The sequence below is a fragment of the Poecilia reticulata genome, chromosome 17 (assembly GCF_904066995.2).
Source record: "Poecilia reticulata chromosome 17, P_reticulata-male-v2, whole genome shotgun sequence".
Classification (NCBI taxonomy): domain Eukaryota; kingdom Metazoa; phylum Chordata; class Actinopteri; order Cyprinodontiformes; family Poeciliidae; genus Poecilia; species Poecilia reticulata.
The window spans coordinates 20,984,470-21,252,377 of record NC_088846.1 but is presented as its reverse complement, the minus strand read 5'-3'; the positions used below and the strand labels follow the sequence as shown (position 1 = coordinate 21,252,377).

The following is a 267,908-nucleotide window of genomic DNA, read 5'->3' as shown; positions in this document are numbered from 1 at the left end:
TGGTTATCTTTTTAACAAATATGTAAAAAGCTTATAATTATTTTTAATGAAAGTTGCACACTGCAGTTTCAAATACAGGCAACAAATAATTGTTTTGGCGCCCCCTCTATTGTGGCGCCCCCTCACTTCTGCGTCAACTCAATTTGAGAGGCTTGCTCCACATCCTGCTTCCGGTAACCTCCTGTTCGCCGTCTGGACTGAACCAGATTTCACAGAAAATGACCCCTCTTTGTAGCGACTAAATGAGACCAAGCATTGCCGCATGCAGGGACGAGGATAAATGCCTCGGCATAATTCTGTATTCCCTCGACGCCGTGCTTGACTTTGCTGCTGTGCCCTCTCTGGTTGAGAACAGGGGTACGCCTCCCCGCCCCCCCCCAGGCACTGGGGGCTCCACATCACCCAGGAAATACTAACCTTGTTTAATTAATGGTGTAAAACGGAGGAGGGACAAAAGAGGGGAAAACATCCTCTTCTAATTGTGCGTGTCTTGGTGAGTGTTTTAGTCCGTCCCAGAAGGGATTAATTAACCGGCATAAGACACAAACTCTGAGCTAAATGCAGTCCCTTAGTAAAACACACACACACACGCGCTGCAGCAGTGTCACATGGTGCTACTTGGCACAGTCGAGGCTCTGCGTTTAGTTCATGACTGTAGAGTTACTGAGGGATCTCAAACATCTGCACCCCAGCGTTCCTGTCAGGTGTCTGGAGGATCTGTGATTTTAATGATACCGAGGAGCCGCCATATCTAGTTGAGGAGAAACCAGGAGCAACGCTGCAGCGTGTCGGAATGACAAGAACAGGGATCAATGGAGGCTCAGCCGACAGAAGCAAACAGCTCTGGAAACAACTAAATTACTTTTTATGGGTTTATGTTTGAGTAAAATGAACATTGTTGTTTGTTCTAGGAACTACTGACAACATGTCTCTGAAATTCCAAGCAAAAGTTTTGTATTTATTTGCAGAAACTGAGAAATGGTGAAAATAAGGAAAAAGATGCAGCGATTTCAGACCTCAAATAATGCAAAGAAAACAAGTTCATATTAATTTAGGAACAACAATATTGATGTTTTAACTCAGAAATCAACATTTGGTGGAACAACCACGAGGTTTTCAATGGAGTTCACTGCAGTGGGCTCTTCATTTTTTCCAGAGGTGCGTAGAGTAGCACTAACATATTTTGACTCATGTAAAAGTAAAAAGTAACTCTAAGAAATTAATCAAGCAGGAGTAAAAGCCTAAAGTACTGAGGAAATGATCAGAACATCTGGTTGAATATTTAAAAGGGGCAGTATTTTTGAATTTTCCAAGCACCTAAATGTCACAATTAAATAACTATGTTGCCTTCAGTTGTTATAAAATTATGACTTTAAAGAAGTTTGAGTTTGTAATTTAATGCTTTGAAATTGGGCATCTGTCTCTTTAAAAACTCCTGTTCTTTCTGAAACTCTGCCATCAGGAAGCCATCACAACATCCCTCTTCTATTAACCCTTTAACAATGTTGTTACCAGTGTTGCGCTGAGAAGCAGCTCATATAATAAGCTCAGCAGATGCGCAAACTTTTAAAAATCTGAGGAGGAGCTGCACCTCAACTTCACACAGCCGAAAATTTTTGTAGATGGGTAAAAATCTGAATCAGGTCCTATTTGAAAAATTTAAAACCCACCGACTAGCTCCACTCTTTTACATCCATATTTACATCCAGGAGTCTTTTACATCCATTCAGAGGATTTTTGCCCCACTATTTTTTACTACATTTTTCTAATTCAGCCAGATTGGAAAGTTTTTAAACATTAACAGCATTTTTAATGGTATGCTGCAGCATTTATGCTTAATTTATGTCCAGTCTTTAAACAGGCTGCTCAAGGCTAATCGTTTCAGCTTTTTATGTAGCTTTGTTTTTTGAGTCAGTCACAGGTTGACCTTCTGGTAACCATGGTGATATATGGTTAGGGTCCCAAACTTTTGGTTGGTCATTATCCTGCAGGATTTTCTGCTAGAGAGCAGATTTCAATGTTCAATCATTTATGAGGACACATGCAGCTCCTGAAGCATCGAAGCGGCTCCAGAGCATCACATTATCACCTCCATATTTTAAAAAAAAATGCTGTGTTGTCTTTTGAATCAAACTCTCCAAAAATATCATCTTTTACCTCCTTTGTCCAGAGATTTCTTTCTTAAAATCCATAACTGTCATGATGTTTTTTTTTTTTTTTTTGCTTTGGTAAATTTGAGACAGAATTTTTTATTCTTTTTGGTTTCCACCTTTGACGTCTCTCGTGGAAGCCATTTTTCCCCAGTTTCTTTCTGGGTCATGATGTGTTTCTGTTTTAGATCTTTTGGCCTACTTCATGCTGTCAGACGGGCTCTGATGACGTCCAGCAGTGTTCAGGCCTTTGTGTGTTTTTAATTGACGCTTTAAATTAGTAACCTACTTGTTAAGGTAAAGCGTGCCTTATTGCTCCACAGAGGAAATTTGTTTCCAACATGTGCATCACATAACGTAAATCACTTGAACATTAAATATTAACCACATTACATAGGATGCTTCACACAACCCTCCGTATTATTCATATTCTTAAGCAGCAGCAGATCTCTGCATGACACAATGTGCATCTTAGGTGGAAAAAAGCTAAAATATATCAAAATGTTAGTGGAGTGTAAAGTCAAAATAAGCAACAAAACAATAGAGTGGCATCTTGGGCTCAATGATTGTTTGTACAGCCATCATTAGATGTTATCTTTATGTCAAGCAAAGATTTTCCAGCTTGAAAACCTGTTTCTGTCCCACCATCACAAATGTAAATGTGTTTTAATCATGGTAAAAATGTTTTGTTGGGGGGGGAAAAAAACTCTGTCCTTTCAGTCAATTAGACATAAAAAGAAGTGTTGAGATTTTCTTCAGAAATTAAACTTAAATGGTGAAAGTAAAAGTATAGTTATGGTTAAGGCAGAAATTATAAAAAAAAAATGAAATTACAAGTGTTAATTTGAAGCTAAAGTGTTTGTTTCTAGTCCTGTATATTTATAACGCACATTTCAGCAACCAGGCAGTTCAAATCGCTTTTCACAATACAAACATAATACAGTAACCAATTATGAAACAACCTACGAACAATGATTTTGTCTAATGCCATCATTTAGCAAATCTACATCAAATATGTTGCTACTAATCAAAGGCAACTCTAAACAAAAGAGCTTTCAGCCTTGATTTAAAGAAAATTGTTTTTTCAGCATCTTTGCAGTTTTCTGGAAGCTTGTTCCAGATTTGTGGTGAATCGCTGATCCTTATACATCTATAAAGAATTGATCAAATTCAACCTTGAGCAGGTTTTACATGCATTAACAGCAGGAGAGTTGGTAAGTGTGGCACTTCCTAATATGGGATTATCTTTTCTCCTGGACAAAGACAAATTAAAGGTTGGCTTTTTTAGAAATTGTTCACTGCGAGAATGTGCTACTGTAATAAAAGATTTTTGCACACCTTTTCCAGTGGCGCAAACAATAAGGGGGGCAAAGTAGTACTTAAAAACGTTTAAATTGAGCATATTTTTAAATGAAAAAGACAGATCCTCGAATATATTTTTAAATCATCTGGAAATGTAGGTCAGACTGTATGTTGCAGCATGTTGGAAACCCCGTCTGTCTCATTTCTATCCACTCTCAGCAACACTCATCTTACCCAGCTCAGTTCGTCATTTCTGACATAACCCTGCACTGTAAGAGGTATCAGTAACCATAAATGGCTTTAGCATTCAGATGCTGCCTGATTCTGTCCGGTTTGTTTTCTGACAGTCTGCGGAGCTTCGAACAGACAATTTATGGGACAATACGTTGTTTCAGGGTCACGTACAGTAGCAACGCTGACGTTTCAGATAAAGATTCTGAATGTAATGTAGGTCAGTCCAGTCAGACGGTGCCACAGGGTTTCAATAAGCTCTTCTATATCAAGCAGATACCAGAAAAACAGGACAAAATGACAGCAGGAGAAACAAAATGTGATGTATTTAGATGAAGCAACTTCCTTTGTGAGTTTCATTACAGCTCAGCACAGAAAACACTCATGTTCTCATGTTTTTTTCCTCAAAGATATAGACATAGCAAAGAAGGGCTAATTGCACTTTAAAAGGCTGCACATAAAGGTGCAATACAGAGCTGTTTTTACTGAAACAAACTGTTGCTAACTGACACTAGATATTTTTGGTTTGTTTGTTTTCAAGTCCAATATACGACTCACTTTTTGTATACAAATAAAAGTTAAAAAAATTGGTAACTCATTTTAATTCAAAATATTGATTTAAAAAACATTGATTTAGATGTTTCAGTCTAAAAAACTAATGAATATTGTGCTTTTTATGTAAAAAAAAAACCCCCACAGTAACAACATTTCTGACAATTACTGTGAAGAATGTAAATAAATTACATTTCTAGTTTGTTTTTAGTGTTTTAATTAGTCAAGAATTGCATAAAAACAAGAGTTTCTGTTTTCATCTAGTAAGAATGAACCTTGCCTTTGATATCTTTTTTCCCCAGCCATCACAACACTATGCTTCTATTTTTATTGTACTATGTTTTAATTTTATTTGTTTCATGTCTTTACTTACTCTTTTTGTACTGGAATAATTTGGGTTTAGTTGCATGTATATTTATTTTGTTGCAGTTTGCTAGTTGTGCCACTAGACAGCACTATAATTACCAAACAAAAGCATCAGCTGGTTTGGTATCAGTTGAACCGTTTAGAAATTTTTACCTTTTTTGTTAACTATTATTAAATATTTTTGCTTTCATACTCACAGGGCAAACTTCCACAGTTGCTTTTGAGCAAACCAGTTGTTCTGGTAGATGTAGGACATATAAACTCAATGCTTAAAATGCAAAATACTTCATGTGCCACGTACGAAACCAAACGTACGTCAACCTGAACACACCGAGGGAAGAAACTTCTTCAGCAGGAAGAGGCAAACTGTTGGATACCCCAAAAGATGTTGACCTTCCACTAGGAATGACTCTAAATGCTCAGCTCATGTGTTCGAATCCAACTGAGTACTTGTGGTAAGAACCAGAGATTGAAAAATCCTGTTGACTGACCCAAACCGACCGACAGCTCCGGCTCCGCGGTGAAGGTGTGTGACCTCAGACTGCCGCTTCGGCAAGCATCATTACCTCCAAATCACACATAGATCCACTGAATGACCCAAAACACATTTCAATATCTCCCATTGATCTTAGACAAGACGTATGAAAACGACCAGCGAGGTGTCTGCCTCCTGGGTCCACTTAGTACTAAGTCCAATAACAGTTAGGACGACTCTCGGCTAATGGAGAGGCTTATGAATGCACCCGTCTGCCACACTTTGTCTGCCAGTCCCAGCTCCCCCCACCCTCTTCCTCCTCGTCCTCCTCATCCCTCAGCGTTTTTTTGCGTTAAACCCTCGTTGAACATTCAGCACAGGTCACATTATTGCACATATGAGATTAATTTACTCCCTGCAGAACACAGAGTGATGTTATTACAGGAAAATCAATGTCCCTCTTGTTGTTCTCTGGGGCTGCGCGGGGTGTATGCACATCTGCTCTCATAATACAACTGCTGACCTTGCTGTCAGAGAATGAGGCATAGAGAGGTTGCAGCGAAAAGGTTGCGGCCGGCCGCTTTGTTTATCGAAGCTTTATCAAGCCGCTCGGACCTCTCGCAGACGTGTGACATCAGATCGCGGGTCAGCCGGCTGGCCTCAGCTGAGAAAACGCCGGAAAATGTCGACGGAGGATGAAAACCTTGTTGAGGTTACAGCGTTTATTCAGTCTCAAGAGTACAATGTTGTACTTACCCACTCTTCTAAGAAAATTTCTGATATAATCACTAAAAATGATTTCTGTCCTCTTTGCACACTCATTTTTATTAATTCCTTTCTTCTCTGAAATTACAATGTACCTCCTAGGTGACCTTGTGACCTCTCGTGGAGGACATGTCCATACGATGAGAGGGGGAGGGGAGCTCTGGGACAGAAAGACTCCCTTTAACCCAGTGAGTGTGTCCTCTTTTGTCCTCTCGTTTTTCTGTGAACTCGATGGGAAGTCAACAAAACAGAGAGCAAATGCTAACCAAGGACATGCAGAGGGGGGAAAAGGTTCAACATCCCGTCAAAAAAATAATTTCAAATCTGTAAAATACAGATTTAAGAAGATTTGAGAACAAATAACCTTTTATTTTGGCTTAATGTAAAAAGATATCTGAAGTATATATAGATATATAGTAGAAAAACGTGTTTTTGACATATAGTTTTTTTTTGTATGATTGACACTCATGTTTGATTTGATTTATTTTCTTTTTCATGGGATAATGCACATTAATAAACATGGATAAGTAATGTAAATATGCCAGATTTATCCAAAGAGACACTTGTTCAAGCTTAAAGTCGGAAAATCAGTTAGATTATTAGCAATATAATTGAGTAATTAGAATAATATTTATTATTAGATGCAACACCAATACTACTACTACTACTACTAATAATAATCATTAGTGAGTAATCCAAACAATACAGCTATTTGGTATTTAAATTATACATTTATGCTTAATATGGTCATGTAATGCAACCCTTGAATATATTATGATATAATATATATAGAAAGAAAGGGGAACAGAATAGAATAGAATAGAATAGAATAGAATAGAATAGAATAGAATAGAATAGAATAGAATAGAATAGAATAGAAACAAACCCTCCCGACTCCACTGAGGGACAAGGGTGTAAGAAAATGGATGGATGGATGGATGGATGGATGGATGGATGGATGGATGGATGGATGGATGGATGGAGAATAGAAACAGCATTTATTCTATAAAATTCTAGTGTAACAGCAGCATCAGGTATAAAGGTTCACATAAAAAAGTTCTTAAAGTGTTAAAAACAAGATACAAAAATCATGATTAACAGTGAGAAGAATAGTAGTAATAATAAAAATATTCAGCACAAGACTAAAAATACTGTGTGGTTATTACAAATAAAAACTCCTTAGTTTGATTTCAATGTTTTTGTTTGTGTGCCCTCGCCCCCTTTACAGAAGTTTCTGGAAGCGCCCCTGGTGCCTCTCCGCTTTGCTGGAGGGGAAAAACTCCAGCGTCTCAGACCGTGCTAGACAGACAGACAGACAGACAGACAGGAGGACCGACAGACGAGAGACACCCCCGCATAGTTTCCGTCAGCCGGTGACGTCTCCGCCTCTCAGCCCGTGTGCAGTGTGACGTTACGGGGCTGTAGTGGAGCCTCTATCTGCATCTTGTTGACGGTCCGCCAGGCTTTTCCAGTACTGAGAAGACCCCGGAGTGGAGAGGACGACGCGGACGTCGTTCAGGCAAGTAATCGCTACTACAAATACTACTACTAATGATGATCATAATGATAATAGAAGAACATTGAGTTTTTAAAACAGGTCGGTTAAAGCGGGGGTTATTGAAGCGGAATACGGTTTGTGATTAACGGTTGGTTTTGCTCCGTTCAGCCGCTGCGAATGGAGGGGGTGAAGCTAATCTCCTTTAGCCTCCCGTATCGCTCCCTATCAGGGGGGAGGTGAACCCGCTGGAATATTAGCGCTGGGTTATCCTGCTTATCGGTCACTATGCCGGGGTAACTCGTCCTAGTAAGCGCCCCGGTGTGAGTCGGTCGAAGCGGACACCGTGGTGTGTGTGTGTCAGTCAGCTGGTGTGTGGACGGAGCTCGGTGGGTCAGCTTAATTTAGCCTGTCCGAGCTCCATTTAACTGAGAATAACCTGGAAATTCACTCCTTCCCAATCAGTTTTCATTTCTGCTTATTTCCCTTTAAATAAGCCAAACAGGCAATTTATTCGAGGGTGTTTCTTCTTTCTTTTAAATCTTTTGTAAGAACGAGTTCACAGCTCCAAATGTGGAATATTCTTAGTCTTATTTCCGACCGCAGCGCCCGTCCGATAAACGCCGCGGTCGGAAACCCAACCGTGCCCTCAGCGGATCGGCGTGTGCCAGACCAGACTGTAGCGTAGACAGTGAATGTCATTATCAGCACTGTCTGCATACCAGAGCCGAGCCAGAGGAGAGCAGCTACAGACTGAGGAGGGGGGGGGAGAGCAGGGGCATTACGCGGTGTCCTTGCAGCAAAAATGATACTAGAAGTGGAGGGAGTGACATTAAGGAGATCAAGTTTACGGATTTTTGCGAGGTTTCTCAGACAGACGGATGCACATGCTGTTTAGAGGGAAGCTCTGCGGGCGAAGCGCTTTCTGCCGTGAATTAATGGATCATAATGAACCAAGGCTGAAGTTGGCATCCGATTCGCAGCTTGAATAAAGGGCTATTTCGCCGCATTAAACGAATTTGGTCAAGCTTGAACTTGAAAGGGGCGATTTTGAACGGCGTCATGTTTAAATTTTGATCCGCGCAGACAGGTCAAACTTAGAAATGATTATGAAAATGCAGACAGTCCTCAAGGGCCAATATCCTGCATGGTTTAGATGTCACTTTGGTTCAAATTAATGGTTCATAACCAGAGGACACCGGCCCCTAAGGACCGAAGCTGGGCACCCCTGCTTTATTCAACGCACATATCTGCAATTTGAAGTCATTTTTTGTGTCTTAAATGTTCTTGATAGAGATAAACTTGAAAATAGTACCTAGACAGCTCAAATGGACAAAGATGATAGACTAAGATAGGATAAAATTATGCTGTCTAATAACAAATTCTATAAAATACAGTTTTTGGTTTGGAAAACCTTTATTTTGTTTGGAAAAATATATAACTTTGTGTTTGTTCCACTAACCTACTGTAAATATGGGCCGCAGTATGAAAACTGCAATAGCTAGATATTTCAAATCTGGACAGAAATACTCTCAATCAGCAGATTGTTATTTATTAAATCTCTGTAAAATATCAAAAAGCTGATTTGTTTTCTTTTTAGAACACTTTTTACTTCTTCATTGCCTGGACAAAACTGACCACATTGAAAAATTAGGCGACGAAGAAGAAAACAAGCTTTAAAATGGTGTTTTTCCAATTTGGGTTTTCATCAGATTAATTTAGCGCATTGTAATCGTCGTTCAGTAAAGTACCTCCTTGAAAATTTTAGATCGGGCGCCAACTTCAGCGTCATCAAAGGAGTCCTGAGAAGGTGGCTCCTTGTAGCCCACAAATATTTCAGATTACAGCGCCCACACACATCAACCTGCTTAGACTTGGAGAGGAAAAAAAAAAAAAAAAAGAGGTATTTCCGTTTTCCAGAATGATGCAAACTACTCATAACCCGTGGGAAAATGATTAGTTGATCATTAAGCCGTAGTGCCTTGTTTTCCACTCTGTTGCTGCACTTTCTATCATTTCTGCATTTTAAATTGTGAACACCAGATTGTAATTATTCATCTTGATATAGCGGAACTTTTGACACTTATGAAACTGCAAGTCTTGACTAGTTGTACTGCTTTTATCAGTTGTTTTTCACTGGTTTGGAAAGGACTCTTTCATTTGCAAAGTTATTTTTCACTCAAAAAAAAAAAAGCAGAGCGGTAGAGGATTTCGCACTGTTGAGTCTTGGTAAACTGGTTTGTTAAAATTCTCACTTTGCGCTTGAGAATTTGGTTTGAAACCCTTTGGTTGGACTGCCTGATGAAAATTTTCTCCTGTGTTTGTGTGAAGTGGGTTAATGGCCATTTGGCTCAGTGGACCATGCTGGAAGCCTCTGACCTCTGCTGCCCAAAGCAGAGGCAGCATAAAACATTACACTCTTTGTGAACCTCTGAAACAATTTTCAATTATCTTTTATATCAAGAACAGGATGTATAGTGTCGTTGCATGAGTAAAAACTTCATAAAATGTATATACATCTACAAACTTAAGACTTTTATGTTAGAAAACAAAGTAGTGCCACCATGAGGTGAATACGTAGTTTTCAAATACTTTTACAAATAAAAGTTTGAAGAATGCAACTTCAGACTGAGGTGGAATTCACGTCTCTAAATATGCAGCCAGAGCTACAATGAAGTGGTTTCGATCAAAGTATAGACTGAGTACTGACTGAGAGGGATTCAATGTAAATACCTACAACCCTTTTAACATAATTTTTTGCATCCCTTTACTTTGTTAGTGTATCACATTAAATCCCTAATAAACTCCAGTAAAGTTTGTGTAAGGATGTAAAGATGCTACAGCGTATAGAGTCGTCTTTTCTAAACTACCTGCTTTGGTTTTTTTGTGTTTAGACAGCGGATCAGAACCTAGAGACCTTCCGGATCCATCATGCATGTGTGCAGCTACCAGAAGACTTTAATTTAGTAAAGACTTGAGGGGGTAAAACGGAAACCAGGAAAACAAGGAACGGACGACAGAAGAAAAAGCGAAGGACGATAATTCCCACACTCGGACATGGCCAGCATCCAGACCAGTTTGAAAACCCCTTTTAAAGACTTGACCTCATTTAAGGGCAACATGAAAAGGCTGTACAGGGAGCGGATGGAGGACGCGCCCATCAAGAAGCGAGTGATGGCAGAGATCAATCTGAAGAGGCGCGGCTTGGACTCCCTCCCGAAACTTCCCAAGGTGAAGAAGGAGCTGATGGAAGATCTGGCGCACGAGGCTGAGATGGACGCCGAGGCCCGGAGCGAACTACACATCGTGGGCTCTGTGAAAGCCCTGGACCTGAGTCCTGGTCTCAAACACACGCTGGCCCAGTTCACCCTCAGCAGCCAGAGCTCCCTCGGCGGCCCGGCCGCGTTTTCGGCCCGAACGGGCCACGAGAGTTCCCCCGCAGGACTGCCACCCCTGCCTTCCCCGCCTGTTCTGGGAGGGGGCCCTCTCCTGGTTCCCTGCGACAGCTCCACCGAACTCACCCACTCTCTGCTGGAAGGAGAGTCCATCTCCTGCTTCGTGGTCGGCGGCGAGAAGCGGCTCTGCCTGCCTCAGGTGTTGAACTCGGTGCTGCGGGACTTCTCGCTCCAGCAGATCAACACCGTGTGCGACGAGCTCTACGTCTACTGCTCCCGCTGCGACGCCGAGCAGCTGCACATCCTCAAGGTGCTGGGCATCCTGCCGTTCAACGCGCCGTCCTGCGGCCTCATCACGCTGACGGACGCGCAGCGGCTGTGCAACGCCCTGCTGCGTCCCGGCGCCGCCCTCCCCACCGACCCCAGCGGCAAACTGTTATCCCAGGGCCTGCTGAAGGAGAGCGAGGCCAGCTTCCAGGTGGAGCACCAGTGTCTGGGCAAGTGTCAGGGCCTCTTCGTGCCCCAGTTCTACACCCAACCCGAGGCCCCCTGCATCCAGTGCGTTGAGTGCCAGCTGCTCTTTTCGCCACAGAAGTTTGTCATGCATTCACACAAGTCACCTGATAAGAGGACCTGCCACTGGGGCTTCGATTCGGCCAAGTGGCCCTGCTACCTGCAGCTAGCCAGGAAGTACCAGGGGACTCCGGAGGAGCCCAGACTCAAGCAGCTGCTGGACGAGGTCAAAGAGAAGTTCCACTATCAGCTCAAGAGCTCCCTTGACAAAGTAAGTCAGCATTGTTTGTGTTGTGTGATGTGTTAACTCTTCTTATCTGCTAAACATCTTGCTCTTTCCTCTCACTCTGTCACAGCCTGAATGAGGGAAAACTTGTCACTGATTAGTTTCCACATCAGTGCGCCTCATTGATTCTTGAAATAGCTAGTTAGCTTCCAGTCTTCTCCCATCATTTGCACCTTCCACATTGAAGGGTGTGCTCGTTACTGCAACCTGGTTAGGTGAGATCGGATTGCTGGTTGGATCTCAGAGTTTCTGACCAATTGTTCAAGGTGAAAATTGTCATGCTCTGGTGGCTTATCTAATAATAAAAAAATGTATAAGTTTTTGTGTTGGGAGGTATGTGTCAGATTTTTTCCTGCAGTGTGTTCTGTATGCAGTCCCTACAGGAAGTTGTGATGTTGTGATCATGACTATTAAAGCAAATTCACTCATTTGCTAGATTTGCTCAGACTTGCATTTTCACCATTCATCTTCTGCACATCTGACAAATCACCTTAACATTTTCAGTATTTCCTTCTTTTCCGACCAATCACTGCAACTCCGCTGAATTTCGACCAATCCCCAATAGCCACCCTTCTAATTTGGTTTTCTGTTTCACAGCATCTCTCGAAAGCTGAACCTGGAAGATAAAAACATGTGTGTAACATTTACCTGTTTTTGTTTGGTTGTTTTGTTTCAAAAACCATTTTGAGATGTGCTGCAGGATTTATTGATTCTTCTTCTGCACCTTAACAACTCCTCAGGACAGAATGACATTTTTATCAAGGGTGCTATTTCAAGAATGTACCTCCTGAGTCCCGCCTCCTGGCGGGACTCTATATGTGGCTAATTTATTAGGCTGAAGCAGACTGCCTTCTGGTCTGTGTTTTCTTAAACCAATGTTGACCCAGAGTGTGTCTGAGTCCCGGGACAGGTGGTGACATCTGCTTCAGCAGGTCTGATCAGACCTAAGTTAATCCAGCTGGCTACAGCTGAGGAGGAAGTGCATCATTTGTCCCCTCAGGGGTCACCTGCAGGTCAGTGGGAATGGCGCTCAACAAAAGGTTCGGCGTTGGAGGTTTAGGGACGCCTGAATAGAAATGCTGCTCCAGTTTGCCTTCAGTAAATTGGAACCTCTTTTTTCATACATGCCTTTGCAGTTAAAAAAATAACATAACGCCTCCCTAAACAAGCTTATTTTGAGATGTTTTTTTTTTTATTTCCATCTACATTTTTTTGTCGGGAGTAAGTGTTTCTTGGAAAAAGGAAAATATCTGCACGCAAAAGCAATTTTTCAGAGTCCCTTCACCTGGAGGCCAACCTGAAATTGAAATTGCTTCATTGAATTTCTTCAGCTCATCTCTGAGGCTCTGAATTGCTTGATAGTTTTCCTTATTCTCTTTCTTCTTGCTGCGGGTGGGGGGGAAAAACACGTCAATATATGATCAAAGCCACAAGGCCAGCAAGTCTATAAAAAAAGTCAACAGTCGCTGAGGGAAAAGCTGTAGATTTTCTCCCCCTGCCATGAAGTGGTTTATGTCTCCTGACCTGCCTTTGACCACAATGGGAGCCCCCTCGTCCTCCCTGCTTCACTCTTGTATTGTTTCTGGATGTTTTTGTCTGTTCGCTGCGGTTTGTTCACGCTTTGATGCACAAATGGAGATAATTTTCCCCCTTACAGTCAAAGCAAAACCAACAACCCTCACTAACACGGTTTATTTGTCACCTTTCCTAACAAAGCGGCTGCTTATGTTGCGCAGAGATGGACTCCAAAACAAACACACAAATGTTTGTGTGTTTGGGAAACAGACAAATGATTTCCCTCTTCCGTGTCTGGTTGACTTGGAGCGTGTGGATGCGGCGGAAACGCCGTCTGCTGTCTCGTCTCGTGTCCTAACCGCATTCCTGTTCCGCCCCGTTCCCATCTCTCCGACTCGGAGGTTTCTTCTCAGAGGTTGGAAAAAAAGACGTCTTATTACCGCAACGGAAATACACTCAGTGAACAACAATGGACTCGGGCGACAAAAGCACCAAAGCATCATGTTGGATTATAAGTCCTAACATCTCGGTGTGCTTTTTTTATGTGTCAGACGCTGTCGCTCCATGTACGTGCTTGAGTATGTGTGTGTGTGTGTGTGTGTGTGTGTGTAAAGAGCAGATAATTGGAGGCCAGTGTGACACATTTTTCGTCTCTGTCTCGCACTTTATCAGGCTCTCTGGAGCCTGCGTCTCACCACAGTTCGAGGTGCTGTCTCTTCTCTGAGGTGATTTCCACACTCTTTCTCTTTAACGTCAGTGCTAGTGATGACGTTTTACCCCACTGTGCCCTTTTCAAACTTTAGTTTCATTAGAAACCTCCAGTATCACTTTTAGGCGCTCCTGGTTCCTCTGCTTCTGTTGGGAAAATCCAACTTTCAATTTAAGTACATTTATTAATTTATCAAAATCGTATGTGGGATAATGCTAGGTACCGTAACAGTCTCTTTAAAAAAATAATTGTAAATGAAGCAATTTTTAATGCATAACCACTTTTTTAAATTTATTTTTTTTAAGATGACCAGTTTTAGAGGCTCTTATTGGGAATCTTTTGACATTCTGTATCCCTTTGATTATAAATAGGACATCAGACAGACACCCATTTCTTTCAGCTGGATGAGGAGCCATGTTTATCTTTCCCCCCCACACAGTGAGCAGCACAGTAAACGAGGTAAAGAGTGGCATCACCAGAAGCAACATTAGATGCCATGTTTTGGAGTGAAGCCAGAATAAAGCTGTTTCTATCCTACCACCACAAACGTAACTCTGTGTGGTTTGCTAAAGACTACTGGGATTTTAAATTAGCGTGCTTTGGTCAGATGAGATTATGGCTGAAGCGATTAATTGGATTAAACGGATTAATCGTGATGAATTAGTTATTGAAATAATCGTCATCTAATCTCTTAATAGATTAATTAACTGGAGTATACAGGCTAAAAGTACGTTTGCTGGAAGAACAGATTCAGAGCAGTAGTTAAACCCTGAACTTTCTAGGTGGCAGTTTATTATAGAATATAAGCAACTTTTGCTATCCAATGATTACTGAAAAAATAGTAAACGGATTATTCCTACAATGTAGAAAAAGCTGAGCTTTTCACATGCTGTTGATAGAAGTATTTTTTTTAGCTGAAGGTGCATTCAGCTTGCACTACAAGCCTTTTAGGCAATAAAATGCTTATTTTATTAATAAATCAATTGAATCATTTGCTTAATTGAATATTTTAATGTGTTTCTAATGCTATATATGTGCCAATTTTTTGTGTGATTAATTGTACGACTAATTACTGAACTGACAGAATAATCGATTACTAAAATTACATATTAGTTGCAGCAGTGTTTATTTTTTTCATCTTTATCGGAGATGCCAGTCAATGCATCCGTATTCAGGGAAGTACGAAGTGACAAGGGGGCATGTTCCTGAAGAGATCCCGGCAAGGAAGTCCTCCAGGAAGCAGGTGATTTTCGACATTAAAGGATGATGACACTCAACCCGCCTCCGGCCCTCCCCTCCTCTTGAGAGCGGATGTATGAGTGTATAAAAGGTCAATAGTTGGAGAACAAGGTGACCTGGCAGCGTCCCGCTTCACTCAGTCACAACACGGCGCTTCCCCTCCCATGGCAGCGCAATCCGCGCCTGCACATGTGCGCAAATGAGAGGAAATGAGGAGGACATGTTGCTCAACCCCGAGCATCCTCCAGACTCTTGGTGTCCAGCCGCCTCCACTCCACTGGCTGTGTGACTCATTTTTTCCACATCCCAGTGGATGTGAACAGAAGGCCAGCCATGCATGCATCCCTGCGTTCTGGTTCATGCCTCGAACATGAACCCCCTTTTTCCCATGAGCCCTTATTGACACACGTCGTCAATGTGCACATTTACTAGCGAGATGAGATGAGACGCAGAGGAGAACAGATTTTTTTTTTTTTCCTTCTCTCTCCAGCGGCTAGAAAGTCCCATATCCTGTTGGGAGTGTTTGGTTTAAGTAGGTGCATTTAAAACCTCCAGGACCTGCGCTCTGTAAATGGCGCCTTGTGCCTAGAGGCCCGGCTGGCCTGTCTGCAGATCCCTGCTGTGTAAATAAAATTTGCTTCACGGACGCCATGAACAGACAGCAACAGCAAGCCGAAGCCTTATTAAACAGATTATTTTGGTACTCCACAAACAATGGGCTCATTTTGCCCGCATGAGCCTGTGAAAGTGGTTCAGACTCTACAGTCAGACATCAGGTGGCGTCATATTTTTTTTTTCTTCTTTCCTTTATTTGGTTTCCAAAGAAGACAGGAAGTAACAGAACAAATTCAGATTTGATGATTGCTTTTTTTTCCCACCTTTGCTGCATCGGTTTTAGCTAAGCAACGGGTAACAAAAAAGCCACAACAAACATTTTGTTTCACTTTTTTCTTTTTCCTCTTGGAGTCCTTGCATTGAGTTTCATACCTGATACGTGAGGCGTATCTGTAAGGCGTCTGCGAGCGCAACCCCTGACATGTGTTGCTTATTTGCACCGGCCTTGTTTTGCAGCGTCTAGCTGGCCCAGAGTCAGAGGAGTCAGACGGAGGGAACAGCCTTCCCTCTGTCTGTCTCCCCCGGCCGGGCTGACACAGAGGCTGCGGCACAGACGGCAGACAGCTGCATCTCTCTCTCTCTGGCTTCCTCTGTTTGCTATTTGGTAACCAGTGACTTCATTACCACAGAGCAGCGCAGCTGTAGTCTCTGGCTGGCTCCTGGGCAGTCTGCTGCGTCTGCCTCTCTGTCATGCTCGTATCTAATTGGATTTTTGCAAACATGCTAATTAGGCGAGGGTCGCGTTGAGCTTCTCACGGTTTGATAACCTTGACTAGAAATATCACAGTATTTACACAAAAATTGAAAACTAAAATCAAGTTAATTTGACTTGCAGCGTGAAAAGCATAAGAATGAGCTTTTTATTGTAGCACAAACAAGATATTTGAGTTTGGTTTCAATAGTCAGGCTATGTGTTTGATTACCCAGCCTGGTGTTAGCAGCTTAACACAAGCCACTAATAGCTCGCCACCTTTAGCTCAGAGTGACGGGTCGGCACATGTTATCACTGGTTGGGGCTAAGCAGGCTTCAATTAGCTTGTCATGGTCATCCGTTGATTTCTGATTGAAAGGACTTTGAATCATTAAAACTTGAGCTCATAACTTTTTACAGTTATCAAAACCCCAGCTTTTCAAAAACACAAAATGTCATGACAGCCATAAACATGATGGTAACCATTCACCGTGTCATCGTTGCTGCTTTTCCCTTCCCTTTAATCACCATTTTTCTTTGAGCTCATACTTTCAAAAGTTTTATCTTCCAACATTCGGTTTGCAATCCTTCGCTCATCTCCTTCCTCCCTGGTGCACATCGTATCTCTGAATGCCCCCCAGGTCCCAGTCGGCTAACAGTAACAAAGTAAGCGGTCAAATGACCTGATAAGTCGATCATTACATAAGCAATAAGACCACTTGTGTGCGTCTGCGAGGCGGATGGGCGGAAAGACCAGCGGTTATTGATCAGATCTGCAGCCTTGATGGATGAGACGAGATGCAGATGACATGAAACAGAGAAGGGAGAGGAGGAGTGAAATGAGAAAAATCGGAGAGAATGTAGGAAGAAGGGAGGGAAAGAGTTGGGGAGGTTAAGTCACCGCAGGCCAGTTTAAATGTTATTCAGTCACAAACAACTCCTCACCAACCTCGTCCGCATCTATTCGGTTCTTATTGGGGGATTGGGGCCCAGCTCTCCTCTGCCCTCCAGTTGAAAATTAACCTCTGCGGGACCTGAGCTGAATCTCCAATCTGTCTGGTAGCAACCCTCCTGGGTGACCAATCGCATGCACGCCACCTAACAACCGGCACACAGACAGACCCCCATTTTGGTCTTTCTATTACTAAACACAGAGCTGCTGGTGTTGAACAGAGAAACCTATAATCTGAACCGACTGTAGTTTGCTGGGTAGGAGTGCTGATGGTTGTTGTGTGTGACCAGGCTGCCTGTTGCAAAGGACTGAGCGGGGCCCCTCGAGGTGGGAGGAGCTGAGCCGAGGGGCCCTCTGCTGTGTCACCAGCAGGTCAGTGGCAGTATTACAGAGCTGTAAGCGCAATGCAGCTCGCTGGAGGAATGCCAAAGTCATTACTTCTGAGTCTTTGTCTTAAATAGACAAGAATATTCTGGGGTTTTAGGTTTCACATGCTCAGGGGCCTCAGAACAGTTCAGGTCTTTACATGGTTTAGTCCTGCAGCAGCTCACAGTCTTTACATTATGGTAAAACATGGAGCGTTGCTTTGCTGGTTGATTATTTCATACCTCGGCCCGGTCACTGGAACCGGATAGTTTTTTGCTTGATCAATTAGTCGAAAGACAGAAAAATCCAACTGTTTTCTGACTAATGAACACAGGATAAGTACTGTTTTTATATTCTTTAGAAAATATTAATAAAGAAACCTGCTTCATTTATTAATTAGATGCACCGATTGTCCTGGCTGAAACTACTCTTCAAGATTTTTAGTTATTTTTTATTGATGTGAGAGCTTTTTCTCCAGGGGGAATGTACCACACATAATTGAAAGAAAATTTACTGGAGGTTTTATGATAGATGTACTTTTCTATGCAGTAGAAAATGCACAAATTGCAAGAGTCCTCAATTATGCATCAAAGTGCATGCTTTTTGTTGGAGCACTTCTTAGTTCTGATGCATTTACTGAAGGGTTCAAAAGAATCTGAATGTTCTAATTATTATTTCTGGCTGATTTGTTAAATCCTCCTCACTTAAATCTACGTATCAAAGTCAGAATATGAATAAACAAACGAAGCAGATAACATTATTATAAAAGCAGTTAGATCATGTAATGCATCTTTGTTTTAAACGTTTTTTGGTGTGGTGTATTTACTGAAGATTACACCGTCAGAATCTCATGCCAGCCCACGCTCACACTGAAGTGGGTTTACTTTTGAGCAGCAGAGATGGCTCTGCCTCTACACAGGAGCCTCTGCCAGGTCCGCCAACAGTCAGACAGACTAAACAAACCTGCCAGGCCCCTCCCAGTCGTCCTTCAGGCTTTAAAAGTGGCCCAGACTGACGGCTTGTTTGCATGTTCGCCTCGCCCCGTCTCGTCTCTCCTACCCTCCCCTCGGGGCACCAGGCCAGTTTGCTGCTTCTAAGGAAAACCAACCTGATAACGGATGAAATCAGCAGCAGTTCCATGTAATGAGCTACGAGTCCAAACAAGACTGATTGGTGGAGCAGAGATGCAGCCGAGTGGCTCGCCTCGCTTGTTTTCCATGAGACCGGAGTGATGAGTCTCCGTATTAATTAATCGACGTGTTGATGAGAAGATTAGCCGTCCGCTGTCTGGTCTCCATGGGAGACAGCCATAGGAGCAGGTTGGTGTCCAGGCAGCGTGGGGAAATGTGCGTTTGCATTTGAAAGGCTCCTCCCCCTGGGAACGGTGATTAATGAAGACATAAACTGAGAAAGCCAGAGACGAAGCGATCCACAGGAGAACCAACATATGCAGCTCACTCCAACTCCCTGTCGCTTATTTACCCCCCCAAGCCCTCCATCTCCCAGACAAGCAGATAAACAGGATATCAAAGGCGTGTCATAAGTCCCGCTGGGCCGCCGCGCTGCACATCCACAACACATTAAGCCCAGCCACCACACGGATCAATTATGCATGTTGCAAACACGGGGAAACCGGGGGAAAAAAGAAGGGCCGCTCTATTAAAACGAATCCCCATCCATCCACTTTGCTGCTAATTTATCACCCCGTGCGGTAATGCCTCGGCATCTCAACATGGAAGTAATTCTGCTCGCAATGTTTGAGATTAGCCGGCCGCAGTCTTCCAGTCCGACGGCCACACATGTTTTAATAACCCACAGTGGCAGCTGAGTTAAGTGTTTCCGTGATCTGTTGTTAGTTTCTGCCTCAAGTCTAGACTGCGAATGAAAACAGAAAGCCCAGCACAGCTCCAACCTGCTAAACTCAGTCTGCTAGGCTCACCTTTGCTCCACTAGCTTAAACTTCAAACACCTCCCAACTGTTTTCTTCCCGTTCCACCGTCAGCAGTCTCTTTACCCCCATAAATCCTGATCTCACAAGGGGCTCCGAGTGATTTTGCTCGAGGCGAAACTGTAAAGTTAGCAACCAGGAAGCAGAAAGAAGCGAAGGACATTTTGCACTTCGGCCCGCTGCTCTATTACTTTCAATCCCTCCGTTGCCAAATGGTGATGTTTATCTCACTGTTAATCCCACCTGCATCGACGTTGCTCATGGGAATCATCCGTCTCACTGATGTTTCTTCAGGATATACACTGTTTTCTTTTGCCTCATTTCCCCCGGGAAATTGTAGCAGCTCAATTAGTTGCTGTAAATAGAGGCTTGGTTCTGCTTCTCCCTCTAGATCAACTCTATAACTAAAAAGTTTCTGACCTCAATATGCAGCTATGAGCTGTGAATGGTAACGGCTTGTTTGAAACTAGTAGTGGTGGTTCTGCAGTAGTGGTGATGACTATGTGTCAAGAAAGTGCCATCGCAATGACAGTAAGTCTTATAAAGAGCAGTAGGGTTGAAACAATTAATCAGATTAATCATGACAAATCGATTATTGAAATAATCAACTAATCTCTTAAACTGATTAATCGTTACCTGAAGTATACAGACTCAAACAAAGGCCATTTCTGTCCAATTAGTAATTCGGTAATCCAGAAAATGATAAACAGATTAGCCCTACACTTCATTGATGAGTCGAGCAGAAAGGGCTGAGCTTTTTGCATAAAAATACTTAAGTGGTTAAATGTGGTTAATCATCAGACTAATCAATAGAATAATTGAATACTAAAATAATTGCTAATTGCAACCGTACCTAACAGATTTGCACATGTAGATGCCGACATGTTTTTCCCTCGTCTGGTCAAATTGGATTTGAGATCATTAACCTGCTGAAGAAAAGCATCTCCACAGCATGATACTGCCACCACCATGTTTATCTGAGTGGATGGTGCCTTCAGGGTGATGTTTAGTGTTAAATCTTTACACTTAGGTTTACTAATCGACTGCTATCTGAAGGTTGCATTTTGAAAAAGTTGGCAGGGTATGAAAGCATTTGCGAGGTTCTGTGGAGTATGCAGCATTCATTGTTTGTCGCCTGTTCCTTCGCTGCAGCCTTGCTGCTGGAGAGACTTGGCCCTCAACAGGGTCTTATTACCCTTGACTTTATCCTTCGCAGAGCGCAGTTTGCCTTGTGGTCTTTTTTTGGGTTTGTTTTACAATCTGGCTGCAGTTTAACCAGTTCCTGTGACATGTGCGCGTTGTTATGCCAGACATCTGATTTGTCATCGCTATCAAAATGAACCGGCTGAGACACATCCTGATCCCCGATGAGACCATCCGTGCTGTATTTCTTCGTAAGACTGACTCATGTTGAAGGGGATCTAGCAGTCAGTCTAACGATGCAGATTTTTTGGCAGGGTTGCCTTTTTTTTTTCTTCCTCTTTTTATTTGTCAGCTGCTCTGGCAGACAGCCATCCCCGCCTCGTTTTCTGTTCAGCAAGGCTGTGCACCTTATGGGAGACGGAACGTCCTTGTCGTTACCGTGACGTTGGAACGCCATGATGACCCGCCAGTTGTCACGGTCTCGCAGGAACCCTTCAGAAGTCACAGACCGCATCTCTTCCTAAAGGCAGTCAAGGGGTCAGACAAACAAATATAAAATAAAATGCAGCCACCAGCAGATACTTCCTCCCTCCCATCCCACGTCTCCCACCGTCGTCCTGCAGCATGAGTCACGGCGCTCCATCCGTGCTGCGGTCTGCTCTCCACTCATCAGCGTCACGGTGGAGCCAGGACGAAGATTTATTACGGCGCAGGTCTCTCACTCAGTCCGTTTGATCTTCGCCCAGGTGCGTTCACTTAGTGCTCTGACTCAGGCCGTAACCAGGTTTTTCCAGAGACGAACGGACTTCTCCTGGCCTCTGTTGTGCCTTCCAGACCGCTAACGGAGGATCGACTCGACTGAGGGTGTTTCAGTTTTAGATTAGATTGAGATTTCCTCTGAAGGAAAAAAAGAGACACTTTCAGAAATATTAATGTTTCTTGAACAAACAATAGCTCATGTGTGAGTCTGAAGGAAAGACTGTTGAACCCCAGAGACGTGGAGGCCGAAGCCAAGCTGTCCATTCAAGTAGCAGCAGTGGAGACTTCAAACAAGCGGCTGCATGTAATATGAATGAGACCTGAGTTCCCTGCAGAACAGCCACTGCACCCAGAGCCTGCTTGAATTCAACAGCCTCTCTGTCCATGTGGCTCTGATAGATTTGACCCTGCGGGGCATTTTAGCCAGGTGAAAACTTCCCTTTGTAACACTGTGACTGTATCTTGGGTCTGGATCTCCTGAAGCTCTACAGTTTTCCAGCCTTCCCTCCTTTTTTTTTACCCTCCTCCGACCTCATCGCTGGCTGTGACAGCTCAGACGTTAATGCAGCTTTCCACGCTTCAGCAGAACGAAACCAAACTGAGGATTGACTGATTGATTGCTAGTAAAGAAGCACTAAAATCTCAGTCTGGGATAGTTCTATTTACAGATTTATCTAAGACTGTCATGCTAATATATACACAAAAAAATATTATCTTGAGACCATTTTCATGTAATGCAATGGTAATGGCATATTAATGCAAGTACACCCTCTCAAAGACCAAAAAACTTTAATTTATAATAAACATTTAACACTATAACTGAAAGACTTTTTAAATATCCAAAATAAATAAACAAAACATCCAAATCAACAAATAAAATAGAAAATAAACAAGATTGTCCTTCTAGTTGAGACCAGACCATCATTCAGTCTTTGGTAAAAAGAGAGATAGGAGACAAACAAACCACCCTGCGAATGGAAATTATCAAGCTTGCTTGATTAATTGATTTATTGCTACAGGCAGAGATGCACCAACTAGAATCTTGTTGCCAGCTTCTAGTTTTTGATTTGCCGATATAGATGTTAGCCAGTTCAGTTCTATAATGAAGGTTTTTATCCATAAACTTGACATCTGAAGCTGTTTTTACCATCGTATATTAGCAGTTAGCTTAGCTAGTTGAACTTAAACAATGATGAGATTTCTATAAAGCTGCAAATATTTCCAAATCCATGATGCTTCGTTATAGACAGAGGTTAAAAGCGCTGTCTATAAGAATACTTTACTGTATTGAGCCTCCTCGTAAACAAGTCTTGCTCTCTCTTGCTCTCCCACAGCCTGAACAAACTGTAGTGTATTTTGGCTTGTTTTTTTGTGAATAGCTTCTTAACATCTTCCTTTCACTTCATTTTAAATAGATAAATAGACACTTTGAATATTCTTCCCTCAGTAACAGCTTCCACTCTGAAGACCTCTGTTAGTGTGACCTGGATACTCGTAGCATTTGTTCACTGATAATAAAACGATTAGATGTTTGATTTTCCAGCCAGTCAGTCACCAATTGGAGGAGATGAAGCTGAAAATTGTTGGATTTTGATCAGTGTCTGATTTCTCTGCACTGATTAAGCATTAATTCGTCCTAGTTAGACGTTCACATAGTGATTTAAAACACTTTTAACAGCCGAGCAACTCTTTATTGCCGTGTAAATTTAGTTTTGCCTTGAAAACGGGTCGGGCTGCGTCTCCATTTTGTGTTTTTCTCTTTCTGTAGTGATAGCAGTGCATTGCTGGCCTGCTGACAGCCTCTCAGCTTTCAGTCTGCTTAGCAACGCTCGTCCTCTCCACGGCTCTCTCACTTGCCTCTTGTCTCCAAGCGCTCCGAGTTGTTTCATCCGTTTCAAATAGTAAGCCAAGCTCCCTTGTGCAGAAAACCAGGCGACCGATTCAAACGCAATTTGTTAAACCGGTACCCTGCCTTCTGACGAGCAAAAACTGCAAGCAATTGTGGAGGATTTCTTCCTTTTTGGCTCGTAAAGAGCTTGCAGTTCTCTCACAGACGCAGAAACTGTGTGAACGGTGTCCCAGTTAGAGCTCAGATGATGAGTACAGTCATCGGCAGACAAGACAAGGGCCCACTGGCCTCATTCTGAGTCGATGTGTCCTCCTGGGAGCATGAAGTGTGTCTGCTCGTGTCTGTATTTGTTTGCTTGCAGTAAACTGCGTCATCCTCCCACATCACTGTTTGATGGAGCCATTGTTTGATAGGATGTCTGTTTACTCGTGTGTGTGCACGCATCGCCGTCTCTGTCTCTGGGCCCGGCTTGCTAACGCAGGTGAGCCCTGACGGCTTTGGTAATTAATGATCTCTGCACAGGGGCGCCGAGGAGGGGAACGTGGCGCTCGCACATTTCTGCACATGAGCAGTGCAGTCTGAGAATATCGTCTGTGCTGCACGGTTGATATTTCTTTAATGGCTCAGATACAGTCATGTTCAATAAATTTGAATTTGCTCTGATGAGGCGTGTTTGAAAGTAACAACCTTCAGGCAGGTATTAAACATACTTTTCTGTGTTTAGTGTATTTTTTATGTAATATTTTAATTTTGAATGTCATATTTTCATTACCTGGAGGAGGAAAATAATCATAATTAACAGAAATAAAAGTTTTCACACTTTCACCTGTGGAATTAAGCAATATAATCTGTTTTACATAGTGGTTTCTGTCACCCCTGGTAAAGACATATATTAAAAAAAGCATTTCTACACCACGACTTTATCGGTGTTCTCGAAATAAAACTTTAAAAATTCCTCTGAGTTTATATAATATCTTTTATTTTAAGGTTCATCAGCAGGTGCTAATAATAGTGGAGGGTGAATAAAAGGGCCTGAGTAGAGAAACTGCACTAATTATTTCTAATAATGCAAGTAAAATATTTCAGTTATCAAAACTAACTCTGGACACCGTTTCACAGCAGTGAGTCATTCTTCCCTTCTTTCTGAGGCTATAAGTGTATTATGAGGCAATATGTGCTGTCTGCATAGGACTATTAGTCACAGTTCTCGAGACACAGGATGAGAAGTGTGACATAATTCAGTTGTACTTTTTGCTTATGAAGCAATGTCTGCAGGGGATGTACATCGCCCACAATATCTTGGCGCACCGTTTCATCACTGTTCAGAAGGCAGAGACACAGAACGGGACGATATTGATAATTTTTTATGCGTCATGTTTATGCTGAATTCTCTGTTCCTTGAAGCACTGTCTTAAACATATGTTTTCAAACTGTTTTAACAAAATCTTGACTTTGTAATTAATTTTGCCTGAGTATAAAAAGTGTAGCTTCTTTTTTGGATCTGAATCTCACTTCTCCAAACTCCTCAATTTAGCCCAGTTTTCCCTGCTGATCTGTAACTAAACAAAACTAAGAACTCACACAATAAACTATTGTCTTTCAACTTACTTTTGGGTCATGAGCCCAGATGCCAAAATTAGAAATAAGCAAGAAAATATTATGTTTCTCCTTAAATTGGAAGCAAAGTTCAATCCCTTGTTTGGGAAGAAGCACAATGTGAGGTCTGTACAACTACTTTTAGGGTAAAATGTTTGTTCTCAAACATCTGCAAAGTTTCATAAAACATTTGGCAGGTCATATACTGAAATTGTAGAACCTTATTTTCTGTTAAATAAATGCCTTGAAACCAATACTTGCCACCAATTTTAGTTTTTTTTAAAAGTGTCATCCAGCAGCATGTACTTTAATTTGCTTGTTTTGAGTTTTTAAAACAATCAGATAAAGTTTACGGACGTATGTTTCTGGAAACATTACAAGTATAAAAAAAAGACATCAAAAACAACAAACAAACAAACAAAAACTTTGTTTGAGTTTCTAAATCGAACTTGTGTAAGCCAAGTCCTGGCGCCAGGTGGATCGGGCGAACTATTAGCAGGTAGATTGCCCATTTTCCAGCACAGACGTCCACGATTGTACCCGGCCACTTTTAGCCATCAAACCCTGATTGTGCAAATTGTAAAATGGCCGACTGGAACTCTGGCCAGGAGGAAGGAGGAGGAAAGGAAAGTAAAAGAGGGGAGGGAGAAAAACCACATGTTTGACCGTCTAGACGGAGGAGACGTGTTGCAAAAAAACCCGTCCTCACCGTCTGGAGCCAAAGCAAGTTGGGAATGTACCTGTCCTCATCTGCCCTCTTTGTGAATGTGTGTGAGAGGAACGCTTGTTCATGACTAACCCAGCTGATGCTTATCAGTGTGTTTGTCTGTCTCTGATCTTTCACTTTACATGTAGAAATAAAAGGTGGAACAGATGTGTGTGTCTGAGTGGAAGGACACAGAGAAAGACCGTTTGTTTGCTGGTTTGTCTTGGCTTTCTGCCTCAATTTTTTTCTTTTTGTGATATAAATTTTTTTTACTTCCAGCTTCTGTCACCACCTGTCAGAAAACCCCTTTTGTTTCTGCGCCTCTTATCTGTCTTTGTAAAGCTAAATCAAAAGAAAAACACGTTGAGCAATCCGGTCCCTTGCACGTACATCAAACAGAGACCACCACTGACGAATGACCTGCTTTATACATTCTTACAGGAATGAGTCAAGATCTGAAGTCCGCTCGTATAATTCTGCAGTACAAAAAAAATCTGCAAACGGCAACAAAAATAAATATGAAAAAAAAAAGGAAAGTACATTGGTTTAATTGGCCCACTTTACTGCCCACTTCCCCTGTGGCTTTTTATCGATTTGGCTGCTGAAACAAAGTGTGGCTCCCAGTCTGTGGATAAATGGCTTATTGGATTAAGACCATCGTATAAAGGTCTCCGGTGTCCTCCTCGTGCGATTTGCCAGGTGGGACCCCTCCGGAGCAAACCACGCCCAGAATCTTGGGCTTAAAAGATCGCATCACCCTTCGGCACATCCTCTGTTTGTGTGTTCTGCGAGGTTCAAGCAGGAAGTAGATGTGTGTCTCTCCAGTTTGATCTTTGACACAGCTGATGACTGCAGCAGTACAGGATGTGGTTTAGAAACAGACAGACAGGGTGTGACTGACTGTCTCAGTACTTGTGTGTTCCTCTCCCCCCTACCCGCCGCGGGTGACTGTCTGAAGCAGATAGGAAAGGCACCCAAATAAAGGCTGTTTACTTCCTCTTCTCGGGCTAATGGCTACCACTTAAAAGTGGTCAGATGGGGGTTAAAGTGTCACGGTTTGGGTTTGTGGTGGCTTCTAGGAGTTTCAGTTTTAGTACCCCGACCGCTGATGTGTTGGTTTTACTAGAGGTGAAGACGATTCTGTCTAGTTTTGAGGGATTTAAATTGCAAAAACAAAACGGTTCTACTGGTTTGGGGATGAAAGGTCAGACCTAACCCTTATTGCACCCTTGATCAGGTTTGCCACTCGGCTCGTCAAAACTTGTTGTGCTTGTCTGTGTGCTTTTACATACATGGGCACGGTTTTATTGTTTTACTGTAAGGTCAGTAGCCTGATTGCGGGTGCTAAAGGGAGGTTAACAAGGGCAGAAAATAATTTCTTCTCTGGTAGTTTCCGCCTCTTTATATAGGCAAGTATTCATGCCACTGAAGTTTTTCATATTTTGCACATTAAAGCAAACTTCAATATGTTTTTATTGGGATTTTATGTGATTAGATCAACACAAAGTAGCACATAATTGTGATTTAGGAGGGAATGAAACCAGTTTTAATGCTTATTCATATAAAATATTCCAAAACCTCAAAATAAAATTATGTTACATTCGTAAAGGTTATAAAACCACGTTGCAAACTTTGGATGGGAGAATCTTAAAATTAATATTCACAGACTCTCCTTCCAATTTGATTGCGTTTGAGCTTTTTTGAAAGGAAGACTTGGCAGAAAAATTGAGCAAACCTAGTCTATTTGTAACTAATTCTGAAAAAAATTGCAGTTTTCTTTCCTTCCGCTTCAGATATGTGTTACTTTGTTTTGGTCTGTCACAGAAAATCCCAATAAAATACACTGAAGATTGTAGCCGTGGCATGATAAAATTAGAACAGCTCTTGGATACCTATGCATGGATGGTACTTTAAATGAGTTGGAAAACTTTCTCTCACATTACTGTTGTCTGAAACGAATGTCTGTTTATTCTCCAGCTATCGTTTTAAATAATTTAAACGGCACATGCAGCACTTTGCTGATGCATGTTTGTTCATTATGCATGTAAGGAGACAGCACGCGTATTTATAGCAGAGAGTCAACTTTGAGCATGTCTGTTGCGTTTAGACGGCAGACATCTGGAGGCTCCGCATGACTCCGAGGAGGAGAACCTGACCTCTGACCCGGCTGCGTCTCTGTGTTTCAGCATGTCAGTCTGCGTTCACGGCACCTTCGCCTTTAACCGATGAACACGTTGCTAAGAATAGAATAATAACGGAGTAGAAACTCGTCCCTCTGCAGCGGATTTGAGGCTGGATTTGAGCCTTCACTTTCCTTTCTTAAATCCAAAATTCTTCATCTGGTGCAGAAATCAGCTGAAATAGATTAAATTGTTTGTGTGCACAAGCAGAACAATCACTCACTCAATCCTGTCCTTGTAGCAGAATTCCATTTCTATCCTTAAAACTGAGCTAGAAATAGTTTAAAAGACACAAAAATGCTTCTTTGGTTTAAGATGCTTTTAGCTACAAAGTTCAGGTGGGAAAGGAAGAAGAGAAAAGCCCAGATGCTGTTAATGCTGCTGGTGGACGTTAAATGTCTGCACAGATGTTGCTCCGTGCAGAAAAACGAAGTGCTTTTACTCTGAGCACGGTGATGGAGAGTCATGGATGTGTGTAGTACCCTGGCATCTAATAGCGCTCCCAAACCAGCACTTTTTTTGTGTGTGCTACATTAGTGCGTCTGCTGCAGAAATGTCACGTGCCGGAGCCCAACGGTCGGGAGACTGAACCGAGGCTTTGGAAGTGGGTCACCGTGGGGAGTTCACATGGCTGTTTGTGTCTAGAGCGGAGCGCTCGGCGGCGCTGCGTGAGTGTAGCCGCAGCAGCAGGCAGACTGCTGGTGATTAGGAACAACAGGGCAGAGTTCAGCTGAGCGAGTGCGTGGAATGCTAATCCACATTGTCATAAGGCGAGCCACGGCTTGACAAAAGGACTGGAGACATCCGGGGGGTTAGAAGGGCTGTTTGTGAGCACGTCTGCCTCTGTGTGTGTGTGTGTGTGTGTGTGTGTGTGTGTGTGTGTGTGTGTGTGTGTGTGTGTGTGTGTGTGTGTGTGTGTGTGTGTGTGTGTGTGTGTGGGTCACAGGAGCGTCTCCAATGAGAGAGGTGCTTCATTAGTGGAGATTAAGACCAAGCAGCAGCCTGGTATCCGTGCTACTAAAGAAAGGTGGGGGGTTGAGGGAACGAGACGGGGGGACGTGAGGAAGTGGTTGTTGATATGTGTGAACATTTGCACGCGGTCAGCTTCATTAAGGAGCAGAGAGCAGCAGTGATAATGAGCCTGGGTGTGTTTTCTTGTGTGGGTGGTGGGTGTAAAGCTGTCAGGTGTGCAGGAAATACTGAGAGACAAGCGATCAGTAGTGGAAAGGAATGAGTAAATGTATAGAGCTGTGAATGTACGTTAAGGAATCATCAAATTAATTTTAATGTAGATAAAGATAACAATAGAATAAAAGTTATCCATGTAAATAATGGATTAATGACGTTTCTTTAGTTCAGTTTTGCTAGCAGAGATCAGGCCTGTTTACTACCAGATCAGTGCAATCAATTAAATAGAACCTGTCCAACAACATGAAGTAGACCAAAGGATCTAAAAAAGCAACGAGCCTTGACCCGGTCGAAAGAAATTCAATAACAGATGAGATCCATCGTTGTGGAAATGGCGATAAAGTCATTTTAAACGCTTTTTTTGATGACTTGCAGTAATTAATTCAACCGTTAATTCAGTTTGGTGACATGAAATTCTGACAGGAAAGTCTAGTTCCTTCCTAAATGAACTAGACTTTCCAGGCAAACAAACTAGAGTTTGATTTAAAAAAAAAAATAGTGGACTAAACAGGATTTAGTTTAGGATGTGAATGCACCGTAAACAGGCCTTTAACACTTTGAAACCCCTGCAAATTCTGCAAAGAGGAGAGGGTCAGAATTTCTCATTAGTGATGTGGAAGATTGTCAGTTGTTGTCATAAAGGGAGAAGAAAAATCTTTAACATTTTCTTTCTGGCAATGTTTGCCCTAAGCATGAAACCTAATCCCAACCAGCCCTGTCCTTCTAATTGGTCTGCACAGATATAGAGCAAAGTAGATAAGTGGTCTCAGTAATGGAGCTTCTTCTGTTGTGGGGGTCAAACAGATGAAAGACCCCTGAGAGACCTGAAGTTAATGTCCGTTCAGTCCAGTGCTCTCCATCTGTCTTCCCCTTCACACACACACACACACACACACACACACACACACACACACACACACACACACACACACACACACACACACACACACACACACACACACACACACACACACACACACAGCCTTCACAGTGAAGGAAACTGACGAGGAGAAGGCGCCACCACTGCAGTGTTTTTTTCTTGTTTTTTTCTCCCAACTCACTCTTATTACTCAACCCTTCCCTCCATCTTTTCACTGTCCCATCATCCCGCCCTCCCTCTCCCCCCTCCTTCACTCGCCCCCTGCTTTCAGCGCTGCAGTGCTTCCTTCTGAGCAGAAAAAAAGAAGAAGGAAAAAACCACCAACCAAATGCGCTCTGGAGCGGACGAGCCTCCTGCTTTCCACACTACACCTGGCTACACATCCAGCTCCATCCTCCATTTGCATGCTCATTCAGTCATGGCCTTGTAAATAAGGGACAGTCCCCTGCTCAGCTGGCAGGAGGGACCACACAAATTAGCACTAGGTAGAGCGTCTTCAGTTTACAATGAAATAAAACAAGAGAAACGACTTCCCTTTCACAAGGCAGGGTTTGTGTTTGATAGATGTTGAGCAAGGTTTGAGGTCCTGGGGGTGTGCATCAGGCAGTAAAAGATGGTGTTTTCCAAATTGGATAAACGTGATAAGAGAGAATTATTATGATGTCTAGAGGAATGCTGGCGGATGCTGGACTGCAGCTCGTATAACTGGGACTTAGGTGTCGCATTCATTTGCACACATTCTTCTTAGTTTCTGTAATGCATCAGTGTGGAGGAAAATCCTTTACTCCAACTGTTGAAAAGCTGTCTGCTCACCATAGATGGCTTTAAAAGGCGAGGGAGTCAATTATTGATGCTTTCTACAACCCTGTTTCATTTATTTCCTCCTCCTCTGGTCTTCATCTCCCCTCTGCGCCTGTCCCTACCTCACCAGAGCTTCTCTTTCCTCTGGTGCTATCTGCGCTACCTGCCGATTTGCTTCAAAGTGCATGAGCGCTGTGAGGCCACAGATAAGCATCAACTGTGTCAGTTTGTGGGCTCTCGCTGAGCACGGCCCCGAGTTTGCTCAGAACACACACACCCGAGTTTGCTCAGAACACACACACACGCACACACACACACACACACACACACACACACACACACACACACACACACACACACACACACACACACACACACACACACACACACACACAGAACCAGAAAAGCAGAGACGGGAGCAGCGGTATTTAACGAACACATCTGCAGACGCTCTAATGTACATCTGTGCTTTGAAGCGAGAGCTTGACTCCAGCTGCGTTGTATGTCTGCACAGAAGCACCTGACAACAAGACATGTTGACTGTCGGCAAGGCGTTTCCTTGTGGTTTATTTATAGGCCTTCTCTTACTTTCCAGTGTTGTGTCACAGCGAGGCACAGACCAGTTAGAAACTCTCACAGTATGAAGTTTTTAGTGAAAACACTGGTTTTGTTGTAGTTACCATGAAACAATAATGCTCAACACTGTCTAGCTGGTTATATTTAAGAGAGAAAAGCAATTACCTGTTTTCCTGCTGATGTAGTATATAATTTATTTATAGTTATTTCGATTCATTTTGGCCAACCAATCAAATGTTTTGACCAACATTCACCCAGAAACACTCTAGTCACTCTGATGCCATCTCTGGCATCTGCTGAAGGGTTTTAAGTTGTAGAACAATCTGACTGACAATTTTAGCAGAATTGAAACTGCTACTTTAGAAAAAAATCTGGAGTATCTTTGCACTGGTGATTGGCCCGTTGCTAATGTAGACCGACTTATCTTCCGTGAGGTGTAAAACTCTATTCGTGAACTGACCTGTGAAGACATCATCAATGTGACTAAATATAAATGAGTGAATGAGTTTCTCTAGATCTAGATGGGACATTAGACCTTTAATCCTGGAAATGTTCTTCAGGTGATAGAAGACCGACTTTGTAATTGTCTTTATGTGTCTCTGAATGTTCAGGTCTGAGTCGAACACTACACCCTGAACTTTTGCCTGATCTATAGTTTCCAGCTGTAATAAGTGAAGCTGAGTGCTGACTAGATCGTTCCTCTTCATTAAGATAATAACTTTAATTTTATCTCTGTTCAGCTAAAGAAAGTTATGGCAGCTCCTCACATTGATTTGGTCAATGATTGAATGGGTTCATGTAATGTAAAGATGTACGTCATCTGCGTTTTAAAGTGTTGACATCATGCTGCACTTTTAATACCAATCACTTCCATGGGTTCATTGGACCAACTCTTTGTTTTCTGTGTGTTCTTCTCCATCCTTACGTCTCTCTGGCTTTGGTAACTCTGGATGGTATAACTCACCCGCTGTCTCTCTCTCTCTCTCTGTCTCTTCATGTGTTTTAGAAGTCGGGAGAGGAAGAGGAGAGCCAGCTGAGGAAGTCCTCGGTGGAAATTTGCTCCGCTTCAGACAAGTTAGCCGACACAGAGCCTACGAGAAAGGTCAGTACCCACCCCTAAGGTTCATGACCCTCACCTCTGTCCTTTTTCACACCTTGTGTTCGCTAATTCGTAGCGGACACAAGGTCCTCCGTTCTGTTGGACGAGACTCTTAACCCACTCTCCCCGCACACTTACTGAGTTAAAATGAAGGCTGTTCAGTGGGACTATTTTCTCCTCTGATGCGCATCGTCTCAGCTGATGCCTTATGGGTAATCCCTAACTCACATCTCGCATGTATGCATGCATATTGAACTATGGCTCCTATGAGAGAGATGTGCAGCATATTCCCGTCTCACTTTGCTGTTTCCCTGTTCATCTGGTCTGCACTAGTTTCCTTCACAGATCAGTAAATAGGTATAGAACATCTCTAACCATAATAGTATGTTAGAAAGACAGTGTTTTGTTGGTTTTGTGTCATATTAATGCTGTTCTTATCTTCTTTTTTCTTTCTTCCCCTCAGGGGAAACCATCCCCACCGGCTCTGATGTTCAACCGTCTTTTTACGGATATCAAGGAGGAGCCAGGACACCCCACCCTGGTCCATCCCAGGTACTGCACCTCACCTGCCGTGATGCAATCTGAAGTCTAGAAATTGCCCATTTCTGCACCGTTACGTCTAATATTGTTTAGTTCAGATACAATTGTATGTTTGTAGTAGACTTCTGCCATTTTACTCCCAGTTGCCGTAATATGGCTGTCCATCCGTCGTTCTCTATTTCTTCTTCACTGCTTCTCCTTCCCCAGACATTTGCTCCAGTCTGTTTAGTTCTAGTTCCATTTTAGGTAACACGGTAATCTCTCCCAGATTAAAGCCTGGAATTAAAGGGTTTACGGAGCCACTGCAGCGTCTGACTGCTTCCCGCGGAGACTCTCGCAGACTTCAGGCTAGACGAATTAGAGCATGGGAGGGAGAGATTAGAGCCACGATCACCTGGTGGCATCATGAGATTTCACATTTACGTGCGCAGACCAGATTAGAGCACCAGTTTAGAGCCAGACGAGGTTAAATTTTGGTTGTCGCAGGGATCCACTAGAGGGGCACGCGGCTAATGCAAGCCTGCCTTGCATTATTCAATCAGGTCTCGGTTGTTTTAAGTGACAGAGCTTCATATCCCCGCGCAGGCGGACAGGCAGCGCCTCGTTCCCATCCAGAGGGAGAGCAGGAATGTCTTGGTTGGTGGAGTTTTGAACAGAGCCCCGCTGAGCTGTCAGGCTTAACCTAGTTCACTGCTCCAGCCTCGGCACGCTCTGAAGCCGGGGCTGCTGGCGGGGGGAGGGGTCCGGAGCGCCACACAGATGAGTGTTGACTCAGTGGCTTCGGAGCATCTCCAGGCAGTATCTGTCTCCCCGTTGTGCGCCACTACCTGGAAGTTTGTGATAAGCCGAAGGTCTGTTTAGGCTGAGATCCTGGCAACACACGATAAGGAATATCCATATTCCACGCTGCGTTTTGTTTAGCCCCTGCTCTGAGATTTATCGTGCTGTTTTGAGCTAAAAGAGATAGCAAACATAGATTGTTCTTTGTTTCAGACGTGTTTGTTGTAAAGGGCAACACAGCATTCTGGAGCGCATAACTCTTTGCTATTTATAGTTTTTGGCGAAATTGCTGGAAGGAAACTAAACCACTTTTATGAAGCCTAAAGCAAAAATGGGGGATATTTTTAAACACATTACAGAGTTCTGAAAATACTCTCGATTCTTGCACCTTTTTTCTCTACATTTTGAAATCACAAACGTACATGTATTTTTACATTTTACATAATAGAACAACATGATTGCAAATTTTCTTTTTTTTTTACAAATAATGTTAAAAGTGTGGCATGTTTTTATTCACCCCATTTTTACTTTCATGCCCCTAAAAATAAAGCATTTTGTCTTTTGAAGACACCTCAGTAGTAAATAGCATCCATTATCAGTGTTAACTTTAATATGATTTAATTCTAAGTTTTTTAAGGTCTGACATAGTTACATCTTTTTAAATAAATCTTTTAAATTCACCAAAAGGGATTGGAAAACCTGGTAGTGGCACCATCATGCTGTGGGACTACTCCAGATCTGCTGCTTTGTGTTTCTGTCACATGAAATCTTGATAAAACACTGTAAAACTAAAGTATTGTATCTTTTACCTCTTCACCTCTGTTTTCCAGTTACTACCTGTACACATACGATAAGATGGTGGCTCCCAACGTTTCTCTGAGGAGGGAGGCAGAGATGAGCCCCGAGGTGTTCGGCGCGCTGCTCAAGCATCACTACAGCCGCAGGATGCTGGGCCACGAAGAGCCACCAATGGGTCAGTAGGAAAAGCAGCGAACCGTGAACTTACCTGGACAAAATCCACCTTTTGTTTAAAAATATTTTACTGGGGACAAGAAGAACATCTGCACACTTTATGCCGCATTCTTCTGCAGAAACATGCTGATTAAGCCAAGGTTTACAAAAACAAAAAAAATTTCATTAAGGCAGTTTGAAATCTGAAAAATGCTGACTAATTGGAGTAAAATATTAATTAAGGCCCAAAATAGTTGTAGTTTTAATTGTCTTAATTTTATTGTTAATTTATTGCTAATTTTAGTTATTGTGAGTAAAACTTTCCTTTATTAAACTTAGAATCAACCTTTAATTTCCCCTTTCTGTTGCTGCAAAGAAAGATTTAAGTTTATCTTAAGGCTTTTTACACGTCTCTCTCACAGGTGTTAGCATGGAGGGTGTTTTAGTTAACAACGCCGAAACATTTCCTTTTAGATAAAAAAAATTAATTACTTTCAGATATGGAACTCATAAATAAATGTTGGATGAATGTACCATATGTTCAAATCCATAAGCAGTTGGCTCAAATGATAATTATGAAGCTAATAAGCTGATGAACACTCTTAATACAGAGTACATTTATTTTAATAGCAGTTAGCAAATACAAGAGTGAAACACAGAAGGTTCATTAATATTAATTTGATCCAATTTAATGATAAATAATTTCCAAACGCAGCTTTTTTTTTCCCCATTAAATAAATCCTTCATATTTAATTAGAACTCCTTTGCACGGCTATTGGACACAGTCTGATGTGTGTCTGCTATAAATACGTGACATCAATATAGCGAAGCAGCAGCTGTTTGCATGCAGCATAAGCATAAATGACAGGCGTATCAAGTTCACGCAGCTCACTCCGAGCTGACACATGCTCAGCAGCAACTTCCAGCACTGAAAACTCTGCAGCCCGCTCCCATGCACGGAGCCACTCGTTGACCTTCGGATAACAACACTGCGGGCTGCCGCACGTCTGACGCGCTGGTGACCTCCTCTTTCACGCCGTGCATTCACATATACATAAAAAAAAAAGGATGAATCAGAGGAACGGTTTCAGTCTGTCGTTATTAACGCGCCGTCTGACTGCCAGCCTGCGTGTTTCTCTCTTTCACTTTCCGCTCTCCAACCAATCTGTCCTCCTTCCCTCTGTCCTCCATCTCTCTCTCTCTCTCTGTTTTCCTGGCAGCCGGCAACACAACCTCTCTGAGCCGACTCTCCGTCTGTTCCCATACTTCTCTTCTTCCGTCCATCCATCCATCATTGTCTCTTCCCTCTCTGGCTCCCTTCATCTCTGTCTGCTGTCAAATCCTCCGCCCACTCCTCTCAGAGTGAGCTTTTCCTCCTTCCTCCCTGCCTTTTTCCAGACTAATCTGGATTTTTCTCCTTTAAAACGCTGTAGAAAGTAGGCCGTGAACTGCCGTAGTGCAGTGTTCCCCTTCCTCTTTACCAAACTGCTGGTTTGAATAGAGGATCTAATATTAGCTCTGTGGCTTTGAATCAATTTGAATAATGATTTGTGCCAGAGATTAGCATCCTGCCGAACGTTTCCCATGATGCACACACCTTAAAGACCGCAGTCAGGGGAACAAGCCGCAGTTTAAAAAAACAAGGAGATGCAGCGGAGCAGCTCACCTACACAGTTCACCTTTATTCCTGTTTCTGTGTCTGAGGGCAAACACAAACAGAAATTGTGGGCGAGCGTTTGGTTCCTCGGAAGAAGTGCGATGTTTTATGAGGTTGTGTGAGGGTGTTACTAAGCGTGTGCACACCAACACGACTCGCACTTCTTCTTGTCTTTCAACCACTTCCTCTGCTTTTCTTTTCATCTTATCTTCTCCCTCCCCGTCCTCACTCTCTTCTCTTTCTTGCCTTCCTCAGATCTCCACGCGTCGCCTCCTGTCACGGCCGGCGCCGAGGAGGCCAAATCCCAGAGCGTGGCGGCTGCTGCCTTGGCCACTGAGCGGGAAAGCCAAACCCAGGCAGTTTCCATGGAGACGAGCAGCCCGTGCTGCAAGAAAGCCACCCACATCCCCTCCCACACTCCTCCTCCGGCATCTCTTCCTCGGTCTGCGTCGATGCTGTCGTCGGAAACGGAAGCGGCGTCTAAGGACATGAGCGCCGCCGTCGCCACGGCGGTCGGGGGTGTGGAGGATGACAAGGACAGGATCGTCGTGGAGATCATGCAGATGTACAGCAGGCAGCAGGAGAAGCTCAACTCCACCCTGCAGAAGCAGCTGCAGTTGGAAATGGTGAGTTGGTGGATGGAAACAGAAATGAGCTGCAGATGAACCCGACTGGAACCTTTGTTGCCATCATTAAAGGCGTCGTTGACGTGGAGATGACACCAACCCAACCTCCACCCTGCCTTCTCTCCATCCAAACACTTGTATTAGGAAATATTTTTCTATTTATACCAACTAATTTCCCATTCTTTTTTTTTTTTTTTTTACAAAATTTCACATACATTGCAAAATTATTGATATTCCCTGAACTTTCTAAAGTCACAGAAACAAACTTCAATGTGTTTTACATGTCCAGCTACATAAAACTCATTCAGAGCCACAAATGTTACTTAACCTATTGTGAAGAGACACATTTAAAATTTTAAAATAAAAATCCACTGTAGGAAACTTGTGGTCACATTTAAAGAACCACCATTTTATTTCTGCTTTTAGATTTTAAAGCAAAGACAAACATTTATACGAAGAGGATTGATTCATTTTCATTTAATGGAGCTTGATATTTGTAGAAAATAATGTAAATAAAAAAAGTTTACAACACAATGATGAGATGAGAAAATCTAAACAATATTACAGATAATTCTCTAATTTTGTGGTGGAAATTTAATGCAGGATTTATTCCAACAGCTAAAATTTGCACTTTATTTCCATAGTTTCAGCTAAATTATTAAGAGTCATTGTTGAAAGTCCAAAGAGCCATTTGCGGCTCCAGACCCGCAGGTTCAGACCTTTGGGGATAGTTCAACACAAAGTGCATTGTTCAAAGTTCAAGTCTCATTGTGTAAAAATCTTAAAAGTGTGGTGTGCATTTGCACTCAGCATGTATTCAAGGTCGTCAACCAGAACTACTTTTCTTGCTGTGCTTAAGCCCAAACTCTGGCCATCTTCCCATCAAGCAGTTTCTCTGTCCCTCTTGAAGAAAAACATCCCCACACACAATGCTGCCACTACCATGTTTCACAACAGATGATATAATATCATATTGTCCATTTTTCTCCACAAATAGTTTAATTTTGCTCTCATCTGACCAAATATCTTGCACATTTGCTAAACAACTTAAAACAAGAATTATGATGTAAGACTAATAATCATTATGCTAATAGACTCTCCCACATGAGCTGAGGATCTCTGCAGCTCCTGCAGAGTAATCTTGGGCCTTTCAGTGGTTTGTTGGATTAATCCTCTCCCTATTCAGCCTATTTGTTATTTTAGTTCTTCAATTTCTATATGATGTATTAACCGTTATTTAAAACATAAGACATAACTCTCCTAGGAGAACGTAATTGTCACTAATGTTCTCTGATTAACCTCTGAGGGTTTCACAAAGCAGCTGCATTTATTCTGAGATGTCAGTCTTGAATTATTTTGGCACATCAAAGTAAAAGTGGACAAAATAATCCTATTTTAACTGCAGAAATGATTGAAAGCTATGTGCAAATTCAAGTCAGAGGTTACAAACACAGTTTTGGATGCTGTCAGGTTTTGGGCTGCGGTAGAGGCACGAAGTCTAATCTCCCTGAGGAGAAGCTGTATTGCAAAATATTTCTCCTGCAGGCTCAGTGTAGGGGTTCGTTATTATCACCATTACTCAGATCGTTCTTGTCTTGGATTCTGTGCGTCCAGGAGCTGGAGGCGTTGCGTGGGGGCGAGGCGGCGAGGCTGCGGGAGCTGAGCGCGGAGCAGCGGGAGCTCCGCAGCGAGCTGGAGGCGGTGCACAGTGAGCAGGCGCGGCGGCTCGGACAGGCCCGCCAGGAGCAGCTGGAGCTGGAGAGCCGTCTGGAGCAGCTCCGGCAGCAGGCCTGCGCCTGCGAACCCGGGGCCCAGCGGCAGCAGGAGGCCCACTACACCGCTCAGGTAGGAGCTCTAAACGCATCACCAGTTCTAAATAAGTCACACTAAATTACAGCAACATAAAACTTTGTTTTATGGGCCTTTTTTTTTTTTTTATTTACCTTAAAAGCCTTTTTTTTTTTGGTGTGTGAAACATATTTCACTCTTTCTTCTGTAGTTATGCCAGATATTGGAGATGTTTGACCAGTAATATTGGAACTCTGAGTGTTGTGTAAGAATATAAAAACACACTCGGGGGAAGTTGTTTGGGTTTCCAGGAGATTAAACCTGGAGACAGACTGAGTTATGTTGGCCTGAGCTCAGCGCTGCAGTTTCACATCCAGCCTCACCAACACGGCTTTTAACTCCACTTCTCAGCAGATTCTTGAAAAGCTCCCAACTTTATCTCATCTTAGCTGCTCTAGAAAGAAATGAAGTCTGTGGACAGACATGCAGCATTAGTCTTGTTTACCACGCAGAGATACTTTCTAAACAGAATTACATCACTGTCCATTTCTGAGCAGTGAAATATGAGCGCTAATGGTAAACAGTCCCAGTTGCTTCACCCTGAATATGAATGTGGCTTAACAGTGAAAGTGCAGCTAAAAGCTGGATTTCTGCTATGTTATGTTACAGCTTTATTACTATTATAAGGATCTAAAGCCATCTTATGTGGATGTTTTACCTAATTTGGCTTTAATTAAGTTCTGCAGAAATCTTAAATAAAATAAATGAAATGTGTATCATGTCTTTCCATTATTAGTTTGATGATTTACATGTCTTTAATCAATTTGCATGTTGCCTGTTGAGGTCAGCTCCTTTCCTGTAATAATGATTGATTCATTGGTTACTTAGTTTTGTCTTCATACAATTTGGTAAGATTTTGTGTAAATGTTGAGCAGTGGGTTTTCTGCGGCGTTTGATCCTAACCCGACCTCTATCTCCATCTCCTCCCAGTTGTCGGAGCTACGGCAGAGGCTGGAGCGGGCTGAGGCCGACCGGCAGGAGCTGCAGGAGGAGCTTCACCGGGAGCGGGAGGCGCGGGAGAAGCTGGAGCACACCATCGCCCAGCTCAAGCAGCAGATGGCCCAGTCTGGCATGATGGGAGGCAGCCCCTCTCCCCCTCTCACCCCCGCCACTGGACCCCTGAACGCCCACTCCCCTCCCTGCTCTTCCTCCATGGCTGAGGCCCCTGTGGCCGGCCTGAAGTAACTGTGACATTTTCTTCCCGTCAATCGCCAACTCTACAGACACAAACAATTCAGCCTGACCCTCTGCAGGGTCCCTTTCTGATTCCCGTTTTTAAAAGATACATTACAAGATTTATGTTTTTTTTAATATATATATATATATATATATATATATATATATATATATATATATATATATATATTCCCAGTCCTCTCTTTAAACAGTATTTAAATATTTTTTGGGCATGTATGTTTGATTTAATTTATAGTTTTTAATAAACTAACAGCTGCTTTAGAGACAGGAAGTTCCATCACTATCCTTCCCCGTCTGGATCATTATCCTTCCTGCTCCCTGGTTCCTGGAGCTGAACACTCTGGATTTTGGACTCCACCGTTCCTCGCTGGTGACACTTTATGCTACTACCTGGCATGGCCGCCAGTACCTACAGACTTTGTAAACATGAAGCTCAGATCCTCAAGACTCAGCGAGTGGAGGAGTTTAAAATGACATCTCTCTCTCTCTATACATATATATAAAAATATATATTTTCTTTTGGACTCCTTATAAACACAAATAAATATAATCATGTTAAAATATTAAGTCTTTATGGAGGAAAAAAGACCTTTACTGTACAAAAGCAGACATTTGTCATTCGCAGATGTTGTAGGACCTCATGAAAATATGCCAATAATGACGCTGATGTTGAAGTGACTGAGTGTGACCTCTCCCCAAAACCCCTCTACACTTCTTGTACTTAGCTATGGAATACTACAGCCTGGAGGGCAGATTGGTTTCCTCTTCACTCGACCGGTCTTCCTCGGTCTGGGCGCGGGTCATTCAGACATCGAGCTATGCTACGTTTTTAAAACATTCCCATTTTAAAACTGCTAAAATTTCTCCGTCATTTGGCTCCTATGGTTCAAATCCTTTCAAGACACCAAATAAAGTTGTAGAGTGATCAGAGTAAACAAAAACATTACCCCTCCACCGAAAGTAGGCTACAACTTTTCAACCACTAGCCTGAGCTTTCTCCCATTGGCCTGGATTGCTTGTGAAATTTCAAAACGGCCAATCAGCGAACAGAAGGAGACGATGACGTCGATTTTCTGCGCTGGTTTAGTAATCTGCCTTTAGCTTTAGCAATGGCGGCGGAGGAAGTGAACGTAGCCGTTCCGTCCATGTTCCGCCGTTCCAAATATTTAATCAACTTCTCTCTTTGCAGTGGAGGATGGTTGTTTACAGCGCAAGTAATTTCCGGTAAGCGTCATGGCGTCAAACTTTAGCAATTGAGAACAATTTAAAACTTCAGCAGAGTCTACCCCTCCAGTTAGCAATTGTTTGAAAATAACCAAAGGTCCAGACGCTGTGTGCTGACTTTTAGGTTTACAGAATTGAAAGGTCATCCTCTGACTAATCAACTAGACATTTGAAAGCTTTTTATTAACCAGTGAGTTTACGAAGAGCAGAACGACCGCAGCAACTAAGCTTAGAAAGTGCTTATTTTAGATTTTTCCTCTAACCTATGCAATAAAACCAACGTGACAGTAAATACATCTTATAAATGATATAGCTTCACGGGAGTTTGCCAGTTTTCTATTAAACATTGATCAAATCCTCACATCTCACCACACCCAACCAGGAAATTCGTTGAAACCGAGTTTAAAAAAATGAATTAAAGTTTAATTTAACACCTTTTTTTAAATTACTATTTATAAACCTTCAACCCGCGGTATTTTTACTCACCCTTTTTCACACTCTGATCTCACTCCGGCCCATGCTGTAGTTTGGACACAGGTGTTTCTTTTTTTTTTTTTTTTTTTTGCGTTACCATGACGACGCATGAAAGAACCCGCAACGTGTCCGCACACACTGGAGTGTGTCGGTGCGTCGCAGCCGTCCGTGCGGAACGGTGGCCCCTGCAGAAGATCAGCAGAAGATCAAAGCTGCAGGCTGCACGTCTCTCTGAGCCTCTCTCTTCATTGTTAGACATTCTTGTCGTCTAAGAATGCGGGTCGCAGGTGAAAGCTGTCGGTTCGGCAGAGTTTCGGGTTCTGTGCGCACTTATTCACGAACAGCGTGAAGCGGCGGACATTTAGCACCGAGGCTCGCTAATGGTAGGCTGGGTGGCCCCGACTTCGATGGAGCTTTCCTCCCTGTTTGAGGCCAGCTGTCGATGTCGCGGGGGGGCGGAGGGGTCCCCTCTGGTGGGTGACCCACATCCAGATCAGATGCCCGGGAGGAATCCCATCATGCCCAGGCTGAAGCGCTTTTTATCGCCTCTATTAAAAAAAAAAGATCCCTGTGAGCGTCTGTGTGAGTGCGTGCGTGTGTAAATAACTGTGTAAACGGGATCGTCCAAGGCAAAAAAAAAAACTGAGCTTCTTTTTTATGCATCTGCTATTAATGCAAATTGATAAGACATTCCACTGTGCTCCATCCTGTTCGATGCAGATTTTCTTACACAGCCTCCCTTTACAGAGACCGACCGGAAGGAGCGGACAGAGAGCAGGCGGAACAAATGTACACTCTACTGTTGTTGCATTGAAAACATTTATTAAGATGATGAAAGAAAAATGTTTAACATATAAACGAAAGATTTATATTCGCTTTGTAAATAAGGTAGTCATTAATATATTAACTGTTCTTATATAAATAATCTATAAAGGTTATATGATTTGGACCACAGCTGAGGCTGCAGTGGGTCTAATTGTTTTGATTTCTTTTATTTTAAAAAAAAAAGAAAAGAAAAAGGACTATTCTGGAGTGGATGTGGGGGAATGAAGTGCATGGTTTACTCAGTCATCAACTATAAAACTAAAAAAAAAAACTAAAAAGAAATACTTTGTTACACACTTTTACTCCACTTTCAGAACCAACGCTGTTGTTTTTATGGATTTTATCATGACAGATTTCCTTTTTGCTATTTGAACCTTCTCCCTTAATCTAAATCAGAAATTTGTTCAAGAAGACATTTTGGAGAAAAAAAAAAAGAGAAAAAAAATGTTTGCATGTTTTGCTGCCCTTCCAAGTTTATGTCGCCAAGTTACAATCTGTTTATTGTTAGAAAAAAAAAAAAAGACTAAAGATTTCCCTCATATCTTTAAAAAGGCTCATCTGCATGAATTATTGAACATGTGCAAAGTTTTATCTCCCTTGTGGTTGAGAGGCTGGCCAGAATATGAAGTCACCGTATGATCATGAAGATTGTAAACTGTAGAATAATTTGGTCTGACTATTTTTTTCCCCACATTGAAATCATGTAACCATCAGATGCTAATCAGTATTACTTTTATTCTCCTGTTTGCTTCTGCAGCAGAAAATTCACCCGAGGGGTTTTTTCTACTGTCAGAGGAGTTTGCATTGTAACCACAAGTGGGCGCTGTGTAGTCTTTTTAAGTGTGCATCTATTACTAACCAGTAGGATGGGAAAAAAATCCCTTTTAAGATGGCATGCTGGGCCTTTCTTTGGCTTTTTGCAGCGCTTTGAGAGCTTAGATGTGTTTTGTACAGTTGTGAATTTTGCCAAACTGATAAAAATGAAAAGAAGGAGCCTGGAAAATGACTGCAGGAGGCTCAGATTGACAGTCGAAGGTGGAATTTACACAAAAATAAACCTAAATCTGTTGCTTTCCCATCAGTGCTGTTTGAAAACATGAAACGCAGTGTCTGTGTGTGTGACCATTGCATACTACGTTGCCAATACTACAGTGTGATGAGACTTTTTTGTTCTTGCATGAATTAGAGACACTGTTCTCCTACCTCATGTTGTGATATAAGATGTTTTTTTAAAGTAGAGGACACTGCATCTCTAACTGTTGAGCATCATTATTAAATGACATACCTGTAAATGCTTTTAGCCGATTCCTCGGTTGTATTTAGTGTTTTTTTGTTTTGTTTTGTTTATTTCTGGATTCCCCCACCCCCTCTTTCTTCCCTGATTTCAGAACCTGTAAATAAATCCTGTATAGACGATGAACTTGGATCAAATTCAAGTAAAGTTCTGTAGTGTCAAAACGAGCGTCGTCTTTGGTTTCTTTCGTTTTCATTTTAATTCAGACAGGATGCCAGACCAGGTGTAGCTTGTATAGAGAGGAAGAAAAAAAACTGAGAAAACAAAGTTAAAAGTTGAAATAACAGAAAATATTTCAAATCGGAGAGTAGTAGAAGAAGAAAGTGAGGAAAAGTGGTCAGCCTAGTGCAGTGTAACTACACAGATGGCTCAAAAACACCTAATTCCTGATATGTGTCAAACTCAAGGCCGTCTATAGCAGAACCTTTTAAATTAGTTTTTTAAATATTTTACCAATCTAATGAAAGCAGTTTTTAAAATCTTTATACTATCAAATTGCATTAATGTGAAAAGATGCTCTATATAATTTGATTTAAAGAGGTACTTATCTATTGCATAGGACAAATTTTCCACTTCCATTTCAGCTTTCCTTCCTCTGTCTCAAGTCCTGCGTTTTGTCTTGTGCATCCAGGCTAAAATTAACTAAAACCTCCTCTCACCGAAGCTGTCTGCAGAAACGCTGCCAAGCCCTGCAGTAGCTGCAAGGCCTGGCAGACTGCACATAAAACAATCTCTACCAGGAGGCTGTTGACAAAGCAGAGCCAGGCAATGTTCAGGTCCAGGTATTCACACCGGGAGAAGGAGGAATGAGGCCAAGAAAACCAGGAAAAATGTAATTGGAAAACATGTATTGAGTATGTTGAGCTCAACGTCCTTTAGCCTATAATGGGGCTTGTTTCTTGTTCAGTCGCTGCGTTTCTGTTACAAATGTGTGCAGAACTTTTTCAATGTCCCACTAATGTAAAAAAATAACATTAAATAAGAAACAATCACGGGTTAATAAATCATAAAAAAAACGACAACAAAAAAAAAAAACACCGTTCTCCAGCTACTTCCTGTCATATTCTTCTTCGTGGTTTGCGCTTGTGTTAAGATCCGGTTGTTGATCACATGACTCAAATGCAAAAAAAGAAAAAAAAAGTTTCCATTGCAATTTTGTGAAATAAACTAACTTAGATTCATACGATCTTAAATGATAAGTTTTTATTAATTAGATAAATATTGGTTAAGCATGCACTGGGTTCAGCCTATTGCTTGTCTTTTCTTCATACGTGTGTTTAAGTAGAAAACTCCATGCGTCTAGTTATTTTCAATGTTAAATATTTTGTAATTAATATTTTTTCTACTATGTATTATTTATTGCATGTCTGTGGATGCTATGTGTTTGTTTGTTTTTTCTTTCTTTTTGCTTTATTGGTGAAAAAAAATTAATTAATTAAATCCAACCCAGCATAAATCCAGAAACTCCTGTTTACCATTGTGATTAAATAAACCGTTAACCTATAACCTGCAATACCCACAATGGCCACAAGGTGCTGGTGGGTTGTTTAGTAGAAAACTAAGTTCATAAATTACAAGTCAGTAAAGTAAAGTCTACCTCTGCCTGGATTCTAACAGTGATGCTATAGAGTAATATAAGATATTAAATTGGCAAGAAACTCTTTCTGAATGTTTTGATATATTTTTAATCTGTAAAATAGAGCTGATCAAAACATTTTATATGAAATACTTGCACTTTTTCAAACAAATAGCAAACTCACCACAGTGTGCCAGTGAACGTATAGCTGTATCTGTGGCTTCCTTGCTATTTAAAACATTTTTAAACTGACAGCAAAACCAGGCTGAAATCTGGCAACACACTCAACATTTTCTTCCAGGATCCCATTTAACCTTATTTATTTTTGGGTCTGAAACACAAAACTTAAACTCAAGTGCAAACCAATCACTCGCTCAGAAACCACGACACAAAAATTTAAATGCGGTAGTGGGAGCGTAGGGAAAAAGGTGTAGGTTGTTTTTTTTAAGTCCCTGATAAGAATAGATTATTTACTAATTTAAATAATATTTTTTTGTACGTAGTTAAGAAATGTACTTATTTTAAATCTGGATTAAATTAGCTTCAGCACTGTAGTAAATGTTTACAGCTGCTTGTTGAACTCTATCAAACAAGGGTTTCCTATTAATTTTATCTTATTGAAATTTGAACTGCTAAAGATACAAATAAAATGTTTTTCAGAAATACTTCATAAATTTTAAACTACAGTTAAAATAAATTAATATACCCTTTAGAGCTTTTAAGATGTCTTTTTTTTTAAATATATGTTGTTGGGAATAAATTATAACTACACATTATTCCCACTTAGAATGACTAAAATCAAACACGGGTTACACATGATGAGAACATCACAGCTTGGCATTTTGTGGGAGTTTTGCCCTTTTCAAGCCTCAAACATTCAGCTTGGTGTGTTACTGACTGCTGAAATGAGAGTGAACACCAGGGAAGATCAAAAGAAGATTGTTATTACATTTTATTTATGCATTACCTAAATCAAGTTAGTCATTGTGTACAAAATGCGAGTGATGCACTTGTTTTCCACGAATTACTCTGTTAGTTGTAGATACAACACAGTTAACCTTAAAGTAACCGGATCTACTCCTACTTACAATACGTTGCATTTATAGTCTTTATATTTTCTTTTCTTTTCTGGCAAAAGAACATACAGTATCTTCTGGTAGTGATTCCAGCTTCTGTAACACTGCGTGTAGTTCTGAGTGTGACCGGCGGGGGCAAACATGGCGCTGTAGCGCGTATTGGTCACCCGCAATAGCTTCCTGTGACGTCAGATCGCTCCTGCTCTGTAGTAATGTTTCTTTTTAAATGTCTGTTCTTTAAATATACTGTCGTTATTTTCTGAATGTGTCCTTGCCTTTCGTGTCCCTGGGTCGACATGAGCTTTGTTTAGTAGTCTGTGGAGAAGTAAGGCGTCACTTCGTTCAGTTCTGCGGCGTTTCCTGACGGCTAGCTAGCAGAGCTATTGCTAGGTAACGTTATCTGTCAATGGTTTATGAGTGACACCAGCTAATCCGGGTGCTACAGTCATTACTGGAGTGCGGTACTTTACACAAGGTTGTCTGACTCAAACTGGGACAAAAGTACCTCCAGTTCGTCCGGTTAGACTATAAATACACCTGCCTAATATTTGATCTGAAATGCCTAAGTTGATAATATGTACAATGATTGGTGTTTTTTCCCCCCCCATGAATGGGATTTATATTTCATGTTTGTTGTGTACAGATTTCTCTCTTTTATTTCTTTATGCTCTTTTTGGTCACAGTTTAAGGTTTCAGATAATTAAACAAATTTTAATACCACACAAAGGAAATGTAGAATGCAGATTTAAAATGTTGATTTCTTTTCTCAAGAGCAGAGATCTATCAAAACCCACCTGATCCTAAGTAATAAAGTAGTTTTTCACTAAAACTAAAATCTGCTACCTGTTTTCTAACCACATAGAGGAATAAGGCACACTTTTTTTTGGAAGAATTGTTTAATTAAACTCAGAAATACTTTATTTGGTCCAAAGGGAAATTAAATGTCTTCCTAACTCATATCTTCCAAGTATCTTCAAAGATTTGTTGTGGAAGATGATGGTGTGTGTACAAGAATTTCCAGTAGCAGTCTGTCTTGCAACTCTTGCAAACTGCCTCTAACTGAAGACTTTCAATATTGAGGCAGCAGAAACGATACTTTACAGTAAAATGTCCTGGATGACGCCATCAGAGGTCGGGCAAGCACTTTTAATCCATTTCACTTGCTTTTATTTTTACTTCAGATTTAATGAGCTGCAGAGCCATCCAGTTGGCTAAATTACAAAAATTAAATTTTTGGATGTTATTTTTGGGAAGAATTAATTCCCAAAAAAATCTTGGGGATACTGTTATTAATGTATTTTTTTTTTAGTTTGGTCCAGTGTTTTTGACCTTTAAATTTTTTTTACCTTGTTTCTTTTTTGCTGTTGAGTCAGGGTTCATCACCCTGACCTTATTGAAGGAAAGTGCTTTAGATGTTGAGGGTTCTTTGAGATAAATTAAGGCAAATTTTTGGTAGAGTGGTCAAAAATTATTTAGTGTTTTTCCCCATTTGGTTATTGGTGGCTCTTACTGTAGTTCATTTAAGTCACAAAGACAGAATGATTTTATAACCCTTTCCAGATAGCGCATTAGAAAAAAAATATAGAAGGAGTAAGTGTCTGCCAAAAAACTGAAATTTTGAGAATAATCTCAGAAAATTTCTAGAAAAAATGTTGAAATTTCTGAGTTTTCAAACTCAGAAATTTCCAATAAAAATATCTAGAAAATGTATTAATAAAAAAAAAATTTTTATGGCATAGATGTACCCCTCCTTTTCTTTGTTTGCAATGTCCTTAATATGGGGTTGCAAATATATGTCAATGAATCTCTCATGTCATTATTTTTTTATTCTGCATAGGACCTGGTGTCCGTAGTTTTTCTCCCTTAATCTCAATAGATTAAATAATCATTCCTAAGCGCCCTATGTTTTCCAGAATGGAGAACTCAGAGGCCGGTCTGTCATCAAGGTCTCTTCCAGCGTTGGACCGGAGCGTCTCGAGATCCTCCGGCTGTCCTGATCAGCAGCCGGACTCAACCAGGTCCTCAAAGCACAGGGACCAACCGTCCAGGTCACCTAGGAGACGGAGGGAAGGGAAGAGGTCACAGCAGCGGGGGGATGATCACGAGCAGCGGCTGTGGGAGATGGAGCGGCGGAGGTTGCCAGGCCAACACGAGCACTTGGAGCCCGCCGGTTCATCGTGCGGTGCAGCGGAAAGCTCTCCTAAGAGGTCTGTGCTCCGGGTGGCTCGGTTTCTGCTGCTCCAAACATGAGGTGATGTTAACTCCTCCTATTTTTATCCCCTTCCTCACAGGAGAGCTCACTTTCTGCATGGACCATATCCAGCCACTCACTTTGGACCCAAAGCCTGCATTCTCCCCAACCCAACTTCAGTCATGTAAGCATGAGGCTGTGAAATAAGATGAACTTTGTGTACACAGACTGCTTGCTAGATCAATGGCACAGAGAAGTTTGTGCAACTGAGTTAGATAAGCGAAAGTAAGAACGTGTTTGGCTGGTTTTAAAAGCAAGCTGGTTAACTTTACTGTCAGCTGTTCTGAATTGATTTGAGTCTGAACACATACAGGTGGAATAGTCTTTACAATGCCTGCTGTTTACCACACAAAGAAAAGGAAAGACAAATGGTAAAAGGCGAGGACATTTTTATTGTTATATTTGGAATTTGACCCGGATCGTCTGCTGTAGCTAAGAGTCACAGCAGTTAATGAACAACTTTACCGCTCAGAAATGTGGAATAATCTTTATTTAATTCAGAAAATATGGTATGTGAGGAACATTTGCTCTGGTAGTTTATATTTTCCTGTTTGTATCTTGTTGCTGACAAAAGCGTCGTGGTGTTGCACTGTGTATTTCTGTGTTTGTTTTCTTGTGTGTGTGTGTAATATTTTCCCTACGTGTCCCAGGCACATCCAGGACCCGGCCAGTCAGAGGCTCACCTGGAACAAAGCTCCGGTCAATGTGCTGGTCATTAGGAAGATCAGGGACGAGAGTCTGGTCGAGCCTTTCAAAGAGCTCTGCAGGTTTCTAGTAGAGGTACGGATGTGTGATCAAACACGCAGCGGATAACTCAAGTACTGTGTAAACATGCAGAGCTCTGAAGAATATTCACACACTTTGCACTTTTTCACTTCTTATTCCAATAAAACTACATTGCAAAAATAGATTTTAATGTTTTTAATGGGGGATTTAATGCCATAGGCCAGATAGAGTGACATAATTGTGAATTGGAAGTAAAAATCTGTAATGTGTTTTGCATTTTTATTTCTTCATTTTTCTCCTACTTTACAATTATTCACTACTTTGTGTTGGATTACCACAGGAGTCAGCAATATTTTCTATTCAAACAGCCACTTTTCCCTCAGCTGTAACAAGATAAAACCTTCCAAAAACCACACAAAACAATGATTTTCTAAATATATACTACATAAAATTTTACTAAAATGTATTTCTATTTACAGATATTAAAGCAAAATTAATCCTCTATTACAAGAGGGGGGGAAAAAACAATTTTATATATGGAAAATGAAGAAAAATTGAAAACTTTTAAAAGCCGGTTGTAGATATCATATGCAGATTTTGCATAAAAACATCTAACATTACCATCTCTAATTGCATCCATAATCAAATACATTTCCTTTTTGGTTTTGTAAGTGCCACAGTGGACTCCTGATGCATCACATAAAATCCAGCAAGAAACAAAATGCAGTGCATACAGTCGTGTTTTCTGGTTTAATATTCTATGTAGACCATGCAGTTAAGTTTGTCCGCTTGGTGTTTGCACATTAACATAACATTACATAGAAGTAGTAAATCTAAGATATACACTCAGACACTAATATATGCTTTGTAAAGAGGCAGACCAGATTTCCTAAACCTTTACATGCATGTTGCATACACAACAAAGACACAAAATCTTAGTACTCTTGAAATGAGACAAGGAGCTTGTTTTAAGTAAAAAAAAATTCTTAAATTTGATTTTTAAAAAGTGCTAAATCCACTGGCAGAATATTTCACTCATAATATGGTAAAAATGTTTTGTTAAGAGTGAAACTAACTTTTTTTTGGTCAATAAGGATTAAGGATTTTATTGACTTAAAACAAGCTCCTATATCTCTGAAATTTTAAGTTAGTTTTGTCTTATTTCAAGTGTACAAAGACATTTGCATTAGAAACTAGACAAAATACTTTTTTGTGTACCATGGTGGCGTACTTTGTACAAGCTTGTACAAGCACCACCTTAATATTGGGAGGTGATTATCACTTTTTTGCTTTCTATTTTAATATCTGGACAGAATCTTCTGCTCATTCTTTGAGAATAATTTCTCTGCCAAGTGCAGAACGTTAAACCTCTTCGCCTCCACCGAACATGAGTTCCTGCTGAGGAATTTGTGATGCCAAAGAGCAGCAGGTCTAACCACCATCAATCCAGGAAATGTTTCAGACAGGCAGAGGAATGCTCCAGTCTGATCTCCTGCAGCTGCGGCGCATTTTAACCACATGTTTCTAAAACCAGATGCTCAGAGCCGACCTGCGAGTCGACATGTTTGCATTTCATCCAAACACCACCACGCTGAGCCGCAAGCTAACAGTTCGGTGTTGTGGCTAAAGTGTGCGCTTGTGCTTCAGGAGAAGCAGATGATGGTGTACGTGGAGCGCAGGGTAGCAGACGACGCCACGCTGTCGAAGGACGAGGCCTTCGGCTCCATCCGCAATCAGCTCTGCACCTTCAGAGAGGGTGAGACATCTACGCGTCTCACAGCGAAGCCATGCAAGCTGTCTGTGACGCAACACCGCCATGCTAAAATACTCACTTCAAAGAGTTCTGCTGATTATGTCTCTGTACAAATGTAAATAGAAATGAAGCTGTGTGACATTCAAATCAGAAAACTGTTATGATAATACTGCTGATTTAAATATTTTACAGAATTAACCCCTAAATTAACTTTATGGATGTTTTGTCTTTTTGTTTGATGGTGTTACTGATAAATAATTACCAGTTTCTAGTTTTGTTTATTCTCTTTTTCTGGGGTTGTTTGGTGTTACAAGTGTTTAAACTCATAACAAGACAAGAAAATCTATGGATAATAGTAACAGTAATAACATACATAACAAACAGCAACAGAATAATTACCAACTTCTTGCCTATAATCTGTTGCTACATATCAAGTCATAACCAACCAAATTCTGCTTTTTTGATTTAAAAAAAATGACAAAACATACCTTATCAAATTTACAACTCATTTTTAGAATGAAATGATAGTTAAATAAAATGTTTAATATAAAAGTAGAGGTGATAAAACTTGAGGTTTTGTTCAAATGTAAGTGTTTTTGGCCATTTGGGTATTTACACTGGATCTAATCATTCTAACTTGGATCTGACGCAAAATAAAACCTTGGCTCCTCTTTTTATTTAACGATTTAAAAGGAAAACAAAGTTATCAGAGATCAGAAGCTGGTTTTAACATTTTGCCTCTGATTTTGGAGAAAATATTGATCAGATTTTTACCCCTCTTAAGTATTGCAGTTTTTTAAGGTGTCAAAACAAGAAAAGAAATAATCTGTTGTCTCACTGCCTGACTGGAAGCCATTTTCACCTTTGTGTTGTTTTGTGATTTGTGGGAGAATTTGAAAAGCTCAAGACGGAGCGCAGTGAAGTTGAGTTTGATGTTGTTCCCAAATCCAAAATTCAACATCACAATGACAAGTTTTTTTTGTAATGTTTGTGACTTCAGGTTATGACGATATCTCTGACTGCATCGACCTGATCATCTGTCTGGGTGGCGATGGGACGCTGCTTTATGCCTCTTCTCTCTTTCAGGTACTGATACTTTAATAAAATAAGATGAATGCAAGATATTATTGACTGCTGTAAGAAAAACATGCAGTATTGATGTATATTTATCTCATTAGTTGACAAGAGTAACAATGTCAAACAAGTTTAAGGAGTTTTTATCTCAGTTTTTGTGAATCAAAGTTTTTCTTCAGTCTTCTTAGATTTCTGGATTTAGTTTTTCATTTTTACCATAATTTTCCTTTAACATTCAGGAGACGTTATTGCAAAAGCAAAGCAGTCTAAAGAAAAGCCAATTAACTTACAATATAGGAGATCTTTTCAGAAACCTAATTACTGAGTAATTATGCTATAAAATCACTTTTTCAACATTTTTCTCCTGATCAAATTAAGTTTAGGAAACTTCTGTTGTTTAAAGCTTAGTTTAGCACATCACAGAATCCACTAATTTTACTTTCTGTATTTTAATTATGTCTCTTGTGCATCACTTATCATCACAGATGTGACAGAAAGGTTTTAGTTTAAAATATTTTCAGACTCTCCTGTTTGGAAAAGTTTTGATGCCAACAGATTTCCTGTTTCTTCCTCTCCAGGGCAGCGTCCCGCCAGTGATGGCGTTCCACCTCGGCTCTCTGGGTTTCCTGACTCCCTTCAAGTTTGAGTCGTACAGAACCGAAGTGGCCAAGGTGTTGGAAGGTAAAGCTAACCTGTCAGTGAAACTTTAAGCAATCTGTAAACAAACAAATCTAAGGAGCTGGGTGTGTTGTGCTGTGGGGTCAAAGGGAACGCGGCCATCACTCTGCGCAGCCGTCTGAAGGTGAAGGTGGTGAAGGATATGCTTCAGAGAACGGGGCAGCAGCCGGAGAGCAGAGAGCAGCAGATGGAGCACAACGGCCTCCTTCCTCATGGACACACCAACAGCGAGGCTGGGAAGGTCACCCTGCAGCTACAGGTGAGAGGTCGCTGTTTACATACTGAGCTTGTTCGATGCAATGTTTTTGTTTTATTTTTAATGAGAAAATGAGGATAACATCAATGTTTCTCGGCTTCACATCTCAAAAAGGGAGAATAAATTGTTTTATTTTTGGATATATTGGCACCAACATTGGTATCGGCCGATATTAGTAATTTTTTAACATATCGGTATCAGTCCGGTAAATAAAACCAGACCGATGTTAATAGCCAATATCTGTTAATATCATCTTGTTACAATTTGTATTTTCTTTCCAAAAGTGTTGAAATGGTAGATAAATATATACAATATTGGTAAATATTGGTTATCGGCCATAGCAGCAGTATTGAAATCAGATATGAATTTTCATATCGGTGCATCCCTAATTATTATTTGTATTTCTATTACTAAAACTTCATACTAGCTTTCTAAAAAAATTAAGTAAAATACTTTTTTATGAGTTTATGAGTAACTAATAAACTATGGCTGTCACTTTAGTAAGTGATTATTTAGATGATTAATCTATTATCTGAGAAAAAAATGGGCACATTCTGCATATTTTTTATTTAACCATTTAAGCTTTTTTTATACAATAATGCATAGTTTTTACAGGATTTGAACCAGGTGAAGCTAAAACTATGCCACTTAAGGAGTTCTGGGTAGAACATATTTACAGACAGACATTTTTTTTCTTAATTTAAATTAAAAAAAACATTTCTTAAACAGATTTGGTTTAATTTCTGCTCTGAATGTGTTGTTTTTTAAGCAAATGACCTTTTTGAGACTAATTACTCCAGTTAACGATTAATCAATTACTAAATTAGTTGACAATATCTCAATACGATTAATCACACATTAATCGTGATTCATCACGATTAATTTAATGAATTGTTTCAGCACTTCTGACATCCAGGCTAAAAGACAGGGATATTAATTTGTAATTGCAAACATGTAACGGTGTTCGATATTTTTCACTTAATTAACAATTTCCATATCATATAGATGGCTGTTTTTACCACGATGGTAAAAAACAGCCATGAAGTTGCAGTTCATTGTTGGGATTATCCCACATTTGCAATCCTCTTCTATTTATGCTCTTTATTCATTATTTAGCATCTTAGTTACTAAGTTATTTATCAGGTTTAGGCACTAAAGATGGTGAAAGTCTAGTCCATCCAGCTGGCCAAATATTTTATATTCAAGCAGAATCTGAATGTATTGGCGCTGTAACATAACAGCTTTGGCTTCTCTAATCTGATCTCTGGCTTGAAAAAGGAAATATGGCGTGTTTTTGTGCAAAGGCACGTTTTGTACATGAGCCACCTGCTGTGGGCCGTGAGTGTTTCCTCCACCCAAATTGATCAATCCGGGAATGAATGTCAGATGTTTGATTAAAAAGGCCCATTGTTATTCCTTGTAATTGTGAAAACGTATTCCTGATTTTTCCTCGTTTTTTTCTGTGCCTTCACTTGATCTGGACGAACCACTTGGTAAAAGAGGCAAAAGAAATGGATTATGTGCAATTCTTGAAGAGCCGGAGCTCCTTATTTCACAGGTGCTCTGTGTGTTTATTTGTAATTATAATGACTCACCGACCACAGCTGCGAGCGGTCCTCCTCCTCTTGCTGTGTTGACCTTCACTCTCTCCACATTTTAAGTTTCTTTAGCTGCTGGAACAAAGTCCACAGATCGTCTGCAGCTTTTTGCGATTTATCTCATGCTGTAAGGTGATCTGTCTCTGCTGCTGCCTAGCAACTAGCTAAACTTTTCCTCCTTATGTTGCTGACTCTTCTGGCAACTTTTTCTAACTAAGGTTGCGTTCACACTGTAGCCCGAAATGAGTCAATTCCGATTTTTTTTTTTTCTCTTGACGTAATGCAACCTGTATCTGATCTTTTCATGACAGTCTTAACAATTCAAGTCGGATTCATTTCGAATGCGACTCAGGCCACAGGATATCCGATACGTATCCGATTCAAATGTGACCTAACGTTCAGGTCACATACATCCGACCTGAACGTCATTGATACTCGACAAAAAGAGAAAATCCGATTTGACAAAAAATCGGAATTGGGTAGTTTTGATTTCAGAGTCACGAAATGTATTTTAGGCTGGATGATGTAAGCAACACCGCAGGTAGTTTGAGTAAACATGAAAGATTATAAAATATGTTAAACTACTGCATAGAATAAGTAAAATAAATGTCTAAAAACAACAAAACAAAAAGGTTTCTTACTTTGTAGCCTGAGTCGTAGTCCAACAGTGTGTAAATTTATAGTTTATCATTATCATCTACACACTTCTGATTTAAAATAGTATTACACAATATACTCCATTTAGCTGGACAGGATGAAAATTAATTATTAAACTATGACTCTGATCCATGCCGACTTGCTATATTCCCAGTGGGGTCCCCTTTAAAGCTCAAAAGGGAAGAAACAGAGCCACTATGCTGCTCCCTGTTTAGCCTTTCTGTTATCCACTAAAAGTCTTGCTCTCATTCAGCCTGAAATGTCCTGACATGTTGCTAAAAACAGCTTTTAAGATGGATTTTTAGTCCTTTGTGCTTTCAATGACTTATTAACACTGAAAATCCCTACATTTGAGCTGATCAGAGGGAGATCATTGGTTTGAGCTTCAGACCAATCTGTTCCCAGTCACTTCTCGTTTTCTCTGTGCCTCTCTAATGACTGAGAGTTAATTTAGTGTTTGTTCAGCAGCCTACTTTATTGTCGAAGTTCTTTTTACTGCCGAATAAATGCAGAACCGTTCTTTGAGTCCAATAACCTCTCGGTTTAGCTCCTCTGATCCTGCGGTTTCGTGACAAAGAGCTCATGCGGCCACAGGCTGACGGAGCGAGCTGTTGGGATTTCAGCGTTAACCTCAGAAGCGTTTGTGTGCGCTCGCAGAACATGTGTATGGGTCGGCGAGGGAACATCCACCCGGTCTCCATGATGACCGTCATAACAAAGCTCTCGCCGCACACACACGGGGGAGAACGCTGGATGTTGTGAAGTTCTGTTGAGGCCGTTTCCACGGAGACAGTGGCGTCAAAAGCGGAGTCGTCACCAAATGGGTATTTAATGATTCCTGATGCTCTCAGTCTGGCACAGAGTGTAACTAAACAACACGCCTGACTGCACGCGCTCGCACACCTGTCTGTGTTTTGTCAGTTTCTGCTCGGCTCCCTCCGCCCCGTCGTTTCTCTCCAGAGGGGTTTTTCTTTCCTTCTTTGTTTTTTTTTTGTTTTTTTTTTTTGTTCTCATCAGTGCAGTACAGTGATAGATTGTTTTTACTGCTCTCTGAACCCCACTTATACCCTCGCATTACATCACGTCTGCCGTCTCCAGCAGTCAGGATGTTTGAGTTGAGCTCTGCTGACGTCAGCACATCTGCCAGACATCACGGCTCAGCGGTGCAGAATGCCGTGTGATGGAGGTGCAGAGTGTGATTTGTTATGCGGTGGGTCCGCTGTTGGTTTCCCTCCGGGCTGTAGGACTGTATGCCTCAGTCTGCTGGTGGAGGATTTGTTGTTTTCATTGACAACACGGCTTAAACGTAACGTCTGCGAGAGGGGATTACACACCGCAGACTCCAGAGAACCAGGATGTGCATCAGTATCTAATTATTCATGCAGCTTTTTTTTTCAGTTTAATAAATGAAATTCGTGTAGGTTTAGCTGGGTGGTTTTTCAGCAGCGACGCAGATGTTTAGTAAACTTGTAACAGAGGGCCAATAAATTCTTTAGAAACCTGGTAAAGTGCTGACTTTAATTATTTTTTTTCCCCCAGTCTGAATAAGTTGGATAAACGCAGCAAAAATACAAAATCTTGCTAAGTATTTTTTGTATAGTTTCCAGTGCAAATATCTTTTGTATAGCTGAAATAAAAAAAGATTATTTTACTAATATGTTGAGGAAAAATGTCGTGTTATAAGTAAAATAATCTGCCAGTGGAACGAGTAGTTTTTTGTAATAAATATTAAGGACTTATTGACTTAAAATAAGCTGAAAATAAACGTTACTTGTACGTTAGTTTTTTCTTAATTCAAGTGTACTGAGATACTAGAAACTAGACAAAGAGACTTTGGGTTTTTGTAGTGGAGTTAAAAAACATAGAAACAGATTAAGATTTAACTTCTTACTTCATGGAACAAGAGAACAAAATCACATTTATTGTGGGATGATAATCAAAACTTAAGTTTTTGCTTCACTTTTTAATTCATTTTGCTTTTGAGTGACACACACACACACACACACACACACACACACACACACACACACACACACACACACACACACACACACACACACACACACACACACACACATTAAGAGATACAAAAAAGGTAGATTTATTGTTTTAATTTGGACTTTAGATGTTTTCTGTTTTAAATTGGATCCACTGAACTTGCTTTGAATTTTTGTTTGTTTTTGGACTTTAGAAACTTATTTAAACTTGTATAATTTAATCCAGGCTATTCTGGTTTTTATCTGACCCATGTTGATCAATAAAAGACTACTTTAGTGCTGTGTTTCTTAAATTGTGTGGCAAAAATAATAATAAAACTAATCTATTTTGTACTCAAATATAAATTATGTCATAAAAACGGATTAAATTAATCTGGAATAGTATAAAATAACTAAATGGTCTTTTTTTAAATCTCATTACTAGAAGATTTATTAGCATAACAATCCTATTTTGTTCCAGTTTTACTCTGAGTCAAATGAATAAGCACATTTAATAACGGTGAAATCAAACCATCAGCACCAGTTGAAATCAGCCCATCGTCCTAAGTTGCAGAGCGATTGTTAACAGATCATGTCTCCTTTTGTTAGCAACGGTTACCTCCAGAGAAAAGTATGCAGCATCATTGCTTTGTGTCAAAATGACCTCAGATGGGAGGAGATTGCTGTCAGGAATATTTATTCTGGAAGAACATCAAGAACCTAAATGTAAGAAGGGGTCAGTATGAGATCCACAGTGTTTACACAAACATTTAAAAAGAAAACACATTGCAAGATCTGAATGATTATATAGAAAAGTATCATTTACTTCTCATGTGAAAAGTTGCATAGCTGATTAGTAAAGATATGATACTGTTGGATCATATTTATTTATTAAATGCATAGAATTAGGTCTGCAACTAACGATTATTTTAGCAATTGATTAATTTGGTGATTATTCTGGTGATTAATCAAATAAAAAAACTTGGCATTTTGTGCTAATTTTTCATTTAACCACTTGAGCCTTTTTTATATAATATTAGAAATACATTAAAAGATGCAAATAAACAAATTATTCAATTAATTTTTCAATTAAGAAAATAAATATTTTATTGCCTAAACTACTTGAAGGTTATTTCAATAAGCTGATGAATCGTTTCATCAGTGTCAAACCATTGGTCTCTGAATATTAACACGTTCTGGCTTCTGGGCTGTAGATGTCACTACAGTAAAATATTTAACTATACTCAGTATTACACACACTGTAGCACCACAGTGTTACACAATTAGAATTTTATTCCGCCTTTCTGCATGTTTGTTGAACTTCCAGACTAAAAGCCTTTGTGGTGTTTGTGTTCCTAAAGTCCTTCTAATTTGACGCAGGTGTTAAATGAAGTGGTGGTGGATCGAGGCCCGTCTTCCTATCTGTCCAACGTTGATTTGTACCTCGATGGGCGGCTCATTACTTCAGTCCAGGGAGACGGTGAGACGAGAAAACGCTTTTTTTTTTTTCCCTTCTTTTTGTTCAGCTTCGTCTCAAAAGCAGAGTGAAAATGTCCGTGTTCCTCCAGGGGTGATCGTGTCCACGCCCACTGGCAGCACGGCGTACGCAGCTGCGGCAGGAGCCTCGATGATCCACCCCAACGTCCCCGCCATCATGGTCACACCCATCTGTCCACACTCCCTGTCCTTCAGGCCCATCGTGGTTCCTGCCGGAGTGGAGCTCATGGTGAGACTCTGTGTGAAGAAAGCAAAGCAGAGGGAAAAGCAGTGGGGTTTTATTTATATACGTGTGGAAAAAGGAGAGATTTGGGAGGAAGGTTTGTGCTATCAGATGGTATTCCATATCCCATTTATCTAAAGTTTTAATTTCATCCAGTGCTTTAAGTGGGCAAGGTACACACTTAAAAACGAAGAACTCGGCAAAGAATCAGGGCATGAAGACAGAAACTCCAGCTCTGAACAGTGAAAAATCAAGAGCTTACATGATTGGCAGATCAGGTGAAACACATAACATGAGAACATCTGGAGAGAACATAACAAAATGAAAAAATGAAGAAACTTAAGTATGAGGGAATATGGCAAGACCTTACGAGCAATAATTAGTACAGGGGCCTGAACAGAATATGGCAAGACCTGATCAGAAGTAAAAAAAACACAGTAGATCATGACAGGAAAAACAATAATGCAACACAAAAATATGAAAATAACTAATATGGCAGAAACTATGAAGTATGCAATCAAACTAAAACCCAAAAAACCCAAAACTCAACTGTCAATTACTGATCTATGGTTTGATACACAAATGTATAAACAATATTACACATTTTGGTCCCATATTTGTTTGACATTAAGACGATGATGGACACTTCATCCATCTGTCTGTTTGCTCATTATCCAACCGTTCTTCATCTATTCCTCTCTCTTTGCTCGTTGCAGGTTGTGCGTTTAAATTCGTTGATATTTATACTTTAAATATGGACTGAAAAGGACTGAGAACTCTGAAAATTTGAGTCTGAGAACTTGTAATTGTGGCATGAAAAATGCGTAGGAACCCCGTCCCATCTTACGTAGGAGCAGGACTGGATGATATAGCTGAAACATGCATCACAATATAAGCATTTCCTGTCAGCCGATATTGATAATTTAAGTGTTTATTAATAATAATTTAAGTGTTTATTTGATATACACCAAACTGCTGGTGTGACCTTTTCTGGTTTTTCCAGTTTTCACTTCACACCGTTGTTTTTAGAGTTTGAGCTGCTGAAACCTTTCCTCTGCCTACATCCCCCAGAATGCTGTGCGGTTCTGGGATGGACTTCAGTGAAATTATTGGTCATTCCATCAGACGTGTTATCTATTGATACCGTTATTGATTTATTGTCATGTAGGAAACATCAGTAGAAATACAAAATGAGTATTTGTCTCAAACAATTCTGTCACTTTCAGGGATTTATAGATTGGTTTAAATGGGACTAAAGAGAAGATGCTCTGCGTTGAAACCTCTTTTTTTTCTTGCTTGCCAACAGATCACTCTGTCCCCTGAAGCCAGGAACAACGTCTGGGTGTCGTTTGACGGCAGGAGGAGACAGGAGATCCAGCATGGAGACTGGTACGTTTTACACATTTCATCAGCGCTCCTGGTCTGTTTCAGCTGCTCTCCTGACCCTCCGTCTGTTTTTTTTTTCCCCCCCTCCTGACAGCATCAAGATCACCACGTCTTGTTACCCCGTGCCGTCCATCTGCTGCCATGACCTGGTGTACGACTGGTTCGAAAGCCTGGCGCAGTGCTTGCACTGGAACGTTCGCAAAAGGCAGGCCCGACTCGCCGACATCTCGGACTCTTCGGACACGGAGAACTAAAAGGACGACGGCAGAGGAGATCAGGTTCGCTCCGAGATACGATCAGAAAGCACCAGACTGTGACAGAGGCAGATCAGCCTGCACTGCACAGGCTGTTATAGTGAGTTTTCCCCTGAGTCGTAGTATCTTAATGCACGCTGCGTTTTAATTTGTCCTTTTTATGAGAGCATGCAGACACCTGATGCAATATGAGCATCGAGGAGATCATTGCACTACCCATACATAAAAAAAACGGCATGCTGCAGTAAAAACTTAGCATAAAAACAGCCTGAATAAATAAAAATGAAGTAGACTGAACTTCCTATTACCTGTACATTTGTACATATAGATCTCTAGTTTAAATGTATCTGTTATATTTCTGTTCGTGTATGTCAACAAGTTGAAAATATTGCTAACGATTACCTGAAGTTTGTGTTTTCCTGCAGCATCTAGAGCCGTCATTTTGTTTGCACTGTAGTTACGTTTGAAGCTAAAGCTGCACTCACACTGTGCAGGACTGCAGCACAGCTACGTGAATTTCATGTTTATGAAACTGACATATTATGATGCAGAAAGTCATAATGTGAAAATAAAAAGCCTGACAACTGTTCCCTTTGTTAGCTTGATCTTTGCATGTTAAGTCTTTAGAAGAAGGATGACAGTTGTTAGCAAAGCTATTTTGCAACTTTCTACAATGATTATGTAGCAAACCACAGAGTACAGCATGTGCTGATATAGTTGTGTAATGTTTTATCACAATGATATGCAGATTCCACATTTTCATAAATGGCAATATCACCTTAAAAATAAAACATTTTATTGATTCATTACACAGTGATAGTTATTTCAGTTAAATGTTCCTTGTTTCACAGCTAAACAAAATTGAAAATGCTTTTAAAGACATTTTAAAGACATTTTAAAGACATGTGTAAAGCCGGCTTTACACATTTGTAAAGGCGGACAGTCTCTGTCTCTCTTCCCTCCGCCCCCCTGGCTTTAAATGTATTATCAAACTTTATTAACAAACCAGCGTTCTGACAACTAGGCATCTAGCCGGCTTTACATTTGTCTGGCTAATGGTGACTAATACCTGAAGAAACTGGCTGTTCACAGAAAGTTGAGTGACAGGAAAATGTTTGCAAGAATAAGTGATGAAGATCCAGAGTTTTCTGTAGATTGAGAAACAGCTGGAGGCAGGAAAGCCTGAACTATCGCTACATAACTACCGCCCCCCCTGGCTTTAAATGTATTATCAAACTTTATTAACAAACCAGCGTTCTGACAACTATCCCAGCATGCACTGCGCACTTTTTCTTCTACGGGGGAAAATGAAGTCGGCGGCTGCTTACCGTAGTTGCTAGCTAGACCTGTTGTGGCTCAATATTGGTCCATATATAAGGCGCACCGGATTATAAAGCGCACTGTTGGCTTTTGAGGAAATTGAAGGTTTTTAGGTGCGCCTTATAGTGCGGAAAATACGGTAATCAAAATGAACAAAAATAAGCAGTTTGATGAAAGGATCAGAGTTTCACTTTCCAACTAAATTACTAAAATAACTTACATTTTTCAAGATATATTTGTATTACATCCTAAACTGACAAATAGTTTTGTTTTAACACATTTTCCCCACAGGAACAGAAACTACACACATTCTCTTGATGCTTTCTAGGTTTTTATTGCAATAACATACAGATATAATCCAGACATCCAATTTCAGTAAATTACACTTCGATATCTTAGGAGACAGTCTTGAGAGTGATATCGACAAGGTGGTAAAAAAAAAAGACACCAGAGATAAAATGTGGAAGTTTTTTTTTTATTTATTTTTTTAACATTTTTACTTGAATTTTCCCCGGAAACGTGCGACGAGAAGCAGCAGCAGCAGCAGCAGCATAGAGTAATACTACGATACACAAAAGACCGATAGTTTGCAACAGTCAAGAACAGCTGGGAGAATCGTTTTGTGTTTGTGTGAAGAATCAGAGTTGAGCCGCTGGCATCGCCGCAAACAGATGCACTTTTGCCCGTTTTAAAACAAAAAAGGGAAAAAAACCCCAAAAAGGATGGAAACAGAATGATAAACAGGACGACATGCAAATTAGAAAATCAGAAAGCGGCACCTCGTTAGGAATACGTTAAGGAAAAAAAAAACTACTTAACACAGACTAGACAACATACAGAAAACTGTGTTGATGTTAAACCTTTTTATCAGATTGTGTTACAGGAAACTTCAGGTTTCTTAGGAGAAAAATAGAGCTGGTAACTCACAACCAACCACATCACTCACTTTGACATAGCGGCAAATCTAATAAAAAAAGTAATAATGGTAATAATGCTGCAATCCAATGATTCCCAGATTCTACCTTTTAAAAGTTATTCTCTATGATTTAGATAAAAACAATGACAGGACAAATGAAAAGAAGTTGTTTTATAGGTTTAGACTTTGAGTACTATATGCATATATCTGATACATTAATAGAATCCATATATAAATGATACATTTCTGTTTTATACTTAAATATACTCCTTGCTATGCCTAAAAAGAGCGTCTAACCCATTTCTAACCCAAAGATAAAGTGAAAGTACAGCTTGGACCTCGGTGACTGGATCTCAGCCAATCAGTGAGCGGATCTGGACTCAAAAAATAAGCCCACTGATTGGTTGAGCAAGTCTCGATACGACACGACTCCTTCGGGTGAGTCTGGTGTGAACGCAGTTTTAACGGTTTCATTGAGACCAGAATCCTCTGTTTACCTGCATGCCAACAACTTTGTGCTGTGCTTTTTGACACTGCGGTTACAAAATAAATGGCTTAATAAAACAGAACTCAGCTTTAATCATGCATCACTTTAGTTACTTGGTGTGTTTGGCACTAGAGTTCACTTTAGATCTGGTTTTGTTCCCAACTTTAGCTCTTACAGAGTTAATTCTTCAGCAAATTCTGCAGTATTAACAAAATCTAAAAAAAAAAAAAAAAAAAAAAAAAATTTAGCATGCCAGCTGTCTCCAGTAGCTTAAATGTACTTGTAAAGATAAATTACATAAAGAAATATTTTATACTGAGAGGACAACTGCACTATGATTAGAAAAACAAAAAGCAAAACAGATGCATCTCAATTGATTAGAGTTAAAAAGTATTTCAGTTCAAAAAGGGAAACTAAGATTTATTACACGGTGAAATGTTTCAAAAGTTTATTTTGTTCATAGTAATGACTAAGACTTACGGCTAATGAGAAAAACTAAAAACTGTCATGAATTGAATTAAATTGAAAGCTGAGTGGAAGGAAAGCGTGGCAAAAAGATGAGATGTGAAGAAGCACGAAATAGTGCTTCGAGAGAAAGTTAAGTGGAAGAAAAAAGTACACAGAGAACAAAAACTGCACAGGCAACAAGGATAGGAGGAGGAAAAGGCCTGCTGATGTGGCTATTAGCTGTAAGACATATTCATCAAAATAAACAAGTAAAATATCTGAACATGTGCAATCAATCTGTGTAACATAGAAGTTTTCCTCTCTGAATTGAATTAGTGAATAAATTAATGAATTGAGATGAATCCGCAGAGACCCGCACTACTCTGCAAACCTTTATTCTGCCTCTGTGGTTTTGCGGATTTGGTCCGTCTGGCTGAGTTCAGGATGAACAGCTGGCACAACGATCGTCCTTCTGCCTGAGGAATCTACGGGATTCACCAGATGACACCAGAACCTCCTGACCGGTCAAACACGACTCCCCACCATCGTCTAGATCGGACCTCTTGTTCTCCAAATGATGTAAAGACCCAGGCAAGCGGTGTTTTGGACCGATAGGTTCCTCAGGCAAACAGCAGTTTCATTTTAACATAAATAACATTTAATTGGAAAGGAATCATTTCCACTGTAAGGCTGCTTCTTTTTTTTTTTTTAAACATTTTCCCCATCATCATGGTCGTAAACCTGTGAGCGTTGTGTCTATCCCGGTTCTGTTTAGTGGAAGGAAGATCTCAACAACATGAGATGGAGCCTCTGTGCTGGCAGAGAGGCTGGACGAGCAGGTCCTGGGATCACAGCAGGGAGAGAGGGAGGGAGGCAACGAGAATGATGGAACAGGAAGTTTATGTCTCAGCAGTCTGGACTTTACTTTCGCTACCCTCTTTCCTCTCCTGCGTCTCCTCATCTTCCTCCTCTCCCTCTTCCTCGTTTTCCTCCTCTTCCTCCTCTGTGTGCTGCTCCAGCTCCTCCCTGGTGATCATTTCAAAGTCGTTTCCGTTGCTGTGCTGCGAGCCTTCGTCCTCCCGGCGGTCGCTGTCCGTATCAGAGTGGCGGTCTTCCGTTGCGTCTCCCTTCGCCTCTTTGCTCTCCTCGTCTTCATCCTCTTCCTCGTCGTCGGCCTCCTTCTTCTCGCTGTCCGACTTCTCGTCGCTGTCGGACTTCTGCGCCTTGAGGGAGGCGGCGCCGTCCTTCTCGTCAGTCTTATCGGAGCCCTTCTTGTCGCTGCTTCGCGGCCCTTTGTATTCGTGCGTGTAGAGCGGCCTGAACGAGTCGATGAAGCCCACGTCTGCGGTCAGGTTGGGCAGGAACCAGAAGTGATGGCGTCCGCCGGTCACCAGCCAGATAATCAGGAAGAGGATGCAGCGAGCTGAGGAGAGAAGGAACGACTGGATAGGTAGCCATTTTCTCACAGCGCACCATAAAACTTTGGTGAATGTAGTTTTTTTTTCCTTTTTTAAACAACATGAGTACATTCTTTCTCAATACTCTCAATAAAAAAATGATCTGAAAAGTGTGGCGTGCATTTAGATTCCACCACCTTTACTAAATAAAGAATCAGTTGCGTGAACTCCTTAGAGCAGGACGTCAAACTCATCGTCGTTTTGGGGAGTATCAAGATTAGAAATGTTCACAAAGGGACGGTTGTTCCAGAATGTTTTAATAAAACCCATCAACAAACTGTTAAAAAGCTAATAAATACCCATCTCTGCATTTAATAAGTACTTCTTAAAATTAAATACTATTATTAATTAAAATTTGCACTTATGTATAATGGTAAATTGTGATTTTTTTGCCACATCGATAACTTGACACCAAGTAAGGCTGAGGCAGCGGTGTAGTGCAAGTAAGAAACACTGCCGCCTGCTGGTGGGGGTTAGCATCACTTAAATGGGTTAGAACATTTTTGAAGAACATTTGCAAAGACGCATCAGTGTGAAAAAATTGCGGGGATCTGTTGAGTTTATGTGAAATTCCTCATAACTGGCTGGACTGACTGATGTAATTTGGCAGGAAAAAGATAAAAACTGATTTGATTTGATTTATGAAATAACATTCAAGCGATCCAGTTAACTGTAAGGATCTATTTATGTAGCCAACTATAGTCTGGAGGGCCACATAGAAAGCTGTGGCGGGTCTGATTTGGTCCCCGGGCCTCGAGTTTGACACATGTCATTTAGAAGTTTATTGGAGTTTATTAGTAAACAAAACCAAGAAATCTATGGAGAGCCCATTAATTCAAACAAATGAATATTGTTATTAATAAACAATTTAAAAAATGCTCTATAAAATAAATGTTTCCATAAAAATTTTTTATAAAAATAACTCAACGAGAAGCTAAGATTGTCAGTTTAGAATTTATTTCAAGATTTAATTTCTGTATTTATTCATTTATTTCATCACTTTTGTTTTGTAAGCTACATATTTCACATACTTTTATTTTTCTCTGTTTTTATTCCAAGCTCTTTTTATTTCATATTCTTATATTGAAATAAGTCGTTTTTTGTTTTTTTTTGGTGGAAATAAATAAGTAAATAATATATAAATCCCAAAATAAATATTGAAGTGAATAAATGAATCTTAAAATAAGTAAAAAATAGACAAATAATTAACTATTACTAACAAAATAAGCTCCAGATATTTTTAATCATTATTTTATTGGTATATTTATTTGTCTAATTACATATTTAATTCTGAATTAAATATGTACACATGAGAATGGTTGGCGATGAGGTTTTAGTTACATTTTGGTATCAGTGTTTAATGCATCTAAAGCTGCTTTTGAGGCAAACATCACATGAACGTATTTTTAAAACATTATTGTGACTGTATGGAAAAACATGTTTTACTTTAGCAGTTCTACTCACCAACTGCTAGGAGCAGGATGCTGGCCACAAAGCAGCCAGCTGCAACACTCAGATAGTAAACTCCAACACGCATTTCTGCAGGCCACAGCGGGAACAGGGTGGCTGCAATCACTGCAATAACTGAGGAGAAGAAGAGGAAGAGGAAGAAGAAGGTGAGGCGATCCCTCCATTTTCAGAAACCTTCAGGTTCCAGGCCTGACTTACCGAGGATCAAACCCATCGCAAACGTCTTGAAATGAACCGGGTCGTAAATCCACACGTACACCTGCAGCAAAGAGACGTGTGTTACGCTTCTCACTTCCTGAGGGAACAGCTTTTTAAAGATGCAGAAGTTCCCACCTCATTCCCATCCAGGAACAGCTGATCCTCATGAGGCTCCAGTTTAAACTTTTTCTTCACTTCTTTCTTCTTCTTTGGGGTTCCTGGGCTCTCATCCTAACGTTCAAAGAAAATCTGTTTTATAGTCACAGCCCTCGTTGTGGATTTTTCTTTTTGAAATTAAAACAAATTGTAAGTTATTGTAACATAATTCTTAAAAATAAAGTTATCAAAATTGTTTAAACTGAATCAAATATGATTAAAAGTTTCCGTACATCATGTTTCTTTTCTTTAAGAGCGAGAACTTTATGTAAGGAAATATTGACAAAACTGATGCATTTTCATCATGTCGCTCACTCCTAATTATTTGTGGGGTTTGTAGTTTTTTCAGTCACAGATGTCACCGTGTTTTTCTTAGGGAAAATACGGGATTGTAATGAATAATCCAACCTACATATTTAGGACAAAAAAGTAAAAAAAAAAAAAAAAACGTTTTACCTCTTCAGTAAAGATTTAAAGTTTGAACTCACAGCTGGGTAAACATCAACTCACTGACTGTTTAGAGGTCGATCAGCTCAGAGTAAAGGTAACAGAGAACAAATATCATTTTGTGCCAGTGGATCTATAAGGGGAAGTGTTTGCTTTAGACAGACCCAAAATTATGTTTGGCAATAAGTAATGAAGATGCAGCTGGAGAAAACCTATAATTTCTGTCCATTTCTAGAGTTTTTCTGAGCCACTTACACTCTTCTCTTTCTTGGTTTCAGCAACTTCAGACTCTTTCTTCTTCTCTTTCTCCTTCTTCCCTTTTTTCTCCTCCTCTTTGCTGCTGTCACTCTTGACTTTCTCTTTCTCCTTCTCTTTCTTAGCGTCTTTCTCTGGCTTCTTCTTCATCACCTTAAGAGCTCGGTGAAAGAACTGCTTCTTTAAGAGTCTGCAAACAAGAAGAAAAGATTTGATTTTCAGGAGCTGCACATGATATTTACTGCTGAACTTCCTCCATTTTCAAAGTCAAATAAACATATTTGCAAATTTAGAGAAACAGTGTAAGAAATTGTGGCTTTGGAAACTAAAAACTGCTAAAGTCAGTGATCCAGACAGACGTTGGATGTCCTTACGGACCTGTTGCAGTAATCTACCACCGACTCTCTGGTGGTGAACAGCGCCTCTTCTCCCTTCTTAGCTTTGGCCCATTTGGAGTCCAGCAGGCAGTCCACGGCCTTGGAGGCTAAACGCAGAGAAACGGTAAAACGTCACGTCTTCAGGGCTGCAGATAATGATCATTTCTATTAATCTATTGATTATCTGAATTTAAAAAATTGCCACATACTGCAGATTTTTCATTTAAGCCTGTTTTACACAATAGTAGAAATACATTAAAAGATGCAAATAAACCGTTTAATTTAAGCTCAAAATGAGAAAATTAACATTTTCTCATTTTAAAGTGCAACAATAGCATTCCTTTAGCTAGACAAATACTTCTAACATGTAAAAGGCTCAGCTCTCATGACTTTATTAATTAACGTTAATACAGTTTAGGGCTGATCTGTTGATTATTTTGGGGATTAACAGATTAATAATTGCACAGTAAAAGCTGCTTAACATGGGATTTTGTTTGTTTACAGAATTTGATCCAGGAATCTAAACGTAGGCTACTTGAGGAGCTTTGAGTAGAACATATTCATGTACAAAAGGTTTTTTTCTGCCTTAAATGCAAAATGGTGTCAGGTATCGTCTTTATCTCTTCTTGGCTTCAGTTAACAAACCTGCAGTCAGTTTATGAGAGTCTGGTCTGTGCAGACAGCTGCCTGCTGCCACAGACAATTAAACCCTGAACAATAACTGAGTCTTGACAGCCTAACAATGAGCTGCAAGGAACGGCTACTATTATCACCTCACTGTCTTATGCAGAAATCAACCAGACATCATCCTGATTTTATCCATGTTTGTCCACATTTAGATTGAAATACAGAACACAGATTTATTAGCTGAAACTATGAGCACACAAATCTATTTAAAACATATTTCTGTTGGGATGAGTCATTTATTCCCTGCTTTACTGAAGTTAAATATTTCCTCGTACTTTTCTGAGCAGTAGGAGTGGATAGCAACTATAAAACTGACAATAACGGCTACTTATTACTTCTTTTTTAGATAACTGTGTGACTGTGTGTCACAGCAACTGACAAATGGGATCAGCTGTGCCACGAACATATAAACCCTGTGAGGCAGAAAAATGTCAAACAGACAAAAACAGCAGAGTGTTATGTTTTGTTAAGCTGAGTACCAACCAATGAAGTAGTCGACTCGGTGACCCATCATGTTGGTGGACTTAGTGGGGCAATTAAACCGAAGGTACTTGGCCACCGCCTTCTCCTCCTTGGTGGGCTCGCTCACCTCCTGCAGACACAAACCAAGAGTCAGACACAATGATGTTTATTATGGTCCTACTATTAAAATAAAATAAATCCCACTGGGTACAACTAGAAATGCATGAAACATAAAATTAACCTGCAAAAATTACAGTGAATAACATGAAATCAGATATTTTTAAAGAGTCCAACATCTTGCAGCATTAAGATCAGAAATAAATCACACAAAAACTTTAATATAACCATAATAAAAGCCGGTAGTTCTTAAGAAAAAAGAAAATTTCCACAAAGTTTGGTCAGTATATTCATTAATGTAATGAATTGCTCCCAGGAAACTTTAATAAAATGACAAAGCCAAAAGTATTACCCCTCCTGTGCTTTTTTTTTTAATGCAAAATGTTGGAATTTGGAAGAATAATTTAAAGAAACTGGATAGATGATCGCTCCAAGTTGGTCTAAAGACCTTTTGAAAGTTCTGGAGTGGCCCTCACAGCGCCCAGTTTTCTTATTAAAATTCAGAGCATCAATAAGAGAATTTGTCTTGGAACCGTTTTTATTATGGTCATTTCCATGGAAATATGAAGAGTCTACCTGATTCCTGGTGAACAGACATTAGAAATCAATCAAAATGTTGGTGCAGATATGGAGGTCTGTATGAAATGCTGCCGGCGTTGTGGCCACAACCAAACATTTAAACATTTCAACTTCTAACGTCCGTTGAGAGAAAATAAAACACTTGCTTTGCTAATTCTGCATTGCTGTGTGCATAAGTTTGGTCTTAAGCAAATGTAATTTTTTGAGAGGGGAAAGGGAAATTGGCTGCATAGATTTACTGAGATGACTTTGGGTGCTAATGGTGCAAGAAGAAAGCTAAAAGTCGCCATTTTTAATCTGAGGTCAGCGAAAGAAGAGAAACTACCTAAAAGAAAACAGTATTTAGAAACATCTGTATTTCATTCCAGCTGTCAGAAAGACTTTTAGTAGCTAACAGGAAGGCTAAACAAAGCAGAAAAGTTCCTCTTTTATCCTATAAAGCTACAAACAACCATATGGCATGGAGGAGTTGGAAATGTTGGAAACGAATAGAAGATGCTGCAAACACTTTAAATGTTACATCCAAGAACATTTTATATTTTGTAGCTAGTTTCTTTATTTCAGACATACTGTTTTCTCTACACACGCTGTGACACATCTTCGTTATGATTTCCCTTCAAAAGGTAGTCTGTACAAATTGGTATTGAAGGTTCAATTTGTTCATCTCTGTAGTTTTCAGAAACCAGTTTTATGATCAACAGACGAGAAATTGTAAGCACAAAACATAAAAATATGATTTATTATAAAAATCTGACAGCAACTAGTCAATGCAGCAATTTCTGACTGCTGGGGTTGCATGATTTCTCTCCTTTCCATCATCACAGCGTCCGCACAGTATCGTGGTCATTAATACATACCAGCTATGGACATTAAAAGTCCATCTAAATGAACAAATACATTATTGAAAAACAGATTTTTAATGAATGACAAAATAGTAGAGTCAACTAAATATTACATCCAAGTAATCTTTTTCAATTGCAATTCCACACATATTGATAATGTAGCGACAACAGCAACGCAATACATCGGCCTCCTACGACACACACTCCTCATTCAACATCTGTGTCGTCTGTTCTGCTGGTAGCAGCGCTGAGCAACATGGCAGCGAAGGCAAAAAAAAAAAGGCAGAATCAATCTAGAGATTCTGTGCTGCTTCGTTCAGTCCAGCTGGCTTTGATCCCAAAAGGAGGAACAACCACGCTTATAAACGCCCCTTTGTTTGGAGAAGCAGCCATTAGAGACAGATCAGTTGCACCTGGCAGGAATAGGGAATCTCTTTGTTAGTTTATATGACTGAGGGCCTACCTGGGTTGATCGCAGGAGGATAAGCTCCTCTCAAATAAGCAGGTCTGAAAGATACAGCCGTTTTAAGGACATGCTGATTCAATGTCATAGTCGCTTTCTGGTCTCAGTCTGCACGTTTAAAATGTCAACTGCATGCTCGGTGCTGAATTATAGTTATTATGGAGTACCACACTGCAACCAACAGTGCCTTCCTAAGTTTTCACGACATTTTTCACATTGTACCTTACAACCCCAACCTTTAATCCAGTGTTTTTCAACCCATGTCCTCAAGTCACACTGCCCTGCATGTTTTAGGAATGCCCCTGCTTCAGCACACATGATTTCAATTGATGGCTGATTAACAGGGTTTTGCCAAATTGAAATCATCTGAATGTGGCGAGTTGAAGCAGAGGAACATATAAAACATGCAGATGAGCGTGCCTTGAGGACAAGCAGGGTTGGGAAACTTAAATACATTACATTGGGATTTTTTTTGTGATAGACCAGCAAAGTAGTAGCTGTTACGGGGAAGGAAGACAATACATGGTTTTTAGAACAGTTCAGCATGGACAGAAAGTTTATTTTGCCTCTTTTACTGTAATACCTCTAAATAAAATCTACCACATTTAAGTGTGACCTACTTAGTAAAGAAAGCCCACCTGTGTTTAAAGCAACCTCAGTATTAATCTTGTCGTTCTGTGAAGTTTATTAGAGAACATTAGTGAACAAAAAGCGTCACAAAGACCAAGAAGATGGTTCTTACTAAAGAATGCCAAACATAATTTTACAATAACCAAAGTGACATTTAGTATTATATATAAATGTACTTTAAATCTAACTTGTGTCTGAGCATGTGGAATACAATGTTTTCGCTTTGTATTTATTTTAAATCGCTGATCAATTCTAGAGTACTTATTTTAATTTACCTATTTAAATAAGTAATGCACCTTATTTAAATAATGTTCATTTTACACATGGTTTCTGTTTAAATATTTTGTCAAATCTTGGATTAGTAAAAGTTTTCACTTCAAAATTGTATATCTTCTTTTAAAGAATCAACTGTTTGTGGTCTCGATTTGAGTATTAATGTCAGAGCTTGTGAGCTACATTTTAGCTCACAAGCTAAAAATTAGCTTGTGAGCTACATTTTAGCTCACAAGCTAAAAATTAGCTTGTGAGCTACATTTTAGCTCACAAGCTAAAAATTAGCTTGTGAGCTACATTTTAGCTCACAAGCCTTTCTTATTTACAGTTATTGGTTATTTGTTTATTGATTTAAAAAAAAGGTTATCGTGTATCCCTACATTTAAGTCTTTGAAAATGAAAACAGAAAAAAAATTCTCGTTTAATTCCCTTTCGAAATAAAAGATACATTTAATTTGGTGCATGTTAATAAATGTGTGCCTGCGATTTCAGTGTGTGAAGTTTAAGTTGTAACAATATTTTTCTAAGACGCTAAAGGTTCATTTTAATTGCTAAAAAGGTGTGAATCACCCTGAAACAAATGAATAAAATCAAATCAAAACAGAATAGTTATGCATGTAGTTATGGTGGTTTGAGGCAAGATTCCTTTGGTCGCAGTTCATTACTGAGGTAAATACAAGTATTGTAATAGAGATCAACCAAAACATTTACAAGCTGCCAGGCATCCATCCTGTTTTCTAGGTTAGCATCGAGAAAAACGAATTCTGGGAGTTTTCTAACAATATGTCCTATTTTTTTTTAATTTACTATAATTCATGACAGTGAATGACAGTGAACTGCACATTGTATACTAGCGAGGACGAAGTTAATGAAGCCTGTAGGTACTTTGTCCATTTACTCTTAAGTTTTTGTCTTCAAGCCGCTCAAAGAGGGTCTACAATTCATCTTCCTGGACATATAAAGAAGTGTATTGTGTAAGCTCACTAATTAAATTGCCCCACGTTATGTAAACACAGTGCTTAGAGCTGACGCAGCTTAGCCAGGAAACATTTATAACCTCTCCAGCCTCGATGAAAATTAAAACCGACTGCAAGGATGAGCAAGACGGAAAGCGGAGAAACGTCTCTAAAATGGCAGGGGAAATACGTATGAGTGCTACAGGTCGCATACTAGAAAAAGTGTAGTAAAAACTGATATTTATTTTCGGTGCCCTGCTAATGATAGCAACCGTTAGCCACTTACAGCTTCAATTGCTCTCAGTTATTTAACGACTCTTGCGTCAGATAAGGCTGCCGTTAGGGCTAAAATCCGATAGTTAGCCGTACAAACCGACCCCGAATTTTACTTGTAGTGTACCAACCGACGGAAGCAACGTTTCATCACGAATGAAGTGATGTTACCTGGATCCGCTTCTTGTGCCTCCTGCGCTCCGCCATGATCCTTTCCAACTCAGCTACCCCGTGTGTAAAGTCTCGCGAGACTCATCGGCAGCGAGAAAACAGCTTTGCATTCACAACTGTTAACTCCCGTAGAATATGACATATTATCGTTAGTTTTAATGGACAAAGATAAGCAAAATTAATTATGGTCCACTCAGTAAATTGTAAAATAATACATTGAAGTACGAGTTCATTTTTTGATTTGTATAAAATGAGGGTGAGGAGAAATGTTACTTTTAATGTACTTACATGTTTAAAATATGTTCCGTGCATATTTTAGTATTTATTTTTTCATAAGAAACAAGACATGCCACATATTTTTATGTGGCATCTATATTTCAGTATAGATTTAGGCCTACAAAATGTACCGTATTTCCGATATTATGCCTCTGGGTGACGCTGTTTCTTTTGCCATCTTGACTTCTCTTCAATGGTAATATTACAGGAGATTACAGCAGATTTGTTTGAATGGGATTAATTGCAGTGATGCATGTAATATCGTGTGTGAGATGTGATTCAGCTGTATGCATTAAATGCTTTATCTTGACACTTATATATAAAGAGAGATTCTACTACATATTAATTTGTAGAAAAATACTTTATTTTTAATCAAACAAATGCAAAAAAGTATCAAACAGCAGATGCAAATGTAACCTGGTTGTAATTCTCTTTTATTATAATTACACAAAATGTCTTCTTTTGGTTATTTGTCTTGTTCCTTATCTTACTGAAACACCTCTGTCATTGTTTTAACCGTGTTATTTTAAGATCGGAAGCCCCTCCCTTTTATTTCTTCTTCTGTGGTATTGTCTTTAAATTGTTTGCGCCCCTTAGCCCCTCCCCTTTTGACATGTTGTCCTGCGGGAGAGGACTTGGAGCGGGCAGCCTATAACACGGTTGTTTTGTCTGTATTTTCGTCAGAAATAAACCGAGAATCATCCGCTTGAAAGAAACTGTGTCACGGTCCATTCACTCTAAAACCAGCACAACGCAGAAAAGGATCCGGTTACACTTGGTGCCGTTTGACCCGCTGTAACGTCGAATCTCCGCTGCTGAAGCTGCTGCTCCGCTGCGCCTTTCCCGCCTTTGAGGTCTTGGCTCCGCCTTCGCTGCACCGCGCGCCTTTGCCCTGCGCTTTGACTGGCAGGCGTTGGTTTGCTGTATCCTGGCAACAAAGTCAAGTTTCTGTTGCTTTGTTTTGTGTACCCTGTTTCATAAAAGGGAAATACGTGAAAACCAACATATTTTTAATTTTGTGAATTTTTTTTATTGTTTTGGGAAAATAAAGCTAATTTTAAAACAATACATAATCATACAAAAAACTTTTTTTTTGAAGACGAGAAACCAGTCTGTTTATTACCCTTTGCCTGTAGATAAGTTGTGTTTTTTTTTTTTTGCTGACTGATGCATTGTTCTTTTTCATGGTGTTTATCTGTTACTGTTCGATAAAATGTCTGACACTGAGGTACCTTCTAAGGGTGATGAAATGAACGGGAGGGTCACTTTTAGTCTGGGGAGGGGCCAACACTACATGTCATTTGGAAGGGGTAGGCCTATGCCTTCTAGTGCATATGAATGTTCTGTTGATAAGTCTGAGCTGAACCCCCCACCTGTCCCTGTAGCTGCTTCTACACCCGTTGGCAATGCAAGGTCTGACCTTAGCCAACTTGTTTCTACTGAGGCTCTCAGTGGGGTGATTGCTGATCTGGCTAGGCAGATTGGGGATGCCATTACAACAAACCTGAGTGGGCCAAACAAACAAAGTCAATCACAGTCTCAGGTTGCTGACAGCCAACCCAGTGACCCGACCGATCAGTCACAAATGAGGTTTGTGGTTCAGTCTGATATCAGGGCACCACCATATTTCAAAGGTGACCACACTGACACTTTCTCGATCCAGGAATGGGAGGGTTTGATGAGATCTTATCTGTCAAGAATAAGATGTGTGAACCCTGTAGAAATGTGTGAGATCATCACATCCAGACTTATTGGGAAAGCTAGAGATGTGGTTCAGGTGTCGCTTCGCTGCCAGCCTCAGTCATCTAGTGACAGGTTGGTTTCTACCGTTTTTGATATTCTGAAACGCAACTTTGGTGAGCTGATCTTCTCCAGTTTACCAATGAGAGACTTCTATAACATCCTGCCTGCTGATAGGGAGACAGCCATGGACTACTGGATTAGACTGAACAAGTCTATTGAAGCGGCTGATGAGTGTTTGCGTAGAAGAGGGAAGCAGGTGGAGGATCCAGGAGCTGAAGTTGTTACGATGTTCATCAACCACTGTCCTGATCCTGGTCTAGCTCTTTCCTTCCAGCTGAAACCTGTTGAGGAGTGGACTACTGCTGAGGTCCAGAGCCGCCTTGATAACCATGTTGTGAGTCTTAGGAGGCCAATGGTTACTATGAACAGGCCCTGTACATCTACAGGCCCTGTTCTCTCCTGTCTTCCTCAGCTTGGTGCTCAGTCACCCAGTGCTGCGTTGCCAGCCGATGCGGCACCTTTTGCTGTCCGTTTTCCCCAAGCTGCTTTAGCATCTGATCGTTCTTCAGCTTCAGGGCCCTTGTATCAGCAGCCACAGCAGCATGTTGCTCCACGACCGACTCCCTTTCAGAATGCCGATTCACCCAAGCCAACCTTTTCCTCCAGTTCAGGAGTCGAACCACCTCATCTGATGACAGAGATGTTTGATAAAGTTCTGTCTCTGTGTGCAGCTTCTCTTGCTACAAAACAACGTGGTCAACCTATGGGGAGTTACACACGTAGTTCTAAACATCCTCAGCATGCTCCATGCAGGGTTTGTTGCTCAGAGGAGCATACAACACATTCACACTGCAGACTGTTCAGACTGTGTCTCAACTGCTTCGGCTCAGGACACATTAAAAGGGATTGTCCTCAGCCTGCTCATCAAACACCGCAGCCATCCTCCCACTACCCTAGTTTAAACTAGAGAGCCTGTGTGATGAGAGGGGCAGCATGGGCAGTGTGGATAATACCCTCACTAATGCACTAGATGCACACACTATTTATACTGAGTGTTGTAGCGCTTCACCTGAGAACAGTGAAGTGGTTTTCTTGGGGTCACAGAGAGTTCAGAGGGCTAGTGATTTGTTTTATGCCTCAGTTGCAGTGAGTGACCGATCTACACTGAGGGGTATGTTGGACTCTGGGAGTATGTCATGCACATTGAGCGTGGAGGCAGAGAGCAAACTAAGAGCCGCGGGTGTTGATTTGATCCCTCTTGCAGTCCCAGAGAATGTGGTGCTCATTGGGTGTGGTGGCCTTCTCACGCGGCCTCGATGCATCTATGAGTTGAACATTGAGATCTATGGCTTCAAATTTACGGTACCAACATTTTTGATACCTGGCCAACATGATGAATTCATCATTGGTAGCAATGTGCTCCGGCCCCTTATTCAAAGAATGAAAACTGATTCGAGATACTGGAAACTCATTACATCAGGCACTGCAAACCCAGAGTGTGAGGAGTTTTTGCAGCTGCTGAGTTGTGTTTCTCGGTGGTCAAACTCTACTTTACCTGACAAGATTGGAACGGTCAGGCTCAGACAGGCTGTCACCCTCCTTCCCCGTCAGGAGTATGTGGTTTGGGGGAAGCTTCCGTCCACTGCTCCACTGTCATTAGGGGGCACTGTGGTCGTCGAGCCGTCATCTGCTCGTTCCACTCCAAAAAACATTTTGGTGGGTCGTGTAGTAACACCCATGTGGGGGGATCGTTGGGTCCCTATGAAGGTTCTCAACCCAACAGACAAACCTCTGGTACTGCGCCGCAATGCTAAAATTGCTGATGTCTTCCCATGTGTTGCTGTGGAGGACTTTGCGTTTAGTCAGGGGAGATCTGAAGTGTACTGCAACCATTCTGCAGTTTCAGCAAGCTCATCACATCACAGTTCTGATCCAGTGCAGATGCTGAGAGACTGTGGTCTACATGACATCGACATAGAGAGCTGTGAGGTGTCAGGTGAGTCTAAAAGACGGCTGGCTGAACTCGTGGTTTCTTACCAGGATGTGTTCTCCAGGGGGAAACTGGACTGTGGTGAGGCTAGGGATTTTGTCCATCGCATTCACTTGACTGATGACCAGCCATTTCGCTTGCCTTATCGACGCATCCCACCAGCACATTATCAGCAGTTGAGGGAGGTCTTGTCTGAGATGGAGATGAAGGGTATCATAAGGAAGTCTATTAGTGAATATGCCTCCCCGCTTGTTATGGTGTGGAAAAAGTCTGGGGACATGAGGATATGCACTGACTTTCGCTGGCTTAATGCTAAGACCGTTAAGGATGCTCATCCATTGCCCCATCAGTCTGACTGCCTCGCTGCTCTTGGTGGGAATGCTCTTTTCAGCACCATGGACTTGACCTCTGGTTTCTACAACATCCCTCTCCATGAGTCTGATAAACATTATACCGCTTTTACCACGCCGCTTGGACTCTATGAGTACAACCGTCTCCCACAAGGGTTATGCAACAGCCCAGCTTCCTTCATGAGGATGATGCTCAACGTTTTTGGTGACTTGAACTTTTCCAGCCTCCTCTGTTATCTAGACGACCTGTTGGTGTTTGCACCTTCTGAGGATGACTCGTTAAAGAGGCTGGAGATTGTTTTCTGTCGCCTGAGAGCTAACAACTTGAAGCTGGCCCAGAAAAAATGTCACTTTCTCAGGAGGTCTGTGAGGTTCTTGGGCCATGTTGTGGAGGCTGGTGGTGTTTCTGTCGATCAGGAGAAGGTCAGGGTCATCTCTGGGTTTGACAAAAAGGACCTCATGAAGGAGGATGGCTGCACTCCGTGTCAGAAGAAGGTGAGGTCATTCCTGGGCATGGTGCTATTCTATCAGCACTTTATTCCAGCTTGTTCCCGCATCGCAAAGCCACTTTACGCCCTCACCGCAGGTCAGAAACGTAAAGTGAAGGGCAAAGGGCATGGGAAAGCTGGAACATTTCGTGTTCTAACTCCCCAGGACTGGACTCCAGCTTGTGAGAAAGCGTTTGGAGACCTTAAAGCTGCACTCCTCAACTGTGTGGTGCTGGCACATCCTGATTTTGAGAGGCCATTTATTCTCTCAACCGATGCTTCATTGGATGGGCTCGGTGCTGTTTTGTCCCAGGTCCCAGCTGATGGAGAGATTGCTAGACCTGTTGCTTTTGCCAGCAAGTCTCTCAGCCGCAGTCAGTCCAACTATCCTGCGCACAGGCTCGAGTTCCTAGCCTTAAAGTGGGCTGTGTGTGATAAGTTCAGCCACTGGCTGAAGGGTCATAGGTTTACTGTTTGGACGGATAATAATCCTCTCACATATATCCTGACCAAGCCCAAATTGGATGCCTGTGAACAGCGCTGGGTCTCTAAGCTTGCTCCATACACCTTTGAGATCAGGTATGTTCCAGGGAGACAGAATGTGGTGGCAGATGCCCTGAGCAGAGCCCCTTTTGTGAAGCCCTTGGCTGATCGCCTTCTGTCAGAGCCTTGTCAGGAACTTTTGGAGCATGTCTGTGAGGTTCCTGATCACGCTGTGCAGGACGTTTTCCGTTTGACCTGTCAGCCCCAATCAGTGGACAACTCTTCCTCAATTGCAGCTGACGCCTCCATGACCTGCGACGAGGTCTCCTCTCTTTTGACATCTGTCTGCAGTGGAGATACTGGTCAGGCTCAGCATGCATTATCTTTAGCTGACCATCTGGACATGATAATCCCACACACCACAGGTCCATCAACAGCTCTTTGTCTAACTGACCTTGTCTCTCACCAGAAAAACGACCCTGTTGTTTCCAGAGTTGTCCTCTATGTTGAGCGGGGACGCCGTCCATCGAGGCGGGAACGCTTTGGTGAAAACCAACTGGCTTTAAAAATTCTGAAGCAGTGGGACAAACTAACATTGCTGAATGGTGTTCTTTACCGTGTCATCAAAGACCCTCTGACAAAAGGTAAACGATTCCAGTTTGTGGTCCCTGATGCTTTGAAGTCTGTGGTTTTGACTGGTGTCCATGATAATGCGGGTCATCAGGGTCAGCCACGAACACTCTCCTTGGCTCGTCATCGCTTCTTTTGGCATGACATGGAGAGAGATGTGCGAGATTATGTGAGAAAATGTCCCAGGTGTGTCCTCAGTAAAACCCCAGAGCCTGCGGTGAGAGCCCCTCTGGAGAACATCAAGACCAGTGCTCCAATGGAGCTGGTGTGCATTGATTTCTGGTCGGCTGAGGACAGCAACAACAAGTCTGTGGATGTTTTGGTGATCACTGATCACTTCACAAAGTTAGCACATGCTTTCCCTTGTCAGGATCAAACTGCTAAAAGAGTTGCAAAGAAGCTATGGGATGGGTTTTTCTGTGTTTATGGCTTTCCTCAGCGCATTCACTCGGATCAGGGCGCAAATTTTGAGAGTGAGCTGCTGGCTGAGCTTTTGGAGCTGAGTGGTGTCAGTAAATCACACACCTCGCCCTACCACCCGATGGGTAACGGGACTGCAGAGAGATTCAATCGCACCCTGGGCAACATGTTGAGATCTCTTCCTCCACGTTCAAAGCACAAATGGCCTCAGATGATCCAGTCTCTGACCTTTGTTTACAATTGCACAGTTCATGAGACCACTGGCTTTGCACCGTTCTATCTGATGTTCGGGAGGATTCCCAGGCTGCCTGTTGACCTTGTTTTTCGGAACGTTCTTCATGACGATGCCATTTGCGACTACCACTCTTACGTCAAATCACTGATTGAAGATCTGCGTGCTGCTATGCTAATGGCTGAGAAGAGCACCAGTACAGAGCAGAAACACCAATGTGACCAGTACAACAAGAGAGCCAAGGGTCACCCTCTGTCAGTTGGAGATCAGGTCCTGGTGGCGAACAAGGGAGCCAGAGGAAAGCGGAAGCTTTCTGATAAATGGGAGCCTGTGATGTACACGGTGGTTGCATCCAAATCTGCTCTCCACATTTATCGAATCAGAGACCGTCATGGCAATGAGCGTGTGGTGCATCGCAATCTCCTGCTTGATGTGAACTTTTTACCTGCGGGAATGACCATGGATGGCGATGTGAACCGCCATGCTGACAGTGTGGGTAGAGTCCCTTCGGTTTCTGATCTACATGGAACAGAATGTTTTAGTGAGGCTCCTAGTGCTGTTCCTGCTGAGCCTACCCTACCTGACTCCCTGTCCTGCAGTGATGGGGAGGACCGCACTGCTTCATGGGTTCAGGATGTGTCCTCAGCTCCATCAGTTGGAAATAGTGACCTGCCTCATGACTCTGAAAACTCCTCTATGGACACTGGAGTGTTGGCGACTGCTGGTTCCTTACCTCATCTTCCTGATGATGTTGGCTCTGTTCATCCTCCAGACAGTGTGGGAGGGGATGTTGTTCGCCGCCTAACTTCACGCTTTGGGAGGGTTATTAAACCAGTTTGTCGCCTGATAGAGTCCATGGCTGTCATTGAGGCATTTTATGATAAAGATAATGTTCAGCCTGTTATTGATGTGTGAGTCTCCAAGTTCTTGTTGTATAATTCCTGCCATTGTCTAGGATTGTCTTTTTCTTTGTTTGCCTAAGCTTCAGTACCATTTATATGTTTATTCTGTATAGGGGGGGTGTAAAAGGCACCTCTTGTTGTCCATAGGATACCGTGAGATTTCGCTAGTTGTTGAGCGATCTCTAGTCTCCTGACCTTATTTTAGGGTAGCTGTTATGCTGATGTGTTACACTGTTGCAGGAAAGAAAACTATTTTGTACTGGTACTGAGTGTCTTTTAACTGTTTTTCATTTTGTGTAATTCTAGGGGGGTGAATGTAACCTGGTTGTAATTCTCTTTTATTATAATTACACAAAATGTCTTCTTTTGGTTATTTGTCTTGTTCCTTATCTTACTGAAACACCTCTGTCATTGTTTTAACCGTGTTATTTTAAGATCGGAAGCCCCTCCCTTTTATTTCTTCTTCTGTGGTATTGTCTTTAAATTGTTTGCGCCCCTTAGCCCCTCCCCTTTTGACATGTTGTCCTGCGGGAGAGGACTTGGAGCGGGCAGCCTATAACACGGTTGTTTTGTCTGTATTTTCGTCAGAAATAAACCGAGAATCATCCGCTTGAAAGAAACTGTGTCACGGTCCATTCACTCTAAAACCAGCACAACGCAGAAAAGGATCCGGTTACACAAAATGCACAAATGAGCCATTGTTGAATTGTTAAATGTTTCTCAAATTGAAAAAACACAAAATCTTTCCAGTATTTTTGTCTAGTTTCTTGTGCAAATATCTAAGTGCATTTGAAACACGAAAAAACTAATTTCAAAGTAATTTTTAAGCAATATATAATAGCTTCTTTTAAGTCAGTAATTCTTGAATATTGGTAAAGTACTTGAAACTAGAACAGAAATACTTTTTTGGGTAGATTTGGTGTTTTTGCAGAGCATATAATTTCTATTCTTAGCTCAGCTGAATAAACAAAGCTTAGAAAAATAATTAACACCTACAATCAGAAACTATAATGTATAAAATTGAAAGAGAAGAATATTGCATCACTTCATAATGCAAAATAATAATGTTTTTTTTTTTTACTATGTACATGTATGGGCATATTGAGCAGAAAATACCATCGTTAACACTAACTCATGATGTAAACAAAAAAAACAGCTCTTCAGGCCAGAACCTGGTTCAGTTCATATTGAGATGGCCTGCAGAGATCAGGCCATCTCACTGCTGGCTGAAGGAGGGGAACTGTTTTCCGCCTCGTGAAGATGCTCCGTGGATTTGATGACCTCTGGGTCTCTTGGGCTTGCCACCATATCCTCGCTGTTGCAGTTGACGGGCGAGCCCATTTCTGGCGAGCGGTCCCCGGGCTTTTCGGAGGTGGCCTGCAGAGCGGCGCCGGAGAGAGGTAGGTTCAGCATGTACATCATGCTGCCCATTCTTCTGGAGACCTGCAGGCATGCAAGCAAAGTAGATGTAGGTTAGATGCAGAAAGCTGCATGATGGCAATAATCAGCTGAACTTTTCCTCAATTTCTAAGTTTAAAGTTCTGCTGTTCTGGTTTAGAGACAACAGCAGAGACAAATGGGTTGCACATTTTTAGATTTCATTCATTACTGTAGTGAGCAATGAGATTTTTTTATGTTCCTTAAAATCCTCTTCACTGTCACAGTTTCAATTATTTTAGACTTTTAAAGTTTTGCCTTGTCTGTAGATATCTTTAAATGAATAGCTACTTTTTTATAGCCATTTCTTGACTTAATTTCTCAACTTGTATGTTTTTGTGTTCTTTTACAGGAAATCTCTGTACTCTGTAGTTTTTGTTGTTTATTATCTATAGTTATGTAGATAACAATGTAATGTATGTGGCAAAAATTATCCAGTTTTGTAAACATTGACTTTGAACTTCGGGTCTGTGTACCTGTGATCGTATTTTCAGAGCCGGTCCTAGTTTGAGCCCCAGCGTGTCCAGAAGGTGTTCCTCTGAAAGGAGCGGCAGTGTTTCTCCATCAATCATGTGGTCCTTAAACGTCTGGAGAAATGATTTCAGAAGAATTAAAGCTGCAGTTTGTAACATTTATAAAAAATAAGTTTCTACATATTTGTAGAAACTGTCACTTTGTCGTGACAGTATAATATGAGACAGATAATCTGTGAAAAGATCAGGCTCCTCTGCTTTCGCCTTGTGGTCCTGATGTCATCTGCACCCAGGAAGAGGGTCTTAGTGCTGTCAATCATCCTAGTGTATACACTGCTCACACCCTCCCCTTGCTTTCTGCTGCATATCTGGTTCACTACAGCGTAGCCTGCCATGAATGCTCAAGCTAGCTCGTATGGCCACCAAACAGTTTTTCTGGAATGGCAAGTTCTTTCTCCATCATTAGCTCATTGAGCAGCGTACACAACGTTGATTGACAGCACTAAGACCTTCCTCCTGGCTCTGATTGGTTGTTTTTGGTTGCATTTCTTCAAATGGTAATAATAGCACTGGGAGGAGATAGAAAAACTCAATCTTTTTACAGATTACTTGTTTCACATGACACGGTGAGAGTTTTAGCAAAATGTTGTAATTGTACAGCTCTACAGCACAAAGAAAAAAAGCAGAAGAAATAGAGACGGTTCTCATGACTAACCTGAGCGTATTCTGAACATGTTGGGATACTGCTGATGAAGTTGTAGACGTCGTTCACCGTCCACTTCCTTATGTCCTCTGGTACTTCCTCGCCGTTTAGAAAGAGATTTGGTGGACCTGGAAAGCAGAAGGCACATGTCAACTAAATCATCTCATGGTTTTAAATGAAGCTGTAATTCTCATACTGCTTTTACAGACTCACCAGTTGGAAGGAAGCCATTTCCTGGGACAGGGAAGACATAAGGCATCCCTGTGAGAGCGCCGCCGGTGGAAGGGTAAATGAATTTTTCCTGGAAAGCAGAACACTGACCGGGTATTTCTTTATCATTCGAAGCCCCGTTGGTCATATCTGAACACCCGTCCTGAGCCGCGGCGCAGGTCTTACGCAGCCCGGCCTCTCCCTCTTTGTAGCTCTTCCTGCTTCCTGCGACCAGCTCAGAGTCTGTTTTCGTTTGGTGGTGTGTTTTACTCGTGCCGCACTCTTCTCCCACGTCCCCCTTCGCTTCCAGCTCTTTCTCCTCTCCAGATGTGGCCTCTGGACTCTGCTCTACACTTTTGTCTTCAGTTTGGCCCTTCAGGTTGGCCGCCTGGTTCTCCGTGTTCTTGTGGACGGCGGGCCTCCGCCCAGCCCTCCGACCTCTCTCCCTGTGCAGCGAGCTGATGGGTGGGTAGGGGCTGGCCGACATGAGTATGCTGTTGGAGTGCAGCTCATCCAGGGAGGGACGGTGGACGAAGACGTCGTGGCCGTCCGGCACGCGCTGGCGGCCTCTGAAGAGCATGGGGTTGGAATGGTACGACATAGGATTCTCCATCCCCATGAGCCCTTTTTGGTGAGCGTTCTCCAGCTCCTTCTGGTGCAGGATGGCATTCATCTCCATCCTGAAGATAGGGCAGTACAAACATTTGGTGCAAATTTTAGAACAAGCTTTCTGCAGCTGAAATAATTTAGCAGGATGTGATCCAAAATCACAAAATCATGGTGAGTATATTTGGTCGAGTTTGTAGTGCAAATATCTTTCTACAGAACTAACTTACAAGTAACTTTTCAGCAAGATATCAGAGCTTGTTTTAAGTCAATAATTCCTCAATATTGATGGAAAGTATTAATACCACTGTCACATTATTTCACTTCAAACATGGGAAAAGTCTTATTGTAAGTGAAATAATCTGCCGGTGAAACTACACTAAATCTGAACTGGTTTCTACTGCAAATATTTTGGTACACTTGAAATAAGACAAACCAAAGTGACTTTTCAATATGGTTGACAAGCTTGCTTTAAATCAACAACTCCTTAATTAATACTGATAAAAAAGTACTAGTTATAAGTGAAATAATTTGCCAGTGAAACAAAACATTTTAACTTGTAATAAGGGGGAAATGTCTTGGTCCACTGAAAGATTGTTTAATTTGTAACAATATGAAATAATTCCTTACAAGCTCCTATTTCTTACTAAAAAGTTCGTTGTAAGTTAGTTTTGTCCTATAAGACGCCAAAAATACTTGGCAAGATGTTGTGTTTTTGCATTATAGTACTTTTTATATGAATATTAAGGAATGATTTCCTTTAAACAGGCTTTTATATCTTGCTAAAAAGTTACTTGTACGTTATTTGCCTTATTTCAAGTGTACTAAGATATTTGCACTAACTAGACCAAACACAGTCAGTAGGATTTTGAATTTTCGCAGTGCGGTGATGATGCTCTACCTTGCTATGTTTTGCTTGTGTATGAGCTCCTGTCGCCGGGCAACCGTTTCCATTGGTTCCGAGGGCAGGAAGCCGTAGCCAGCTGAGAAGGAGGAAGATGGGAAAAATAGAGAACATCCTATTATATCCTAACACCAAAGGTTGAAATTCTCTCAGGTGGGACGGCTGCGCTCACCTGGTCCCGGGAAGGTTCTGCCAGGCAGGACGTTGGCGTGGGGCGGAAGAGGTGGGCCCAGGTGAGGCCCCATGTGCATCTGCCTCGCCTCGGATGTTACCATCTCTGTGGGAGGAACCAGCTCCCTGATGAGGTCAAAGGATGAGATGTCAGACAAGTTGTCGTGGAACAACTTGTTGAGAAACAATTAGTTGAAAATCACATTTTTCCAGCTGTCAGTTTCACAGTGCTGGAAAATCCTTTAAGTTGTTTTAATTTTAATCTGTTTCCAGGTTTCAGATGTGCTTAAAATTGTGCTTAAGTCATTCCCACTTTTTTTACCCACTAAACCAGAAGTTCGCAAATTTTCCAGCTTCTGACCCACAAAATGAAATCGTAGGAGGGTCAAGAGCCTCGATTCTTAACAAAATTAGTATAAACAGCCAATGTGCATCTAGCTTTTATTTAATTTCAAGTCTTGTTTTTCATCTTTTGCAACTCTTATAAAATACATGTGCTTTCTCATTGTCATTTTTAGTATTTAGCTTAATTTCTTAAAAGGACTTCAAGGCCCCAGACTTACATATTCATGAACTGGACTACAGTAAAGCTTTTTTTTGTTGCTGAATAAGATTGGTTATCTCTCCATTGTTGACATCCCTTCTTTGGCATATTTTAAATTTCAACGTTGAATTTAGTTGCTTATTTTTAACTTTTTGTATGATCTATTCTGGATTGTTACAGTCCAAAGAGCCATTTCTGCCCTCAGTGCAAATAAATAGAATTAGTTTAGAGCATCCAAATACAAATATAACATCATATTTTACAAATATCCAATGTAGGATAGCTTTTCTATTTATTTTCCAATTTTAAGCTGGGATTTCTAAATTCAAGATTCAAATAATCCACATCCTTCATCTGATGGATAAAACAATTTTTCATTATATATTTAAATGACAAAACTGCTAACCTGAAAATTTTGCGCCATTAAAATGTTGAATTTACTAAGATAGCTATTTCCAAAAAGTTTAAAATGTCTGCTTAAAACTCTTGGGTGCAGGAAGGCTTGATTATGTAGGTGAATTCAGATCCAGACCTCTCCATAAATCGAGGTTCGAACTGTGCTGGGACCCCCTGCAGCCTCTGCTGGCCCTGAGCGAGGATCTGCGGCGCCATGGCCATCTGGTTCCTCATTATCAGCTCCTGTCTTTGCCTCAGTTCTACAAGAGCAGAGAAAATAGCAGCACAGGCCATTGAGATCAACCTGACAGGACAGGAAGCTGTAACATGCCCCGACTGTAAATGCTCTTCAGCTTCCAGGCGCTGCTGCATGACGATCTGCCAAATTCGCCACATAATGAGTCCAAAAGCTGGATTTGCATGAAGATCAGGATCCTCACCTCCAGCTGACATGCCGTTGACCAGCCGGTACCAGTGCTTCTCATCCAGAGTCCCCTGTTCGCCCAGCGCCGTCATCTTCCTCAGCTGCTCCCGGGGGGTCATCACAAACACACCACCTTTGACCTCCACAGGAATCCTGCTCACAAACAGAATTTAATATAATGTGATTTGCTGCTTAACTTATGAAGTTGAACTCATTCGGAATTATTTTAAAATGTTTTGAGTTTGGCTTTTATTAAGTACATTTTCCTCGCTTGGATTTCCCAATCGCTTAACTTGTAGTGTCTTCTTTGTGCCGCTAGAGGGCAGCAGATATCTTTTTTTTAATGCGAAATGAATAGAAACTTAGAGAATCATTTAATATTTTATTAAATAATCATTTCTGTTTGTTATCAAAATTAATAAAAAGTAACATGTATTAACAATGAAAGCAAATATCTGAATCTGTGATATAATTTTCAGCCTGAACATGAAACCTTGACTTCTCTCATCTTTTATGAAAATAAACAAACAACTTCGGTATTATTTATGTTTCTTTCTTTCTTTCTTTGTTAATTTGTTTCTTTGTTTCTTTGTTTCTTTCTTTCTTTCTTTCTTTCTTTCTTTCTTTCTTTCTTTCTTTCTTTCTTTCTTTCTTTCTTTTTTTTAACGTTTCCTTACATTAAATTTGATCTTTTCTAAAGCTCCCCTTGGAGATGTCATCCACCACATTATCCTCTCACCCTTAATCTCACCTTTCAAACTCAACTAATAATCTTAAATCCACCTTGGCTGTAACCTTCATCACAAAATTAATCTGTAAATCCAAATCCTCTCCCTGTGCAAAGGCCAGCAAATATGCTCTTTTGCCGATGATTTTGTCGTCTTTTTCTATCCTTGTAAGGACGTTTAGTCACGATTCAAGTCTAGCACTGAGACAAGCATTAATTTGCAGCTTGTAAAAATAAATTAGCCTCCCCGTATTGCCCAAATCCCATTTCAAAATATGATACTGTAAATGACTCAGTAATCCAGTTCTGCTAATTAAGGGCCAACCTGCAGCAGCAAACATGAATGTCTCTGGCCGCCCCTTTAAATTAATTCTCTTAGGCTAATTAAAGCAGCACATGATTGATATGTTTGTCAGGCATGTGTTAACTGTGCACTTTTATCGTTTCTGATGTCCAGCTCCTTCCAGACAAATGCTGCCATGAAAAAATGCCCCAAGGCATCATGCATTATCCACAGTCCCTCAAGTTCCCTCTGAAAGCCGTGTAATCTGAGGGCTGTAATCCCTCTGTTAGTCCTGCAACAGTCTGCTGCCTACATCTGCTGACCTTGCTGGCCCGGCCCACTCCCCCATCCCCACCTTCCCAGGCCCCTGCTACCCCCAGGATCCTATTAGCTAAGTCCTGGCTATACAGCACTTTAAAGGGATGTGTTAGAGGTAATCCGCACGTTTAGAGTTTTACCCTTAGCAAACCTTGCCAGTAAGCATCCCGGACAATACACCTCTAAGTGCTAAGCCTATTAGTCTCCATTAGCTCCCAGGATGTCCCAAAAACACCTTGTGGATAAATCTGGGGAAGCAATCGGTTTATGTGGAGCTATGTGGCGCGAACGCATGCTACATCTAGCACCTTCCTTATCCGTGTCACAAACACTAACATCAGCAAATCAGCGGAAAGGACTTTTAAAAAAAATTTTTATTTCTAAAACAGGAGTGGAAACTGAAATCCCCCAGGTTTACGCTCACAGTATTTAAGATTTGTGAAATGTGCAGCTTCATCTGAGTAAAGAAAGAGTCCACAAAAATCTACATTTTTAATGGTGAAAAGTTGTTCAGTTTGTTTTGAGTAGAGAAAAAGCTAAATTTGAAGGACTTTATGTTTCCTGTTTTATCTCAAACAAAGACAAGAACAAGAAGCCTATTACCCTTTTTATGTAAAAGCTGCAAATAAGTGACTATAAAGTAATATTTAAGGTAAACTTAACCGATCATCCCATGAATCAAAAGTGACAGGACAAATACCTCCTCATATTAGAGGTGTAATGTTAATGAGATTTTAGCTGTGTGTCTATTAAGCTAAACATTCTCATCTCATCAAAGCTTCACAAATGTTGAACTGTGTTTTAGAGAATCTGTCTTCATCTTAGAATAATCTAGTTCAAGTTTAATTGCATTTTTTTTATTTCAAACTAGAGATGATGCAGTCCAGACTGCAGTGAAAATGGTGAAACAGCCCTTTAGATTAATTCAGATGAAAAGAGGATGCCAGCTTCAGATGGTTTGCCAAACACATTCAGGTCTTATCTGCCAGTTTTAGTTTATTTTTATGACCAAAAGTTTGATTTAATTTTAAATTAGAGATGCTAAAATATTATTTTGAAATATTTATATAATTTTACCTGTTAAACACAAAATATTTTAACGAAATGAACAGAATAGTTAGCTTTTCATTGTTGAGCCAAAAGACAGTAAGGGTTCTGCACATTTGGTTTACTTAAAGAAAGATATACAATTTCATTTTTTGAGGGAGTCTAATGTGTTGTATTTTCTTATGTTTTCAATCTCTCCTTAAAAGATGGCCGCAGATCTCGTCAACAAAGATCATTTTTAAAGGCGAGTTCTGCTGGGGTGTGACATTCGTCTGTGGGCCACAACTTTGGACACATCACTGTTAACGCCTCTATTGTCTCACTCAAGATTAGAACTAGTCTTGTTATTGTTGAAAATAAGACTCTCAAACAGAAACAGGATGTTGAACCCCAAAGTAAATTTAGAGTCTAATAAACTCGATACTCCATTTTGGAATGTGGGTGGAAGTCAAAGTCCCTATAAAGATACACAGAAGAACTCACAGGAACTATCCATTACTGACCAATATGTGAACGTTTAACAATGCTAACCACACTTAGCTAAAATCCTAATGTCCCTTTAGTAAACATACATGATAAATGACCGCAGCACTCTGCAATTTAGGAACAATGATGCTTATTTTTGTTTTTTAATCTCTATTGACGTCATGAAAGAATATTTTCTCATAGCTTGAGTGTCAAAAAAAGTAAGTCTTAGGTTATGCTAACTACTTAGCAGTCAATAGGTCAATATTTGTAAAAGTGAACAAACTCAAATCAACAACTGCACCACTGTGCAGCCTATTATAAATAATTTTATGCTAATATTCTAAAACCACTTTATTTTATGCCAAATTGGTGAATGTATCAATGTTGACCACTTAGCGCCACAAACTACTTTTGGAACTAAAATGTTAATGTTAGCTGAAATAAATCATCTCAAGTAACTACATCCATTCTGCATAAGATTAATAAATATATTTTTAATTTAAGAGCTTCATTTTACTTTGACTGAGCAATTTTTTAGTCAAAGTTTAAATGTTGTACTAGTGCTAGCATAGATTGGCGCTAAAAAAGCTAATGTTAGCATAAGCGAATAACTGTGCTGCATAAAATCAAAGCTAATTTTTGATCATTCCTAATACTTCATTTTTATATTGACTTTATGAACAATTGTTTGGTCAACATGTAAATGCTAATGCTAGCTTGATTAATCAGCAGTTTATTAAGCTAGCATTAGCTTTAGTGATCAAGTGATTTTTCTAATACTGACCGTCCCTATTAACTTTATGAGCAAATCTTTAGTTAAAAGAGTAAATGTTGAACATAGCTAACTTTACATAGCAAATAAAATATTTATTTTATCCTAAGAGAACAAAAATGTTCAGGCACAATAACCCAAGTATGTGTAAAAGAACCAACCCAACAATTGTAGCTACAGTAAAACACAAGCATAAGCTTCAGAAAACAAATTATTACATGAGCAAAAGCTAAGCGAGCCAGCAAAGTTCAACGAGAGTTGTTTTATTGACATTTTTTCCATCAGTTTTCCTCTCTATACTTTTTAAAAATTGGATGTACTGACTGAAATGCAAACACAATATATTATAGGATAAACACGAGCTCCAACTTGCAGTATATTGCTGTTTGGATTTCTCCAGTGAACCTTTGAACTTCAGCTCACTTTCCTGAGGTAAGCAAATCTTACATGCACATTTTAAGCATCATGTAGTTTTGTGCGAGTGAAACTGTCACGAAAGGAGAGCTGCATAGAAAAAAAACACAACCACCTCTGCCGTATTTCCTTCAGCGAGCAGAGGCCACACCACAGCTGCCAAATCCGGGGATTGGACTCCTCGGATTTGCAGTTGCCTGGTTAATCTCATTACAAGAATGAATTAAAGAGAAAAATTGCTGACAACTTAGATGGAGTCCTGAGGAGGTCATATCAGACAAGACAGAAGCGATGTCTAGTCCTTCCTAATCCCCCAACACAACACACACAGGTTGGAGCCATGCACATTCTGGCAGCTGCATGAAGCTGACTGCATTTCTTGAGACTTTTGTGCATCATGAATATCATTTTCAGAAACAATTTCCCGTAGTAAAATGCTAGCTTAACCTGTTTTATTTCTTTTTCCTTCAGATTACAACTGACCCACGTGAAGAAGCTGAACTAATTACTGTATTTGATTAACTGAGGATTTTAAGCGCTTATTTAATAGAGTAATTACAACAGTATTAGTTGGTTGTATAAAGTTTCTTGCTGATGCAAACTAGTTTCTCACATGGAATTTTAACAAAACAGAAAAAAATTAATTTGTTGTTAGATGCTTGGTTAATTTTATCAACCTATGAGGTTATGTTTTATGCAGCATATGTTGCAGTAAAAGACTCAAAAAAAACATTTTTAGTGACTTACCTTTACCTTGGCAAGAGCTTTCAGGTGAAACTGCAATTCAGGTGAAAATAAAAAACAAAAATACAACCTGAAGGTAACTTCAAACCGATAAGAGCTCGTCTCTCCTCTGTGTCTCCTTCAGCATCCAACTGGGCAGCGGAGTGAGCACAATCTGCTGCCAGCAAAGTGCCTTAACTAAGAGAGACCTTTTAAATACCGATTCACTTCATCTCCATTAGCTGGCCTTATCTCCTGCGGTAAGCCCTCCCTGTCCTGACATCACTATGATCTCCCATCCAACCACCCGCTGCACCTTGCAACTGATGTGTAATTACTGAAGCAGCACTGGTCCCTAAGCATGGAGTGCTAAACCTCTTTCAACGTTTACCTCACTAATCCCGTGTTAGCACTTTAGGCCACAGTTAAGACACCTAAATGCTTAGCTTCCTTTTCCAGTGGCAAAATGGCCAGCCCCCTCCTTCGCTGCTTAGTGGCACCATGCAGAGAAACTGAACGCTGCTGTTTGTGGACCGCAACAGCTCCACTGATCAGTCTTGTAATCTCTGTTTTTTTTGTTTTTTTTTTACACACGTCTAGTTTGGGTGTCAGGAGTATTGTGCTCCCCAGGGTGCAAAAGAGCTGACCCAAACATGCTTGGTGGTAATTTGGCAGAAATCCGACTGAATGTTGGCTGGATCATCCTCTCAGACCTCCTAATCTGACAGTTTGTGCTAACCAAGCTTAAAGGAGGGGTCTGCACTTTGAATGATGTTTTCTTTAATGCCGAGTGAGGAGCTAGTCGTTCACAGTTGGTGGGCAGCAAAGAAAATTAGCCAAACAGCAGAAACAATATGGAGGGGTGGGACAGAGGGGGCGACATGGGGCTGAATCTGAATCCCTCTGTTCAATCTGCAGGCAGTGGAGCCTCTTTTAAGGATGAATGCACTATTTGATCAAGAGTTATATTATTGTTATCGGTACAGAAATGTTTTACAAATAGATTTTCAATCATTTTAAGCTTCCACGACATATTTCAGAATACTTTGACTCAAACATCTAATTATGATCAGGTGTGTAACATCAGGAAATTACTGTAGAACCTGTCTGACAGCATGAAGTAGGCTGCAATGTCTAGCAGCCATACAGCAGCGTATAATTCTCAACCAGAAGAAATTCTAAGTCAGGATTGGACGTTGAGCAGCCGTGTTGGTTTCTCCAGCTCAGCAGTAAGCACACTAACAAATGAGTCAAAAATTAATGTTGACTTCTCAAAGTCCAGACCCAAATCTGCTTGATAAAAATGCTGTTTATATTTAAAATTCCTCCACTTTGGCTGAACTGAACAATTCTGCAAAGAAGAGTTGCCCAACATTTCTCTACAATGATGTAAAGCACAGAAACACTTCATTACGCTATCTGTCAATTACTTTCTCACACAAGACCAGACTGATTTGGAAAGTTTATTCCCTCAAAGAAATGAAAACCTAATGATTTACTTTGGGTATCTTGGTCTGATCTTAAAATTAGCTTTATGATCTGAAACGTGGCAGAAATGCATAAACAGAAAAGCTCAGAGAGAAAATGCTTCATCACAACTTATTTTGTACCTTTGGTGTAAAGTGGTGTTTGCTTTGCAATTGGCATAAAAACAATGGATAACCCGTTTCACCTTCATGTCTTTATTAATGTGCCAGACTTTTTTAAACTTTAGGCTTTTGGAATAAAGCCCAAGTAATTTATTTCTGTAATTTCAGTCAGTGAAATTGATTGTTTTCAAAAGTTTCTGTTTTGCTAAAAAAAAAAAAAAAGACACAATAAACCATTGTGTCATTATGGTTTATTTATAGAAAAAAAAAATGTTGCTTTGTTAAATATTTCTAATCAACCTTTTTTTTCTGCAGCAGTGTGTTAGTTGCTTCCCTTCTTCCTCCTAGGTCAACATGCAGCTCTTAAAAGCATAAATGCTACTGATAATCAGCGTTAAATCAATTTCCTTCCCGCAGGATTAAAATTGTTTGGGTAAGCATTCCTGGATTGGAGATATAAATAAATCAACTAATGTTATTGCAATTCTCACGGTGCACATAAAAAATTTTCTTTAAAAAAGATGTAGTCATTTTCGTTGTTTGTGATGTACCACCAGAATTGAACCATTTAACATTTTTCCTTTAAGATGAAAGAGTCAAACTGTTTAATTATTATTTTTTTCATAGTTAGTGTAACATTCCCTCTGTGGGATCCAGTTGCTTTAAAGCGCCAGAGTTTAGCAGATCAACACTGTGCTGTGCATAGACAGTCAATAATCACCAGTAAGAGCCTCTAGCTGGACGTACTCAAATATTAATTAATTACTGAGCGTATGGTGGTTTCCCAATTTGACGTAGATGCGCAAAAATGTATGACTTTATACATCACCTCAGCAAAACCAACACATTTACACATCTGAGTAGTTCTGCATCCTTTCTCTTAATAAAACTCGCTCTGTCTTATGTACCCATCCGTTTTTGTTGCTCCACAGGCTTTGAGATGTGCATTTACAGCTGGAGGGCGTATTTACTGAGGCTAATAAAACATAAACGAAACGGGGCGAAGCAGAAGAGAGGTTAGCTGCCAGAGCATTTTGGAATGTCACAAAGGTTTCCACCGTTAAAAACGAGGTTTTTAGATCCTGACTCTGACGGAGGGATTGTGCCTGACATGCTGTTATTGTCTTTACTTTCTTCATTTTGGCTTTTCATATCGGTTCATCTCAGACAAAAATAGTGCCCTTCAGCTATTCAATCCCCTGGTAGAGACGTGCAAAAAGGCCTAAAATAAACGTACCTTTTATTGCAAAGGGACAATCTCACGCAGAGAAAATAGAAAACTCTAACTTTATTTGGTATAGAGAAAAATAATATACAAAGGGTTAATAATAAAAAATATAAAATGACTGTGGTCAATACAATGATCAACATAAATTTCTAAAAACTATGCACCTGAAACCTTTTTTAAAATGTTATCAGAGTTTGTAGGAATGATTAGTATGCATGTCAAATATCAGAAATTTTGTTTCTCAGTTTTTTTCCTTTTTAAATTAGTTTGACCTACATCTGGTTGTGAGAGAGCCTGTGTACTATCTCTGATGGTAACTAGAGCTGAGGATGGCTAGTGGAACTAAACTCCACTTTCCAAAAATAAAAAATTATATATGATTTACAAACCATAGAAACATGAGAATAAAGATCTGCAGAAGACAAAATAACATTTCTATTTTAGCAGATCTTTAAAAGCCAGTAGATAGATGCAGGATAAAAGCCACTCGCCTAAATCTGCTCAGATCGACAGTCAGAGCAAGAATCACAAACTTTGAACAAATGTGACAGTCAAGGCTAAGGATAAGAATCCAGGTGATAAAGTAAACACCTATAAGGCTCGATGTCAGAGAACCTTTTCTTACCATTTCGGTGGAAACACAAACATCTACATTGATAATTGTCTTCAAGCAGGATTATGTTCACAAAACTCAAATAATCTCAAACGGATTTCTGCAAGATTAGAATTCACTGTCCAGTTTCCTTAATAGTCCCTAAATCCCAAACCAAGACAGCTCCTGTGAGATGCGATGGATTTTCATTATTCATGCGCAGCTGAAAAACCATGGATGTGTTAGATTGGTCACATTCATTTTTAAGAAATCAGATTTCTTAAAAATCTGATTTTTAAGAAATGTAAACTCATTTACATTTCTTCAGTTAAATCTATAACAAGTTATAAAGATTACAGTGGTATCTTAGTAACAACAATTTAATTCCCAAAGAGCAACGTGGTTAGATTAGCTCAAAAGATGACGAGTTTCTTTGGTCTTGTGTAAAGTTTCTGTTTTTTCTGTTCACACTTCTTCTCTGTTGAGCTTTTTAACTCTTTCATTCAGTATTTATTAACTTTCCTATTGTTGAGTCAAGATCAGAGTGAAAGAAAGTGGGTGACATGACAGAAAGTCTGGAGATCTGCTAATCAATACTTCTTTAAAAGACGTCAACAACATATGGCTCTCTGATGACAAAGATGATGAAGAGATTACGAGTACACAGTAGTCTGTAACCAGATATTAACAGATTATATAAAAAGATAACTTTTTTTTTTAACAATTTCATGTTTTGGGTCTGTTAAGAATACCTAAATTATTTCTTTTTGCTAACTAGAATAAGGATAGAGATTCTTTTAGATAAGTTTTATTAACTTCTTCTTCAAATATAGAAGTTTACATAATCTTAGATTATTATGATTTCAAACAATTTAGGAAAGCCCCAATGATAATGATGTCATGATTTTGCAAGCTTCTGATAGGTTAATCAATAACCTTCGAGTTAGATGGAGCCACACATTTGACCTGCTTCTTTTTGTGACGTTATGGAAAAATCAGGGATTAATAAATAAAGAACCAGATTATAATTTGTAAAAGCCCTCAGAAAAAAAAGAGTGAATTTTTGGAGTCATGTCCGTTGAGCTGATAAAAGCTACAAATGAAGTGTTTGGAAAAAATGACAATGGTGGCAGCATCATGGCAGTGGCAGCATCATGGGAGTGGCAGCATCATGGGAGTGGCAGCATCATGGCAGTGGCAGCATCATGGGAGTGGCAGCATCATGGCAGTGGCAGCATCATGGGAGTGGCAGCATCATGGGAGTGGCAGCATCATGGCAGTGGAAGCATCATGGGAGTGGCAGCATCATGGCAGTGGAAGCATCATGGGAGTGGCAGCATCATGGCAGTGGCAGCATCATAAGAGTGGCACCATCATGGGAGTGACAGCAGCATGGCAGTGGCAGCATCATGGCAGTGGCACCATAATGGGAGTGACAGCATAATGTCAGCGGCAGCATCGTGGCAGTGCCAGCATCATGGGAGTAGCACCATAATGGGAGTGGCAGCATCATGGGAGTGGCCTCATCATGGCAGTGGCAGCATCATGGGAGTAGCACCATAATGGGAGTGGCAGCATCATGGGAGTAGCACCATAATGGGAGTGGCAGCATCATGGGAGTGGCATCATCATCTCAGTGACAGCATCATGGGAGTAGCATCATCATGGCAGTGACAGCATCATGGGAGTAGCACCATAATGGGAGTAGCACCATAATGGGAGTGGCACCATCATGGCAGTGGCAGCATCATGGCAGTGGCAGCATCATGGGAGAGGCGGCATCATGGCAACGGCAGCATCATGGCAGTGGCAGCATCATGGGAGTAGCAGCATCATGGAAGTAGCAGCATCATGGCAGTGGCAGCATCATGGGAGTGGCAGCATCATGGAAGTAGCAGCATCATGGCAGTGGCAGCATCATGGTATGGCAATGTTTTCTGCAGTACCGTCTGGTTCCTGAGTGAGGTTGGCTCTCCCACCTTCTTCAAATCAGACAAAAATGATGTCAAACTTTTGTGCAGAAAAAATATTTTATTTGTGCCTCTATCATTTTAACGGTATTAAGAAATGTTTCCAGAGGTCATAAAAGGTCAACCAGCCCCCCCCCCCTCAACCTCCCACCTTCTCCAAAACAGACAAAAATGATATCAATCATCTCGACTGTACTTGAGCAGCAATTTTTGTCTGTTTGTGCTGCTTTGGCTTTGAATATATTAATGAAAGTTTAAAGGTCAAAAGGTCAACCAGCTCCCCCACTTTTACAAAATCAAAATTACCTTTAAAATATCATGAATATCTTCAAGGGCAAAGCAGCGCAGACAAAAATTTTCTGCACAAACGTAGTTGAGTTGGTTTGATTTAGTCTGATTTGAAGATTTCATGACCTCTGGAAACATTTCTTTACAACTTTAAAATGATAGCAGCACAAACGAAAACATTTTCCTGCACAACCTTTTGACACCATTTTTGTCTGATTCGAAGAAGGTTCACAAAATAAAAAGCATCATGAGAAAAGTAACTACAAAATTTCTTTTGGACAACAAAGTCAAGGTTTTGGAGCAGCTGTCAGTTTCTGAAGTTCTGGTATTTTGCTTTCTTGGACCCCAGAAATAGTGAGATGATCATGAAGTATGAAATATAGGTGAAAGGACAAGATACAAGCAAGCGACTAATTGAGTTCAGTCAGTAAGGCTGCTGGTCCATTGAGGCAGGGAGAGGAGCTCCATCTTCTGGGGAGACTCTGCTCTTGTGTGTCACTAGTAGGACAACCACAGGCAGATTTCAAATTTGCTGGAGGATCTAGTTACCCATCCTGGAATAGAAACATCCATGAAGGAGAAGTCTGTGCTTCCCTGGTTGATTTGTTGCCTTTAAGTTTTTGGGATTTCTGGGGTCTTTCCAAGTACTCCAGGTTCCTCCTAGTCCAAAAACAGGCTGTTAGGTTAATTGGTTAATCTGAGTTGCCCTTGAGTGTGGGTACATAGGGTAAGTTCCTTTGGCAGATTATTTCTCCTGTAACATGGAAAACATGTCAAGTTATAAGTGATTTTATCTACCAAAGAAAAATACTTTTTCATCAATACTAAGAAATTATTTACTTAAAACAATCTCATATATCTTGCTTAAAAGTCAGTTTTGTCTTATTTTAAGTGTAATAAGATATTTGCACTAGAAACTGGACTAAAAATAAATAACAGAGTAAATGTTTGAACTCCATTGCTGTGTGTAAAACATCTACATGACATATGAGTTTCACTTTTTGAGCTGAATTACATCACCTTTTTCATAACGTAATTTACTGAGTTGCGCCTGAATGTGGCCGTTCAGAAGTCAAGTGGATTTTTTACTGAAAAAAGCAGAGCGGAAAGTACAAATAACGGACTTAGGAATTAGGAGAACGGGGGCTTTAGGACATCTAAACCGCTAATTTAGGAATCTCTCAGGTGTAAGCTTTTTATAAGGGATTTCTGTCCGTGTTGTTTGCACCCAGCATTATGGAGTCACGATGAGGCGAAGGGATCAGAGCCGGTTTAACCTCAACAAACAGCTACAGCTATAAATTCTCTCTGGGTAAGAGGAGACAACGTCCGTCTTCTAACTGCAGCAACAGTCTGGTGTCCGGATGAACTGCATTTCCTGCCTCTGTCACATGATGACCTGTTCCTGAGCTGTAATCCCTCTAATTTCGAAGCCTTGTGTCTTTCACGCCTTAAGGGGGAAATCTTGTTTGGATCACGATTGTTGTGGTATCATGGGAGCCGGGTAGTTTTCTTTTTAGATATCAGTAAATTACAAAACCCATGCAGCTAAATATTTGGAAAAAAAAATTAAGAATAAAATATGAAAAAACAAAAAAAGCATGTATATGCTTTTAATATAACAAAATGATCTAAAAGAAAAAAACATTTGGTTCTGTTGCTGAACTGCAGAGCTTTTTCTGCGACAGACTGCTGCGTCCGCGGTGCACAAAGTAGCGTTACAGGAGATCCTTCTTAACTCTGTAAAATAACTTCTTCCAACAAACAAATGAATGTTTTCATACCTGCAGTAATTTTAGTTTCTCATTTCAAATATCATTTCTGGTATTTTTTTTAAACATCCCCGTTTTGCACGCTCTCCTCTTGTAAATAATTTGATATTTTTATGTACTTACTGTATTTGCATGCATAAAGGTAAACATTTTTCTTGAAAATGCCATCTCAGCAGAACATTTCTTTTATTCTGAGTATATTATTTTTGATAACTGCACAGTGTGATAAATTTCACCTTATTATACAATTTCTCATTGCTTTTTAAAATTTTTATATTTTTTACCTTTGCATTCACAAACTTACCTTTAACTTACCTTCAGGTACTACTTTACACCTTAATTTCCACACATTGGGGGAATAAGGAACATTTCCATTCTACATCATAATATAAATATCTATATTGTTCCAACAGGAGCCATAAAGGTTTGATAATGTATAAGATTTTTATTTTATTCATAATTTTGACAAATTTTAATTTATTTTACCTTAAAACTGTTACAAAATACAAAATTTGGAAATCATATTTACATTATATTTTAGCTCCTGACTCATTTTTGATAATGTTCTCATTGCAGATTTTCACATATTATGTATCTCCTTATTAATAAGCTAGAAATATATCTTTTCTTTTTAGACATACATACATACATACATTTTCTTGCATCCTTATCCCTCAGTGGGGTCGGGAGGGTTGCTGGTGCCCATCTCCAGCTAACGTTCCGAGCGAGAGGCAGGGTAACCCTGGACAGGTCGCCAGTCTGTCGCAGGGCAACACAGAGACACACAGGACAAACAACCATGCACACACACACTCACACCTAGGGGCAATTTGGAAAGGCCAATTAACCTGACAGTCATGTTTTTGGACTGTGGGAGGAAACCGGAGTACCCAGAGAAACCCACGCATTCACAGGGAGAACATGCAAACTCCATGCAGAAAGACCGGGCCAGGAATTGAACCCAGAACCTTCTTGCAGCAAGGCAACAGCTCTACCAACTGCGCCACTGTGCAGCCCTTGACATACATATTAACCTATTTAAAATGTCTTTCTTATATCCTTTTTGAAAGCTAAAGCTCATCTTGTTACCATTTAATTTAACTTATTTTTTTGGTAATTCTTTTTCTAATTGGACATGAAAGATTTGCCAAAATGAAAACAGTCCAGGTTTTATTATTTGCCTGCTCATATTAATATTTTTATCTTTAAATCTAACAAAATTGGACAGAAGCATGAAAAAAAAGAAAAGAAATTACGAAGGCAATAAAAGGACTGAGAAAACTATTATGGAACAAAGCATGTGACTATGCTTTCAAATGCATAGTTACATGCATGTGGAACCTCACAGATGATGTCTGTAATCTACACAGTTACCTAAAGTAATGAAAACATATTTGTTCAGCAGCCAAGGTCTGTGTTTGGTAACAATCCGTCTATCTTGACATGAACAGGTGCCAAAAATCTCACACCTTTATGAAACCAAAACGTGACATGCAGATCAGATCTGGGGTCAGCAGTCGACCTCCACTATAAATACATCAACACAACGCTAAACGTCACTGGTGCCCAGTAGAACAGGCAGGAAACAACTGGGATTTACTCCTGGATTTTACTCTCGCGATTCTCCTTTGGTGTAAATTTAGGTAAAATTCAGAATCTACTTTTTTAAGGTTTTGCAGAAAGATGAAGCTCCTCCAGGTGTTTTCTTTCACTCTGCTGTCCGTCCTGGCGGCCAACGCTCAGGTCATCATGCCTGACAGATGCCCCAGCGCTGCTGTTCAGCAGAAGTTTGATGCCGCCAGGGTGAGAAATCCTTTAGATGAAGCAGCAGAGCAGTTTGTGGCTTTGTGTTGACTGTGAATCTGCTTGTTGTGTCGCAGTATCTTGGTAAATGGTTTGAAATCCAGCGGATGCCCCACACCTTCCAGAGCGGCCAGTGCAGCACCGCCACCTACAGCCTGGAGAGTCCTGGTGTTGTCGGAGTCGTCAACAGGGAGCTGCTGTGAGATTTACTCACTCTCACTGGATCAGACGCATCTATAAACACTGTTTTAAGATTTTTATTTAATTTCAGTGCAAATGGGACCATTGATGTGATCACCGGCATCGCCAAACCCGACCCCATTGAGCCCGCCAAGCTGCTGGTCTACTTCTTTGAGGGTACAGGCCCTCGTTTGGTTTCCACGCTTATTTTAATCTCGTTTTAGTTGTGTCTAATCCCGCTGCAGGTGGAGGTTTACTCACAGCCTGCTGTGTCTCTTTGCCCCTCCAGACTCTCCTCCGTCTCCTTACTGGGTTCTGTCCACAGACTACGACAACTACGCTCTGGTCTACAGCTGCACCGACCTCGGCGTGCTCCACGTCGACTTTGTGTGGATCCTGAGCAGGAAGCCCACTCTGCCCGACCAGACGCTGGAGGAGCTGCACGGCGTCCTGCGGTCCATCGGAGTCAGCGTGGACAAGCTGCTGGTCACCAACCAGGACACAGATTACTGCAGCCCCATGAACCAGTAGACTGAGATTATGGAGTTTGTATTTATCGATGCACAATCTTTATTTCAGATTGATTTAATAAACTTGTGTGTCTAAAACAAACAATGTGGGTTTCAGTGGTGTTCTACATTTTTTTACGTTTATGTTTTTTTAATTGAAAGTGTCGCTTCAGAACATAAAAGGTAAACTACAATTAATGTTGAGCGTTGCCAACTAAAAATCATACATGGACACGTTTTGTTTTTATTATTTTCACCAAAAACAGAAAAAAATTTGTGAGGTTGAAAATACTTTTCGCAGAATTGTATCTTCCACTCTGTGGATAAAATGGATGATGAATCAAAATCTTTAGATCCAGTTCTTCTTTATAAAGCTACGTTCATTAAGTGAATCATTAATGACTGAAAATTTTGTGTAAAACGACTTAAATATTTCTGTAACATTCTGGATAAAGTTTGACTGCTGCATTTTATTTGCAAAAATGTAATTCCTATTAAATAAACTTCATGACACATGTAGTCATTTGTTCCATGAAGGTTTTATGAACAAGCTTATTACATTAAATAATACCTGAAGGACATTTGACTCCAAGATGCTGTGATGGTGAAACAATCCAGCCTTAGGATAATGAAATGCCTGTTTAAAGAGCATCAGATAAATTTTGTTCATCTTGAGAAGCGACAGGATTTTCTTTATTTGAATTGATTGACTCTAAAACTTATATTAGACATTTTTTAAGCCCATTTCACCTTTAAACTCTACTGCCATCAAAAAAATAAAAATAAATCTAATTAAATGCAAGTTATTTAACGACGTTAATTTTTAAATCAATATCAGGTGAAAACTGGCTATAAATCTTTATTTACAAATCAAGTTTTTTTTTCCTATTCTACCATGCAACCGCTTATGTTTTGCCATCCTACTGAAGGATTAAGGCTGTGTTAATTAATGCTTGTACTTTTGTAATAATGGTATTTATTGTTTTATATTTATTGACAGAATTGACATATTTTGCATTTTAACTTTTCGTCATTATTTAGCCTTTTACTTGTTTTAAGCAGGATCAAATTTCAATTTCTCCAGAGATAACTTTAAAGAAAATAGACAATTATTTACAGCAATGTATCTTTTTCTTGCCAAATAAATCAATTTGACTTAAAGATATAAAAATAAGTCTTTTACAGTTTAAACTGAATGTTAAATGCAACCACTGAACCAAAATAATGAATAAAAAAAATGCCTTTTTTAGGATGCAGGAATCAGGAATTTTATTTCCACAAAATAAAATACAAACACGTAGAAGACACATTTCTTTAAATAAGATGAGGCTCGTCATAGAGACGCTTTTTGAACACAACCCCGTCTCACTGGTACATGGGACTGCAGTACGTCTCGTCCTGAATGGTGGCGACCATCTTGTCCACGCTGACGCCGATGGAGGACAGGATGCTGAGCAGGTACTCAGTGGTCTCTTTGGGCAGAGTGGGCTGCCTGCTCAGGATCCAGGCCAGGTCCATGTGGAACAGGCCGAAGTCCGTGCAGCTGTAGATCAGAGCGTAGCTGTCGTAGTCGGTGGACAGAACCCAGTACGAACCCCGAAGAATGCCTGGAGTCATTGCAGCAGCAGGAGGATTTTAAATAACTTCAATAAATACACTCGTTTCTGAAAGAAAATTGTTTACCTTCAGAGAAGGAGACCTCCAGCTTGGCCGGCTCAGCAGGGTCCTTCACTTCAGCTGTGCCAAAAGCAGAACTAACGATTTCATTGTCACTGCAGGTTAAAAATAAAAAAAAGTAAATCAGTTCTGTTCAGGATTATAGGCCGCAGGACTTTGTTTGACTGATGATGTTCAAAAACAAGCAGGAAGTTTAACTCACAGCAGCTCTCTGTTTACGACTCCGATGACTCCGGGACTCTGCAGGCTGTAGTCGCCGGTGGCACATTCACCTTTCTGGTAGGTTGATGGCAGCTTCTGGATCTCAAACCATTTACCAAGATACTGAATAGGAACCACAGTTATTAAACTTCAAACATAAAGAAAACATTTAGCTTAGTTACAAAACAGGACTTCTGAGTAGGCCTGTCACGATAACAAATTTTGCTGGACGATTAATTGTCTAAAAAAATTATTGCGATAAACGATAATATTGTTTCAAGACCTTTTGACACTGATTTAATGGAAATGACTAATAATGCATGCGATTTCCTGCCATAGATAGATGCACTTTATTTTGAAAAGAACACATAACACTTGAACTGATAAACTAAATAAACAAAACAACCAAAAACAAAAATAAAATGGATTCTCAGTCTCCATTAATAAAAAATGTACTTGAATAAAAACTAAACAACATAAAGCCAAAGTGGAAATAAATACTGCATTCAACCAAAAGAGTGCAGATTATGAAGTCTGTATACTATATTGCTCTTCAGTAATCACTAGATTTAAGTAGAGAAGATGGGCACATCCCACTACCTGATGCAAATAGTTCATACTACACCATTTTTGCCCCTATTTTCCCCTTACGACAATCTTAGATCGTTGGCCGATCTAAGATTGTCGCTGGTGATTTCGAAACCGATCATCCTGTAGTGTGAGGTGTGTTAGGGTAGATCGTAGTGGCTGCTCTGATCTAAATCAGGGGTTTTCCCCGACTGGGAGCTTAACGCTAAATGTGACAGGAAGCCAATCAGAAAGCGCGATTCTCCTCCTGCTTTCTGAGGGGAAATTACGGAGGGGAATCCCAAACAGCTGACACAGCGCAACCCAAAGTGCAGCGGACATCGGAGATGATATGTGGAAACAACATTAATGTTTATTGAACATTTAGTGCAAAGAATATAGAAATGACAAGGGGAGGAGTTGGAGCCAAAATGCTACCGCAGTTGATAAACGCGGTAAGTTTTCAGATATTCTTCGTTAACGTGACATAAATAGGTTATAATGATTTTCATTAAGTCAGGACTTTACGCTGATGCTAGCCACATGCATCACAGGTAGATTCTAGTAAAGCATTAATGCCTGATTTTAAAATTAGTTAACTGGACTTGTAGCCATTATTTTGTGACCTTGTGGATGGACACCACACGGCACAATTGCACCCAATCGAACCGTTATACTTCTGACTTCTGTCGGCTAATGTGTCTCTCAGGGTTTGAAAATGGGCCGACAACTCATGTAGTGTGCGCTGGACATTAGACTAAGGAAATGAGGAAGGGAGGGTCAGTGGAGAGCACCGGAGCTGAGTCTTTTTTCATTCAGTGTCATCAACAGAAAGAGTAAAAGGCAGGAAGAGACGATAAAGATGATAATTAAAATGAGGTCGATAGGTTTCACTTATCGTGCGATTAATTGATTCATCGTTTATCGCGACAGGCCTACTTCTGAGTTTGTCCACATCATCAGAGTGGTGTATAAATACTTGCGTTTAGTTGAGTACGTTTCTGGGAAATACTTACTTAATATTTGACTTTTATTTCAGTAATTTTAATTTGAAGTATCGTTACTATTAGTTGAGTAAAATTTCTGGATTCTCTTCACTGAACAAAGGACAAACGTTTTAACCAAAAATTCACCTGATAAAGACACTTATTAGACTTTTTCTTGTTTGTTTTTTTGAAAGGAGCTGATTTAGAAAAATATTTATTTTGCCTTATTTTATTATTTTCACTTTGGTCTTTACTTTTTATTTCATTTCTTGGCTATTTTCTACTATTACTTGAGAAAAAATACGTTAAAGTAGTGCTGCTCTTACTTGAGTACAATTTTTTGGTTACTTTACCAGATCAGATAAAACTTTGCTCACCCTGGCAGCATCAAAGTTGGGCTGGACTGCAGGATTGGGACATTTGCCAGACCTAAAAAGCTGGGCGCCGCCTCCAGCAGCAAGCAGCATAGTCAAAGTAAGAATCTGCACAGCGTTCATGTTATCGCCTCAGTCTGCAGAGAGTAAAACAGAAAACAGCAGCTGAAAGACGAGGCAAAATCCAGCTGCTTCAGGAAGGTGTGTTCTGCAGGAGTGACCATGTCCCGTTTCTGGAGGCTTTTAAAGACCCAAACGTTTCCCGTCTTCAGCCCCTCCTTGTCCTTTGGTGAAGTGGGAGCTGGGACCTGCTCAAATGAAACACCAAAGATATTCAGCTCCACAAAGTTTGGTTACATCATTAGCCTGCTACATAACAAACTTATCTGGACTTGTCTCGAGTAGCTTTAGACGTCTATTTAAGAAAAACAACATTTGACTGTAATTCTAATTTCTGTGAAGGCTGCAGATTCTTGCGAGCAGGCTCACATTTTAGGGAATGTTTTTTAAAATTAAATTTGACTGCCTGTTTGCGTCATAACCTGAAATAAAGTTAGCATAGTTCTTTTTTATAAAAGTAAAATCTCCAATGTAAAAATATATTTCAACTTTCAGACATTTTACAGACAAGATTTGTCATGTCATGACATTACGCATAAAAAAAGCATGTTGATGAAATGAAATATTAATCCAAAACCAAAACACACAAAAATGATTTTATTCCATTATTGTCTATTAATCTTCTGTGGTTTATTGAAACTTACGGAAAAGGCTTTCTCCTGACAAGATTTATATCCACTAAATTATGAAGTCTTAACTTCATAATTTATTTATCAACTGAAAGTTGATAAAACTTTAAGTAAAAATGGTTTGACTTTCAAGTATTTAACCCAAAATAAAAAAAAATAGAAACCTGCAGGGCTGGATTGCTCAGAAAACAAAACCAAACAAACAAAAGTTACATCAGTCCATGTAGCAGATTTTGTTTGTAAAATCTACAAAACATCTGTTCACCTGTTCTTCCCTGCTGTTTTTGCACTAGATTAGGACTATATCTGCTAATTAACATGACTGTTTCTATACTAGTTCAAGTATTTTTTATTTTTTTTGTGTGGATGAAACTGAAACGAAACTTTGCTATAGAATAAAAGGGAGACAGATATTTCTTCTAAAAATCAATGCTGCTTCGTTAGGCTTCAAGTGGAAAGTGGAAAGTTTTAAAATGATGATAAAATCTTCCAGCTGCATGCTCAACATATTTATTGAACTGAAAGGAAATTTCACCTGAGGCCTGACCTTCTGCTTTGAAAACATCCAGAGCCAAAAGGCTTTTAGCGTTGGTGGACGGGTTTTAATCATAAAGCGAAATGCTTTGCAGTTAATGGATAACGAGCGAGACGTTACACAACCGAGACACATGACTGACTGGCTTCAAGGTAAATAAACTTAGATAACACAAATCTGTTGAGATTAGGCTTGTTAAATAATTTACTCTTGTTGAACACATTCTAATCTAAAACTAACAACATGTTTTCTAAAGAATTATTTTGATTTTGTCTCAAATAAAGAAAGCCAGTTATGTCAGTAGCATAGCTAAAAGGGTGCAAAAAGAAAAATTAATCAAACTAAGCTTTTCCTGTTTTAGGTCAGTTATTATTAAATTATTTCTTGTTGCTCTTTTTTTTTTTTTTAGAGTCAATCAAAAAAAAAGTACAATATACAATTCTTATTATACATATACACCTATAAATACACTTACCAATGTAATACTGAAAAAATAGTGAATAAAAAATAAATTAAAAACAATTGTGATGCACAAGTTTCAGCCCTTTTTTGCTGCTTTTTCAACTAAAGGGAGAAGAATTAAATTAAAAATTAAATTAAGACAACAAACTCAACCCTCCTTCGCATCTCAGATCCCCAAATTCCATCCCCCATATATTCATAACCAAAGCAACAGAGCTCAATGACGGGCACTTGGTCAAAACCTCCCTAAATGTTAATTTTAATTCAGAGGTTTGCATGCGTCTCTTTTGTTTTAGCTGAAAAAAGCTTTTTACAAAAGTTTGCTGGGATTTTGGCCCATCCCCGCTGGCTGAACTGGTGTAACTGGTTCTGGTTTCTAGGATGTCTTTGCTCCAACACTCTTTTACACTCATACCTAGAATTGCAGATGGTGATAAATCCAAAACACAGATCTTGTTGTCTTGAGTCATTGTCAGTTTGCAACGTCCTGATTTCCACATGTTTTTTCCTCATAGTGCCATTTAGTTTGTGATGCGCAGCAAAATAAAATCTGATGCTGCAGCTCCTGTACAACACAGAGACGACGGTGTTTGCAACCTTGCAAGCTTTCCTCCTAAACTTCTATGAAGTCGTTTCTTCTGTATTAGAAGCACCTCTTTATTTGTCCACTTTTAAAAGTCTTCTTAAAACACATTTTTATTTCTTGGCATTTAACACACCTCCGTTCTCACTTCTGTTTTAGCATTTTTTTTTGTCTTAACCACCTTAACCAATAACCATCCGAGCAGTCGGTTCAGTGAGACAGATCGTCCTCGAGGTTTTGACCTCAGTCATCCCTCAGCAGCAGGAAACATTCTCAAGCTCTAGTGCACGTGTGTCGCTGCTCACTTTCAGGGTTTTCCGTCCTCCCTCTGTGGTAATGCACAGTTTGTATATGTGTGCACAGCTGCAGGGACATCAGCAGCAGCATGGCTGCATACGCGCTGGCATGTGAGTCTTTACCGCAGCTGTTACACAACATTTTCTTTTAGGTGCGGAGCTGAAATGTGAACCAGCAACATTTTGCTGAACCCAAATCCAAGTTTTATTTATTTATTTATTTTGGTCAATGAAATAAACTTTTATGCCTTCAATTAAAGGCTAGAAGATAAAATTAAGTCTTTTTTTAAGGTTTGAAAACTTTCTTTTTGGATGAAAATTGAAAACAAGTGCCTGATCATGAAAAGTCAATGTGAGGATATTGTTTAATTTCCGAAAGGTCCGCTGATCATTTAACATTAAAGCTCCTCTGCTGCCCTCTAGTGGACAAAAACACAGAGCAGATTTTCATCTCTTACAATCTAAAAAATGTTCTGTTGTATGTGTATGATTAATTCAACAAAACCCCCAACCTAATTTTAGTATTTCAAGCAATAAACTGTTTCAGCAGAAACAGAACAACAGATCCCCTTTGCACAGTCATATTCACAAACCATAACATCATAGGTACAGAGGGTTTCCCTAAGTATACCTCTGGATGAAAGTCACAGGAATATGATAATTGCCTGTTAACGTATTGAACTCTTAAACTGGAGTACCTGGAGAGAACCCACTCATGCACTAGGAGAATAACTCCATGCAGGGATTCAAACATACTGAAACATAATTGAAACAACCCTGCAATTATGAAACCTCACGGGACAGAAAACCAGCACAAAAATGAAAATCCAAACTCAACCTTACGATAAGATTAAAAATGACCAAAACTCTCCTCCGAATCCACCTTTGCATGCTGCATCTTTAATATGTTTCTCAGCTCTTTGATATTTCCTCATTATCCTGCAGCCCGTTTTGCTGTGCGCTCGCTTCTTTCCTTGATCTTCTGACCAGTCGAGCTCATTGCCTCCATCCGGGCAGAAAGCAGCCGCCGCTGCTTTAACCGGGCTTTGATGTGTCTGGCTGCAGCTAACAAGTCATTCCTCCCCGAAATACAAGCTGGATATATTAGCTGGAAATTGAGCCTTTTGATCTTTTTTCTTCTTTAGTTTAATCTTGTTTGTTGCCAGAGGGTTTTGTCTGGAAGCAGACAGCACTTAATAGATTTCTGCATGTAAAATCACTGTGTTTATTTTAGAGTATTTGTGTTATCAAACAGCAACAGGACCTTACAGATAATGAAATGTCAGGTTACTGACTCAGGTTCTAGCAGACACGTCTTATTCTTATGGTATCTAAAGTTTCCTTGGAAATTATTTAAAGTTTTTAACCTGGTTTCTGAAATTTGCTGCACAAAATCCATGGAGATGGGGAGATGTGAGTAAATTCAGTTTCGGACTGCTGAGCTGAAGAGGAATAAATGTTGAACTTGAATCTTAAAGAGTTTTAAAAAGTGTATCTTAAGCAACCACGTTACTAAAAGGTTTACATTTTTGACATTTGTTTTTCAGTTGAACTGAATATGACCATCCTCTTCACAAAATTGTCTTGGGAAGGCAGAGCATTTTCAGTCAGAGGCATCTTCATCTCCAGTGCAGTACAGACTGCTGCAGAGATGCCAACAGCCATCATGATCTTCAATAACTCTTTGAAGAATCTAAATTAACAAGTTATAACAACACTTAATTTCCCTTTGGGATTAGTAAAGTATTTTTGAATTTTAATATGCCTCACAATAAATAAGGAAAAAAAAAATCTTTGAAATAATTGAAAAAACCTGGGGTATGCACACTTCTGACTGTAGATAAATCAGTGGAAAAATCTGAAAAAAAGAGAACAAAAAAAGCACAAGTTCCCATCTCTTCTGATAACTTTGTGACATTCCAGCCGGAGCGTCACCCATGACTCTAATTTGGTAATAACCGACTTTGCGCCGGTAATAAAACTGGAGAAAGACAAAGAATCGCATTGATTTCAGGGATGTGCAAAAACTTTGTGAAGAGCAACATCTCTGAGTCAAACCCTGAGATCTCTGAGGAGAGAACACGGATCCACAAAGAAGAACGAAACCGGTAAGACAAATTTACTTCCTCTGACCAACTTAAACAATCCTTTACTGATTTTAAAATGTGTAATGTTTGTAGAATGGAAGTGAATAACAGCAGCTTTTGTTGTTTTTCTGCATGATAACACAGCCTGCTCTTACCATGAGGGTGTTTCTGTCTTCGATTCTTGTGCTGGTAATCCCCATCATTCGGGCTCAGGTTCCCCACTGGGGTCCATGTCCAGAACCAGAAGTCCAGCCCGCCTTCATCCTTAAACAGGTAACAGAGGATGAGTCCAAAATGTCTTTGAATGACCCGATTTTTTAAAAAGTTTCAACAGCAGTCAAGTCTCACAATTTAAGTTGCTTTTTCTTTTCTTTTTCTTACGAGACATTAGATATAAACATCATTAAAAATATTGCGAAACTCTATCCTGGTGTCTTTTAAAAACAATTTTACAATAGAGCAAATATTAGTGGTGTTAATATTTTTAAAACCTTTTTGAAAAAGTGAATTTAAAGTGTTTCTGCAAATCTACTCGCCGTCTAAACTGAGAAATTATTATTACATGTTAAAATTTTACAAGTCATGCTTCACATTACAAAACGCCGGGAATGCATTTATCTGCAGCTGTTAAAAATAATAAAATCTCACTGTGGTAACGGGTTGTGTGTGAAAATGACATTAAATGAGATGGAATACGTTGAAAAATTAATATGCAGTATTTCAAAATCAAAAATAGTTCATGCATTTCTCCTATTTTATCACAAAGAAGCAACATCTCATCATTTTATCTGTTCTCAAAGAGTGCACAAACTACTATTTAACTGAAATAAAACATGAAGTGATGCTTTAAGTGCAGACTTACTAAGATATTCTCTACTATATTGTCCTTGAGGGGGAAAAAAACGAGAGTGCAGGTTACTTAATGACTTTCCACTGCAGATACAGAGCCTGAAAGCTAACCTGTCGCATGTTTCTGTAAACCCATTACAGTATGCAGATTTATTCATAGTCTCCTCTCACGTCGCTCTAAATTGCCTCTGAACCCGTGTGTCCCTGGCCCTCGCAGTTCATGGGGAGATGGTTTGAAATTGCCAAGCTGCCGGCCCAGTTTGAGAAGGGCCGCTGCATCGAGACCAATTTCACTCTGACGACGGACAACTCCATTCGAGTGGTCAGCTCGGAAATACTGTGAGTCACTGCGAGCGGGAACCTTGTGGAAATGTGTCAGGAGGCGCTTGTTGGCACCGTTTAGCGCTGCGTAAAAACTCTGTGTGTGTGTTTGTGTGTGTCAGAAAAGGAGAGGTGAGGAAAATCGTGGGGACCGGAGTGATAGAGGACCCAAAGAATCCAGCTAAACTGGGAATAACCTACTCCTACGGTCAGCGGCAATACATCGGAGTAAAAATAATCACTTCTTGCTTATGCTCTGACCTTTGACTTTTACTCTCCGTGTCTATTCGACGTAGTCCTCCCTTACTCCCCTTACTGGATCCTATCCACTGACTACGTGAACTTTGCCCTGGTGTACTCCTGCACGGACATCCTCAGGCTCTTCCACGTGGACTTCGCCTGGATCCTGGGCCGCACCCGCAGCCTGCCGGACGCCACCGTGGAGAAGGCCAGGGAGACCTTCGCCACCAACAACATCGACGTGACCCGGATGATCCCCAGCAGGCAGCAGGGATGTGACAAAACGCTCTGAGGCTGCGGCGGAAAAGCAACACAAGATGGCGCCGTTGCTGGGGGAAAAAGAAAAATGAGTGCAGATATTTTCTCTTTATTTCTACAGAGAAGAGTTTTAATATTTTATAGCAGTTGTAATGAATAGCGTAATCTCAGCTGTTTGCTCGCTGATTAAAGTACATAATCTGATATGAGAACGCTTTATGTTCATCTGGAAAAATATTTGCCAAAACATTTTGCCTTTTTTAATCAGACACATCTCTTATTAGACAAGCCTCAGTGGAGTAGATTAATTTTATTAGAAGGAAACAGTTGGTTTTTTGGGGGTTTTTTTTCAGTGAAAACACATGATACTGATTGCTCTATTTGTCTCTCAAACTGCAAACACGAAGGATCTCATTAGTCCTGTTAGAGTTAGGAAAACATGTGATCTCTGTTGATTTAGAGACAAATTAACGTGAAGCATTTTCCTGGGATTATTCACCTCGACCAGATGCCAGCTTTGTTTTTGATGACTGATATAAAACCTTCGTGGAAAATGTATCAAACTGCAGAATATGATCTATGGAAGCCTAAACAGTAAAATGTACAACTTGGAACAGTCTTCAATTAAACAATTTGCACAAGAGAATAAAAATCTTTGTTTTGAAAGTAAACCCTAGGTTTCAAAACAGTTAATATTTGATTAAATATTGAATCTCAGAAATTAAATAATTAAGCTTGCTGTAATTTTGTTGCCACTAACTGCTGCTTTTTATTTTTCATTATACACTTTTAAAACAATGTGTTCATGCTGACCAATTTACTGTCTCATTTACTTTTTGTTTGTAGCCAAGAACTCTTAGATTCCTATTGGCCTTTTACTTTAAAGAAAAAAAAAAGGCTATATATATTGAAGAATTATTTATAGTTAAGGTCAAGATTATTCACACACCTCCTGCAGGTTTTGGTTGAAATTATTTTTTTAAACTTTAATCAGTAAAAAGTAAATATGTTTTTTTTTGACTGATGTTCTTTTTACATTGTTTTATTTTCTTTTGAGACATACAAGCACCATTTCCTGTTGGCAAATAAACATTTTTGGTTGAATGAAAGTCATTTAAAAATGAAATCTGCAGTAATTTTGAGCTTAACTGTACCTGAGCTTTCAGACAAAGTAAATATAACATTGTTTTATAAACATTCAGCACTGCACTTTAGAGAAAAACTAACACCAAATCAATTACAAAAATAAAAAATAATAGACACCAAAAGTTTACTTATAATAGGTAGTTGTAAGTTCAACAGATGAAGTTTAATTATTGATTCACATTTAGAGATGTTTGCGCATAGAGGAAAAGATAATAGAGATCTGACTAAAATACAGCATTTTTCTTCAGTGCAGCGACTCGTGCACCTGTCTAACACTTTTGCTGTCTGGATTGCACAAACAAAACAGGACGCAGTTGTTTTTTGCTTTATGTTTGCATAAATTTCTGCTATATTGTTGTGGCAGTTTTCATTGTTCAGCATAATAAGGAGGGGAGCTGTCAGAGGCCACGCAGGTGGCGAAGAGCTGCGATGAATGATGCTCTCCAGGATGCATCGTGGTGGTTTTTCAGCAGCCGTGTGCAGAGTGCACTCTCTCTCTCTCTCACACACGCACACACACACACACAGCATAAACATCCATATTTCTCTTCAATAACTACACAATAACTCAACCTACAGAGGCTTCGAAGAGGCACACAATTATACATGAAAATGTAGATTTAATTAGATGAAACTTACAGATCACGCTTGCTAACTATTGACTCAGTCTGAACAGCTCTGTGGGCTTTCCACGGTGAGCAGGCCTGGGCTGAGTGGGAGTAAAGCCTGGATCATGGGGTACACAGCTCAGACGTGGCACTTACCCCCATAGAGAAGAACGTAAACTCCTCAGACATACAAAGAGGAGCTCTGCCAGCTTAAATACTGCAAAGAGAAGGCAGAAAATCCTCTTAAACAGTGTCAGGCTGCTAAAGCAAGCAGATACCAGGACAAAAATATTAAAATAAGTTCATAAAACTGGAATGTTTTGGCTTCAATTTATTTTATATAATAGATTAACAGTAGGTTGTGCATAATTGTGAATTAAAAAGTAAATGAACCATGGTTTCAAAAGGTAACACCAGCTCCTCTGAAAAGAAATAACTGGGGAAAAAAGTCCTGGATGGATAAATCTGTGGTTGATGATTCCTGATTATAAAGTAGTTCATCAGATAATTTAGGTGTTAATCAGGAGCCAAATTGCAGAAAGTTCATTAGGAGCTGCTGCGCAGAATAACAAGCTGTATACTGATTGAATCAGGAGCAGAGATTAGCAGCAGGAAGAGTTAATGATGGTCTAATAAAAGTAAGGGGCAGTGTTTTCTTCTCGTCTGTTGTTTCAACGCCGTTTTCTAAATGTGTTTTTTAGTTGTATTACCAGCAAAGAGCAGACTGGCTTTCCTGTTCCTGTGAGATGCATGTTTGCTGTCTGACGGGCTAGGGGAAGCAAACACTCATTTGCTTTGTTTTTTCCACATATGTAAAAAGGTAAGACAAACCAATCACAAGCCAAAACATACAAACATGCCGGACTAGTTAAAGATAATTCTTTAAATTTCAGGTCAAACAACAAATACTTCAAATGACACAAATACTAGTGTCTAATTCTATTTATTGAGGTATTAAATTCAACAACATGATATACTGCAGGAAAACATTGTGAAATAAACATTAATATTGCTTTGTTTAAAAACTATGTATTCATTTTCTTTGTGTTATTTTGGGTCTAAAAGAGCTGCATTTTTCTTATTTTGGAAAATACCACCAACAACTTTATGCAAATATGCTCTAAGAGAGAATTACTAGAAGTGGGGAGAATAAAGTAGCATTATTAATTATACTAAAGTATTCGACAATATTTGCAGGTGTTAGGATTCATAGCAAATAGCTAAAATATGTGAATACTTGATACCCCTGTTAAAAACGCTGAATACTTGATACCCCTGTTAAAAACGCTTATAGCAACTTATTTTAATCGTTCAAACATCAAATTTATTACCTTGATACACATAGGGAAAATAATCCAGGCACTTCCGCAGAAGGTAACGTCCACGGTCTTCCTTATATCCGCGCAGCCAATCAATGGCAAGGAAAATGAATGCCGCTCTTCGATTGGCTGCTTTGCAAATAATAGCGTGCCAGTAGCGTCCCAAATATGTATTTCTCCTTTCAAAGCTGCATTTTTTTTTAATAGTATAATAATTTGTAGTAAAACAAAACAAACAAGAGGATATTCATCAACACTATAGCACTATAAATTGTCTTTACCAACATGTTATCGAAAGCCGTCTAGAAAAAAAATCACCTGGAGGTATTGCTTTATTCCAAAGACTATATTATTTATAAAACAAATCTATATTTCAAGGTTTTTACTCACAAAAACCATAAATCAGAAGCCAAACTAACAAAAACAGAAAGACAAATCATAAAAGATCAGAATATGTTTGACGTGAATAATGAATGAATATTCTTGAAGTTTTTCTTCAACTCATTCAAACTTTGAAAGCTCAAAGATTTCCACAGACTTTTTCCAAGACCCTGTGGGGAAAAAAGTTATTTCATACCCGATATCCAACTCCTCCTCTGAGAAATGGGATGATAAATGGAAGAAGGAAAACAGGAGTACAGATGTGGACTTTTTTTTTTTAACTCTTAGTATAACCAATAAAACAATCCCAGCTGTGTGGCCAAAAATGTCAAAGTCTCCTGCATACATGAGACAGACGCTGGCAGCAACCGCCTGCACCTCACCTCCGTTTCCAGTGCGGGGAAATATCATAACAAAAGTTTCTCTCTCTCAGAACAGCAAGGGAAATGGGAAATTGTTTTGGCAAAATCACGCCACATCAGAATGCCTTTAATTTAACTTTTCAAACTTCTGACTTTCAGGTGTTTTTGTAAGTTGTTTTTTTTTTAGTTATTTTTTTGGACAAAGTTTATAGGTGTGTACAAAATAGTTTAACATATTGACGTGCTTTGTATGCCTTTTTCTTTTTCTTAAGCTCAAAATATTAGAATTTGAGAGCAAATCAAAACTATTTGTTTGGAGTGGAGTTGAGAAACTACAACACAAAAATAAAACAAAATTTCAAGATGGAATCTGAAACTAAAGTGCAAATCTTTCTATGCTTCTATAGATTTAACACCGATACCAGCTTGGCTGAAAATGTCAATATCAATATTAGTGTCAAAATTATAAACGTCTTCTACATTATGTATATCTACATATGTATCTATGCAAGCTGCTGTTTTGAAAGGTCAAAGACTTTAGAGGATATGTTTGTGATTCACTGTAAACCAATATTTCCTGTTTAACAGGGATCATTAAGTCACAGATAACATATCTGAGTGACTCAAGATTCAAAGATCTAAAAGGAAAGGTTTCAACATTGTTGAAGCAAAGAGTTCTCTGTCTCTTTATGGTTTTAATCTTGTGTCTGCAGAGAAAGCAAAGTTATTCTGCTGCAAAAACACAATATACTGGAGGTTACCGTGTGCATGACCTGAGAAGAGAATAATGTCACATCCAGGGAGTCCCTTGTGTCACAAATAAAAGTGTGTGGGGGGGGGGGAAATCCTACACTAATCATAACAGCAGTTTCATGGGAATGAAAAAGTAAAATGAAAACTTATATTTTTCTCAAGTCAATAACAGCCACAACAAACTTAAATTATTTAAAATGGCTGATACTTCAGTCTATTTTTGCAGTGTGCATCCAGTATTTCTGTGCAGCTGGATGAAAAGCTTCAGTCCGGTCTCTGCTGGAACGTGGGCGGCCAGAAAGCAAAATCTTTGTTCTGATTGCATCAGCTTCTCGTTGTGCAACAAGACTTCTGAGATTTGGTTAGAAAAAGATTATTTTTAAAGGCTTCAAGTGCACAAAATTAAATTTTTAGGCTTAAATCTACAAGTACTGATATTTCGAAAGAGTCTGATAAAACATTACACTCGGCAACAACGCTCTAGGATGTTATGTTTGTTAGAAATGTTAAAATGCAGGATGTCTGTTCCAGTTGGCTGAATTGAAGTGAACTGAGGAGGAGTCTGTCATGTTCGGATGGGGAATTGTCAGTCAGGGCAGATTGAATGCATTAGCGCTCAGTGATTAGCTCCTGGGCGTCAGAGCTCTTCTGTTTCCTCAGCAGGAAATCTCTTTACTGGCCTTGAAACCTTCCCCGCCCCGCTTTTATAAAACCCCGTTTCATGCCGGAGTGTGATCCCTGTCCCGAGGCCTCGCTTCAAACAGCCTCGGTTTCACACCATGTGTGACACAGATTCGACGCAGACCCCTCGGCGGGAGCAACGTGGATGTGCTTGGTGCGGGGCTCATTCGGGGTGACAGCGTTTATTCCCCTCTGATGTACATGTGTGCCATTTTACTGTCTCATGGACACGACTTCTCAATCCTCCCTGGCCCACATATTATTCATAAAGAGATTTTAAATGTTCATTAATCTGAACAATCAGGTGCATAATGCGCCTCGGTTCTTCCTCAGTCACAGCCGTAAATGGCTTTGGCGGTTTGGCCTCATTTACTGTATGTTATGAAATATCCAGGCTACAGCAGCTCTGTGGAAAATAACTTTATTGGATTGTGCTTCTCTCTCTCGAAGATGCTTATTAGCATCTTTACACTTAAAATGGTACAATTGCTGATGTTTTACTGGATGAAATATCAATTCACTCTTTTGGAAGAAACAGATTTAGAGATTTGATGTCTCTTCTTGATTAATTTAAGAGAAACAAATGATCTTTGTGTATGTAAAGTTGATGTTATTTATTTTGACCAAAATAAGAATTGCATCAGCTATTTATGTAAGTTACAAGGATGAAAGACAAACTTGTGGCAGTTTTCTTACCATAAAATAACAATTTGTCACTTTCACTTGTGCAATTTATTTACTCTCATGCAATATAAAATGCATCTAAGTAGAGGAAATAAGCTACTTTAAAGAACATGCACAGCACTGGCGCCAAAACAATTAAAAAACCCAACAGTAAACTGGATAGTTTACTGTTGGAGTTTTATGTGAAAAAAAATCACGTAAACGTGCTCCAAACATGTCGCCAATCGTTTGTGTCTGATATTTTTTTTTTAAAAGGATGCAAAATTAAAAAGCATCTGGGTGTCTGTGCTCGAGAGAATAGCCCACTGAACTCAAAAACCCAGAACACAAAACAGAAATTTGTCTGGAGAACCAACCGCATTACCTTAGATGATATTTCATTTGGCCAACTGTACCTTGCTGAATTAAATTGAGCTTGGTTCCTTAAAGAACTCATGTCAAAATGGAAATATTACAACATTTTTGCTTTGTTGTCTTTATATTTGTTGTTCCATGAATCCATTATCCATTGATCTGGACATTGGAAAACATATATACTGGAAACATTTAATTCCCTGGTTCCACAACGTCCCAAAGGTGATTGTGGTTTGACAGTGTTTTAAATTAAATTAAAAAAAATTTTATAAAAAGAAAATAAACCCTAATGTGAACCAGCAACTAATTACACTAACAACTATGCTGTCCTAAATGTATTTTACCTTCTAGGAAACTCCAAGCTCAACTCCACCTTACAATCCGTTCCTTGTGAGTTTTATAATATATTTAAGCCTCTGGAAACTAAGTGGTTCTTTATGTTGAATGTATCAGCAACAATCCTGACAATAAGCATGGTAAGCATAATGAAAAGTTTAATCAATGGGTGCATTGTTTGTTATATTGTCCTCTACTGCAGATAATTAAGTTCATAAATATTTCATTGGTGACGCGAAGGCTGCATCTGACAAACTGTCAGTGTTCATTTTGCTTGCTAGAGAGAAATGTTTCTCTTGTCCCCATATGAAAAGCAAACATCTCCTACCGCAGAAACTAATCAACATTGAACTGAAAAATCTTTTGCCTTACTCGTTTTATTTTAGGCGTTGTGCTTTATTGAAGACTTTATTGTTAAAGTGCAACCTTCTCCTTACAGAAGAGTTGGTTAAACACATCTGTGCGTTTGTTTTTCGTTTTATGGACGTGAAAAGACAAGATGGAAAAGTACTTTTTTGGACATATGGAATAAAATCTGCTACATTATCTCTCACATATCACATTCACTAAACGTTTGTGCCATTGTTGACAACTTCTACCCTAGTCTTCGGGAGAAATAGCCATGATCCATTTCTCCAACTTGCGCTAAATACATAAGCTAAGTTACGTTTTTAGTTTGCTTTTCGATTCACACCTCCCAAACAAACTTTCTAGTTTAGTTTTATTAAAGCGGATCAAACAGAGCTGGTGTAAACACACCCTCAATCGGCATGCTGGATGCTTGAAATTAAAAGTGAAACTGCCAAAATGTCCTGTCTGAATAATCTAACAACTGTCCAACTACACATACTTTTAGTATTTCAATTTCATTATTAGCTTATCAGTTGATCCTTTGATGTGAAAAAAAAAAAGAAAATTTAAATTAAACGAGATGACATAAAAAGTGTTATGTACCTGGACACTGTGAATTCCACACCATTAATCCCAGTATGCATACCGTATTCAGATTGACAGTGTATAAGAAGTAGCACATCTACATTATAAACTTATAAACACGACTTTCTCATGCTAAGATGCGGCCAACATTAATGTCTTAAATCATCATATGTGGCAAGATTGGAAATAGTGATAGCAGCTTATATATTTCCTGCTTTGTTGTCTTTTCACATTAATTAATTTCTGGAAAATGTCTCAGGTTTGGATGGGTCAATATAAAGAGATTAGAATGTCCTTTTACCCCCACAAATGAGACAGAAACTAAGTAAACGACAACTCTGGTTTTACAACATGTGTAAAAAAAAAGAAACAAACTGAGGTCTCTGTTTAGTCTCTTTCGAGGCTGTAATTAGTCTGGTTTTGTCCAACTTTGTTTTGTTTTTTAAATAACATGTTAGAAAAAAAGGAGCATACACAAAGAAGACACACAACCTACAAATATACAGAATAGAGTTACCAACTATTCCCGTTCATCATTTCTTTATAATTGGTCTAAGGCAATAATATCTGACACGCATATTGCCCAACTTTATGATTTTGCATAAAGTTGGGCAATATGTATTTTATTAATGGAATAATAATACAAGCGAAAGAGTAGAAATACTTCATAATAATGCTACTAATGTAAAAGTAAAACCATGATCTGGTAAAACTACCGTTAAAAGTACATTTTCCCGACAAAGAACTATAACTGAGTAAATGTAAATAGTTACTACCCACTTCTTTTCACAACTATCAGTTTCAGAAATTGACATTTAAAGTAAGTAATATACATTTCTATCACAGAACAGTGCAAAAATACTTGGTGAAAATTTATAGTAGTGATTTTAAAATGGCACAGCAGACTTCAGAGATAAACAGAACAAAAGAGTTTGAGAACAAACATAGCGTATCTGTTGCATTGCTTGGTTAACTCATGGTTGGTCTTCAGTGAGTGAAATAACTCACTGAGCAGCCAGACGTCGCATTCAAGTAAAAGTAGCATTACTTTAAATAATCTCACTAAAATAAAAAGAAAAAAGTAGGATGCAGTGCGACAGAAGTGTGTAACCAGTTACTGCCCGACTCTGCCGGTCACACCCTGATTTCTTTACTTTGAATCCTTGTATGATATAGAAGTCAACATTTAATGGCAGAACAAAAAAGAAACATTCACTGAAAATAGATATATAGGCATAAAAGCCCATCAACCGAGACTACTTTAATTTAAAGTAACACAAAATTTCCTGGCTCTGTGCAGTCAAAATGTAAAGACTTGATGAGTCACTTGCACAGTCTTGCAAAGACGTATAACTTTCTCCTCACAGAAGAGTTGGTTAAAAAACATTATGACTCCAGAGAAGACTGTAACATAGCAATGAAATGAAGCCGTGGTATGCAAAAGCCAATGTTTGACAAAATGTGATTTTTATTTTTAATATGTGTTGCTGACAATAGAATTAACCCTTAAATATTTTTGTTTTAAGTAACATGAAATTAAACAAGAAGACTTAAAATATGTTTTCATAATTAGTCCTAAACTTGTGAACAGAACCTCTTATTTTTTTTTTTTACACAGAGTGAATTTCTAATGGCACTAAATTCACTGGAAGAAAATGCGGCTAGTTTTCCTTGGTGCTGGCTAAGAGTTAAATGTCAACCACCTGCAAACGCAGAGGATGTTGCACATTTTCTGCTGCCTGTTGACACAGATTTCTGCAGTTTTCCTGCTAACTTTTAGTCTCATACACTGTCACACCCACAGAAAGGGCATTCCCCAGGGCCCAGCAACCTCAAAACGAGCACAAGTGTAATCATTTCCCACTTTTGGAAATCTTTGTTTTCCATTTTATCAGCTTGTTGTAATGGATCCGTTGTTGTTTCCACAGTCTCATGTGGACTGGATGTGGACATCCAGTCCACATGAGAACGGTGAAAGAAATCTGCACTTTCCTCCCCTTTCTACATACTTTATGTGCAGCAATATAATGATTAACAGTCTAATAATATATAATTTTCTTTGTTAGTGGCACAAGTATCAGATTTTTCTCTCTCAAACTTCTCCAGATGTTGTGAAACTCCTAACAACCCAGGGATACAGTATGCTAAAATTATGGGCTTGTATCCTGCTTGTGTTTGCTGCTACTCCTGGGGCTGGATTGAAGGTTTTAGTGTGCTTGGAAACACCTGTTCAGGGTTTAATTATACTGTAGCTACATATTCTGCACAAAGACTCCATGTGCCGTCACCCCTGGAAATTCTGCAGATGGCATGTAACAAACGACTGTTCATTCCAAGGGCTTAAATGATTTCTACATCTGTGAATTATGGCCACATGCATTCAGTTTTGACTTACATGTTCTGGTGAAAAATAAGAAGAGCCCTTTCTGAGCAAAATGAGATTCTCTCTGATTCTTTCACCATTTAGAGAAAAATGACACCATTTTAATTAAAAAAATTCAATTGATTCATTCATCATCTTATGATTTCAAATCTTTCTGTCCTTGAAGTGCTCAGAAACGTAAATTAAGACTTCTGGATGAAAGCTGAACACTTGGGTTTAAAGTGTTCAGCTTTAAACCCAAGTTCAGGTCTGTAAAGTTCAGAGGGACAACATCGTTATTGTTCCAATATCATAAATAGTTTTGTTTTGTGTATGTTATGGTGATTCATTACGTTAATTGTTTTAATGAGTTTATCTGATTTGATTTGGTTCTCGATTCTACAGGCTTATAGAACTTCACCTAATGAATGAAATCAAAGAATCTAATATTTGAAAACATTTTATCAGTCTTATGTTAAAATTTATGCGGTGACTGGAAACATGTAGGTGTTATGAAAAAGAAAAACGAGAAGAAATCTGGAAAGAGGGAAACTTCAGTGTTGAAGCTTTAGCTCTGCATATTATTTGATTTACTTTTTTAGATATATTTGAAAAAATAGAGAATATCAGAAAATAATGTAAGTATTTTTAAGCTAAAGCTAAGTATCCGTCAACTAAAACCTTTAACATAAATGTATCTGCAGCTATTGCAATGTCATCAAAAAATCCCATCAGCATAGCTTAGGTAACGATTTAGCAGACTGGGTTGAAGCTGCACCGACTGTGAGGAAAAACTGCAGCGATGCTCATTAAATACAGAGGAAGCTCAGAGTGCAGGGCGAGCCTCACAAACAGAAACATGTTCTCACCTTTCTTGCAGTTCTCTGGACCTCAACCCGGAATCAGAACATGAACAACGGCGTTTCTGTGGATTACATCAGCCTGGAAAAAAAAAAAAGACATTTCTACTAAAGTCGTAAGAGAAGTGAAAATAGTTTCTGCAGTCCAGAAGAAATGAATTTTTTATACGTACATGTTTTCTTGTGTGTAGATGGCATTTAAATGTGAGGATAACTTTCTGAATATCAATACTAGATATGAAGGTCACATGCACAGCTATGTGGTATGTACCTTTATTACTATTCTGGATGATTTTGTAAGCAAATAAAGGCTTACGGAGAACATAAAATTGCAAACAACAAGATTTTCAAAGCAGCCTGTACAGGCTCAGCAAAACTAAAAACTGAGCTGTCAGCAACGCCCAACAGATCTATGAAAAGGATTAGTATGAATTACTGAACATCTTGCACAGTAACCAGTGCAACATCTTCTGACTTGAATATCTAAAACCTTAAACAGAAGAGAAAGGGGTAAAAATCAACGCCAAGCTAATTTAAATAATTTAATTTAGGATATTTCTTCTAAGTCTGGACAAATCTCAATTGAAAACACCACATAATTAGAATAAATATTTATTAGCAAAGACAAAAACATAGCTTAAATTGGCTAAAAGTTGCCAGTTTGCCAGTTGCCAGTCTTGAGTTTTTACAGGCTCTTAGACTCTGCTTCAGCTGTTTGACTATCAGATTATGACACAATTATTCTTCTACCAAACACCTGCGTTTTATTTACCCTTAATCTCCAATGAGTTACATTTTCCATGGTTGTTTCTGGCCAACATCTGTCGCTGTCTGATTTCCAAGCACAGGCAGATACTGACTTCCAGCCAAAGAACACAACAGTATGTTTCCCTCAGTGATGGTCGCGTTAATTTAAAGCTGTGAAAATTGCCAGGGCTGAGTCACCAGTAGTCAGACGGTTCCTGAGAGACACGTGTCCACAGAGACAAACTGCCAAACGGTCGGCATTATTTAGAAACAACTGCTCAAACTGGTGGACGACGTTTAGTTTTTAAATTTTTAAATTTAAGTTCAAACTTTTTCTGTTACCGGTAGATGTGCAAATGTGTATAAAAACTAGAAATAATTCTGCCATTAAAAGGAACATATGTTTGTTAGAGGGTTGCCTGCTGAAAAACAAATATGTTTTTTGCTTCAAGAAATGAACACCATTGAAATTTATGTTCGCTGTTCATTTGTCTGAAAATTCAACCCAGCACTGTGACTCAGTCAAAAATAGCTAAATGACAGATGCTATTATGAATGAAAATCAGACAATGTCTGTAAAATTAGGACATTAAGTGCCCTGGCACTAAAATTCCTGTTCAGACATGCAAGTCACATTCAGAGTCTGTCTGGAAGAGCAATAAATGCAGTAAATTGGAGGCAAAAGGTACATCAATGAAATAATTGGTTAGTGTACTGGAGGTTGATAATATTACATTTCAACTCTGGAAGAAAGAAAAAAAGTCTGCAGAAGAAAGTCCTAGGAGCATGCATGTTGATAAATACTATATATAATCTTTCTTTTTTTTCATTTCGTGGTAACCTTTGCAGAAACTTAAGCTCTTGAGATCCAACTATCCACCTTATTTTCAGCTACAAACAACAAGAAAACATCCATCCATCCATCCATTTTCTTGACACCCTTGTCCCTTAATGGGGTCGGGAGGGTTGCTGGTGCGTATCTCCAGCTAACGTTCCAGGCGAGAGGCGGGATACACCCTGGACAGGTCGCCAGTCTGTCACAGGGCAACACAGAGACACACAGGACACACAACCATGCACACACACACTCACACCTAGGGACAATTTAGACAGACCAATTAACCTAACAATCATGTTTTGGACTGTGGGAGGAAACCGGAGTACCCAGAGTACCCAGTTGGTAGAGCTGTTGCAAGGCAACACAGTGGCGCATTTGGCAGATGCGCCACTGTGCAGCCCTCACACTTGTGGTTTTAATCTGAAAACATTCAGATTAAAACCACAAGACATTGAACATCCAGCTTTTAAATGCCTTAGTATCCTTCACTAATTTGTGTCCCATTTAGTACAAAGAACAACTTGCTCTGCATAATGTTAGCCTGGTAGAAAAGCTGACAAAATATAATTGATTTAATCTCTAAAGTTGCTATGTACTTACTCAAATAAAAGCCCAAGATAAATATATATGTAGATGGTTCATCTTGATTTAGATGAAGCAAAATTGTGTGATCTGAACGTTGTGTTAGCTTGGATATGAAATGATAAATTCATAAAGTCAGAAAAAAGTCTGTAAACATTGCAAAAAATGTGAGAAAGCACAAACAGAAACTCAAACACAGATTGAATTAATGAAGCTTTTTAAGCTAATTTAATAAATAAAAGTGATTTTGATGTAGTATTATAAATTTGACGAAAATGTTCTAAGTTGAGGATGAAAAATTATGAGAATGACAGTAATTATAAGATATTTACATATGTATTGCACTGATCCTTAAATATAAATATAAATATTTTGTGCATCAACACAAAGACATTTCAGCAAGAAGGTTAAAGCTCGAGCCCAAATGGGTTCTACAAACGGAAAATGACCCGGAGCATTTCTCCAAATTAGCTTAACAACAACAAAGTCAGTCTGAAGTGGTGATCGCCACAAAGCGTGTATAAACCAACTCAGCTAAAGCAGTGCTTTCACTGGGAATAGGACAAAAATCCAACAAACTATTGTAAGAAGCTTTGGGAAATACGTACAAAAGAAAACCAATTCCAAATAGGGAAGAGTATGCAAACTTCTGAATTCAAATAATGATAAAATATTGTTTTCAATTGTAACTGAACTTAAACATAAAATGTTATGTTATAAATGTAATAAATGTCTGGTTTCAACTGGATTTCATTTGTCAATCTAATCCCTTTTAAATACATAAACCTAAATACAAAGTGCAACTGAAGATCAGTAAAGGCCACAAATTAAAAATAAATGTCAGTCTTTGAATGTTTCGAGGAGCTGCTGCACCCTCAGAGGTTGGCTGCATGGTTTGATCTTTTTAAGCTTGTTTTCATCAGTTTCCACTGCTCCCACGGTACTCGGTACGTTCCTCTAACACAGACTGCAGGCTGTGAAGGCTACGTGGCAGAGCCCAGGCTTCAGGATTGTACTGTAAACCCAACAAGCAGAGTTGTTTGTATGCTGGTCCTGAAGGCGCTGCCTCCTACTGTAGCAGCAGTTTGTTGCCTTTATTGGCTCCCCGTATGAGGTGTACTTCGCCTAACGACTCGACTTTCCTTCATGTTGTTCCATATAAAAGATGCATGTAGAATAAAGAAGTTTTCAAAGCAGGAGTTATCAGTGCAAATCTTTTTTTTTTGTATCTTTGTGAAGGGATTACATAGCTTTCAAATCCTCAGAAGAGGATAACAATTGAGTGATTCAGCTGCAGACTCATTAAACCAAGTTTGAAACTTTCAAACATGATGCAAAAACTACTTGGATATTCTTGTGTTATAATATTTGTCTCTCATTTATTCAGTGATCTGATGCAAGACTGAAGTTGTTTAAGAAATATTTTTATTCTTTGCTGTGAATTTCTGCAAAACAGCTACATTCAAAAATAAGAATCTCAAGTACAAACAGTATTTTCTCTTATTTACTGCTGTTTATGTATCTACAGGAGAATGTCAAGAATACCTGAAATACATTCAAGTGCAGCTTAATAACTTCTTAACTTATCTCAAAACATCATGTCAAATTAACTCTAAAATCACCCCGAATTTCACCCCAGTAAGGAAGAAAACTGTGAGCTTCAACTTGTCCAGGAAGAGTCGAGCTGCTCACCTTTCCTAATTACTGGATTGCTGCTGATTGGATGTTTGTCAGCACAGGAGCCAATCCTGCAGGGCCTGGCAGCATGTTTTAGCCTCATGACATGCCTTTTTCTGTCTTTTAATGACCAAGGGAGGCTCCTTAAAAATGTTTCCCTGCTTGTCCGGCTCATACTGGGGAGCAGAGAGCTTTAGGGTTCAGACATCTTGGAGAAGCAACCCCTCCCTCCAAAGAGACGCGCTGGATCTCGAGGTGATCCTAGGAGGCCGAATCCACTGCACCTTTGCAGGTAAGTAGTTATTTCTATGTTTTCTTAGAGAGCCTGCTGGGAACTTGCACAATTTTAAAAAGGGCAAAACTTAAAAAGATTCACAAGCCAGAGTAAAACTATTCATCTTAGTGAGAGTAGCAGCTGTCTGTGCAGCAACAGAAGACAATATAACAAGCTTTTGGTGGTTTGATTGTTGAGTTCAGTCGCTGTATTTGATATTCTGATTATTTTCCATAATCCCTCTAAAGCTCTATTAGTGCATGTCCTCAATCCTCTCTATTGTCTCTGCATCAGCCGGTTAAATAAAACCCTTCACTTTGTTCTGAAAGCATTGTGTAATCAAGGATTTCCATTCCTAGCAGGCAGATGAAACTCTTCACAGAAAAGAAAATGAGATGATCAATCCAAGTCGAGTTGCATTGTAATGTGTTACATATAGCACAGTCTAATGTTAAATTGTGGCAACTCTGAGTATTGTTCCCTGTCTGTTCCTACAGGAAGCACAGAAAACAGAAAATGGCACGACCATCATTCATCCTCACAGGACTCCTGTTAGCAATTGTCTTATTACCAGGTGAGATGTAAATGACAAGTTTACAATGTCACTTTTTCTAATTTCTGTTATTTATCATGGCTTTCAACCATTTGACTGTAAAGTAAAATATAGAAACATAAAGTACTTTGAAAAATACCAAAATGTTATTAAATGATACAACAATTAAACGCTATGCTATAATAATAACTAAGAAGACCTTAGTTAATGTACTGAACATGTAGCATTGTGACAAATTAGCATTCTTCTCAAACTCTGCTATTTTAAGAAAATCCAAATACATTTTAATTACTTTACGTAGTAGTAAGTAGGATTATATTCATGTTGTTTTAGAAGCATAATAAACGACATATGATGGAGAGCTCATAATTGTTTACATGATATTTATCATTTAAGGTTCAAGATTTTTATTTAGGTATGTTGAATATAAACATGTGCATTTAACCAGTAAAAAAACTGATGACTTGGCATAAGTGTCCCATTTCTCAGTGACATATTTTAAGGATTAACTAAAATAATGGAAGATGGAGGAAAAGTGAGTCCTAAGGGTGGTGATGACCTTCAGAAATGGGGTTCAGCCTGAATGTCCTTTACATAACAGGTAAAAATGCACTTAGTCTAGTTATAAAGCATAATAGTTTATTCTAACAATAGAGCATTGATGTCAAAGTCTGAAATTGTTTCTTCAGCAACACAAAAGCGCCTGTGTCTCGTTTAAAATAACTACAATTCACTGATAAATTGCTTTTGGTGTGATTTAACATGATTTGTTGCTTTACATTGACTTTACTGCTCAGAGGCAATTGAACAAATTCATTTCTGGACAAGGATATGTTTTTCTTTTGGAAAGTAAAACATCTCGTTAAGATGATGTTTTTTGGTTGCTTTTAGAGATAAAAATATACATACACAACTGGACATTGTGTAATAATCAGCTGACTTGGCTGTTTTTCTTATCAACATAAATGTCTCCATAAAACCCCGGCAGATCAGAAGACACCCAGACTCCCCCCCACTAGCTACATTTACAGTGCATGAATAATTGGTCTGTGTGAGGGCCAACTCTTTGTAGTTTTACAGGTAACGTTTGAGGAGGCCTCCAGCGGGGGCATAAACACCACCATTTTAGTTCAAAGCTAAGCGACACAACGTGCTTTAGGCTGGATGGAGGAGTGAGCGAGGAGGGGTGGAGGAGTGTTTAATTTGCAGGATGCTGCCTGCATCGGGGCGCCAGCGCTCCAGCACCTGCCGCTTTTCACCCGCCAGCTTATTAGCAGCTCAGCATTTTCCCTGATGTTGAGAGAAAGCCCAACATCTGTTTCCAGTTAGCAAGCGTTGCTGCTGCTGCTGCTAATGTGGCTCCTGTTTGTGTTTTTACAGAGTTTCTGGGGGCCGTTCCAGTGGGGCAGGACAAGCAGGAGGAAGGTGAGGGTTTGTCTGACGTGGCATGGAAAACTGAAGGGTTTCAAAATGTTCAATTAGTAAATGTATCGGAAGAAAAAAAAAGCATTAAATTCACTACTCAGCATGCATGAACCTCATGCAGTTCACAGTTGATTTACATAGTTTAGGTGAAGCCATAATATGGGTAATTATATTCAAATTAGGTTTTCATTTGGTGAGCTTTGTCTTTGTTATTCAATATGAACAACAATCAAAAGTGTCTTTGTTCGAGATTAACGTCAACTAATCTGAAATATGTTCCTCAATATAAAAAGCCACTGTTCTTGCTCTTTAACTTAAAGCTAAAAGAAACTTGTTTTAAATGTAGAAAGAGATGGTTCTAAATTCTAGTGTCCTTTTTGTGTTTGCAAAGAAAATTTTGGTTTTCATACATCTTAAGATTCATTGCAGCATTACTTTAAGAGTAGGATTTGATGCAAGTAGATTCAGTTAAAAAAAGAAATAACTTGTCAAAAAAGTTGATTTTCACTATAGGAACAATTTGACCTTTTGAGCCATTGGTATAAAAGTGAAAAGTCTTAAAATAGTGACATTTACAACACACAAAATGCTCAAAATAATTTACGGCACAACATTTAAATATAAACAAGAGTAACAATAAGAATTTATCATTAAATTACTTAAAATAGTGAGTCAAAAATATAAAAACATTTAATTCTCAAAGCACTTACAACCACTAATCTACATATCTAAAAAAATTACTCAGGCATGTTATGAGACTGAATTGTTTTTGATTTTGATTAAAAAAAGACAACAAAAAACAAGTTTCAGTTCCCATTTCAACAACTCAGGCTTTAAGGGTGTCGACAGGGACAAGCATTGGCGATGAAAACAACAATTCCTGCACTTTTTTGTACTGTGTATGTTAGATAAGGTACAGATGTAGAAGAATATACCACGTCATCTTCAGATAAAAACCAAACATATACATTAGAAATGTAACCAATGGGTTGACCAAGAACTCATCCTTAGCTTACCTTAGCATGGTGTAACCAATAATTTCTTGAGCCTAGTCATAAATTAGTTTTGCATAAATAATAGGCCAATGACACTTCTTTCAACTTGATTTTGTGTTTAGTGCCAATCTGTGCTCGGTGTATCTTACATGGAAACACAAATATATGAGCAACTAATGAAAGATGGTTTGATGATAGCATCATAGAATGAAACATAAAACACATCCTTATCAAGTTTAACAAGATTATGCAAAGTTGTTTTGGCTGCAAGTACCCATAGATTGTCTTGAGTTACTTTCAGGACAAACTGTGGCACTGTCCTAGCTAAGATTAGTTTATTTTCTCTGTTGTTTCTCCCTGCAGCAGCTGCAGTATCTGATAATGTGAAAGCAGAGGCCATGACCAACTTGAAAAAGCTGGTTCGCAACAGAAGGAATGTCCCCGTCGCGGCTGTGCCCCAGTTCAAACGTATGCCTGACTTCTGGGGATGGTACAAATACTTTATGGACACCCACAACCAGGAGGGGGTGAGTGGAGCTTGTTTCACATCATTTATTCATTTTTATGCCAGTCACGATTACGAAGCTCCTCATTTTTTCCTTAAAACAATCCATCAGATTGCATTATACTGTTGCATTAAAATGCCTTTTTCCCCATTGACTGCATTAAATAAATAATTTCAGGCAGTAAGAATATTGGATTGTTTTTCTCAATGTTCCTCCGTCTTCAGTTCAGATGACAACAATGAATGATTTATTGCTCTGATCTTGGTTGCATAAAAGTATTAATATGCCTTTACCCTCTTTAAATATTTAGATATTTTTCAGTGCTCTATGCCCAGGACATTTATGTTGTTTAAGCCCGGCTCATTTCCTGCTTCAAATACAGAACAGGCTAAAAATGGCCTTGGATTTTAAGCTTTTGATTATGTATTAATTATTTTAAATCCAATTTCAGTGGCTTGTAAATTGTTTGAACCATCATTATGCTAATTTCAGCTGCTTTCGCCCCTGTTGTTCAGGTGGAGGACTTGGATCGTCTGTATCTGGCCTATTTGCAAAACAAGCACAGGTCCGAGGAGGGGCCCACCTTCAACCACTACCTCAAACACCTCAGTGAAATATACAGAACCTGTGCTGAGTCCGATGACCCAGAATGCATTGCAGAGTTTACCAGCAAGCCCAAAGCTGCAGTGGTCATGCCTGCCCCTTTCAAGGCTGCTTCCATCAGAACATGTGACCCCTACCTTGACCCCTACTGCCTCTACCCTCTTTCCTCCAAGGCTCCTGAACCGGCTCCAGCTAAGGTACCAGCTCCCATCCTCGCCCCTGTGCTGCCCATGAAGAGCCCCAGTGGTTACTACCATTATGGTCCAGTCTTGGAGCCTTTCCTGAGCCATGAGCAGCAGTCTGAGCTGCTTAGGATCTGCCAACCTGAAGATGTAGAATGCCTGCAGTACCACCTGAGAGCAGCGTTTGGGTACCGCCCTGTGCTGGGTCCGGCTCCATCCTATTCTGCCCTCAATTGCGACCCCAAGGACCCGTACTGCAAGCCCTCTTTGGTGCAAAAGGCCCCCAGTGGCTTCTATCACCTGATGTACTCTAGCTGTGACCCATCAGTGGATCCTCTTTGTGGCAGTAAAGCTGCTCCTGCTTCCTTTGCAGCCAGGGAGGCACCTACAGAGCAGCACTGCAACCCTCTCTTTGACGCAGGCTGCAACCCTCTGAGCGCTACAAGGCTCGCTAGCCTCACCAAACCCGTCCTGGAGTACGCCCCCAAACATGCACTTCCTGCGGCTCCTCTGACTTGTGACCCGCGAACCAACCCGTACTGCATACTGGCAGCTGCTGCCGCCCTGCGCAGGCCCCCTCCACAGCTCCCCGAGCACCAGGTCTGAACCCAAAGTCCTCTTCTTAGGTTTGAATTGCTTCTTTTTGACTAGTCCTCTACAGTCATGCTAACATATGACTTATTAAAATATATAGTAAAATGAAATGGGTGTTGAATAATGCTTAAATTTCTTTTTTTAGTCATAAATCTGCTTTGCATTTGTTTTGAAACACACACACAAACCAAAAAATCAACCAGGTCCGCTACCAGCTTGGCGTCCGCGGCAAGACCAAGGAAGGCTACGACTGCTATATGCACTATGACAAGGACTGCAGCCCAGTCAAGTCTGGTTCTGAAGCTCCTGATGAACCCTTCTGCCATCCTTACGATCCCAGTTGTGCAAAGTTTTCTCCACCTGGTGGCATCGAGGCCCCAAAGCTTGGAAAGGACGGCATTATTCTTCCAGATCCTGACTGCGACCCCGAGTACGACTACAACTGCAGATTGCGCCGCGCTGAACCCGCCGCCTCTGCCGATGAGCCAATCGCTGATGAAGAAAATGGTGCAAAGGAAGCCGTTGTCCACCAATATGCTGTCCCACGTTTTGAGGACTTCCTCCGGGGTGTCCTGAGCAAGCACAAGTAAATCTTTCCACCAGCTAGGCAGTGTTACAGGCGGGAATTAAGTTCATATGAACTTTGCAAGGCAGAACATTTTTATATTATCTTTAAGACCTTAGCAAGATTCACAAACAAATCCCAAAATAATTCAGCTTCAAGCAGCAAATCAGTCTTAAGTTGGTTTACTATATGTCAAAGATTGAGCCAAATAACACAGTGGTATTATGAGAAAATTGTTGTTGTTTGGATCTTTGTAGAAAAGACATGTATGTATAGATGTGTAATAGAGCAGTAGAATTAGTCGTGTCAGTGGGAAAGATGTTGTACATTATCCACAATGTATTTAATGTTTTCTTCAGTCTTCAGTTACGTAAAAACTTATTAAACCTCACCTGTTCAGTTTCTATCATGTACTTAATAAAAAAGATTGACTAAAAAAGATTTAATTTTTTGAAATTAATAAATTGTGTCACATAAACATCTGTTCAGAAGCTAAAGATGAATGTGACCATGTTTAGGTATGGGCTAATATTTTACATATTTGACTCTGTTGCAGAGAGATTATTTAGTGACTCAAAACAGCGACTGCCAGCTGTTGTGGATAATGCCATTATATTCCTGAAGCAGATGGCGCGTCCTGTTGGGCTTTCACCATTTTATGTTCCAAATAACTTTAATAAAACAGCTCATTGTTGCATCTGTATAGTTAAGCAAAATGTTTATGTACATTTTGCTTAAATGTACAAATGTAAATCATAGCCTCTAATAAGTTACAAAAGTGCTAACATAATTCATTCAAATGTGTTGTATTATTTGCTGTACATATACATGTATCTTAGTGGGATTTTGTGACAGACCAACACAAAATAGTGCATATTTGTAAAGTGGAAGTCATTTTTTAAAGAAAATCCACTGCAACCAATTTCTCTTTCAAAGACTAAATAAGTAAAAAGAGTCCAGGGGTAAACATTAATCATAGACTTTACTAGTGTGGCTTTTATGAAAGAACTGCCAGGAGAAATACTTTTGCAAGGCAGTATAAATCAGAATCCATGTTTTTTGAATGTTTCACTGTCTGAAAAACTAAATTCCAACAGTAAAATTGAGCATAAAAACAGTCATGGTCATGCAGCAGTCTTCCAGCTATAAGCTACAGCTGAGCTTGTAATTTTTACAGTTCAGCTTTTTAGTTGCTTGTTTCCCGCAACATTTTTTGAATACATTTTTCATACCGTATCAATTTCAAATAGTCTTCAAGGACCAAATGTACGAGTCGGTTTTCTCAAGCAAACAAACAAAAAGGACATCTAACCTCAAATCTAATTTTATTTACAATTTTACCAACACTCTGGCACAATGGAAGCAGTTAAAGCTACACGAGTATCTGGAAGATTAATTATGGGGATTTAATAACCTCATTTATTAATTAAAATATAGGAAATACTGCAACAAAAGGCATAGAATGAAAAAGAAACGTAGTGCAGGAATAGCCACTTGCAAAGTTTACATTAACAAGTTTGATGAACTGCTTGGAAACTACTTTGTGTATTACTTGAAACAATTGTAAGTCATTGCTGCACAGTATTAACTTCTTCCATTGGTGTTGGAACCTTTAATGCCAAATTTCAGTGTAGTAGCTACAAGCATCACCTCTGAACAGTTTTTCTTCTGTAATGTAATCATGTAATGCTATCGAATGAGTGGGAAAAATTTGTCCTGTACTTAATATGTATGCATCAAACAGTGTCTGTGGTAAGGATGAAAGTTTATAAGCAGTTTACAACAAGATAAAATATCAAAATTGATCTGACTACAGGACATTTTTACAATATTTATTAAATACCATAAGAATAATTCTACTGTTTCCTAGTCCAAAATTGAGACATTATAATCTGAATAACAACTGTGGGCTAATAAAACGCCAAATTTAGTTCCTTGTTTATTGGTCAACATTATAAAGTTCCTGCATACTGAAGGCAAACAGATCTGACAGATTTAAAGACCCACAACCACTGAGAAAAATGGCAACCTAAAGATGGAGGATCCTGAAAGCCTCATATGTTGCTAAGGTAAGGTAAGGTAAGGTGTCTCTTTTCATTAAAAAATTATCTTGTTTACAAAGTTACTTTACTTTTAATTCTGGATTCTAATTTTCAAAAGATTATGAGATCATCATTATCACATTTATCCCAACTTCTGCACATTTATGACACTTTGTGCAGCAAAACGGGGGAAATATTCTAAAGCTCGTCTCTGCAAGCTGTTAAAATCTGAAACTTTTGTATTGTTCCAATAAATTAGACTTACTGTGCCGTTACTGGGCTGCACCATGTTCTGTTGCTACAATTCCAGTTTGCTTTTTTATGTCTGAATTATGCGTCATTTAAATTTTATTTTTGCAATGCTTTAATAAAAAGCTATGGCAGTGCTCAGGTAGGGTAAGAAATTACATTAAAGATAAAGTTTTGCAAAAAAAAGTGCTTATATCTCAAAATGATATGCAGCACATTATAGTCACTCTGTAAGAGTTACATGAAAAAATAAATTAATACAAATATTTAAACCACTCCACAGAATTATGTTTTCTGAAATAGCCAAGATCTGGACGGGTTTGACATCCAGAGAGAAGATGAAGTGGAGCGGGAGGATAAAACACTAAAAGATTATTTCCACGCTGCATCACCAGAGAAGATATTTGTTGTGATGTTTATGAGAATTTGTGGCCCAAAAGCCAAGAATGTCAGCAGGTTTAAAAAAAACTGAACTGTAATTCCTTCAGCACTGCATATATTGTTTTCCTTAAGGAAATTTTATGTTCTCAGTGCTACTGTTTTTTTACTTTGAGCTTTGTTTGAATCTTGTCCAGTCTCTTCCTGTTGGTCTCCTACAATTACAATTCACAACTGTTGTCATCAAAACTTCAGCTGTGGTTTATAACAGAGTACTCTGCTATATTGGTGACATGACGAAACAATTTGACTGTCTTATCTGTACACAATGAGACAATGACTTGTCATTCTGAGGTACTGACATGTTCATTGACACATTTATTCATGAGAGACAAACTAAGGGTTTTGAGAAAGAGACCGACTTTTGTGGGTAATTCATGCACCAAATCAACTGAGAAAACTGCAATTAGACTTTTTCTTTCCAAAGAAACAACGTTCAGTAGATTATTATATTTTTGTTTTTAGATAATTTTGGAACAGGAGACCTAATGTTTTCATGCAGCTTCCACCAGACGGTGATCTCAGAGTTCATGTTCTCTTGTCTACCATCTGTGACTAAATCTGGCACACCTTCACACTCTGATTCTCACGTCTGTTTTAATAAAAAAAAAAAAAACTCAATCAGTAAACATCTTTCTTTTAATCAAGCATTTTACGCAGCGCTGGTTGGATCATCAGAACGCCTCCTCAGCGATACGAGAGAAAAACATTTCATAATCCGAGCTGCACACAATAGTATTATTATAGATGAAACTCTGATATCTTTAGGTGAGAAATTGAATTTTTATTGAAGGTCGTTCTGGGGAGCAAAGATCAAACCGTGTGTGGAGGAGAAAAAGAAAATGTTTGGAATCAATTTCACGCCCCTGTGAAGAATAATTGCGTTGGATTTTAAGCGTTATGATATTAAGATAAGCGCCTTTTAGTGTGTCGCAGTGGAACGCATTTAGTCTAGTGGTTTATCACGGCTGTCTGCTTTGTGTTAATTACTGAATAAATGATGAACTCATCTGCCATGAACACACCCTGCAACTGTTTGTTGTTATTCAGATAGATAGACAGATAGAATAACGAATAAAGACTTTTTTAAAACTTGCTCATCTTCTTGTCTCAGGGAAAGAGTTTATTAATTATGTAATTTGTTTTCATCTCTATACAAACCTTCGGTACAACCAAAAGAGCAATTCCTAAAATTTTCTGCATGTCTTTGTATATCGTTACATCCCTAGTCTCTATGGTTCTGCAGTGTTTTAGACTGCTTCATTGTGGCAGGCAGCTGGATTAGGACTTCAGCTGATTCTTCTCCAACACCACTAGTGCTAATTGCTAATTGAGTGGAAATCAATTGGACTGCTTCTCATCCAAAACACTTCTCCAGCTCTGAACATGGTTGGAAGTAACAAGCTAATAAGTTGTAGGCAAAACAGAATAGAAATAAAATTAGTGGTGGGTTTTAATTTTACAGTAAAACACCCAAGAATATTTAAAAAACTTAATAAATGTGTTTTTCTTATATTTGAAAGGCTCAAGTAAGTTGTACAGCTTCAGACAAATTTTGTTTTGAAGAAATGGTTAGTGAACACGATCCCATTCCTCAGGAGTGTGAGACCAAGCTGGTGACCATCATTAAGGGGAGTCTCTAGGCTTGACTGGTGGTGCATTGTTTTAGACACTACTGAGGTCTGTTTGTTGTCTTGTATCTTCAAATGTCACTAAACTTAAAACAATAGTCATTAACAGAATAAACTATCTGGTATTGGCGAGGAGGATTTGGTTTTTAACAGGAGCTGCTCAAAACATACATTTTCCTTTCAAATTTAACACAGTTTCAAGGAAAATCAATAGGATTTTCAATGAAAGTTGGGTTCATTATCAAAGAGGTGTTACAACAAAAGAAAATCAAACATCCATCCATCCATCCATTTTCTTGCACCCTTTTTCCCTCAGTGGGGTCGGGAGGGGTGCTGGTGCCCATCTCCAGCCAACGTTTCGGGCGAGAGGCGGGGTTCACCCTGGACAGGTCGCCAGTCTGTCGCAGGGCAACACAGAGACACACAGGACACACAACCATGCACACAAACACTCACACCTAGGGGCAATTTGGAGTGGCCAATTAACCTGACAGTCATGTTTTTGGACTGTGGGAGGAAACCGGAGTACCCGGAGAAAACCCACGCATGCACAGGGAGAACATGCAAACTCCATGCAGAAAGACCCCAGGCCGGGAATCGAACCCAGAACCTTCTTGCTGCAAGGCAACAGCTCTACCAACTGCGCCACTGTGCAGCTGAAAATCAAACATAAATAATTCAATTTGTAAGTCAGAAAGGACATTTTCTGAAAATATTTCTCTAGAAACATCTGTTAACAGAATATTTGAAGACTTTAGAGCTGTTGCTTCGCAACCAAGATACTACTTGCACAAAGGTTTCACAACACGTTGAAACTCTAGTGTCTACTGCAATAGTAAGGGAACAAAACAATGGACTCACAAGGTAATGACCATGAATTTTCAAAATGAATGCTCAAGGACTGCCTCTTATTCCACTTATTTCTCACATAAATCTGTGAAACTATCCTTTTTTGTAATTCTGCCCATGGATATGGGAGTAAGATATACTGGGACTGATTGAAAGTATCTCAAATTAATTAATCACAAGCTTTAATAAAAGGTGTTTAAAGATGGAGCTCACAAGGATTTAATGCTCAGTCACACAATTTGACGTCATTGCTAAAATATTTAATGTTTTGTTTGCAAACACATGAACTACTCATCTAAGTTGAAAAAAACCATCTAGTTTAATTGCTTTATAACAAAAAATATTCAGCCACATTCACCTGTAGGTGGTGCTATGGTAGAAAATACATGTTTTATCTTATAACTCCAAAACTGAAAGTCACATTAACAAAATTAATGAGGGCAAAGTTTAGAAAGATCCTCCAACAGATAAACCACAAAAGATTAGTCTGGAATATTTTTCACCAGAGAACTATAGATACTGCCCAAAATCAATCTGTCTATCTACGATCAACTCTGAGCCAAATAAAAGCTAGCACAAGATACGCAAAACAAATTATGGTGGCAGATTTATTTTTTTTGCCCAATTACAACATAATAGCTGATTAAACACTAAATACAGTACAAAATAAAATTGCCCATAATTTTGAAACCTTAAAAAATTCCACAATTTTCTTCTTACCGCCAACTACAAACGTGATACTGATGAGGTCTAGCGAGTTTTTTCAACGTCCACCTCAATGTGGCACTGAAAAATTACGAAATTTATTAGAAAGTTTTTCACATACCTTCACCTCGTCACGCAACTCTGACTTTTTCATTCGACTCCGCTCACAAAGCGTGGCAGCTTTAGATTAAAACTAAGATTTAAATAAAACTCTCAGTTTTTGTTCTGCAAAGAAGTTTTGCTGTCACAGAGCCAACAGTTCACCTTCTGTCTCAATTTTACCTGAGATTTATATTCTGAAACCATCCTTCATTCAGAGGTACACTGACCGACCTAATGGACATATTTATTAATAACTCACAGGCAAATGCACTTTTCAGCTGACCAGATCTGAAGTGCTGCTTTAAGTGGACTCCCGAGCTGAAGAACAGTTGCTGGCTGTGCTGCAAGCGTTTGAAATTGGTGGCCTTTTTTAAGCCGAATAAAAAAAAAAAAAAAACCCTCCTTTTTTCACCTGAACAGGTGACTGCATGTAAAATGGAATTTCATTTTATTTTCCTTGCCGCTATTGCTGCTTGAATGAGGGGGGCAATAAAATGAAAAGGTACAGTAGGGCTATAAATTGACAGGGCCTTGCATTCAGCAGCCTGTTGGGACCGCCACACTAGTTCTACACATTGGGATTGTGTTTTGTGGTTCCCCCTGTTTTCTGCAGTGTGATGGCGTTTAGATAGGGCGATGGAAAAATCAGACGTTTTGCAGTGTGGGAAACTGAAACTGCATGTGAGAAAAGCAGGAGGAGAGAGTCAGTTAAGAGGTCAGTGCTGCTACAGCTCTCAGTGTGTTTTTGAATTGATGAACTTCCTGGATTTAGATGTGCTTCATGCTGCCGTCTAATTCAAATCAGCAACCAGTTGGGTGAGAAAATCGTCTGCAATTATTTCATTTGTCCAATTCTGGTTAATTTATGACTCCTAGTTTATTAAAATGAAAAATACGCCTGTACTGGTCTTGACTTTATTATGTTGTCCAGCGGTAAAAGCCACATACGCAGCAATGTGTGAAAAAGAGTCTAATTGTTTTCAACATATGAGCATCTTTGCCACTTCAAGTCTGTGGTAGGTCTCATAAAGAAAACAAGCAAGGAAGAAAAAACCCACTGAGAGAATATTGTGTTGAAGTGCTGCTTCTGTTTTACAACTACAAAAAAAACATGTAGCGTACAAATTTATGGGTTTTCACAGGAAAAGGAAACAACTTTTTAAGAAAACTAAACTATCTAACTAACTATCTTGCATAGCTTTCTCTTTCTGAGTCAAGGTTCTCAAGTCTAGTTTATTTTATAAGAATTAAAAAAAAAAGGTTTTTTTTTTGTTTATTTTCTGTTTCTACAGAGTCAGGGAGAAATAAACAGGAGCCAGCACACGTCAGATCTTTCACAGTAACTTGTAAAACAAACTAAAAAAAATCCAATATTGTAGTTACTATGAAAATAATTCCTAAAAGAATATATTAGTAATAGTTTTTGTCTTTCAGTTCAATCTGAGAGGCAAAAAGCAGAATGCATGTCACTGTTACCCAATAACCTTGATGGGCCGAGGGTAATATGGTAATTTTGTTTTTTCTTCTTCTCTATAATGAACATACTGCACAATACTGCAATACTTTAGGTATCACTGAGCAACTGCAATGGATAGTCCTTAGATTGAGTACATCACCAATGACTTTAATATCCCTTTAAACTGAACGAGAATTATTTTAACATGCTACATTTAACATTATGACTTTTGTCAAATTGCAAAACCTATTCACAGATGACTTAATTCTTTAAACCATAGAAATGTTTTAGTTAATGCTTTAACTCAAATACCTTGTCCCTTTTTGTCTTATCATATCAGTCAGTATAAGTTTTACGTCCAGACTGAAAACACATCTACTCTCCCTGGCCTTCAACACCAATTAAAGAGAAATGTAAATGATGGAAGAAAATTGCTGCAGCTGCAATTAAATATTATTATAGGTTTTATTCACATTATTAGCTCTTTGTCTTTGATTATAACTACAAATAAAATATAATTTAATATTTAAGCATTTTAGCTTTTAACTTTATCCACTGTTTTCACAGAATAATATTTTATCTCTTACACAAAAAATTAATTATAAAACTGAAAAAGGTGTAAAGCTGTAAAGCTGTCTCTCTTTATTAAGCTTCCCAAATAGGCAGTCATTACTTCCTCACTGGATGTCATTAACAACATGGTTTCTCAGGTTTTTGTAATAAATAATAAATAAATGTATATTTTCGAATAAAAACACAAAATTAATGCCCTTTGTGTGTAAACCATATCAAAATGGCAAAAACAATAAATTAAAAGTGAATTCTGTAGTCCTTCAGCTGTTTCTCAGCTAGCTCAACACACATGTACAAAGTCCGCTAGCATTACCAAAAATTAGCCCCGAGAAATATGTCCCGTTTTCTACACAACATACTCATTACAAACTGCATAACTTTACTCACTAGTCGACTCTCTATTCAATAATATCTTCAACTCTTTGAGGATACCAATATATATATGGATCAAAATATATTTTACTTACCTGTGATTTAGAAAAGATGAGACGCTATGTTGAGCTTCTAGCATCTAACAGTAATGTTTATTCTTCTTCTGTGTGTCCAACCTTCTTTATGATTCCAATACAGTAGTCGCCCCCTAGCGGTTGTATTTGGAAACGCACTGAATAATTGAAATAAAACAAAAAACCTATAATGAGAAATTAAGAATAGAAGAAAAAATAATGTTGCGGTCCTATTTTTAAACTTATTATTTTCATTTACTTATAACTTGTTTGTCACCTACTTTTGGTATTGTTCACCTTGGATGGCACTTTAGGGCGCCTATAACAGGAAAAACTCTAAAACTTAAATATCACACAAGATCTAACAATACTTCACACAATAAGACAGTAGTTCAATAAAATGCTAACAGAAACTTGGCTGTAATGTTTGCTGAACTATTTATACCTAGGGTTACCCAGGAGTATTAAATTCAACTTTGATGTTCAGCATTTGAAGTCTCTGTGTGACAAAGGCTTCATGTAGACCCCTGCATAAAACTTTTACCTTTAAAAGTATTCCAAGGGCAAAAGAAGTGTTTGAAACACTGATGAAGATGGATGTTTTCAAGCTGTTTCTTAAACATGAAGAATAAAACTTAAAAGATAGCATCTGTTTGATCTAATTTTATCTGCTCCTCAGGTGTTGAGGCAAAGAAAAATGATGTAAATGAAATCAGAGTAAAGAGGTCAACATAATTGCAACTAGGGAGTGATTAAATCTCTCAACCATCAGTTGGTTCACTCAAGAATACTCATAAAAAAGGAAGATATAGACGGTTGTCGGCTGCTCTGATCAATGCTGGCTGGCTGCTTCTTTAATTCATTAACCACATGGTGCATGGGCTTTCAGGGGCAATCTAGCTTTGAGTAACGGTGAGCTGCACTGACAGGCTTTGTCATCGATCTGTCGCAGCTCGCTGGCCCTGCCAGGAGAAATCGAATCTGTGGATAAACCTGGAGACGCCTTCTGCTGGGCGCCATTGACTCACACCGAGAAGAACATGGACGGGAGAACGGGGGGGGGGAAAGCTGAGGCTTATGTGTGGTATTTGCACTCAGATGCATTCGGTCTGGACTCCAGGGACACAGACAGACAAACACACATGGACAGATGGAGACTTAAAGAAAGGCTGGCAGGAATGAAACAGAAACCAGGAGATGGAAGCTAGCAGACACACAGACAAACAAACAGGAGTTGGGGTGACAGAAGTCAGAGGCAGCTTTGGGAGGGCTGCTCTGCTCTTGTAATTCAGCTGGCATTTCTGCGGGACTCATAGACGGAGATTTTAGCTGACTGGATACAAACACGGCTTGGTGCTAAGTCCTAGCCTTGGAGGACACGGTGGGAGTTTTCTGTACTCCCTGAATCAGCAGGGTCTGGGTGTTTGCTGACGGGGCCTCGGCAAAGTCTCCACAACACCCTCCTCCTGGGAGCAGGAGAATATCATTGCCTTCAATCAAGACTGCAGCCCTCGAATGAAAATTGGTAGCAAAAGAACTGAGTTTTGGTCAGTGACTGTGGCAACTAAGATTAGCCATGTACACACTGAGTATAGCAGGAATATACATAACTTTAGGAGGGGGAAGTAGTTGGAAAACTTTCAAAATAAACACAAACGCATGAAACTTTCCCACATTTTGCCACATCCAATTTTTTTTAATGGATTTGATTTGGGATTTTGGTATTGTAGACCAACACAAACAAGTGCATGATTGCAAAGGACAAATACAGATTTTCCTTTTTTGTTAGGATTTGTGATGGAGGTACACCCAATGCTTCAAGTGGTCCAAATTATAATCTATTTCAAAAATATTCAACTAAAATAGGAACACAATGAGAATTTGATGCATGGTAACTGGGATGACAAGTAGCCGAATCAGATACTATAATGATGCTTATATGCTGACAAGCTACTCCATTCAAATAGTTCAATATTAACAAACAGGCAATACAAATACAAAAAATTCTATACATCTGCGTAGTATGATAAGTAAATTAAAAATAAAATAAATGCAATAACAAGTATGTGTATAAAATATTTTAATCTATAAATAAATCTATAAAAAAAACATACAATAAGAATCACATAAACAGGTGAGGAAACTGATCCGAGGCAAACTGAAGGAAGGTGACTAATAAAGGAAGAAGTGAACACAGAAGAAGCTGAACGGAGCAGAAAAATATAACATTTAATTAAAAATAACACCAACATCTAAGAATGAGAACACCAGAAACAAATTAACTGGCACCGACAACCATCAGTGATAACAACCAGCAACCAAAACTAATCCAAATGGAAAAGCAAAAGCAAAACAAAAAGACTTTTTATGCCTGTAAAAATCAGAGAACCACAGTGTGAACTTGTCTTCAGCTCCTCTGGAAAGCCAACCTCGCTGTAATCGCAGCTGTGGGGGGGGGCAAGGGGGTAGATCTACCAGCTTTGCAGATCTAATTACTTCAATCGTTGCTCATCCTTCTTTGAAAAATGTCTCCAGATCAGTCATGTTGGATGGACAGAGCATGTAAAAGTTTTGTTGCAGATTCAAGATTCAAAATTGGATTTATTTTGGGCTTTAACTAGGCCACTCTGACGCATGAACGCTCTTTAATCCAAGCATCTGATTGTAACTCAGACTGTATATTTAGGCTGTTGTATTGATGGAAGCTGAACCTCCACAGTGGCTCTGGATTTCCACAGGATTTCCTCCAGGATTGAGACAAATGCCCCTGTCCAGCTTCTATGAACCACAATCTGGAACAAACTCCCAGAAAACTGCAAAACAGCTGAAACACTGAGTGCCTTTAAATCTAGACTAAAAACTCACCTGTTTAGCGTTGCTTTTGAAACATAATCAATGAAACGTTAATCAACATTTTGATGTGTAACAATGACACTTGACAATTCTACAACTTTGTATTTGTTATATTTGTGTGTGTTTTTTATGATGTAAAGCACCTTGAACTGCCTTGTTGCTGAAATATGCTATGCAAATAAACTTGATTGATTGACTGAAGGTAAATTTTCCTGCAGCACAATTTTGACCAGAGCAATAACTTGACCCTGAGGTGAACTTCTCATCACTTTTCTCCTTGGTATTCATGACGCTGTTTGATAAATATTCTGTAACAAACCTATGAGGCCGTTACAAAACAGCAGGTAAACACAAGCCACACCTGTCAGATTTGATTTAGTGAAAGTTTTTTAATTCCACTTTACAATCATGCCCTTCCCTGTAAAGTTTGTGGTTATACTGAAAGAAAATATGAGCGGTTTCAAGCTGCTATGTCTACATTTTAAAGCAGAGATTTAAGCAACCAATTTTACAAGCGATAAAATTTTCTGCAAAGAAGACAGACGAGACAGTAAACAAAGCTGGTGCAGAGTATCACCACTTCATTGATTTTCTGATAGTGAGTCATCGGCAGCAACAGAGAGTTTGTTGTCTGGCAAACTCACATTAAAACGATAGAAAAAGTTATATTTTATCATAAGTCAAACTTTACAGAAACCTCTCCACATTACTTAAGAGAACAAGACTGTGGTGAAAGAATGATCCTACGTCTATTGAGAGCAGGCTGTCAAAATTTTCAGAGGTAGTTGAAGGGAATATTCCCCCAGCGAAAGGCATCAAACTCAGTCTGTTAAAGTTTTAAGCAAAATACAGATGAGCATAACACGGCAACTTCAAATACTTTATGAAAATATGGGACACCTCTTTCAAGTCTCTTGAATGATTTCTGTTGTATTATCGCACTGAAAACAAATGTTTATTTGTGTTGAAAGCACATGCTGCCACTGCTCTCCTCTGCCTGGCAGTTTATTCATTATTCAATACTTTCCCCACTTTTAACAATGGAATCTGAACTTCTTCACAGACACAAAATAAGCACAAAAGCCAGAGATTGTTATGAGAGGCGAAAATTTGAAGATAGATTGCAAAAACAAATGTTCTGTTCTCTCTTGGTTTTTAGCTGTGTGTGCTTTTTGTCTGACTTTTAATACTTGTTTTATATCTTTTTCCCCCCCTCCTTTTCATTTTGGAGCTTCAAGCATTTTAAAAGCATTTGAAGACCCCAGCAGACTTGGAGTCCCTTGGAGATGAATGGTACTGACCACATTATGGATGAAAAACTACACACACTCACATTCACTCAGATATACAATGTTTGGATTTGCTTTGAAGCGTTTGCCGCCCAGATTGTTCCTCTGAGTACTAATATCTCTTTACTTGCTGAATCCTAAACTCTTGAAGCAAACTTCACAGGTCGAGCTCTGAGTGACTCAGAGATGGTGTTACAAATTCACTCATTTATTTGCAGTGACATCACACTTATATCAATTGGATTTGTAAACAAATATATGTGAATTGTTATAGGAATGTAAAAAAATATACACACAAAAGTTTAATGATATGCTTAAAGAAATTGTTCACACTTTGGTGGGAGGGTTTCGTTAAGTTAAAAGCAATCAGTCCAGCCAGGTTGTTTTAATACTAAATGTTTGTGATGTAGCAAAGAAACTAAAACAAATATTTTGATGAATAGCCCATGAGAAGTGATCCATTCCTTGATCCATATTTATTTCAGATTGAATTCTGGGGATGGTGTGCTTGGGAAATGTAAAAAAATTATGTATCCGCAAATATTTACTTTATTGACTCCCCAGGACTCTGAAGGTGTTCAAAGTTGGTGGATAATTACCGGCATGTGTTTTAAAGAAAACATCATCTGCAGAAAGCCAAGATGAAACCTTAAAGTTCACTCTCGCAGACAGGAGTCGATATTGGTGTAGTTTATTTTTAATCCGTACTACCTATAGTTTTCTATGCAGTTTAGATAGGCAGTCCACAGAACGTGAGTCACAGCTGCTGTGGAACAACCTGAGATCGATGCTTTATTGGTGTTTTGGGGTGTTTCCTGCATGAAGCAGGATTCCTGCAGAAGAAAAACAGGAGAAAAATGAATAAAACCCACAATCAACTACTGAAGTGTAGAACTTCCTTTTGAGACATCATTTTAAATATATATATATTATTTATTTATTTATTTATTTATTTTATTTTATTACAATTGTTGGACTGTAGATACAGCAGTTATTAATTTTTCAGGTTTCAGAGGTTTGGATGAAGACATGACTGTTTGCATCACATTGACAACATGTGGGATTTTCCTTGGCAACACGAGCAAAACAACAATATCCAATTTAGACTTTCATAACTCACAGCCCAAAGTTTCCAATGAGAGATTTTTCAAACAGTTGCATTTTCTTTCTTTTTTTGTGTGTGTGTGGAAGATTTTGAAAAACAAAATCTTTGTTTCTTAACTTTTCATTAAGAAACAAAAACACTCATTATTTTCATTTTCATTCTTTAAAAAAAAAATACATCAGAACCCCTTTGTGAAAGAACAAAATGGAAAATGCTGGAACTGTGCATAATGTATGCTGCCATTCAAGAATATATTACAGTATGCCTCTCGTCAGCGAAGAACAAAAGGTAAAGCATGCAGGTAGCTCAGGGGGGAACTGAATAAGTCATCCAGCTGTGAGTGAAAGAGAATGAGACGCACCGGGAGCCCGTTCCTGCAAGGCTACTGCCACAGAGATGTGGAAGGCAAGTCTGGACGACTTGGCCAGTTATCCTTCCTTCACAAAGCTGATAGTGTGTTGCTTTCACAGACAAAGAATGTGTCATCCTGCCTCTGCTCTCCTTTCTCTTCCAGTCTGCTGAAGCAAACGCCTGACCTTCAGTAAATATGCTGCTAACGTCACAAAGCAGGAGTAAAGGACATAAGGTTATAATAGGTCTTTGTTGCTGCCCTTAATCCTACATAGAAAGAAGTTTTTTTCTTATTCGGGTATCTTTTTTTTCTTTTTTTATATTTGACAGAAATGCAAGAAAAAGCTGCCGCATTATAGTCGGTCATCTTGGAGACAAGGGAGGAATCACTGGTGGCACAGCGCTCTGCAAACGTGTTTATACGCTGAACAGCATGTCGTGAGACAAATGTATTTTATTGGAACTATTTGTGAAAGAAAACAAACAGAAGTAAATTTTGATGCAGTTACAGCTTCAAGTATTTTGGGTATGTCTTTACCTGCTTTACCCAGTATTTGTTTTGTGAAATAGCTCAGCTTCACTCTGATTGGACGGTTCACATCTGCATACAGCAACATACAGCAAAGCACTAATAACAGGATGCAACACACAATTGTTGAAAAATTTCAATATTTTCAACAATTAAAGTTTCTGAGTGAAATTGTAAACAAATTTGGGTGTTTATGTCACTTTTGAAAGAATGTTTTCTCAGTCCATATCAATACAGGACTCACTTCACAGTAGATAATAACGCTCTCTTACTATTTTCAGCCAGTTCCAACTTCTAATTTATATTTTGAGTTGTTCAGTCCATCTTCTTTTGTCTTTCCCAAATTGTGTGAAGATTCTGCAATCTTGTGAGCTACTAAATTTGAAAAAAGCTTCAGAAAAAACATCTCAGTAAATTTTTTGCCTTACAAAAAATGTTAAATAATTGATAATCCATAAACAGGAAAAGTTTAGTGAAGCCCATCTATTACTTCACACCACTACCCAATACTTAATGAAAGCTTCTCCAGGGATTCAAAGATATGTAAATGTTTTAATCACATTTTTGACTAAATTTACAACATTTCAACAAATTAATTTTTCTCTTCTGATGTTTCCTCTAATTTGCACAATTCAGCATTCAGTTCAGCTAAGTAGCTCATCTCTGCAGTTTATTTGGTTGAGTGCTATCAGTCGTCCTCTGATGTTTTTAAAGGTTTCCCAGCTGGTCAAAAATGTTCTTTTGAGTCCAGTGGGAATGACCTAACAAGTCATAAAAACTCTCCAGCTTTTCTGTCCAGCAGAGGAAAAAAAACCTTGACAGTTTTTCTAATGTATCTCCATGCTGATGCTAAAGCTTTCTTTTCTTCCCTTCTGTCTGGTTTGCTGTATTTATTCTTAAAAATATTAAAGCTTCATGACATCTAAGGGTGTGCAACTGTATGAAAGACATAACAAAAATAAATTAATCATTATCACCGCAGCACAGCTTTTTTATCTCGAAGTTTATGTGCTTCTCTTGTTCTCTGCCTCTAAAGCAGATATCTGACCGGTGTGCAGCTCGGAGGCGTGCTCCGATGAAACAGATGCTTCACAGATGTCAAGGTTAACACGTGCAAAGAGGTATTCACTTTTTGTTTAACAAGCTGTTGGGAACATGCCTCGGAGCCGCTGCCTTTGGAAGTCTCTGTCTCTGCATTATACTGTAGACTTTCAATCCTTGCAGTCAAAGCTCCATATTTTTATGGGTTTTAGGGTGGGATTCAAAGAAAAATTGTCTTGAGGAAACAGTGACAAAGTACACAGGGTGAAGAACCGAGATGACTACTGATGCTCTCTTGAGCTCAGATTGAAGGCAGCTGCCATCCATGAAGGAGATCATTTCTCCAGATATAGTTGAAGAGGGAGCTGTGCTGACTTTTGGGGCTTATAAAAAAAAGACCAGTCTCCTTTTTTTTTACAGGAAGCATGCTGGAGAGAAAAGGCAGTAAAGGAAAAGCAGACTGCTGGGTTGAAGATGTCAGAAATCTATGTAAATTACTTTCTCTGCAGCAATCTTTAAAATCAGGACTTAAGATATACCTTTGTCACTTTTATTTGAGAATGACGTTCATCAGAGGGGATCTGAGTGATATTCCGGGTAATCATGAGGAAAAGGCCGGAAGTGCTTGAAGGAAATTCTCTTTCGGAGAATTCTGTGAGTGATGCTTGAAGTTTTATGGGAGTGAGGAGACGAAGAGGAGGCAGCAGCTGCTTTTTCATATTTGACAGTAACAGCTTCTCAGCAGAACAGCCCTCCCATTAGAGTGAGGCCTTCCGTTGCCTCGAAGCTATTCTCGCATGTGCATACCGGTCTATTTAGGGGAGAGCAGGCATGTCTGTTTAGGTTCGCGCTGCACCTCTAAGTGAAAGCTGGCTTTTTAAATTATTCTCCGCATCTCATGTAGTCTGATTCTGGTGCATACTTGAGGCTGCTTTCGGAAAGTTAACAAGGTTGCCTCTTTGTTATGGAGAAGCTGGAGTGAGTGGAAAATTACCTTGCTGAACACGGCACACACAAAGCGTTTGTTCTTCTGCTCTTTTGGCACTTGATAATCAGCTGCAGGAACAATCAGACTTGGAAACACATGCCTCTTGATAAAACAGAAAATGTATGCACACAATAACTTCTTTTTTTCCTCTCAGGTCCAGCCATTTGCACACACTGCTCCGCTAGCAGTTAGATACAATGATTAATTAATAATGTGCTGTCGCTAATACCCTGCAGTCATGTCCTGTATCGTCTGGTCTGCAGGGAGAAAGCTTCAGTCACACTGCATCAGCTTCCCGCTACTTTGGGTCGCCGTCAGGTCAGTTCAACAGAACCTCTTTAATAATACAAGAGCGGCACTGTAGGCCTGGGACCCACATGTCGCGCACAATGAGAGAGCGCATGACACTAAGCTCCAGCCGGGTGCTCACAAATCATCATCAGCCGCTGACGCATCATGAACCTAAATGACCTGACTTGAGCTCAGAGAGATAAATTAGGTCCAAAGAAGAGGAGGGGGTGAGAACCGAAGACATTCAGGTTGAAGATGGCAAATCTAATTTTGTCTAATGTTTATGCAGCGTTCCAACATTCAAAGGAAAAGCTGAGAAAGATGAGAAGTAATGCTACACCCACTGTTTCACTTATAATATTTGTGTGGGTCTGAAATAAATGATGTTATCAAAAAGTAAATAAATAATAGTCTGAAGGCCGCACTTGCTGCGAGAAACACTTCACTGCTCGTTATGGGGTCCGGCACTTTCATACACAGCAGTACACTTTCTTTAATCATTCTGCTGAGCGCTGCATGCAGGCCACGCGCACAAACACACACTGCTGCTGACGGGAAAGTAATCCTCATTTATATCAAGGCTGCTTTATTTTACTGGTTTTGTTCTTTATTAAAAATCAAGAAATGCCTGCGAGACAAGATCCTACCAAAACATTATTAAAATAAAATAACACACTTTTCAGAGGATTGTAAAATTGCTAAAACACAACTTCTGAAAACATTACACTGCAATACAATCCATATAAATGGCAGCATGTTTTTAAAAAAAGACCCAAAGCGTTCATGGCAAACCCAAACTCATATTTTTGCAAATGTAATAAAGCCCACTCTGATTTGAACTTTGACCTACATCACTGTGTTTTTGGAAGTCACTTGTAGAACCATTAAACGCTTTATTTTTGGTGTCAGAACATTTTGACCCATCCAAACTCATGACCTATCCTTTCATTTAGCTACTTTGTTCTCCTGTACTCACAGTAAACAAGCACTGCTGCTGAGGATATTTAGCAAAATCTTCTCCTAATGATGCTTAACGTAAGTGCTCATGAGTATGTGGCAAAGGGTTACCGCAACCTTTGAACATTTCAAAAACCTACAGGAGGTTTAATAATCCCCCTGCTGCTTCTAAACGGACATGGGAGGATAATGAGCGCGGGCATCCAACTTCTGCCTCACCTGAATTAATCAGGAGCATTAGAGCGCTCTTCAGCGCGCAGGCTAGCATAATATCTAATGAGTGAGAGTTGGAGCACACTGTGTCCCTGCTTGAACTTTAAACACTTGAAAAACAGAAGGAGAGACGGAAGGAAAAATAACACCGTGTACCCATTACTCTTGAGCGGAAGTTCAGCTCTGAAGTCTCACAAAGAGATGAGCTCCCAACGGAGCTAAAGTTGCAAATACAGTTTTCCGCTGGAACAAGAGTCAGTATAAATGCCCGGGGTCCGCAGACCGTATTGTGTTTTGAATTCATTTGCAGGGTTTGGAGTTTATTCTTCCATATGAACTTTGTCACTGCGCAGTAGGGCCTTGCTTTGTGCAGCTGGCAGCTATTCCCTGGTGGCCTTTAGCACATCACACAGTTTGCATAGCAGGCAAGTCCATAGGTCTGCATTTGCAATTCAAAGCGGCTTCGCTCACACGTCCGCTGCAGAGTAATAGACTGCTGTCACTGATGAGTCCCTGAGGTGCACAGAGTGAATCCTCTCTCACGTCCTTATTGATTGGCCTGGGAGTCCGACCTGATTTACATCGACAAGAGCATTGGGGCCCAAATGAAGGTAAGCATGTTTTCCAAGTTGGAAACACGAGGGCAACATCGCTCCTCAAACAGGCAGCTGGGAAGGTAAACACTGATGTATGGATTGAACGCTGGTGAAGACAGCTGACTGAGCTGCTTTTGCTGGCCACTTAAATATCTGCTCCTTCATTGTGCATTTGTTTTCCAAGGGGCATCTTATAGTTCTACATCTGCAAACGATTCTTGTTTTACTTCATTGCAAAGTTGAGTCTTTAAGGTTTAAATACCTAAACTAATAAATAATCGCTGCACATGACATAGTATTAGATTTACAGGCTCTTTTGTAGCTCCTAAAGTTGGTAATAAAAATGTTCATTGGTCTGTTTTTTTTTTTTTTTGGCAGAAAAAAACTGTTTTGTCAGTTCAGAGTGGCTATGTGCTGCTGAAGAAAACTCCCCCCCTGCTGGCAGTGCAAGAAACTGCAGGAGATCAATAAAGGTTGAAACAATGCAATGAAGTTGTGTTGTGCACAATTCAGAGGCACCGCATGATCTTCCAGCGTCCGTCTGATCTGACAAACAGGTAAATAATGCAGATCATCTTTTGAGGATGAGCTCCAACAATGTTTCAAAACAGAGAAACACAATCTGAAGCAAGTGTTTAGGGGAGTTTAGTTAGGAATAGATGTTTTCTCTGAATGAAAAAGCTTTTTTTTCCCAACCATACTCCTCAGGCAAGATGTGGGGAAAATGGTAAATTGTTACCAGATGACAGAGATACCTGCAGGTCCTTCAGTGTTGCTGCCGGGCTGTGATCAGCATTCCTAATAATTTCCGTTTTGTTTTATCTTATCCATGAAGAAGAAGCAGCATCCAGTTCTTGTAATGTTACTGTCTTTACCATATTTTACTGACATGTTGATGACTGTATTTACTCTTTTCATAGTTATCTAAATAATTCTCTCTTATGCCCTTTTCTTGATTGCTACCTTTGCACAATTTTTTTTAACTTATCTGCAAACTATGACTTTAGCTAAAGATGCAGAGGTGCAGCAAATCCAAGAAGGACATCTGAACTGTGGGATTCTCTTTGCCAAGAAGACAGAATGCATAAAATTGTGAAACTTGCTTGATGCAACTTTACTACTTTGATGATTTAAGATATTTGTTTGTTTTCATTTGGATAACACAGGCTATGCGTCACATTAATGGCGGAAATGTACAGATATTATTTATTAAGGTCATAGGCTTTTTACATAACTGATATCTCAAATGGTCTATCCATTATCAAAGTAATCCAGAAAAAATTAAGAGCCCACTGCACTGAATCCCATTGAAAACCTCATGGTTATTTCACCAAATATTAATTTCTGATCTCTTCCTGAGTTAAAACATTAATATTATTGTTTCTAAATGAATATTAACTTTTTTTCTTTACATTATTTGAGGTCTGAAAGTTCCCCATCTTTTGTTATTTTGACCATTTCGCATTTTCTGCAAATAAATACAAAATTTTTGCTTGGAATTTTGGAGACATGTTGTCAGTAGTTCCTAGAATAAAAGAACAATGTTCATTTTACTCAAACATATACCTATAAAAAGTAAAATCAGAGAAACTGATCATTTTAAGTGGCTGTCTTAAAATCGATCTTTAACCTGAAATTGTTTTATCCCCCAAAAGACAAGCATCCTGTTTCTGATGCCCTTAAACTGGCTACACTGGTTTGCTTTTTCATCACAATTTCATTTCATTTGCACCACCTCAGAATTTGGACTGCAGAACATTAAACTGGAGAACTTCCCTCCAGTTAATATTTCATTGCCAATTATGCATTTGCACAGATTAATAATACCTCAAAGTGAATTGGTAAGTTTTCCGGGTGAATTCATAGTGTGAGACTGAGACCCGCAGCATCTGGTTGACCACATTCAGAATCCAAATGAAACAGATGGATTAAAGCCACAGCCCTTTGGATCTCAGAGCTCATTTAGAAGTCAGTATCAAAAGTGATGGATGCTGCTTTTAAGGTTTCATAGGATGCAGCTGGAGGAGTTTGATTCATTTTTCAAAGCGAAATCTTCAACTTCCCACAAAGTCTCTGGGAAAGAAGAAAGAGTTCAAACATGCATAAAAGCAGAGGAACAATTTGTTTCCAAGCACAAATATTAATGCAGGATTTGACAGAGGCAGATGAGGCACTGATGTAATTATGTCGTTGACGCTAGCCTCGCTTGGCATGAGCGCTGACAGAGCCGTCAGCTTGGGGAAATGTGAGTCTGAAGAATGTCAAGGGTTTTAGTTTCAGCGCAGAACACAGCAGATCTTTGGAAATGTCACTCTGTAAACACATTAAAAGGTTACGCTTCATCAGTCACATGCCCGTTGACAAGTGCATGGGACGTATGATCTGATGCTCGCTCACAGACATACAAATGAAAAAGAAACTTACGATTCACACACGCACACACACACACACACACACACACGCTGAACTAGTAAATGACCTTTTCTTTAATCATTGCTCTATAGTAAACTGTGTTGTCTTCCTGATTCCCACAGCAGACAACTAAATTACCTTCTATGCATCATAATTTCTGCTGGAAATGGCAGCAAATGCAAAGCAAGGCTGCAGAAATGAGGTGCGAGTCGAACATAACAAAAACAGAGCAACAGAGAAAAAAAGAGGAGAGGAAAGCACTCATTTTTTCTCTCTCTCAGAGCTGTAATTTTAACTCCATTAAAATGCTTTTCTCCCCTCTAAAGAATCCTGAGTAATGTGGCTGTATTACAACAGAACAAAGCTTATGTGGTGCACAAAGATGCATCACTCAGCCACCCGCTTCCACTTCCATTTCTGCATATCCTAAATTGTATTTAATAGCTTCAATCAGAGTGAGGAGAAAGAATCCCTGCTGCTAATGCACTATTTGTGTTTGAAGAGGGGACATTGTGGGCGAACCATCAGTCCCTTTGCCATTAACGTTGCATTATATGTACTTTCCCCCATTATAATTACAGCTCAGCTCTGCCAGAGCTCAGACTCATGTCTCAACCTGATGCCAGGAACAAATGTAGTCTATCAGGTGTTTGGAGAGAGAGAGAGAAAAACAACTGTCCAGCCATCCTCTCTTCCCTGTGCAGGATGGCTCAGCACTGGGAGAGGCAGCCAACGTATCAGCTGCAAAAGACGAGCTGCGTGCCAGATATTGTTGAACCATCGGCTCAGGGCCTGGGATGCCAGCCAGAGAATTACCATGCATCGTGGGGTGGAAGAGGGCGGAGGCAGATGAATGGGAGCCAGAGCCGTTTGGTCAAACTGTGCAGGAGTGGCATTTGCTCTGAGGTTTATGTGTGGCACTTAGCAGAGGAGAGTGGGGAGCAGTTTCCTTTGTGCTGAATACTCGGAGCACTCAGATGTGTTGTTCTGGGAACGGGAGACAACTTGTTTCTACAACAGGAGGAGGATGAAATCAGCCTCAGTTGTTATTGCTGACATGCATGAAACCTCAGGACTGAGGTCATAAAAAAAGCGACGCAGGGATTTATTGAACCAATGAACCTTTAACAATCTGTTTCCCCTTTTAAAATGTTTAATGGCATCCTGGAATAAATCCTGCTCCTAATAAAAGAGAGCAGGTAGAAAATAGCTGGATTACAGATATCTGTTTAGTTTTTTATTTCATAGTAAAATGATGCAATGTGGAGCTGAAAGAAGCCTCTTGATAGAAGTGTTTCATATCAGTCAATATTGATAATTATTGGTTCGTTTTGTTGTTTTAAATATCTGAAATACTGCCAAACTGGTGACATGGTCTTTCCTGATTAATCCACAGTTTCTTCTGGATTTGTTGCGCTCATCTTCTCACTTCGCTCTGTTTTTTAAATTTATTTTTAAATAGTTATGAGGCACAGCAGTGAAATGTGAAACGGCTGCTGCAGAAGTTACTCAACAGGTTGTTGCTAGGTAACAAAAAAATGAGTGTGTTGCCAGGTAACCAAAGAGTGAGTGAGTTAGTTGATTCCACCAACCTAGCTTAGACATGAGAGGATGAGCGGCTAAAGTCTTTCCTCTGCCTCCATCTCCCAGAATGCTGTGCGGTTCTAGATGAGAGTTCAATGAAACTATTGAACATCCTATCAGACGTATTTTCTATTGATATTGATTACGTGTCGGTTGTGATATATATTGTTATTGATTCAGCCCTAATACAATGTCCTTTTCCTAATCTTTCAAGATTGAAAAGATTAAATGCTCATTGACATATGATGTCATCTCGTTTTTTTTCCATATTAAATTACTTTCTTGGCTAAATGTTTGGTGCTTTGTACAAAGACTATGAGCATCCTCAAGCAGAGAAATAATTATGAGTTGAAAATAGTCTTAGATAACAATCCTACTGGAAGTATTCCAGGTTGAAGTGAGTTTATCTTCATAAGTATAGACAGCGAGTCTGCGTACCGTGGCATGAGTCAGACTAATGGCCTGCAGACTATTTTGGTAAACTTAGCTGTAGTTGCACTTATATGCTAAACATTTTGGCAATCTATTACTTTGGGTATCAGGTGAGATTACTTCTTGGAATATTTTTCTACACCATTGAAATCCAAAGTAGATACAGTGGTGGGGGATATAAATATCAAACTGTTCTAAACTCTGCATAATCAAGTTTCATTTCTTATTATTTTACATAAGGCATGAACCACTATTATTCTATTTTAAATTATACATTTTATAACGATTTTTACTGTCTTGTTTTGCACTTTTCATGCCTTTAGAGTGTAAAACATCTTGGAACTAATGTACTTGTTTTTTTGTCTTTCTTACTTTCTTTTTTAAGTTATTAGCACTTATGGCCTTTATTGACAGCTACCAGACAGGAAATGGGTGAAGAGAGAAGAAGGGAAACCCTGCAGCAAAGTCTCAAGTTCAGGAATCAAACGCAGGACAGACACATCGAGGATTATAGCCTCCGTATCCTAGGCGACTACCCTACCACCACACCACACGATGCCCCAGACTGTGTTCATTCTTCTGTTAACTTTGCTGTATAAGTCTTTATCCATGCCTGTAAAACTGTGACTTTAACTTGAAGATTTATTCCAGGGTTGTGTCAACAGACTAGCAGCTTCTTAGTCACTGACAACACAGTTGTTACCACAGTAACGCATGCAGACAGGTAGGTGATGGATGAATCAGAGATGAGATCATTTCCAGGTAACTTTCTGGACGGTGAAAATTATTCAGATCCTATGAAACATCTGCAGTCCAGCAGATCTTTCAGGAATTATGGGCTGATGTGGCGCTGCTATTCTATTACACATGCAATTCTCAACTGGATTTTATTTAGGGGCATCAGACAAAAGGGGAGCTTAGTGCTAATGCATGCCACACTTTTTTATCTATCTTCTAGTTCATACTTTTGCAATGCTTTACATTAGGACATCACTTCAAATCTCAATTAAACACAATAAAGTTTGTAGTTGTATCATGAAGCAGTGTGGAAAAGTTTAAAGAGTGTGAACACTTTTGTAGATCACTGTAGCTCCACATAAGTGTTTTAGATGAAACCTGCAGGTTTAACTATTTGTAACTTAATCCCAGTCCAACAGAAGAAGATTCCTAAATACGATCCTTGCAGTTTCTCATTAAAAACTACTTTACGGATTAATCAACTGAGCCCACATTGGGTCTTATGAGAATATTGATGATCAATGAGGATGTCAACACCTGCCGTTCTCTAACAGAGTTTAAAGCTTGGTTAATGTCTGCAACCCTCAGGTGAGACACAATATTGATTGAGCATTTTCCAGATCATTAAGGCAGCTCCAGGACATGAAAAGGTGCGTCTTTTGTGTAAACTGGGAAAAAAAGAGAAAAAAATGAGAAAAACTTTTTCCCGTTTTGTCATCATGTTTCATTTGGTCTTGTTCTGTAAGGTTGACAGCTCCCGGGTTTGTGCTTCTTCTTGACGGAAACGCAAGTGGTCATGCTGTCAGGGGGGAGCAGAAGTCCTTGTTGTTGCCGAATCGTCTGTCGGTCGTGAGAGTAAAGGGTCTTTGTGGATCAATGACTTCTCAAGGGGCTGATAGGCAGAGGAGCGCACATGCAGAGGCAGTAAGATCTGTGTTTGGCTTTCACAAAGACAAATTATGTGGTAGATTTTTACACAATACACAAGAGCATCCTTCATCAGACAGTTTTGTGTAGGAATGTGTCTGGGATGTTGGATTTTAAATGTTGATAAAATCTTGGCATGTGTGAAAATACATATGTTTGTTTCTGAAGCAGCTTCGTAAAATGCTGCATGAATATAGATAAGTAAAACCTTTGAGACGGATTTTTGTCCTTCACTAAACAACTCAAAGCAAGGGGTGAGTTTTTTTGGTAAAATGGAGTTATGATACTTCAGTAAACAATGATATTTTATTGTTTTATGCTTCTTTACGGGGATGCCAGTAAAAAAGAATAAAAGTCTTTTGATAAATGTTTCTCTCCGAATCTATACAACTTCAATCCATCTGCATTTGATGTTGTTGGATTACACTGCTGCTGTTTTTTTAAAGGTTTTAGTGGCTCTAGTGACCTTTATTTGATAGCTAATTGGCTAATGAGAGAAGGGGAAGACATGCAGCAAAGGTCACCAGGCCGGGAATCGAACCTGTGTCCTCCGCATTGAGGACTAAGCCCTCCGTAGGTGGGTTGTGCTTAACCCCTGCACCACCGCAGCACACCTACATTGCTGTAAATAACACAAAAAACAAACTTATAATTCTTTAACAATCTAACATGTCCTAAGACTGTTGAGACAAATAACAACATTAACTTTAACTGGTAACATACAACTCTGTTCCCCCTAAAGATGCCCTGCTTTTCCATTTTTGTTATACTTAAACATTTCAAATCACAAAAAGAAGTTAAGAATATAAGCTGATAGATACTCTGGCTAACTGTAAAATGCAGTTTTCAAATGAAAATATGTATTAAAAAGGTAAGAAACTATCCAAATCAAGTCACTGCCACAATTGCAGAATCAAGACATTACTTAAACAGAACCTGCCTGGCGACGTGAAGTAGAATAAAAAATCTTAAAGCAACACATCATGTTCTGATCCATGGCACTCCAGTTAACCACAATGAGAGCAATTAGGCTAAACACAATTAGTCTAATTGGATATTGATGATTCATCCAGGAGTTAACAAAGGAACATCTAAAGCACCGCTGACCTCATTTACCTCAGTCAAATTCAGCGTTCACTCTTCAACAATAGGAAGAGACTGAGTAAAACGGCATTTGTTTTAAGAGTTTCATAACCAACATGAACAATAAATAAATGATTAAAAATGTCAGTCTAACATTTGCTAAAAATATTTTATAGGAAAATAATATGTAGGTTGATGACAACAGAAAAGAAAAACCTTTTGGACGATGCGTAAAGGTCCATCAGGACTAAAACCAGCAGAAAAACAACGTCATACCTACATTTACACTACAATGGTAGCAGTGTGATGGTGAAGGGTTGCTTTGCTTTCCAGGACCTGGATGACTCGCTGTGAATGTTGAATTTCACTCTACAGCACAAAATCCTGAAGCAGAAGGTCCAGATGTTAGATCGTGACTTCAAGCTCAGGGCTGTGCAGCAGGACTATGATGCAAAACACAAAACAAAACAACAAATTTTAAAGTCTGGACTTAAATCCAGTTGAGATGTTGTAACTTAAAGCACGCCACTCGTGCTTCAGAAGCCTCCAATTTGGCAAAGACAGTTAAAACAATCCTGCAAAGTGTGATCAATCTGCGCTCAGATACGACTGAATTAGGCCGGCTGGTCCTTACTTTTGACGCAACCGGTCAAAAATGTGCTTCTTTACATTCAGTAATATAATTTCTCCTCACACTGTCTGAAATGAATGCCATAATGACTTCCAAGGTGATCAAACTTTAATAAGAACTTTAATGAGACTTCGAACTAAATACCTGAACTCAGGCTTTTTAATCAGGCAGTCTGATCATCTCTCCACATACCACACATCACAATTTATATGCTGAAGACCTGGAGCTTTATCTTTTAATAAAAAATGATTGGAGAATTTATGGATTTCTTGTCTGTTTTACACCTAAAGATATTGACTGTGAGTTTTATTTTAAAAAGTGAGAGCAGAAGAAGCAAGAATTGAACAAAAAAAATCTATTGAGCTACACAATCTTCCTTTTAGTGGGGAAAAATAATAAATAAAGGAAACACTGAATTACTTATACACACTTTTGCCTGTTAGGTGCTGTTTGTTATTCGTTCAATAATTTTGCATTTCTTCACAACTCTTGCTTGTTTGTTCTGCAAGAAAACCTCCAAATCTTTTATTTCTTTTTACCTTTAAGTAAAAAGAAACACTTCAAACTTAAATATCCAGTCAAATAAAACAATATTTAGACACATTTCAGCAGGATTTTTTATTCTTTTTTGGTTCAGATGAGTGATGCCAATAATTAGAAATCAAACCTCAATCAAGGTATTTTGTTGGGCTTTTTTTTTTTTTTTAAATTCACATCTAAAAATAGCAAAAGCTTTGTTTGCACTGAATCCTTTGCACGCCACACTTTTATTTAATGGTGAATGATTGCATTCCTTGGCGATGCATTCCCTAATAGATGCATTAAAGTTTATGACTGTGAAGTAGAAAACCTCAGTGGGTTTGGAGGCTGCATTGGGAATAGAAAATATAAGACAACAAAACAACATCTTTCCGGAGGGGTCCTCCACAGCCACCAAATCACATTCCCCTGGGCTCTGAAAAGGAAATAGATTAATGAGTGACAACAGAGGGGAGAAAAAGCCCCCCATCTCTCCAGACTCGGACTGCCTGAGAAACTCCGAGCCAAGCCCGTGTCACGTGACTCAGCCACCGGCAGCGAGGAGCGAGAGCGCAGCCGGAGCGCCGCAGATCCTCGGTGCTCACACGCCTGCTAACACCAGCAGCCCTTCACCGCCCAGTTTCTTTTTAACTCAACCCTTTTACTCCCTCCCGGTGAGTACATTTTCCGCTGACCTTTTTATTAAGCACATTTTTACCTCGTTTTTGTCCTCCTCCTCCTTCCTTGCCTCGGTGTTTCGCCAACACTGGGGTTAAGAGAGAGAGAGAGAGAGAAAAAACCCAATGTTTTCTTGCTCCCTGCATGCAGTCATTGAGATCTTGGATGCTGAGTGTTGCTGCTCCGGCAACATCCGATGAGAAATATAAGCCCTACGTGCTCGCACACGCTCTTGATATTTTTGCCCCTCTTCTCTGTTCTCCCTCTTCTTCTTCTTTTTTTTTTTTAAATGCAGCTTCCTAAAACGTGTTGATATAATTCCAACATTTTGCTTATTTTCTGCCTTTTGCCCCTCACTCACCTGTCTCATCATGGCTTATTTTGGTGCGATTTTATCTGATTTTGAAGTGTTTCTCTGCTGTTGGAGGCTGTACCTGTGCCAGGTCGCAAAAATGACACTTTTGATTTTCACGTTTAAGGATTTTGCTTTTCTAATAGGTGAGAATTTTAACTTTTGCCAGAGTTTGTTTTGGTGTTTTCATTGTGCTTCTGTTTGCTTTTTGACTGAGCTGGATTTGCACTCAACTGACAAGAGGTTTCAGATCTTCTCGTTGAGGAAAAACACAGCTGATGGATTACATTATTTATCCTTCAATAGTTAGAAACATTTTGATCTTTATTCCTTGTTGGTCTTTTTTTAGTGTTTTTGGTATTTCTTTTTATATAACACTTCAAACTTCACAAAATGTACACCAATAAATACATGTAAACATGTAGATAAACAACACGATGACAATTCATTTCATTTATCACCTTTTAGTTTCCACATTATCTAAATTTATGGTAATTGCCAAGCGACTACAGTGCTGAACATTAAACATTTTTGCTGTTCTTCATCGGTTCCCAAAAACAAGACAAGTTGATATTAGTTGTTTAATTTGTCAAATTTTCTGCCTAGCCTGCAGTCTGCTGCTTAGCAAACAATATTACCTTAATCGAGGTTATGAGTGGAGTTTTGCTTTATGCGTTTTTTGGGAGTCAGGAATGTTTCCAAACAATCAAATTTGTCTTTTCTGTTAGTTTGAGAAAAAAATATATGATGGTAGAAGAGATTTCATAAACCACAACATGCTTCTAGAAGATCTGCAGCATCTTCTTGCTCCACACTGAAGAATCTCAAGAAGTATGTGATCCCCCATCCCTCTGCCTGCCTAAACCTACAGCAATATTTACAAAAAATATGACATAAAAATAAAAAAACTTTTTAACAATTTTCACACATCTTTCTAGTTATCTAATAATTCATAAATAATTAGTGATAAAGCTTAATTTAGCTTCAGGCAGAATAAGTGAACGCAGATGGCTACACATTATTTGTTTCTTTTCATTTATTTTTATTTCCAGTTGATGCAGTGTGTGTGGTAAAACTCTGTAAACATGACGGGACAAAATGGCACAGATGAGGTTTGTTTACAGGTAGGAAATGTTGATAGGAAGGGATAAAATGATAAATACTGGGTAAACTGACATGAAGTTTGATGACCAACATGCCTCAAAGCATATTCCAAATACGCCGATAACTTGGCTTAGCCTCATGAGGAAGTTAGCAAATCAATATTTAGAAAATGTACTATGCATTTTTTAAAAAGTGCAGTGTTATCAAAATCTTAGTTATTTTTTAATTGTCGGGAAGTGGAACCTTGCACTTCTTAATCCTCCCATTGTTTCAGCTTTTCTACTTTCAATATAACAACAATTATAGCACATCCTTAAGAAATAGCTTGATCAAATACTCGACTTTAGTCATGGGCCAATAAATGGCAAGATATTCTGAAGTTTTAGAAAGTATTGGTTTCCAACTTGCTAAAGCTGTTCCTTAATACTGTATCTGCAGGACAAGCAGCCATGTTTTAAATATCATGAGACATTTTCCTGTGTACAGCTTGTCAACTTGTGGCCTATTTTATTGACCAAATCTCCCTTATATGAAAGAGATGCAGAGAGAGCAGCTGGAAAGATTTTAATCAACTCTTACACATTTAAGAACAAAGTTTTATGTTTCTGAAACAGGAGAGTGTAATTTATACTATAAACTTCAGTATGAGATGATTACTTGTAAATGACTTGATACCAAGAAAAGAAAAACTCATGATCAAGACATTCTTAGTAAAAATCCTTTTGCAAGGTTGTTCCATTCTCTATTAACTAAAGTAAGGTAATAGCGCCCCTCCGCTGCCTGTTACTGCACATTGCCTGCAGCTGTCTAAGGGAAGGTTATTATAATCTTTTCAGAAATACCTATAGAACAATTTCAGTAGTTTGGAAATACACTAAGTTGTGACACAGAGAATCAAGGTGAAGAAACTACACGTTATTGTTCATCAGGGTCTTAAAATCTGTATTTAAAGTTTAAACAGCTGTTGTACAGCTCAGTTTCTATGGATTAAATACCCTTTAATGTGATGCCAAATAAAGTGCAGGAGAGACCTTTAAGTTTTCTCTGGATTTTTGGAGTGCCCCTCCCCCTTGTTGTTACATGGTGCCGTCTAGCTAGCTGAAAAAATTTACTTTTCCCTCACTTAACAGAAAGGCAGATTTTGCTCTTTCAAACATTTCCACTCAAAAATACAAAAACACAAACAGCCATGGTAAAAGATTGCCCAGGTATGAGGAAGATTCAGAAGACGTGTTGAAAACCAGAACACTTCACGTTTAAGGCGTCACCTCAATGCAAAACATGTTGCTTCACTTACAGACAGTGGATTTAGCTTTAAGTGTAACGGTACTGATGCAGATTCAAGGCCAAAATAAGCTCAAGAATGTTTGGCTGTCAATCAAATTTTATTTGATGTGAAAAATGTATTGATACAGTCAGAGATTGCTTCTTGATTAACTAATTAATCAACCCAACACACATTTCTTACCCACATTCATTGTACTATGGAAATGTCTGACTGGCTCCTGTCTTTTAAGTAAAGTACTTAAAGTGTCTGCACCCACGAGCTGATACGGCAACAGGGGAGGGGGATCTTCAAGGCAAATTCTGCAGCAATTCATTATGCAAATTTTGCTGACGGATTTGATTAATAGCTTGACCTCCACTTGCTGCCTGAACTCACCCATAAAACCTGCAGGCGACAACCCCTCGACAGACCCAAAATAAAACACACACACAAAATGTCCTAGAATTTGTGGACAGAAAGTCCTTGAAGTGACCACTGGGATCGCTTCTTTAAAATCCTTGACAGAAGTTTTGTTCCTGAAAGCAGCTGGAGACGAGGACCTTTTCAATCACGCTCCAGAGATACCCGAGCAGGGGACATTCGACAGCTTCTCCCGCCTTCAGACTTTGCAGGTCAGGGGAAACAGGTGGGGGAAGCCGAGCATGAAATATGCTGCTACGCAAACAATACTTATCTCTCGCCGGGGATGAAGTGGGAGGCTGGCTCTGGAATGCACATGCACTGAATCCCTATATGAGCTCGGAACGGCGGGAGGAAGTGTATCCAGCCGCCGGTGGACCGAGTCAGTAATCTGTCACTGTCCAGTTCAGGCACGTCCTGCTGCACCCGCAGGTTGATCGCTGACCCTTAGCAGGTGCAAATACAGACGAAAATCATTTTTGAGCAGCCCCAGAGAGGTCAAGGAACGGATTAGAGGAGCAGCTTCCTCTTGTCTCTTTTATGTCCCTGCCTGGGAGAGATAAGCAAAGAGAAAACAGATGAAGGACTCAGACAAGAGAAAAGAGAGATGATGCCGGTGTAGGTGTTTCACACATGTATGAAATCTAATACACAATGAGGCAACACCCTGTACTTCTTATTACATCCTCTGCTGCTGAATGCCTATTTTCACCCATTTCAGGACATGGCCTGTGTGTTTAGCTACTGGGAGACAGCAGTTTAAGCCAGTGCGTGTGCCTATGCATGCATCTGATACTTGGGTTTTGTTCTGAGACGTGCCATTTGCCTTGCAGCGTCGGTATCTCAGCTCGGCGGCCAGTCGCTTTATATTCCCCCGCTCAAAGAGATGGAGGCTGATTTCAGCACCAGGGACAGCTGCCAGCACTTCATTACTCTGGCAGCTGGAGCTAGCTGATTCCTGCCTGAAAGTCTGGAGTGGATATAGTCACTAACCCCGCGCCCTCGCCGCCGCACATGTCTCTCTCCGCGCTATTCCACCTCCCATTCACAAAAGCCGGGGATGAGGTCTCACCCCAGATAAGAAGCAGAATGACAATACTCCTCCAGAACGAGTTCAAACAGGGTTTACAAATGCAGGAGTTTATTTTCTTTTTAAGACTCAAACTCCTAAATCTGACAGGAAGCGTGGAGAAGCGACGCCCACGTGCGACCAATTAATGGGGCTTTTTCCGAGTAAGCATTTAAGATTGAGCACCTTAATAAAAGTTTTAAGGTTGTGAAATACTGGGAAACATGGGGAAACAGAGTGCTGATGAAATTAAATATTTTATTGTTTTAAAACTATTGCGGTGGAGCAGAAGTGAAAAGGATTTAGATGTTTTCAGACAACACATTACTTTTTAATTTTTTATATAATTTCAGATTGGCTTAAAGTTTCTAAAGAAAAGTTTAATGGAGAGCTGTTCTGGAGTCACTTTAATGCAAAAGTTGAACAGAAATCTTTTTTTTCATTCATGTTTCTCAACTTGTCGGCTATCAGAAGTACAAATGCCAAAATCTATAATAAACACGCAGAAGACAGTGATCTGGTCACATGAAACCAAAATTAAACTTTTCTGCTGTATGACGTCAGAGTTGCAATGAAACATAATCAGTTGTTTGAATGGACCAAAGTCTACATTTTAGTTGAGAGTTGGAAATGTATGATCACAAATACTCTCCATCCAAAATAACTGTTCTTGAGCTGCTTTACAGAAAGGATCAGGTGAGAATTTCACACCAGAAATATGGAAAGCCAATAGAGTCACTCCCCCAAACACTTGCAACACAATGTAATGCTGCAAAATATTGACTCATAGAGTTGAGTTCAAATGTACACCACACTTTTTAGATCTCCATTTGTGAAATATGTTGATAATTTTGCATTGTTTTTATCTCGTTTCAGGATTCCTCAATATTTAGTATTGAAATTATATACTTAATCATGTCTGTAGAGTAGTAAAAAAGGTTTGATTATTTCAGCTGGTTGTTTTATGACATTAAAAAACAAAGAAAGATGCATTTTTAACCAAGACCTCAAAATTTAGGTTGAAAAAAAAACAAAAAACAGACAAGTCCATTAAGTCAGAATAAAGTGCGAAAGTTGGAAGTTTCTCTCCTATCTTCCGTCACCAAAATGTCTCCTCTCCTTATAAAAGCTTAGTTGTACCTCATTACACCCTCTGTACCGCAAGTCTCCCACACGGAACATGTAATATGAAATATATTCCCCTAAGTGGGGCTGTACAATTACAGAAAATTGTAAATATTGAGAGGATTATATGAGTTACAATACCGGTACATGCAATTTTCTTCTTTCCTCTCTTTCTCATCACTCTGATGAACTTGTGTCACTTGAACGCCTCTTGCCGTGAGACTCTGTCCAACTGGCCAAATATTACATTAAAATGTTAGATTAAAACGTGGCATGCAAGTTCATAACACTTGGAATGTACAATTATCACACGCCATCCTTTGCAATATGAATATTACTCACACTAATATTACAATTACGACATATTCGCAAAAGTGCAGCCCTGCTCTTAAACTTTTATCGCTCTTAGTCGTTAGCTTGGTCACAGAGTTTATCTGGAACATGGATAAGTTGAGTTTGACGTCATTCACAGAGTCAGGCTCTGACTTGAGGTAAAATGAAAAGAGTTTAATAAGCCACCAGAACTTTCTCTTGGTTCACTGTCATCCGCTTTAATTTTTCACAGGAAGTCCTTGATATTTTCTCCTCTACACCTTCCTTTGAAGAAGTTTTTGATTAGGGAAAGATCAGCGTGTCCCAAAGAACTCATCTTTTTAGCTATTAATGCCAAAAAGATAATCAGACTTTTTTAGTTCACATCCTACAAATAATTAACACCAGAATTTTCTGAGAACCACTGAAAGCAGTGGCATGTCTTGTCAACTTTAAACATTTTTTAACTCAAAAAAACGATGGTCTGCTGGATGAATGGCTGCCCAGCGCCCATTCACCCAGCGCTGGGCAGTTTTCTGAGGGAAACCTTGCATTAATATGGTCCTGAATCGAATTGTATCATTACGTTTCTGTTACAGTGAACATAGCAATTTAAATATGAAACAATTTTGGGTTTTTTTTTTCTGTGAATTAGGCATTTGCTGCTGTACTGTTTAAAGCAGAAAACACTTTAAATAATTAATATGATTTGCAGATGATTTTTGGGCAAAATGCAAACACTTTGTGCCCAGTATTTTCTCTGATTGGGTCACATCTGTTTTCGGCTTCTGATCAGTAAAAGTGTCCTGCTGGTGGAAAAGTTCATCTAAATAACAAAAAGACAGCAGGAAAAAATGATTTGATCACCAGGTTACAATACCACTGCACAGGACAGTTTTCATTACTCATCCAAACTGCAAGTTTACATGCTTTTATGTTCTGTTAAAAATTAATTAATGGCACACTCCTACTGTGAATGTAATTAGCCTAATAAATAGAGTTGTTCCAATTTTGGCACCCCTGTGGGTTTGGTCATAAGTGCCCCTTTGCAACCTCTTGGTGGGTAAGTGGTCCCCCCCAAAAAAATCAACGATTAACAGAAAACAGCAGAAACTCAAAGCCCTCAGCAATAAGCACAGGTCAGAAGTTTTAAGTCATCACAGTTTTCTTGTACGTCTCTTTGTGAAGCCAAACTTTTAAAAACAAAACACTTTTCTTGTTATAATCTTAAAGTCTTAAATGCAAGGAAGACAAACTGTTGTTTACTGAAGAAAATATTTTGCTGCTGTTTTGTAATGACATATTTCAGCTAACTGGGCCTCCGAGGTGGAGAAGGTCACCTTCTGCAGCACTGGGGAATAAAAACAAACTGTAATGGCCATTTATGCTGGCATTACTTTCAAATGGGAAGGAGCTGAACTACTGCACTGAAGCATCAATTACTCTGAAGATATGACCACTTTAAGTAAAAATGGCAAGAAAATCTAAAAACAAATCTGTCTGCTGCTAAAATAATAAAAATGTCTACTTTATCTAAACCATGTTTACATTCTAGACTGGAAACTGCAAAATTGAAAAGCAGTGTTTAAGTTATTGATGGCCATCTGTTAATTGAAATCATCTTTACCTCAGTAGGAGTTATGGGTGATGCTTTCTCTCATACCACGGCTGTCTGTGTTTTTGCAGAGAGAAATATTTACAATGAGTCAGTGGCATCCTTTATATAAGCAAGGAGAAAGTGTTGTCTCCTCCTTTTAGCCAGCTGACCAGCAGTGAACACCAAGAGGCAGGAGAGGAAAAACTCCATTCACTGCAGCTCTTTCTCTGACATCTCATTAAATTGTAAGAACAGTATGCCGGAAAAATCGTTTTAAAACCTCCGTTTACCTTGATACAGGCAGCCATACCTAGAAAATACTAATTTAAATTTAAGACTTTCTACTGAATATGTAAACTAGAATTTTGTTTCAGGCCTGTGCAGTTTCATTTCTCCTGAAGATGTTTTGCTGCTGATTTGAATACAGTTTCTTTTAGCATTTTTTTTTTTTACAAATCTTTTATATATTACGCTTTTTGTTCGATTTTTATCTATACCAAATGTATTTGTATCACTTTATTTGCCTATTTGCTTCTTTTATGTTTGTTTTTATTTTTATGCACCTTTGGTTTCTTACAGAAACAGATTGTTTGATGCTGTAAAAATTAAGCTCTCTTGCTCTACTCTTCAATCTATTAAATCTAAAAAAAAACATTTGTTCATTGAAACAACTACAGAAGACCCTACTGCTGTGATTTATTCTCACTCTTAAAATTATCCCTTTGATACTAAGAGTATTGTTGTGAAAGAATATTTTTACCTTGTTTTCCAATTCACACTTTGTCAAGTGTGCATGGCTGTAGGTAGGTCATGCACACTTGACCCAGAAGGTCATAGGTTCAAATCCCAGCCTGGTATGTTTCTGCACACTAGTGTCACTAGTGACTGTGACGTACTGAACCTCAGTGGCAAGAAAGATATGCACCAGCTGCACCAGCTTCCACAGTGACCCTAAACATACAGCCACCACTACAGTTGAGTGATTTAGTATTAAAATGGCCCAGTTAAAGTCCAGAATTTAACTTAAAAATGTATGTTCAGACACTTTCTATCTAATCTGACTGAACTTGAGCTTCTCTTAGTACTTAAAACTCTAAAAAGTCAAAATCCTCTACTTTTCCTTTTCATTCAGCATTTTGTCCTTTACTCTAGCTCACAAAACCCCAGCAAAAACAAACACAACGAGCTCTACAAGTAGATCATTTATTGCTTGATAATTAAGTTTGAACACCCTATTTGAGTTGTTTATGGAAGGAGAAAGCCAGTGTATCATCTGGAGCAAAAACTGTCCGCCATTCCTTTAAGTTTTTGTTCGTCTTTATTGGCTTCATCTCAGAAGGCATTAAAATCAGCATTATTTAGCGCTTTGTGTCGCTGCTTTTAGTCTTCCTGCTGTCGCTGATTCTCAAAAATCAGTTTTTTTTATAGAATAAACTGAAAACAGTGGCAGCTGTAATATTTAACACCACACTGGGGCCCTTTTTCCCATTTAAATTGCAAATTGTTCTTCGAATTAAATTATAATCAGCTCTTTGTCATGTTGTTTTTCTTACTCACACTGTGGAGGCTACATTTTCACACACAAATATTTCGTCCTCGCGCATATTTTATTTTCATTTGATATGTTTTTCACAGATTGCCCAGATTTTTCTCTACAGACTTACCTGGTTTGACCTCTGACCTTTCAGCTCCCACTGCTTATCATTACCGAGACTTCTCAGCCTGGTTTCATACAGAAAACATGTTTTATCAGCTAATTAATCACAGCTCCAGTGACCCAGTTACTTTAACATGGCGAGGCAAAGGCTATATTTGGCAGGTACACAAAAAGGGAAATTAGGGAAATGAAGAAATGTGTCCATGCCAAGGGATCTGGGAAAGCACATGTTCATACACCCTTGAGCAAAGCGGGGAGTCTCTTTTATAGAAAGACGTGGCGATGTGGGAGCAATCATTTATTTTAAGTGAATTCCTCAGAGGAAGAGCAGCAATTTCATCGTTAGAAAAAGAAATATAACTTTGAGTATTCTCAGAGGTCAACAGCGTGGTGCATTCAAGAGTTTTTTGGAGTCAAACTTCTGGGAACCCAATATTGCTTTAAAAACAACGCAATGATCCTCCTGGTATCAAATAGTGAGCTAATGCTGCGAAAAGATTGCAAACTGACCTCAGGTATGCAGTCAAAGCGCTCCGATTTCAAAGATAACCGCCCTTTCTATTATTGTGCAATGCGAGATAAAACATCTTGCAGAGATATGACTTCATCCCGCTGCGCCCCGTGCAGGTCACGCAGTGTTTTATCTCCCTGCCGTCTTCGTCGCTGGCCGGGGCTATAGGTCGCCCCAATCCGATTATGGTGCAGCTATAGTTTTAGGCGACTGATCGTCTGCCCTCAGTCTTCATGCTTCAGAGAGCCTCCATATATATTTTTTTCCCCGTCGCAAGCTGGGAGAGAGAAGGAGAGGAGGAAGGGGAGATAAAGCTGATGGAAATTGGAGTGTATTTTCCCTACAGAAGCTTTGTGTGCCCCTGCACAAGCGAGGCCTCTAAGTTCAGAAAAGTCCCTTCATTAAATGTATGAGAAATATGTAAATGATTACAGGACCGTGGAATGATAATATAAAAGGACAGAGTGACAGTAATAATTCATAAGGCAGCACACTACCTACCGCGTCATGTAAGCCTGCATATTCAATCTTTGATATTCTGCTCTGAAGCCCAGTTGTAGACTCCTTGAAAGATGACTGGCAATACAAATGTCTTCATTTTGTCCCCAGAGGTTGCTCTTTCCCTCAGTCTTTATGTAGTTGCAGATTTTCCTGGGGTTGTGTAATTAATGAAATTGGTGTTTCATTTTGGAAAGCTGATTTTGCTGCATTCTGCTTTAACTTTGACTTTTGCAACGTAGAAAACGATTGCAGAAGTGCAGTGCAGATATCTTTTTAAAAAGTGGATGTAGATCTGCAGAATGAATGAAATTAAAATTGTTGTGGTGATATCGATGTGTACAATGAAGCTATCATAATGAAGAAAGGGTTAGAAAAGGGTCAGGAAGATTTAGCTGAATTATCAACACATTTTACCGCAACAGTACCGCAATTACACGTCTCCTATCGGACTGCAAATAACAATTATTTTAGTAATTGATCATTCTATTGATTTCTATGACAATTAATCAGACTAAAGAAGTTGACACATTTTGCAGAATTTTCATTTGAGCACATTTTAAAAGAGGCAACAGTGTGGCTGGGTATTAGTGTCGCTCACATTGATGGTTGGACCGTTTTGGTCGCTGCAGTTTCCTGTCTGTGTAACATGACTTCTTTTTGCTACTGGACACCTTTAGGTGAAGAAAAATGGGTGCAAATGTAGAAAAAGTCTGTAAAAATACAAACAGAAAAAATTTAATTCAAAACGTATCTTCATCATGCAATGTTTCCAAACTCAGCGAGGAATTTCAAAGAAATTATCACAATTTTGAGGAGTTCAGGTTTCCCATCTCGTTCCCCTCGTATTATTTTGTAGGTAATGGGAGGTAACAGTCTTAACTGTCGCATTTCCTTGTTTAGATCCAGAGCAAAATGATTCCTGATACCCAGTAAACAGCTGCTTCAACACTGCTGCTACACTCTGGCTTCTCATTATATCCGTACAATTGGCTTTTCTGTGTGTTCTCCACGCTGATAAGCAGTTGTTACTGCTCATGTCCTGCAAGAGAGATTAGATTCCAGCGGGCTCCCCTGGGCTGGAAGCAAAATTGCCCTGCACAGACCACTATTCATTAAGTCCTTAATTGCTAATTGAGGTCTTTGAATGATTCAGCACTAGCTGCTGCTGTTGGGGTATTAGCTGAGTAATTTATGGCAGTGAGAAGGCTGGGGAAAAAAAAGAGCAAGGGTAACAGAGCACTATTAAAAAAGGTGGCACCGGTTCCTGCACGGTGCTGTTATTACACATATCTCCGAATCTGTACATTGCTCTTTTTATAGCCAATTCTCTCCATCTGTCTGAGCTCAATTCATCATGCTTTATAATTATATTTAATTAAGCGCTACTTCAATTAGACTGTACACTCCACTTTCTAAATTAATCTTTTTTGATTAAGCACATTATGTGGTGATTGTGGCAGTTCTTCATTTTCAATAATAATATTTCTTTTTCTGTTTTGAGTGACAGCTAGAAAATCAAAGCAGTCATCTCAGCTGAAATCATTATTTCTCCACCAAATTCTCCCAGTAATAAAAGCTGGAGGTGATTTTTTTAGACCTATTTTCAGCTATAATTTTAAGTCCTCACACCTCCTGCTGGGTGTATTCTCCCGAAGGAGCAGAAAAATTGGAGAAAAAAAAAATCTACCTGGATTCAGCTGTGTTTTATAAATGTATTTAAGCTTGTATATTCTCTCCTGCTTCAAAAGGAACAACTAAATGTGCTTATTATAAATAATACTTTTACATCTGTGAGCTATGAAGCGAAAGCTGAAAAAAAATTAGGAGCACTTTAGGTACACAAGCAGTGTATTCCACCAGGGATTGGAATGAACCAATAATCCAGTGATCGGTTCTGATCAGTAATCTTATAGGTCAAATACTGAGTATCTCATTTATTTCTTTCCAACCTATTTGTTAAATGAATCGAAACTACGTGATTTCCAGTCTATAAGGGCATCAACCAACAGCATGTTTTAAATCTATTTGTTTTTTCATTTTAAAAAAATACAAATTATGTTAAAAGTTGGCTAAAGAAAAGTCCCTGCATTAACAGTTGTCCAGGATCGCCCGTAAAAAGGCATCTATAGGTTAAAGTTCACATCTTTGCTGTTTGTGCTTTTTCCCTGAGTCAACCAGAAACTCTAAAGGTTCATCTACATAATCTGTGATGATTCTGCACAAAGAAGGACTTTTATTCTTGTGCAATTTTTAACACTTTTGAAAGTGAGCACTGAAGACACTAGATTATTTTTTTTAAATATTTTTATCTGTCGGTCAGGTGATTTAGTGTTTGTAAGCTACTGAAGTAATGTCTGTTTCCTTCAGTTTGTGATATTAACAGTATAACCTTCTGCCATTGTTACCCTCTGGGCTGGGGACATAAAAGCTTAAAACTCACTAATTGAGTCAGACTGCCAGTCAATTTTTCATTGAGCCACAATAAACTCTGATTAAATTCAGAAGGAACATCAGAACATCGGTACTGGCTAGAAAAAGACGGACACAAATTCATTTTGTTTAAATTGTTTCAGGAAATATACATTTTTCACTTTTACTTAAATTTATATAAATACATAAGAAATATAAAACATTTTATTACACATCAGAGATAAAATCACTTAAAAAAAAGAAACATTCATGTAAGACTCATGTTGTCAGAACCTAATGATGAAGCAGTGCTGCTGACCCATGTTTCAGAGTTTCTTGTGAAGGTAGTGTGTGCTGCACTTAGCTAGATCTAAACATTAGAGTTACAAACAAAGTACACTATAACTGCTGAGAAAACTGCTGTTCAATTTTTAACAGCCATCATCCAAGTTTGAGTGAAAGCAGCATGATGGGAAGAAGAACCTGAGTGCAGATAAAGATGGTGGGACTGGATCATTTTGCTGGCAATGTGAAGTGTAATGTAAAACTGTACTGCAAATCTGAAGGTCTGAAGGTCATACAGTGATGAAGTGAAGAGGCCAAATGCAGAGAGGAGGCAGGCAGACAGAATAAACTGTGTTTATTGAAAGAGAAAAACTAAAAACATGCAGAAAACTACAATCCAGGGAAAATCTGGAACAAGAAATCACAGGAGGCGCACGATGTTGTGCCAATACACAATGCTGCCGATTAAAAGCCGTCACGTGACACCTGCATGTTTTTGGTTTCTCTTCCATTACAGGCAAAATAAGCCTCAAATATAAGAAATAAGTAAAACTTGTAACATTTAATTTGTGTATTCAGCTTTGCAGTAAGCAAAGTTTTAATTTACTGTTTGTAAAAAGTTCAAGCAGAAAGTTTATTTGCAATCAGTAACATTTAGTTAGTTTCTTTGGAGCTTTATTGCTGTTTTTTTTTTCAGTTTTATATCCGTATATTGGTCTGTTGTTAATTTTTTATTTATTTATTTTTTCATCTCATGATGGATGGTGATAGAGTCGTGATGATTTGGAGCTTGGAGCCATGAACAAACCATGAAGTCGTCTGTTTTTCAACCTTTTCTGATGATAAATGTGAGGAAATAAGAAGGAAAGCTAAAAGCCTCGACAGTGATCCCAGATGCAGCAATAAATCTACAACAGAAAAAAAATCAAGGTGTTGCAATAGTATAGTTAAAGTCCATGTTTCAAATTGATTAAAATCCTGTGGGGAGATCTTTAAGAGAGCGGTGTCTCAATGAACTGAAGGAACGGGGTTGAAGGCGATAAAACGATAGTAAATATACCGCAAAACAACTTGTCTGTTTTTCCACCTAAACCAGCGACATTCACCAGCGTGTGCAGAATGTAAAACTTCACAACCCTAGATGGGAACAAGTGCTAACCTCCGCACTTCCAAAAAACAAAAGTAATAAAAAAAAAAACATACTTATAAAGCTTAATGTCTGACCCAGCACAGATTGACAACAGAGCAGAAACTTTGTCTAGCTTGTTTATTTATTTTTTGTCTTTGAAAACTGCTGATGTTTGCACTGAGGGTATAAAAAGCTGATATGTCTTTTCTTGACATCAATGACGTCTATTTTTTTGTTTTAACTTTTCACCCTTGAATGCTTCTAAAATTTGCACCAAGGTATTGTTTTGTCTTTTTGTCTTTACATAGTTCTCTCTTCATTGCTCATTCTTGAAAAGCAGTACTTAAAATTAAGAGGACATAAAAGGAGAGATTTTTGAAATTTACATTTGAATGCATGATTTTTTTTTTTTTACACCAGTGAAAGAATATGTTCATTTTGGTTTCATTCTCCTGTGTTGCTTGACATTTTTGTCATTTTTTATTTACCCGGAGTTGAGTTATGCTGAATGACATCTTGAACTGTTAAAAATAAATCTTCAAAATAAAAAACATCCTTCTGATGTCTTCGAGTCCCTCTTAAAAATACCAGGAAACAAAATAGTGATTTGCTTTATATTGTATATTTTTATTGTGATGGGATTTTTTTTCCATATTGCCCAGCTTTAGCCTATAAACAATATGAAAAAAATTGGGAAATCACACAGAAGTGGCTCAAAGGGTGAACTTAATTTTTCCCACGACCGCACATTTACATAACTTGAAGCGTAATCATGCTTAATTCAAGACGTATAGCTTGTAGACTGTCAATCAAAAGAGTTAGACAAAAGAAGAAATGTTTTCAGGACTCCTCCAAAGTTGAGACATAGTCAAGGAAGTTCAACTTAAGTTAAGAGGACAAGTGTGAAAAGACAAATATGAAACAATGACTTTCCCTGTAATGTGCATTAGAAGTCTGTTGCCGTTTTCTCCAGAAAAAAAAATGCTGCACTGCAACGTTTCAGTGGCGGAGGGTGAGTGTGGCCTGAATGCTTCCTTCTCAAGAGTTTGTCAGCGCGTATGAGCCACTCTCATCTTCCCGTTTTTTTTCCTCAGACAGCAGCACGAGTCAGTCAGGATTGATCAGGGAGAGAGGAAACACTAAAATGAGTACTTGCACCAGTTCTTTGCTTTTTATCTCCCAAGGATTCCCGCTCTGAAGCCTCTGACAGTCGGTGTGAGAGAACCAAAGAGGATTCGTGAAATACCTAAACTTGGAACCTTTGCGGCGTGTGGAGGATGCTGTAGAAGTATCAGAGAGAGAGAGAAGAAAAACATCACTGTCAAGAGCTCTCACTTGGTTGTAAGAAAGACTTTTATGAGGCAAAACAGAGCGCGTGCAGCAGACAACATGCCAGGGAAGAGCTAGGATGCACTCCCAGCTCCACTGATGCATAAAGATGTTATTTAGCATTCATTTCTCGAGAATTAAGCGTGCCAAGATGAATCCGGCTCCATCTCCACGAACGCTGCTGTCTTTCCTATCAGGCTGCTTTGAATTCTGGGTTTTCTGGCCTGGGACGTTTCTGCCAAGCCTTGGCTGGCAGTCATGAAAGGCTTTGAGGGTCTTAAAGACTCATCAATATTGTAAAAGAATAATCTTTGAAGTTTGCTTGAATCGGCTTGAGAAACAGTTTGTTTTACTTTAATCATTTAGTCATTCATTTAATCATTTAGCAGAGTAATTAATGATAATTAACAAAGTAATCTATATCATTTCTCCGAAAAGAGAGTGAAGATTTATAAACACCCCCTGATTATATTCTGTAGTTATTCTACCACATGCAGCCTGAGGTTATTTAGAGTTTGCTGCTTAAAGACGTTTGACATTTTTCTCAGACTTTAGGGACTACGAACCATTTGTTGAGCTAATGTTCTGTGTCCACATGTGAGTAGAAATCAGCTTGAAGTTCACAAAAAGTCCCAACAAACATCTTTTGTGTCCTTCTTTATCCAGTAGTCCTCATAGATCTCATCTGCCACACTGGATTTGCTTACTCAGCGTATAAAAGAGGAAATTATATCTTACAGTAAAATAAATGCACTACCTGTCCACATTTATAGTCTGTGGCAAAAATATTTATAGTGCTTTTTGTTTTTGACTTTTTGTCACCTGGCAATCTGATGCCTCAATAAACTTGATGGGGATTTTATGTACCAGACCAAAACAAAGTCACTGCTGAGCCAATATTTTGTAAATTCACCTTTCACTGCAGTTACAGCTGCAGGTCTTCAGGGGCATGTCTTGAAGGTTCAAGTTAAAAGCCCATTATTACCCATTTTTCTTAGCAAAATAGCTCAAGCTCAGCCAGAGTGCACGAGAACCTGGGAACATTAGTTTCTATTATTATTTTTTTATAACATATATATTTTTTTACTTGGTCAAATTAGCAACATGACTGTTTTTTATTAAAATTTATAGCTATGGGAAAAAAAAGAGTCTTAAAATGATCAGTTTCTCTGGTTTTACTTTTTATAGGTCTATTTTTGAGTAAAATGAACATTGTTCTTTTATTCTATGAACTGCTGACAACATGTCTCTGAAATAACAGGCAAAATTTTGTTTTTATTTGCAGAAAATGAGAAATGGTCAAAATAACAATAAAGCTGCTTTCAGAGCTCAAATAATGCAAGGAAATCAAGTTCGTATTAATTTAGAAACAACAATATTAATGTTTCAACTGAAGAAGAGTTCAGAAATCAATATTTGGTGGAATAACCAGGAGGTTTTCAATGGAGTTCAGTGCAGTGGGCTCTTCATTTTTTCCAGAGCTGTAGACAACATAAGATAACTATATTTAATTAGGGTATCAAAGTAAAAGTGGTTGAACTTGTTGAAAGCTTTGTGCCCCTTCTGCTTTACAGTTATGCTCTGCCTTACTGTAGATCAGCCGCTTAAAATCCTCATTAAATACTTTGACGTTTCTTGTTGGTCCATGAAATAAAATGTGAGAAAATCCCAGGGGTATGAATACATTTGCTCATTAGCTCAGGACTCATCGATTTGGTCCGTCCTTTCTTGTTTTTTTTCTGCAAACTTCTGATCTGCAGTGGAATTGGGTTGTGGCTCAGCGAGGCTCAGTTCTGGCATTACCATATTGTGGAAAAAGTTAAACCACCTCTAATCTCTTTCTACTTAACGCCGCAGGAGCCGAGCTTCCTTGTTATCTCTTACAGTGGTTTTGATCAGCTGATCTCTGGGTTTTCTGAATGGTGTTCTCTGGATTTTGGTTGTTTTTTTTTTTATTCTCCTTTTCAATCCAATACCTGAACATTTTCAGCAGACACATTGTGAGGACTTTGCCATCGCCTCTCAAAGAAGCCTTATTACATTTAGTAATACGTTTTTCTATTCTCTACTTCAAATAGATCTTGAGGCTGAGAGCTGCATGTAGAAATGAGTGCAGGAAAGAGAGGGACACAAAGGGGCTTCTTCCAAACGCACATCAGATGTTCTGAAGCCTTTTGTGTTGAGGATTATTTTTCAGATTGCAAGGATGTGGTGACTCAAGTGTCACAGGAAACCAGTGAAAAAGGTGGAAATGTGCATCTAACGTTCCAGATCTTCTCTGTTTGAGGAAACCATGTCAACTATAGTTATTATTAAATCATTTTTTTGTTATAATTTTTACTATAATTTATAATTTTTTACCTACAGAATTGCCTTTTATGTGACAACTTCACCTTTGTCCTTTCTCCTCTGACCTCTGACGCCAACAAGGTCTGCTCACTGGAAATGTGCAAAGAGATACACTGCAAAAACACAAATTCTTACCAAGTATTTTTGTCCAGTTTCTACTGAAAACATCTTAGTACTCTTGAAATAAGACAAACTTTTCAGCAAGATATATGAGCTTGTTTTAAGTCAATAATTCCTTAATATTGGTAAAGAAAAGTATTGGTTCCACTGGCAGATTATTTAATTTAAGACAATTTTCCCATGTTTTATCAGTGATAATCTGTCAGTGGAATTAGTACTTTTTTAAAATCAGTATTGAGGTGTTTATTTCAAACTAGCGCCTATATTTTGCTGAAAAGCTACTTGTAGGTTTGTCTTATTTCAAGATAAGATATTTGTACTAGAAACTAGACTAAAACACGTGGTGGGATTTTGTGTTTTGCGGTAGTTGTTGGTAAAAAAAACCCATATAGATTTGTAGTTTCTGAAATACTAACATATCTGAGCCATATTCAGTTTCCTTTCTGCCTCATTTGGACATTCGGTTTGAACTTCAGGAGCTTGTCTTCACCACGCCTGGTTGTCTGAATGAACTGAGTTTGAGCCGTTTGATTTGCTGATTCTCTATTCATGTTTAACATGTGTGCCTAATACGTTCATATTTTGAATACATTGGGGGTTTTTTAACATTCCTGGCAATATATGTGATTTTCATTGGTTTCTTGATTGTCTATCAGAGGCAGCAAAGTAACCTGAGAGGATATAATGATCTGCTCTGTTGAAGGTTATTTAATCTCCTACAAATATACAGATGGCTACACTGACTTTCTCTGCTCAATAAAAGGCTCTGGTTTGTTCAGGAAAGCTAAAACCATACTTTTTTATGTTGGAGGACTACTTGCTTTTTAAGGTTTATTAACTTTGTGCAGTGTTCAGTGTGTAGGGCTTTTTAGAAACCAAAAACCCAGATTCAGTTGGATAAACTAAGCTTTACACGTCATTTGTTTCTCTTTTCTTTTGTCTTCACTTTCATTTCCGATTTTGATTTTCTGACTTTTCCATCTTGGAAACATTTTAAGGGGAACTTATTAGGCAAAATTGACTTTTTACACATTTTCATTCTTCCATTTTGGTGTCTGCTGTTTCTAGAAACAGCCTTGGCAGTAACCATTCGTTGGCAATAACTTAAGTATTTTGGTGACTAGAAAACGAGTTGTTTTAAAAACCTGAAAATAACAAAAAATCAGCAAGTGGAGCTTGAGCATGTTCGGTCAGCTGGTTTTACTGCTGTACAATGGCTGCTGGAAAGTGTTTTGTAGTTGACTTTCCATTCAGAAACCACTTGCTCCTTTCGTGAAGGAGGCTCCACTTCCTCTTCTTCTGGGTCTGAGTCAGGGTTAAAGATGTGTTGCTGAACAGTTGCACATCCATTTTCACGCACATAAAGTGAGAGTGTTGACATGGAGTTGGAGCTTTTTGTCTTTAAAGTGACCAGAGTCCCTAAAACAACTTTTGAAAGGAACTCCAAATAGGTAGAACTGAGTAAAATAAAATCTCATTATCTGAGAATGATTTTGTGCAAAAAACAAAAAAAAAGAACATGTTTTGTATAGAATGTAGAGGTATCGTAACCTGTTCAAAGCATAATAGGTCCTGTATTGAAAGTATTTTCACTGTAACAGAAGATGGCAAAAATGCCTAGCGTATTATTTTCTAATGTCATTTCACAAAAGCCTGTTTGTCTTTAATAGCTTGAGGCTCTTCTGATTAGGCAAAATTGCTTCATTTTGATCTTTTTCTGAAGCTATGCACACAATCCTAGAGGTAAATGAACAGAAAACGGTGAGCACATGTGTTGGCATGGGACTAAAGAAGCGTAATAGCTGCATGTGGAGGAGGAAGTGATAGTCCAGATTCTTCCTGAGCAGCTAAATGTCTGGAACAAACGCGTTCATTTATTACCCAAAATATCAAGCACCAGGTACCCTGACTGTGTGTATAAACTTCACCACCATCTATTCAGTGATGTTGGTGAGATGCTTAAGTTTTGGATCAGACTGAGTAGTTTTTGTAATGTTATGAATGAACAGCGAGGCAGATGTGGCTCAGTTCTCTGTTCACTCGCTCCTGTCATGCACTTGATTGATTTTCTGGAGTCTTGGGACTTATTTGCTGCAACAAGGATCATTTGTCACCATCACCAGACAGCCTCTCTGTCCTTTTCTTTAAAGGTACCCTGGATGGTAGTCATGTGCAGTTGTTATAGATTACAAAGGTTTCACTTTAAAGAACAGAGCCAGCAGATGGAAAAACGTAGCGTCTGCTTTCAAATTGATGCTGGGACCAGAAGATGTGTGTGATATTGTCTGCATAACGTTTTCTTGCTGTCTTTAACGGCTTGTTTTGGTCCGCACTTTTCTGCTTCCACCAATTACAGAGCATTGCAAAAGTATTCACACTTGTGACGTTTTTCCCATTTTGTCACATTGCAGCCACAAACGGAAATTTATTTTATTGGGATTTTATGGGATAGAGCAACATGAAGTTGTGTGTGTGTGTGTGTGTGGGTGCGTGTGTGTGTGTGTGTGTCGGGGTGTGCGTGTGTGTGTGTCGGGGTGTGCATGTGTGCTGAAGTGTGCTGAGTATTTCTGTTGAACCCACATGAGTCAACACTTTGTGCAAACACCCTATGGTGCAATTACAGCGGCAAGTCTTTTGGGGTACAAGCTTTGTACGTGCTGAGACTCCCATTTTCTTATCCAAGCTCAGACACAGACTAGCTGACGTCTGTCTTTTAGCTAGGTCTGGGCAATACATCAATAACAATATTTATCGAGACAGAGACGTGATCGATATCAGTAGAAAATATGTCAGAATATTCTATAATTTCACTGAACTCCGATCCAAAACCACACTGCATTCTGGGGGATGTTAGTCACTCAACCTCTCACAGCCCAGCTAAAGCATTCTCATTCATTCTTTGGTTACCTAGCAACAGCGTGTTGAGTAACTTTCAATTACCCAGCAACAAGTTGGTGAGTAACTTTCAGTTACCTAGCAACAAATTGGTGAGTAAATGCCGCAGCAGCAGTTTCAGATTTCACAAACATGCCTCATAACTGCTTAAAACTACGAAGTAGAAAAGCAGTAAATGCCACTTCATCACTTTGGTATCATATCAGATATTTAAAGCAAAAAATTAATCAACAATAATCAATATGGACTGATATGAAACCATTACATCCTTGTGTTTTTCAGCCATATCACCAAACATCATAAAGTCTTGCCACAGATTATAAATTTATTTTAGAGGTAAACCTCTTCCCCAGTTTCATGTCTTTCACTGCCTCCAGTCGGGTTTCTTTCAGTATTGGTCTGGATTTACACCGTCCATCTTCCCATGAAGTCTGATCATTTTCCCTTGCTGGAGAAACAACATAAAATCGCCACTGCCATGTTTAATTGCTTCATTATTATGTAAAGCACTGAACTGCCTCGTTTCTGAAATACAAATAAACTTGACTTGACTTGTGGGGATTGACTGTGTGAGCTTTATGGTTTTCCACGATAAGGCTTGGATAAAGGCCAAACAGTTTGATTTTGGTCTCAGCTGTGTTCCCAAGACATGTATATCTCATGGCCTTCTTTGGAAACTCATTGAAAAAAGCTACATTTGTTAAGTTGAGTACTTATATTGTTCTTATGGACAGATTCTCCAACCTGAGCTGGTACCATGCAGCCATGGCTGCTTCTCTAAATAATTCTCTCTGAGCCAAACCTGTCAGTTTATATCTTGGCAAGCCACCATAATTATTTATATGACATGACGGCATACGATACACCAGGGGATATATGTGCATGTTGTGTTGTTTAAAAAATTAAAGTAAAGCACAACAGCCTACAATGAAGAGAGTAGCCACGTTTAAAAATTGATACGCTCTTTCTACTTAGAAACTTTCATCTTGGAGAGATGGCTGCAGTGTCACAGTTTCCATCTTCAAGTGAAGGTGGATGTCAGAGAAACACTGCAAGAGAATAGGGATGTATTTCCAGTGTTTTATGAAATATACTGTTTATACAAATAAACAATTACAGATTGGTAGATATTTTGCCAGGGGAGCCAGTACTTTTTAAATCAACATTATAGACTTAAACAAGCTCCTATATCTTCCTGAAAAGTTATCTGTAAATTAGTTTTGTCCTATTTCAAGCGTACTATTACATTATTTGCATAAAAAAAACAAGACCAAAAATATTTGGGAAAATTTTGTGTTCTTACAGTGTGATGTGTTATCACACTAATCCTTAAAAACAGCAATTGGTTCATCTGTGCTATGTTCTCTAATTGGACGACTTCTCAAGGATATTAACTTTCCCTGCAGTTAATTTAGGACAATCAAAGTAGAGGAGGCTGAAAACATGCACACCACACTTCTCAGATGTTTCTTTTTATTTAACATTATGACCTATTCTAGTCTTTTACGTGAAATCCTGATGGTCCACTGAAGTTTAACTTTGTGAAACATCAATTGTTTCGAGGATTAAAAAACCACAAAGCAACACAAAGAGTTTATATAAGCCAGCAGCCATTGGATGACATCACTTTCAAGCACATTGTTAATCGTATTTAATGAATAAAAACCAGTGTTTTCATTCTGCCTTGTAGTGCGGCTCTGCACACATCTGAATGGGGGGAAACTTACATTATCTCCCATTAGATCTACTTAAACCTTTCTCTTGCCTGCTTAATCTGCCGTCTACCATCTAATGGCTTCACTCATGCACATTCAGTTCACTTCTCATCCATCAGTCGCTTAGAGGGTGTGACGGGATGCTGAGGCTGTTCGGAGACAGAGACAGAGCGAATGCAGTGGTGGTTTGATTGGATTGACTGGTAACCCTTTTAAATGCAGGTTTCCCCGCTCTGCTCTGCTGCTAATTAAGGCAATTAACTTCTGAAAACTTAATAACAGCATTGCTGCATTATGAGACTATCAGTAGAGTTAAATTACGTATCTTCCTTTCAAGGCTTTGAAAAAAGTTTTTTTTTTTTTAAAGAGCAATGCAGGGATTTAGGGCGGATTATGTGTGGGTGGAGGCAAAGGATGGAGGTAAAGAAGAGGTAGGATGGGGAAAATTGTGACGTGAATGGAGCCCCGGAGGAGCCTGACTGCGGAGAGAGTGTGTTAATGTGTGTGTGAGATGACGCTAAAGGTAAATACGATTCTGCACGCTTTCTCCTTCATCTTCAGAAGAAACAATGTGGAGACGTATTTTTAGAAAATACTTTGATATAATTTTGACTATAAACTCCTTTTCTACATGCTCTGTTGAAGGCGCCTCATAAGCTTTGGACTTATAGCATTTAGACTGATCCTTATATGTTCCTTAAGTAAATGAACAACCAAGAGATTTTTGAATCTTTTTAGAAATGTATGGCAACCGAGAACCTTTATCCAGTTTAAAATAGAAAATCTCACTTTATGTCGTTTCCCCCAACAATAAATATACTTAATCCTTGATTTTGACTGGGGTGTTTTCACTGCAACTCAAATAGGAGTTTAAATAATTATTTTTTTTGCTTAAAATGTAATCAGAGATTCAATTAGGACTTGACCTTTTTGCTAATTTGGTTATTTTTGGTGTTACTGCTGTCAGGATCCTGGGTTGTTTGAGTTGGTTTAGATTTTGTTAATATACTGTTTTCCTTTCTTTGTTTCTGTTTTGGTGCGTTGCTGGGAAGAAATAGTGGCGACAGTAAGGTTCTTGTTCATGTCTTGACATTGTGTAAAGTGACACACTTGCATGCTCTGGACCAGCACATTTCCAAAACTCCTGGTTTCAGAGATTAAGTGCATCTATTTGGCAGCTGCTTTTTGCTGCTTTCTTTCCTAAATCCAGTGGTTGTTGGATCCCCCCAGCCAAACCCTTTTAGATAAAAATAGATATACCTATAACCAAATTGCAGATAATTAATTGTTAATAATAGAAAACAATTAAAGTCACTTGATTACCTGATAATAGAACAAAAAACACAAGAATTACTCCAATTAATGTGAATTCTGCTAATTAAACGATTATTTCTGATTCAGTATCCAAAATTCTTCAACCATTTATTGTGAGCTAACAGATTTAACCCTTTCATGCATGAATTATGATCCTTTGTGTCAGGATTTTTTTTATTTTTTTTTTTACAATTTTTTATTTTTATTTTCTTAAGGCATAAAAAAGGTAGGAAAAAAATTGTAAAAAAAAAATTTTTTTTTTTTTAGATGATCAATTGTAATTTTCTCCAAATACAAAGTTGTTATTTGAAAAATACATCAGTAGTATTGTTCTTAAGTGGTTATGTGATGTCACAATATTGTTGCAAGAGTCGTCCACAGTAGAAGGAGGGACCGGGTCGGTCGGCATGCTTTTTTTGTCTGTCGGCCAAATTGGATTTAACAAAACTAATTTCTTGCATTTGCAGCTGATGGCCAGTAGTTGATAGTGTATGTCATGATGCATTGGTGTCCACTTCAGTGGTCTGTGTGCATTTATAACATAAAAATCCACAAGAAGCGCAAAAAAAAGGCTTTTAGATAGCTGTCCACTGTAGTGACCACTATGCATGAAAGGGTTAAAAACCCACTGGTTTCACAACATCATAGGAGCTTCTCTTGTGAAAAACAGCATGTCTGGTTGTACAGAAGCCTCATTATAAAAGTGTCCTCATACTCACAGCCAAACAAAAACACAAAGGCGACGACCAACAGGGAATTCCAAGAAGCGACTATCCTCGGAGTTTCTGCTTTCATCTTCATGTTCCACATTCCTGTGGTGACACTCGACAATTGTCCCAGGAGGCCCGAGGCATGACGAGAGGAGAGGGTCCAGTCCTCAGAAGACTGCTGATGTGCCAAACCGACTGCTTCAGGATTCATATAAGATGCTACGTCCAGTCCTTTTTCATCTCTAACCCCTCGGATCCAAACACTCGGTCAGGAACCTTTAGTGTCACACAGTGTGTCAACATGAAGGCAAATCCAGCTACAGCATGTTGTAGTGTGTTGGGTACTCCAGCGGGTTTTCCTCATGAGTGTCTGAAACTAACAACATAAGACGGGAATATTCTATCCTGATGCTACACCAGAGATCATGTGTCTCTGGTGAAAGAAAAAAAAAATCTTCAAAAGTAGTTTTTCAACTCAACAACGATGTTCATTTCTGGAAATTAGAATATCATTAACAAGTTAATTCATGACAGTAATTTAATTCAAAAAGTGAAACTTTTATATTATATAGATTCATATTTGAAATGTATTACAGAGCAATGATTTGACTTGTTAATTTCTGTTAGATCTGACGATCACAGGTTAAGGTGAGTGAAAGGCAAAAATCCTGTTTTTAGCAATAGCAGTCTATTTTCTCCATAGTCCAGGTAAAACATTTATGATGTTTCTATTTCAGAAGGATGTGAAATAGACTGTTTAGTAGCACAGTTTTTCTTTCCCCTCAACTTTACACTTCTGCTGCTTTCATCCAGCCCACTGTGAACGTCAAAGTTTCCTGAACGGTGAGCTTTCGGTGGTTCATTCTCCTTGTCACTCAGCTGTCTTCTCTATGATTGTTTTAGACGACGATCATGTAACTTTTCTGTTTTCAACGTCATAACAATCTCTGTATCATGAGTTTATCATGTTTCACTTTTTGAAATAAATTACTGAAATAAACTTTTGAATGATATTCCTATTTGTTGAGTTTTACTTGTATTTTGTAATGGTGCTTTTGGACATTTTTTTGTTATTTGATGGAACAATTTTTGTTTTTTCATAAGGTGTCCTGTATTTACAGTCTTCAGAGTAGCTCAGTTTTATTTCCTTAAAACTGAGGAAATAGTTCTAAGCTATTTCCTCGGTTTATATCATCATCATCATCATCATCATCATTGGTTTTAATGATCGATTTGTCACTAGATATATTGATATATTACAGATATATCTATAACCAAATTGCAGATCATTAAAATATAATAGAAAGCAATTAAAGTCACTTCATTACCTGACAATGGAACAATAAACACAAGAATTTCTCCAATTAATGTGAATTCTGCTTCATCCTTCTGAAATAGAAACATCATAAATGTTTTACCTGGACTATGGAGAAAACAGACTGTTATTGCTAAAAGCAGGATTTTTGCAAGGAGAGCATGTATCATCATCATGCTCTCCTTGTTAAGTTTATATTTGTCCAGTAGGTCAAAAGTGGACTGGCTGCATTGAAACAGCTTAAAGCCTTACACTATCTAACTTTCTTCTGCATCTGGAAATAATCTATTTTATAATCCAAGTAATCAAAATGTCTAAATATTAAAGAACCGACCATTACATTAGCTTTTTGTTAAATATTTTGTTATATTTCTCAAGATTTTAGGCAGATAAAAAAAATCTGTTTGGGTAACAGCATGAGCAGGTTAAGGTCGACAACCACAGTAAGCAGTTTATTCTTTTACATGAGTTTTTTTCTGAATCTGAAAGGACGTAAAAATGAACACTGGAAAGCAAAGAGGACTCAGAAAGAATGAAAATAAGTGGGCACATTGTTGTGATGTCGGTGTGCTGAGCTATTTTCAAACACGTGAACACAGTTCACATGCACAGAAAGGCTCATCAGACCCACACGTCTGAATCACAGTTGCCTCCATGTCAGAGTTCCCCCTCACCTCCCGCCGACAGCAAACTGTCGCCTTCTGCACAGGCATGAGCACAGTTACATGAAAAAAAGAAGAAGAAAAAAAAAACTGGCGGCACAAGCTGCAAAACGGCTCAGATGCTGAGCAATGTGCTTTGTTACTGAGATATTTCACAAAACAAATCACTTACTACATTGTCCAACACACTTCATTGTCACCCCTGGCAACAGTTGCTGCTGGTCAGCTCTAAAAGTGTTGCTTTGGCCATCTAACGCAATTAAAGTAATAGAGTCTCTTCTTAGCTCTATCAGTGCCACGTAACTAGGTGAAAGGTCATGTGTTTCTGCCTGCACATGTGAAGGGAGACGTTTCTCTCAACCTTCTGTTAAAGGAATCAGAGTAATACCTCACACAGATATAACTAATTTATTATGTATATATTTAGATTATCTGCTACTTAAACCACAAATGATGTGTGCTACATAATGGTCGTTCCTGTTGAATAAGGTGTTATATTGCCCCATTAGATTGATATTGCCATATCAGGTTGATTGTTTCTGATTACAATTTATAAGCCTAATACTACCAAGCGAACATTAAGAGCTGAAAAACCTTTTGGATGAGAAGCGAAAAGACTTCAAGATACAAGAGAAGTCCAGTTGCCTTCCTCTATCACTCCCAAGGTCATTCCTGCACATTTATGTTGGGTTTTTTTGGGGTTTTTTGTCTAAGGGAGACAAACAACATTACGAAGCACTTTTTAACAAAAGCACCACTGCAGCAAAAATATATCAAATAAATCCAAATGAATTTGTATTTATTAATGTATTTCAGGCGTAGCAGGTTTGAGTAGCTTGGACTTTTTCTTGTTTATCTGGATATGAAAATATTAAGTGCTTTGCCAATGGCTAAAATAGAGGCATAAGATTAGCGACAAATCGATCATTAAAATCAGTTCAATTAAATCTGGCTTTTCAGTTTATTGATCTGAAAGATGAGGTATAATCCCTCACAAGAAGGCTATATTTTTATTTTATTTGATGCACCTGAAGAGGCCAAGTGTTTTTCTTTTCTATGCCTGTATATCAAAGCCTTACAGTACTTACTAAGCTGGTCACAACAAACAATAGATTAATTAATCACATGACAAATAATCAAGACTGATCATTTCCAGTTGCATTATTGTGTTTTTTTTCCTTCTCTCTTTCTTTCTACCAAAGAAAGAAAAAATTTGGCTCCACTTTTTGAAATACAATTTTGTTGACAGACTTCAGTATCCATCTTATTTGTTGTTTTGGTTATTTTGCTAATTTATCTTAGATATCTAAAATGTCTTCTTGTTCTAGCATTAAAACTTAACATTTATTCATCTCTGAGAGGGCGTACTTGCATTATTGTGCCATTACCATTACATTACTTGTCTCAAGACAACAATATTAACCCTAACTTCAGAGATGATTTCTCATGCAGCAAAGTTAGTTATGGTGACAGGTCTAGTAGTTATTACAGTGTTTACATCCTGGTCTTTCTGAACCTGATCTCTGCTGTGTCTCTAAGCGGCCCGCTCACATGTATCTCCCAGCAGGCAGAGCTCCAGGACTAGGATGACTGGGAAGACCCAGACCAGCAACGTGACCAACAAGAATGACCCACGCTCCCTCAACTCCCGCGTCTTCATCGGCAACCTCAACACGGCCGTCGTCACCAAGGCCGACATCGAGGCCATCTTCGCTAAATACGGGAAGATAGTAGGGTGCTCCGTTCACAAAGGTTACGCCTTCGTTCAGTACGCCAGCGAGAGGAACGCCCGGGCGGCTGTGGCCGGGGAGAACAGCAGAGTCATCGCTGGACAGTCTCTAGGTAAGAAAATACCTGTTTCAGTTTGTGATATGGAGAATCTAAGAGCTGCCATATAGTGTGAGAAAACAAAAAACTGCTTTATGTACTGCTTACGTCAACTTGCTGATTGATAATTCAACATGAGATCAAAAAACTACCCGCAGTTTAAACTAATATTCTTTAGAAAGGGAAACAAAAAAATGTAGTAGGCCAGGAGCTCAATTGTTCGAGGTGCACCAAATATTTTTCTTTCCTTTTTTTACACATCGGGTGAGTTTTATTAATATTTATGGATATAAACAAGTTATAATACATCTTTTGGAGAACATCAAGGAGATACTTGCCAGGGGACACATTAAACCTTAGGAAAAAAAAAAAAAATCCAAAATCCGTACAAGTATATATATATGTATAAAAAAATTACAAAAATTATTATATATATATATATATATATATATATATATATATATATATATATATATATATATATATATATATATATATATATTGGTGAACAGGGTACCAAAACTGGCTCCAGCCCAGGGGCCCACATCCTTCTAAGTCCGGCCCTGATAATTTTACTTGGTTTTTGTTCACTTCAGTGTGTATTAGTACTTTATTCTAGCTATCTTGTCTCAGATAAAACATTTTGCATTAAATATATGTATGTACATGTATAAATATATAAAAATATTTGAAAATAATACTGCATGGCATTACATGTTACTAGTAATTTAATCTTTTGTTGTTAGTGACAACTGAAATAACAGGATGAATAACATCTACTGCTTCTATGTCACAAATAACCATGCCCTTATAACTAAACATATATCTCTAATTAAAAAAGGGATTTCAAACAGTACGACATTCTTTACATGTCCTTGTGAGAGCATCTTTTTCAATAGCTTTGTTCAAAACTTTATTGCAGATAACAAATCAAATTTTATACAAAAGCAATAAAATGTGAGTTTAAATAAAAGTGAGGCAAGAGTCATAAAACTGGGGTCAATACAAATAAGAAAAGTAAATTTCATAAATCCGTAAAAAAAATAAACTTTAAAGTCGAAGATTCAGTTCATATTCTGCCAGTATGAGATCTTCAAGCTTCATTATTGAAACCCCCAAACCCAGAACGACAAACAAATGCTCCAGTTGGAGTTTTAATATTTTGATCTGGCTCATACTGTTTATGGTAAAAATAAAGTCAGCGGTATATTTGCTTGGCAATATTAAATTGGACAGTTAAATCTTAGAAACCATTCCATAAAATTGGACGTATTTACTGTGGAGGTGTGAAATCCTTAAAGGTAAAAGCAACACATAAAAGCGAGGAGATGAAAAGAAAGTGAGGGAGCGAGGGCATTCACAGCATAATCCATATGGGAGTTTGGTAGATCCCTGTAAAGCTTTCCCATATTACTTATTGATTTGTTCACAGCGTCATCCATGGAAAATAAAAGTCTTTGCTGCTTCCTCTTTAAAAATTAAAAAAAGCGCCGCTGGGTCACTTCTGTAACCTCACTTTGCCCAGTTTCATGCTGGTTTTTCTGTGATATTGCATATCATGCTAACACTGCACACAGACGTATTAATAATAAAAACAGTATTTAACTGACAGCTACCTTTAGCATCATATGGCATTAAATTTCAACCTCTTTAAAAAAATTGTTGACTAAAATTCATTGAAACTATCACCCAACTGAGTTTTAGTGCTATTCTCTGCTTAAAACCCAGTAATGACTAATTATGACAAACTTCAGAATCGCAGATTCAACCACTAACTTTGCTAAATTTAATTTCTTGTTTAAAGAATAGAGTTGCTGAGGTTCAAACCCAGCATCAGAATATGGTGCTAGTAGAAATTAAGTGGCTTTAAATGTTGCATGTCTGTGGATGTCAGATGTTTCAGAAACTTATAATCTGTGGAGGTTTTAAACCAAATCGTTTTCTCAGTTTTACAGTTATTGGATAAAAGAAACATTTACCCAGTGAGCTGCAGCTGTGTGGACAAAAATGCGTAGTTGGTGTCAGGGATCAGCTGAGAATCTGCAGACTAGTTTGAGATGACAGAAAGAAAAACAGTTGCTAACGTAACCATTTATACAAACAGGCTGTGGTTTTTACAATCTGTTAAAATGTTAAACCTACCGGGAAATGACAAGCGTATGAAGTAAAACGACACAGCAGTGAGCCAATTATAAAATTCACAGACTAACCATAACTGGTTAAAATCTGATGAGAACAGATGGACTCGCCCTGCTGCTGGTTTGATTGTTTTGAATTTAAAGTGCAACATTCATATGGTATTATGAGAATTTCTCATAAAAACAATCAAACATGGATCCATTCTGCCTGGTATTATCGCCCCAGGCTTCGGGGAATGTTTGTTTGGTTTGCTTTGGGCCTCTTAGTGCCAATTGAATGTTGTTTATATGCCACAGACTGACTGACTATTGTTGCTGACCACTTCCAACTCTTTATGAACACAGCGTACCCTTTCTCTAATGGCTGCTTCCAGCAGGATGCTGCACCGTGTCACAAACCTTAAATCACTTCAGGCTGGTTTCCTTAGCATAACAATGAGATCACGGTACTCCGGTAATCTGCTAGATCTCAGTCCAGCTGAGCACTTTGGGACGACTTGGAACAGGAGATTTGCATCGTGGGTGTGCAGCTGATAAATCTGCAGCAACTGTGTAACAATACCAAATCAATAATGTGCAGCTTACCTAATAAAGGGGCCAGTGAGTGTTTATGGAGTTAAGTACAAAATTATTCATGCCCCTGGAAGATATAGATTTTGTATTTTACTAACTTGTTTCTCCCGACTATAAGCAGCATTAAAGGGAGAGTATTTGACTTTTTTTTTTTAGCTTTTCTCATGTCGTAATGTTATTTCCTCATCTAAAACACACCTGGAGTGCTGCTTTGATAACTCCCTCCTCCCTCTATGATACCCTCTCTTCCAGTCTAGCAACAGCATGTAGTAAATACCTAATCTGCTCAATTCAAACCATTTGTTAGTCCAACACTCTTAATGGTGGTAGATGCATTATTGTGATGACATGTTGAAGGTGTCGGAAAGCTTCTTGAAGAGACAGAGGTCAAATTTTCAAGTCAAATTTCTCTTAAGTCATATTTGATATATCTAACATTTTAAACACAACTGAAGGCAACTTTGATTATGCTGTAAGATCATACTAGAAAATACGTAATACCACAATATGTGGAGATTAGGGTAATGATAAGGTGGCTTTCCAACCGGTAATGTATGTTAAGAATTTGAAGAACATTTTAAGAAATTAAATAATTAAAATGATGCATTAACTGAATTATCATAGTCAACAGCTGGTACTTTTACTATCTGAAGAAGTCCACTATGAAAACGACCTGCAGCCTTTCAACCTAATGATATTTTTTATTTTTTTGTATTTGAAAAATTTTGGGTCTTTTTCTTGTCAATTTAATATTATGGCACATGAATGAAAACTGATTTTTATCCATTTTAAGCCGTGTTTGCTGCAACACATGTGAAATGCATTACAGTGACATTGCATAACCCTTTCCTCATCCTTATGTTGCATTTACTACTAATAGTAAGAGGTTTTCTAAGTCAGGTGGAAGATTTCTGACATTTCATCAGGCTGGCTTCCTGTCGGTTTTACGAACAAATGAAGCTTTTCAAATGAGTGGCTCTGGGTCTCCAGGTCTTGATTAAGCAGCATCAAACTATTTATTCAAATAAGTGCAGTACATGACACAAACTTTGGCTTGACAGGAACGATATGCCATTTAGCAAGGCTTTTTTGCCAACACTCTTTAGTCTGGGGCTGGAGCCAGCAAGTGATTCACTAAGCATAGCATAAATAATGGCAGGAAGTAGCGTGTTCAGTGAAGGTGGTTTAAAAATATGTCTGCTGTTGCTGGTTTTAAGGCCGCTAATGGAAATGTTGTGTCTATGAACTGTTTCGGTTTCTTAAAAGGGGCAGCTGTGGGGTTAGCAGGGAAACAGATGTGCCTAAAGGGATTCAGTTTGTCTTACAGCTATGAGCAAAAAGAGGATCGCTGTCTTCGCTTCTCTGTTTGTAAAACCTGAATAAGATATAATGTATTAATTAGTGAGCATTTAAAGGTAATGGTTTTATAAATAAAACAGAGTCTGGCTAATAGTTTCCCTCTGTGTTTTAGGCTACACTAAGCAACAGTTTCTTGCAGATGTATTCCTGCCCAACAGGCTTTTTCATATTTTGTCACATTGCAACCACAAATAGTGAGTATGGCACAACTACAAACCTACAAAGACATTATTATCCATCTGAATTGATGCTGCAGAGTGAGATCGTTATTCAGGGAAGCAGTCAAAAGTCCTACAGAAGCTCTGGAGGAGCTGCAGAAATTCACAGCTTAGGTGGGAGAAACTGTTGACAGGAAAACTATTAATACTCCACTTTACAAATCATGTCTTTTTTGAAGAGTAAATGGTTGCACTGGATTTTAGTTTGGAGTATCGGGTTAAAGAGTGATGCATGCCACACCTTTTAGATTTGTATCACTTTTCTTCCACGTCATAATTAATTTGTGGTCTTTAGAGTTCCTGTTATATGTTTGCCACAAGCTACCTAAATGACACAGTGCATATTTCAGTTTAAGATTGGATTTAAAACAAATATTAATGAATTATTCACTTACAACAAGCCTCTATATTTTGCTGCAAAGTCACTTGTATGTTAGTTTTGTCTCATTTCAAGTGTACTAAGAGATTTGAATCTAGACCAAAAATACTTTGTAAGATTTTGTGCTTTTGTAGTGTAGTCTTATAAATCTCAAATTAATTTGAGGTTTATGGTGGCGATGTGAGAAAACGTGAAACTTCTTGAGGTATGAATACTCATACTGCGAGGTTCTGTAACTGGTGGAAGCATGTAAGGGTGGACCCAAATAAGGAGTCCACTGCACCAAATGACGGTAAGAAAAAGTTAGACTGACTTTATTATGACTCACATTCTGTGTTCCTACCACTAATTTGAATGCAGAATTGTCAATTTTCCGTTTTCTAGAAGCGTTTTTGCATTTTCCGTCAGAGCTGAAACCATTTCAATCTGCAAGACGTCCACAGGGTACCTCTAAAGATAAGGACAGAGAAGTTGTCTGGTGATGGTGACAAATGATCCCCCTTGCAGCAAATGAGTCCCAAGCGTTTAGAAAATCAATCAAGTTTACGATGGCGATCTGAGAAGTGGCCCACGTCTGCCTCGCTGTTTCAAAACTAGTGAAGCCTGATCCAAACTGAGGAATCTGATCGACCTCCCTTAATGGATGGCCACGAAGTTCACACAGAGTCAGGGTGCCTAGTGTCTTATATTTAGAGTTTTTACTGAAACTTCATTTTCATTCATCCGAGAAGTGTGATTCTCATAGGAGCTGAGTCATAAAACATCCAAAATAAAATACTGATTTTATATATATACCTCTAAAGATTTCATTTTGAACATTATTTATACCATTCTCAATGATCAATGGTAAAATCTTCATTGGTATTACAGCAGTGAAACCTGTTACCTGTAACAGCTGAAAAGCTTTTTGCAGCTTTTCTCTGGTATTTGATCATTTATCTTTAATGATGAACTTCTAGTCTGGAAGTCCTCATTGACATCACATTAATCTTTAGCTCCCTTGAAAGCATCTCTTATTGAATTCAAGTCTGGACTTTTGAACATTAATATACTCCAAGTTACTTCTGGTCCTTAAACAAGCAGACTAAAGTTGTGCAAATTATAATTACACAATGCTGGAGGTTCAGTTTGACAGAAATCTTACACATAAAGCCAGGACTATGATGTACTTCAGTTAGAATGGCCTAGTCAAAGTGCATGCCTGAATGAAATTGAAAATCTGACCAGATGTGAACATTCGTGTCCTCAATCTGCTTTGACTGAGCTGAAGCTGTTTTTGCAAAAACACAAAACATTTTGTCTAGTTTCTTGTGCAAATATCTTAATACTCTTGAAATAACTTTCCTGCAAGATTTAGGAGCTTATTATAAGTAAATAATTCCTTAATATTTATGAAATGTACTTATTCACTTATAACTAGATATTTTTCCATGTTATGACATAATCTGCCAGTGGAACTAGAGTTATTTCATCAATATTAAGGGATTTTTGACATAAAAAAAGCTATGTCTTCCTATAAAGAAACTTGTAAGTTCATTTTGTCTTGCTGCATTTGCACTAAGATATTTGCACAGAAAACTAGATTAAACACTTGGTAGGATATTGTGTTTTTTTTTTCAATTTAAGGTAAAAGGTTAGTAGATGCAACTGAAAATACTTGTTACTTACATCATACAGTAATTATTAGATCATGCTAAACCTGTGTAGCAGCTTAATGTGATAGTTTTCTGGCTGCTACTTCTATCATGTCTCATAAATGCAGCCAGCTGAAGTTCTGCTCCAGAGGAAATAAATATTTCAGTAATATATAATGAGAGTGAAGCTATAAAATGACCCCTGAAAGAAAATGTGTAGCCTCCTCAGGCTTTCACTTAATGAGTTGCAAGAAAAACTAGTCGCAGATAAATAATCACTCTAATGTCAGCATAAATTCACATGCCCAGTCTGCATGCACTTAAAGAGCCCCAACCTGATTGTTACACATGCTGGCAAAGCCATATGTCCTCAGAACAAAGCTTCGCTTGTATTTGTCCAGAGAAAAATGAAAATATAGCAAATGATCCAACAGATTTTGGGTGAGCAAATGTTTTCTTGTAGCAGTCAAAGACAAATAGTCCTTTGCTTAACGTGGCACGGTGCATCCACAGTGTCCTTGTAAACACACAGACACAAACACTCACAATAAATCCAGCATATTAACAATGCACCGTAAGTGCCAGAGGTATATTGCACGTGCCTGCAGTAATGCCTCCCTGTGCTCTGGAAATGATCTCTTCTGCTTTTATTCTGCTGCCTCAGTGAAATTTAACCCTCCTCGCCTTATCTTTTATACATGAACTTGATATCTGATTAGGCTCCAGCGGCGCTCGCAACCTGCACCCTATGAGATTCCTTGATATTTTCTTCAGGACTTTTAAATTACACCCAGCGAGCAGCGGCGGGGTGTGGCTGCTTGATGGCCTGACATGTGACAGGAAGGTCAAACCTGTGACGCCCTGAACGCGCTCGGCCCTCCGAGGTTCCTATGCGCCCCGCGCTTGAGTGGATTTAAAAACTAAAAGACTCTGAAGCTTCAACGATGTCTTTACACACTTTAATTTTTCCGGAAATGACTGGATTGCAATGACTTGGGTAAAAAAAAGAAGCATTCACTGACGGTGATGGTGGCTGTTCTCACCCAGCAGCTACTTAACTCCCTGATGCAGCGTTCCTCCATCTTGTTCCTCCTTCTGCAGCTACAGGCTGGACATTGATGTATCAGTATTACCACACTAATGTTTTTATAATCAAGCATCTGTTTGATTTGATCTGCTTTAGAGTTAGCTCGTGTCAGAGATGGTGTCATCTCTTTGGTAGTGTGTGAGCGCCACTCGGTGGTTAAGATACGTACTGCACATCATCCTGGAAAAAGTTTTGTTTATAACAGAGGAGGGCAACTTTAAAAACTCTCCATAATAAGACCATATGCAGGTTGCTATTGAATTTGGATATATATATATATATGTAAACAAAGCAAATTTTAACCTCAAATTAAAATCATCCTGGAATATAGTGTAAAAATGCCAAGTTTTTAATGTGATAAAATAAGAGCATGATAAATAACCTCAGTGTTTTTATGTATATAATTTAACATTTATCATGCACAATCCACCCAAAAAGAAATTATTATTTTTTAAATTGAATACATTAAAAAGGCCTAATAACCCCAGTAAATATGTCGACACAGAAAGTAATACAGTATTAAAGAACACTTTGGTTTATTATCAGCATTCAATGCTGCAGTCTATCAGCATCCCAGTTCTTTACTTGTTCTCCAAGTCTTTATCGTGAGGACATCTCATCTCAGATTTGGGTCTAAGTCATTCCAAAACGTACTTTTTCTCATATGAAGTCATGCTGTTGTTGATTTTGATTCATACTGCGCTTGAAAAAAGAAATGTCTTTCCATCTTCAGCTTTCTGACAGAAAAGTAAAGGGTTTAAAGTTGAAACAGTTAACATTTAAAACTGTCTAAATCAGATTCTCCATTATCTATTGTACATGTAAATCTAAGAGGGTAAAACTGGATCAAAGTGTAAATAAAACAAAAATATTAAGTCTAATGCAACCAGTTTAAGCTAAAGCAAAGGTGTAAAAAGTTAAGAAAGGATTCATCATTATTTAATTTTTTACATCATAAAAACATAGCATGACAAGAAGAATGCACACATTTCTGAGTTTCACTCGGTTTGTACTAAACTAAAAAAAAACATATTTCTATATATCTTATTCTTTCATTTACTTTTGAAATTCTTTTTTCAATAATTTGTATTATAATTTGTTCTAAAAAATTTCCTTTTCATTGTCTCTGTATTTTTCGGTCTTTTTGGAGAATCTTGATTCCAGAGATACAAAACAAACAAAAAAAATTATTTGTGACCTCAATGCAATTCACTAAGAGTTAAATAAATACTTTGAATATGAATGCTGTTTTTGTAAAGTTTTGTTGATAAAATAGCATAACAAATGCACTTAAGAAAATCCTTAATAGTTTTTTTAGAAGCTGAAGAAGATTTTAACTATTAAAAGTAAAAAATATGTTCATATCTTTTTTTTATTGGACTTCTTTACAGTGATTTTTTTTTCTCTTTTAAAATCGGAAAATACTTTCATGCGATTTTATTTATGTCCGCAGCACTGACCTGTTTGGAGTCAAAACAAGAAAACAAATTTAACAGAATTTTGTTTTCATAAAATTTCCAAAGCAAAAACAAAACAACTGAACCTCGATTTATATTACTTTTCCTGCCTTGTCCATTTTCACAAATCTTATGGTAAAAATAAGATTTTATTGGTGGATCTTTTTGCTTGCTGCGTGTATGAACACTAGAGGGAGCTATAGGCACACACCAGTGTGACTAGACCTTTCGAACCCAATCAACTTTGAAAATTCATGGATCACTGCATGAGAAGTGACCTTACTTTTTCCCAAAGAGGTTTAAATAATGCGTAATAACAGACAAGCTTCCAAATACACGATTTTAAAATAAACCCTGACTAAATATGAGGAAGAGTTGCAGATTTCTCATTTAATTTCTGCGTGTGTGAAAGAACCTTCACTTTCGGTGACATTTGCAGTTGATCCAAGAGGCTGGCCTTGACGCCATGTGTTTGTCACATTCAGCTTTCATTCTCTTTCAGCTTCTCTTCTTTTGTGTTTGGAAGAAAAAATATGCCGGTGGACTTTTGAAAACATTAGACAGAAACACAGCAACTGTAACCTCCATGTCACCGTAATTAGATGTCACAATTAGAAGACTCCATCTTCCACCGAGTCCAAACACCGCAGCAGCTGGAATGGCTTTGCCTCTTTGTTAATGTGTCTCTTCAGTCCAAAGCCAATCATCTTAAAAAAAAAATTGCATATAGAAGGACTGTGGCTAGAGAGATGAACTGCCTGATGATTTGAGAATATTGCTGGCTTAAAGGTCATGAATAAAAGGATTTTCTGAGTTGAACCTTGAATACTGAATAGCTCATCTTTGTACAAAGCTCGTGATTTTATGGGTTGCATTTGAAGCGTAACAAGTCCGCATCCAATTAAATGCATAAAAAGCTCCATATGCTTCTCCTTCACTTTTCCTGTATTTTTTCCCCCCACTTTTATTTCCTTTCATTAAATTTTTTTTTAAATGCCAACAAGAGAAACAAACGCATGTTTACTGCAGAAGAGATCTCTACTATGTATTAATTTATTCCTTTTCTGTGCGTGTTTGTTGCTTTCTATCATCAAACCATCACTCTGATGAAGTGCTGCAGAGAGCAAAACATTTCATCCTTCATAAAGAATTACATTGCTCCTGAAATAATGAAGCGATCTGTGCATAAAGGCAGAGCGAAAACGGCTTTTTAAAAAGCACTAACCGCAAAGAAAATATCAGCATTTCATGTAAGTGTCTGGATAAATACAATTATTCATGCCAGAATGCATGTACCGTATTTTCCGCACTATAAGGCGCACTTTCAATGAACGGCCTATTTTAAAACTTTTTTCATATATAAGGCGCACAGCATTATAAGGCGCATAGAATAGACGCTACAGTTAGGGTTGAATTGAACCTATATGGGACGCGATTTGTTCGGTACTCTACAAAAATGAATGTATAATAATAAAGAAATGGTCCCCGAGTACGTTATATAGTAGTCTACCCCAGTCATTGTTTCACTCACGGTGTTGGTGTTGCGATCATAGACATAATATAAGAGTAGACGCCTTATGGACCGCTTTCCCCTATTGTCGCTGACGAGATTTAGGGCGGCCATCTTGGAGCGGTACACCACTCCACTCAGTATGTGCTCAGCAGGCACAATGACGTATCAGCGCATTTAATCGATCATAACACGCTTTTTTGTTACTGGAAACCATATTCAAACATGTATCAAAGCTACATTTATAAACAATTGTATTATTTAAGCATGTTTTTAATACATAGTTCAGCATATTTAAATATGCTTAGTGGCTATAGCAATAGGAATGGAATATTCTGATATTGATGTATGATGAGCATATTACAAAGCACAGCCGTTCATAATTTAATAAATTATTTAGTAACATCAATACATATTTATATAACTATACAAACACAAAAAAATAATGATTAATAATGACACAAATAAATAATGATTAATACTGAATAATATATATTGGATACATGTTTAAATTGTAAAGAAATGGTCCCGAGTACATTATATAGTAGGTTGCCCCAGTCATTGTTTCACTCACTGTGTTGCGATATTGTGCCCAACTGCTTTCTGGGTAACATAGACCAACCGACATGCTGCCGCCGCAGTCTCTGTCTCTCTTCCCTCCGCCCCCCAAGCTTTGAATGTATAGGGGCTGGTCCCTTGGTAGCCCTAGTCGAAGTACCCCGGATGAATATATAAAGCCACTTTGTTGACATAAAGAATGTCAACAAAACAGTCCGACTCAGGTCTGCGAGGAGAGCCTTCCTCAACTGGGCCGGGGTGTGGCCGGACGATGGTCACCCTTCTCCGTTCGCACACAGCATGTTTGTGGAGAACGTGGTGCTAAATGACCTGCAGACGACCTGAATATCAGGTCGCTAGGTAGATAGGTTAGTCAAACTTTATTAACAAACTAGCGTTCTGACAACTATCCCAGCATGCACCGCGCGCTTCTTCTACGGGCGAAAATGAAGTCGGCGGCTGCTTACCATAGTTACTAGACCTGTTGTGGCTCAGTATTGGTCCTGTTGAGGAAATTGAAGGTTTTTAGGTGCGCCTTATAGTGCGGAAAATATGGTAATATACTTTAACTCCACCTCCAGTTGAAATTAATTTAAGGTTGGCATGTTCAGTATTTAAATATTTTTCTCTGAGTGTTGATCTTTGAAGACATAATTCTGCATAAATGTGTTAAATCTGCTGGATAGTTTCAGAATCAGAAGCTCCATGGTTTCTAGTAGATTTGCTATGTTTAGCCAGTCTTTAGCTGCATGCATGTTAAAATGTTGGAGGTGTTAGAGAGAATCCTACCATCTTAATTATTCATCCATTCAGTCACTCATACATTATTAATATCCTTGTTATCCAAGATTGAGTCACAACAGATTGAGGAGGAAACCCAGATATTGTTCTGCTCAGGAACACTTTCTAAGTCATTATAAGGTGACAAAGTACATAGAGAGTCTCTCAAGCAAGTTCCTGCGGATTCCAAAGTGTTAGTATTTTTTTGGTGTGGTGAAACGTTACAGGTTTTACTTTTACAGTTAAATTGATGAATCTCTGGTAGAGTGTTAGAGATTCTGGGAATGTTCCCGGTCCTTGTGTTGTTGGCAGGTGTCGGGGAACACAACTGGCAGACAGGAAGAGGCTTGTGTGGCGTATTGGAGGGGAAATGTAAGCAGAGCTTGATGTTTGAATCAGAATGTACTGATAAAACTGCCAATACTGTTACTGTTCTGAACAAATACCTGTCTGCATTAGATGACAACTTCTGAAGATAAAATAATGTTAAACATCTTTTCACACCAACTTTGGCTGTTTGACTGATAAAATAATATTTAAACACACAACTGTTAGCTTGAAGTTAACAGTTGCCCTCAAGAGCAACTGTTAACTTACTCTCAATAGAGTCTTGAGAGCCCTCAAGACTCTATTTCTAGAGTTTTGAGGGCCACACAAAGACTTCTGTTGGGTCAGATTTAGCCCGCGAGCCTTGAGTTTGACACATGTGGGTTACAGAGAGAAGAGTTTGATCTGATAAGGAAAGCTTTCTTCTTTTCTGAAACCAGGGGAAGAAAGCTTCTCTTGGTTTCAGAAGGCATTGCCTGAAAGACTGTCTGAAATATGACCGCTACTGGTGAAACTCAGGTGAAGAGGAACCAGCGACAGCTCTTTTAATTAGGGTTAGGCTAGATATGCACATTCAATAAATTACACTAATATGTAAAGGCTCATTAATTTAAGTAACTCCATCACATTGTATAGATGAATTATACACAAACTGATGTTTTCAAAACCTAATTTCTGCTAGTTATGATGATTTTACTCTTAGAGCTAGTGAGATCTAAAAGCCTTTTAAATTCATGTCTATGCATTTGAACTACAAAAAAAGGGGGAAAAAAGTTAAAAAATTAGGGATTTAACAACACACTACATGTGTGAAAGATACATTTTATGACTGCAGTATAGCAGCCATGTTGGATTTTGAGGTTGATGTTGGTCACCCTGTTGAAAATCTGATTTGAGATCATCTTTATTATGTCTACTAACTAACTAACTAACTAACTAACTAACTAACTAACTAACTAACTAACTAACTAACTAACTAACTAACTAACTAACTAACTAACTATATTTATTTGAAATACAAAGACAATTCTTTCTTTGTTTCTTTATGTCTTTCTTCCTTCCTTTCTTTATTAAATCTACAGTGTTTCACAGTCTTCACAAAACCCCTGTACAACTAACAGAACAACAACAACAATAATAATAATAATAATAATAATAATAATAATAATAATAATAATAATAATAATAATAATAATAATATATTTAAAAAAACACTATCGGTTCTTCAGCCAACCAGGAAGAGTAAAAGGCGGTTTCAGTTGAACTTTGGGCTGCTGTACTCAGCGCTCCGCCTCCTCCCCTCCCCCCCGGAACAGGCGGGCAGATGGTTCGGTCCGCAGCGGCTCTGTGGGGGTCTGGAGGTTCTGTTGTTCCGCCGCCAGCAGACAGTCCGCAGACAGAGAAAGCGGCTCGGCTGCAGCGCAGAAGCTTCGGGGTTTTCGACATGACCATGTACAAAGGCAGGCGTCGCAACCAGAGATGTGAGTTGTTGTTTCTAATTAGTGAATTTAAGGTCGCTCAAGTTTATGTTGGTACGTTTTTGTTTTCTGGCTCAATTCTTAAGTTTTAGAAAATAGATCAAAAGTTAATTAACCACGTTTTACGTTTGTTTATGTTGGATTTTCTTCTAATTCTGATAATAATCTCCGGATTGAAGAGCCGGAGCTCTGCCTTTAAGTCTAATATTGTTATTTTAACAGGCCAAAACATTTTTTTGGGTTTGTTTTCAGTTATTCAGAACTCTTTATTCTTTTGTGACAAGAAGAACAAGCAAATGATGCAAGTCTTGCATCAACACAGAAAACCCACATGCTTTCCTTTCCTGTGAACACAGATGTTGTGTTGATAGTCAGTGAGACTGCTGCCTGTATTGTAGCGTGTTTGCTGACTGCAGCCTTAATCTGCTTGTTCTGTGAGTGAAATGAGCATTCAGGTTGTCACCCTTTCAGGAAGGGGGAGTTGTTCAGAGCGTTGGATGCACATGGCAGCTCCAGGTGTGTGTGTATGCTCCTGTGCGTGCCAGTGCTGACAGACACTTTTTGCATGGGTAATATAGCTTTGATTAAATGAATAATGCATAGTATTAATGAATCTCATGTGCCCTGCTTTCAACCGTCAGGCTATTCAGGGTGTACCTGGACTCTGGCCTAATATAAGCAGGGACAGGGTGCTGTATTTTTACATGCACTGCGCATACATTTTGTACATAGTAATCACTTATTCATAAAATAGATATAGGTGGATGTACCATAATTACAATGCAGAATGCTCTGTTGTAATTGGTACAGGAGAAGGCCTCCTGTTTGTTTCAGATTTTAATCACACTTTGGTTATTTATTGCAGATTGAAGGCTCTCAGCTCAACAGTGCAGTGCCATGCAAAATTATGTGATGTATTTTATTTGATAGACCAACACAAAGGATACAGTAATTGTGAAGTGTCGAAAATGTATACATTTTAATATGTTTTGCAAATAAGCATCTAAAGGAACTGGCATCCAAGGTACATTTCTACAAGCTGTGCACATATACAGACTGAAATCGTATTCTTTATCAAAGCTCAAACTTACTTAGATGAGATGGAGAGTCTGCCAACAACAATTTAAAGTTTCACAGCATGTTTTCCATTGGATTTTCGCGGATTGGCTTCTTCTGCCACAAAAGGAGACTTTGATCTAAGCCGTTCCTCTGCAGCTCTGGCTGTATGTTTAGGATTGTTGTCCCGCTGGAAGGTGAAACTACAACTCAGTAAAGTTTCTTCCTTGATGTGTTTCCTTGTTCCTGTTGAAAAAAAAGAAGTATTCCCACAGCATGGTGCAGCCACACCATGTTTCACTGTTGGGAGTTCAAGGTGTTAGCTACGCCAGACAGTTTGTTTTGTTATGAGGCCTTTGGAGAATGTAAGTTCAATAAAATACAGGTGGACTATGTTTACTAAAGATTGGTTTTATTTAGAGATATCAGAGTAAAGTGAACTGAACAAAATGCATCTTTGACATTTTTATTTGTGAAAAATGAAAACAATATCTCAATTTTCTTCTACTTAAATGCTATTCACAAAATTCTTTTAGTTTATAAAGACCAGATAAAATGCACTACTTTTTTAGGTTGCTTTGAAAACCAAAATGGTGTTTTTCAGAAGGCAGTAAGCTTGTCTATCTACAGTTTCTATGAGCTGATCATGATCCTACATGATCATGAAGCCTGTTGAAAGTAACAGCAGATTCACATCTTCATAAAACTATCTTGTTTATTTTAAAGATCTTATGAGTTTGACAAGTGCAGGGAGAATCTAATGACATTAAAGCTGTTACCAAAGCTGTTGTTGTTCTCACAGGTTAGTTATTAGCCATCAAAGATTTTTTCTTTTTTTATTTACAGCCCAAAAATGTTCCTTAAAATGTTGGTTGACATTTACATAATAGAACTAACAACAAAAAATCCTGGGCTTATAGTCGGTGCAATTGAAAACTGTAATGCTAAGAAACATCTAACTTTAATCAAAACAAGCCTCACCAGATTTCAGCACTCTTGAACTTGTCTGGTTTGTTTTTCAGTAACTAAACGTCTCTGTATACAAAGAGATCCAGCAATTCAAAAAGTCTTTTTGATCTGCAGCAAAGTTTGTTATTCTTTTTCAGTAACTTGCCTAAAGTGGTGATAGGCACGACTAGGGATTCTGCTGAAGCTGTTTAAAAAAATACTTTGAATTTCCTCAAATTGCTTAACTAGTCCTTTAGAAATAAAATATTTGACTTTACTGAAGTTTTGTGAGCAAGGCTCATGCTACTTATCAAATTGAATATTGATTGCTGAAGGGACATTTGTCCATGGAGTTGCATATGTTATTTGGAAACTTCAGCTCTGATGGGTTTGAGATCCAAATGTTGAACAAGACTTCTCTTAACTAAGACGTATTGCCATTGAAGTGCATGTTAATAATTCACATAATTTCTAAGCAATCTGTAAAACAATGACTTTTAGGTATATTTAGGTCAAATAGGATCCTTCCTTCTTTCCATCTTTCTCCGGTTTGTAGAGGTTCTGTATTTAAAGCCTGGTCCTACAGAAATATCTTCCACAAATTCATAACTCATGGATGATGAGGACTGAGAACTCTGTAAATTTGAGTCTGAGAAGTTTGGAATAAAACATGTGCAGGAACGCTGGCTGTATGGAACATGGATGATGTTGCACTCCAAAGATATTTTTTAAAGATCCATGTTTCAGTCACCTCACGAGGGAGACAGCTGACTTTTTGGAGCAGATGTGCAAGTGGTTTCAAGCAGCTGGCAGTTTGTTTTCCAGCTGCTTGCAGAGATTAATGAGCCTGTGGACAGGTGGAAGTACCGGACCGGCCCCATGTGTTTCACAGCAATGCACATAAAAGCCAAGTTCTTGCATCATAATAAAAATATGCCAAAATGGAAAAAAGATGGAAATCCCTTAGCAGCTGTAGGAAATATGAAAGTTTAAATCATCTGAATCTTCAAGTTATGACAATACCGTATTTTCCGCACTATAAGGCGCACCTAAAAACCTTAAATTTCCTCAAAAGCCGACAGTACGCCTTATAATTTGGTGCGCCTTATATATGGACCAATATTGAGCCACAACAGGTCTAGCTAGCAACTACGGTAAGCAGCCGCCGACTTCATTTTCCCCCGTAGAAGAAGAAGTGCGCAGTGCAGGCTGGGATAGCTGTCAGAACGCTGGTTTGTTAATAAAGTTTGATAATACATTTAAAGCCGGGGGGCGGAGGGAAGAGAGACAGAGACTGCGGCGGCAGCGTGTCGGTTGGTCTGTGTTACCCAGAAAGCAGTTGGGCACAATATCGCAACACCAACACCGTGAGTGAAACAACGACTGGGGCAGCCTACTATATAAAGTACCTGGGGACCACTTCTTTACACATGTGGATGTGTAATAATAGAGTACGGAACAAATCGGCAACCCAAACTGAGGCGTCTATTCTATGCGCCTTATAATGCGGTGCGCCTTGTATATGAAAAAAGTTTTAAAATAGACCATTCATTGAAGGTGCGCCTTATAATCCGGTGCGCCTTATAGTGCGGAAAATACGGTATACTTATATTGGGTTAATTAAAAAAATCAAAAATACTCGTGTTATAAGGTAGTATGGATGTATTTGTTCTGTAAGTCTGTTTTTTTTTTTTTTTAAGAATATCCACCTGAAACGACTGAAAGCCGAAAACAACAAGTCGATTCCAGTCAATCAGTAAGGTTTGAGTGCTGTCATCAGATTCCACCTGTGCAGAGTGTTGAGTTTTCTTTGGTGTTGAAACTTCGACTTTCCATACATCAAAATTACCTTAGAAAATCTCAAAAAGGCAGCAGGCTACACAGTGGAGCAGTTGGTAGAGCTGTTGCCTTGCAGCAAGAAGGTTCTGGGTTCGATTTCCGGCCCCGGTCTTTCTGCATGGAGTTTGCATGTTCTCCCTGTGCATGTGTGGGTTTTTTCCTACAGTCCAAAAACATGACTGTCAGGTTAATTGGCCTCTCCAAATTGTCCCTAGGTGTGTGTGTGTGTGTGTGTGTGTGTGTGCATGGTTGTTTGTCCTGTTTGTGTTGCCCTGTGACAGACTGGCGACCTGTCCAGGGTGACCCCGCCTCTCGCCTGGAACGTTAGCTGGAGATGGGCACCAGCACCCCTCCTAACCCCACTAAGGGACAAGGGTGTAAAGAAAATGGATGGATGAAAACTCAAAAGGCATAAAGGAAGGTCACTGCTGCACAAAAATGGTATAAAAAAAAGAAGCTCAGTCTCATAGAGCATAATGTTGGTTGCAAAGATGATAGAACATTTTAAAAATATTTTATAGCCAGAGATACAGTAACTAATTAACTAACAAAGTAATTTGTATGGATTTATTTCCTTTTTCTTTATGAAGCATATTGAGGGAAAATGAGAGTCTCGACTGTTTTGATGTCAAAAAACCATTTGGAAATTAACAAAAAGCAGTTTCTGGTCTTGCTTAGGATAATTCATCCCTTGATGCGTTGAAGAAAACTAATCAGATTGAGTTTTTTTTCCAGAAACTGAAACCTTTCAAGCTTAAATCTCAATTAATTTATGGTTTTGGAAAGAACTGCTAATCTGTGCCATTAAAAAACAAGCAAACAAAAAAACCGACTGCTTACAAATTCAGCTGTATTAAAATATGATGCAGCCAAGGTAAGGGAAAGTAACTGCAGTATTTATATGGAAGTGTGCTGTATAGCATGTCTAAGGATATATCCTGTGCCTGACTGATGAGTGAGCAGAAACACAGCCCTACTTGCTTAAAAAAAAAAAAAACTCTCAGAGCTCAGCTCTGCATTTAGATTTTAGCTCGGTAAATTCTACCTCAAATGGGCTGCAGAGCGGCAAATTGGTTTGCCTGGGGTATTTATCCTAGTTTTAGTTTAAAGAAAAATGCTAATTTTGTTTCAAATTATCTTTTAGTTCACTCAAGAACCTTACAAGCGTAGACAAATTGATATATTGACTATGTAAATGTTGTTTATGTGAGAAAGTGCGCCTAACTCATGGTTTAATTGTAACGTGTACGTCAAACTCTGATTTTATCCTGATTTGCTTTGACAGCTACAGTAAATATGCAAGTCCCCAAGCTTGAATACACATAAAATTACACCTAAAACTGCAGGCCACTCCTACTCACTGTGGCTTCTCCTCGGTCGGAGCCGTCGGTCTCTGAGCCCAGAGCGAGCCGACACTCACAGGTGCAATAAAAGAGACCTCTGCCCTTGAACCGTGATGGGAGATTAGTACAAGTCCCAGCTGCCGGATTTACAGGCTGTAGATGGAATCTGTGGAGCGGTGTCATGCCGGGCGTCTCTCAGGTGCACATTTGCATTCATGCGGGTACCCCGAATGATCTCTTAATCAAACACAGCTCACCTGCTCTCAGGATGCGTGTCATCGAGGCGGTGGAGCGTCCTCTATGCGAGGAGCGATCCATTTTCTGCCAAAAATTCTGTTCAGCCAAAAGAAGAGGAAGGAAAACAGCTTCCCTTGTTTTATTTCCCAAACAGCATTTACCACAACACTCAAGGTCGCTTATGTGTTAAACGTTTAGACAGCGCACCGCTGCATCACTTTGGCAGAACGACACAAAATAGCAGCAGAAGGCCTAAAGTCTAATGATCGATGTTAAAGTAGCTTCTCTGGAAGTCGTGCTTGGCTCAACAGAAACAGCTGCAGTGCCTTCAAGGTTCTTTTTATTTCTCCCACAGGATAAATTTATGTTGTGCTGCAACAAAATACATAAAAGAATAAAACCAGCAACAATAAATAAACATAAAGTTCATGCAAAAAAAAAAAATTGTCTTGGAAAAAAGCTATTTGTATCCCTTGAGCCTCCATCTACTGTTTTGTTATTAGTATTTCATGTGTTAGACTCCTCTATGTAGCGAAATGATTCATGGTCTTCCAGTTGTTTTATTAATAAAAATCTGGAAAGTGTGGTATGCGTTTGCCTTTATGCCACTTCACTCTAATACCTTTAAATAAAATCCAGTGCCGCCAACCCACTTCCAGAAGTCACCTTATTAAAAACCATCCATGTGTGCGTAATTTCATCTAAGATTGTGGCACAACTGTAAACTTACATTCTCATCCACCTAAAAATTGAAACACTCCATTCTGAACATGTCATCGTTACACTGAAACATGGTGGTGGCAGCATCACGCTGTGTGGATGTATTTCTTCAGTCCACCAAACTGCTGAAAGACATGTTTGGTGCAAAACACGTTCACATCTTGGCCAATATTGTTTATTTCTGGTTGTGAGCTTAGATCAGTGGTCATTAGTAAGAGAAGCTTTATTCCAAAAATGAGAAGTTAAAATAAATTTGGTGCAGCAGTTTTTAGTTACTCAAGTTGCCTCAACTCATTGTACCCACCTCTGAAGATGACTTGCGATACACATGAAGCAGCCTCTGGTATTTTTTTGGCAACATCATGCAGTCTGACTGCTGCTGGGAGTGACGTTTAATTCTTCCATTTCTTACACATTCATGAGTTTTCTCAGCTGTCTCTTTTCTGTCCTCCTCCTCCCTTTTTTCAGCGTTTGACTCCAATAAAAAGCTCATCAATTGCTGCAACCCGTTGTCTATTTATTGTTGGACTGGGATCCTGTGGGGATGCAGCAACAAGTCCAGCAGTCTGGCTTGTAACCAGAATCACTTGGTGTGAGTTAACATTAAGATTTAATGACATTAAGATTTTATTAGTGCAGCACTTTCTGATACTGTGTGCGTTTTGAAACTGCACACCGTGTGCCAAGCTTAAAGAGTTTGAAAAAGTCATGAGATTAGGGTGGGGTTTCACTTTCCAGCAGTGCCGTGAACATGCGACAGATTAATTTATTAGAATGTTAACTCATTAAAGTTCGAAGCTAAATCTAGAAGATTGAAGTTCTTGGATTGTCTCCATTTAATCTGACTTTAGCTATTTTAAAAGAAAGAAGAATAATTATTTTAAAAAATTCAGTCTCTAGCTGAAACAAAATGTGGTTCTACAAAAATATTTCCTCAGTGGGGGATCAATACAAATGCACAGCAAACTTATCAGATTTTTATTTGCAAAACATTTGAAGGCCAACTTCAAAAATTCGTGCACTACTTTGTGTTGGTCTTTTAAATAAAATCCCAAGAAGTTACATAAAAGTTTATGGTTATAATGTTACAACATTTTAAACAGTCTTTGTACAGTTTGTGTACCGTTGAACCTCTGACACTTTTGTGTATATTTAGGGTTAGGGTAGGGTAACCCACTCTGTGGCCTCACTAACAGAGCAATGTACTCACAGGCTTGGCTTCATTAACATAAATGAGTCTTAAGTGAGTCAGAGGCCCTGAGGTGGAGATGACTGTCTTCTTCAGGGATCCAGGTCGGACGGATAAAAATTCATCTTTTCTGTTGGAGGCGGATAAAGTTACGCTGGGGTCTCATAAACCTGGAGCTAGTCCTATAAAAAAACAGCATGACTCATTTAAAAACATACTATTTGAGAATAAAATGAAAAGGAAACTAAATTGATAATACAGATGGGACTTTTTTTAAAACCAGTACATGAAATTACAACAGGAGAGAAAAAAATAACTGACATTGATACAAAAGATGTTAATGCCAGAGTTAGGCTAAATGGCCCCTTAGTTACTTCTCTTCAGTTCTTTATGTATATCCACTTGTTCTTGATTCCAGGGAAGGCTGGCGATTATATCCAACCATACACACACACACACACGCGCACACACACGCACACACACACTCAGGACAAACTACAGTCAATGTTTTTGGACTGGGAGGACGTCAGAGTACCAAAAGATTTAAACTCCATGAACCCAGTACCTTATTGTAGCTCTATTTGTCAGTAATTCTTGCTATTCTTTTAAAAACATTTGAGAGTTTATGAAGGAAATACTCAGAATTGAAATGGATGTTAATAGAAATGAGCAGAAAAAAAGAACCAAGATAAACAAAATCTGAGGTAAATAAGTAAAAGTGACCTTCAATTATCCCTGCTAGTAGAAAAGTAGACTTGGAGAATGTCAACGTTTCCTGCACAGCATGTAGTATAGTAAAAGGTTTTATACTTTCAGAAAGCCTGGATTGAAAAACAAAACAATTGTACGTTTATGGAAAAAGAATTACTGCTAATCAATAGCCAAAGACATTTTGTACAGCTGAAGGATGATTTTTTAATTTTTTTAAATTATTTTAGCAGCTTTACATTTGGACATAATCCCTCATTATAGTGAGACCAACAAGAGAACACATCATCTTCAATTAAATATTAAGTGCATTGTGTTTTTCATCCAAGCCTTCTGTCCTTTTACTTCTCTATTTAAAGTTTCATGTAGAAAAAAATGGGATCGCCTTGTGTTCGTTTTTATAAATGAGGTTTATAGAGTCTAATGAAGGTTTTAAGCTTCTGTCTCTGATGTAAAAAACTCTGTCATCTCTATTGGAAATCCTGTCATTTTCTGTACAAGAATCAAACAATAAGGAATAAACGAGGAAGCACATGAGTGAAAGGAAAACTCATTCTGAACTAGTTGGTCTCATTAAAATGATTGACAATACCATGACCCGAAGGAAGGAGATTTAAGACCTGAATACAGCCCTCCATGTCTGTGAACGGCAGGCACTTCAACCTTGCAGACTCTCTTAAATTACACCAGGCGTGTAGCTTTGGTTTCTACATGTGAGATGTTTAGTTTGCTGTGCTCCTCAATTTGTAAAATCAACTGATTTTTACCAAACTCAGTCAAGCCTGGTAAAAGATTTGAAGATGTTTAAAAGTAATTTAAGAGTCTACAAGTGGAGGATATTGACAGCAACTACTAATATAATCTGGTCTGGCTTTCCAAGCAGGTTAACCCGGACATTAGGAAATTTTAATAGACCTTAAAATGTCACAATGGAATCGGCAACATCCCTTCTTGTTATATTATCTGACAGGATGTGACTCTGCAGTAAGAAAGAGACTGATCATCTTTACATATTTGAACTGTTCTAACATGTGCTTTAGGATTATGAGAGACCGTATTTTTAAAAAATGGATCAGAACTGAACCCTAAAACATAACAACAACCACAAAAAAACAAAAAATGACCATCAAATTCACCAAAGACTGAATAAAAAACAGCTCAGAAATGGAAAAACTGAGCTGAAGCAAAGCCCAATTCTTAATTTTACTGAGGTTTAAATTGAATGTTTTGTATCTTGCTAAAGTCTCATAACTGTTGAACTTTTTGGTATTTGTAAAATATTTCATCATGCCTATGGACACTGTGTGGAATAAGCTTTCTCTGCTTTGCCTCTCTGTAGGTCATCTGTCTGAGCTCAGTCTGCAGCTGCAAGAGACAAAAGATAAAGAGCTTAGTTCTCACAGCAGCCTGTGGAGAAGCGAGCTCTCACAGCGTGTCTTGTAAATATTTTTGAAGTCCTCCTGATCCTTGGTATGAAAAACATGTACTAAAATCTGTAGGTCAGATCTTAAAATCTGAAAGAGCTTACTGTGTTGCAGGTGCTCTGAGTTGGTCTTTGCAAGCCTTTGTGCAAGATATTCAGATTGAGTGATGTCCTTATTTTCTTAATCATATTTTATCCTCCACAGTTATTGTTTGATGACCTTTAAATGGCTGAAAAGCAAGAAACTCTTTAAACACCTAACAGATTTAACTGAGGATTTTAGCACATTTTTCTCACTTTTAGCGATTAGCTGAAGTGCCCCAGTCAAATTGTTTCAGCTAACTGGAATAAGACGGGCTGCGTGGTGAACAGCTGGTAGTGGTATTGCCTTGCAACAGGAAGGACTAGGGTGGGCTCAAGTCCCACCCTAGTCTTTCTGGATAAAGTGTGTGGGTTCTCTCTGGGTATTTTTTTTATGAAGTACAATTTAATTACCTTGTCTTCCCAAGATACATAAAAAGTAATAGTAGACTTTGTTGTGTGAACATTTCACAAGAAAGATTTCTGTTTAATGGGTGTCACAATCTTTTCCAGTTTGAATGAATAATTTCTTAAATCTTAAAGGGACTAACATTCTGCTGTTTTGTGTTTCTGATATCAGAGTCTAAAAGTGATTCCTTAAATCTGTTTTTCCATCAATTTGTCCTAATCAAGAGAAGCCCTTAATAGTCAATCACTGTCACACCTTGAGTTGGTAGCTGTTGGCTCCAGTTGCAGCCAACCTGTTCATAGTGGTTCAATCATAAATAACCTGTTAATTCCCCCCTCAGTGTGATGCTGCTCATACTTTATAGTATCCATCAAGTCCTAAGTGGCTATTGCTTAGCAACACAGTCTCATTGTGCTCTTCATCCAGTCTCAACTTTTATGGATGCTCGGGCAAACAAGTCTGTCTGCAAGCACACACACCCATATTCATGCCACTTTTGTATATGATTAGAATAATGACTGTAATTAATCAGAGGCTCTGTGTGTGTGTGTGTGTGTGTGTGTGTGTGTGTGTGTGTGTGTGTGTGTGTGTGTGTGTGTGTGTGTGTGTGTGTGTGTGTGTGTGTCTGCTAGGGGGTGGAGGGACGGAGGAGGTCGTTTTAGAGTGCTTTTTAGTGCTCCGCTCGCTCTTTGATAATCCTAGTGGGGAAGTAGAGAAGAAGACGCTCTAACAATGTGAAGCTTGCTCATGCCTTCCTCTGTCCTAATGATAATGGTACAGCAGCTGTCCCCAAGCACCTCGGTGCCGCCGATACGTTCCCACTCCATTAGTCCATTAGGTATGGGAAGAGGAAATAAAGGCAATCTAAAGAAAGAGAGCAGATGAGGAGGGATGCACTGTGACGAGTCTACGGAAAGTGTTTGGAAAAATCTAGACGTTGTTTTGATGTGAGCCTGAAAGAAAAGAAGCACCGCAGGAAAATGGAAACGTATCTAAGAATCTTTCCAATTCATAAGTTCAGAATGTTAACATTGCAGCTGAGGACTTATCATCATCTCTTGCACTTGCTTCACCTTCAGATACACTAACTTAACTTCAGACCCCATTGTGACATGTTTCTACAGCCAAATCCCTGGAGCTGCAGATGTTTTATCATCAGTGAGTTTTTTAAAAAGGTTGTTTGTGTTTTTGTATATGTCCTTGAGCAGCACTCAGGGAACATTGAGCTGATTTTGAGCAGAGGCGCTGACAGCAAGCTTGACAGACTGAATGCAATGATACGCGCCGGCTTTAATGCAGCACAGTTCTTGGCAGGTAGAGAGGAGATGTCAGTCATGATGGGAGCCGTGAGCAGCGTACAGATCAGTCCCAGTACTCTCACTAATGCACTTAAAGGAGATTTCTTTGTTGGGTTTTTTTCACGCTCTGACCTAACACTGACTTTGAGCCTTCTTTCTGTCTTGCATAATCTGGTTCTTTCCACTAATGAAATTCACTGTCATCTCAAAGTTTTGCTTCTTTCCTGTTGTGACAATACATCTTTTTAACAACTTTGTAAACAGAAAACGTTCAGGATCTGAGTTGTTATTCAAGCAAGTTAAAACTATATAAATTCAAAATAGCATTTCTGAATTTAATATAAAACAGAGAGTACTTGCTGAAAACATTCAATTATACTTTAAAGAAATTTGAAATGCAAAAGGGTTCTTTTTTTAGCATTAATGACATGTTCAAGGTCAGCCTACAGCATTTCAATCAGTTTTTACATCCAGACTTTGACTACGCCTGCATTATGCCAAACGATTTGGATGTGGACCAGCCGGTGCGCTTCAATCATTGTCCTTTTGCATAACTTAAACCGTACGGCCACAAACTGATGCGCCCAGGATGAGAGAAGCACCTATACTTTCCAGACATCTTTAGAGACTTTTTATCAAAAAACTGTGAGTCTGAGTGGTTTGGTTTTATACCTGAACTTGGGACTGAAGTAAATCTGTACCATTTGAAGGAATCAACTGATTAGGCATCGTTTGTTCTAAGGAGAGCAGCACTGAGACGGTTTTAGGGAAAATAATGCAGAATTAAACAAATTTACACAATAATGTCAAAATTCAAACAGTTTATGTGCAAAAAATTTGATTTGGGGGTTAGTTACACTTTAAATAATTTTATATGTTTAAAATATCAACTCACCTAGAAACATTTCTCTATGCTGCCATTTCATTATTTCATTTCCTATTTCTTTGCTATAATATGCTCCACACTGACTAACTGTCAGATTTATAGCACTTACAGGAAAATCTAAAAGAAATAAAACATAATTTATTTTCAATACATTAAGTTATGCAGGTTTTAAAGTGCTTGACAATCTGTTCATGCATTTTTTCAAGCATTTGTCTTCAGTAATTGTAAGGTATAATTCCAATCAATGGTTCCCCAACAATCGTCACAGACATGACAATTTTAGGATTGCAATAATTCATTTGAGCTCTTTCAGCAAACGACTGTTGTGATTTTTAACATCAAGAGCTGGATGTCGATGTGAGGAATTTAATCTTCTCAGACAGTAAAGCTGCCCATTATTCTTGGCAAAAAGCCCCCAGTTCCTGTAAGTCCTTGAGTTTATTCTCTCTAAAGTGGCTCAGCCATATCATAAGTCTGAGATGACCTCCCCAGAACCTTCTCATCTTCCTGCTGTAGCCAATAAGAGGTCATCTCTGGGTTGTGTTTGGAATAATTGTCATTTTGAAGCGTTCAAGTACGTCTTATTCGCCACTTTGAGGAGGATGAATGCAAGTTTTCCAACGTGCTGAATTCATTTTGCCACACTAGTTTTTTTAAGCTCCACATTCCCAAAACATCAGTAATCAAACTGTTATGCCAAGGAAGTTCAGTTTTGGTCTAATCTGGCTTTTAGGTTTGTCACTATCACTCAGCATATTGGAAGCAGAATGTTTTGTAGCACCAGCTTAGCAATACCATTGGTCTGGATCATGTGTTGCTCTCGTTTATCTTCTACTGTCTCCTTGAAAGAGTCGCGCTGCTTTTTTCCAGATAGTCCTGTATGTCAGCTGGAGGTTTTTGTGGGTTTTTGTTTGTATTCCAAACATTTTCCTGTTCTACCTGACTGGTTTCTCCAGATTCCCAGTTTGAATATTACTGATTTGAATTTTCAATTGCTTGCATGTCTTCCTGTGTCTTTTTTCCTGTTTATTTTTTATTTTTATTCTCCCACAGATGATTATTTTAATTTTGAGGGGTTTTTTATTTTACTTTTGCCTACATGGAAAAGCTCAAAATTAATGTTGAGACACGCTATTACAAGCAGAGACTTTTAAGCTCAGTCGAGGTTGGGACTTTACAGAAACATAACGCTAGTCCATATTATGCCTCCTCAATCTGAATGTGAATTTGAGATTATCGTCATGTTAGATCACCTAAAAATGTCCAAGGTTCAAACGTCTGACTGGCATTACAGCCCCTAAATGAAACAAAATGGGAAAGGATGTGTAAGAAGAACCACCAACACTTATTTATGTCATAAACTCGTAAACTAAACAAGCTTTACATTATCATAACCTCAGAGGGTCAGACTAAGGAAGAATCTCTGGTAGCAAAATTTGCATTTTTGGAAGCTGAAAGTTGCTGTGAGTGTTTTTAATGGTTTACATTCTTTGAATTAGAGAATGTAAATGTAAGGATTTTCAGACTAATACCATCATTAAGCATATAAAGCATGGTAGCATTATACAGTGGTTCTGTTTTGCTGAAAAAAAACTAAGATTAAGATTAATCATTAAAAACCTAAAGTCGATATGGCATGCCTGCTGATGACTGTCTGAATTATAGGGCGGCATTCCAATAAATGTTAACCATGTGTTCACTTCCAGATATCAACATGGCAGGAGAACCAAAACCATACAGACCGAAGATGCTCTCCAAGAGACCTCTCTCATCCATTTACAGGTGTGTGTGATGAGTTTATATTATTTCAGTGTTTCATTTCATATTTTTTGGTTGTCCACTTGGATGGTCTTCTCATTGTCTGCAGTCAAAAAGGAGAAGATGGGAAAGTCTATGCTGGTGCTTTTTAATGTTCTCTGTGTTTCTTCCCTTCTATTTATGTGCAAAAAGCAAAAATACAACTCATCTTTTGTTGTAGCTTTTTAGTAATGATTTTGTCTTTTTCATTTTTATTGTAGAAATGTCGAATGAAGCCACAAGTTTGTTGACTTATCTCAATCTATCTTAATTAATGCAGAAGATACAGGGAACTTTTTGGACTTTTTGGTGTTTCTATGAAAATACAGTACAGTATGGATAATAATTTACTGCAGGATGGAGGTAAAACTTTTGAGGATGGGGCTTGGATTGTGACGCATTCCTGTTATTATTAAAAGTTGCTTTCATATTTTGTAAATCCTGTTTGAATGTAAAATCAAGCAGATAGGACAATAACAGAACATTAGTCTAGAAAAAGACCAAAGAAATAATTCAGAGAAATTAAACTTTTTTGTTTGTGTTCATTAACATTAATCCCTCAAAGCTAAATAATGCTAATTGTATCTGCAAAGTTATATATTTTACTTATATTATGCTATATTATTCCAAATGCAGGCAACAAAATGTTTGCACTTATCAGTATTTAAATTGCAGTCTAAATAAACATCAGTATAGTCTAATCACCTTCTGAAAATGAGAAAAAGCAAATAGTCTGACAAGAATGTTTGCAAATTTCTGATGTCAACCATCATAATTTTTTTCCACAATTTGTCACATAACAGCTAAAAGTTTCACCGTACTTTATTGCAGTTTGTTTGTGATCAACATGGAATGTGAAATGGAAAGAAATGGATGCAGGATTTTCAAATGCAGCTATAGAAATAAAAACTTGAAAACTGTGGTATATATTAGTAGCCAAAAAAAAAAAAGAATAAACAAATTAAAATATCAAACAGTATGACAGTTGGGCAGTGAAGGCCTCAGAGGTTTGTTAGACAACATTAGTGAACAAACAGCATCATGAATACTAAGCAACACAGCAGTCAGTTCTGGGATCCGGTGCAAACTAGCCCATTATGGCAAACTGAAAATATATTTTCAGATACATCTGGATTTTTTCATGTAAACAATTCAAATAGTCACATAAGTATTCACAGCAATGGCTTAGTTGTTATTTGAGGTACTTTTGGCAGCAATCACAGCCTCAAGCGTTTCTTGGTGTGGTATGTTTCTTGGGTGGCAGGCCTGTTTCGGGGTATTTTCTACAATTTGTCTGTGTATATTTTCTCGACTTCAGTCAGGTTGGATGGACAGCCTCAGCACACAGATGTCTGATTTAAGTCCGAGCTCTGGCTGCGCCACTAAAAGACATTTACAGGCGGCTCCTGAAGCCTCCCTCTGATATTTTGAATGTTTGCCTCAGGTCATTTCTGTGTTGAAATATGGTCTTCGCCGGAGGTCCAGAGCACTGTAAAACAGATTATATCTCTCTCTATATATATGTAATATATATGGCTGCTGTCATCTTGCCTGGTATGCAGACTGGTTTATCAGTTTCTGGTATAAGACCCCCACACAATCTCAGCATAATGCTGCCACCACCATGCTTCACAGTAGAAATGGTGTTGGCCATTTGGTGAGTTTTGTTTGTTTTTCTCCTAGAATGATGTTTGGAGTTCAGTCTAGAACTTTATTTCTCACAATCTGACAATCTCTTGGCTGTATTTCTGTTAAGCTCAAGCTGTGTCAGTCTGGCCACATTCTTGATCATTCCACAAGTTAAAACTGGAGCTGTGTCTTTGTGACCATTAGGTTCTTTGTCACCTCAGTGACCAAGAGTCTTCCGCACTGAATTCTCAACAAAAAAAACATGTTTTTCAAATATTATTAATGCTCCTGACAGCTATGTTAATCATAATCACAAAAGAACTGGTCTACATGAATAAAGTAACATATGCTTTTAAAACCCTTTTGAGTGACAGTAGACCTCATGTATACCCAAACCAAGAGTCTTCTCTAATAAAACCTTTAACAAGACGATTATATTTTTCCAAAATGTCAGCCTCTTCCTTTAAAAACACCACTGAATACATTATTCAGCCTAAATGCCAATGTTCCAGATTTTACCTCCTTTTTTATGTTTTTTTTCTTGTTCCTAAAGTATGCACAGAACACAATGAAAACAATGCTCGTTTTATTTTTGTCCCCAGTGGCTATGAGTTTGACTACGACTACTACAGAGATGATTTCTACAGCAGGTAAGTGAAAAGCTTCAACCTATCACTTCTTCGTCAGGAAGTGCCTCTCCTGTGATATTTTTGCCCTTTAGGGAACAAATCCTTCCTGCCAATTTTCCATTTTTTTGTGCAGAATAACCCTCATTTCCATCTGAGCAGTAAATGCATTATCATAGCCTTAATGAATGTCATATTGAGGAGTTTTTTTTTCTCCTCTCTCCATTGGGCTTGCTAATGATGCTTTTATCCGTAGAATGTCAGATAGTCCCCTGGCTGGTCATTTGCGCCAGCAAGGCAGTGACTGTTCCCTACTTTTGACATTTTAAGCAGTTTGTTTACTTCCTCCCTGGTTTATTTATAGAAGGGTTGAAATCTGCTGTTTTCTGTGAAATTTAAGGGGAATGTGGCTTGTTTTATCAAGTTAAGGTGGATTTTATTGAAAAATGTGGCAGTTTTAAAGTCTATCTTGATACTTTGTGGGTCTTTCTTTCTGCTCAGTCTAAGTGAATGAGGCAATAAACAGCATGTTTTTGTTTATAGTCAAAAGCATGTCTTTCTCCGTGTAAGACATCTTTATTTTTCTTAACAGTTTAGAATTGTTTAAACATTTCTGTACCTTCAGACTCTTCGAGTACCACGGCCGCGTTGTGCCCCCGACCCGAGCCGTCATCCCCATTAAACGATCTCGGATAGTTGTTCCGTCCAATCGCAGAGCCAAATCCTCCTTTCCGGTCAGAGCCTGTTCTTCTTCCTCTTCCTCCTCCTCCTCATCCCCCCGAGCAATCAACATTGGCTCGTCCATCACTGGCCCTAAACGTATGTTGACTGTTTCTCCCCCTTTTTCATTCCACTAATTAATTTTTCCAGCTTTGCTTGGAGAGAGTTAATTATTATGGCTTGCTACAACTTTGGTGTTGTTTGTGTTGTTTTCCTTAAAAGAATGTACTCGCCAAAGTAAAAGCTGTGACCAGGGAACAAAGGCTTTGCAAATGAAAAAAAGTAAGTAAATCTGAGTAAAATATCAAGGTGACAAAATTACCTATATTTATAGCACCTTTTGACCATTTTCAAAAATTCTTTCCCAATTATTTTGATCTGTTTTCCTTGAAATAACTTTTTTCTACATAGTGATATAAAGATAAAAAAATATATATATTATTGAATCATAATCTGATTAAAATATTCCTAGAATTGTGTCTGAAACCTAAAAATAGGGCAGAAAGTCCCATTGATTGATGTTTTTCTCACATCAGCATAGCTTTATTCCTTTACTAGCTTCAACAATTTCACTGATTTTCTTTTTTGTGTAACAAATGTTAAAGAAAGAACATTTATTTCATTTTGTTCAACTTCCTTAATAGCAGTTGAAGAAACACCACTTCATTTCTGCAATAAAACCGTAATTTTCTGTAATAAAAACACAGATCAGTTGTTAATCTCAAACACAGAAGCAAAGTAAAAAATGCAATAAACAAGAATTTAATCAGGCTTAACGATTTATGTTTGTAACTATGAGATATTCGTTATGTAAAATAGCATTGACTGATTGCTTCTGTTTGCTTATGTGAACACAAATCACACATTTGTCAATAAACATCTTGATAATCCTCAAGAATTTTGGGGGAAATATTCTGTAGTCTGATGAGACAAAAGGGAAACTCCCTCAAAGTTGTCTGTTAGTTTTATGTTAAAGTCTGTTTGCTGCATCTGGCATAAAACGATGAGAACAACATTTACACAAGTCAAGAGTAAAGTTGGTAGAGTGACAGTCCGGGCTGCTTTGCGTCTTAAGATGTGCACACGATGCACAATATTTTCAGTAGTCATTTTCTCCACTTCTTTCTGTTTCTCCACAATAAGGTTGTTCAAAATGCTTTGTTGTTGCAGGTAAGATGTTAACCTGCAATAAAGAAATAAAATATTCAAAAAACAGTCGCACATCTAATCAAATCTTTTCATATAATGTTTGTTGATTTTTGCCTCCAGCTTTACTTAAAACCTTCCAGACAGAACGTACTGTATCAGCAACGATCCAGCCAAATTATCAGTACCGTATTTCCGCCACACTTTGTGCTATCTGAAAAATTCCGATGGTTTCTAAAAGGTGAGACGTTGCGTTTTCCAATCAATACCAGGTTATTACAGTAATTTCATTGTCGACGTAGCAGGGAGTGAAATTAATCTGAGGGGCGCTCTTAATAGACGGTAAATTACAAAAATTACTGCTAGAAATTAAACGTTCCAGTTGTTATGGATAAATGGGCAAATATATTTTCTCACAGGACATTGAAAGAACTGCGTACAATTAAAATAAGCAAGAATACGCAGACGGAGATTTGAAACTTAGGTTTTAAAAGGTTTTAAAAGGTCTTTGATGTGCATTTGGTGAAGTTAATGTCACATTAACTATGCTTTTTAACTATGTATGTGTGCTCACAGTGAAGACAGACCAGCTCCTAACCATCAAGAAGGAGCTGTCGCAGATCAAGACAAAGATCGACTCACTGCTGGGAAGGCTGGAAAAGATTGAGAGGCAACATCGCTCCGAGACCGGTAAGAAACAACAGAGAGGGAGGGCAGAACCTGTCTGCTGTAGGAGCGCCTGTGAATATATTAACTGGAAGAGACATAAAGTGTTTGCATAATTTAAAGTATTGAACAAAGACACGCAAACAAAAGAGGCAAACTAATTTGGAAATGTTTCTTCTATGAAACTGGAAAAAAAAAAATCTGTTTTGTTCTGGCATTGGTCTCTTTCTCTCTGCGTTGTCTTTTGCCAGAGATGCAGAGGAAACAGGAGGAGGTGTGTGATCGTCTCCATGGTGACGCCGAAGACCACTCCGGAGGAGAGGAGGTGGAGGGAACAGCCGAGGTAGAGGCAGGAGAGATGACGGACGGAGGCGAGGATGACTTTGAAGATGAAGGAACCAGCGATATGGTGAGGAGCCCAAGCAGACAGTCTCTCTCTCTCTCTGTTTCTCTTTCTCCCTCTCTCTCTCTCTGCGAGGAGTGAGTGGGTTGTTCACTCTCTCAAACGAAAGTAATGTACCGTCTTTGGCTATGAAACAGAAATTGTAGCCTGAGTTGAATCTGTGCCCAGTCACTCGTATTAAAGCTACACCAAGTGGTACAAAGACCGGTCATAAAAAATTGTAACTTAAACAGAACCGTTTTATGCATCTGTGTGATATGATACAGTTTAAAATATTTAGAGACACAATTTGAGATCATGAAACCTTTATTGAATTTCTGGAAACACAAAAAGGAAGGGATTTCAATGTTGTGTTTTTTTTTATATTAATACCATTTTAAACTCATACAAGATAAAAACTGTTTGATCGGAGGCACAACCTGAAGCCATCTAGTTGTATAAATTTTAAGCATTGGTTTCTTTATTTTTTATGGTTATCTTTACCTATAAAACAACTCCTCACAAAGCACATATTTATGAATTTTGACCTGGCCATGTTAAATACTCCATGTCTTCAGGAAGGTTTTGAAGTTCTTGATAACCTTGTTAAAACATTATGTGAAATTAAGATGTAAAAGATAAGGAAAATAAAGAAGAAGGTAATTTAAACATATCAGTAGAGTGAGGATGCCTGTCTGCCTAAACAAAAATGGCCAGTTTGTTTCATAAGGGAGTCTTTTATTGTATTTTCAGAATTAAGTTTACATCTGAAGCCTGATCATAAAAAACTGTAAAATTGCATATATCCCTCATATTTTTTTTTTAATGAAATTCTGAAACCAGCTGAATAAAATGTTATGTGTCAGAACGTCTATTTCTATAGATTATTGCACTGATGCCTCAATTGCTTGTATTGCAGATAGAGAACCACATATCGGACATCGACAACTGAGTACGGTCAGTATTTACTTCCTATTTATCAACATAACTCTCTTACTTATTTCTTTTGAAAAGTATCTGTAGGTGACTACAGATAATGTCAACCATAGAAACAGTTCAAGGTTTTAAAGGTTTAAATCTATCTTAAAGGAGACGGAGAATTTGAATTAAACAGCTTGAGACTTTACTCAGTGTTCTTATAAATGATGCTTCGATTTTTCATCTGGGAGAAAATGTAAGGCCCATTTTTCTGCAGTTATCACTAATGGCTGTCTGGGAATAAGAACGGACGGATATGACCTTCTAACACCTGCTCTTTTCATCAAATGACATTTAAATTTCCCCTGATTTTCTTTATGGGAACAAATGGCCATAAGAGTCAATCTAGCGCTTGCCTGACATTTTGTTCCTGTTGCACTCAAGTGCCCGAGAACAGAAATCTTTTATCTTGGGATTCTCATTCCACGGGATAGATTTATACGCTCAGATCAGTTTAGCTTTTTTAAGTTGAGAGAGTTTTGATCTTGATTTCTGGATTTACAAATATATGTGAAATATAGTGAAATGGGTGATTTAAAAAAAAATTTAGGCCATTTTTTAATCCCTTAAAAACTCCTAAACTGGTGAAATCTTCTTTCTGAGTGATCTCTGTGGGTGTTACCATGCAATTAACTCTCACTTCAGCAGTAACACCAAACTAAATGCTTAAAAGTTTAAAAAGGGAAAAAAAACCCTTCATATATAGACAGACTTTTGGCCCTTTGTACTTTGCATATTTTCTTGTATTTATCTTAATTGGAGGATCCTTGAGCTTGAGCTGCCTGTTTAAAGTCATGCAGCAGCAGCAGCTCATTTTTTTAAGACCAGACTTTATCTGGGAGAATGATCCGGGGCGTCCTTTATTGGTAAAAATCTTGAATGTTTGAGAGAAAAGATTCTCACAAGGTAGCCACCATTTACATGTGACTAAAATCATACATTTAAAAGCACCTTGTTAATTTTCTTTTCTTTTTCCATCAGCAAAGACGTTGTGACACTGGATACCAGCAAAATCCTCTTGATCAGGGAGGTGTGTTTAAAGTGAAAGGAGACAACGCAGGAAGTGACTGACAGCAGAGGAAGATGTTTTCAGACGTGTTGCAGCTTGTTTGCCTCATCCAAACATCGCCTCCTGATGTGTGCTTTATCAAAATGCGGGATATAAATATTCTCCAGACTACTGCAAGATGCAAAGAGCATTGAATATTCTCAAGTCAAGAACGGTTGCTTTTCTAAAAAAAAAAAACATGCAGGCAAACGCAGTATATTGTGTGCTTATCATCTATTGTTCTGTATTGTGCATATAAAATACAGTTATGTGAACCGAAGAACATGAAATGTTCTCTTTTTGTTGTATTTTGCTGTATGTTCATGTTTCTGTGAGTCAGCCACACTGCAGGGAGAGAGATGAATATGAATGTAAGTTAATCTCGTATTCTTTGGCACCTGATGACAATGTGATTTGTTTTAATTGTACATTTGGGTGAAATCTAGACATGATTTCTGCTGTTTCACGCTGTATTGGATGCATACCATGTTTCTCATTTGTTGTTCACAATAAGGAGCTTTTTTACATTTATTTATATTCTTTTCATAGTGATCCGAAGAATTGTTTTCAGCATGTTCAAGGTGTGACTATTACGGATAATTTGTACTCATTGCATCTGTTGTACAGTCATGGATGATAAGAATTTTTGAAATAAATCTGCCTCCCATCCTTGAAAATGTGTTGTGGCTTATTTTCCACAGTGTTAGGGAAACATATCCAAATTGTAGAGTTTCTCTTGTGTTTGGAACAACTGTGTTGGTATTATTCTCTGAAAACACCAAATTACTGAAGAAATTTACTCAAACTGGAATCACTGCTTGTGTTGTGACAGAGCTGCACCGCTATTTGTGACAGTTACATTTATAATACATTTTGGAGTTTTTTATTTTAAAATATTTCACGCATCATAAGCTTAAAAAACAAATATTTTTGCATTTACAGCACCTCCCACACTTGTTTTCACCATTAGCACAGATAGCACCAAAAGCCTTAAAAAATAAAATGTAGTATGTGCTATGTAATGTACTATGATGACACAAATTTAAAATAAGATATAATCTGCTAGATATCATTTTACAGTGTTATAATTTTACAAGCAGACATTAATGCCATTTATGATAAAATGGGTGTTAATCAATCTCTAATTCTCCCAAGAAAAAAAAAGTTAATAAATGCATAGTCAAATGAATGTGAATGTCAAATTCATATTTGATGAGAAAAATGTAATGCCATAGTAAAATATTGCCTACCTAATGTTGTAAATCATTTATGTTACAAATATACAAACAAAAGGTTTAAAGGTTTATAGATATATACCTAATACATATAAACTGGATATAAATTTGATCTTATTTATCCGGCATGTGCAGAGGTGTCCCTAAATCACAATTTTACTGCAGGATTTATTGTAACCATTTTCCAACAAACTACTGGAAGAAGCAATGTTTAAAAAGACACATTGCTGTGCTAAAGGAACACATTTTCTACTAAGGATGACTTAGAGTACTGATTCACATCAGACCTGTTGCCTAATTGGAATTGAGAGCATCACTTTATTTTTAACACAGAACCCTTGTGAATCGTAGTCGTTGAGAAATGTGGTGGCCTGGCAGCAACAGATGGCATTTCTAATTCAGTCACTTCATTAGCACCACATCATCATTTTCACAGGTCAAGGCGGGCCACTGGCTGGTTTGCAGGTTTAATTGGTTCTATCACAGCTGGCCAGGAGCCATTGAGTACAGTGATCAGTCATGCAGCTCCTATAATATGGAAGATGTTCAGGTGCGATGCACTAAATCTCTCACCGGGTTGCGAAGCTGCTGGAGGAATTATGAGCATAATAGGGGTCAGGATCTTTATGATTCAGTTGTGATTAACTGACGGTCATACAAAGAAAGCAAAGCATACTCCAAGCTTTGTCTAACAGCTCTCAACTTTCAGTGCTATGAATTTTATCAGAGGAAAATAAAGCAGAAACAATGCATCTATGCTTAATCTATCAAAGCTCTGCAAATAATTTCAAATTTCCCCTGTCTTGTATAGTTTTTTTATGCTCTTGTTTTTGTTTTATTTAGTTAAAGTAGATTTGATTCATTCTGTCATGTTCAATGTTCAATTTAGTGCTTTTGTTACACATTTGTTACATCTGCAAAACAATTTAGTCATGCATCATCTTGACAGCAAGGACAAGAGATGCTTCACATTAGTCTATATGTGAGCTTCGATTGTTTTTTTTTTGTCCTTTTCACTCTTGTTTTCTCTTTTGAAATAGTCAAATAAATAAATGTATCACTTGGGATTCTGCAAAAATAATAAACCTGCAATGATTTTTGCAAAGGATTAACCTCAGCTCACCCTCTGCTCTTGGTTCTTTTTCTGCGTTTTCTATTTTTACTCCAAGAATATGTAAAAAAAAAAAAAAAAAGTAATGTATAACTTAAAATAGTGCAGTCAGATATATTACCATCTTAAATACACCAGACAATTTCTTGTTGTAAGTGAATTACTTTTGATGCCAGACAGGTTTTTTTCTTTGAAGGGTTTTAACACAATGGAAAAACTTGTGAAGTCAAGTAAGCACCTTTATAATGATTGCGATCAACCATCAATTATCAATGACATCCTCTATTTTATTTATTTTTTAATCTGAAAGATGGTTCCTGGGGAAAGATGCACTGCTGTACACTAAAACAAGTCAATTTGTGAAAGTGACTTAATGCAAATCAATGATGGATGAGTTTAATTAATGTTACTCTCTAAAATCTTTAAATGATTCTGTTTTTTTATGTTTATTTGTTGCATTCCCACTGCAATCTATGCCTAGATCAAAAATTTCAGGTCAATATTCTCTGCAAATTAATCTGAAGAACTTTTATTCCATAGTAAAAATACGCTGACATCAGCCACCACTGTTGTCAACTGCTTAGATTAGTCAGTGTAAAGATTAATTTAGCTGCAGCAAATACACTATGTGCACAACTGCTGGACATGCTGTATTTTTGGTGATTAATTTTATTATTTTTTAAAAATGCAGTCAACTAAATTTGGATTTTAAAAAAAATTATTTTCCAAAACTGAAACTTAAGATAGCGTGATCAGCCACTGTGGTTGCCCACGTTTGTTTTCACTTCCAACAAATTGAAAATATTGATCCTCCAATGCCCTGTCTTGCAAAGTGTGACATTTGCTGTGAATTGACCTCATATGAATAAACTAAATTAAATTTCAGTTAATTAGCTTTTTGTTTATCATGTAAATTGCTGATGCTAACGTTTTTGCTGCTACCAAAATAAACGTAAGCGCCACCTCTCGGCCTTGATACACTGTTTTAGATCTATAGCTTGTGGGTGGAGCGCAGAAAACTTACCCGGATGTTACCGTTAGCAACGTCATGTAAACAGGAAGTGTGAACGCAGACGCGGCGATTTTAATTTTGCTCAGCCGAATAGCGACATTAAATATTGTTATAAACTCACAGTGTGCTGTTTCAGTATATTTAAATGAACGTATCCGTGAGCTGTTGGGTTGTTCCAGTAGTTTTGACTGCTGTTTGTGGATAAGTTGGTAATAATTTGATTTCCTTTAGCCCCCCAGCGACTGGTGGAAGCTACATTTCGGCTAGGCTAGGCTACGTGATTTTTGTCCTGAAGACTTTGGGAATGTTTTCGCTGATTTCAATACAGTTTTCTGCACCGTTCGCGGAGTTTGGCAGGGGTTTGCCGTTATTCCTCTTAGCTAACTTCATATTGAGCAGTTCGACAGATTGAACTGGCTGGATACTGTTACCATGGGAGATAAAGAGCTCAGCCTTATTGACAAGCAGCTGACAAGGTAACGTTGAATAACTATTACATTAAACATTACATAATTTATTTATTTGCATTAATGCAATGGATTCAGAATCGCTTTTTAAATAAAGCATGTAGTTAAAAGCATAGTTAAATTTGAATCGTAGCAATTTTTTTAATATGAGCTAAATGCCAATTTAAAATTTGCTCAATAATAAGGTCAACTAAAAGTTAGTCAATTTGAAGAAATAAAACTTGGTTGATACTACCAAACTAAAAAATGAAGAAAAAAATTCTCATCCTTTCCTGTTTCCAAATGTGTCGAGTATTAACATGTACTTTAATAAACACTTTTGAATTAATTAAGAACAGAAGTCTGAAACTTATGCTTTGATAAGGATATTCTCCTATTTCATGTTGAATTTAAAACTATCTCTCTAAAAAACACTTTCTCCTATTATGTGTTTTAGTTTTAATAGACATATTTAACCTGAACAAAAATGGAATGGGATTGGTCAGGAAATACCTTATTGGTGAAGATCTCGTTTTAAATTACATTAATCACAACCATTGGGGGGGGGCTGCACAGTGGCGCAGTTGGTAGAGCTGTTGCCCTGCAGCAAGAAGGCCCTGGGCTCGACCCTCGACCCCCGGCCCCGGTCCCCCCGCATGGAGCCCGCATTCCCCCCCCCAGCCCAAAAACATGACCGTCAGGTTAATTGGCCTCTCCAAATTGCCCCTAGGTCGACCCGACCCCATCACGGGACAAGGGTGCAAGAAAATGGATGGATGGATGGACAACCATTGGGGTTTTTAATAACCAGAGCAGGTGTAAATGTGTTGCAGAAAGTAATTAATAAAATCATCTATAACCAGAACCAGTGGAAATACATTGAAGGAAGTAATTAATAAAATAAAAATCTTGAATTTGTGTAAAACGAAATGCTGAGAATATGCTTGGATTAAAGTTTTATTCTACTTTAACTCTGACATTGCTTCCTTCTGTGTAGTTTTAAAGATGTCCCCCTGAGTCCTGCTGTTACATCTCTTAATCTCCACTGCAATCACATCCCGAGGATCGAGGGCCTGTCCTCTGCCTGGCATTTGCACCACTTAGACCTTTCTTCCAATCGCATATCTAAGATTGAGGGTCTGAGTTCCCTCACCTCCCTCAGGACTCTGAATTTATCATCCAACTTAATCACAAAGGTTGAAGGTGAGTGTTTTTCTTTCAAATTTTCCCTGCCAAAACAAAATGTTTGAGCTCCTTACAAGTTCTTGAAGTAATAATTAATTCTTCAAATCAGTTTTCAATGTCCCACCTTTCTCAGGATTGAATGGCCTTGTGAACTTGAAGAAATTAAACTTGTCCTACAATCAGATAAATAATGTCACAGGTGGGTTAAGAACTGTTTGTGAAAATTTCTGATCCATCTGCACTGACTGATACATTTAATGTTAACTATTCCTCAACTCATTTTTTCAGGTCTGCTGTATCTTCATGGCTCTGAGTACAAACTGAAGCACCTCAGTCTTCATGCCAACCTCATAGAGAGCATCGATCATCTTCTTCAGTGCCTACTGGGGTTACAAGGCTTACGCAGCGTCACTTTAAACCAGGATGGTGGAGACAACCCCATCTGCATTGCACCAGGTTGGAATAGAAATACTACCCTTGTACATAATTAGGTAGATGAAAATACAGAATAGGAAATATAAAAGCTTGGATACGCTGAACAAAAAATTGAAACCTGAATAGGTAAAGAAGTAAACAAGTGCTTATATTAAAGAGAATCAGACTGATAATAGTTGTTCAGTGAGCTGTCTTTTCATCCTGCCTGGGTCTGTATTTCATGCAGTGATCTAGTCCAAGAAAATGTTTTAAGACAGTTATCCATGAATACATATAGCCAATATGAAGAATGACTTTTTACAACTTTTGTGGTTGTTCTGACTTATTTTTTTAAACAAATCTTTGTCACAACTTCCGCATTGAAAAGTGTTTTAATTGGTCATTTGTACGGCTGTGCCTGTTGGTTGCTATAGATTTCTCTTGTCTGTATTATTAATACTGAGACACAGAGGGTGTGGTCATGTGTGAGGTTTAGCAGAGGGGATTAAGTGAGACTGTGGTCAAGATAAAGGAAATCACTGCTGCCAACTTAGCAACTTTATCGCTATATGTGATTTTCAGACTCCTCTTGCGACTTTTGGCAAATTTAGTGACTTCTATCTGTGTTGTTGTGCATTCAGAGCAGAGAGGAGACCCATTCCACTCCATGTCCACATTCTAAATGAATCACACATGTACTAAGGTGAGAAGCGCTCTTGATCAATGCTCACCATGGTTCTAACTCACCATGGGGGCGCATGTCTGAGTGAGACGATTTTAACTGAACGCGATATTGTCATACACATCAACCACTCTGTACAATTACAGCCAATAGATAAACTCAACAGTAGTTGCCTTCAACCTCACTAAGACGTTTTTTGGCCAAATATTGCAGAATTAAACACATTTTTAAAGAAAAAGATGGCAAAGAACAGGTGATTTGTGGTTTAGTTACTCTTTGAATGGTGTGAAGTTTAATTTAAAAATGCATAATTTCATTATTATCCACAGTGGTGTTCTATAATTTCCAGCAGTCTTTTTTTTACTGAGGTTTTATTCACATTATGTGGAGCAGAAGTACACATATATAGCTGGTAAAATTGTCTTAGTCTATTTGGAAGTTTAAAAAAAATATGATTCACATCATAGTTATTGCAACAGCTCACAGTGTGCATAAGAATATTGACTGTGAGGAGGATCATATAGACGGTACAAATTATTAATGCGAAGTGCTGGAAAAATATTATCCAGTGACGTGAGCTGGACAGTCAAAGTTTGTGGTTATGTAATATTTGTGCTGCTCTTAGTTTTGTTGAAAGCCTCGGAGAAAGTAGTTTTTGTAAACATGCTGGAGGTTTGTATACTGGTTTCTGAAAAGAACAAGAAAAGTTCAGCCTGAGGACTAGACTGTTCCTATTATTTCCTTCTCTGCCCTTCCAGCTGTTTTTGTAAACGTTATTGAAGGCTTGCACTTGCACTGCTACCAAGAAGTATTTTTATTGTGCATTTCTTCTATTTAAAACTTGTGTTATCTATGCAAGACCACCAAATTGTGGGATTTTTTTTTTATCTGATTATTAAAAAAATATTCAATCTAAAAAACAAGAGCATGACTTTGCCGAATTATCCTGTTTTGTGTGAATTTAACTTCCTATATTAATCATGAATAGTTTATTTTTTAGATTTTGCCAGTGCATTAAAAGTTCTATATAATCAAATATTAACATCATTTTATCCATATTTGCGGTACAAAATTGATCAGTTGATTAGTACAGTTCAAAGCTGTGTTAGCTATAAACAGATTAGTATTTATCTTTTTTGTTTCATTTAATAAGCTCATCTGAGTTTAAGTCATTATAAAACTAACAGCCTTATTAACTAAAATCTGTTACAGTTAATAACGGATTATAGTTCTAAACTATAATCTGTTATTTCTGTTTCTTTTCAGCTCTGGCTTTGTTATTTAGGTTGACAGACATTTTAATATTCAAAATATTCCAGTTATGTTTTCCTCTGTTCATGATTAATTTACAGCCGGCAACAATAAAATGAGCTGTTTTCATTTTTATGAAAAGATGTTGATAACTTGCGTCCTTATCTGACTTTGTATACAGATATTCTCGTTCAAGACGTTCTCCTGTTACACAAGCCACATAAGTGGTGCAAATCAGGATAAGAATAGATAAAATATGTTTGGAGGACAAACTTTGACATTATTCAATATATTAAGATAGTAACAGTTGTTTAATGTTTTTTTTTAATCATAACTGTGTATAGGTTTTTCTAATGCAACTGTGTTTCTGCTTTATTGCAGGATACTGGGAAATTGTCATGGAGTCGTTGCCACAGATTTCTGTCCTGGATGGCCTGGACCGGCTCAGACATCCTTCATCTCCAGGAATAAGCAGTGACATCCCCGGCCTGGATGACTACGTGGACTTTTTGCTTTCCTCCGATACGAGCCACGGTGAAGCGGTAATCTGTCATTTTATTCCACTGTTACTTATTTGTACTTCATTTTCCTCCAGTCTGTTGCATGATATTGCATTTGCAAACAAGCACTTCAATACAATTGGTAGCCTACGTTATTCTTCACCCATTCTTCATATTCAACTGTCTTCACACACATCAAGCAGAAGTGTCTGAAAAACACTTGAGACATCCCCATCTACATACTTGACTCTTGCCACCCCTGATTAGATGTCGCCCTGGGTGAGGAGGCACATCATGGACTGATAGATGACACTTTAGGGTCCCAGGCAAAGCCGACTGCAATATACACATTCTGTCTTGTGTTGTGAAAAGCCATAAAAATTAAATTTGTGCCTAAAGCAAAGTTGAAACCTTGAAATAAAAAAAATATAAATATAAAAAATATAATTTCAGGTTAGGGGTGCTGTCACCACGCCACGCATTGACAAGGCGCTAACTCAGTTTCGGCAGCAGATCGCCTCAGAAAAAACAACAGACGCAGCCACAGGTCCAGTCACCCAACCAGTCCATCGGAACTCTCAGCCAGTTTGTCCCACTGTTACCGTTTCACCTGACCCCGTCAATGAAGAGCGCATCAGGAAGCTGGAGCACCAGGTATCGCAGCTGATCCAGCAGGTAACATATGAAAACGATCATTAGAAAGTATTTTTGCATATTAGACTTTACTGATGATCCAGTCACTGGCATGACTTATAAAGGCTGAATCCCAGCTCAATATGTTATCCAGTTATGTGGAAATATTTTAGGATTTCACATATAAACTTATAAATCAAATGTACTTTGCGAAAATATTCATATCCTTCAACGTTGGAATTTTACATTAGAGACCAACACAAAGAAGCGCATAATTGTGAAGGTAGTAAGGAGACATTCTAAATGATTTCACATTTTTTTGTGAAAAAGAATTAAAAAGTGTGGCATTCCATTCAGTCCCCTTGAGTCAATACATTGTAGAGTCAACTTTTATTGCAACAACATTCACAAGTTTTCTGTGGTATGGCTCTGCCAGCTTCACATATCTGCAGGCATAAATATTTGCCCTTCCTCCTTTTAGCTGAAGCTCAGTCAGTTTAAGTATAGATTTTTTATATGGAAGAAGTGTAGAAACCCTGATTTGATTGCCATAATTTACACCATTCCATTATACTGTAAGTCTGGCATTTTGTTTAATGTTATTATCTTGTTGGAAGGTGAAGTCTCTTTTTGGCCTGTATTAAATATTTTCCAGGTTTGCCCTGTTTCTAGCTCCATTTGTCTTGCCATCAGCTCTGACACACTTCCCTGTCTTTGCAAAGCAAAAACATTGCCAAAGCATGATGCTGCCACCACTATGTTACACTGTGGTGATGGTGTGTTCAGGGTCATGTGCAACGTTAGTTCAGGCCACAAACTATTTTTTAAAATGTAGGGCAAAAAAAATCTGTTTTATTCTTATCTGCCCAGAGTCTGCTGACTGCTTCTCTAGTTAAAGATTCCCCCTTAAGGCCAGCTTAGGTCGATTGTAGTTTTTCAGTTATACCATGCTCTTTAATGTTTTGGATGCTCAGACATCTCTACCGCTTCATCTCTTACCAGTCTACTTTGTTTCTTGGTCTTCGTGACGTTTTTGTTTATCGATTTGAGGCGTCTATCAAACCCCTGAGTTCTTGGCAGCACAGCTGTGTCTATGCTGAGATTATATAACAGAGACATATTGTTTTTTGATGGCAGTTGGTTGCACTGGCTTTTGGAGAATCAAGGACAGAATATAAATGCAGGCCTAACTTTTTAGACTTAAAATAAAAATCTGAATAGGTACATATTGTCATCCTTCCTTGTAACTGTTATGGACTAATTTGTCTTGGTCTAGCTCATAAAATATCAATAAAATACATTGAAATCTGTTGTCCTGATGTCTGTCAGATAATCAGAATTCTCTCTCTGAGTCTGTTTCCTACCTAACATGTATATTTTCTCTGTATTTGCTAAGGCCCCTGCAGGTGAAAAAGCTAGTATCTCTACTTGTGCTCAGACAAAGGTACGCAAAACCAAGAGGGACACAGACCAGACATCAGAAAGCGAATGTGACGGGAAAGAAAACAAAAAACACACAAGAATTTCCAAATTCCATAACACGACGACGACAAGCACGACCACCCAGGAGTCCAAGAGCACCAGAACAGACAGGTGAGGCTGTGCTTTTAACAGATTTTTTTTCTGAGATTTAAATAAATATTTTGTGCATATGAAACATCTTAATCACTGGTGGAAAGTCCATGGAACTGTTGGAGTAGTCATTTTAAAAAATAGCACCTTTAATAGCCATGTACAATGCAGCTGAGGGCATTATCATGTTATTATGTTTTGACTTCAATAATCAGTTACCTTGATAATAGAGGAAATCATTTTACACCTAAAACCAGGAGAATGATGCTTATTTTTTAATGTCTCATCACGTCACCTCCGTCATTAAGAACGAGGATGTCCTGTTGTCCTCTCTCATCTCTCTCCATCAGTTGCTTACGACTTGTGCTCTATTTTCTGTAGGCTTAAATCTGTCCACTCTGCAGCTCCAGTTTGACTCATATTTTACATTTGTGTAAAGCATGCTAGGATTTTAAGCTTTGACTCCAGACATTCTCTGGAGATCTGCTCTGCTTTAGTTTTAGAGCCAGTTCATTTCCTGTGTTTTGTTTATATTTTGCAGCGATCAGGAGAATCGTCAACTGAACATGTCAAAGTCTGCTTTGGGGCCCAGAAGAAAGGCTGCTGGAGCCAGAGCCGCACCGTCCATTTCTCAAACCTGGAAGCGACCTCTGAGAGCAGCTAAGACCTCCGGCGGTGTAACAGTCAAGTCCTCTCAGGAAGAAGAAACCTACAGGGTATGTTCTGCATGGTTCATCTACTTGGATGAATTCTAGCATTTTTTTAGTAAGTGAATATATTGTAAACACAATAAAAAAATAAAAACTGAAGAATATGTCTCCTGTAGAAAACAAAAACAAATTGTCCTACTTTTGTCCTTACTTTTGCTCAGAAACCTAATAAAAATCCGGCTATCTTTGTAGCAGCAGAGTCCAATATCTGCTTGGTTATTGCACTTTAAAAAAAAAAAACAAGCAAATGATCCAAACATATTTATAGTTTCTGTTGCCAAAGAGCTGTATCTTTAGGTTATCTGTCCTGAGCACAATATTGCAAACATCCTGATCATATTTCATCAGAGCTCTAGCTGCTGTGATTTATCTGATGGTTGCTCCGAGCCACTGCAAAATAGTTTATGAACTTCTAACTTTTAAATTGAAGAAAACTGCAACTCCCAACTACTTTCCTGTAAATTAGAATGCCATTGAAAACTTAGTAGTTTAATCTCTTCACTAGCTATAAGAATGTATATGACCCTGTATAAACCTTTACTCTTGACTTTTCTCAAACTCCACTGCTTATTTCACGTTTGAGTAGATTCTCTAGCTGCAGTCCACACCATTTGAATCTCCCTCGAACACTTGAATGGACTTTGCTTCACATTCCTCTCTAGGCTGTGGGAATCCTTTTTGTGAGTGCATTCTTTTCTACTACATTTTTCCTTCCTCTCAACTTTCTAGTAACATCCTTAGATAAACCAATCTGTTAAGAGGGAGCTTCTTTAGCAATGTGTTTTTGTAACTTTTAAATACTGTTGTTAGTTTATAAATCACTGAACAGCTTAGCACTACAATACATCAAAGATCTGTTGTTGTATCAACCTTCCAGACCTATCAGATCTTCTGGTTCTGAACCAGAACCAAACACAGAGAAGCAGCAGTCAGCTTCTATATGCCACAAATCTGGAACAAACGTCCAGAGAACTGCAAAACAGCCAAAACACTGAATTCCTTTAAATCAAGACTAAAAACCCACCTGTCTAAAGTTGCTTTTGAACAACAATAATAAATGAAGCATTTACGAACATATTTGATGTGTATTGTTTTGGTGATGACACTGTATATGTCTGTATATGGTGTTTTCTTTATAACTTTGTAATTTTCAGTTTTTATGTATGTTGAACCATACAAATTAACTTGATTGATTGAAAGGGGATTAAGGCTTAAGGCTGTTTTTCAGGGGCTGGACTCAGACCCTTAATTCCAGTGGAGGGAGCTCTTTATACTTCCGTATATAAAGACATTTGAATCATTTTATGCTGCCCATTTTGTGGGAACAGTTTGGCGATGGCTGCTTCCTGTGCCACTGTTACTGCACATCAATGCACATCAAAGACATGGATGAGTGAGTTTTGTGTTGAAGAACTTGCTTGACCTGACCTGCATGAGTCCTGACCTCAATCTGATGGAACGCCTTAGCAGACGCTGCGAGTCAGGTCTTCTCATCCAGCATCACTGCCTGACCTCACAAATAGAAAGAGTAATAACAGCTTCCCAGAAGGGCTAAGGGTGTTAAAAGGTGGGCCATCATTATATTCAAGTCAATTGCCTGAGAATGAGATTCCACTAAGGCTCATATGTTCATGGATGCTGCTTATGGTGTAAATAATTTTGTGTGTAAATGGTAAATGGTCTGCATTTACCTCTGGAGTCCAGTGGTACGTCAGTTTTACACTACATCCAATCATTCACACATGCAAACACATGCACACACACTGATGGTGTGTGAGTGTGTAGCTGTGGCTGTACAGCTCTGTAGCTGTGGCTATACAGTAACTACAGCTGCCCTGGGGCAGACTGACAAGTGAGGATGCCATCCAACCGGCGCCACCGGCCCTCTGACCACCAGCAGCAGGCGGAGTGGGGAAAGTATCTTGCCCAAGGGCACAACAGCAAAGTCACTGAGACAGATGGAAACTTTTTTTTTTTAAATTACAGAAATAAATGCTGAAGTAAATAAGGTTTTTATAATGTTCTAACTTATTGATATATACTTATTTTTGTGTAACTTAAATGAGCATTTCACAAACCAAACTTTTGTCCCTTTTGTTTCAGTGTCTTCATTTCTCAACCAACAGCAGTAGAAATCTGAAGCAACATATATAGAAACCCCCTCGTATCCCAGTGACAGACTGATGGGATAAAATTGGTGGTGTTCCTCTTTACTCAGTGGGGGGAGGCTGTCTATGTGTCCAAATGTCTGTAGGCAAGACGACGTGAGTTAGTTAAAAATAAATACATGAAAAATATATATGTTAGATACTGTTGAGGAAAAATAAACAAAAAAATTAACTTACAGTTAATCTTACGACATGTGAAAATAGTGGATTAAGCAGGATTCCTTTGGATAACATCTTAAGAGGACCTGCAGAAAAAAATGTCTGTTATCAGGGAGGAACCATACATTAACTCAGGCACACAGGCAGCGGAGGAGACTTCTCAAGTCATCTCCCATAGCGAGAAAGCACTAAAACTTAAAGAAAAACAAACTAGCAACACATAATATTTTTAATAATTGCAATTTAATTAGTAGAATACCATTTAGTTAAAATTAACATGACTTTAACTAATTTGTAGTTTTAAATTAACTACTTGGAGTCTCTAACCTAGGCCAAACGGTAATGTCAGTTAGTTAAATCAAAATTAGCATAATATTAATTGGAAAATGTTTAGAATGAATGTGTTAATATTGGAAATGCTCAGGAATATTCTCTTACTGTCTTAATTATTAAAATCTGCGCTTTGATCTAAGAGGATGGAGAAGTTCTGAACCACTTTGCATACCAGGCTTCATGTCAATTTAAAATTACTGTACTGATCTGTATTTGGAGGAATTTCCCCGGCAGGGAAGTAAAATGGGTTTAAGACAGGTTAACTTTTGGTTGAACTCTGGTAAAAGACTAGAGGCTTTGTTCCAACCAGGAATTAGGAGTAAAATCACATTTCAAACTCGCATGAGAAGAGCTTGCTCTAAAGGACCTTTGGTCTCCCTTGTCTACATAGAGAGCGCCGTAGCCCTCAAATTAAACAGGTTTCAGAAGGTAATAAAATTGCTTCGAATGTCCCAACTTAGTAATTTGATACTAGTTGTAGCCATACAAGGGAAACAACACGCCTTAATCACATAATTGCATAAATGAAAACAAAGAAAACAAAAAAACACCCTTTTGAATAAAACTCTACACCCCAGAGGAACAAATCAGATTTGCTATTTGCAGCCGCGTGGCAATATCCAAAAAACGCGTTTTTTTGCCTTTTTCTATTTGCTACTTTTCTACTTGTCTCAGGTAAAATAATGTCTGGTTTAGTCTGTTTGAAGTGTCTGTGTTGTCGATGTGATTTTATACTTTTAAATGTTGGAATAAACTCTGGAAATGCATGACGTGGAACGCTGACTGTCATCTCTATGTGGCTATTATTTCCACGCATGGCATCACTGAATCCGGGAGAACAAGAGAATACAACGAGCCAGAACTTAATGATTTTATTCTCTTACAATACAAAAGTTGCAGTGAATGTGGGAGTTAGAGAGGCATAGTAAGACTAATCAATGAGATATACGTGCACACTTATTCAAGATCACCCAGCCCCCCTTTTTTTAAATTGTGCTACTCAGATAATCGTGGAGGAGCGGGATCAGGAAATGGAGAGGCGTTGGAAGGCAGAACAAGCTGTGAGGAAGCTGACAGAGGAGCTGAAGTGCCTGCAAACAAAAGTCAGCGAGGAAAAAGACCTTCAGAGTATGGCTCTGCACACCACAGACAGGTAGGAGGGAGGGAGGTGCAGTTGGACATGGCTCTGCACACAAACAGCAGCACGAAAACAAAATTTAAAATGAAATGAGGAAACCGAAGAAGAACTTGCATTGTGGTCCTATATAGATGATTTATTTGTCCGTCCATCCATGTTTTTTGCAGTGCTGTGATAAAGTGTATTTCCCTTATGGATTTTTTTTAATATAAAGGGGTTCACTTTAGCATTTTAGATCATCAAGCTAATTGGATAAAGATAACTGGAGTGATTTAAAAAATATACATTTTCAAATGATGGCTTTATCCATTCGGAGAAAAAAACGGCCTTATTGGGACGAGTTATTATTCCCTAATCCTAATAACTCCTCCTGCCATTCTTTGCAGAAGGAATGGCAGGCATTTGTTATGACCTTCCTCTTCCAAAAGGTTTAAATTTTGTATCGTTATTGTGCTAAAGCTCTTTGGAATCATCAATATTTTTCTGACAAATGTAAGATGGGCCTCTACATATTTTGTTGTCACCAGTAGTTCTGTTCACCATTTTTCTTATTAAATCTTGATCTCCTGAACTGCATGAGGCTTGCAGTGTTTTGGGACGTCTTGATTGAATCACTGATGTGCCTCTGTTTCTCGTGGCTGACCGGCTTCTCCTGGGAAGCTTCATCACTGCTAGATTGTTTTCGCTGGTGTCCCAAAGTAGTAGAAATGGCTTCATTACCCTTTCCTGACTGATTGATGCCAATGATTTTCAGATTGCTTATGTGGTGCTTTGATATGTTTCAGCCACCAGAGATTTTCTATCTAAATCATTTTCTGCATGTGCGGTAATAATGGAGCTGTGAAACTGAGTTTAGCTTTCCAAAAAATATATGATATTACAAGGGGGATGTAGGTTGGACCGGATGGCATTTTTCCCTTATTAAATGAAATAATCAATTAAAAGCAGTTTATTCAATGTATAAAATCAAAATGAGGGAAAAATATAAAGAATCCTTAAGGGAGCAGAAACTATTTAACAGCATTTCATTTTCTCCAGTTCTAATTTCAGGTGTTGTTGCACATGAGGCTGTGTTTGTTGTGTCTCCTCTGCACAAGCAGGCATCGCTGTCTGGAGCATTTTCCTTGTTTGCATCGTTTTCTCATTTACATAAATTTGCGTGATGGCGTAATTACGGGTTTGTGGTATGTATATGTCAGCAGTATTACACAAATCAGTCTCAGCTGTCACAATGTAACAGCAAACACAGCTGTTCCTGTCACCATCGACACTCTTCAACAGAACAGAACGATTACCAAGTGGTGACTCATCAGTTCTGAGATCTGTTTGCTGTGTACGAGATTTAGCAGTTTGGAGGCATTTTATTTACATTATGCATTTCCTTCCCTTAGTGATTTATGATTTACATTTCACCTCCATTATACATTTGTTCATTTCCAAAATTTGAGTCAAGTTGTTTGTTTTTCTAACCTAACTTCAACCCAGATAAATTATAAATTCAGCTTGTAACTCCTGGTGTTCTGCACTAACCAGACTGAAGGAACTGCTGCTGAAAGAGAGATCGGGACGCTCCGAGCTGCAGGCTCGTGTCGAGGAGCTGGAGACAAGGTGTCAGTCTCTTAGTCGGCAGCTGGAGCAGGCCCGGAGCAGTGAGGAACAACACAGGGCTGCGCTGCAAAGACTGGAGGAAACCGTCTCCCATGGAGACGCTCTCAGGGCTCGCCAGCAGGCTGAGGAGGTACGCATTCTCACTGTGGATAGGAGGGCATGTTGAGTGGCTACTAGGGCTGTAGTGATACAATAATGTCACAATACGATACGATACGATACACGATATTCTGCTCACGTTACGATATAAATTGCAATATTCAGCACACGATACAATTCAATACACTTCTGCGATTTTCTGAAAGATTTTAGAGGGACAGAGTGATTTTGGTGACATTTTGTGACTGTTATAGAGTTGGATTGAATTAATTTAACTGAAAACTGATTAAAAGAACCAACTACACAATACCTGGCTCTGGTTGGACATGGACACAGACTTAAAGTCGACAGCTGGACAAAATGAATCAAAGAAGTGGTGAGAAAACATGTTTCTTTTAATTGAAACAGTACAAACTGTAGCTTACATGCATTTGTAAAGTAAATAAAGTGCACCAAGTCTCTGAATAGTTTGATACCTTTTTAACCTTGACACTTAACATCGGAAGGAATCACTCTAAGCCTGATGACCTAATCACTCTCCCGGCGAAGCAAGCAGTGAGTGAGCAAGGTGACAGTTGGATGTTACGATACTTGCGGATGAATATCGATTTTTTTTCTAGCAAAGAAAATATCGATATAATATATATATATCGCAAAATCGATATTATTACACAGCCCTAGTGGCTACCGCATTATTTTGATGTTTTTTTGTGTGACTATAAGTGTGAAGTGGAAGAAAAATGCTAAAAAGTCTTTAAAAATAAAAATCAGAAAATTGTAGCTTGCATTGATATCAGGCCATTCATATCAATGCTTTGTAAATCCATCTTGAACTGCAATTACTTTTTATTTACCACCCAAAGCGTTGGATGCAGGCCAAAGGCAACAAAAAGTGTGATCTGAATCAGTCCACCCTCAAGCGTTTTGTTGCTCTGTTGCCTCTTGGTGCGCATGATGCTGCTTCTTCACTTATATTCTCTAACAAACAGAACAGCTGGATTAATGCTGATTTACACTGTTTTATTTATAAACCCGATTTCTGAAGGTAGTTTGTTGCTCTGGATTTTATTTGGGCTATTTAAGTACAAGTAGCTGAATACAAATGTATAAACAATGTTTAATTTTTTTTCTTTGTAAAAATTGTGCGATAGCATGTATTCTTATTATACTAACTTAACAACTATTTTCCACTTTGTATTGGCCTGTCACATAAAATCCTGATACGCTGAAGTTTGTGTTTGTACTAAAAGAGACTGTAAAATACTTCAGTAGATCTGAATACTGTACCCTAACCTGTTTATTCTTATTATACAAGGTTCATCAAATTAAGAGCAAATGTAGAAAGTAAAATAATTCTCCAGTGCGGGTCACAGGATGCTACTAAACATGATTCCTCAGATGAAACGTCACCAGGAGCTGGAGAACAAGGCAGCAGCTCTGAAGAGGGAGCTGGACATCCAGAGAGTTTCTGTCCGACAACACAAAGACAAACTGCAGCAGCTGCATGAACTGCTAGCATCCAGGGAGCAGGAGCACAGGTACACTTGATGGAAACACTACATCTAGTTTCTCACTTTTAAAATTGCTTATTTCAAAACACACACAAAACATTTCTTCCTATTTTTATGTCCTGTAAACATGACCACAATTCATATTTGTGCAAAAATATTTCTAGGAAAAAAAAGAAAAAAAAGTTAAAATAAGCCTTTTCTGTTTCTCCAAGTCTGATCAGGATACAGTCAGAAAATGAAAATGTGGAGGTTTTGCTTCTGCATAATAATACCAGCCTGATCTACAACACTATTACAACTTTCTGGTAATTTACTAATATATGTGGAGAAGGGTAGCGGTCCTGAAATGGATCAGTGTGGTACACCTGGTGTACAACGTTGAAAAAATTATCTTTAACACATTACTCTTTTTTTTTTTTAAATATAGGAACAATGGAGTTGAAAAATATATCTGATAAATTAATAAATGTGATTGTTTTTATGCTCTTTTAGCTTAAAGTAAAATACATGGTAATATAATTATGTTAAGGATTTTGTTGTGATGCATACATGTCAATGCTGTCTTCCGATTCTCATCTTCCATCAGAAAACAGCTGGAGCTGCGGCTGCAGCCCGGCGGGGCAGATTTCCAGCAGGCAGTATCAAAGGAAGTAGCAGCAGTGGAACAAAGACGTCAGCAGAGGGAGGCGGAGCTGCAGGAGAAGCTGGCAGAGGGCAGGAAGCTGTACGCTGCTCTGGAGGACGAGTTCCGTATGGCGCTAACCATCGAGGCAACGCGTTTCTCCGAGGTCTGGTCTTACTAAGATGCCATAATGCATACAACATTTTTGATCAAATTAACCTGGTGATTTTCAGCAGTTCTGCAACCTGTTTGCTTTATTTAATTAAAACGCACAATTATTTATTTGTTATTCCTGAAAATGGAGGGGACTTATTGGTTTTATTTTACTCAAGGAATCCTGCCCCCATTGTAAGTATGATGGGCATAAGTTTTTTTTTCTTCTGAAATTACATGTACAAAGTGTTTAAGAACAAGTACATGTGGGGCTGAATTTTTAAGCAAATACTGAATCAATAAATAAAAACATCAGACATGAGATTAAGCCTTGGACATAAAACGGAAAAGTTTAGTCTGATTTACTATCACTTCCATATTAAACGGTGTGGGTCTACACTGGTATGGTCTAAAAAAATTGTAACAAAAAGAGAATAACCTTTTATAATTTTTCTTTTTATTTAGTAATTAGTTGTTCACAAGAGGTGGATGAAGAGTCTTCAGTAATTTAAACCAGCAGGCCTGGTGAACAGCCTTACTATCACAGGTGGAAAAGACACCAGTGGTCACTCCACCTGAAGCAGAGACTAATCCCCAAAATGCATTTTATTTGAAAGTAATTATTGTAGCAGCATATTTGAAATAATCTCATGAATAAAAAAGGGAGCTTGCATGGAAAAATGAAAAAAGCTGAAATATTGCCAGAGCTTTTATACTGTCCTGAATTTTAGAGATTTTCTGTCTTAAACTGTAAATTATTACTTGGCTTTCTTAAAGTGATTGAACTGTACTGGCCTCAGTTTTTAAAGACTGAAGATAAAAGCTCAGACTCAGTTGGGATCATTTGTTTCAGGACAAGTAGTCTTTGATTGCCACTGGAGGGAAGCTTTACAGAAGGACCATATTTGAATCAGTTCATACTTTTATTCAGGCTCTGAACAAAATGCAATCTTTTTTTTCTGATTGCCACCACTTGCACAATTTTGTCCTTGACGTCACTCGAGCTGTTCACCTTCAAGAAACGCCTGAATGAGAAACAGATTGCCGGATGCATTTCTGAAACATTGCTTTGTGGCAAATCAATGAATGTAGAAGCTGCTTTGGCCGGGCACAAGTTGAGACTTGCTGATGAAATGCCAAGTCTGTCAAAGATTAAATACAAACTTCTCTGATGTTTAAACGCTCAACTTTTTTCTGCCTCAGGTGAAGGAGGCTTGTGATCATATGACTGCAGAGCTGATGGAGCTCAAGACGAGCCTTGCTCAGTCCCAGCAAAAGGAGAAGAAATCAGGCGCTCTGGTGCAGGAACTCACCGCAATGGTGAAAGAACAGAAGACCCGAATCTCTGAGCTCATCAAAGCCAAGAAAGATTCTGTCGCTGAGCTCAAGGTGTGAAGCAGAAAGTAGATTTTTATTTTCAGTTAACATCATTACCTGATTAGGATTTAAATATTATTGGTCGGACAAGCAGGATAGTATTACCTGGCCCCTTTTCAAAACCTGCCTCATCTAGGGAATGTATTACTTTCAGATATAATGAATCCTGAATGGTTCTGCTGCTTTACCATCTGCCAGTCTTAAAAAGATTGATAGTGATCATTAATCCAGTCTGTGTCTGTTCCGCTGCCAGAACCGTGTGCACTACCTGGAAGCAGAGGGAGAGCAAAGCCAACGATTAGGGCTGCAGCTCGAGACGCTGAAGAAAGAAAAGGCACGGCTCTTGTCTCAGCTCACAGCTCAGGAGTCGGTCATTGACGGTCTGCGAGCTGAGAGGAGGATTTGGGGCCAGGAGCTGGCTCAGCAGGGTGAGGGAGATCCAGGGAATAACTTGGAATGCATTTCACTTGGCAGTGGAGACAATGAGATGCACTTTTAGGCTTTATATACCTGTAAATCCACAACAAAAAAGCTTGTAGAGCTAATATGAGGGTTGGACAGTAACTTTGCCATCTAGTGGTCATTTTGGAGATTAGCAACTACAAAGCAAAGAAGGACAATTTCTTTTAAGACATTTTTTTTTACATACAGTACCACAGTCACACCATGTTTTTTTTTTGTATTTTGCATTTAAGAAGGCAATGTAACTACTAGCCTGCATACCATAAATATGGCCTTTATATAAGCAATTTAAAGGGGTTTCGGAGGACATAATGTAAAATAGACTTTTTTGAGCTTTGCCTCATGTTGCTCGGCTGCTGTCACCAGCCGAGCTTCTGCTTCACACAACACCCCTCGCCCACGCCTTCCCTGCTCAGCTCCTCCAAACTAGCAGCAGCAGCAACACCTGGTGGAACTGTGCATCTGCTGAGCTCATCATACAAAGTATTTCTCAGTCAAACTGTTGTATAATAAAGTAGAGGAGCACTGTTGTTAAGATGTGCTGATGATTGGAAAGAGCAGAAGCTTTTTAAAGAGACAGTTGCCCAATTACAAGGCATGGAATTAGGAAGTCTATTTTATTTTAAGTCATATTTAGTTGATCGTGCTATAAATTGGATCTATGTACCTGGTCAGATGAGACTAAAACTTTTTGGCCTTCCACCTCACAAATATGTTCTACTCTATGCTAGTCTATCACAAATCACTGTCCAACAGTAATATGAAAGATATAATTTAATTCCTGCTTGTACTTATTTCTCTCTCCCAGGTGCGTCGTTGGCTCAGGATCGTGGACGTTTGGAGGCCAGGATAGAGGTGCTGACTGCTGAGATGGAGACTCAGAGAAAACAGAACGACAGAGACCACGACGCCCTTAGAATCAAAGCCAAAATCGTGGATGACCAGACTGAGACCATTCGCAAACTGAAAGAGGTGCTTTAATATTTACTAAAATCTTTACTCTTCCAGCAGATTTTTCACATTCCAATTATTAATCTCATCTTTTTGAGTGAGAAAAATAACATTGTATTTGATGCAGAATAGCCTTAAGCAAGAGACTGTCTGGCTCCGTTGTCATCCGTTGCCTTCCTGCTGTTCAGTCCTTGCAGGAGCGTGACGAGCTGATCCGCCGGTTGAAGGAGGAGGCTGTGCAGACCCAAAAAAAGTTTCAGCAGCAGCTGGAGGATGAAACAAGCCAGCAGGCTGAGCTGAAAGAGCAGCTGGTACATCTTAGCCTGCGTAAAGAGGAGCTGAAACAGCAGCTGGAAGACAAGGAAGCAGAGCTGGAGGATGCCAAAAGAATTTACAGGCAAATCTAAATAAGGAGAATGTGTGTCTGATAACATGTTTAAAAATTAGGTGGAATACAAAGGATTTGATCAGATTTAGATGAAAACAACATTGTATGCAAGTAGCTTCTCTACTGTTTTCTGCTGAAATAGGATACAGATTTCATGGTAAATGTTTCAGATTAATTTTGGTTCTTGTGTTAGATGCAGGAATATCTGTTTTGTAATTCGTGTCTGAAACCAGGCCTATTTTCTATGTGTCTCATCCTTCATTAGTGATTCAAACAAGAAGTGGCAGGAGAAAGCAGAGCTGCTAACTCGCCTTGAAAGCCAAGTGAAGCGTATGAAGGAAAATTTTGATTCCAAGGAGCGCCTGCTGCTGGAAGAAAGAGAGAAAGCATCAGAGGCGCACAGGTAACTTCAGCAGATTTCTGTTCTGCTTTGTTTTGCATTTATGATGCACTTTTAATGAAATGGTTCTGCATTTGTTGCCAGATGTTAGACATCTTTGCAACAATTTGCTGTTAACACAAAATGTAGTAAAAAAATAAGTTTTCTCAACCACTTTTATGCTATTACATTTCTGCTTGAAACAAGATAGTGAATATTATTACACTAAACATAATTTATCTGTTGCAACTGAACTAGAAAGTTGGAACACTTGTGTTGCATTTTAAACATTAGGTCTTTCACATAAATAACTTGCTTCGTTTGTTATCATTGCCTCTTATGCAGAGCTGCAGTGGACAAGTTGCGCTGTGTGGATGATGCTTTTCGTCGGCAGCTGGAGTCTGTCCAGGCCGCACATCAAGCCGAGCTGCTGCAGCTGTCTAATGAAAAGCAAAAACACATAGAACAAGCTAATCTAAAGGTAAAATATGGATTTTATTTCTGCATAAATACAACATGCAATTTTTTTCAAGAGTGCTAATAATTTATTAGGATGCTATAGGTACAATAATTTCATGCACATGTCAACACTTGTTTTGCTGTTGCTAAGTTTCATCAGATGTTATAAGACAGATTGTCATTCCATCATCCTATTGTCTTCTGCCATGCTGAAAATAGAAATTAAATCAGTGAAGGTATAATACAAAGAACTGTAATATAGTTTTATTTTGTAATTGTCTATATGTGATTTTTTTTTTCCCATATAGGTATATGAAGTAGAGGAAGAGATGCGTCAGCTCCTGGAGGAGACAGAGGCCAGCAAGAAAGTCATGGAGAAAAAAATGAAGCGCCTTACAAATGTGCTAAAAGACTTTAACACATAATAACCACCAAACAGTTTTTATGCTGAATTTATTTTTACAGATGCAACTATATTTTTTTGTATATATATTCATATATATTTTTTGATTGTCTTTTGTATGTCTTATCAAATAAATTTTATTTTCAAGAGATACAACTATGAACATTAATATAAGGGACATCATATTGAAATGACAATTATTTATTCTCACAGTTAATTTTATTAATATTTTACAACAAATTAAGTTTTATCAGATGACATCTAAAGAATGTGATTTTGTCCAAATCAATTACTTTTAGTCCAATACAATGTAATAATGTTGTCCATCAAGATTAGCTATTATACACCTGTGAAAAATGTGCCTTGGTCAAAATGTACAGAGAATTTAAAACCCTGAACACACTGTCCTCACTATAAAACATGGCAGTGGCAGCATCATGCTGTAGATAGGCTTTCTTTCTGCAGGGACAACCAAACTTGGACGGACGTTCACTTTACCTCAGGATGGTGACCCTAAATGGCTTACCGTGTCCTAGTCAAAGTCCAAAACTAAATCAGTTAAGTTCATCCATCCATCCATCCATCCATCCATCCATCCATCCATCCATCCATCCATCCATCCATCCATCCATCCATCCATCCATCCATCCATCCATCCATCCATCCATCCATCCATCCATCCATCCATTTTCTTCCGCTTATCCGGGGTCGGGTCGCGGGGGCAGCAGCTTCAGAAGGGAGGCCCAGGCTTCCCTCTCCCCAGTCACTTCTTCCAGCTCCTCCGGGGGAATCCCAAGGCGTTCCCAGGCCATCCGGGAGACATAGTCTCTCCAGCGTGTCTTGGGTTTTACCCGAGGCCTCCTCCCGGGGGAGTCGGTAAATCAGTAAAGTTCTCTTCACATTAATCCAGTTAATTCTAGTATAGTTTTATTATATAGTCAGATAAAGGTCCCAATTCATGCATTCTAGTATAATCTAACTTATAATGCAGCAGAGATTTAAATTCAAAAATGTTAAAAGCCTGGTTACAAATAAATCATAAAGGGATATTGAAACAATTTTCTAACAAACAATAAATTCCTTATGTTTCTTTTACTCATTTATAATTTAAAGTATTATAAAAGCTAACAGCAAAACAACATATATGTGTTCAATGTCGAAACGTAGGATACATAATTGCTTAGCAAAGCTATGTTGTGACTAGTTAAAAATGTACATTTTTACATAAATTTATGAACATGAGTGTTTCTGTCTTGTTACATTTATAGTAACACTTTTAGTATGTCAACGTTTATGAATCATATAATGTATTTTTCTACAATACTAAAACTGTCAAATTATTTGATTTGTTTGCAATGTCGCTCCGTATTGTTTGGGGCGGAGTCTAAGGGGAGGAGGTTCACGAGGTGGACAAGGGTTGCCGTGGCAACCGTAACCCAACGTAACGTCCGTTCATTTAAAAAGACCACAGAGGCAGTGTAAATGCTGGTCCTGTTAAGGTAACAGACGTGTAATCTGTTAGTTGAGAGTAATGGTCGCTATTTGCAGTTAAACGCAAGCAGCTGACTTTAAAAAAAAAAGAAAAAAAGTGGGTGCTTCTCTTTCTAGAGAGAAGATGGAGTTGGAAAGGACGGTGACTGTACGCTCGACCTCGAGTCGCCATGAAAAAAGTTTGGGGCTCCTCACGATGAAGTTTGTCAGTCTTCTGCAAGAAGCTAAGGATGGCGTTCTTGATTTAAAAGTGGTCAGTGACACCGAGAGACGACTCTTTCACATTATTTGACTGTATTGGGGGGGAAAGATTGATCGGTGCTGTGCTGCCCCGTAGTTTCTGCTGCTAGTTTTAACAAAGGGCTGTCCGTCACAAGTCGTCAGGTGTATTTATGTGTGGAACAGGTGCACTAGGAGTCCGCCATTAGGCTTACCCCATTGTAAATCCGTTAAAAACAAATGAAAGGACAAACTGTAAACAAAACAACTTGCAGTATGATGAAAACGTTAATCAGACTTATTGTTTACAGGTTCAGTATCTTTAGCACCGGAATGTGAATTCCTATGCATGCATGTATTTTCAAGAGAATCGGAAGCTTTCAAAACGTAAGTTTGTTGTTGCAGAAGTCGCCAAATGTAAAATCCTTGCCACAGATCTTCGTTGTTTACCTATTTCTGTAACAGAAAAAAGGCAAAAATGATTGAAGTGTTTCTACAGGTGAATTTAAATGGTAAGCTGAAATTATTTTTCGCTTTAGCGAAACGTGTAGACTGATTACTGGAGCCAAAATTTGTACTCAGGTAAAAGTGGCCCTTCTTTCATTTTTACATGTAGAGTTAAAGAGTATAACTAAAAAATTACCAAAGTATGAGTAAAAGTAGTATTTGGTGAAAAGGTGACTTAAATTGTGAATCCTGACAAGCTGATGTAATTTGTGAAAATGGTGTCATTATACACAACAAAATATAAAGTTGTGTTTAAGTTCTTGTGCTTAGAATGATAAAGTAAAACATATATAGAACATTTGGCAAAATACACTTTGCCAAAAGAACACATTTTGAAATCGTACAGTTTTGCACATTAAAAAACCTTTAATATTAGGTGCCTTATTGATAAATATAGGCTTACACATTTTTAATAAAATTTATTGAGACACTGCTATGGTCAAACGATGTTTTATTTGCAGGTGAATTCTTCAGTATAACATGCTTTACTTTACTGTTCTGCTTTCAGTAGCACAAAGCAACAATTTTGCAGTGAAGTTGGTATGAAAATGTTTTTAATGAGAAAGCCCCACAAATGACTTCAGGCTCTTTGCATTGCATCTTCATTTCAGGAATCCTGCTTAAAATGTTAACATGTACTACCACAAGCTTTGCAAATCATCCATTAAACTTTCAATTCTATCCATGAATCTATTTCCCTCTTTTCTTGCGCGCCAAACCTGGTTAATGGTTACATTGGATGTTTCATAGACTCCTTCTCCTCCCTCCTCCTTTGTTACTTTATTTAAAAAAAGGTCAGTGTTTTTTTTTTTTTAAGCAAAAGCTGTTTGTCTTTTTTTCTTGGGAGGATTTGGGCAATATTTCGGTGTTGTGCGCGTGTTGCTTTAAGATAACGCCTCTTAAACAGCGGGCGACTTATGTCTCTGTCTGCCCTGAATCAACAGGCTGCAGACAGTTTGGCAGTGAAGCAGAAGAGGAGGATTTATGACATCACGAACGTCCTGGAAGGTGTGGGGCTAATCGAGAAGAAAAACAAGAACATAATCCAGTGGAGGTTTGCAAATATTAGCTTATTTTTTAAAATGAGCAAACCCGAAACGGCAACTACATGCCTGAGTATTAGTGGCTGGCGAATCTTTGATCTTTGAATATTTAAGTTGGAATTGACAAGCAGTGATTTTATATTCTCTAAAACGTTTCTTTTTTTTTTTTCCCCTTCCCGTGATCAGGGGGCAGAACAACGGGAGCCCAAGTCAGGAGATGTTGGAGCAGATCAGAGTTTTAAAAGCCCACATCGCTGAGCTCGAGGTTCAAGAGAAGGAGCTGGATGACCAGAAGGCCTGGGTGGAAGAGGACATCAAACACCTCACCCATGATCCAGACGTCCGTGCATATCCTTCAGCTCTTTGTTTCTTTTTTTTAATGTTTTTGTTTAAAATTGTTCATTGTTAATCCTTGTTTTTTTCCTGTTAACTTTCCAACATTTCATTCCTGCTTTCTAGCACTGCTAAAAGAAATTTGTGATTCCCCCCCCTCCCCCACCTCAAGTGTTTACATTTGTCACAGAGACTTTGCATTTGATTTCTTTCCAAGAAAAGTTCACGTGGTTTTGACATTTTAACTCTGAATTGTTCCAAGGCTCATTTAATTCTTCTCGTATGAAAGAAACTCCCGTCGGATCCTTTCGGCATTGTTTTTCCCGTTGAACAGAAAGAGGCTATGAAAAGAGGATTAAAAATATAATCACTATTGTCTTTCGGTGAAAAAGCAGCCAGGCTAACCCTCACAATGCCTACAGCCTTTGTTTTTCCCTTTTGATTGTCTCCTTTTTTCTCTTGAAGCTAATCCTGTTTCTTTAACATCTCTCCACCTATAAATTTGTGACGCACGAGGACATCTGCAATTCTTTTAGTGGAGACACTCTTCTGGCTGTTGTGGCTCCCTCTGGAACCCAGCTGGAGGTGCCACTTCCTGAAAGGGTAGAGTGATTTACCAGCTTGAATAGAAATTAACATTTTCTTCCCTTATGGAAGCATTTACTAGAAACTTCAACATTTAAAATGTTCTTCCCAGCTTTGTGTTGTGTTAAAGCAGACCTTTCACAGCAGGCTGTTTGGTGTTTCCTGAAAACTATATATATATAAACCTGTTGATAAAGTTTCTTTGATACAGTAAGCTTCTATTGGTCATTTTTACAGAGTAAAAGTGGTCAGAAGAAATACCAAGTGAACCTGCGGAGCCACTCTGCTCCCATCCAAGTGATGCTCATCAACAGAGAGTCCGGCTCCAGAGTCCCTGTGGTCTTTCCTGTTCCACCCACTGACGACGTTTGTCTGATGCCAACCCCGCCCAGCACGCCCGCCAGCCTGCAGAAGTTCCCCCTCCTAAACTGTGCTGCCACTACCCCCAACCCCACCTCCTCCTGCTGCAGCCAGGACTCCGTCTCCTCAGACCAGCAGATGGTGCTGCCAGACCTTGAGGAAGAGCTCACTCCATCTTCCACCCCTGGTGACGTGCAGATGGGTGAGCGACTAAATATGCATTTCAAATTTTAACGCTCTCCGTGTTTCCTGTAAGCTTTGGAAATTATTTAAAAAGGTCTGAGTGTTTGAAGTGGATTCAACGGGGATAAAGGTACTGATAAGATGGTTTGAAAATATCCAAGATTTGGAGATCGTATAGCACAAGTCCAAACCTGACCAGCCAACCTAAACTAACAGGCTGGGAAAGGAGACTGTTAATCAGAACCCCATGGTGACTGTGGAGGAGCTGCAGAGATTCATAGCTGAGGCGAGACAGTCTGCTGATGGGGGATCTGCTGGTCACTTCTTGAAAAATCATAACTGGGCAGAAAAAGCCACAAAAAAATCAAATCTTACAACACACTGAACATGCCACCCCTATGGTGAAATATGGCGGCGTCAGCATATATGCTGAGGAGATGTATGTTTCTTTAGCTGAGTTGTTGCAAGTTGATCATTAGGGGAAGCTGTAGGGAAATACTGTCAGAGAGCTCCACAGCTACAGCACAAGAGCCGGTTGGTGTCCAAGCAAATTCATGTTTGAGTTGCCACATTAGAGTCCTTCAGAAGTAACAGCCTAAGCTCTTTTAGAAGTGTTGCACACAACACTTATAATTTTTTTTTGTTATAAAACAAAATAGAAATAAACATGAATTGATTTTTGTGTCGGTCTACACCTTAAAATCTCAGTAAAACATACGTTTGTGGTTGTAAAGTGATAACATGGAGGATTCGGGGATGTGCTGCTGAGTTGCACACACACCTGTTTGGTTCTGCATTCCCTGGTGTGTATTCTGAAAGCACACACGGCCTTGTTACCTGACTGGACTGACTCCTATGGTGCAAATCACAAACCTTGTCCCAGGATATCAGATGTCAGAGCATTTTTTTTACATGCCAGGACAGGAAAGTGATATGTGACAATGTCTTGCAACTAAAATGAAAGTGTTCCGAGAGTCATGATATGTAGTTTGATCAGGTTATGTGATCTGAAGCCAGAGGTTCACACCTTAAAATGGGGATTTTTATTTATAAATGTTTGCCTACGTACAGCTACCATCTGCTTTAAATCAGATTGTTACATAAATTAATACAGAACCCATTTATATTGTTGTGAACAAAAAATGTAAATGTTTACAATAAGGTTGCCTAAAGCAACCCAGAAAGTCGAACATCTTGCCTTTTTAAATGAACTTTTAGTTGTTAATGCTCTCCTGTGGAGTGCTGTTGTTTTTGTCAGCTTTGTTTGTTTGGAGAGAAAGTTGCATACATTTATTAACGCATTTAATAAATGCTGTTTTTACTGTTCTGCAGCAGCCAGATTTTTCCCACAAGTCATGAGAAACCATTATTTTCCACTGTGAAAGCGATTTCTCCAGTAACAGTTGGATTGCTCATCAGAGCCTGTGTTTCTGTAACCATGCGAGTTCAGCTGATGCCTTTGTCAAAGCGAAACCGATGCAGACCTTTATTACTGGAATAAATGAGGAATTGGCAAAAACAGAAGATTTCAAGTTTTGTTTCCTTGCTGTTACACAACAAGGTGCCGGAAACTGTGACTAACTATAGATTGCGGTAAAAAGTCCTGAGGTGTCAGTTTGTTAAAATTGCTTTATTACCATCTTGCTGTTTGTACCAACTTAAATACTTTAACTACCAGCTGGTTTAAAATTAGCTTTAGGACGAATATGAGAGCTGGAAAAGGTTTTAAACGCATATGAAAGTCAATTTTCTAACAGCATTCCTGCTTGCTGTCATGTTTCTGCAGAGTGCCACAGCGGGTCGGCAGCAGTCGTGTTGGAGCAGCATCAAATAGACCTGGAGGATCCAGAGTTCCAGTCCGTTCTGGACGTTAGCAGCCTGCTGCGGCTCAGCGCAGGCGCTGACAGCATGAGGGACGACCGAGAGGGTGAGGCGCATTGCTGGACGCCACATGCAGAGATAACGATCATGGGTGGTTTAATGTTTGCTTCACTGGCTTACGTAAAGAGTTTGCAGTTGATCATAAGATAAGACCACATTCTGACATAAACCCTTGGGTTGGAAAACCTCTGGCCTTAAACCTAACAATGTTTTGAGCCAAATCTGATTCATCTAGATTTGTTAGAAAAAGGGGGAAAAGGTTTTTTGCCCCCCCCCCCACTAAAATCACCAGAAATGAAACCCTAAATTGATCTCAAGGTGATGCCTCAGCACAGCAGGGTGTCTGGTGTGGGAATCTTTTCACAGATGATGAAAAGACACACCAGAGCAATTCAAAGTTAGGATGAAAGTCATATTCTGTTTACAACAAGACAACAGACGACGGTACGTTTTAGAACTGTTCTCAAATTGTGCCGTTGTTTGAGAAAATATTAGCTGTTTTCATAGACATTTACTGTACAAACACAACAACTCTTTAATTTTCACCAGAAATTGTTGTTGTGTAAACAAGGCCGTAGTCAGAGGTCACGGGTCTCAGTGGACGAAGCTGGATTGCTTCCTTTAGGCTCAGACTCTTTCTGAAGAGAAGGAGTTGGTGACCGATGAATCTGCTTTGCATTGAAGAGTCAGCTGAGGTGCTTCTTCTGGGCAGAAGCAGAATTTGTTGACCCGTTACCTTAGCAACCAAATATTAGAAAAGAGGATGAATGGAGACCAATGTGGTCTGTGGTTGGAGCCAGTTGAGCTATATTTGAACCAAGCAGCAACCCAACTGATAAAGTTATGCCGCTCAATAACATCAGATCCTGTTAAACATTAAGTGTTTGAGGAACCTTGAACTTGCTAAGTTGGTGTACATTTATTATTTTAAAGTTATGTCTAAATCGCTGTATCTCAGGGTACAATGAAGCGTTGTTCCAACGGAAAAAGCAAACGGTAGCAGTCACACCTGGAACTCGGAAACACGATTCGAGTTACAAAGACGTTTATGGTGACTTCTACGGAAGTTATTAAACCTGTTTGACTGTTTAAGGTGGGGGTGGATTGATTTACACCAAATCAGTAAAATCTTTATTTTAAACTCTCTTTTTTTTATTCTCTCATAGGAGCTGTTGACCTTATTGATGAACTAATGTCTTCTAATGGTGAGGATTATAACACCTGCATCACAAACCTCTGAATTTGTTTAGTTAGATCTGGATAACATCTCATAATTATCTGTTTTCAGTCACCCTTTTACGAGGACTGTATACATTTGTTCTGCACACACATACTTTTGTTTCGTTTTTAGTGGTGCACGTACTACCAGTCTTTCGGTTTTTGCTCTATGTTATATGACACAATGGACTTATAGCTTTAAATGATTTCAGAACTTAAGACCATATTAACTATGCTTAAATTCTGGAATCGATTCAAGCTGTACGTTCCTTCGCTTCAAAGGAAAATAACTTTGTGCCACAGATAAAATCTGACAGTCTGAACTTTAGCGGACTGCATGTGCTTAGAGAATCTGTCGAATAAGATAGATGATCATGATTATGTTATCAGTACCACATGTATCTCAGCAAATCCAGCGTAGTGAAAAGCAGCAACTTATTCCCACATTCTCAGCAGCATTTAAACATGACTTTTACTGGATACTCTTCTGGTCATTTTTACCCACCCCCCCCAAAAAAAATGTCATTTAGAAATCTAAAATGAGTACTAACAATTACGGCATGCTGAGTCATGTCACTCTTCTGATAGATGGATAAATGTAAACGTTGGAGGTCTGCAGCGCAGGTGTGAAAAACTGGCACCAGATTTTCTTTCCTGGGGCTTTTTCTGATGTCTGAAAGTGTGTGATGCATTACATTTCCCAGATTATCTCACAGATTCTGTTACTCCTATGAACAGGTATAGACTACAGCTTCAATCTGGATGACGGTGCAGGAGTGTGTGACCTGTTTGATGTGCAGATCCTCAATTACTGATCTCTGCCGCCTGCCACAACTCTGCTGCCCTCATTTCACACGCCTCCAAGAAATATTTCCTGTTATGTTGTTATTGCACAGCCAGTACTTCATATTGTTGCCTTAAAAAAAAACAAAAAACAAAAAAAAGCAAAAAAAAAAAAAAAACAGTCACATCTTTAGACTGCACAGCTGTGCACCAGACACAGCTGTGCACCAGATACGATACACTGGCTTTTGTCAACGACGCCTGGCACCTGAATGCGTTCTTCATCAGATGTATACATATTTTTAAGGAAGCCACATGTTATGTCTTTACTAAGACTTTAATGGTTTTCTGGGTAAATAAAAAAAATTCCAGACAGATGACGTGTCTTAGAAGTAAAGTAAGATTAATCCTACAGCCTCATTATATTTTTCCACATTCACAGGCTGTAACACGCTTATTTTGTTGGACTTTGATCGTGTTTTTGCCAATTTTTCTTACTACAACTTATTATTTTTGCATTTGGTTTTATTTTTTTTAATTTCAACCAAGGTTGGGAATGTAAGCTTTTTTTTTTTTTTTTTAAGAAAAGCATCACTTGTTACAGTTCTGATTCAGAAACATCTGATATTTAAGGAATAAATGTTTTGGCATAATTTTGTTACCTTATTATTGAGGGGAAAAAGCCAGAAAGTTTTCTTTTCTATATTAATGACACTGCCAGGTTAGGCCTCCCTTTTTCACAGCTGTATATTTAACTACATTTTATACTTAATTTAAGTAACGGAAGGCTATTTGTTCTAGTGTTTTGTAACTGAAACTAGGTTAAATGTCTTCATTTAAATAACTGAGTTTGCCATTTTTCTAAACTGATGACTATTCAGAGCCCTGAATGACAATTCTGTGTATTTATGTTTTCTAATTAAAAGAAGTCATGTTTCATTGCACATAGTCTTTTTTTTTTAAAACACCTTTTCCTGACTGAAGTTTGGTGGTGGGATTGTGAAAACAGTCTAATGTGAAACATTCCCATTGTTCCAGTTTTGACTTTATTAATGACTTTTGGTTTTGGTTTTTGAGAAATCAAAGCAAAAATATGTTTTATAAACTGAGTTAAGAGGCACATAAGATGCAAAAACAAAGACTTTAAACTTGCTCATGTTTGCTGTGACTCCATAGCTTCTTATGTTTATATGCACTTTACTTTGCTATTACCACTACAATTTTGTTATGTGCTCATGAAATAATCAGAAATTTACTTTTTTAAATAATAATGACCACTGTATAGTCTAACAAACTATTCGCTTTGTTAGATAACTTGAGATCATTTTCATTTTGAGAAAATCTTAGTTAAAATCGTTTAATTTTCAGCTTGTATATATAATTTAGAAAATCCATATTTTATGAACATGTTCACTGCATAAACGTGATGACCAAGCTTTTCACAGCTTCCTAATTTTTAAAAAATCATCTTGGAGTGAGGAGGAAAACCATCTAAACGCTCGATAATGAAGTAAACAATATGCACACAGGGTAGTAGGTATTAAGTCTTTATAAAGGTAATAACTCTTTGATTCAGTCAGAACAGTGATGGTTCTGTTATTTTTTTCTGAGCATCACATTCATATTGAATAAACGGGAAAACTAAAATAAACTGTGCCTAAAAATACACAGTGTCTAACTAAGCACTGCAATGTTCTAAGCAGAGAAAATGCCAGCCATTTAATAGGAACATGCTTCTTTTGTCAGACTTGTTTTTGACATGGAAAATGTTCTGAAACAACTGCTTTGATGTATACCTGTGTTCTATACATTTTTACATTTCAAACTCAAAATTTGGTCTGTTTTGCTCTAGGCAGATGGTTTCCACAAGCAACCTTCTGAAGCGTAGCCCATCATTTGACCCAAATCAGCTGGAATCCAGCATGGAAAAAAAACAACCTTTCCTGCTAATCTAATCATTTAGGGGTTAATGGCCTGTATTTGTATAATGGATGTCTTAAGAGATTTTATGATCAAACAAACTCAAATGTAAAACAACAGATTGCAGCAGACAGCTGGACGATAAGCTGCGCAGTAAATATTTAAACCTCGTTCCTCTACTGTTTAACTGCACGGCGCACTTCTACTCCCAAAACTCTGCTCGAAAACATTCGTTATCAACTCCTGCAACGTTCCTGGAAGTGGTTTCAGTTGTGTTGTTGTTGCTGTTAGCTGAGAAGGAATTTCAGGGCGTGTGCAGAAATCCCTTCTTCAGATGTTCAAACAGTCCAGGAAATGACAGATGAGTTTTTCCCGTAAGACATTAGGAATCCCTCAGGATGTCAAACCTCTGTGAGGGATTTCTTTTGTTTGCTGCAGCATCAAATATCAAATTGAAAACTGAAACAACCACAAAGAAAATATTTCAACCACAGCAACCCAGAAAGATGCATGAGCTGTACTCGGATTGAAAGGTGCATGCATGTGTGTCTGGTTAGCAGGAACATGTGTGCACCATCAAGGAGACCTGGTGTATTTATTCATGCTGATTATAATTAAAATGAGCAGTTAATTACCAGAATATAACCCTTTTCTAAAAAAAAAAACAGCCTGTATTTATTAGAGAATCTAAAGCGGAAGAATTTTACCTTGTGCATACTTTAAGCTGTGTGGGTTGAGTGGGAGGCAAATGTTTCCAGTGGAGAAATATCTCTGACTAATACCATGTAAGTGCATCAGTTCATGAAGCAAAGACGGGAAAACAAAGGCAATGCAGATTAAGAGTTATGGCTCGTCCATTACTTTAGACTCAAATAAAAATGTGTTATGATTTGATTATAACTATCCCTTCATGCTTAGCAGGTTAGCATGCAATTGGGGTTACTGTGTTCTGATAAATAACATAGCATAATGGAAAACAAGTCTTTCTCATAGATGTCTAAATTGATACAACATCTACCAGAAATAGAAAACAGTAAAAAGACATTTTAACAAGGACCCAATTTTAACTATTTGCTTTGATTTAGTTTTTTTAGTTTTAGTAATAAAACACTTTCTGTTTCAATGAGAAGGACATAAAACAACCTTAAGATGGTCTAAACTCTCCCACCATAATGGATTGACTCAGTGTTTTATAAAGATGACCTCAGTAAATACTGGTGCCAAAACAATAACAAAACAAGATGTCGAGATTTTTTTTTTTTTTTACTTATTTATTTATTTTACAAAAAACAGAGAGGGGAAAAACATTTCCAAACTAAGATACAAAAATAAACAAGCAGTTTCTTTTAAGTAAAAGCTCCCAGTGAGAAAGTGGGTTTCTCACCACACTCAGTTCAAAAATCCAGTATAGTGTGTTGAAAATAAGCTCACACACGCAATATCAAACTGTTTATTTGCACTTCTGGCAGCTTGCAATTCATATTTTTTCCACACAGAGATTATGGAAGTACTGCTGTCAGTAAACAAGTTCATGTAGTTATTGAATACATAAATTGTGAAGTTATACACAGAGTTTGCACTTCTAGTGCTATTAGTGGTTAGCTTGTCAACCGAGCACAAAAATTATGCTGTTTGATTTGAACAGCATAATTTATTCTTGGCTCAGCTTTGAGAGTTGAGAATAAAGTCCCAACCCATTTGAGAGTGTTTTTATTTGTGTGTGTTAGGAAGTGTTTTATTGTTGCTTCTCTAACTGGAAACTCAAAAAGTTTGACATTCATGTACAAAAAGACCAAAGCGCCATCATATCCCTCTGTTGTTTTGACTGTTTCAAAACAACCACTACTTGTTCTTTGCTCACTGTTTTCCACTTCAGTTGAGTATTTGAATTCTCAAATGTTCTCCTTTGACTTCTCTTAAGAAGTTTCTTTTTGAAGCAAAAGTCCAGTTGTGCAAAAAGAAGAACTCCTTCTTGGCTGTGGTTTAGTAGTTCTGCGTGACACATAATTAGCCTACAGGCTGACACCTAACGACCATGAAAGGCCCTTGAACCACAGCCGGAGATCCACTGGATTCACTCAAACTGAGAAGGAGTTTGTCTCCTGGGTTGCGCTATGAGAGTTAAACGACATGTCCATCTCTTCACCATCCGCTGGAGTCTCTCGTGTCCTCCGGCTCCTCTTCCTTCTCTTTTGTTCAAACTTCTTAGCGACTTTCATCATATGTTGCCTGAAGGAGGAACCCATGAAGGCGTAGAGGATCGGGTTGATGCAGCAGTGAATGAGAGCCAGGCTTTCCGCCACCTGGGTCGCCTGATCCAGTACCTTGCTTGTCTGGCAATGGGTTACAAAAATGTACACTGAATCTACGGCGCGGTGCAGTTTTAACACGTTGTATGGCAGCTGAGTGACAACAAACACCCCCACTACTATTAGGAGGACACGCAGGGCTCTCCACTTCTTGCCTCGGCTCTCGATGGGAAGGTTTCTCAGCGCTCGGCAGACAGACCAGTAGCAGATCACCATGACCAGGAGGGGAAGAAGGAATCCCAGCAGCACCTCGGCCACCTCCAGCACAGCCTTACCACTCCGAGCCATAGACGAAGGGTAGATGGCTACGCAGACGTTCCTATTGGATGTCCACACCACTTCTGAGAAGATTAAATCAGGCAGACCGAGCAGGAAGGCCGTTCCCCAGACGGCTGAGCACCACTTCCAGCAATGCCTCCTGTTGAAAAGCTGCTGCAGTCTGCCTCTGTCCGCTCCGCCCTGCACTCTGAGAACCGCCAGGTAGCGGTCCAGGCTGATGCAGGCCAACAGCAGCATGCAGCAGGTGAAGTTCAACGTGTAGCAGGCCGACACGATCCTACAGACGGCGTTCCCCAACTCCCAGCCCCTGGCGGCGTCAGCAGCCCAGAAAGGCAGCGTGAAGAGGAGCAGCAAGTCGGCCACGGCCAAGTGGCTCAGGAAAGAGTCCGTCATGGTCTTCAGCCGTTTGTGGTAGGCGTAGATGGCCAGGACCAGAATGTTTCCCGTCAGTCCCGCAACCAGACACACACTGTACATGATGGGGAGGAAGAAGGCTGCGAAGGACCGGACATCGCCCTTCTCGCACAGGGCGGGGTAATCCTCGTAGCTGTAGTTGTAGCTGGCGTTTTCGTGGTAGTAGTAGTCAACCTCATGTGAGACGTCCATGGTTGCTGTGAAAAAGGTGAGAGGAAGAACATTTTGAATTATTAATAGTTAAGCAATCACAGTTTGTTACAACATGATTTCTATAATATGATTAAAATGATGTTGGTCAATGAAAAAAAACAGCAATCTGTGGCATTAGCAGTTTAGCTCCTGCATCAAATCATACATCCATAACTCTATAAGTTGTACTGGTTCCCAAATGTCAAATCTATTCCATTATTCACCAGTTAAAATGACTGAATCTGAAGAATGATTTCCATTATTTTAACAAGTCTTGTTGTGCATGTGCAATGGATAGTTGTTTCAGAGAAAAGGAAAACTAATTTATATGCTTTTTAAGGGACTTTATTGCAGTTTTTATACTCCAAAGATCATTTTGTTGCAACTTTTAGATTTACTAGAAGGTTTAGCAGATAATATATATATAATTCTGTATTTATATACGAGGTATTTATGGTATTTAGTTATAGGTATTTTTTCATATAAAAGTTTTATCTTTAATTGTTTTCGTTCTACTGATTAAAAGTTGTTCCACATTTAGAAGTTTAACATGATAAACATTCAGTATTGAACGCTATGAAAACTTCTGTAATGTTTAAATTAAAAGAAAAATTCATCAACCCCCTTAATTTCATGTAAACAGACCATTACAAACAACATGTTCCAGTTTAAAAAATATGTTCTTGGAGAAAGATGCTTTACTTTGGATACAGGAAGATTTAGATGACTAATTATTCTCACTGATAAAAGTTGGGCTGAGCTTTTACCTGTGTTTAAAGATCAAATATCTTTTAAGAAACTTTTTCAAAGGATTTTTGATAACCTCAGTGATGAAACAATTAAAATATGGCAATTTTTCTGTGATGAAGAAGAAAAACAACAAAAAATGTCCCGTGGGGAAAAGGCGATGACGCAGACTGCTAGTTCATCAGGGTTGATTGTGTTAAAGCTTTGCCACATGTTCTGGATGTGACTTAATTTTATAAAATTCTGCTGGTGTTGATTCAGGCCAGTTTGGATTTGGAACTGGAATTCCCATCAGGATTTGGACAAGATAATTTACACGTTGTGATGTGACCTGGGGGGGGGGAGGATGGCCTGTTTCAGTTTAAAATATGCCAATTGAGCCAAAGTGCTTTGAACGTATTTACAACTTACCCAGGAAAAAAACTGAAAGACAAAATTGTCTTGGCAGAAATTGTAAAAAGCAGCTTATTTACAGTTTTATTCAAGGTTCTCATCCTCTCCATGACCCATTAAAACCAGATGCAGCATGATTGGATCAACGACTTTCTTTTCACATTGTCTCAACCTTCAAACATTTTACCTGTAATCTTTTTATTTAAATGTTGAGGAAAATGGTGTCTACATTCTGGAATTTAAATAAAGATCACAAATGGGTCTGTGCAAATGTTGGTTTTTCAATGTTCTCATCAGGAAGGAAACACTCAAAACGAAGATGTGATTTTAATTATTTTTTTCTAAAACAAAAACTTTTTATCTGCTATTTAAATAGTTATATACATTTAAATAGATTTTTCCTTTTAATCCTCTGGAATAGGAATAGGAACAACATACTGACTCAGTTATTCTTATCGTGACACCATCAGCTTGAAAAAAACAAATCTAAATGCTTCACTCTGCGCTGACCTTTCTCTCACATACAATAAAGCAGCATATAAAAAACACTTTTTAAATGCTTGTCCTTGTTCAAAATAACCAAGCATTTTTATTTTGTCTTGTTTTTCTGAGGGACACAAAAAAAAAACAGCGCCACCTATAGTTAGAGCATGCAGTGCTTGTGCAGCGCTTCTGGTGCTGCAACGACACTGGGTTGAGTAAGCGCACCTTGTTCAAGCACAACTGTAAAAACCAAGCAACTGTCCAAAGAAGGAGATACCAGCTGGGTTTAAGAAAAATAAATACCAAAAGGATTTATGAACCTTGATAAGAGCTGTGTTGCAACTGGGGTTTCAGAAATATTTATGAAAAAAACAGGAGAAATGATGAGAGGAAACATCTTTCATCTCGGAATGCATGGACAGGTGGACTATTTAAACATTTAGCAACTGTCAAACATTAGAGATAATTTAGTGGCATTACTTCAGACGTTACAGGTAACAGCAGCTCTTTTGTCTGAGTTTGAATATGGAGCACGCCCTGCAGCAGTAATGCATATGCACACAATGAACTTCCTCTGGTTCAGTTAAAATCTGTCAAAGAAGAGAAACTGAGATCTGCAAATCCTGTTGGCAGGATTGTGTCAACGTCTGTTTATCCTGTCCAGACCTGAATATTTCCACCCTTTTTTTCCCTTTTTTTTTTACTTTGATAAGCTCATCTGCTTCTCTGCTGAAAGTTAAAAACTAAGTCCAGAAAAGAAGATAAAGTTTCCACAGATAGAGACGAAAAACAAAATACCTAAGATTTCCTAGCTCCCCTCTCGATTTAATTAAACGTGGTGCATATAATCAAATTTTATCACTCTTTTTATTTGGGAAAATTTTCTATCAGCAGAAAACTTACTTAACCGGGAAAGTTAGAAGTTACTGAAACCTGTGTTGTTATTTTGCAGAAAGATGATATTTACATAATTTGCATATTTTCTAATATGGAATATTTTTTAATAGAAACGATTTTCTGAGGAAGCGTTCATAGGAAAGCTCCTGCTGCTCTGCCTCGGTCGTGTTTAACTTGGAGAAAAACTTGAAGATTTCTTCATTCAAACAGCTTGAGAGCCGCTGTTGATACTCTGTACCATCTCCTGTTGCCAATAAGACAGGATTTCATATTCTATACAGGTTAATAGGTTTCTTTGGAGGCGAAGTGGAAATCTTGCATTTAAAATATCCTGGCATTTCAGCCACCTCATGATGCCGTTGTAAGGATCCTAGAGCCTCGGAAGAGAAACAAGTCCAATGGTTTTGATTGGAAATCCTGATCAACTTTTAAATGCCAAAGCAAAGCGCTTCGTTTGCAATCATTTGTTGAAAATAACTATTTTCTCCCCACTTTTTGAAATGCATATTAATTAACATTGTGTCCAGTGTGAGATTGTGATACTGCTTTTGAACATTAACTTGTTTTAATGCGTTTCTTCTGTCTTTGTTAGGAGTGGGTGCGTATAAATATGACTGGTAGAGTAGATTTTAACGTGAATTTGGAAAGGAAATCACGAAACATTAGCGATGGAGCTGCTGCTGAGAAACCGCAGCTGTTGATGATTAAAAGGAAGGGGGGATCTGAGGGGCCAGAAAACACCAGAAGCATTAAGCAACAGCATAAACAAATAAAACTGTTGTGTCTTTTTAAGGTGCTGAAAAGTTGAATGGCTGCAGTTGGTGGTTTACACATTGACAGCATTGAGCAGGAGCTGGCATGGTGTGAGGAGTAGCAATGCATGAGGTTTTTATTTGGAGCTCCAGGCAGGACCTAACCTGCATGATAACCACAACATCCTGTTGCAAATCAGTATCCAAGCTGGTTTGGGTTCAGCAGAAATAAAGACTTTATTCAACCTAACAATGGGTGAAAAGATGTTTCAAATCCAGTGAGGCATGTTTATCAAGAAATCAAAAGATGAATGGCTTTGATACTTTACCTGACCCTCAAAATGAGATGTAACAAAAACAATTCATCAGAACTTCAGATTACAACATAATGAAGCTTCCAGCAAGAATAAACAGTCTGCAAATCTGTCAAAGGTGACATGGAGGATATGAGTCAGCTTTTGAAGTTATGTGTTGGAAATGCCACAAACTGGCAAAACAAATTTGATAGAAGCCAAATGGTGACAGTGAGATTCCTGAGCCAGAGCATCTGGAAAACAACAAGCCTTCTTCCTGCAGCAAAGACTGCTGCCATGAAAAACACAAGAAAGGTACAGCTACCGAAAACAGAAGTATTAATGTTTAAGGCTCATCAATGCAGGGAGCATCGACTGGAGCGCATGATGCTGGAGACTTTCCTGCAGAGCAAATGTTCATTTGAAAGGCATAAAAAGACGACAGCGCTCTGACAAACACACACTTCAGCGCTGAAATGAGTGGCTAATCTGACAGGTTTGAAAAAAACATGCTGCTTCTGGTAGAGATGTAGAGGATGTAATCACCAGAACTTGTTTTTAAATACTTGTAAAAAAAAAACTATTTAAATGGTTCCTTAACATGGACACTAAATGAGACATGATACTCAATAAGACAAACACAAAGAGGAAAAATCCCTGAATCACTGAACTCATGACCATGTGACACTGACAACGTACCAAGTGATTTTCATGACAGTGTTTCAGCAAAGTCAGATGTTCTGCTTCACCACAAGAATCTCTGAGGACTTGTAAGGAAATAAGGAAGAACTCATAGTGACGACTTGTTCCCAAAAATGATCTTTGGGTTTTTTGTAGTGCCTTGCATAATTATTTATATTTGTATGTTTGCATATTTTGTCATATTACAACACAAACTTAATTGGTTTTAACTGAGATCTTATGTGATGAATAACACAGAGTACAGAGTAACTGTACAGTGGAAATGAAATGATTATTTTCAAAAAAGGAAAATGCTGAATTAATAAAATTAACAAAGATAACCACAGGTTTACGTAGTGACAGCTACATTTAGGACTTCATTTACTAAATAAATATTAAACTGTGACAGACACTAGAATAAAAGGACTGATGCATTTTCAGCATTGAACCATTTTTATAATAGAGTGTTTCAGAGTCATGCTGTAGTTAATGATCTTCATGCATTAATGCAGTTTTTTCATAAACGTATATATTTTCTCTGATATAATTTAACTTTAAACGACAGAGAGTCATATGACGCAAAGATAAAACACTCATTTAATATCAGAAATGGAAAATTAAACTTCCCAGCACTCGTTTCTCACAGACTTCACAACCGAAATGAATTAACAACTAAAAAGATGAACGATTATCTGTTTCAATCCACACACATTCATTTGTAAGATACTCACTGTGTTTGGATTTAGCTGTAGGTTTTCTGCTTTTCACACGTCTGCTCTCTGTGCTCTGCAGAACTGGGTCGCCTTGATTCGATTTATGGTGCAGCATAAGTGGGCGGAGATTGGAGAAAGCTGCTCCAGCCAGAGCTTCTCACAAACGCACAAACATGACACAACATTTACAAGCACTCTAAAGTTGAGCGCCTCATTAAAAACGTTTTTTATGAGACATGAAACCTCCTCTGTTAGCACGTACCTACGTCTAGAGGTACACTTACGCAGCCACTTTGTTAATGCCAGGTGTTCAAAACCGTATTGGAGCAAATATTAACAGAAAGCAGGCAGATTCAGTGCATGAAAGTTCAAACTCCAAAACACACACATCTGTGTGTCACATGTTACCCTGATAAACTTTCAACAAACAGAAACACAGTTTTAGTGTTACTACCCAGCCATTGTTCCCACTGTGCAGGACTGATCTACAGTGCTGTGGAGAAACATTTGGAAGGTGTTTTAAGATGACGTTACATCCAGCTTGAAATTAACACAAGAATTTCATCCACGGGTTGTTGAACACAGTGGTGGTAGTGTGATGGCCTGGGGCTGCTCTGCTTGTTAAGCTCACAAAATGAATGGAATGTGCAGCAGAACAGACATTAAAAAACACACAACCAAGAACATAATAGGATGCTAAAGAAAGGATAGTTTTAAAGGGGCCTAGTCAAAGTCCAGACTTAAATCTCACTGAGGTGCTTTTTGTGTGACCTTAGACAGGATGTTACTGGAAAAACCTCCAGAGTGGCTCAGTTCGACAAAGAGTACTGGGTCAAAATTTCTCCACAGATGCGAAAGGCTCATTTGCCAGTTATCAATACGATAGTTATATGTACGATTAGTCAGCTGGCAACGAGGGCAATTAGATCAGGTAACAACAAGGTAATAGGCTTAGGTGGCAATGTTTTTTTTTTTGTTGTTTTTTTTACATAAGGCTAGGCTTAAATATGAAAACTGGATTTTGTATTTACTCAGGTTATCTTTTGATACTATGGCCTGAGATATTTAAGTGAAACAAAAATACAACAAAAGAGTGTGAAAAGAGTTTCAAAGCGGAAACTCTTTTCTGCTACAAGTTAAAATTGAATCAAAATTAGGACTTTGGGGATAAATTGGGGAAAAAAAGTTTGGTCAAAAAACTTTTTGTTTGAAACCGTAAAAGAAAAAGATTTGAAGCTGAAGAATAATGTTGAAACTGAAAAAATCTTATAAAACCGAAAAAGATTAAAAAATACTTTTCAGATTGAAGGTTTTCTTTTAGTTTCAATCTTTTCTGTTGGAAACTTTTTTTTTCTTTTTAAAAAACTTTATGACCCCCACTTAGCTCCATCTAGGTTCATCTGTCATTCAGTCTGGTAACAGTGAAGGTCTATGTGACCACAGTTTGAACTTTTTTGTTTTCACTGAATAAACAGCTGCCGGTGTTGAATTAACACCCAAAAGTGTCTATATGTGTCCAAGTCAGCTGGTGTTAAATTCAACAATACAAAGTGTCACATTAACATTTACAACGGTGTAGTGTTGATCACAAAACATAATGTGGTGTTAAAAAAGTAAATAATTGACCCACAAGGTGTCGATATCAATCAAATCCAGTGGAAAATATTCAAAACAATACACTCGGTGATTGGAAATCGGTGATCACGATTTCTTGTTGCCGATACCGATCACCTGCATCTCATTTCGCAGCCTGCCTGTGCAGCTGGTCTCCTCTTTCCTTCTCTCTGCGCAAACACACAGCAACAAATCCTAAGTGATGTGGAACTATAACGCACTGAGTGAATGGGGAAGTTTGCGTGTTGCGGCGGAAAATTGAAGCACGTCAAAATGCATCAACACAACAAATCTAATTTCTGCTTATGCTAATTTATGCTGACACATCCCACCAGGAGGAGGCCTCGGGGAAGACCCAGGACACGCTGGAGGGACTATGTCTCTCGGCTGGCCTGGGAACGCCTTGGGGTTCCCCCGGAGGAGCAGGAAGAAGTGGCTGGGGAGAGGGAAGTCTGGGCCTCCCTTCTGAAGTTGCTGCCCCTGCAGCAGCTTCAGAAGACAACGTTAGCTTAGCATATTCATGAAATTAGCAAATCATGAAAAGGTTCTCTGACTGAGCAACTAACCTCATCATCTGAATCAACAAAGTAACTCTTAACACCTGCAAAAGATTCCTGAGGCTTTTAAAAACTCCCAGTCTGGTTCATTACTCAAAACCGTAATCACGTTTCAGACTGCTGACCTGACTGCTGTCCAGACGGCCATCATTGACACCCTCAAGCAAGAGGGTGAGACACAGAAAGACATTTCTGAACGAATAGGCTGTTCCCAGAGTGCTGTATCAAGGCACCTCAGTGGGAAGGAAAAAGTGTGGCAGAAAACGCTGCACAACGAGAAGAGGTGACCGGACCCTGAGGAAGATTGTGGAGAAGGACCGATTCCAGACCTCGTGGAAGCAGTGAACCGAGTCTGGAGTAGAAACATCCAGAGCCACCGTGCACAGGCGTGTGCAGGAAATGGACTACAGATGCCGTCAAGCCACTGTTGAACCAGAAACTGCGGCAGAAGCGCCTGACCTGGGCTACAGAGAAGCAGCACTGGACTGTTGCTCAGTGGTCCAAAGTACTTTTTTCGGATGAAAGCAAATTTTGCATGTCATTCAGAAATCAAGGTGCCAGAATCTGGAGGGAGACTGGGGAGCAGGAAATGCCAAAATGCCAGAAGTCCAGTGTCAAGTAGCCACAGTCAGTGATGGTCTGGGGAGCCATGTCAGCTGCTGGTGTTGGTTGGTCCACTGTGTTTTATCAAGGGCAGGTCAATGCAGCAGCTATCAGGAGGTTTTGGAGCACTTCATGCTTCCATCTGCTGAAAAGCTTTATGGAGATGAAGATTTCATTTTTCAACACAACCTGGCACCTGCTCACAGAGCCAAAACCTCTGGTTTTATTTAGAGCTCTCTGGGTTTTTTTCTGCCTCTGGAAGTCGCTGGTTTTCTTTAACTTGCCGCCATGAAGCAACCTGTCACTGCACATCCCTCCACTCTCATCCTTCATTGATGCTCTGAGCAGGAAAAACATTTGAAATTTCTCACCACACATCCTGCATGTTGAGAAGCTGCAGACCGAGATTTCAACCCCGGAAAGACAAACAGGAGTGAGTTGGTTACGATAAGATTAGTTCTCACGTCCATGTTTAAAACTGTAACAAATAATATATGGCATTTATTGCTGAGGTAACACAGAGTTTCAGCTCCCTTCAAACGTTTACTGTTTGTTAGAGACGTTTTAGGGCATTCACTGCAAAAACACAAAATCTTACCCAGTATTTTTGGTCTAGTTTCTAGTGTAAATATCTTAGGACATTTAAAATAAGATAAATTTAGTTTAGAAGTAACTTTTCAGCAAGATATAAGGGCTTGCTTCAAGTCAATAATTCATTTATATTAATTCAAAAGTACTAGTTCCACTTCAATTATAACAAGATATTTTTTCCATGTTAAAAGTGAAATATTCTGCCCATGAAACTAGAACTTCTTCTTCCATACCAATGAATTACTGAATTAAACTCCCATATCTTGCTGAAAAGTTGTTTACATGCTAGTTTTTTTTCTCAT

General features: G+C 38.8%; 12 protein-coding genes and 1 long non-coding RNA gene across 24 annotated transcripts; 8 read left to right on the top strand and 5 right to left on the bottom strand.

Moving 5' to 3' along the window:
* Nucleotides 1–7,137: 7,137 nt before the first annotated feature.
* On the top strand, nt 7,138–43,925 carry skila (SKI-like proto-oncogene a). The gene is made up of 8 exons (XM_081597966.1): nt 7,138–7,360; nt 10,231–11,515; nt 32,250–32,345; nt 32,806–32,894; nt 34,493–34,635; nt 36,526–36,896; nt 38,511–38,741; nt 39,675–43,925. Exons 2-8 carry the CDS (start codon nt 10,394–10,396, stop codon nt 39,927–39,929), a joined length of 2,307 nt encoding a protein of 768 aa, XP_081454092.1. The 5' UTR covers nt 7,138–7,360; nt 10,231–10,393; the 3' UTR covers nt 39,930–43,925.
* A 2,624-nt stretch (nt 43,926–46,549) lies between these two features.
* On the top strand, nt 46,550–61,328 carry nadkb (NAD kinase b). Of its 2 annotated transcripts, none has more exons than XM_008434450.2 (12): nt 46,550–46,800; nt 48,324–48,617; nt 48,702–48,785; nt 49,312–49,441; nt 51,035–51,143; nt 52,141–52,226; nt 52,793–52,895; nt 52,982–53,151; nt 58,760–58,859; nt 58,948–59,105; nt 60,406–60,488; nt 60,580–61,328. In XM_008434450.2, exons 2-12 carry the CDS (start codon nt 48,325–48,327, stop codon nt 60,737–60,739), a joined length of 1,476 nt encoding a protein of 491 aa, XP_008432672.2. In that variant the 5' UTR covers nt 46,550–46,800; nt 48,324; the 3' UTR covers nt 60,740–61,328. The 2 variants fall into 2 exon arrangements, with proteins under 2 accessions (XP_008432672.2, XP_081454093.1); XM_081597967.1 differs by having other exon boundaries at nt 46,601–46,619.
* Nucleotides 61,329–62,377: 1,049 nt separating this feature from the next.
* On the bottom strand, nt 62,378–73,864 carry sec62 (SEC62 homolog, preprotein translocation factor). The gene is made up of 8 exons (XM_008434453.3): nt 73,723–73,864; nt 69,440–69,548; nt 68,271–68,376; nt 67,893–68,082; nt 67,170–67,265; nt 67,035–67,095; nt 66,831–66,950; nt 62,378–65,332 (listed from the first exon to the last, which is right to left on the bottom strand). The coding sequence occupies exons 1-8, from the start codon at nt 73,756–73,758 to the stop codon at nt 64,809–64,811; spliced, it is 1,242 nt and encodes a 413-aa protein (XP_008432675.1). The 5' UTR covers nt 73,759–73,864; the 3' UTR covers nt 62,378–64,808.
* Nucleotides 73,865–82,316: 8,452 nt separating this feature from the next.
* samd7 (sterile alpha motif domain containing 7) lies at nt 82,317–110,545 on the bottom strand. Of its 4 annotated transcripts, none has more exons than XM_081598364.1 (9): nt 110,460–110,545; nt 87,121–87,257; nt 86,817–86,940; nt 85,742–85,866; nt 85,567–85,648; nt 84,063–84,739; nt 83,862–83,977; nt 83,150–83,260; nt 82,317–82,679 (listed from the first exon to the last, which is right to left on the bottom strand). In XM_081598364.1, the coding sequence occupies exons 2-9, from the start codon at nt 87,221–87,223 to the stop codon at nt 82,443–82,445; spliced, it is 1,575 nt and encodes a 524-aa protein (XP_081454490.1). In that variant the 5' UTR covers nt 87,224–87,257; nt 110,460–110,545; the 3' UTR covers nt 82,317–82,442. The 4 variants fall into 4 exon arrangements, with proteins under 4 accessions (XP_081454490.1, XP_081454489.1, XP_008432677.2 ...); XM_081598363.1 differs by lacking the exon at nt 110,460–110,545 and adding an exon at nt 103,471–103,559; XM_008434455.3 differs by lacking the exon at nt 110,460–110,545 and adding an exon at nt 91,887–93,252.
* On the top strand, nt 99,995–102,048 carry LOC103479798 (apolipoprotein D-like). The gene is made up of 4 exons (XM_008434456.3): nt 99,995–101,098; nt 101,176–101,297; nt 101,370–101,455; nt 101,568–102,048. Exons 1-4 carry the CDS (start codon nt 100,979–100,981, stop codon nt 101,807–101,809), a joined length of 570 nt encoding a protein of 189 aa, XP_008432678.1. The 5' UTR covers nt 99,995–100,978; the 3' UTR covers nt 101,810–102,048.
* LOC103479803 (apolipoprotein D-like) lies at nt 103,153–105,715 on the bottom strand. Its single transcript, XM_008434463.3, has 4 exons — nt 105,596–105,715; nt 103,667–103,788; nt 103,471–103,559; nt 103,153–103,394 (listed from the first exon to the last, which is right to left on the bottom strand). The coding sequence occupies exons 1-4, from the start codon at nt 105,713–105,715 to the stop codon at nt 103,153–103,155; spliced, it is 573 nt and encodes a 190-aa protein (XP_008432685.2).
* apoda.1 (apolipoprotein Da, duplicate 1) lies at nt 110,192–112,643 on the top strand. The gene is made up of 5 exons (XM_008434462.3): nt 110,192–110,325; nt 110,449–110,577; nt 111,371–111,492; nt 111,597–111,682; nt 111,771–112,643. Exons 2-5 carry the CDS (start codon nt 110,461–110,463, stop codon nt 112,004–112,006), a joined length of 561 nt encoding a protein of 186 aa, XP_008432684.1. The 5' UTR covers nt 110,192–110,325; nt 110,449–110,460; the 3' UTR covers nt 112,007–112,643.
* Nucleotides 112,644–113,219: 576 nt separating this feature from the next.
* Nucleotides 113,220–160,124, bottom strand: LOC103479801 (uncharacterized). 2 transcript variants are annotated; one of them, XR_014084285.1, is made up of 4 exons: nt 160,044–160,124; nt 158,456–158,618; nt 122,764–122,836; nt 113,220–113,943 (listed from the first exon to the last, which is right to left on the bottom strand). It is a non-coding gene; the product is annotated as an uncharacterized LOC103479801 (long non-coding RNA). The 2 variants fall into 2 exon arrangements; XR_535992.3 differs by lacking the exons at nt 158,456–158,618; nt 160,044–160,124 and adding an exon at nt 140,808–142,472.
* and2 (actinodin2) lies at nt 126,796–132,896 on the top strand. Its single transcript, XM_008434461.3, has 6 exons — nt 126,796–126,890; nt 127,370–127,446; nt 128,806–128,850; nt 130,209–130,372; nt 130,867–131,736; nt 131,934–132,896. Exons 2-6 carry the CDS (start codon nt 127,389–127,391, stop codon nt 132,318–132,320), a joined length of 1,524 nt encoding a protein of 507 aa, XP_008432683.2. The 5' UTR covers nt 126,796–126,890; nt 127,370–127,388; the 3' UTR covers nt 132,321–132,896.
* LOC103479799 (RNA-binding Raly-like protein) lies at nt 159,860–223,281 on the top strand. Of its 5 annotated transcripts, none has more exons than XM_008434458.3 (10): nt 159,860–159,999; nt 187,718–187,992; nt 215,319–215,394; nt 217,641–217,688; nt 218,290–218,483; nt 218,607–218,666; nt 220,107–220,220; nt 220,448–220,605; nt 221,498–221,535; nt 222,538–223,281. In XM_008434458.3, exons 2-9 carry the CDS (start codon nt 187,737–187,739, stop codon nt 221,528–221,530), a joined length of 939 nt encoding a protein of 312 aa, XP_008432680.2. In that variant the 5' UTR covers nt 159,860–159,999; nt 187,718–187,736; the 3' UTR covers nt 221,531–221,535; nt 222,538–223,281. The 5 variants fall into 5 exon arrangements, with proteins under 5 accessions (XP_008432680.2, XP_008432681.2, XP_008432679.2 ...); XM_008434457.3 differs by having other exon boundaries at nt 159,861–159,999; nt 187,715–187,992; XM_017310039.2 differs by lacking the exon at nt 159,860–159,999 and adding an exon at nt 160,405–160,501 and having other exon boundaries at nt 187,715–187,992.
* Nucleotides 223,282–225,878: 2,597 nt separating this feature from the next.
* lrrcc1 (leucine rich repeat and coiled-coil centrosomal protein 1) lies at nt 225,879–245,714 on the top strand. Of its 2 annotated transcripts, none has more exons than XM_081598361.1 (19): nt 225,879–226,438; nt 227,406–227,611; nt 227,727–227,792; nt 227,882–228,049; nt 230,322–230,482; nt 230,894–231,094; nt 232,470–232,666; nt 233,187–233,361; nt 237,020–237,168; nt 238,687–238,891; nt 240,259–240,398; nt 240,958–241,159; nt 242,350–242,535; nt 242,777–242,951; nt 243,794–243,957; nt 244,125–244,333; nt 244,590–244,727; nt 245,049–245,184; nt 245,471–245,714. In XM_081598361.1, the coding sequence occupies exons 1-19, from the start codon at nt 226,395–226,397 to the stop codon at nt 245,585–245,587; spliced, it is 3,039 nt and encodes a 1,012-aa protein (XP_081454487.1). In that variant the 5' UTR covers nt 225,879–226,394; the 3' UTR covers nt 245,588–245,714. The 2 variants fall into 2 exon arrangements, with proteins under 2 accessions (XP_081454487.1, XP_008432687.2); XM_008434465.3 differs by having other exon boundaries at nt 225,884–226,438; nt 230,894–231,115.
* A 1,106-nt stretch (nt 245,715–246,820) lies between these two features.
* On the top strand, nt 246,821–255,112 carry e2f5 (E2F transcription factor 5). 2 transcript variants are annotated; one of them, XM_008434466.3, is made up of 9 exons: nt 246,821–247,064; nt 247,174–247,309; nt 248,727–248,836; nt 249,012–249,173; nt 249,653–249,761; nt 249,981–250,305; nt 252,073–252,213; nt 253,334–253,372; nt 254,124–255,112. In XM_008434466.3, the coding sequence occupies exons 1-9, from the start codon at nt 247,048–247,050 to the stop codon at nt 254,198–254,200; spliced, it is 1,116 nt and encodes a 371-aa protein (XP_008432688.2). In that variant the 5' UTR covers nt 246,821–247,047; the 3' UTR covers nt 254,201–255,112. The 2 variants fall into 2 exon arrangements, with proteins under 2 accessions (XP_008432688.2, XP_081454491.1); XM_081598365.1 differs by lacking the exons at nt 246,821–247,064; nt 247,174–247,309 and adding an exon at nt 247,325–247,662.
* A 2,839-nt stretch (nt 255,113–257,951) lies between these two features.
* ackr4a (atypical chemokine receptor 4a) lies at nt 257,952–264,371 on the bottom strand. The gene is made up of 2 exons (XM_008434468.3): nt 264,260–264,371; nt 257,952–259,287 (listed from the first exon to the last, which is right to left on the bottom strand). Exons 1-2 carry the CDS (start codon nt 264,354–264,356, stop codon nt 258,167–258,169), a joined length of 1,218 nt encoding a protein of 405 aa, XP_008432690.2. The 5' UTR covers nt 264,357–264,371; the 3' UTR covers nt 257,952–258,166.
* Nucleotides 264,372–267,908: the final 3,537 nt, after the last annotated feature.

Coding starts and splice junctions, on each gene's coding strand:
- skila (XM_081597966.1), top strand. CDS start 10,394: ATGGCCAGCATCCAGACCAGTTTGAAAACCCCTTTTAAAGACTTGACC. Junction 34,636..36,525: donor CCACGAAGAGCCACCAATGG/GTCAGTAGGAAA, acceptor TGCCTTCCTCAG/ATCTCCACGCGTCGCCTCCT. Junction 36,897..38,510: donor AGCAGCTGCAGTTGGAAATG/GTGAGTTGGTGG, acceptor CTGTGCGTCCAG/GAGCTGGAGGCGTTGCGTGG.
- nadkb (XM_008434450.2), top strand. CDS start 48,325: ATGGAGAACTCAGAGGCCGGTCTGTCATCAAGGTCTCTTCCAGCGTTG. Junction 51,144..52,140: donor GCTCTGCACCTTCAGAGAGG/GTGAGACATCTA, acceptor TTGTGACTTCAG/GTTATGACGATATCTCTGAC. Junction 60,489..60,579: donor GAGATCCAGCATGGAGACTG/GTACGTTTTACA, acceptor CCCTCCTGACAG/CATCAAGATCACCACGTCTT.
- sec62 (XM_008434453.3), bottom strand. CDS start 73,758: ATGGCGGAGCGCAGGAGGCACAAGAAGCGGATCCAG. Junction 69,549..73,722: donor GGCACAAGAAGCGGATCCAG/GTAACATCACTT, acceptor TTGTGTCTGCAG/GAGGTGAGCGAGCCCACCAA. Junction 67,266..67,892: donor AAACCAAGAAAGAGAAGAGT/GTAAGTGGCTCA, acceptor TTTGAACGTTAG/GATGAGAGCCCAGGAACCCC.
- samd7 (XM_081598364.1), bottom strand. CDS start 87,223: ATGACCCCCCGGGAGCAGCTGAGGAAGATGACGGCGCTGGGCGAACAG. Junction 85,649..85,741: donor CAGAACCTTCCCGGGACCAG/GTGAGCGCAGCC, acceptor CCTCCTTCTCAG/CTGGCTACGGCTTCCTGCCC. Junction 84,740..85,566: donor CACAAGCAAAACATAGCAAG/GTAGAGCATCAT, acceptor CCCTATCTTCAG/GATGGAGATGAATGCCATCC.
- LOC103479798 (XM_008434456.3), top strand. CDS start 100,979: ATGAAGCTCCTCCAGGTGTTTTCTTTCACTCTGCTGTCCGTCCTGGCG. Junction 101,099..101,175: donor AGAAGTTTGATGCCGCCAGG/GTGAGAAATCCT, acceptor GTTGTGTCGCAG/TATCTTGGTAAATGGTTTGA. Junction 101,456..101,567: donor GCTGGTCTACTTCTTTGAGG/GTACAGGCCCTC, acceptor TTGCCCCTCCAG/ACTCTCCTCCGTCTCCTTAC.
- LOC103479803 (XM_008434463.3), bottom strand. CDS start 105,715: ATGAACGCTGTGCAGATTCTTACTTTGACTATGCTGCTTGCTGCTGGA. Junction 103,560..103,666: donor GTCGTAAACAGAGAGCTGCT/GTGAGTTAAACT, acceptor TTTAACCTGCAG/TGACAATGAAATCGTTAGTT. Junction 103,395..103,470: donor GGAGGTCTCCTTCTCTGAAG/GTAAACAATTTT, acceptor CAATGACTCCAG/GCATTCTTCGGGGTTCGTAC.
- apoda.1 (XM_008434462.3), top strand. CDS start 110,461: ATGAGGGTGTTTCTGTCTTCGATTCTTGTGCTGGTAATCCCCATCATT. Junction 110,578..111,370: donor CCGCCTTCATCCTTAAACAG/GTAACAGAGGAT, acceptor TGGCCCTCGCAG/TTCATGGGGAGATGGTTTGA. Junction 111,493..111,596: donor GTGGTCAGCTCGGAAATACT/GTGAGTCACTGC, acceptor TGTGTGTGTCAG/AAAAGGAGAGGTGAGGAAAA.
- and2 (XM_008434461.3), top strand. CDS start 127,389: ATGGCACGACCATCATTCATCCTCACAGGACTCCTGTTAGCAATTGTC. Junction 127,447..128,805: donor AGCAATTGTCTTATTACCAG/GTGAGATGTAAA, acceptor GTGTTTTTACAG/AGTTTCTGGGGGCCGTTCCA. Junction 128,851..130,208: donor GCAGGACAAGCAGGAGGAAG/GTGAGGGTTTGT, acceptor TTCTCCCTGCAG/CAGCTGCAGTATCTGATAAT.
- LOC103479799 (XM_008434458.3), top strand. CDS start 187,737: ATGACTGGGAAGACCCAGACCAGCAACGTGACCAACAAGAATGACCCA. Junction 218,484..218,606: donor GTCCATCACTGGCCCTAAAC/GTATGTTGACTG, acceptor TTTCCTTAAAAG/AATGTACTCGCCAAAGTAAA. Junction 220,221..220,447: donor GCAACATCGCTCCGAGACCG/GTAAGAAACAAC, acceptor GTCTTTTGCCAG/AGATGCAGAGGAAACAGGAG.
- lrrcc1 (XM_008434465.3), top strand. CDS start 226,395: ATGGGAGATAAAGAGCTCAGCCTTATTGACAAGCAGCTGACAAG. Junction 226,439..227,405: donor ATTGACAAGCAGCTGACAAG/GTAACGTTGAAT, acceptor CCTTCTGTGTAG/TTTTAAAGATGTCCCCCTGA. Junction 242,536..242,776: donor ATTCTGTCGCTGAGCTCAAG/GTGTGAAGCAGA, acceptor TTCCGCTGCCAG/AACCGTGTGCACTACCTGGA.
- e2f5 (XM_008434466.3), top strand. Junction 247,310..248,726: donor GCGTTCTTGATTTAAAAGTG/GTCAGTGACACC, acceptor CTGAATCAACAG/GCTGCAGACAGTTTGGCAGT. Junction 250,306..252,072: donor CCCTGGTGACGTGCAGATGG/GTGAGCGACTAA, acceptor ATGTTTCTGCAG/AGTGCCACAGCGGGTCGGCA.
- ackr4a (XM_008434468.3), bottom strand. CDS start 264,356: ATGCTGCACCATAAATCGAATCAAGGCGACCCAGTTCTGCAGAGCACA. Junction 259,288..264,259: donor TACAGCTAAATCCAAACACA/GTGAGTATCTTA, acceptor CCTTTTTCACAG/CAACCATGGACGTCTCACAT.